Source organism: Streptopelia decaocto, assembly GCF_964273445.1.
Source record: "Streptopelia decaocto genome assembly, chromosome: 19".
Taxonomy (NCBI): Eukaryota; Metazoa; Chordata; class Aves; order Columbiformes; family Columbidae; genus Streptopelia; species Streptopelia decaocto.
The window spans coordinates 646,180-852,300 of record NC_138674.1 but is presented as its reverse complement, the minus strand read 5'-3'; the positions used below and the strand labels follow the sequence as shown (position 1 = coordinate 852,300).

General features: G+C 56.6%; 11 protein-coding genes and 2 long non-coding RNA genes across 43 annotated transcripts; 6 read left to right on the top strand and 7 right to left on the bottom strand.

Moving 5' to 3' along the window:
* Positions 1–20,196: 20,196 nt before the first annotated feature.
* LOC309447903 lies at positions 20,197–86,830 on the bottom strand. The gene is made up of 5 exons (XR_014185689.1): positions 86,668–86,830; positions 85,128–85,275; positions 68,900–69,016; positions 62,730–62,850; positions 20,197–20,357 (listed from the first exon to the last, which is right to left on the bottom strand). It is a non-coding gene; the product is annotated as an uncharacterized lncRNA (long non-coding RNA).
* TREM1 (triggering receptor expressed on myeloid cells 1) lies at positions 73,047–77,826 on the top strand. 2 transcript variants are annotated; one of them, XM_082069210.1, is made up of 8 exons: positions 73,047–73,198; positions 73,660–74,007; positions 74,329–74,661; positions 74,948–75,277; positions 75,443–75,485; positions 76,061–76,176; positions 76,563–76,633; positions 77,092–77,826. In XM_082069210.1, exons 1-8 carry the CDS (start codon positions 73,156–73,158, stop codon positions 77,296–77,298), a joined length of 1,491 nt encoding a protein of 496 aa, XP_081925336.1. In that variant the 5' UTR covers positions 73,047–73,155; the 3' UTR covers positions 77,299–77,826. The 2 variants fall into 2 exon arrangements, with proteins under 2 accessions (XP_081925336.1, XP_081925335.1); XM_082069209.1 differs by having other exon boundaries at positions 75,410–75,485.
* On the top strand, positions 79,163–84,253 carry LOC309447898 (triggering receptor expressed on myeloid cells 2-like). 2 transcript variants are annotated; one of them, XM_082068970.1, is made up of 4 exons: positions 79,163–79,307; positions 81,634–81,978; positions 82,307–82,361; positions 82,736–84,253. In XM_082068970.1, exons 1-4 carry the CDS (start codon positions 79,265–79,267, stop codon positions 82,950–82,952), a joined length of 660 nt encoding a protein of 219 aa, XP_081925096.1. In that variant the 5' UTR covers positions 79,163–79,264; the 3' UTR covers positions 82,953–84,253. The 2 variants fall into 2 exon arrangements, with proteins under 2 accessions (XP_081925096.1, XP_081925095.1); XM_082068969.1 differs by having other exon boundaries at positions 82,304–82,361.
* A 490-nt stretch (positions 86,831–87,320) lies between the features above and the next one.
* On the bottom strand, positions 87,321–101,553 carry NFYA (nuclear transcription factor Y subunit alpha). Of its 13 annotated transcripts, none has more exons than XM_082069333.1 (10): positions 101,443–101,553; positions 98,519–98,634; positions 97,032–97,118; positions 95,219–95,365; positions 93,847–93,978; positions 93,102–93,207; positions 92,395–92,561; positions 91,456–91,629; positions 91,049–91,150; positions 87,321–90,348 (listed from the first exon to the last, which is right to left on the bottom strand). In XM_082069333.1, exons 2-10 carry the CDS (start codon positions 98,591–98,593, stop codon positions 90,295–90,297), a joined length of 1,044 nt encoding a protein of 347 aa, XP_081925459.1. In that variant the 5' UTR covers positions 98,594–98,634; positions 101,443–101,553; the 3' UTR covers positions 87,321–90,294. The 13 variants fall into 13 exon arrangements, with proteins under 13 accessions (XP_081925459.1, XP_081925448.1, XP_081925455.1 ...); XM_082069322.1 differs by having other exon boundaries at positions 97,032–97,115; XM_082069329.1 differs by lacking the exon at positions 101,443–101,553 and adding an exon at positions 99,698–100,535 and having other exon boundaries at positions 92,395–92,543.
* Positions 101,554–101,809: 256 nt separating this feature from the next.
* On the top strand, positions 101,810–104,959 carry OARD1 (O-acyl-ADP-ribose deacylase 1). Of its 2 annotated transcripts, none has more exons than XM_082069284.1 (6): positions 101,810–101,896; positions 102,244–102,308; positions 103,133–103,277; positions 103,428–103,486; positions 103,866–103,978; positions 104,306–104,959. In XM_082069284.1, exons 2-6 carry the CDS (start codon positions 102,276–102,278, stop codon positions 104,406–104,408), a joined length of 453 nt encoding a protein of 150 aa, XP_081925410.1. In that variant the 5' UTR covers positions 101,810–101,896; positions 102,244–102,275; the 3' UTR covers positions 104,409–104,959. The 2 variants fall into 2 exon arrangements, with proteins under 2 accessions (XP_081925410.1, XP_081925409.1); XM_082069283.1 differs by having other exon boundaries at positions 101,823–101,974.
* Positions 104,960–105,101: 142 nt separating this feature from the next.
* On the bottom strand, positions 105,102–110,497 carry APOBEC2 (apolipoprotein B mRNA editing enzyme catalytic subunit 2). Its single transcript, XM_082069282.1, has 3 exons — positions 110,115–110,497; positions 106,822–107,369; positions 105,102–106,296 (listed from the first exon to the last, which is right to left on the bottom strand). The coding sequence occupies exons 1-2, from the start codon at positions 110,240–110,242 to the stop codon at positions 106,829–106,831; spliced, it is 669 nt and encodes a 222-aa protein (XP_081925408.1). The 5' UTR covers positions 110,243–110,497; the 3' UTR covers positions 105,102–106,296; positions 106,822–106,828.
* Positions 110,498–115,388: 4,891 nt separating this feature from the next.
* On the bottom strand, positions 115,389–119,595 carry LOC309448002 (translocator protein-like). 3 transcript variants are annotated; one of them, XM_082069173.1, is made up of 6 exons: positions 119,570–119,595; positions 119,337–119,440; positions 118,818–118,914; positions 117,220–117,426; positions 116,969–117,107; positions 115,389–116,094 (listed from the first exon to the last, which is right to left on the bottom strand). In XM_082069173.1, the coding sequence occupies exons 1-6, from the start codon at positions 119,578–119,580 to the stop codon at positions 115,912–115,914; spliced, it is 741 nt and encodes a 246-aa protein (XP_081925299.1). In that variant the 5' UTR covers positions 119,581–119,595; the 3' UTR covers positions 115,389–115,911. The 3 variants fall into 3 exon arrangements, with proteins under 3 accessions (XP_081925299.1, XP_081925300.1, XP_081925301.1); XM_082069175.1 differs by lacking the exon at positions 115,389–116,094 and adding an exon at positions 116,107–116,346; XM_082069174.1 differs by lacking the exons at positions 119,337–119,440; positions 119,570–119,595 and adding an exon at positions 119,168–119,288.
* On the top strand, positions 118,928–125,505 carry LOC309448005. The gene is made up of 3 exons (XR_014185705.1): positions 118,928–119,144; positions 124,045–124,108; positions 125,225–125,505. It is a non-coding gene; the product is annotated as an uncharacterized lncRNA (long non-coding RNA).
* BAK1 (BCL2 antagonist/killer 1) lies at positions 125,425–139,108 on the bottom strand. Its single transcript, XM_082069176.1, has 6 exons — positions 138,975–139,108; positions 135,237–135,374; positions 131,128–131,263; positions 130,849–130,992; positions 129,381–129,561; positions 125,425–129,266 (listed from the first exon to the last, which is right to left on the bottom strand). The coding sequence occupies exons 2-6, from the start codon at positions 135,340–135,342 to the stop codon at positions 129,162–129,164; spliced, it is 672 nt and encodes a 223-aa protein (XP_081925302.1). The 5' UTR covers positions 135,343–135,374; positions 138,975–139,108; the 3' UTR covers positions 125,425–129,161.
* On the top strand, positions 138,203–145,319 carry LOC309448004 (uncharacterized protein). Of its 6 annotated transcripts, none has more exons than XR_014185704.1 (5): positions 138,203–138,336; positions 142,539–142,627; positions 143,461–143,571; positions 144,084–144,171; positions 144,991–145,319. XR_014185704.1 is itself a non-coding variant. In XM_082069181.1 (5 exons), the coding sequence occupies exons 1-5, from the start codon at positions 142,131–142,133 to the stop codon at positions 145,024–145,026; spliced, it is 348 nt and encodes a 115-aa protein (XP_081925307.1). In that variant the 5' UTR covers position 142,130; the 3' UTR covers positions 145,027–145,319. The 6 variants fall into 6 exon arrangements, 5 of the variants coding, with proteins under 5 accessions (XP_081925307.1, XP_081925304.1, XP_081925306.1 ...); XM_082069181.1 differs by lacking the exon at positions 138,203–138,336 and adding an exon at positions 142,130–142,173 and having other exon boundaries at positions 143,480–143,571; XM_082069178.1 differs by lacking the exon at positions 138,203–138,336 and adding an exon at positions 142,130–142,173 and having other exon boundaries at positions 143,480–143,571; positions 144,073–144,171.
* Positions 145,320–155,373: 10,054 nt separating this feature from the next.
* Positions 155,374–191,364, top strand: ITPR3 (inositol 1,4,5-trisphosphate receptor type 3). Of its 2 annotated transcripts, XM_082069390.1 has the most exons (58): positions 155,374–155,679; positions 160,799–160,869; positions 164,028–164,149; positions 166,237–166,323; positions 166,475–166,633; positions 166,724–166,822; positions 166,928–167,011; positions 167,951–168,097; positions 168,503–168,598; positions 169,425–169,475; positions 169,984–170,126; positions 170,272–170,371; positions 170,632–170,792; positions 171,468–171,609; positions 171,804–171,965; positions 172,049–172,221; positions 172,333–172,452; positions 172,789–172,971; positions 173,049–173,300; positions 173,573–173,717; positions 173,873–174,020; positions 174,325–174,521; positions 174,666–174,795; positions 175,034–175,091; positions 175,294–175,459; positions 175,612–175,776; positions 175,945–176,013; positions 176,178–176,303; positions 176,425–176,547; positions 176,719–176,919; positions 177,260–177,511; positions 177,589–177,714; positions 178,012–178,137; positions 178,243–178,363; positions 179,031–179,215; positions 179,324–179,472; positions 179,644–179,752; positions 179,878–179,968; positions 180,188–180,357; positions 180,648–180,822; positions 180,903–181,087; positions 181,158–181,358; positions 181,698–181,808; positions 182,024–182,119; positions 182,360–182,461; positions 182,928–183,014; positions 183,623–183,733; positions 183,937–184,129; positions 185,117–185,242; positions 185,427–185,599; positions 185,703–185,867; positions 186,343–186,535; positions 187,020–187,115; positions 187,420–187,544; positions 188,366–188,531; positions 189,146–189,306; positions 190,028–190,189; positions 190,504–191,364. In XM_082069390.1, the coding sequence occupies exons 1-58, from the start codon at positions 155,591–155,593 to the stop codon at positions 190,570–190,572; spliced, it is 7,995 nt and encodes a 2,664-aa protein (XP_081925516.1). In that variant the 5' UTR covers positions 155,374–155,590; the 3' UTR covers positions 190,573–191,364. The 2 variants fall into 2 exon arrangements, with proteins under 2 accessions (XP_081925516.1, XP_081925517.1); XM_082069391.1 differs by lacking the exon at positions 169,425–169,475.
* An 823-nt stretch (positions 191,365–192,187) lies between these two features.
* Positions 192,188–195,743, bottom strand: UQCC2 (ubiquinol-cytochrome c reductase complex assembly factor 2). Its single transcript, XM_082069392.1, has 4 exons — positions 195,556–195,743; positions 193,440–193,514; positions 193,088–193,157; positions 192,188–192,370 (listed from the first exon to the last, which is right to left on the bottom strand). The coding sequence occupies exons 1-4, from the start codon at positions 195,691–195,693 to the stop codon at positions 192,276–192,278; spliced, it is 378 nt and encodes a 125-aa protein (XP_081925518.1). The 5' UTR covers positions 195,694–195,743; the 3' UTR covers positions 192,188–192,275.
* Positions 195,744–196,009: 266 nt separating this feature from the next.
* IP6K3 (inositol hexakisphosphate kinase 3) lies at positions 196,010–205,742 on the bottom strand. 8 transcript variants are annotated; one of them, XM_082069315.1, is made up of 7 exons: positions 205,700–205,742; positions 205,485–205,583; positions 202,550–202,842; positions 199,677–199,884; positions 199,070–199,242; positions 198,248–198,423; positions 196,010–197,221 (listed from the first exon to the last, which is right to left on the bottom strand). In XM_082069315.1, exons 3-7 carry the CDS (start codon positions 202,746–202,748, stop codon positions 196,751–196,753), a joined length of 1,227 nt encoding a protein of 408 aa, XP_081925441.1. In that variant the 5' UTR covers positions 202,749–202,842; positions 205,485–205,583; positions 205,700–205,742; the 3' UTR covers positions 196,010–196,750. The 8 variants fall into 8 exon arrangements, with proteins under 8 accessions (XP_081925441.1, XP_081925440.1, XP_081925439.1 ...); XM_082069314.1 differs by having other exon boundaries at positions 205,485–205,716; XM_082069313.1 differs by lacking the exons at positions 205,485–205,583; positions 205,700–205,742 and adding an exon at positions 205,153–205,478.
* Positions 205,743–206,121: the final 379 nt, after the last annotated feature.

Here is a 206,121-nt window from a genome sequence, read left to right as displayed (position 1 = left end):
CAATGTCAGTGCTAGAACAGCCGGGCTGACAGGATTCAGAGCGGGGATTAAGGTTGGGATCAGGGATGCGGGGAAAATGAAAAAGAGACCCTGGCTCTCAGGCACTGCTCGCTGGGTCTGTCTCCTTGTTTGCTCGGGAGCAGGACGGGCTCCCGGCGTTAAGAGGCGCTGGATCGCCCTGCTCCCGCGGCCGGGGCTCCCGGGTCCTGCGTGCCGGGTGTCCGGAGGGCAGGGGGTGCGCTGGGCACGCTGTGCCGGACCTGGCGCAGCACGGAGAGGCCGGAGGACCGAACGCTGTCCCGACAGAAGATGCGTTGAGCATCCCGCCCCACACATCTGGCCCCACACCTCCCAGGCACAGCGGGGCCGCCTCGACCCACGGGCTCTGCAACCAGCCACCGGCCCGGCCGTGTTGCAGTTAGAGCAAATCTGGACTCTCCTCCCTCCAGCCTTTCTCTCCCCCTCCTCCTCGCCTTTCCCTCCCCTCCTGATCTCCACACAACCGCCAGCTCTCCGCCAGCGCTGCCCGCTCTCCGCGCGGCTCCTCCACGCGCGGCCCCGGAGCAGCTCGCGAGACGCCGATGGTTTGTTGGCTCCAGCACCCCCTCCACTCCGCCACGCCGACTCATCTCGAAGCTCCCCCTTGTCCCCCATCGAGATACAAAAGGCACCAAGTTTCCCTTCACCCCCCTCTTTCCCCTCTCCCCTCCCCTCGGTTCGCTCTACCCAACCCTCCGTTTTCAACCATTTTTCTCCTTCTTGCCTGCCCCTCTCCTCTTTTTTTTTTTAAGTTTTTCTTTTAACTTTCAAGGTCACCACGGACAGACAATGCCACCAGTGCCTGTTTGATATGTGAGCGCTATTGGCGTCCATTGCCACGGTTTCCGTGGTAACACAGTAACCATTAATTTTCAATTAAAGTAGACAAAAAGCCCGATGACAGCTCCAGGTCTGCTGAAGATGTCAAGAATCCGTATTAATATACAGCAAGAGAGCATAATTGTGTGTCCATCTTCCCGAGCAACGAAAATGGAGGGATAATTACCAGCTAGAAAGCCACTCTGTAATTTTGTTCTTACTGTCACCACAACCCTACATATTAGCATAAATTAAAAGCAGGGTTTATTGTTACCAAAGTGCATTGATATTTCCAGCCTATTTTCTTCCTTTTAACTGTTTGTTGTTGATGAGCCGCTCCTGGACACACGGCGGGTGAGCCCGCAGGAGCGATGGAGGCGCCAGCGATGGAGGAAGCCTCGCGGTGCCACCCAGCTGGAAGGGAGGGACGAGCCGGGTGCGGCGCCCCGGCCGGGACGGAGCCTCCGCCGCCCCGGGGCCACGGGCGCCCTGCCCAGCACGGTCCGTCCCGCTCAGTCGTGGGGATGTGCCGGGGGCTCCGCCGCCGTCCCCGTCACCGCCGTCCCCGTCACCGCCGTCCCCGTCACCACTGTCCCATCGCCGCCTCCCCGGGGCTGGAAGGGCCGTGAGGCCCCGGCTGCCGCGTTCAGTGACAGCCGCTGAATTCATGAATTTAAGTGAATGGAAAAAAGCGGCTTCCTTGTATCATATCCAGAGAAAGCTGTCCTTCAAAAGAAAATTTGGTGTAATTACCCTTAAGGGAGCGATCCTCACTCAGTCAGTCACAACACTGACCTGCTGCTAGGATCTGACAGGGAAATTACAGGCTGTGTGCTCAACAAAAGGGGCTTCCTTCCTTCTTAGAAGAAAGATGAAATGCCAAGGTTTGAAAAGAAAAGTATTGGCTTGTGGGTTTTAAATCAGTATCTCACCCAGGGCTTTCCTTGGCACAGAAATGAGAAAGGGGCAGAGGAGGACCAGGCCAGGGAGGGAAATGGGCGTTCTGTGGGCTGCAAAAAGAACCACGGAGCTCCAAATTCCCCCCGAGCGAGGAAGGTGGTTTCTCAGGGCTGGCTCTGGTGACAGAGCGCCAGGCGATGGGCACGGAGACGAGCGGCGGGACGGCAGCTCTGCGGAGCGGGGCCCATCGCCATCCGCTGCCATGGCCCTGGAGCCGGCCGGGCTCTGAGCCCCCTCAGACGCTGTCACCGCGCCGGGCGGCACCTCCAAGCTCGGAGAAACCTCTGTGGCTCCCCCTGTACCTCAGGAGGGACCAAACCCTCTCTGATCCATCGCTTTGCATCTGCAGGAACTCAGAGGGTGAATTCCCGGGGGACTGGAGAAGACAATCATAACATCTATGATTAAAGCGGGGAGGACTAGTCAGAATAAATTGATACTCAGAAAAATACACAAATAGATTATTAAGCAATCAATTTGTAAGGAGCTAAAAGATAATGGCGAGGAGATGGGTTTGTCTAGAATATTGCGGCAAGGCAGCTGGCCCGGCTGCATCGGGGGAGCAGCAGATGCGGCACAGGCTGAGCCCAGGACGGCTTCGGAGCAGCCTCCCCGACACCCTCCACGACGGTACCGTGTTCTGGAGCTGAGAGCACGGGCCGGCAGGGGCACAGCTGGTGGGGAGCAGCCCAGGAGGCAGCAGCAGCTCGCTGTCCAACTCAAGGACCTTCTCAGGGCTGGGGCAGGAGGGGCTGGTTCATATCTTTAGTGGTAAGTCGGGCTGCAAGCAGCAAACACGTGCAAAGTCTGCGGGAGCACCTGGAGAGGGGCTGCCACGGCGGGGACGGAACGGGCGTTCAAAGCCATCTCAGTAAGAGGAATGAATGACACAACGAGCTGCAGTCAGGCTAAAGGGACGGGGAACGAGAAGCTAAAAGCTGAACTATAACTTTTTTGCAAAAGGTTGGTGGGCCAGTGTTGCAACGAGGAGTGAGATTTATACTTGATGGCAAGCTTGGTGTGAACCACCAAATTACCCAGTGCAGCTGGGGCGAGGAAAGCTCCGGGAGGTGCTGGGGAGATGCGGGAGATGCCAGGGATGCTGTGGGAGATGCTGGGGTGATGTGGGAGATGTGGAGAGGCTGCAGGAGATGCTGCAGGAGATGCTGCAGGAGATGCTGGGGTGATGCAGGAGATGTGGAGATGCTGCAGGAGATGCTGGGGTGATGCAGGAGATGTGGAGATGCTGCAGGAGATGCTGCAGGAGATGCTGGGGTGATGCAGGAGATGTGGAGATGCTGCAGGAGATGCTGAGGTGATGCAGGAGATGTGGAGAAGCTGCAGGAGATGCTGCAGGAGATGCTCCACGGCGGGCCGCAGCGGGTGCCTGTGCCCGTCGGGAGGGAGATTGGGAAGTGGAGGGAGTTCAGAGTCAGCAGAGAAGCAACGATAAGAGGTTTGGCAAACATGACCCATGAGGAGAGACTGGAAGAGCTGTGTCTGTTTAGTCTGGCCCCGAGAAGGCTGAGGAGGGCGGATGATAACAGCCCCACCGTATAGAAGGTTGCTGTGAAGACTGTGGGGACCAACTGCTCTTCCCAGGGCAGGAGGAGCAGAAAGAGGCTCCACTTACAGCTTTACAATAGGGAAAATACTGTACAAACGTTCTGCAGCGGAGGCCACAATGTTTGTCATAAAAAGACTTAAAGAAGAGATCAGAGGGCGGTGTGGATGCCACCCAGGGGCGACCAGCCCCTCGGAGCACCCCCGACCCGGAGGAAGCCTTGGGTGCTCAGCCCAAACTCTCTTGGACCTCAGTGCCTGCAGAGGACTAAACCAAAGATTTCCATAAGAAATGTTGAGGTACTTCAACAGCCAGGTGATCTGAACCAGCTATTCAGTGAGTAATGAGGCTAAATACAGCAAAACTGGCTGGTCTGGGCCAAAAGGAAACCTTTCAAAAGCAGGTCAGCTTCAGCAATCTCATGGGGTGGAAATAAGGAAACAGGAGCAGGCGAGAGCGCCGTTCAGCAATGGGAGGCAGCTTGAGCAGATTTGTTTGGAGAACATTTAGTGCCTCTAACACCGAAAAATATGACAACAGTTTTAAAGGCTCAAAGCAGGATCATCTGATTCCTGTAAACACAGCCCTCAGTCCGCCGAGCTCTGGGTGTCGGGTTTTCCTCCCAACTCCAGCTCATGCCAATTGCAAAAAGTTTCTATTCTATTTGTGGACAAAAATTTTCTTTTAAACGGTAGGATTTGCACTGATTATGAATCTATATGATGGCTGCAAGAGCTGGGGGCCAACAGCTTGAATACTCAGAACACAGCAGGTTAGGACAACAGTCTGTAGACATTTCTGGCTGTAAAACATCACACAGAATTATCACACCGATTTCCAGCCCTACCTGCAGCTCCAGGGACGTGCTACCAAAGCCGAGACCTTTCGGCCCGGACGCTCCTGGGATCACTTTGTGACATGCACATGAACCTCATCCGTCCCACAGCTCTGACGCACAGGGCCAACACACGGCCCCGGCGGGTGAAACCCCAGTGCCCGGAGACAAACCCCATCCTTTGGGGAAACAGCACCGGGCTGAGCCCCTTTTCCCGGGGAGCACCGTGCTGGGTGTGCCAGCTGTGACCCCCCTCTGGCTCTCCTGCCTGCCACCAATGTCACCTGAAATACACCTTTATTTGACCACTGTCTGCTGAGGTACCGAGAGGCCGTTCCCAGCCGCACAGCGGAGCTCCGGCGGTGGCTCTGAGCTCCCACGTCTGCCCCAGGCTGCCGCAAAGCCAAGGTCGGCCTGGGCTGAGCTTTGCTGGTCTGCCTCCCGGGCCGTGCATCCCTCCTGCCTCCCCTTCCCTCCCGAGGTTGTTGAGCCCGCAGGCTGTCCAGGGCGGGGGATCCCTCCCCACACACTGACCCAGGCGGCGCCTGGCACGGCCGGCTCAGCCGCCGCACAGAAACGCTGGTGCTGGCCCGGAGCCCCCGCACCCCCCGCACCCCCCGCACACCCTGCACCCCCCGCACACCCCACACCCCCACCCGCTGCTCTGTCCCAGTGCAGCCTGGGGCTCCGGGTGACAACAGCCCCGACCCCGCTCCAAAACCAGCCCAGTCCACGGAGCCAGAGCTGGGAAAGGGTCAAAGAGATCCGAGCCCTCCTTCCCCCCCCAGATCTAAATACCAGCCTACCAGTCGACACAGAGTACATACATCTTAAACAAACACTTGGCTGGGCTGTTTATCTCCACAGCCTTTAAACAAACTCTTTCAAAGGTTTCTGCTGATATGAGAGATTTACTGAAAACCATTCGCCCTTCTTAAAAGCCTCTCAGTTTATGCTGCTATGGGTGAAACGAATAGTGTTTTAGCCTGGAGTTTTCTGTCTTCTGACCGCATGTTTATCCTAGGGGCCACCGCTGGCTTTGATACGAGGGCAGCACGGACACAAATCTTTATGAGGGAAAATATAAAATAAACCCAGAAAGTCTGTGTGCGTGTGTGTGTGGCACAGCAGAGGGACCGGGCAGGACCGAGGGCTGGTCCCGGTAGTGCCGCGCTCCGCAGGCCCCGGTGCCCCGCTCGCCATCCCGCACCCTACGGGATTTGGGGCGTTTTCAGCCCCATTGCACAGGTGGGGAACCCGAGGCAGAGGGAAATGATGTGCTCAAGGACACTGGGGAAGTAAATGGGAGGAACTGGACCCGAGTTTAGATACTAGATGGTCCTGCTTCGAGTAAGGCTGAGCTGCTACTTCTGACTCCAACATACGACAAAGAAATGGGAGAGTACAGATTGAAAGCAATGACTGAGTGTTCGATTTGCTTCTGCTGCAACGTGCCACACAGAGGAGAATCTGTTCCCCCGCTCCCAGCAGCCCAGGGCTTTGCAGCCTTACGTGTCATTTCTTATTTACCGTCCTCCCTCGCTATGGCACACTCAGGTAGAGACCTGTTTGTTGTCAGCGTGACACCCACGCTGGTAAACAGGCTGAGTTTACCCAGAGATCGATCAGGGAGCTGTCGATGGCGGGCGCGGGAGCTCGGGCCGTGTCCTGTCCGCCCGCACCCGGGCTCCAGAGGACGAGCTGCTGCTCCACCACGGCCCTGCCAGGGTGAGGGTTGCAATCGGGTCTGGGCTTCTAAAGGTTGTTTGAATTTCCTTGCTATATGAATATCTTCTCCCCGCTTTGGCTCTCGAGCCCCCAGCTCTCCCGGTGTTCTAGCGAGCCGGAGCGAACGAAGCCGCACGGCAGGTCTCCCGGTGAACGTCGGCCACCACGAGACTCCTGCCAAAACCGCACAAGCTCTGCCTGCCCAGCCACGCTCGGAGATACGACCTGAAGCCCCGGCAGGCCTGCAAAGCGGAAGGCAATAAAGAAAACCCCAACAGGTTTCCCAGGGATGGCCAGCACAGCCTTGTGCCATCAGTTTCCAACCCATCTCAGAATGAGCCGGAGGCTCCCAGGGCTTTGCGAATGCTGGCGCTCAGGGCACGGCCCCTCCATCCCCCCCCCGGCCCCGGGCAAAACAAACTCAGGTGCTCCTGGGTCCCCCCGAGGCTGCCGGGAGGGAGGAGGATGAAGGTGAGAGCTCCCGATGTCTCCCTGCAGCACCACGCACACAGAGACACGGAGACGGGCCGACTCGGGCTTCTCTGGGGACAAAAGGCGGTTTCGTATGCTCTGCGTTTAGGAGAAACCCGGCAAAAAAGCAAAGGTCAGGAGAGAAATGCTGGTGTTTATTTATACAGGAGAGCTTTGCGAACAACATGTATTTGGGAGCATTTCGAAACAACATAACTCGCCCTCCAGAGCTGCTAAACCAGTTTGGTAGCGACTCATGCACAGACACACAGACACGGGCAGCACCAGCAGCGCTGCCCACGGGCAGCGGGAAAGAGCCGCAGTGCAAGAACCCACCCTGAATCCGGGGATCAGGGCAGCCCGGGGGCCCTGGGACCCCCAGCTCTGTAGGGCAGGGGCAGCCCCGTCGCCGGGGTGAGGGGCAGCATGGGCCCAGCTCTGCATGGAAGCCAAGGGAAGAAAGCAAAGAGCTGCCCCGTCCTGCCCTGACTGAATCGCCGGTTTACGGCTCTGACAGGCAGGGATGAGCGCGGCACAGCGCAGGTGGCGCAGGGGGGAGGACGCGGGACCCGGGCAGGGCGCTGCTGGCTCGGTCGCGTTCCTGGCAGCTCGGAGGGAAATCGTTCTTTATCAAAAGGGCTTTCTCTGAAGCCTCTCCCTGCCGTGTTGGTCCTGCAGGATGATGGGACGTGCACCCATGCGGTGGGTTCGCCGTCAGTGTTTTGGGTTCCCCATGGGGCCAGCCCTGCTCCTCGCTGCTGGCCCTGGCTCCGGGAAGGCCAAACGCCGCTGGTGGGGGCTCGGGGGGTTCCGGGCACCCCGTGGCCAAATGCAAGTTGGCAATGGCAGCGTGGTCAGTGGCCTTTTCTGAGCTGTGTCTGTAACAGCTCAGATTTGCCATCCACACACCATTTTTGGGGGTCCTGCCTGCTGAATGAACAACCGATCCCCCGACATCTCCGCCACAGCCAGAGCTTCGGAGGAGAAGAACGAGCGCCAGCGAGCGCTCTGGCGGAGCACGGCGAGGCCGAGCTGGCGCCGGGGACCGGTAGCTCGTGTTCTGCGCACGCCCCGACGGGCAGCTCGACCCACACGGTCCCAGCCCCGTCACCTCGTCAGGGGCTCCCGCAGCCCCGGGCAGCGCCAGGTGCTGGTGACGGTCCCCGCACCGGCGGCCGCGGCGGAACGTGGGGAGCACAGACGGGCCCTTGAGCATAGAGCGAAGAGAAGACTTTTTGTTCGCATGTGTTGGCTCAGCTCAAATAACTCATCGGGGACGCGAACTGCAGGCTGGAAAGGGAAGAAACTCTCTCCAGATGAAAGGATGTCAGAAAATTGTATTTAGTCAACTGCGTGTGTGTGTTGGAAAGGGGCGGAGGGAGGAAGGGGCCGCGGAGGCTGTTACTGTGACTGACTTTCTGACTTCTTAACTTGTCAGCATATCCTAAAGTTAAAAATGCACATGCACACAGGACTGCAGCCAAAGAGGCTGTCTAGCCGCAAATCCAGATGTGGGGCCACTGCAGCCAGCCAGCCCTGCTCTCCCTGAAACGACTTTCAGACTAAACAATTGTGACTTGGCTGTGAGAGGCAGCGCAATTCCAGATGCTGCTTTCCTTTCACGTTGTTTTAATTGGGCTGGCAGGCGCAAGGGCTCTTTCAGTGAGAGGAAAGCTTCCCCACGGGACCGCAAGGTTTTGGCAAAGCTCCCACGTTGCTACCTTAAGAGAGAGAGAGGGAGGAGAGGGAGAGGAGGGGAGGTGGTGGTGGGGAGAAAAATTGAGAGCGACTTTCCAAGGTGTTTACTGCTGCGAGCGGCTGCCGCTTTGCGTTTTTATCTGCTGAAATTCTCACCTTTTTTTTGCCTCGGGTTCGGTTTGTTTAACGGCACCCTGGAAAAACCAAACCACCCAGGACCCGGGGCCGCGCTGGGCAATGGGGGCTCGTCCCTCCCCGCGCCAGGCGGGTTCGGCCGCCCCGGCCCCCGGGCGTTCGCAGCCACGACAGCCCCGCTCGGCGCGGCACGGGCCGCGGCTCTGCCGGGCACCGCGCGGTGCCATAAGGGCTGCTAAAGCTGCTGCAAATCTACCCCTGAGCCGCGCGGGTGCTGAGAGCAGAGCCTGCTCCAAGGGGGAAACCCGCGACTGGGGGATGAACCCCCTCGCTTTGTCCTGCCCCAACTCCCCCGGCAGCAAACCCACGCTGGCCAAAATGGGTCAAACCAACCCATTCTGGTGCCCTCCTCACCGCCCGTGCTGCTCCCCGCCCGTCCCGTTCTCCCGCAGCACGGGGTTCGACCGCGCGGTCCCTCCCCGGCGCGGTGACACCGAGCACCCCGGGCCGCCCGGGCGCTGGGCAGCGGCCGCGGCGCTGGGGGAGCCCGGCCGGGCTCCTCTCGGGCCGGGCTGGGCCAAGGGAGGCGCAGCCGCTGCCCAGATGGGATTTTAAGGCGAAGTCTGGAAACAGAAATAAACCCAGAAGCCCCTCGGGTCTCTGGGAGGAGCTGGGGCAGCGCGGAGCTGGGGCAGCGTCCTGGCGGCGCTGGGAGAACGCGGCTCCCGCTCCAGCACACAGCGCGGGGGATGCAAACTCTGCTAATGCCCCGGGGAGGGCTGCCCGCCGTGGGGCTGCAGCCCCGCGCCCAGCAGTGCCAGCAGTGCCGGCGGCGCGGCCCCGGCCGCTGCTCAGCACCATCCCGGCGGCGGCGCCTCCAGCCGGGCTGAGCGCCCGCGGGACAGGGACGGGCCTGGGGAAAAGCCTCGTGGGCTCCTCCATCCAGCGCCTCCCGCAGCGACAGGTACTTCCCATCCGTGAAATACAAGGCACGGAAAACCTTGTGGGGTCGGGGGCTCTGACAAGGAAAACAGCGCGAGGAAGTGCCCAGCCCGGCTGGTTCTGGACGGGGATGGTAAATCATCAGGAAGGTTTTCTAGACAGGAAGAAAAGGAGTCCCAAACACATCCTCAGCCTGTGCCCTTACAAGTCCCTCAACTCTTTCCCCCCGAAATGGGAGGGAAATCGAAACCCTTTTGCCTTGGTTTGTTTGAGGGGGTTGTTTGTTTTGTTTGTTTTAAAACTTTGGCCTCATTAATTTCCAAAAAAAATTTCCCCCCAATAAAAGGAAAACATGGAAAGAAAAACAAACTATTAGAAAAGAGAGGAGGGAGGAAATGTTATTTAAAAGGTTACCAGACCACATCATTTTCCAATGATATTATATACTCCCTGCAGTATCCAAAATATATATGGGCCCTAGGCCAAGAATGTGAAAAAAAAAGAAGAAGAAGGAGGAAAAGAAGAAAAAAAGCCCAGGCAGCGTAGACACAACATCTGGACAGAGGCTGAACAAAACCCCCATTTATCACACTTCATCCCGCAATGAAGCAGTCAACAGTTTACTTCTGTTTTGCTAATTTAGCCGCTTTCATGCTTCCGAGGTGGAAAAGCCAAAGTCAAAGCTTTGAATTAAGCGTCACTTTGTGAAACTACTTCTCCTTTTTCTCTTATTTCTTTTCCATAAAATTTTCTTCTCCCTTCTTTTTTTAATCCTTCTATTCATTCCGCCTTCCCTGGCTCCTCCTGCTCTTTCTGTGGCCGGATCAGCGGATCCCCCGCGCTGTGTCCCCGTGCCCCGCGGTCGGTGTCGCCCGGGCGGCTGAGCGGCCGAACCCGCCCGAGGGTGCCCGGAGCCGGACACACGATCCCGGCCACTCCTATGGCGCGAGGTGTGTGTGTGTGTGTGTGTGTGTGTGTGTGTGTGTGTGTGTGTGAGCCGCTCGCGCTGGAAACCGCCCCCCGGGCTGCCCGTGGAAACGGGGGCTTCCCGTGCCAGTGTGGGTTTGGGGGCTCCGGTGTGCCAACGTGCCTTTCTCCCCAGGAACCTTCCCACTTTTCATTGAAAATGGAGCCACGCCGGGGCCAGGGCCCGCCCTCCCCTTCCAAAGAGCCGGTGGCCACCTGGGCAGATGGAGCAGCCGGGTCTGGGTGCGTCCCCTCCGTCCCCCTCGCGTTTCGGGGTGGCTCTGCTCCCCTGAAGAAAGCTCAGCTTCTCAGTAGAGAAAAGCTCCATTTCCTGCCCCACTGCGGTGCAGCTGGGAGCTGGGACATGTGTCTGCTGCTCCCCGCACCCCCGCGGCTCCACCATCCATCCCCGCGGCGGATCCCGCCGTCCTCGCACTGCATTCTGCCCTCCCACCAGGCACGGGGTACGAACCCCCGCTTGGGCCTGGTGATGGTAACAACAACCGCAGCATCCACCACAGCATCCTCCATCCCCGGACTCACGCACTCCCGAGGACTCTCGGTCAGCTGCTTGAACGCGGGTTTTTGAGCCCAAATTTGAGCTTTTGAGTTGGAAAAACGCTGGCGGCTCAAGCTGCGCTGCCCCCAGGGCCGGCTGCTCTCATCCCACGGGTTGACAGACGCGGAGCACCAAGCCCCGTTCTGCCCACGCCGGGCAGAGCAGCGGGAGCGGGGGGGCCGGGCGGGACGCTCGCACCCCCGGGGTCGCACGCCCCGCGTGTCCGGCCGGGCAGGGGATTCGCACGTATTTACTAAACACAGTTATTTGGTTGCTCTTGTAGCTTCTTCAGATTATTTTTGTTGTGTCAAGAGCAAAAGATACAACAAATACCCATCCTCAGAGGCTTAATTAATATTTGTTAAGACTGAATCAGGCTCCATCTCCGCCCGGCAGGGTGTCCTGCCTGCTCCGAGCTGAACGTTATCAGGCAGCGCTTAATGCAGCATGGGGAATTAGGTTTATTTTTGGGGCTGTCTGGTTCTCTGCTATTGTTATCCTACGGTATTGCCGTCGTTTCTCTTGACTTGATGTGGTTTCGTGTGTGTGTCAAAGGCTGGCTTGTGTCTGCAGACGCGACTCAGAGCTGGTTTATAAACTGGAAGAATAATGAACTAACTAACTAACTGAGTGCTTTAAGATCTGCAAAGGAAAAGCCTCGTGCGGTGCAAAACACAAAAATATTAATAGCTTATCCAGAGCAGCTCGCTGGTCCTGAACGCCGGTGTTCAGAGGTGACACAGGCTGCACAGCTTGTCCAACAGGCACATCGGGACGAGGTTAGATAAGGAACAGCACGCTCAGGCTGGCTAGAGACAAAAAGAAGTGCCGCTAGTTTTGAAACTGGAGTGGAAAACGCGGAGCTTGTTCCTCAGTTCTCTGGTTCACGCGGGCGGCGGACGCGGCTGTGCCGGTCGGCGTGTCCCGGCTCCCTCGGCGCACGAGCGGCGGTGCCAGCGCCGCGTCACCCTGCGTGCCAGCCCTCTCAGAAACCACACAGTACCAGTGCCTAACAGAATGAGCCCTGTTAATGAGCTCATTAGCTGAGGAACAGACGTTTCCCATTTTGCTCCATCCCAGCAAACTTTTGCAAGGCTTTGAGCTATTGCCCTGCAGGGATTTTCCCGTTTCTTCCCAGCAGCTTATCTCAGACGGACACACGCCACGCTGCCGTGCAAACGTCGTTCCCTCGCATGTCCTACCCAGTTCTGCCAGCTGCAGATGTTGAGCGATGAGTTATATTTTGATGTAACTCAACGGACGCATCTTTGCATCCTGCTGCAAGCACAGCGGTCGGCAATTCAACACATCCTAGCCAGCTGCTGATAATAAATAATCACATTATCTGTTCCTCCTTGCAAAGCCAAGGGCTGGTGCCTTGTGCGCGTTCGCTGCCCAGGGCGCAGCCGGAGCAGAGACCCCCAGCCCTGGCTGCGCCCATGTCCCCAAGGCTGTGCCCATGTCCCCAGGCTGTGCCCATGTCCCCAGGCTGTGCCCATGTCCCCAAGGCTGTGCCCATGTCCCCAAGGCTGTGCCCGTGTCCCCTGGCTGTGCCCGTGTCCCCAAGGCTGCGCCCATGTCCCCAAGGCTGTGCCCATGTCCCCAGGCTGTGCCCGTGTCCCCTGGCTGCGCCCATGTCCCCAAGGCTGTGCCCATGTCCCCAGGCTGTGCCCATGTCCCCAGGCTGTGCCCATGTCCCCAAGGCTGTGCCCGTGTCCCCTGGCTGTGCCCGTGTCCCCAAGGCTGTGCCCATGTCCCCAAGGCTGTGCCCATGTCCCCAGGCTGTGCCCGTGTCCCCAAGGCTGTGCCCGTGTCCCCTGGCTGTGCCCGTGTCCCCAAGGCTGTGCCCATGTCCCCAGGCTGTGCCCGTGTCCCCAAGGCTGTGCCCATGTCCCCAAGGCTGTGCCCATGTCCCCAGGCTGTGCCCGTGTCCCCAAGGCTGTGCCCATGTCCCCAAGGCTGTGCCCATGTCCCCAAGGCTGTGCCCATGTCCCCAGGCTGTGCCCGTGTCCCCAAGGCTGTGCCCGTGTCCCCAGGCTGTGCCCATGTCCCCCAGGCTGTGCCCGTGTCCCCAGGCTGTGCCCGTGTCCCCAAGGCTGCGCCCATGTCCCCAAGGCTGTGCCCATGTCCCCAGGCTGTGCCCGTGTCCCCAAGGCTGTGCCCGTGTCCCCTGGCTGTGCCCGTGTCCCCAAGGCTGTGCCCGTGTCCCCTGGCTGTGCCCGTGTCCCCAGGCTGTGCCCATGTCCTCAGGCTGTGCCCGTGTCCCCAGGCTGTGCCCGTGTCCCCAGGCTGTGCCCGTGTCCCCAGGCTGCCCCACGTCCCCGCAGAGCGGACCCGCCGCTGCATTCCCACGGCTCTGCAGCGCACAGACTATTTCACCCCTCGCGTGTCGCTGCGGGGTCACCGTTCACGTTTGCTGTAGGGGAAGGAGGCCGCAAACCTTCCCGGCGGTGCCTCTCCCGGCGCGCCGGGCACCGTGGCCCAGCCCCGGAGCGGGTCCCTGTCCTCGAGCTGGGAGCGTCGCTCCTCAGGCTGGTGCAAAAGCGATGTCAGTTGACATTTGGTAACACCCCGACATAGAGAATAAATAGCCCTGTTCCCAAATGCACCCATTTCACTCCATCCACTTAAAACACACCAGAAAGAGGGTCTGTCAATGTCCACACACCGAGCGCTGTGCTAGGACGGGAGCTCGTGTCTCGGTGCTGGCGGGGAATCGCTTCCCCTCCTGCTCAGCCAGGACTGGTGGGAGAGGGACCGGGAGCCGCGGTCTGTGCGGCACGGCTGCTGTTTGCGGAGGCGACGCGGGGCTGCTGGGGCCAACCCTGTGCAAACAGGCGCCCGGAGGATCCCCCGCCCAGCTGGAACAAAGGAACCTTCGCCGAGGGGGAAAGGGGACAAAGAGCCACCGAGCGCTTCTCCCAAGGCCACCTGTGGCAGGGACAGAGCTGGGGGGACACCGAGCCCAGGTCATGGTGGGCTCGGGGGCAGCCGGACGGTACAGCAGCAACGAGCAGCCCCGGCTGAGCGAGCGCTGGCGAGACGCCGGGTGAGCAGAGAGGGCACGGCTGGGGGAAAGTGGGGAGCGAGTTCCTCCACGTGCCTGTTTCTGTTCCGGCTGCCCCTTCCCTCTGCTGCCCCTTCCCTCTGCTGCCCCTTCCCTGTGCCGCGCTGGGCAGACACGCTGGGCAGACACACATTGGGCAGACACACGTTGGGCAGACATGCTGGGCAGACACGGTGGGCAGACACACGCTGGGCAGACATGCTGGGCAGACACACGTTGGGCAGACACGCGCTCCCCGTCCGCCCTGACACGCAGCTCAGCTGGGGGAGACGCTGCTGAGCGCGGGCACCAGCCCCGCGGCCTTGGCCGGCAAACCCCCCGGCGCCCGAGCAAACCCAGCTCCTGCTCCTCTGCGACCCCACACGCCCCACACCCAGAAACCCCGGTCTGGCTGCTTTCTGCTCAGAAAAGCCCGAGTGTCTGGCTCGGATCGTTCTGCTGCTCTGGCCCGAAGGGAGAACTGGCAGCCAGAGCGAGTCCCCAGCGCCAGCGCCGCTCAAGCGCTGCAGATCTGGCCCGAGCCACCCGCGTCACCTCCGCGTCTGCGAGGCTCTGGAGCAGCCTCTTTAAGGTTGTTGTCTCATGCAGTTTTCTTTTTTTTTTTTATTATTTAATATTAATAGTAATGACTGTGGCAGTAAGATAATAAGCTTCAGTCAGATTAGAAGGGGGTCGGCTCTTATCTTGACTGCTGAAGACGCATGTCTTTCACCTGCTCCTTTAATATCCCCCATCTTTCATTCCTACCGCCGAGCCCCCTCCCACTGTCCTAGAACAAAAGGGGTATTATTGTCCGGGGTCTTTTCAGGCTGGAGCCAGGAACACCTCCCCTCCCCAGCCTCCCGAATGGGCAGCACTTTGAAATGAGCCTTTTTCCTTCCCCGGCAGGAGATTAGCTCGGTTTGACAAGGCGGTGAACTTTAGGCAGGGTGAAATAGGGTCTCCTTGGGGAGCGCAGGCAGCTCAGCCCTGACTAATTCTGACAAAGAGAGGCACCAAAAAACAACAAAAAGAAAAAATTAAAATAAGAAAAACAACAGGGCTGGAGAGGAGGCAGGAGGGGGAGGCGGAGGACGGAGGCCAGGGGGCACGGTCCCCAGCAGGGCTGCGCTGGAGCTCCGGGTTTGCACCCTGGCTCTGGCCTTGGAGCCACAGCCTGGTGCCCACGGCCACCAGAGCTCAGTGCCCACGGCCACCAGAGCTCAGTCCCCAAGGCCAGCAGAGCTCAGTGCCCACGGCCACCAGAGCTCAGTGCCCACGGCCACTAGAACCCAGTGCCCATGGCCACAGGAACCCGCTGCTCAGGGCCACTTTCTCCTGAAATCCCCTTTCTTGATAATTCTGTGAAGTTCTCTGGAAACCCCTTGGAACGAGCACCGTGGAGCAGTACCCAAGACTCACAGCTCGCTTTTAAAACACAAAACGAAGCGCCAAGCCGCTGTGGCCAAGGTAAACAGTTTAAACAAATAATAAAAAACAACCAGAAAGTGAAAATCAGGATTTGAATGGAAAGAAATCAAACTGATTCCATTTCAAAACGCTGTTTGTGTGTCAGAGACCTGAGTTCGTGCAGAGTTGTGACCGTGACGTGCCCGGGGAGGGTGCGGATGGAGCAGAGTGACGTGGGGAAGGGATTAAAACCACGAGACTGGCAGAGTCAAAGAAAAGCATTTCACACCGCGGTGTCTAGTCCTGAGGTGCCTTCCATCAGCAAACAGCCTCCAGCGATGCAGAAAAGGCCCAGCACGGCTGAACACAGGGTTTGGAAGGGGGCTGGCAGACCAAGCTGCTGTGACCCGAGCGTGTTGGGCACGGCCAAGAGCAGCTTCTTCAGTGGCTTTTTGCACGAGCGCCTGGGCAGGCGCTGCCTCACACACAGTTCATGTAACAGGGATGGAGAATCAACCTGGAAACAGCATGGAGTGCTTTTCTGGGCACCTCTCCTCCGCCCTCCCCTTTGCTCCGGCGCCGCAGCCCCTGCCCTGCAGGACACGCTGCCGTGCGCAGGACATTTCCTGGCGGTGGCTCTGCAAACCCCTGAAATCTCCCCGTCCTGCCAGGAGATTCCTCCCTAATGCTCATTAAGCCGCTTGCAAATCCCTGGCTGAACATGGCTGCACAAGTTTAATAAAGCAGAAGACAGATGCCATCAATCATGTGGGCCCGCCACACATCTGGGGGAAATCCAGGGCCATTCCTCTCCTCTCTTCTCCCACCTTCAGGTCCCGGCGGTCGATATCCTGGGTTTCGCAGGACGGCTCCGCTCCCGCGGCGCCCTGCACCGTCTGCTCCTCCATCCCGGCTCCTTCCCTGCCCCGTCACCTGAGACCCGAACCTGCACGGCTGCTGAAGGGGCTTCACCCATCGCACGAGCCGTTCTCTCTGGGCAGTGGGGTTTCCATCTCGCAGGCCATTTTTTCGCTCTTTGAAACGCCCCCAAAGGGCCAAGCACAGAGGAAGGACCTCAGAGCCCGCCGCGGTGATGGGGCCGGGGGCAGGAGAGGAGGCGGGAGGAGAGCAGGGCTGCCCCTCATCCCGCACCCCGGGCTCGGCGCTGCCTCCCGCCGAGGCGGCCGCAGCAGGAGGAAGGTGATCGGGATCCCTCAGCAGCGCTCAACACGCAGGTTTTTGGTTTGAATTCAAACGATGGCACCTATGCTCCCCATCTGGAACAAATCCACACCTCTGCTCAACTGCTTCCATCGGGTGGGAGACAACATTTATTGAGCAGATGTTCACCTTGGAGGAGTCAGGACCTCGCTGGGGTGTCTGAGTGTGCGCTTCATTTAGGAAACGCGCCTTTCTCCTAGCGCAGCGATCCTCTGCTCTGCCTCACACACAGATTTGCTAAGAAGCGCCCCTATTATTTTTTTTCTTACAAGTTCCTGCCTTTCTAAAATCTTTATTGTCAAACACACGTTGCAGGTAACCAGCCCATCGTGGTGCGCTGGAGCTCAGCCCCGCGTTACTGCTCCACCAGACTGGCTCCTGTTGGCATTCGCAGCCCGGATAGCGAGGTGAGAAGCAGGGGAGAAAAGCGTAATTGATGGGTCTATTGACTGAGTGATCGATCGATCTCCCAAACTCAGGCCAAGCCCCGCGGTCAGACAGTCACAACTGCAGAGAGGCCGGAGGCCACGCCAAGCACAGCGCTCAGGACCGCAGGACAACGGGCACGTCCCGCTCCTGCGCAAACCTGCTCCGAAGGGAGGATTACAGCTCGGGAAATTCCTGCCGATCTGCTCGGTGTTGAGACCACAGGGAAGCCAGGAAAATAGCCCAGCAGGAATCAGTGCTTAACTAAAGCTCTTTGTTAAATGAAGTGGTCTTTAAAGGTTTAGGGAGGCTCTTCCCAGGTCCCCGGGCTCCGCTCTCAGCCTCCCCGGGGGCCGGGACTGGCAGCTCCGAGTGACAAACGGACCCGGCGGGCAGGACGCTGCTCTGGCTCCACACAAAGTTCTGCCAAGCGCTGAACATGCTCCTCATTTCTGTTTCACAAAAGCCTTGATATGTATTTATTAAAAAAAAAAAAGAACACAACAGAGAGATGGGAGGATTTGATGATCTGATCTTTTCATGCATGCTCGTGCTTACCATCAAGGATGTGTTATTGACTAATACAGCACCGTGGGACTGGAATAATGCACAGGGTTTATTTTGGTTTTGTCTCCATCAGCCCCAGAGGGATCTGGACACGTTAGAGCGGAACAGTTCAATGCATCCAGCTGGGATGCGGAGGTTCCTGGGCCCTTTTCCCAGGAGGGAGTTCACACGCAGTTCCAGAGGACGCCAAACTGCCCCCCAGCCCCGCGCGGGGCTCAGGGTGGGACCGGACAAGTCACCCCAACTCCGCAGGGCTGTGTCCCCAGCAGCTCGTGGGGACGATGGGGCCGTTTTCCCAACAGGCTGATGTTAAAGTGAAAAGCGCTACCTAAAGGTATGGAGATGAGCAAAGATTGGCTTCATGGCATGGTCCAGCTCGGCACAGGGACTGAAGTTATTCAGATGCGCTCGTGGCTCGTCCTCCCCGTGGTGTCCCCTCCTCCCCACGGGCTCCCACCTCACTCCAGGCCACACCGGCCAACTGAGCAGCAGGAGACACAGGAGAAAACAGCCCCGAATGGCCGGTTCCATCCCGGTTCCAGCTCTGCCGAGCCCGCGTGGGTCCGGGCTGGTCTCGGCAGGGCTGGGCTGGTCTCGGCAGGGCCGTGGGGTCCGGCCGGGCGGCAGCGCGGGCCGCTGGCCAAGCCGCACATGTGGGATAGATTAGGCACGGTGGCTTAGAGGGGCTTCTCTCGCTGCCACTCACCTACCCGCCCGTGTGGCAGAGGAGATGGCAGAAAGGTTTTCACAGCTGGAATAAATTGCAGGGAGGAGGAGGAGGAGGGGTTTGGGAGAGACAAAAAACAACATTGAACTCAAGATGGAAGAAAGACAGTATTAGCGGAGGTAATGGAGAAAATATGTGTGTGTGAGAGAGAGGGTATTTTATTTACAGTCTGTTTGTTTGGTGTTGCCCACACACGGTGAAAACTGGGCAGTGGCTGCACTCCAAAATCCCAGCAGGCACTTTGGCTTGGAGAGGTGCGGAGAAGTAGAGAGAGGGAAAAAGAGAGAAAAGGGAAGCAGGGAAAGGAGGAGAAAGAGCTGGGCTGTCCCGAGGCACCGCGCCACAGTCACCCAGAGCCAACATCTGCTCCCAGAGCTCGGCCGGGGCACCCGGAGCTGAAGCAGCCGGACCCCAGTGCGAGCTCTGCCCTCCCCGTGCATCCCCGCACACGGCCCGAGCTGCTCCCTCCCCACGGGCACCGGCACAGGCTCCAGCTGCTGGTCATCGCTCCGTGTCACCAGCTGTCCCTGCAGTCCAAGAGGTGTCGTGGGGCTGAGGCGCCCACCAGGACCCTCGGTGTCTGCCAGGGGACGGGGGATGGGAGAAGAGGAGGGAAGGTGCTCTCGGTGACAGTGGCAGTGCCACCCGAGGAGCCCTGGCAGCCGCCACTGACCCCTCTGGGCATCCCTGGGGAGGGATGAGACAACCCAGAACTCCCCAGGGAGAGGTTTTATTCTTCACCCTCTCCCCCCGCCCCATCTCGTGAAATATTGGAATTAATATAATAACACACCTTAATAATATTATGCCTTGTCGAGTCCATAAAAGTCCCCTCTTGCATTACGGCATTTGAGAGACTATTAAGTTTTAAGGCCACGAGACCTCCATGAAGGAGAGAAGTCATTTCCATTTTTTCTGTCTTTCGAGGGCACTGGGGTTTATGGGGCCGTCAGTGATCGGGGCTGACGAGGCTCCTGCTCGGCGGCACCGGGGCCACCGCGCTCCCCGGGCAGGGCAGGGGTGACGGGGCCCCGGCACGTCCCCGGGGACGGGGCTCCAGCAACGTGGGCTCGGAGTGACCGTGAGGATGCGGGATGAAACAGGCTGGAGATCCTCCCGTGCACACAGAAGATTGCAGAGACGGGCAGCGCTAACCCAGTCCAGCAGTGATCTGAGCATTCCCTCCCCGAAGTCCAAAGCTCTGAGGATTCTGGAAGCGCTCCGGTCACTGCTGCTGGCTGGGATCTGGGGCTCTCTGGCTCCAGTCACTCACTGCTCGGCAACGAGGCGCAGCGCTCGGCAGGACAGGGGCCCATTTCACGGAGCTGTTTGTGAGCAGGTCCTTTGGCATGTGCACAGCCGCGCTGACAAGTGGATACCTCTGTTTACGCAGCCCAGAATTGCATTTGGCTTCGATTTAGCAGAGCACTTTGTCTCAAGTGCTTCGCTAAGCAGGGACGGAGTTCGCCCCGCTCGCGGGTGAAGCAGGTGCTGCTGCTCCCTGCCGAGCCGGGGGCTCGGGGAGCGCCGCGGGCGCCGAGCAGCCGCGGCCACGCTGTGTCCCCTTCCCCTTTCCTTTCTGCTCAGAGTGAAACATCACCAGGATTAAAACGTGAAGATCTGGTCCTGCTCTTGCGCAGAGCTGTGCAGAAGCTGCTGGTGACAGCGGTGGTGACACAGAGCTGGCTGCGTTAACTGGGGCAGCACCAGTTCAGCGAGAGGCGCTCAGCCCACGCGTGCCAGGGCAGAACGGGGTTTGCAGAGCTTACAGTTAATAAAGTGCTGGCGTTTGAGGGTTTCCTTCACAATTTTTATGTGCTCTAAGAACCTGAGGGCTTCTCCCCAAAGAGAAGCAAAGGTTTGCAGCCCAAACCTGACGGCGCGGTGGGAAGACAGAGGGACCTTCACTGAAAGGCAAAGCAGATCAAAAGCAAAGTGAAAGGCGCACGTCAGTAGTAACGGTCCCTCAGCGAGCGAAAGCAAGAGGGAAACCAAAGCGGATGATGAAAGGAAAGGAGAAAGTAAAAGTTTCTTCCCTTTATCCCGAGTATCATCCTGGTTTTAAGCAGCTGGTTGGCCTCAGAGAACCATTCACTCCGGATTTCTGGCTCGCTGTTGTGGTCTGTGCAACGCTGCGCTGCTGAAGCTGGCGGTTCCGTGCAGGGAGCCCAGCGCGGCACCGCGGGCACAGCACTCCGGCTCCTGCGCTGCCAAAGGGGCTCCGGAGAAACGCCCGAGTGCCTCCTGGAGCATCATTTCACAAAGATACGGTGTCAGAGAAAAACCTTCACTAAAAAACAAATAAAACATCTTCTGATTGCCAAGAAGAGTTTGAAAACGTGACCACCGCAGGCTCGAAAAAACAGAAGGCCAATTAAAAAAACCCCTTTCACATTTATTATTATGTAAAATCTCATGCTCTTTAGGGCAATCTCATGATTATGAAGGGGTCAGGGGAACTGATTTATGATTAGAGAGCTCTTGGCATCGGCAATATTGTATATGTTTTAATTTTGAACCTTAATAATCCATCCAATATGCAGCACTTGATCATGACACTCATTTCTCACATATAATTTTCCAAGACTCCGCACATCCACCTTCACCTCTACCATACGAACCCGCCTGCGCCGCTCGAGGAGCTGCCGAACCTCCTCCCTGCGCCAAAGTCAAATACCATCCAACTTTTCCCTTTTGGATACACCTTCCCCCAAGCCCGGCGGATGCGGTGCCCCTGCCGTGCGGTGCCTGTGGCCGCGGTGCCACTGCTGTGCGGTGCCCATGGCCGCGGTGCCACTGCTGTGCGGTGCCCGTGGCTGCGGTGCCTCTGCCGTGCGGTGCCTGTGGCCGCGGTGCCTCTGCCGTATGGTCCCTGTGGCCATGGTGGCCCTGCCATGCAGTGCCTGTGGCCACAGTGGCCCTGCCGTGGCCTGTGGCCTTTTTTCTAAAATCTTATATTTGCAAAGCCGCGTTGCTCTTGCTGATCGGTGTTGATCACAAGGCGCCTCGTGCCTTGCACAGGAGCATCAAGTACCAGGTACTGCCAGGGCAGCATCCTGGCCCACGGTGCCATGAATCCGATTAGGAGCCGTGTCCGTTGGGCTGAGAGAAGGGGAAATCAGGGCTGGCGGATTAACATCCCCTGCCCTGGAAACCCTGCTCGGGGAGGAGAGCCGAGGCTGATGCTGCAGAGCCGAGGCTGACGCTGCAGAGCCGAGGCTGACGCTGCAGAGCCGAGGCCGAAGCGGCGGAGCTGGCGGGAGGCGGCTCAAGGTCCATCCTGCTCTGGTTTTCCAGGGTTCCCTTGGCCAGCCCGGGCTGTGCTGCCCTCCCGGGTGCCCTCGTCCCGCTGCCGTCCGTCTCCTCTCTCCTTCTCCCATTCGAGGTGTTTATTTAATTGTTTTCCCTGCTCCTCGGTGGCAGCGCTTCCCTGCCATTAAACCCTGCCATCCGCGTTCTGACTGTGTAATTTAAAGCTATAGTTAAATTATGACTTCTCTGAACCTGTTGTGGCACTGACGCATAACCCTAATTAAATGATCACATCCATTCTAAAGCCAGTCTTTTCTCCCCTCAAACGTTAATTACAACATAAGAGGCTTTAATGGCTCGCCTCACCTCCAGCTCCTCGAAAGAAAGGTCATGCGATTAATTTTCGTCATTAATCTTTTCCCAATGTGGACATTGTGCTGTCACTGGAGCCTATTAAACCCCCTTTGTCCCCCTCCCGTTCTTCTCCCTTCTCCCCCCTACATCCCTCCCCCCATTCCGAAGTGAATGAGAGAACAAAAATATTTAAGCTCCCCTTTGGCTCTGGTGCTGCTGGAGTCGAGGGGGCTCGCGCGGTGGCCGGGGAGCCCTCCTGGGACACGTCCCGCGTCCCGGCACCGGCCCACGCGCGGGCTGAGGGTGGGGACGCGGCTCCGCTGCACAGGGGACAACGTGGGGCGGTGGGGACGCCCGGAGAGCCGCCCGCGCGGGACCGGCCGCCTGCCTGGCGGCCCAGGCGGCTCTGGGGCAGCGGGGGCTGCGCGGCGGCTGCGGAACCCGCCGGGCTGGGCGAAGCGCCGGGAGCAGCGCCGGAGAGCCGCCCGCAGCCGCGCCGGGGCCTGCTCCAAGGCCCCTTTTTCTTCTTTTTCCAAAGGAAATGGGCGTTTTCCTAAACTCCACAAAATCGGCTTCAGTGACTTAATCCCCGAGCCTGGGAGCGGGTCTGACTGCGGCCTGCGCCAGGCGGGCCTGGCTCCTCGGCGATGGGCAGGCGGGGTGGCTGGGGAGCGCAGCACACGTTCAGCTAATTTGCAGTATTGTTTCAGCTGAAACGAAGGTCTGAATAATTCCCCTTTATGCAGGGTGACGTAATCGGGGAACAAGTTGCTGCACGGTGGGGGCTGGCAGCACGCTCGGCACCGTTTGAGATGGCGGCTCCAGGCAAAATCCCGCCCGGGATCAGCCGCGCAGCCCAGCCCAGGCAGCGCGGCCCCGGCCTCGCCGCCTGCCCCAGTTCGGAGGGCCTGAGCGCTCTCCTGAAGGGTATGACCCACTTCCCAGCCCTCCCTCCAGCTCGCTGACATCCTTTCTTCCTACTCCCAAGGACAAAGACTCATGGGGGAAAATCCTGGAGTATTTTAATAAAGAGGAGACAGATGGTAGTCACCTCGCTGGGTAAATATGTTAGTGGGAAGTGGTCCAACACCGTGGTGATGAAAACAGAATAGAAGAGAGACGAGATGATCCTATTTTGACCAGCATCCTTCCTTCAGCGCATCGCTAACTGGCTCCTGAATCTCTCTGGATTCAGACATGGACCAGCACACGTGCTGGATCCCAACCCCTCTCCCGCCAAGGGGCTCCGATGGGCTTTGAGCTCTCTGCGCTCCGGCTTTGCCTGTGGCTGATCCCCGTCTCTCGCTCCAGGCCCAGGCCGAGCAAGGCGAGAAAACCTGGATGCGCTTTTGCCAGGATTTGCTGGTAGCAAGGGCGAAATCCATCTGAATTTGGGAATGTGAGCAAGCAAGGGGACCTCGGTGCCTCCCACAGGGTGAATTCAGCTGGTACACACCTGATGTTGTGGCAGGGGGTTCAGTGTGTGGCTCCGGGGCTAAAATGACCTGCCAGAGGATCCTTTCCACTGGAACACGCCCAGAAGGAGCCCATGTGCACCACGGAGAGTGGGGAAACCTCTGGATGCGCGGGTGGGGGCTGTGGGTCCCTGCACAGCCTGGGACGGACGACGGAGCCACGGGCACAGGGGACGGCAAGTTCAGAGCAGCCTCCCGAGCCGGGTAAATGACCCCAGTGCTGCTGAGATCAACAGACCCGCTGATCACACTCACTGGGCCCCTCTCACCTTGAATGATGCTACATCACCTGGTAAAAGAACAGCAGCCAAAAAACGATCTCTGTGCAAGCCTCAGACCCTACAAAAATAATTAATACCCTTCCAGCTTCCACTTTATTGTCAGAAAATAACCAGGCAATGGATAAAAGCCTTTTGTAGATTCCAGCACACCGGGGTGGGGGAACGTTGTGTGTGTCCATGCACCGGCCTTTACAGAATACAACTGTGCTCTTCAACCAAAGGTGTGAAAAAAGCTCTTTTAACCCCAAGGCTCATTTTGGGTGGCAGATTCCCTCTATGCCTTTTTCTGACAAGAGTGAGGCAGGAAGGGAAGGAGCAGCCGGAGCTGTGTCAGCGAGCACGAGCCAGACGCGCCGCGGCCACGGCCACGGCCAGCCGGGTGGTGGCCCATGGGCTGGTGCTGGTGCAAAGCTGGACCTGAGCGGGTGACGCGGCTGCGCCCGAGCCTGGTAAGCACTGAGCCTGGGGAGCGCCTGAGCCTGGTAAGCACTGAGGCTGGCGAGCGCCGGCTCCCGAAACCCAGCTGCAGGCAGCTCCGGGCGCGGGAAAGGCCGGGCGGTTTCTGGCTTGTTCAAGGGAAAGCTTTTTGGTCTCTGATGTACGCGCGTTTATTTATTTAACCAGCCAGCAAGGGGAAAAGCAAAACCCCTCAAAAGAGCTTTAAGGCTGCGTTTTGTTGGGGTTTGGGTTTTGGTTTTGTTTGGCTTTTTTTTTTTCAGGAAATTAACAACTGAATCGCTGTCAAGAGTTGGGAGGAAACCAGCGGCTGAAGCAAAGGAAGATCTGCGAAGAGCAGGTGTCACACACCCGAGCGGGGTGTCACACACCTGAGCAGGGTGTCACACACGTGAGCAGGGTGTCACACCCCTGAGCAGGGTGTCACACACCTGAGCGGGGTGTCACACACCCGAGCAGGGTATCACACCCCTGAGCAGGGTGTCACACACCTGAGCGGGGTGTCACACACCCGAGCGGGGTGTCACACACCCGAGCAGGGTATCACACCCCTGAGCAGGGTATCACACCCCTGAGCAGGGTGTCACACACCCGAGTGGGGTGTCACACCCCTGAGCAGGGTATCACACCCCTGAGCAGGGTATCACACCCCTGAGCAGGGTGTCACACACCCGAGCAGGGTATCACACCCCTGAGCAGGGTGTCACACCCCTGAGCAGGGTGTCACACCCCTGAGCAGGGTGTCACACACCCGAGCAGGGTGTCACACACCCGAGCAGGGTGTCACACCCCTGAGCAGGGTATCACACCCCTGAGCAGGGTGTCACACACCTGAGCAGGGTGTCACACCCCTGAGCAGGGTGTCACACACCCGAGCAGGGTGTCACACACCCGAGCGGGGTGTCACACACCCGAGCAGGGTGTCACACACCTGAGCAGGGTGTCACACCCCTGAGCAGGGTGTCACACACCCAAGCAGGGTATCACACCCCTGAGCAGGGTGTCACACCCCTGAGCAGGGTGTCACACACCCGAGCGGGGTGTCACACACCTCAGCCGCGGCAGCACCGCCAGCGCAGTGTCCCGTGCGCTCTGTGCCGCCGCTCCCCCCTTTTCATGTTGCAAAGCAAAACCCTGGAGACTCGTGTCCCTCTTTTTCTGCAGCGGTACATTCGCCACTGTAAAATCCACCTCAGGACTGCTGACAGCCCTGGTGCTGAGGGCTCTGGTACCTGCAGCCCAGGTGACCGTGATGGTCCTTCCCAGCTCCAAAAGGCGGCTGGTGGGACGATGGGGCTCTGGCCGGGTCCGGCTCCCCCTCGCAGACCGTGTGCGGGTCTGCGGAACAGCCATGCGCTGGCTCCTCTCTCCCCACATCCCCGTATCCAGGTTTGAGGGGAAGGCAGCAGCCGGCGGCTCAGGTTTTACTTTGTGTTCTCTACCCAAAGAACCCCTGACCGGAGGGTGGGCCGAGCGCAGCGCACGCCGGGCCGCGCGGGCTGAGGGAAACCGCCGGCACAGACCCGCGGAGCAGCCGCGGTGCTGCCGAACCAGCGGCGCGCGGGGCGGCCGCAGACCCCCTGGCCTCGCCCCTCGGCTCCGGAGCCGCCCGCTCCGGACACCGGCGCTTTTTTTCTCTTTGTCCCAAGGACATTGGGGACATCACGTCCGCAGTGCTCTGTGTAGCAGGATAATAATAATTAATAACCATTAGCAACAATAAGGATAATACCAGCGCCAGGCCGGACTGGCTGTGCAGAAGAGACACTTTTTTTTTCCACTTTAATGAAAACAATGATTTGACTTTGAAGAAAGTGACTTTTTTTTAAGTGAAGGCTGAGCCGCTCCCCTGCCCCCCCCCCTTCGCCCCCTCCCTCCTTTTTTTTTAACTCTCCTTTTTTCTTTTTCTTTTAATACTCTGCGTTCTATCATGCAAATCCCCTTTCAAATTATGAGAGTATTAGAGCCATCAGCGGTAATGTCACCGCCACAAAATGAGAGCAGGGACTTAAGCACCTAACGAACAATGAAATGTGCGAGCCCTGGGACAGGACAATTAAGAACTGGGCTTAGCCAGCCAGGGAAATTTATTGCTATCAAATCCATATTTCTATTTTCCCCCTGAACAGTAACCTATTTGAATATGATTAAAGGGTTTCATTAGAGCCGAGAGAAAGGCCCGTGTCCCGCCGTTCCCTGTGAGCTCACAAACACGCTCTGCAGCCGGGCTGGGAGAGGGAGGGAGGCAGGAGGGACACGGGACGGACGGACGGACGGGTCAGCGGCTCTGGGGAGGGACCTTCGCCAGAGCCTGTGGCACCACCTGGCTGCTGTTACTCCGGAGGAGTTTGGCCTGTGCAGGTTTGTTTTTCCGGCGGAGGGGCCAGGACACCCCAAGGCCCCGGCTGCGTCTCCCCGGGCCGCAGAACTGCCCGTTCAACACTCGGGCGTTTCAGCCCAGGCTGCTGAGTGATCTGAACCGTGATCTGAACCGTGATCTGAACCGCCAGCATCACCTCCCAGCTCTTTGTGCCGTGTGCTCTAAAAGAACAGAGAGGATCTGAACTCCGATCGGAGTTTCTGTCTCTCCGTCCCTCTTCGAGCAGCTCGGGGCTGCGTGTCCCGCTGGGTGACCCTGGGGACACGGGACACCGGGCAGACACCCGCATGGCCTCCGGGAGGCTCTGCCTTTACCGGGGATTGTTGTGGATAATCACGGATTTGGGAAAACATCGATATTCAGGGCAGCATTTAAGCAGGTAGTTAAGTCCCATTAGAGTCAATGGGACTTATGGCCATGCTTAAGTTAAGCACGCATTTAAACACTTTCCTGAATGGATGCCAATACTAATAATTAGTGTATCATCTCCTGGCAGCTACAGAACCGCAGGTTTAAAGGCCAAACCTGCTGTGCCCTCCTGTGCTGCCCGGCCCAGAGGACACAGCGCAGGATTTCCCACACGGGGCCCAACCAAAACACCCGTGGACGGGTCCAGGGCAGCACAGGGGTCCCGACACCTCTCCCCTTCAGTTCCAGCTCCGTGCCGAGCCCACGCTGTCCCCGCCGCCCGGCTGGCTGTCCCCAGGGCGGGCCGGGCAGGGGACACTGGCACAGCCTATGGGGCGGGTGAACGCGGCAGCTTTGGCACAGCCCGTGGGGCTGGTGAACGCGGCAGCTTTGGCACAGCCCGTGGGGCTGGTGAACGCGGCAGCTTTGGCACAGCCCGTGGGGCTGGTGAACGCGGCAGCTTTGGCACAGCCCGTGGGGCTGGTGAACGCGGCAGCTTTGGCACAGCCCGTGCGGCCGCTGAATGCGGCAGCTTTGGCACAGCCCGTGGGGCCGCCGAACGCGGCAGCTTTGGCACAGCCCGTGGGGCTGGTGAACGCGGCAGCTTTGGCACAGCCCGTGGGGCTGGTGAACGCGGCAGCTTTGGCACAGCCCGTGGGGCTGGTGAACGCGGCAGCTTTGCAGCTTTGTTCACCGGGCCGGCCGGAGCGCGGGACCCTCCTGGCGCTGCCTCCCTGCCCACCCCCACCCGGCCAGGCATCACAGCTCCTAACGAAACGGAACTGCTGCCAGATGAAATATATTACTATTAAATACTTAATTCTTCTAGTGAGCGGAGAGCAGCCAGTATGAATACGATTATTAAAGAAAATTACTTTGGCTGATCAGATATTTCTGCATACTAATTTCTGACCCTTCTTTCCTCTCTGCTTGCTTCTCATCCCTTAGAGACCAGGACAGATAAAATTCCATCACAAATAGCTGATTACTGGGGCTTGCATTAAAATCAGATTTTTTTCCTGCCGGCGCTAATGTCCTTGCCTAAAGTAGAGGCAGCAGCTGTCAAAAAAAAAACCTTAGAGATTGGTCTAGATCTGAATATCCCTGAACTTCGGGGCTGCCAGTGTCATCATGTGGATCCCAGGTGGGCGGCTGCGGCTGCGGCTGCGGCTGCGGCAGGGCTGGCACGGGCTGGCACGGCCCACACAGCGATGGGATGGAATGGGATGGGATGGGACGATGGGGTGACACCCCTGGTGCTCAACAGGGTTCTGACCCCCGCGGCTCCACCCCCGCCCCCTGCTCTCCCACGCAGCCGTTTCAACACACGCACAGATGTAGGACCTACACAAACACCCTCTCTCCCCACTGAGACCAGGCAATTTCCTTTGAGTTTCTGCCTCTCCCGCCCGTCACCCAGGCACCATCAACCTGCCACAGCACGGGGATGCCACTGAAATCCCTCCTGTCTCATCCCTTCCCCACCATCATCACCACCACCTCCCCCCGCTAACGTACCCAACCTGGAAGCCTCCAATTTACCTGCCTTTAAATAAAGACACTTGTAAAGGTGTCATGGTGCTGAAGCCCTAATTACAGCCTGAGCATGTTAATTCCCGCTCCGGCTCCGCTGTCGCGCTGGGGGATCCTGTCTGCCCGGGGACGCGGGAGGGAGCGCGGGTGACGGGGGAGTCAAAGCTCAACTTGGCAACTGCAGGGCTTGCTGGAAATAAGTCCCTTTGAGAGGGGGAAGCCCATGAGGTTTGAGTTTCAGGTCTGACCTTGCTGGACTCGGCCCCAGGGATGTGTCCCTGCGATGGGGAAGGGAAGAGGGGACAATCCCTTTGCGAAGGCGGGGTGTGCTCCTCGGCCCCCGGCCGCCCCACCGCCGGCTCGGGCACCATCTGGGAGCCCCGCTCTGCAGGCAGCGCCGCGGCAGCCCAGGGATGTGTGTGCACAAGGACGGGGAATGTTTGTTTTTCCGTATTGACTCTGTGCGAATAAACGCGGGGCGGGCAGAGAGAGGCTCCGCTGGCAGCTGTTTACCAAGTGTTTGTGATAAAAAGCCTTCTCCATAGGAACAGGTGGCACCGGGACTGTCCCCAGGAAGCTCGGAGGGGCCTCCGCAGCCTGCCACGGCTTGCTGCTTCCTGCACCGGAGCGAATGCATCCTATACCGGCCCTGGGGGCAGCCAGGCACCCAGACAAAGCGCAGGGGGTTCGGCCGGCTCAGGTACATGGGCTGAATGTTGCTGGGGACAAACGAAGGGTCAGAGGAATTGTGCCTCATCTTCACCTACAACAGTTCCAGAGGTACCTAAACCCTGACAAACGGGATTTGGGATGCCTGGTGGCGTTGCTGTTGTGTACAGAGGCCGGCAGGTTTGGGTACCCACGTGTTCATTCAGTTTCTTCTTCCGTCTCACTGAATATTCATCCTCAGAAGCTCCTGAGCATGCACTGGTGTAAAAAAGTACTGTCATTTATAGCTTTTGTGATAAGAGACACAGGGAGCTGGGTTTCCACACCTTCTGGCTCTAAACCAGTCAATATTTTATCTATTATTTCCTCTATTAACTACTACACGTAGGAATGACATTGTAACACCAGCCCTACCCTTGTTTCAGTCAGTTGGCAGCAAAGAGCGATGGCGGAAGAACCTAAAGAATAAATAAATAATAATTTAAAATCTCCTCTCATTTCTATGTGGTTTTGAGCGCACAAACATGAGAAACGGTCCTTGCAGCAAAAGACACTTTGGCACTCAGGAAAGCAGACAGGCTGTATCTATAGCTTTTGACAAACCGCTGAAAACCTGGAGAATTCGCTTTTTGTTCTGACAGAAACTCCCTCTAAACCTAAAAGTTGTTTTCCAGCGCGGCTGGAACGAGAAGAGGAAGAACAAACCCACGCGCGGGAGGAGGAGAGTCTGACGCCGGCGGCACAGGTCGATCAGCCCTGGCTGCTGCGGGGCCACCAGCCCCGGGGCTGTGAGCGGGGCCGGGGTGTCCCAGGGCCCCCCGGGGCTGTGAGCGGGGCCGGGGTGTCCCAGGGCCCCCCGGGGCTGTGAGCGGGGCCGGGTGTCCCAGGGCCCCCCGGGGCTGTGAGCGGGGCCGGGGTGTCCCAGGGCCCCCCGGGGCTGTGAGCGGGGCCGGGGTGTCCCAGGGCCCCCCGGGGCTGTGAGCGGGGCGGGGGTGTCCCAGAGCCCCCCGGGGCTGTGAGCGGGGCGGGGGTGTCCCAGGGCCCCCCGGGGCTGTGAGTGGGGCCGGGTGTCCCAGGGCCCCCCGGGGCTGTGAGTGGGGCCGGGGTGTCCCAGGGCCCCCCGGGGCTGTGAGTGGGGCCGGGTGTCCCAGGGCCCCCCGGGGCTGTGAGCGGGGCCGGGGTGTCCCAGGGCCCCCCGGGGCTGTGAGCGGGGCGGGGGTGTCCCAGGGCCCCCCGGGGCTGTGAGCGGGGCCGGGGTGTCCCAGGGCCCCTCCCGGCGCTGTCACCTGCTCGTCGCGGGGCCGGCGCCGCTCGCTCTGCTGACACGGGCGCCCGGCAGCCCCTCCTCGGCCTTGATAAGTCGTGGCAGCAACACTTGCACAAATCTTTAATTGTTTAGTTTAAAGAATTGTGTTTTGACCGCAAGGGGATTTTGGCTGGAGCTCAAGAACTGATAATGATATTTTGCTGCCAAGACGTCTTCTTGGCTCTGCCTGTGTTAATGTTCACTTACAAGAAGCTCCAATTAACTGCATCAGCTCTCACAGAGCGAGAGCAAGCGAGAATGGGAGACAGAGATGATGTCTTTTCACCAACGCAAGAGAGAGAGAAAGCAGGACAGAGGAAAACAAGAGAGAAAGAAAGCAAAGCGAAGCAAAGCAAGCAGCACAAAGAGCTTGTGCGGCACTTGGCCCATGGCGGGAGGTGACTCCCGATAGCCGGTCCCCGCGGCCCAGCGGCACCGGCGCTGCTCCGGAGCGTCGCCCGTTCTGCCGGGGGTGCCGGGTCCTGCCCGAGGGTTTGCACCCGAACCCCGGGGATCAGAGGCTGCAGCGGCGCCCTGGACCAGCCGCTTCTCCCGGGGACACGTCCGGGCTTGCCCGGGGCTCTGGGGGCTCCGGCAGAGGGTTTCTCGGCAGGGCCGGGGCTGCGCCCCGCACGGCTCGGGGAGAGGGGCAGATCCTGCCCCGCCAGCTCACGTTACACGAACCTGAAGACAGGAAGATTTAAGAGTGGAGATGCCACACAGTACAGTGTGTTGTTTGTCTGCCTTTGAAATCGGAGCGAGCGAGCGCGGGGGGAGGGAGGGGCAGCAGCCCGCTCCCCTGACGTACGGTTCCTTTCTGGCATTGAGGGGAACTGCATTGACTCCCTCTGCCTCTGTTGCTTCAGGTGCAGCTATGTTTTCTTACATGTTAATTTTTTCCTGTTTTATTATCCTGTCCCTCAGCTGCTACCAGAAACCCTCCACCAGCTCAGGAACGCTTCCTTCAGCAGCTGGGACGCGTTTGGGCGGGAGCGCCTGGCCCCGTGGCAGGGTGACGCTCTTGGGGGCGCAGGGACAGCTCCTGTGCCAGCAGCCCCAGGCGGAGCTGGCACTGCAGATCCCCTCCCAGCGGCGCTCAGCGCCGGCTCTGCCCACCCAGCACCGCGGGAACGGGGGTTTCCCTGGAAGCCTGCGCGTTGGTCCGGGATGAGAACGCTCCGGTGCGACGCCCTCCGCCCTGGGACCCGTGCTGGCTGCCACAGACCACAGCGGGACGGTGCCAGCTCGAGGGGCCCTCGCACCCGCAGCCATTTGTCCTGTCAGCTGCTCCGCGCTGTCCCACCAGGAGGAAAGGATGAGTCAGGAGCTGTCCCTCCATCCAGCCGCTGGCACGTCCGGGATGTCACCATCCCCAGACCCGCCATGTCCCCTCTCTCGGTCCCTTGGGTGTTCTGCGTCGCCTCTGGAAAAAACTTCTCCCTATTCACTGACCACACGAGGAGCAGATGAAAGTTGAGGGATACGAACACCGCCGGTGGAAAGCCCCAGCAGTTCCCTCCTCCCGCTGGCTGAGCCGCGGGGCAGCAGGCGCCGTGTCCCCCCAGGTCGCAGCTCCGGGACCGTCCTGCTGCGCTGGGACCCGCGGGGCGGGCGCAGGGACGTGCCTGCGATGGGCGCCATTCCCAGAGCCGGCTCTGGAGCCCATCGAAGCTCAGACGGAGCCGGGGTTTCACCTGCCACGGGATGGAGGCGCGAGGCAAATCTTCCATTTACATTTTAATTTCAATAAAGTTGTTTTATTTTGTGTTTTATTACAGTGCTGGTGCAATAAAAGCATCCATTAGCCCCAGGGAAGCGCTCTCTGCATTAGAAGGTTTCTCAGGCAGAGTTTGGGCAGGACGGCCACGTGGCCTCTGGTTTATCACCAAACCTGCTCCATGCTCCACAAAAGAGAGGTCTCCTTGATGTGAACCCAATGCGTAAAGGCAACTACAAGCCCTGAAATGCAACTTGGGCTCCTTTATTGAAGTAAACCACAAGGACAAACCTCCTGCAGGTAAGCACTGGGTGTTCCCTGCTTATTACGGCTCCGTCCCCTCCCTTCAGCATTTAAAGCCGTGAGTCAGATCCAGCCCAAACCCAGAGACCGACTTTAGAAATCATGAGGTTTTTTAAAGTATGAAGTGTTTATTCTGTGGGGTTTTTCTTTTTTTATTTTCTCCCTTCTAAAACGGAAAACGTCTGCGTGCACTTTGTCAAGCTTTGCTCTGTATTTGAACGGAAGATGCTCTCCTTCCAAGTTAATAAAGACACCCAGGACACAGATTACCATTTGGCCCTCTGCTCGTCTGCTGGATTAATTTCAACTAAATTATAGGTAGAGAATGATTGATTATTGTGATGATTAAGAATTTATCCTCATATAATACCTTTCACGTGCAGAGGCACACCAGATACCACAGCAATAGGTACAGGAAAAGTTCCCGTGCTGATCTGAATCCCAAGGTACTGGGAGCTGGGATCTCCTGGTTCTGCTCCAGCGGCAGAGCCGGGCAAAGCGCTGGAGGGAGCAGATGTTCAGGGACTCAGCACCACGGAGGCGGTGAGGCGGGTACCACAGTCCCGTGGATCAGTTTGGACCCTGTGAAGGTGTATACGGCCTCGGGCTGGCGCTGCTCAGAGCTAACGCAGCGCTCCCTCCAGCGCTCCCTCCGCGCTGCCCTCGCACACCCGTCCCTGCCTGGCCAAGCTCCGCACAGTCACGGCTCTACCTGGGAGCCCAGGGCCAGCTGACCTCACGGTCCTCAGGGCAGGGAGATCTCCCTGGTGGGGAAGGAGCCCACGTGTGGACAGCACTGACGGGCTCGGCCATGGCTGCAACCACCGCCGCTCCCACTGCTGATGGATTTATTTCCTCAGCGGAAAACAGCCAGTTTACAGTTGGGCTTTCACAAATGCGGCTGATAGCGGCGCAGTAGGACAGGAAGATCCCACCCGCAGCCCCCAGCCGCCCTCCCCATCCCCAGCCCTCCCAGCCCCTTCCCCGGCCTCAGACAGTCCTCAAACAACAACTGTCTGCCTGCCCGCTAATCCCTCACAGGTGACCTCAAGACAGCCGCTGCACTCTCACATTCCTCGGAGCCGCGTTAACCCCTCCGGCCCCGCGCCCGGCCCCGCGGCGGCTGTGCCGGGGTCCCGACCGGGGACGCTCCCCACCCGCTCCCCTTCCCCGCAGGGCTGGGAGCCGCCCGGCGCTGCCTGGATCATCCCCTCGCCAGAGCTCCCGGTCAGAGGTTAAAAGCCTAATGTATTATTATAAAGCCAAAAAGAAAAAGCCTCGCATTCTCCCCTATAAATCTTCCTAACTACCTCGGCACATGTGGGAGCCAGACGACGCCCCAGCCTCTCCCCCGGTTTCGCTCCCGTACCCGCCGTGCTCCGTGTCAGCGCCGTGCTCCGTGTCAGCGCCGCAGCGAGGGGCAGCCCTGACCCACGGCTGTGGGACCGTCCCGCCGGCACCGGGGCAGGCGCAGCACGCGGGGCTCTGCTGGCGCCGCTCGGTACCCGTGGCCAGAGCTGGGACGGCCACATCTCGGGGTGGTGGCAGCGCCGGTGCTGCAGTCCCGCTCCCACCCGCGTGCCCCGCGTCCCACAGCGCCCGGCCCCGGCCCCTCGGCGCTGGGGAACAGCACCTCCGCCGCCTCCGCTCCCTGCCACTCTGGGCTTTTCTCTTTTTTCTGTTTAACTCAAGCAAGACCTCAGGAACCAAATTATTTCTAGTGTAAATAACCTGGCTTCAGCAGGTCCGTGCCAGTAACGCCGGACCACCGACTGTTTGATCAATGGTAAGCGTTTAATACCTGTGTGGAGATTTGCTACAGCATGACAACAGCTGTGGGGAACAAAGGCTCGGCTTTTCTCCTCTCCGCCCCCCCTTTTTTTTCCTAATATATACATATATTTTTTAGGAGCGGTGCCAAAGTTTCTGGAGATCAAAGTGAAACCAGTGTCCAGAGATGATCGAGACAATAAAACGGAAGAAAGAGAAAGGGGGAACAAGGCGGCTGAGGGGCAGGTTGCACCGGAGCACCACGGGCGCTGAGCCCGCTGCTGCGGCCCCGGCCCCGGCGCTGCGGCGAGGGAGCGCCAGAGCCTGGCCGGGCCGGCAGCCGGGCCAGCGCCCAGCACGTGCTGCTGCCACGTCGGACCCGAAACCCCCCAAAGCTGCCAGGGCGGCTTCCGGGGGGCACAGAGCAGCGCTCTTCCCCTTCATGGACACCTGTCTATGGCGGGGAGCAAAACCACCCCCAGCGTCAGCCCGGGGACCCCAGGAAGGACCCGCACAGGGAGCGCGCGGCCCGTGCCTCACGAACGTCTCCATCAGTTTCAATTAGCTGGGCTTTGGTCTTTTCCTTCCTTCGTTGCATCCTCCACATTTTCCCCCAGATTTCAAGCAAGCCTGAAACTCCAACCAAACAGAGGCCTATAAATCACGGCCATTTCCCAAGCTTTTGCATCTGAGCCAAGAGACACTACTGATTCACCCTTATTTTTGAAGCAGATCAGTCCATGGGCCAGCACTTGCTGGAGAGCCGGGCCAGACCCGGACCAGAGCAAACGGCTGTCGCCCCCTCACCAGGCACCCCCCGGCCCTGGGGCCCGTCCCCTCGCCAGCCAGCGCCGGCGCCGGGAGGGCCTGGGGAGCACACGGGTCTGTCACCCAGCCCCGCGGCTCCCTGGGCTCGGGCCGGGCTGCACCGCGGCACCACGGAGCAGACTGCACCTCTGGCCTTTGCCAGCCCTATGGAAACAGCCTCTCCTGGGGAAGGGAGAGGAGAGGAGCACGGTGTTCCAGCTCCGCTCTCCTCCGTCCCATCTGCCTCTGCCTCCCCTGCTCTGAATGCCCGGAGTGGTGCGAGAGCAGCTTCCTCACCTGGACGTGCTGAGCAGGCTCTTTCCGAGAAGAAAGACCCGCAAACAAACAAACCCGCAGGATTTGTCTGTGAACAAACTGTGAACTGCGACGGCGCGTCTTTCAACCTCCAAATCCAGCTAAGCACCGAGCGGCAGCCGCGGATCGATGGCGCTGAGCAAAAAAATGAATATTTGTTTCAAGGGCTTACCAGCTATCCCCAAGACACTGGTTATTTGGTAACTTATTCTGGAAACATCCAGGGGCGGCTCACTCAACTTTCACGAGGTATTTGCTCTCGGCTCCGCTTTCTGGAGGCTGTTTCTGAGCTTTGCCATCCAGCTCAGGGCTGCAGCACAGCACATATTGGGCTGGGACAGGGGCTTGGTCCTGCCTGCTTGAGCTGGGCTCAAGTAGGACTTTAATCCTGATTGTTAGGAAATTACGGCTCACGTCTCCACACCTGAGGCAGCGAGCTTAAAAATCATTGAGAAAAAAACGTGTTTCCTTTCTGGGTTTCACATTGCTCCCGTTCATACTTTTGAGCTTTATCTCAGCCACAAGGACAGGAAAATATTTTTTTTTATAAAAAAGAGAAGAGACGAGATTTTCACGTAGCCACACGATTCCTGAGGCTTTACAAATCTCCAGATTTTGGGAGGCTCACAATAAAATGTCAAGGGTTGGTGAGATGTTGGGCTGCTCAGCTTGGCTGGTCTCCGTGGCCCCGGCTGCGGAGGGAACACGGAGAGGCCTGAGTCGGGTTTGCTCCCAGGCACACGACGTGTCTGCAGCTGGGCCTTTGGCGCTGGCCGTGACAGCTCCGAGGGGCCGCGCACGCCCGTCCCCTCCCGCCCCACGGCCACGGTGCCCGCGGGACGCCTGAAACCCCCGGCAACAGGTTTACTGCCCCCAGCCCGGCGCTAGATCCATCGATATCAGCGTCTTGCCTTAGCCAGTCTTGAGAGATAAGTGAATCCCCTGTGCCGTCTGACAGGCGGGTAGACATTAATAATTATGTACTATTTAAGGCTGATTGAAAATGAAGAGGTGGAGGTGTTGGGACAGATGTGGCAGTGCCAGATGGATTGTGATTAGATTAGCACCGTTCCATTTGACGGGATCTGAACCATGCTTTAATCATTTATTGTGAAGGCTCGGCTCCACGCCGGCACAGGGGCGCTCGGCGCGCTCCCCGTTGCTCCGCTCCTGCAACATTGGTTAGTTTGGGTCACACTGCTACAAGTTGTCTTTACTCGGAACGTGTCGTGTTTACAGCCAGCATTTCAATCCCCGTTCCCTCCCCTCTGCCTCTCATCTCCTTGTTTGTACAAACGCTCCTGAATTGCGGGGCTGAGCCTGTGAGTCACCGCTGTGCTGTAAACACGCGGAGCGCTCGGCCCCGTGCACGGAGCGAGTCGCGCCGGCACCCGGCCGGACCCGGAGCAAACAAGGGCCCGGCCGGCAGGACTCAGAGCGGAGCCGGACGAGCTCCTGGAGCCGCGTTGTGTGGCTGGATGCAGAGCACACGGCCCCTGTGCCACCCGGCAGCCTCTGGTGGGGATCCCGCTCCCCGGTCACTGGCCCACGTGCACCAAATACAGCAGAAAGTGCTTCACCGGCCCGTGCCGCGGGACACGAGGTGTCGGGTGTGTTACGGAACAACGCGGCGCTCCAGGAGGACAAGGGAAAAATAAAATGAAATGCCAGCATCCACCTGAGATCCCTGGAGCAATAACGGGAGGCAGAGCAGGATTACCTGGGTAACTGGGAACTAGCTCAAGACCCTCACTGGCAGTGTCATGCAATTTTAATTATCATAAGTGGTCTGGATCTCAATGGATGGAAAAACTTATTATTGTTATTATTCCCTTCAAACGTGATAGGTTTTAGTTAAACACACATCCATATCTATTAATCATGCAACATTTAAGATGGAGCCAAAGTAATTAGCAAAGATTTAGACTGTGGGGATCACCTTAAAATACAACATAATGCAGTTGCCTCCCTGTAGTCCTTACTCAGGCAGTCGCCTTCAGATTGGCCTGTTCCTGGACGTTAAACTCGGGGCACGGGGGGACAGGAACCTCTGGGTCCCCCGGTCCAGCCTCTCTGCTCCTGACAAGCGTTTCTGGTGGACGTTTGTCCGCTGCTGATCCAGACCGGCAGAGACGCACCAGAGCGGCTGCATCTCGGTGCCACTGAAGAGGCTTCTGCATCGCTGTGCTGTTGGTGAAGCCCGTCCAGATGAAAGGCAGACTAGCTGTAAGCCATTATTATACTGTCTAATATAGTTTAATATGTGTGCAGTACTTTCTATAGAGTGCAATACAATCAAAACCACATTACTTCTGCATGTGGGTAGTTTTCCTGCATTGACTTGTTTCCAAAACAGATGTGAATTCTTAGCGAGGTCTCCCACCCCCCTCCTTAAAGAGAATGAAATGTCATCTTTGCTTATGTGTGCAAAACCAAAAGGCCCATAGGAACAAAACTGCCATTTCCAAGTAGGTCAGGGCCTTGTGTGGCCCAGCGTCCCAGCCGAACCAGCTGCTCCCACGTGCTTCCAAAATGGGTACAAAGAGGCCTCATAATGAGCGAGAATGGGATAATTCATGCAGCCGTTTGCCCCAACCTCAGCCCGGCCGTGCTGCTGCATGCCCCAAGGCACACACTGAGAGCTGTTGCTCTCTCTAATGCAACTTCAGAAGTTTTGGGGTTTTTTGGTAACGCTTACTATTGCTTTCTAGACCTCTTCCTAGCCCTGGCCTCGAAACCTCAAAGTCTGCGCAGCTCTAGAAACAGCAGCCGAAGAACCAGGATCCTCTGATCCTCTGCAGATCTCCCCCTCGCTCTCGGAAGCTGCCAGAGCACCGATCATCCAGTGCTGCCCCGGCCCACCCGGGACAGGCTTCCCGAGGGTCCGGGGCCGGTGTCCTGCCGTGGGACATCTCTAACCACGCCGTGGTTCTCGCAGTGTCCTTGGATGGCTGCGAACCATCAACACGGCACCAGCAGAGCCGCCTGCCACCGGCGTCCGCGCCAGCGCCGCTGCGGCTGCGCCTCAGCGCATCTGTGTGAGAAACCAGCGCTGGCGCTGGGGAAGCTGGGGGGTCCAGCCTTGCCCACTGTGGCTGAGCAGCACTCCTCCCCCCGAGCCACCCAGCCCAAACGCGCCGCCCCCTCCACGGCTGCCTCTGCTGCCACACGGCCCGCAAGGGGGTTCCATCCGAAACGCCGGGTTCCCAGCTGAAGGACGCCTCCTTCTTCCAGGCTGGGCTGATATATGAGAGGTGAGGCCTGGGCAGACCCCTGCGCAAGAGCAGAGCATCCCGAGACCCGGCACTGAGCAGCTGCTGGGAGCGAGGAGAGGAGAGAGATCTGCCCGAGGAGCTGGGACAGGCTGTCCTTGTCCTGGGAGGGGACAGGCAGCCGGGCTGGGGGGCAGCGGCTCCAGCGGGTACCTGCACCTTGCAGGGCAGCGGCTCCCACCGGCGCTCCGGCACACGCGGCCGGCCCGGCCCAGCGGCTGCCAGCAACGGGTCCTGCGCTTTACTCCTGTTTACAGAAATGGGAATTTGCATGATGAAAATAACCTGGGACGGATTTTCATTTTACTGCCCTTGGCAGAAGGCTCGGAAAAAAACGGTGCATAGTCAATTACTGGAATTTTTAAACACAAATAATATTTTATGTGATCAGCAGGCTGGCTCGGGGCCTGGGCACCGCGCTCCAACGGCACTTATGAAAGGAACAAGCCATCAATTGTGCTGCCGCGCACAGGAGCCTGTGGGCAGGTGCAGCCTGTGTTGACCTTAGCACACACAGCCCCTCGCTCGCTTAACCCGTGAGGTATGGGCCGCAGCTTTGCAAGGCTCACGCTTGGCTCTGGCTGCCTTGTGCTGGCTGGAAATGTCTTCCCTCCCGCCCTTTTTCCACCAGAAACCCGGGGAAGCATCTTCCCTTTCCAGACACGGAGGGCGGCGATGCAGGAGGCCGAGACGCTCGCTCCTGGGCTGGTGGTGCAGAGCAAGGTCCCGTCCATCGCACGTCACCAGAGCCACCCTGGACCAGCCCTGCGGCAGCTTCTGAACCTGCAGCCGGCAGGGAAGGGGTTAAGCAGAGCAGGGGCCCCATGTATTTCCCCCAAATCCCCACCATCCTGGCAGGCTCCCCAAACCAACAGCGCTGGGACCTCATTCCCAGAAACGCGCGAGCCGGGAAGGCGGGTTCCGGGAAGGACCTGCACGAGCCAGCGAAGCCGTAACGTGGTGCAGGAACCTCCCTGGCAGCCACGGAGCCTCCCGGGACGTGTTACTGGGATCAAGGGAATTAGGGGAATTACACTCCCCTCGCTGTCAGGCAGCTGCGGCGAGGACACGCGGCAGGGCAGCGTCGGCCCGGCTCAGAGACGTGTTTATCCATGAGGTACTTACACGGTTTCTGTCCCCAGAGAGGGAGAGCGAGTGAGATGACTTAGGGAGGCAGAACAACATTAATTCATTAATTTATCATAAATACTTTTTATTTTAAAGCGCTCGGCAGTGAAAGGGCTCTAAATTTCCAGGACTATTGCCAGTTTCCTCCTTCTCTGCCGCACTCGCTTTAAAACCTCGTCGCGCGGGTCCCCTTGGCAAACCCCGGCTGGCGGTGCGTTGAGGATGGTTGAGGATCCACTGAGGATCACTGAGGATGCAGAGCATGCCGGCAGCTCCCTGCGCAGGGGCCGAGTGAAGCTGCTGGCACAGCCTGCAGGGTGCACCCCTTGGCAAAGTGACCGCTCAGAGAGCTGCAGACAACAATGATGAGGGTGAGGGGAATTGCCTGCCTGCTTTGTTCAGAAACAGGCTTTAAGGGAAAAAAAAAAAACGTGTTATTGTTGTTGTTCCAGAGCCAAAGGGAAGAAAAATTCCTTCCCCGGTTCAGGATCTCTAACACCTGGGTAGAGTTTCACTCCTCTCAGCCGCCTGTTCAAGGTTTGATAGCTACTTCCTAGTAACCCAGGGCTGGATCCAAAGCTCACTAAGTCAGCCGGATTCTTTCCATTCATCTAATGCTGATCAGACCTTTCTTGGCTGATTCAAAATCATTTGACACCCTGAGTGTGTGTGTACATGTAAGAGCGAGAGGAGGTTTTCAAGTGGCTCCTTGAATGAGTTTTTCATGTGCGCTTAGCTGGGGCAAAAATCAATTGCAAAAAGCTCCCCATGGGTTCCTGTGTGTCGGTGGCACCGTGCAGGGGCCGCTGTGCTCGCCCTCCCAGCCGCAGACACACACGAGCATTCCTGCCTGGCACACGGGGACCCATGGCACACACGGGGACACACGGGGACCCATGGCACACACGGGGACACACGGGGACCCATGGGACACACAGGGACACACGGGGACCCATGGCACACACGGGGACCCATGGGACACACGGGGACACATGGGGACCCATGGCACACACGGGGACACATGGGGACCCCCTGCCAGCTCTTGGTTCCTGCCTGCTCCCTGCCATCAGCTGGCTGTGAGGAGGAGGAGGAAGAGGAGGAGAGGTAGGGGATAAGGCGGCTGTCTGGCCCGTCGGGAGGGCTGCGCAATGCGCCCGTGGCCCGCGTCCAGCACATTTCAGCTGTTTGCTCGCGCTGGGGCAGGTGAGCGCTGCTGGGATGTGCGGGTGCTGTGCTGGCCAGCCTGGGTGACCGGGCTGGCTGCTCTCCCGGCTCAGGGCTGCTCTCCCGGCTCAGGGCTGCCCGGCGCGCTCTGCCCGCGACGCAGGAGCCGTGCAAACCCTGTGCTCACTTGGACGGGATCTCCTGGCCGGCTCCAGCTATTGCAGAAGCTGGAGAAGCGCTGCGGAGAGCACGTGAACCCCTGGCCTGGCTGATGCTGCGCTCCTCTCCATCCCTTGACCAAATTGTTCTGTCTGGTTGCTACGAGCTGCTGAACAGATGCTGCAGTGCCCCCAGCGAGGGCTGCATCTCATTAGAGGAAGAAATGAACCCTTTCAACAGCGGTCACAATCTGTAAAGGCTTTGGGATCTGTCCAGACCTTGGTGGTGGTCAGCAAGGGCTGACTCTACACCCATAAAAGCGGCTTTGGGTCCCAGCAATTCAACACAAGGCAGCCTTTGAGGGAGTGCGGCAACATCTGAGCTGGTGGGAAAACAGCTGGGAAGGAAGAAGCCTGAAGAGCAGGTCACAGACGTGCCTTGCCCACCCCAGCAAGAGTCCTGACAAGAGCGTGACCCCTGGGGAGGGCTCCTCCACTTTGCGGTGTCCCAGCCTTGGTGGACTGGTCCACAGCACAGCAGAGGTGACTAAAATCCCAGGATCCCAGATGGGCCGGGGTCGGAGGGACCTCTGGAGATCACCCAGTGCCACCCCTGGCCAAAGTGGAGTCACCAGAGCAGGGCTCTGAATATCTCCAGAGGAGACCCTACACCCGCTCCGGGCAGCCTGGTCCAGGCTCCAGCATCTCACAGCAAAGACGTTTCTCCTCATGTTTTCTGTGTTTCAGTCTGTGCCTGTTGCCCCTTATCCTTCATTGGGCACCACTGATAAGAGTCTGGCCCTGTCCTCTTGACCACCTATCCTTAGGATATTCGTCAGCATTGATAAGATCCCCTCTCAACCTCCTCCAGGCTGAGCAGAGCCTGAGCTTTTCCTCCACAAACTCCACGTATTGGCTGCTCTACACTTGGATGAAGACACAGGCAGTCAGTCTGTGCTCATTTACACACGCACCCCTGATGGCTCCCCTGCGGGCCGGCGACACGTCTGCGTGCGCCGTGCACACGTGTGTGCGCGCCCCGGGGCCGGGTGTGCCCGCACGTGTGTGTGCGGAGCGTGTCAGCTTCCACGTGTAAACACGGCAGCAGGGAGAGCGCCTGCAGCCCCCAAACTTGGCATTCCCCGTGCAGCGCAGTTGCAAGGTTAAGTAAATATCTGACTGTGAGCTGAGGAAATGAGTCAAAAAACATTGAGAAAGAAGAAACCCAGATCTCCGGAGAGACAAGCTCCATGCACGGCCTGTCCTTACTGTGACTGCCTGTTCCCGGCCCAGCCTCCTTGACCTGCTCCTTTTCCAGCCACCAGCAGCTCCGGCGCCACGGGCACAGGCAGAAGGGCCCAGCAGGGCTCCCCGCCCGCCTCCCGCGCCCTCCCGCACCGCCCGTGCGGGGCTGGGGCTCTTCCCTGAACTGCACTTCGTTGGGAACATGTTGCGGCACGAGGAGTTCCCTGCTTTACCTGGGGAAATCCCAGAGCTGGGAAAACGTGCCCAGGTGATGACAACCCCCTCGCGCTCTCTGACAACCGGATGGGAAGCTGGTGAGCACTGTTTGAATGGCGTCCAGGAAACGAGATGCAGCGTCTCCAAGACATCTAAAAAAAGGCTGAGAATAAAACAAAAACAGCAATCACGCCTGATGGGAGAGGAATTGGATTCTGGCCTTCTCTCTGCTTCTCTCCTCCTCCCCCAGCCTGCTGGAGGACCCAGCTGAATGCAGCTGGCTTAGTTTGGCTAATTGGCTCTGTCAATCACGTGTCAATCAGGCTGGCTCACTCCTGCCCGGCTGAGAGAGGCGCTGGATGGAGGGAATGGGAGAGCCAGGGCGGCCGAGGGCTCTGCTGCGGTTTGAGGAGGGCGCTGGAGCTGGCGGGCGCGCGGGGAAGCTGTGCTGGAGCTGCGCTCTGGCACCGCTTTGCTGCTGGAGCCCAGACGATTCGGTGCCTCAGTTTGCCCTTTGGTGGGGGGACCAGGCTGACCACAGGGACCCCAGAGGAGCACTGCTGGCTGCAGAACTACCAACGCAGGGCTGGAAACCCCCATGTTTGCCTGACCACACGGATTTAAGGATTCATCCTTTGTTCCACGCATGGCCCTGGGGTCACCGCCCTCTCCTCTGGCCACGTCTGCTTAGAAATAAGGTACTAGACGAGATGGAAACTGCCCCTTTCTCCTCTGGGAGAGTGAGTGAAGGGTTAATCCTGGGAAGTTCTTTGGGAGGAGATGGCAAAGTTTGGCAGAGATCCCCCCTTCTGTGTCACAGCAAGGAAGCGGTTAAGCCGGAGGTGCCACCTGGGAAGCAGAGACAGGTCTGAAGATGCTTTGCCAGTTACTTCACTGTATAAACAGCTTTTCCTTCCTGTCCCCCTACACTATCTCTCCATGATACACTAATTACCCAAAGCACAAACCAGACAAAAAGGAAAGAAAAAAGAAAGCAAGGAAGAAAGAAGGGATTCTGGTGCTGCTTTTCACCGCACGTTGAGAGATCTGGCAGCAGTGCAGGGAGAGGACAGATGCTGCTGCTCTTTTTACCCGAAAACAAAGGAGGAGAAGATTACACTTGGATTTTGAGTTTGTTTATGGTGAGATCAAACCCTCTGCAATGTCTCGTCTGGCTTTCAAGTGGCAAGAGCCTCGGGCTCGGGGCTGCGGGGATGCAGACTCGTGGCTGCGGGCTGGCGAGCAGCAGCGCGGGGACCTGCTGCAGCGCGGTGCCGCTGGCCGCCCCAGGACCGACGGCGCGAGCCCGACGCCGCTTTCTGCCAGCGCTTCGTCCCGCGTGGGCAGCAGGGGAAACCCCTTCATCCCCTCTGTACAGAAGGGGAAACTGAGGCATGGGGCGATTCGGCACACACACGCCGAGCAGCCGGTGGGGAAGAGCTGTGTGCGGGTGGTGGGGAGGACACAGGGTAAGCACCAAATCCTCCTGCCCGGCTGTTGTCGAGCTCATGGGGAAAGCCTTGAGCCGCTCCTGTAAACCAGCCCTAGGGCACCACCAGGGACCTCTCCAGAGCCCAGCAGGAGCCGCTGGCCCCAGGAGGGCCCTAAGGGTCCCCTGAAGCGTCTTGTGCAGAAACAACCCCCTCCCCACACTGGCACTGGGGAGCGCAGGCCTGTCCCACAGCACCCACGCTCCTCGCCTCCCTCCTCCCACCGCAGGCAGGGAAAACACAGCTCCAGTAAACCCTCTGATGCTCAACCACAAACTCCAGCCCAACACATTTGGCGATGAATGAGTTAAAAGCTCTGGGCCGAGCAGTTTTCTAGCCTGTGGCTTCTTTCCCCCCTCTCCCTCCCTGGTTTACAAAAAAACACATTATCAAAAACCTGCCTGGAATCCTCTCAGCCAGTGACACAGAAAATTCACATTGCAGAGGCTGCCAGGGCGACAACAAATAGCAACAGTAAATACAGCTGCCTGGAGCTCGGCTGGTGCGCTGCCCGCGGGCCGGGAGCAGAAGGGCGTCACGCTTCAGCACCACAGCCCTGCCTGGCGCTCCGGGAGGGCGCTCGGCTCTCCCGCTGCCTCCCTGGTCCCTGCTCCAGCACCCGCGGCTCCCACACTCGTCCTTCGGAGCCGCCTCAGAGCCAGCAGCACGTCCCCTGCCCCGAAAGCACAACCTGCTGGCTGGTTCCCTTTGAAGCACTTCATCTCCCTCCTTTTCCCTTTCATCCCTTTGCTTTCCACCTCTCCAGGGTGCTTTTGCTCTCCTGAGGAGAGGAGCCTGAGCGGGGGCCCTGCGGCGCGAGCCCAGCTGTCCCTCTGCTCGCAGCCGGCGCTGCGGCTCCGCTCGGCACTGGCGCTGCCGTCCCTTCCTCCTCTCGCACGTTCCCTTTTCCTTCCCCCAGCCGTCACTCGGCACTTCACACATCAGCCACACTCACATGAGCAACAGGTAACCAGGCCGGGTCTGGCCTAAACCCGGTAATGCTAAAGGATATATATTTTTTCCAGCTCCGCTTTTTTTCCAAGTCGCGGCGGGTTCCCGGCCCCGCTCTGCATATCTGATGTTTATTTTAAATTGGTTGACGGGTGGAAGCTGTATCCCTGCAGTTCCTGTTCTTAATCTCTGCTTTTTTCTCCTCTTTTGCTTTCTTTCCTCCCTCCCCCCATCCCATTGACAAAGTTTCATTTGTCACTGTGGTCACCGAGGCATCTGCAAGAGGAAACACGGTGGGACCGAGCCCGCGGGCTGCTGGCGGGACACCGGGACAGCCCTGAGGAGGAGAGGTGACACAGGACAGGGGCTCCAGAGCAGGCTTCAGCAAGATGCCACCAAGGTCACAGCGGGTGTGTGGCAGGCGGGGACAGGGAGCCTGGGGTCTCCCACCACCCACCTCGGGCTCCTGGCACTGCCCGCCTGCCTCCCAGTGCCTCGCGGTGGGAAGGAAGGGAAGATGGAGAGGATGCAGACAGCGGGCCGCCGGAGGGGTTTGGGAGCTGAGATTTATGAGGCTCTGCCTTGGAGAAGCTTCCAGGAAGGGGAAAAAAAAGAGAAAAAAGCAGAAAACCTCCTTGAGGTGGCTGGAGATCTGTCCTGCTGGTGACGGCAGAGATGTCCCCCTGCCAGCCTGCACAGAGGAGGGTCTCATCTCTCTGGGATGGTGCAGCGCCTTGGGACGGCGCCCTTTGCTGCTGAAGGTGCCTGAGCGCCATGTCCCGGCACAGGCCAGGGGACTCCGTGGGGACAATCTCTGGCAGGCACTGGTTACCTGCCGTGGACCCTACGCTGCTGATGCGGCCACTGGTGCGAGCTGGTGGGAGAGCCGATGCTCCAAAGGGACAACCCCCGGTTACCCAAGGCACGATCCTCCCAAACGAGCATCCGCGTCTCCCCGGGCGCCCGTCCCCGCTCCCCAGGCTCTGCACGGCACGGTTCGCTCCGAACGCGCAGGACAGGGAGCGGGGAGCCCTGCAGAAGGGCGAGCGGAGGCGAGGGCAGCGCCGGGCGCCCGGCCCTGCCTGGTCCTGCCCGCTGAGCAGGAGCTCGGCACGCTGGGAGAAGAAAGAGCAAAGCCAGGAAAACTCCTTCCCCATCATATTTACTGAACTGCTCTGAGTTATGACTGGAGGCCGAGATCTGGCTTCAGGCGATTGCCTAAATCATTTAGGAGCTGACAAGGTAGGGAGGGGGGAAAATGTTCTTGTAATTCTTCAGTCTGAGGTACATTAAGGAGCCATAAGCCATGTCGAGAGCTTGAATTACATTAGAGAGATTATCCTGTTACAGTTCATAATCCTGGATAATATACCATCCCGCAGCACACCTGCCAATGATAAATCTCGCCCCGTAATGGGGCAGTCGTGACCCTGGCGGTCCCGTCGCCCTCTTGGCACGGAGCAGCAGCACCAGGCAGACTGACGGAGTCAGGAGGGGAGCACGGAGGAATAACAGCCTGGCAGCGCTGTCTGCACCCAGGGAAATTCACGGTTCCCCGGGCGCTGCAAGCCTCCGAGCCCAGGGACAGCACCGGCACGGCCCGAGCAGGATCCGTGCGGAAGGACGTCTGGAAAGGTGGCGCCATGCCAGAGCAGCTGCTGCCAAGTGTCACCTTTGGGGACAACAGGCACTGCTCGCTGGGACTGGCACCTTCAGCTCTGTTGCAAGACGTTTGCCTTTCTCAGCACGTACAACGCGCCTTCCCTTCCCTTCCCAGGCACGAGGAGACACCCCAGAGACCTGTCCTCACTCCCGGTGGCACGGTCCTGCCCGGCGCGTTTTACAGGCAGCCCAGCAAGGCCCAGCTCTGCTGGGGTCTCGTCTCTGGGCCGCTGGGTCTCAGCCGTCTCCCGGCCGCACTGTCCAGCTCCACCGACTGCAGCCCGGGCTAACAAGCCCCCCTTGTTTTGGATCTCCAGCCCAAGCTACTTCTTTGCCCTCGAGACCATAAATCCTGCGGTCCCCCTTGATGTGAACTGACCATGCAAACATGACCAGGCAGCTCCTGCTTGTCTGCCAGGCAGCTTCTCCCTCCTCCAGCCCACATTCCCCTGCACTGGAAACTGCAACTGCCCCACTCATGTCTCCCACCCCATCCCAGGGGAAAACGCTCTGTCCCTGCGGTCAGCCTGGCTCCCCACCTTGCACAGGGCTGCTCCTCTAACTGCTCGAGTCCACCCACTGCAGGGGGATGACACTGAGTCGCACTAAGCCCCCAAACGAAGGGAATGGGACGGTGTCCATGTGCTCCTGGACGTCTCCATGGCTCCTCCTTGCTCCTCTCCAGACCCACATCCCGCTCCCTCTGCCCCTGATCTTTTCTTTAACAGCCGCTCACTTCCAGGCTGCTCCCTCTGATCCGCGGTGAAGCAGCTCCCGTGAATGACTGGCTACCAGCCCCGGCCGAGGTAAATCCCTCCTGCCCTCCGTCACCTGGCCGGCCCAGCCCGGCTCTGCACAGTGTAAAGAGGGAGCCCCCCCACCCGCAGGGATTTGCAATCTCCGCACTGGCCCTGGCCCATACTTGACAGAGCCTCTGCTCTCAGGCTTGTGTGTTTTGTTTAAGTGCTTTGAGATAAAGCCCTTTTATCACGTTAAGAGCTTGGTTGCCCTGGTTTCTTCCTCTGGCCTGAAGGCCATTCTTCTCCTCTCTCTTGTTTTTGACCTCAGGTTCAAGAGTGCTAGACCTCCCTGGTTTAGAGGAGACCTTGGCGGCGAGTGCAACAGCCGGTGTGGCAAAAGGCAGGGCAAGGGTTGGAGAGGCTGCCAGAGGCCCAGCTTGTTCAGGGAACAGCTTCCAAATCATTTAGGAGAGCAGGAAGGAAAGAAATGTAAGAGCAGGGCAGACTTCTGCACTTTTCCAAGCACCTAGCGTTCTCCCTTCCTTTTATCTTTTTCTCTCTGTTGCTTCCTTTTATTTACACCTCCACCCTTTCTCACTCCTCCCTCTTTCCCCTTCCCTCCTTTCTCTGGCTGTGTCTCCTTTCCCCCTTGTTCTCACCCTGTTTTGCTCTCCTTCCCTCCTCTCCCTCTCCTTCCCCTGCGGCTTGCCAACTGCCAGCAGATGACATCTCCTTTCATGTTTGGGGCTGAGCGGAGGCTCTGAATGTTCGTTTGATTCCGTTAAGATAATAGCTGGTTCACTGTCAGACGCAGACTGATCAGTTAAAACCTTAATCACTGCCTGTCTACTCACATGGCACTTATTTTTTAAGAGATTAATCCCCTAAGCACTGCACCGGCATATATTCAGGCTCAAAGAAAAGGGTGGGTTTTTATTATTATTTGATGCGTTTACTGTTTCTTTTTTGCTTTTTTTTTAAAAAAAGGCATCCTCCTGCCCATCTCTTTGAACGTGATGCTCAGGGACATCTGTCCTTTGCCACCCCGCACAGGCGCTGCCCCCGCCAGGCACGCGCGGGCCGGGCCAGCGGGACACGGGGGGGATTTCGCTCCCGCCTTGGGCTCTGGGAGCCCAGAGGAGCCTGGCGGGACGGCCCCGCGGGCGGTGGATTGAGCCCGGTTGGGGTCCCGGGAGAGCTGGGCTCAATCCAGCGCCTACACCTCCCGTCCCAATCCAGCTGTGGGAAACAGCTCTGGATCAACATCCCAGCGAGCGCCGCAGTGCGCAGGAGGCGTCCGTGAGCACGTCGACACCGGCTGGGGAGGCTGCGTGTCCACCGCGGACAGGGATTATGGTACAACTTCTTTAAAGCGCCTGGACTAAGCAGCTGCCTGCGTCAAAGCGGTGCCGCTCCAGCTGTGCCGGGCACCGCGGCCCCGGCTGGCCCAGCCACAGGGCAACCGCAGCCCGAAACCACTGCGGGCACCACACCGGCACCTCCGGCACCAACCACTACACACTGAGATAACAGAAATGGAAATAAATGATACCCTGAATCATCGGGATTAAGTTGAAGAAAGCTTACAATGGAAAGGGATGCAAAACTCCTCGCTGCAAAGGATAAAGCAAGCTCTAACTAATGGAGATTAGGAAGAAGCTCTCCCAAAGGACTGGTTACCCCATAAATTAATACAATCAATAGTGTCACAGACCTCGGCCACAGGTCCCAAATCATTGCGCTAAGTGCTCCGAGTGCGTGAGCGGCAGCTGGGGCCGGGCAGCGCTGGAGCGCGCACCAGAGCCGCGTTCCGACTGACCAGCCCGCGGTGCCACGCAACGCCAAAAAACCAGAGCAGTGAATGAGTAAAAACTTGAGCCTTTTCTGGGGAAAGGGTGCGAGCTCTAATGCAAGCCTCACTTGACTTTGAGCTTGTGTCTTGGACCTGGCGAGAAATTTCGTAGGATGTGCACGAGCCTTCAGACACACCAGGGGCAATATTCGGGAGCAATATTCGGGAGCAATATTCAGGAGCCATATTCAGGCCGGTGACCACCTTGCTGCTGACAGAGCGAGGAGCTGGAGTTCACAGCACACGCTCTTCTCCTGCAGGTTTCAGTTAACACAGCTTCTTACAAAGTGGCTTAATTATTTTTCGCAGAAAGAATTGCTGTGCAGAAAGGCATTCGAAGCTACAGGCCCCAGATCTTTGGGGGCAGATTCCTGGGGCCAGCGGCAGAACTGAGCCCCACGGACGCTCTGCTGGGAGAACCAGTTGCCTTTAGTCTCTGGCCCTGGGCACGCGGGGCCAGGCGGCTGCTTCAGCCTCCTCCTGACCCGCAGCCTCAGAAAAGCCGGCTGCTTCGCAACCGCAGCCACAGGGTTACTTAGAGCACTTGACTGCTCAATGACATTTTAGCACAGCATTTTGTTAAGGAAATCCAGGTAGCTGTTTTATCATAACAGCTACACCTCTGCTCAGAGATCTCTGCTCGGTCATGCTAACACCGCTGCACAGCTACAGTCTATAGAGATTCTTAATCTACCCTGGAAAGCAGATTAAACACCTTCCTCTCTCACCAAACTGCAGAAGAATCCTCCTTTGCCTGACCCTAAAATCCGTGGGCTGTGCAGAATGCTCGGAATAAAGAGCCTGACACGCTCAGGAAGAGCCGCTTGCTAACACGGAGCCCAGGGGGACTCTGCGGAGACACCTCATTAATAAAAAGAGAAAAACTCATACTCATGCAAACAAGCTCACGTTTGAAGCCGCCAGAACGAGGAGAGCAGAGTGCCCACGCGTCCCCGTGCCCGCGTCCCCGTGCCCGCGTCCCGGGCAGCGCCAGGCTGCGCCGGCTCCGCTCCGCCTGCCCCGCAGCTCTGCTCTGCCCTTCCCTTCCTGACGGGCTCTCTCTCTCCGCTGTGCAGGCAGGGCCTTCCCCTCCATGCTCTGGAACACGAACGTTTTTAAAAAATGATCTTCTAAAACTTTCAAGATACCAAGGAAACAATTACCCAATTACTTGTTGGTTATTTACTGTTGCTGCCCCGGCTGAGCTTGCAGCTTCACGGCTAGAGTCAAGCTTTGCACTCAGGGCTGATATTAATAAATACTATTCATAGCCATGAATTAACACCTCAGTGATAGCTGTGATCTCCGCTCCACGGCTTTCCAGGTCCCCGCTCGCAGCACCGCCGGCAGCGTCACCAGCGGCTGGTACAGCACGGAGCTCCCAGCGCCGCTTCCCGCTCCACTGCCGCTGGAGCGGCAGAGCGCCGCAGGGCTCCCGCAGGGACGTGCCCCGGCCTGGCGGAGCTGGGAGTGCGAGATCCTCCCGGCCCTATCGCAGGATCTCGAGACCGTTTCATAAACAAGCTAAGGCAGGGAAGGGGCCATCTCTGCCTCTCAAAGGGGCACCAATGCAAAGAGACAGACGAAGTAACTCGGACAAGATCACATTAGGACTTGCTGGAAGCTCTGAAATTCGAGCGCCCGTCTCCTTGTTCCCATCCCAGTGCCTTGACCTCCAGGCCCATCTCTGCTCTCCCAGCAAATGAAAGCGGGCAGAGTATGACAGATTGGCCAGCCCAGCTTCCCGGAGGGATTTCCCACAGATTGGTGCTGAGACGTACAATGAAAGCGATAAATATCCCAGTGGGAAATATATGGCAGCTCATCTCCCACTTGTGTCGCTGTGAAGAACTGGGGATAAATTTTGAAAAGGCCTTTTCCCTCTTGGGGGATAAATCCTTCAGGCCCAATCCTCCGGTGGGAAGCGGAGAAGAGCCAGGGAACCCCTGACCCTGCCTGCAATCGTGGAGTCAACAAGTGGTCAAGCAGAGGTCAAGAGGCCAGAGCGGGGCCAAAAAGGCTGTTTTCTGGCAGGCCCATCTGCTGGCGAACGGACAGCAATCACCCAAAAGGTGCAGCACGGATCAGGCTCCCGGACTCAACTGTTTCTTCCCCCAGACAGTAGCAATTATCATAATCAAGCAGTTGACTCCAATTACGCCTTCCTCTCATTACAGCCAAGGGGATGGACACAGCCATAGCAGCAAAGAGAAAGTTCGCAGCCGTGTCGCCTTTGCATATCTTAATCTAAAATGACAGGGTGTGACACGGGGGGCCGGTGACCCTGCCAGCCTTCAGCTGTTCGTGTGGCAACAATTTCCAGCACCAAATTACTCCCAGGCAGGGCTTGATTGGAGGTTCAAGGCAGCAGGAGAGAGAAGCCATTTAAGGGACTGAAACATTCTTCACAGCCCTATTTAAATACAATTTACATTCCAGGCTTTGCTGTTTGTGCATTGTTAATTGCACCTTGTACCTTAGTTTATTTTATAGTTGAAAGGTTTTTTCCTTGCTGTTGTTTTTCAAAGGCATGCTCGCTTGCTTTTTTCTTTCTTTTTTTTTCCTAAGGGGCTGTTGTTCTCAGAATATAGTTATATTTCCTGGAAGGCAAAATAGATTAGTAGATTTAAAGGCCAGAAGGGACAAACAGATCATCTCGATGACCTCCTGTAGAAGACAGGCCAGGACATTTTACTCCGTAATTCCTGTGTCTCGATTGTCCAGACTTAACCCAATACCTGTGTTGACCAAAATATCCCTTCCAGAAAGGCAGCGTCGATGCGAAGCCACCGGAGCAGCACGAGTCACAGGTCGTGGGGCTGCTGGTTCAGCGCACGATTGCACAACCCCCTGCCCGGAGCAGCCGCAGATGATGGGAATGGCTCCAGCCTGGTGTCGGGAGTCCCTCTCACTCCACTGAACTCGGGTCCCCTGTGCTGGTGCTGGAGGGCGGCCAGAGCTCACCGGGGAGCGCTCGGCAGCCGGGACGGCCCGGCGGGCGAGCAAGGAGCCCTTGACAAAGCCAGCGCCACGCGGCCCAGCGCCCGGCCTGCGCTCAGGTCAAAGTACCAAACTTCTCAAACTTGGAGGAGTTGGTCACTCTTGGGCAGACATCGCTCTTCGTTTCCCACACACAATGATGGTGGGTTCTCACTTTTCTCCGGCCCACTCTCAATAATTTAGCGGGTCAGGCTGGAGAGCCAGTGGGTTGGGAGATGCATTGGGTAGAGCTCCAGAACTGAGTAACTAACTTGCTAACTAAGTTTTGGCAAGTTCCTTTTCCTCGGCCATGCACAAAGGGTGATTGCAGAAGTGGAAAATGGATTTGGAATTTCCAAACTCAGGTGGAATTTGAAATCTCAGCTCTGCACCAACCGAACACCAGCTGGGGAGCATAGGGGCAAAACAGTGCAGGATTGTTCCAACGTGTTCTGCTGCTGGGTTTGAAAAGCCAGTGCCTGCTGCAAGTGCACTAGGTTATTTGTGACCGTGGGCTTTCCCCAAGGCAAGAGACGACTGTGGGTGCCCGGTAGCTGGAGCCAGGACCCATTTCCGGCTCTCAGGGCTGCTTGCTCCAGCAAAGCCATGAGAGCTTCAACTTACTGTACAAGCCCAAGAGCAATGAACGGTCACCAGGCGGCAGCCGGGCCGTGTCCCAGGGCCAGGTCCCATCCTGCCGCAGTGACACCATCAGCACCGGCAGCCGGCAGCTGTTTTGGCATTCTTTTCTTTGAGCCCCATCTGCTGGAGTCCCGTGATTCCATGACACATTTTACCCTTAACTTGTTTGTTTGCATTTAAAAAGCACGTTTTTAGCCTTTGCAGCTAAGGGCAGAAGCAGTAAGCCCCAAAAAATGAATGAAAGAAAACTGATCAAATCTGAGGAATTCCAGGGTAGTCCCATGATTTCTACAATTTCTGAATGTTCGTGGCTGGGAGGATCTGCTGCTGCCTCTGGGAAAAATAACCTCCCGGGCCTGGTTCTCATTTCCATGAAGGTGCCTTCACACCAGTCTGGCAATGCTGGTAGCTGGCGTATGTAAAAAGAGGTGTCGGTGTAAATGACAACTAAGCCCACTTGACCCCAGCGAGCCTACTCCTAATTTACTCCAGCTCTGGGAGGTCCGAGTCAGACATCAGCTCAGCAGAACCTGACGGAGAGACAGACAAATGTGCGGCTCAACCTGCTGCTGCTCCAGAGGCCTCCGAGCCAATTATTTGGGTGATCTCACTCCTCCCTTCCTTCTTCTTTCTCTCCCCCTTTTCCCATCACGTGTTCGTTTCCAGCACACGCACGTCCTTCTGCAACACAAAGCAGTGCGGCGGAGGAATGTGGAGGCTTTGAGAGCCCCCAGAGAGCAGGTAGATCCATCTGAGCGAGAGCGCTGCCTCCTCCAAGTCGGGAGGGGAAGGCGGGAGGAGATCGGTTTACATAAGTACTTTGCCATATGAAGAAATAATTTAGTGGTATTAATAGAGGTTAAAGTTTCCCAGGAATCCCAAACAGGCCCCGCAGACACAGGTGGGTTCTTTCACTCACAGGGACGGGCAGAGTAACGCGATTCCCCGGTGAGGGGGCCAGGAGGGCGGTGGGGGCACCGGCTCTGCCGCGGGTCCGGGAGGGCACGCAGGGTCGGCCGCGGGGTGACAGGGACAGGGGTGCTGAGGGATGTCACTGCAGAACCATCAAATAACTGGGTTGGAGGGACCTTCCCAGTGCCCCCTGCCATGACAGGGACATCTGCACCAGCTCAGGTTGCTCAGAGCCCCGTCCAGCCTGGCCTGGGATGTCTCCAGGGACGGTTCATCCACCCCCTCTCTGGGTACCTGGGCAAGGCTCTCACCACCCTCACTGTAAAAACCTTCTTCCTCATATCCAGCTCTTTTAGTTCAAAACCGTTCCAGAGCTCAGATAGCACAGACCCACCAACTTGGGCAGAAAGCCCCAGGCGATGCCCAGCGCTGATGCAGCTCCCGGGGAGCAGGACTGTCCCCGCTAAGGGGATCAAACAGCGGCGGCACAGAGGGGACCACAGGCAAGAGACCAGCAGCCTAAATCCTCCTCTGTCTACATTGGGATCCAAGATAATGTTGCCAATTCTCAATCACGGAGCTTTTTACATCCCAGGGAGTTTTACACCACCCCAAAAACAATAATCTCTCAAAGCTCTAGTGATTATGGTGCTTTCAACCTCTAACACACATGGGACCAAGCTCCAGCAGCCTACATGGGGCTGTGCTGCCCTGCGCCGGTGGGGACCTGGCCCACAGCTCCGGTCACAGGCCTTCCCTGGGCACGTGGCCGCTGTTCTGCTCCAGAAGGGACTAACAAAGAAATAAGAATATTTGTTAATATTTTTTTCTGCTGCAAAGCAGTTAAACCTCCTAAGACACTTTTTTCCAGACATCTAAATCCTTTAAAAATATTCTCTAGACTCCATAAAACTTACATTTTCCCTGGGTTCTCCCGTGAGTTATTAAAAAACTGAAGTCCCTACCTTAAGAGCTTAGACTTTGGTCATGATCAGAAAACCAAGTATGTGGAATGGCACCTTCTTGTGTATTCAGAGACACATCTACTAACTTAGCGGGGAGTATCAAAGTGAAGCCAGGGCCAGCGCAGCCGAAGGAGAACGGCTGAGCCGCTCAAAAGGGATGACGGGAGGTGTGTGGCGCCTCCAGGTGAAGGCAGACCGAGGGACGTGTGCTGAGACGGCCGGGACTCGGCAGGCTCTGAAAAAGCAGCGTCCTTCAGCAGATACCCCAAACTGGCACAACAACATTAGTAGCTGTTGAGAAACAGCTATCACCTTCACTGTTCACTCTTTGCTTGACAAACACTTGGTGAAGTCAGAATTTTAACGGCAGCATCTTTGGTTCCTTCCAAAGAGGCTCTTAAAACTCAGGACTTTTCCCAGGTCAGCAGAAAGCCCGTGCCCAGCGCCGGTGCCGCAGCAGCACAGCACCGCGGCAGCGCCGAGTCTGTCCCGGCAGAGGCACCTGCGCGGGCTGGCCGTGCGGGTCCCCACGCCGGGCTGGGCACAGAGCCCCCGAGCATCAGCACCAGCAAACCACGCGGCTCCAGAGACACCCAGCACAAGGGGGTGGGTTTACTGTAGCTGCTTTTCTAGACCAGAACTGCGCTCCAACACCGCTGCAATCAAAGGGCTTGTAATACCCTCCCCTGGTTCACTTAAACATCAGTTTGTCTGGGGCGCGAACTCTGCCAGCAGCCGCTCCTGCGAAGCGCTCAGCCCGTCTCTCCTCTCTCCTCGCTGCTCTTCCCTCTCTGCCTCCCCGCAGGCTCCCAGAAGCACCGGCGTGTTTCTAACCCAGGCATGAAACAATCCCACTGCCACAGATTGTGATGTTTCAGATAACATACGGAGAATGTAAATCCTGTCAGCAAGTGCAACAGCCATAAAAGGCTAAAATGGATTCCTGCGGATTAGAAATAAAACACAGAAAGGGCCCTGTTCTCTCCCTTTCCCCAGCTCCCCGCCGCCCCCGCCTCCCTCTCCTCACTCCCCATCAAAAAGTGCCTGGAAATGCAAGGGGCATTTTTTTTTTTCAGCAACTTAAAAGAAAAATAAAATACATTCCAGGAAAAGGACTGCTGCTAAGAAAACTAAACCCAGAAAATGCCTAAAGATGTTTTAATGACTTAAACACAGGGCCGGGATTGTGTCTAAAAGTTTCCACATTAAAAAAAAAAGGCAGCAAGTTCAATATTAAATGTCCCCCCTCCCCACTACCACTGCTGCTGTATTTCTTTCTCGAACCATCTGATTTAAGCAGCGCATTATTAACACCACCAGCGCAAACGGACACGAGCCTACATTTAAGCAAAGTTTATGCTTCTGTTCCAAATCAGAAAGGCACAACTGAAAACGCTCCTAAAAATAACGAACCCACGTGAGCGCGGGTCCGGGAGGCTGTTAACAAGCAGCTGACAAGTTTCTGCTCTAGGAATTAGACCCTTATTTCGAGGGAGATTAGCAGAAATCTTCCTTCGAATGCCAGGGCAGGCCCAGCGAGCTCTGTGCCCCGGCCCGGCGCTGTCGGGCTGGGGACAAAGCGCCACAAAGACACAGCTCGGTCTCCTTCCAACCAGAGTTTCCATTGTGTCCTTCCCAGATGGACTTTTAAAATGCACGTGTGTGTGTGTGGAGGTGTCAGCGTGTGCAGGAACGCCGCAAGTTTTTTCTTCTCTTAAAAAAAGAAAGAATAGAAAAAAGCAGGAGAGTGAGTGAGGCTTTCAGGAGGTTAATAAAGCAACCTGTTGCCAAGTTGGATGTGTATGTGGAAGGAGGGAGTTGAGGGTTTTAATCCCAGTTTTTGATAAATAGAAGACATTCTAGTCATAATAAAACGTGTTTTACACTTGAGGGGGGGAATAAGAGGAGAAAAAAAAGGAACATTTTGGCCAGGCACTTCAAGCTCCTGAGCCTGAACAATGAGGTTAAGAAACATAACTGTAACGCATTAGTAAATTGACAATGAAATTGCAGTTACTTCACTGGCTCTTTATTAAATAAACAGAGCCCGAAATGGACCTGTCTGCCCCAGAGGTATTTGTGTAGGGTTCACGTTACTAACTCAACAGCGCTGCGAACGCGCTCTCGGGCACCGCACGCCCAGCGCAAACACATTCCAGCGCAGACCCTGCAAGGTGGGGCCGACCTCGCTTCTCCCCTTGTCCCTTGTCCCCTTCGGTCAGACCCCGGATCCCACAGCCACCGGCTGCTACGTGACGTTTCGTCCTCATAAATCCACCTCACCACCGGTCCTGACACTCGCGCCGCAGTCTCACCCGCAGCCATCCAGCCCTGCGGCTACAAGCAGCGATCGCGACCAGCACCGAGAAGCCGCGGCAGCGGGGACGGGGCTGCGGCTCACGCGCCAGGCGAAAAGCCGCCCGGCAGACCCTCCCCTGCAGCTGCACCGGCCACACGCACGGCCACCCCGGCCCGGTCCCACGCACGCAGGCGAGCTCGGGCAACCCCTCCCTGCACACGTGCACGCGATGGAGACAAAAGGAACTCGAGCGTGTTCAGCACCTTGCAAGGCCTTGAACAGCTGCCAACGTCCTCTGGAGACGCGCCAAACCAGCTCCTAAGATGTGAATGATAGAGATCCTCGCAGCCCATGGGGTCTGTAGCAGGCTGTGCTACCGCTGGCTTGCGCGGTCACGACACGCTTTCCCGTGTTCCGAGACGCACCCCCCATGGAGCCGGGACTCCGACGGGAGAACTCGGCTCCTGTCTGCAGGCACAGCGCAAGTGCTCTGCTCCTCGCTCATGTGCGGCCCAAACAAAGAGAAGCAGTGGGTTAAGTGTTCTCTTGCCCCCACTGTCATCAAGGGCCTTATGGGAAAATATCAGACTCTGAGAAAGGTAAAATACAGAGCCGGGACCTAATGAATTGTGCAGAGCAGAGAATCTACCTGTCGCTTATCCCATCCAACCAGTCTTCACCTAGACTTGAAGCTTCCCCAGCCGCTCGAGGCTTGCGTTTGCAAACCTTCATGCAGAAGAGAAGCCTGATGAGATGAGAAAGTGCAACAAAATTCATCTTTTCTGGAGCAATTTCTTCAATGTCTTCTACACAGACCTGGCCCCGGAACGGGCACCCAGCCCAGGCGGAGCGGCCTCCACGCGCGTCCCCGCACGGAGCAGCCAAAGGGACACGGAGGGACAGGCTGCGGAAAGCAGATGGGCAGCCACTGGTGGGAATTTTAGTGATGTGGAAGAAGAGACCGACCTTTGCGAACATGTCTCACTGACACAGACGACAGCACATGAAAAGGCCACTGTAAAAGCACAGTATAATCATATGATGTGGCTTTACTAAATCTGAGTGTCAAACACAAGGGTATGGATGCTTTGCAGTGCACTTACAAATGGCTGTAGGGACCACTGGATAATGATGATTTGGGCTCCCCCTCTCCATCCCTTCTCCAAATGCCAAACTGCATTAAAATCCATCAGGATCAAGCTCGCATTGAATATTTTCTTAGTCATCCTGTTTTTCCATAAGAGCAAACGGTGTTGTTGGCACACCTGCCCTTTGGAAGAGCTCACTGGGGGGGAGGCGGCAGACCCGGGTGCTTTGGGGCCCGCGGTGTGTGTCCCGCCCAGCCAGCGGCCCGGCCCCAGCGCCCGAGAGCCCCCAGCCCCAGCGCCCGAGAGCCCCCGGCCCCAGCGCCCGAGAGCCCCCGGCCCCAGCGCCCGAGAGCCCCTGGCCCGCGCGGCCGCCGGCGGATCGGGAGCCACGCGCCCCTCTCCTGCCTGCACCAAGCGCTTCTCATTTTGTAAGGGAGTAACAGGGAGAGCTTCCCACTGAGTTCTTCATTCATATAGACTGCTGAATTTTTACCCTTTTTTCTTTTCCTCAACATGTTGAAGCCTCCAAGTTTCCCTCTGGAAATTCCATCCTGGGATGGTTTTCTCTTTCGAGTTACCGTTTGCAGATTCCTCAGGTGCAACCCAAAGGCCTCCAGGGGCCAGGATTGAAGAGCTCTGCAAATGTAAGTGGATGCAAATAGGAAGATGCCCTGTTCATACACTGGAGCTCCTTTGACAAGAGTCTCTTGGCCAGGAGTCAGCCTTGGCTGCGGATGAGAGAGAAGGTCTCTCAGGGAAGATGGCTCTGCCCTATGGCGCTGCTTGTTCACGGAGATCTTGTTGAAATAAAAACCACGAGTAAAGCAGTACCGCATGTATCGTGTGCTTTGTGGAACACGAGAGAAAGACTGTAAGACATGCTTAACCATGAGCAGCAGCAGCTGCCCGGAGCTCCCTCCTGCCCCGTCCATCCTGTGGCTCTACAGCCCCTGCTCCCCATGGCGCTGCCCCGCTCGCAGCCCCCGTCCCTCAGCCCCTTGCCCGGCGTTCACGGCACATCTGGCACTGCGAACGGGTGGATACGAGCCACTCTCAATGAAACCTTACCCTGCCTCTTTTTCCAGCCTGTCTGACACAGAACAAGTCAGCTGTGGGCCTCAGCAACCATTTTAAACAAAGCCCACAATCCAGCGGGTCGGGCCATTTTAGCATATGTACCTTTTATTTGTAGCGGACTGTTAATAATTAAGTGATGCCTTTCATACAGACATTTACAATAATTTAACCTTGCCCTCTCTGTGTAATTTATTCTTTGCAGAAGCCAATAAAAATAAAGGCCCCATATTTCGTCTCCCTCTCTCTCATTCTCTGTACATATATATAAATATATATATATACACACATATATCCAGAATAGTGTAATAGGTTTCACATATTGTTCCATAGGTATCATTAGGGTAACAGAGCCAAGTGTCTCAGTTCATATGACTCTCTTTATAGGTGCCTTATAATCCACATAAAATTGAGTTTATGTTTCCTCTCCATCCCTTGATTCTAAAACAAGATGAGGAAGGGTTCTCTCTCTCTCACTCTCTTTCTCTTTTTTCCTTCTTAGTTCCAGTCCTTACCAAATTAAACATTTGCCACTGGTGGTAAAGACCAATCTTTAAAGAACCCAACAGTTGCCAAACCGGGCACCACTTCGAATCCACCTCTTGCCATGTCTTACCTCTGCCAGGACAAGCTCTAAAGGCTCCAGGAAAAAGGTCTGAACAATCCCATAGCAGACAAGGGTCAAATCGCTCGCCCAGAGAGGAAAACCCTTCCTAAGCTTGCGAGTGAGTCATTACTCCTGGTCCTAAAGCCACGGGACAGAGAACCCATCAGATAAGTGCAATAGGAGCAAGGGAAGGGACTGAAAACAGAGATTTATTTCCTCTCAAAAAAAAGAGAGGAAAAAAGCACAGGACAGGGGAAAAAAGAGCCCGAGCTAGTACTATTGGCTTCACTTCCACAGAAAGTCCTAAAGAGGCTACGCAGAGAAAGAAAAATATTTTCCCCTAAAGAAACATAAGTAAAAACACATTTATGAAAGCACAGAAAATTCCATAACACTGAAGAGCCCTGATGCCCCGGGAAGCGCGGGGCTGAGCGCAGCGACCGGCCACGAGCTGCAGAGCCCGGTCCCCACCTAAACCCGCGCGACCAGCACAGCCCAGCTTGGCCTGGTCCAGGCCTACAGCCTCCGCTGGATACTCTTGTGCTCCCAAAGTACAGACCAGCTTGGCTGTCCTTCCTGAGGTCTAACCTGCTCTTCAAAAGTTCCTGCGTTAGATATTTCACCTTCTTAAAGGCAACGGCACCGCGCAGTTGAGCCACTCAGGCTCTCACACACACGCCCGATGGAGCTCTGAGCTCGGGTGACCTAGAACCTATGGCTCACCCAGGGACGCGCCTGCCCGCGCCACCTTCCCATGGTAACGCTGCAAAAACTTTCCACTCAATCCCAACTACAGCTTTTTTCTTAGGAGCAGCAGCTCCCAAGGGACACGAAAGCACGTCCGTGTTGTTACTGCTGCTCCTGTTCACCGGCGGGGGGGCAGAGAGGGGCAGGGACAGCACGGCTACCGGTGCCGGTGCGTGGCCGGCGTGCCGCGCACGGCTGCCGGGTCCCTATGAGGTGATGGAAAACTCTCCAGATCAGGTGCTGCTGCTGAGTGTGAGCTGCTCCAGTTACACTCTCGGCAAGTGTTATAAACACACAGGCACAATCTAAATATTTATGGTACATGAAATCTCCCATCTGCTGTTCCTCAGCAGTGAGAGGAGAGAGGTGGGAGGGTGAATTAAGAGCTGATTATTGTGCAGGGCCTGTAAAATGAAAAGATGGAGTCAAGGTGTATTCGGTCCGCAGGGATGGTCACCAGAGGAGCCGCAGTCACCTCCCTGCCATGGACCCGAGGGGTTTGCACAGCCCGGGCTCAGCCGCTCCCTGGCTGGGAAAGCGCTCGGCTTCCACCGCCTGAAACTGCTGCATTACAGCACATGGAAACACGGCCCTGGTTTCCCGTCTCCCTTTTCCTCTCCAGCACCTCCTGGGAGACTGATTGCTTCAGCTCGTAAAACCTGCCGGGGCTGTGAAGGAGCAGAGCGGGCTGGGAAATTATTTCTCTTGCCTTGACAAAAGTTATGCTAGAGCTTGTTTTCTTATTCTTTCTATTTTTGCTCAGGTCTCTGGGGCTTGTGAAAGGTCAGCAGTCCCTGCATCGGTGGCTCTGACTGAAGACTTGGTGATGTCCAGCTGGAGATGAAGCAAGTCCTTCCTCCACGTGCTGTGTTCCAACACCCCCACTGATTTCCATCAGGACGGGTGACACCACGAAGAGCAATCGTTTTTGAGCTTCTGAAGACTCTGGTTTCTGGCAAATTCATGGGAATTTGTATACTGCTCTGGTTGCAAGGGAGTATGTTCAGTTAAGGTGTGGCCCCCAAAGTTATTTTTAGGTCAGCACAAATAACGGAGCAGAAGGCTTTGACGTTTTTCCTGAACGCGCCCCAGGACCAAACTTAAAAATCTAGGCAACCTAAGTTCCAAAGGGGAATTTATACAACCTTTCGCCTTGATTTGTGCTGGCACTGGAGAGCACGGGCCGGCGGCAGCAGGGGGAAGATCAGCAGGGAGAAGCGCTCGGGCAGGGCGAGGTGAGCACCAACCGAGACCTCGCTCCTCTGTCCAAAACACGGGCTCCGTTTCTTCTCAGATCTGCTCTGCAGAGTTGCTGAACAGCAACTCTCCACTTCAGGGAAGTACTCCAGTGCCTCAAAGGGCTGACAGCTCCCTATTGCCAAATTAGAGCAAACAAGGCAATTTCCACGTCCCCCGGAACTGCAAGCACGCCGCTAACGGCTCGGGAGCAAGCTGGAGTGGAGGCTCCGCGCTAACAGCGCCGGGCACGCTCTGCTGGCACAGCCAGCGCCGTGTTTACACTCACACCCACGGAGGCGCCAGCCCCAATCTCCTGCCATCGCAGTGACAGGCCTGGCTCTGCAGGGCCTCCCAAGGCACAGCACCTCCTGCCCCGCCAAGGAATGCTACTCCCGGAAGGCTCAGAACGTTTTCCATAGGAATCTGCAGCTTAGAAAGGTGCTATTTTTCATGTTGCAAATACGCAAAGTGAGACATCATCTACTGCTTATGTTCCATTAGCCACACACCATCCCTCTCAAGAGCTGAACAAAGCTCCTGACTCCAGTGGAGATCCAGACACACGAGGGCCGCTTGTCAGTGAGACAAGGGGCAGCTTTTGGATTCCTCTCGCTCTGTATTTCTAGGGTCTCTCATTTAAACCTCTCCTGTGCTTCTGCACAATCAGCGCAGGGAAACAAAGAACGCTCCTCCGGGACAGCCCAGCGGAGCGCGCAGCCAAAGGCAAAGCTACTGCGGACGTCAGGAAACCTCCGCGCTGCCCGCCACTGAGCTCAAACCGCAAAAAAGGCAAAATCCCCAGCTCAAACTAATAGACACATCTGCCAACAACTTCTTTTCATTTTTTGGAACTACCCTATAGATCCTTTCATTGCCAAGAAAAAGAAGAGATATTTATGATGGTGACTGAAAAGCCCTGAAATTCCAAGTCGGATCCTCAGTGGTATAAACTGGAGCTGCTCCAGTGGGCTGAGGACACTGCCAGTTTCCACAGGTTGAACTGGCTCTCGAGCCTTACCTGCCTGCTTCTCTAGCACACACAATAGAGGTGGCTCCTTGAGCTACTCTGTGGATACCTGCCACTCTTTCCTAGAGTCACCCAGTTGGAAAAGAAACAGAAGGGCACAAATGCAGAAGTAAAACCAGACATCTGCTCCTACCTTGAGCTCAGAGGCAGCTGGTGTCGCAGCTTTAGCGTGAGAACGGGAACCGAAGGCTGGACGGACAGACAACGCCGCTGACACCGTGCCGGGTTGTTTTCCTGAGGGCACCGGCTCTGTCCTGTAAACCAGGGGAAAAAATCTTTAGTTTGTAATATGGTCACGAGTATTAAAACCAGGTAAGACAGGGAGGTGTTTCAACACCAGAGCAACACGAGCATGGGGCAGTTCTAGAGATACAAACAACACGTGCTTAACATCCAGCAGGTGCTCTGGTTTATGGAAAGTGCAGCTCAATGGATTTCCTCACTTTCCTGTCCTGAGGTTCTTCATGAACATTTGCCCCAGGTGAGTCTCATTCATAACTGGGGCCTTATTTAACATCAGGGAGGTTCTTTTGATCTCTCAGTCTCCTGGTTTTCATTCTGACTGAGACATCTTTGAGGAAGGGTAAGGAAATGTGTATTAAATAATAGCCTTTATTCTTGGTCTTTGGAATTCAAAAAGAGGTATACAGTCAACAGAAGATTTAAAAATGTAAATGTATCTAATATCTTAAAAAAACGTAAACCAGTTGTGACCCCCTGGCAGCCTGTGAGTTTAACGGGGAGTTTTGTCTGCACAAGGAACAATTCCTTTGTCAGATAGGAACATGCTGAATTTAATCTCAGAATGAATTTTTATGGCCAAGACATAACCCACCCTTGAAAAGAAAGAGAGTTTATAATGGCAGGGCTGACACGGGCTGAATTATAGCGCTATAAAGGACAGCACTTTAATCAGGCGACTGGAGCGAGCGGTCAGTGCACCCGAGGGCCGCAGGTGGCGGATCCTCCGCTGGGCACGCGGCCCCGGCCGCCCGGCACCTCAGCGGCTTTGCAGTCACTTCGACCCTCCTGCAGCTGGACATTTAAACACCGGCTAAGTGTTTATTGTTTGTGGAACCTGGAACTAATCTCCAGTTTCAAATCAGGACTGAGCGTCACTGTTTTGCCAAGCGGCACTCGGATGAGCTGCTTTAAAGAGCCTCTTGCCTGAGCCTGATATGGTATTTTTTGAAGGTTTTTGGCGTTGCCCTGACTGTGCCGCTGCAGTCACCGCCCGTGTTCCAGCACACGCTGACGCTGCACTGCAGTCATTCCCATCATGTGCAGTTTTTGTTTCTTCGTGTTTGGGAAGGAAGAAGGAAGGGACACGCGAAAACGACACAAAATGGAAGGTTGAAAATGATTTTCAGGGAAAAAAACCCTTTTTGGCAATGAAATTGGGAAAAGAAGCGGGGACATGAACACCAACCGAGCCAGGCAGAAAACCTGCCCGGAGCTCCGAAACTTCACCTTCCTTTAATTACACAGGTGACATTTCAGACATTTAGTCTGATTTTTTTTGCATCTGCATATTGAAAACAGCCTTTAAAAAATACTTAAAAAATAGCTGCTACAGAACATTTATTTAGTGAAAGTAAATCTTATAAAAATTCAATTGCAAAGTAGTTAAGGTATTTGAATTTTTTTTAAAGAAGAATCCCAAGAAAGAAAGTATTTGATGGCTAATAATCTCATTTCAATATAATAGGACCTTTCTTTTGCAAAGAGCAAGACAGGTTAAAAGATATAATTATGACTTTGCAAACTCTCCCAAGTGCTCCGAGATCATCTGACAGTTCTGATCCCGCTCAGCTCTCAGAGGGGAAAAGTCTTTGTCTAGTTAGAGAGTTAAAGAGACAGGATCCCTATTCCACCCTCTGCCTACATTGCAATTTAACTGTCAGAAAAATCCAAGCTGCAGAATTGTCTTATTCCAACGCAGCGCGGGAGGAGAGCGCGAGGCCCGAGGCTGACCTGTCAGAATCACCCTGTTTAAAAATGGATTCTACACTTTCAATATTTTTTTCCGGAGACACTTAAAGGTTAAAGATGTGCCGAAGAAGCAGGATGGGGTTTTTTCTCCTCCTTCACTAAGGCTTTTTAAAACAATTAAAACAAGAAAAGAAATCATTTCAAAATTAGGGATCATCAGCGTAAAAAATCCCCTGAAGATCAAAAGGAACACATTAGAATCACATTAATTCTGATTTAAAAAAAGAGAATAAATCCCCTTTTTCAATGGAAAGAGAAACTCGGAGCACATGTCACTGGTGTTTTCATTGTCAGAATTTACATGGAGGTGGAGCAGTGTCTGCAACGAGGAGCCGCCGGGAAGGACCCAGAGCCTGCGGTGACGGTCGGTCCGGGCTGTCACCGGGCTCTTTAAAGCTTTGCTTTCCTTCATGTTTCTAAATAGTGAAAGAAGGAGGGGAAAATATTTTTCCCAAGTAAGCAAACAAAAGGAGCCATTTCTTCAGGGGGTTTCCAAGGAGCCACAAACAAACAATCCCAAATCATTTTTTTACCAAATATAGATGGCAAATGGACAGCTGGAAGTGACCAGAGCCTTCCACCCGCTGCCACCCGCCTGCCCCTGCCGGCACCGCCTGCCCCTGCCGGCACCGCCTGCCACTGCCAGCACCAGGGCCCGCAGCAGGTCCCATGGTCCCACACACAGCCCCACGCGGTCCCACACACAGCCCCACAGCAGGTCCCTGTGGTCCCACACACAGCCCCACGTGGTCCCACACACAGCCCCACAGCAGGTCCCTGCTGTCCCGCACACAGCCCCACGCAGTCCCACACACAGCCCCACAGCAGGTCCCTGCTGTCCCGCACACAGCCCCATGCAGTCCCACACACAGCCCCACAGCAGGTCCCTGTGGTCCCACACACAGCCCCACGCAGTCCCACACACAGCCCCACAGCAGGTCCCTACTGTCCTACACACAGAGCCCCACAGCAGGTCCCGCTGTGCGACCCACAGCACCAGGACCCAGCAGAGCCTCATCCAGCTGCATTTTCCTCCCTCCCCATCAGCAAATCGTAACCGCTCCTCCCCACGCGTGTCTGGGGGGGCACAGGCCAAGCAGCTCCACACGTTTGCATGAATGTGACCAAAGCAAAAAAAAAAAGGGGACGGGGAACCTCATTAACGCATCCTTGCAGCCTGATCTGCGACCCCCTCTGCATCAGGAAGTGTGTCAGCACAGCCCTGTGCTTCCACAGGACCTGCGGGGTGACCAGGCTTTAAGTATTACTCACTCAAAATCAAAGCCAAACTGGCCTCCTGCCCTAGGAAACTCGCCAGATTTCTGCTCTTAAAGGAATGATAAGCCTTCAGGATGCTTCTCTTCTGACTGTGCAAAATCAGGGTCAAGTCTGGGATAAGAGCTCCTCATTAAATGGCTCAAATCCTGCTTTCCTTAAATCTGGAGGGAAGGTTCCTCTGAGAGCAGGATCAGAACCCACCACCGAGACGAAGGTGTGCTCCTGACAGCCTGCATGGATTACACTTTTAGAAGGTGTTTCTTTCATGTCTGTTGCTCATAAGGAGACAATAAAGCCTTCTCCATTCTTTGCCTTGAGATCTCTGGTCAGTTTGCCTCAGTTTTCCAAAGGATGAGATGGTGATGGGGTTTCCCTTCTGCAACCACGAGCAGGACCTCGGTGTCTTTGGAAAACAGCGCATGCTAAAGCTGGCTTCCTTGTGCCACTGCAGAGCTGCCATGGTTCTGCCCACGTACAAACAAGAACTCGTCCGCTTTCCACGCTTCCTCCCTAACCCAACCTGTTCTCCGGCTCAGCTTCTCTTGTTTGTGATCAGTTTGGAAGGATTTGTGCCTTCGAGTCAGGGACAGCCTTGCTGCTTGCTTATGACAGCCCCAAGAGGTCAAAGGGAATTCCTGCAGTGAAAATCATGGATGTAGTTCTGAGGAGACACGGACAGTGGAAAGTGAGACAGTGTGAGTGTTACCTGGAGAGCAAACATTCGAGAGTGGCAAAGAGCCGTGGCACACGCTGACTCAGCCTGTGTTGAGCGCGGAGCAGGAGCGAACACAACAAAAGGATGGAGGAAGTCAGCAGGTGTAACCCCACGAAATCACACAAGAGCCTTGCTTGGGTTTACCATCTGCACCTCATCACTTTCCTTCCTTCCTTCCTGTTGCTGCAGAAACCACCCTCACCCCAACACCCCCGTGACCTGCTCCAGCTGGCAGCCTCTTCCTGGCCAATTCAAACCAAAGGCCATGGTTAATACCAACAGCTTCGCCAGGATCTTCTCAGACAGGGGAAACCTGCGGCTGGTGCGAGGCTGGAGGTGCTGGTGTGCGACCGTGCCGAAGCAGAGTACTGTCCTCAGAGCAACGTCTCACCAGCAAACCAGCCAATTTCAGCTGAGCCGTGAGCTGAGCTGCCTTCAGGCTGGGACGGGCTCAGGCGACGTCCCCGCTCTGCAGTCGGTCCCCCCTCAGTGCCTGGCACACGTTTCGCTTTGATTGATTTTGTAATTGCTCGTTTAATTGAACAGTTACAGCAACACTATCAGGAAAAGGTTTCGGGGCTGGGAAGGGGGTGGAAGGGGAATTGGAGCAGGGGAAAGAGCAAAATGGGTTTTTCCCTTTCTCTTAAGATGAAAACACAGAGAAAAAGAGGCGAGGAGCTGAGGTCCCTTTAGCAGGCACTGAGGAGGAGAGCCGAAAACAATAAATTACAAAAAGAGAAGAAAAATGAGAAGTGGGTTGAAAAGTGTGGCAGGGCCAGAGGGTCCCGGGACTGCTTAGCCTCCAACTGACATCCTCTTCCCGCGGGCTGTCAACGCTGCCATGAGGAACACGGGCCATGGAGACGGAGCTGGGAGAGCGGCGAGGGGAGAACAGGCAGGAGAAGGTGGGAGAAGAGGCCCGTGTGCCTAAATAAAAGGTGCATGAGCAACATGGAGACAGAGGGAAAGAGATACCTGTGTCAGAACTGCTGCAAACAGGGAGCGTGTGGAAGCAAAGCAGACGCGTGCAGGAAAGTCTGCATCACAAACACACAAGGGGTGAGGGGTGCACAGCGTACCCTTGTGTGAGAGGTGAACCTCATGAACGGCAGAATGGACCGGCAGGAACACACAGGAAACGTGGGATGTGTGAGAGCGAAGGGAGAGAGCACAGATACGAAAGGAAAGTGAGCAAAGCGGTGAAGGAGGCGGCCGGTCACCTCTGCACAATCAGGGTTTGTGCTGGCTGGTATCAGAGAGCTGTTGGGTGTGCTCTGCTGTCATGCATGTCGTGTCACATCTTTGCAGACCTGCTGCCACGCTGCTGTTCGTATCTGGGGCTGCGTGGGCACCGCTTTCATGTGTCTGGGCATTTTTTGGAGTGCCGCTGCCTCTGGTCTGCATGCAGCTGCCTGGGTGGCTTTCCCAAAATGGCGAGCAGCCTCTAGTTGTTGGTATAGTGGGGGTTTGCATCGCTTTTCACAGCGTGCTTGTGTGCAAATCGGGTACGTGCCCATGTGTGCAGTGGGCACAGCGCAGCTCTGCTCCCGGGAGCGGACGCGTGGCTGTGTCACCGTGTGCCCTCCGCGGGCTGCGTGTGTCTCGGGAGCGAGAGCTTGTTGGGTGCGTGTCAGGAAAAGGACAGGGGAATCCAGACAGGGTCAGGGGGGAAGGTGCACACAGAGGCCATGGTGCAGCTCCACAGCAAAGCAGATCAGGTTTCAGGAGAGCCCGGAGCTGGGGCTGCAGGGGACAGGAGGTGGGCTCTGCTCCTGCATTCCCGGGCAGGCAGCACAAGGCAGGTTTAAAGAATATCCTTCCATTTAGGAGTTTGTTTATTATTCTTAACTAAGCAGCTCAGACAGGCAAGCCGGCAGCACCATATCCACCCTGATTTCCCAGGAAGGCAGGGAAGGGAGGGACAGGAAGGCAGATTTCCAGACTAGGGCACAAAGGGATTTATGTACTGCTGGGCTAGGGAAGGGGGCAAAGCAGCTTTGCCAGTTATTCAGAAAGAAGGTGGAAGACACTCAGCTTTGGGACACTGGCGTGGAGCCAGCGTGGGTGCAGCTGCAGTGCGGCACACAGGATCACAGCTGGCCTGCTGTTCCAAAACCCAGCGGCACCTTCGGGTTGGCAGCTCCACTCACACTTAAGAACTTCAGACTTTTGTCTGAAATTCCTCAGCACCGGGAGCAGAGACTTGGCTATGTGTCTTCTAGGGAGGAGGGAGAAGCAATCTCTCTCCCCTTAAATCCACTTATTCCATCAGGAGTCACACGGCACCAGGATATCTGTGGCAGTAGAAATTCCCTCACCTTGCAAGCGTGTCCACACCAGGGAGTCAGCGCCCACCTCCCAGCTCTGGATTTTGGCTTGTCTGGCCCATCTAGCAAGTTTTCAGCTATCACAGCGATGACCACAAACACGGCAACCTAAACAGAAAGGAGAGACAGCATTGGTGTGCATTTCTCACAGGGACAGACCAGATATACCTGTGGGCTCCCCTGAGGCACAGGTGGTGGAAAAGGGCAAAGTTCTGCACGTCTATACAGAGAGTGGAAAACACAGAAGTATTTTCCTGTGCACTGCTTGTGCACGCACGCCAGCTCAGCTGAACGCTGTCCATGTGTGCAAAGATACACACAACAGCATTTTTCAACCAGAACTTTCCGCGTTTCTGGACTCTAGTGAGCAAGGGTGTGCTGCAGATCCAGGCAATGGGGCCCACACCAAACCCACCCAACGTGCAAACAGCAGGTTTAGCGTCCTCGCAGCTCAGAGAGCAGGACTGCGAGGGAGGGCCTATCTTTGCCATTTGCTGAGTGCCGATGTTTGTGCTCACACTGTCATGAAAATGAGGTCAAGGAAGGTCATTCAGTTCAACAGCATAAATCAGGGAGGAAAGCGGAGTGGAAGCCTCTGAATCCTCGAGGGATCTCACCAGTGGGGGGTGGCCAGGGAGCAGAGGAAGGGCTAATGAGACATAGAATGCCACACGCGGGTGAAGCAGAAAACACGGGCAAATGAAAGGAGCCAAACGGTGGCAGCCAAAACAGAAGGCAGGAAAGCCCAGCCTGAGGTCCTTTATCCTGTGCTATAACCAACGCTTCGTGTTAACTCCCCAGCTTACTCTGCCAGAGAAGGCAGAAAGGCTCCACACCCTCCCGTCCCGACCCGCTGACAGGAAACCTTTCACTGGAAACTTGCTCGCATTCAGTGCAAAATGTCTCACTTCTGTTAGCAATTTGTTCCCCATCACAAGCATTCCTGGGAGAAGCCTGGCGGGGCAGGAGCCCAGGGGGGCTGCGTGCGGCGCTTCCACCTGGCGACGCGGTTGCCAGCACAGCGGAGCGGCCGGCCGGCCTTTCAGCACCTCCCGCTCTCCTCTGTGTCCCTCATTCCGCCTTTCACCACCTCCCCCCTCCATTTCTCTGCTTTCTCCTCCCTTCTGCCAGCCTCCTCCTTCCCCTTCTCCACTTCCCCTCTTCTTTCATCCCTTCATTTTTCTGCTGCTGTGTGCTCGTGGCACGTTTGGACCTCACACTCTCTCCTCCCAAGCTCATCACACCTGTGCCCTTCCACACTCCCAGGTACGGCAGAGCTCAGCACTTTCCCCTTCGGCTTGGCCTGAACATCCAAAATGCTCTTTGCCGTCAGTCTTCCCCCAGCACTCTCTGGACAGAAGTCTCCCTCTCTCCCTCCTCCCTTCCCCCTTCTCTTTCTCTCCCTCACATAATATTTTCCATATGAAGAAGCCTTCCTGAAGCCCCACACTGCCCTCTCGGCGAGTCTTAGGCGGGTTAGAGGAGACCCTGGGAGCCTTTAATCCTCTCTCTCTCTCGCTTGCTTTCATCCTCAGCCACAGCTGGACGCCCCATTGATGTGGAACAGACCAAACACCAGGCCTCTCGCTAAGCTGCTGCTGTGGGGCCTCTTCTCCTTTAGAGCCAAGCCCGTGGCCCGTGTCCTGCTCAGAGCGCCTGTCCCATGTGCCCAGCAGCGCGGACACGGCCAGCGCCTCCGGCCCTGCCTCCCCCAGCCTGGCTGCTGCTCTCTCCAAAGCTACTGTTTCCCTGAGCCACCTTCTACCACCTTGTTCTGAGACAAGCCCCCACCTTCTCCCCCATCCCAGCATCCCCCTTCTGAGGATTATTTAGCATCAGTTCCCCATTGACTCACATCCCTCACATCAGGCTTGGCAGAGGCTAAAGGCTTGTTTGAGTTTCTCTGCAGAAGCAGCCGCTGGCGGCGATGTCCCCAGGAAGGGCCTGGAAGGCTCCATTGTCTGGCAAAGAAGGTCTTAAGGCTGCAACCTGCTTAAAATTTTGGAAAGAAGGGTCTTCATCGTCTGTGCAATATCTTGTTTAAAGCACAGTGCAGGGTGAGACAGCGATACACAGCTTCTCTAACAACTTTGCAGCACACACAAGACAGGTTCACATGGGCACGGGAACCAGGGGCAAGAGAGGAGTGACAGACAAACTGCCATGCCTGGCCACCTGCCCGCAGCGTGACATCTCGGGCTTCGGTCACCACAGCGTCGGCTCGCTGAGCGGAGAACGGCATTTCCATCCACGCCAGGCTCCAGGCAGCTATTCAGCTGCAGCACCTCACCTTGGTGCCGAGCTGCGGGCAGCTTCTGGCTCATCTATGCACAGAGTGCACAGCGCTCAGCTGCCCGCAGCTCCGCACCACGGTGAAATGCTGGCCGAAGAACCCCCCACCCGCAAAGCCCCCGCTGAGACCCCATCTCCTCACCCAGAACCCCATTTCTGATCTTCCTCTGCCCTCTAGTGGCCTCGCACCCCCAAACCAGCCCTGTCCCGGGCACCCAGCTCCCCCGGCTTTGCTTGACCCGCACGGAGCAGCCCCAGCGCTGCTGCGACACCCACCCTCTGCCGGGCCTTCCTAGAGCAAGGGCCAACGTACGGGGCAGGTAAACCCAAAGCCAAGGCCACTGAGGTTTTAAGTGTCTAATTCAAAGAGGTTTCTGTGGTTTTTATGGCAATGAGAGTAAATCAATGGGAAGCAAGAATTTCTATGGAAGGCAACAGAGAAGCATGTGGTTTCATCCTTGATTGGATGAAAAGCTCGGGAAGAAACTTCTTGGGGATGGTTAGTCTGGAGTGGAAAGACTGAGGGGAAGGACGGCAGGTGTCTCTGCACACAAAGCAAGACAAAGGGAATAATCTGTTCTCCGAGTTTGTAGTGGATATAAAAGGGAGCAAGGCACTTAAATCACAGGGAGAGACAGATGTTAGGAGAAGCTTCCGAGCAAGGATGGTGCTGGATGGAACAGGCCACCGGGAAAATGCTGCAACCTAAACTAGATAAATAGAGATCATTAGAAATTACATCAAAAGAGCTGATCCTGCCGTGTGTCACCGGGCTAGATTAAGTAACCTCCTGAGATAACATTCATCTTCTTTTCTGTGATACTACAATTAGAAACCATATTGATTCTCTGCCAGAGACGTTCCTTAGTGACCAACACGCTGGGTCCTGGACAGACATCACTTCGTGACCTGTCCTGCCCAAAGAGCTGCTCTGCTCAAAGACGGGGCCTCCAACGGACACGGCAAACGCAGCTGCTGTGGGAGAGCACGAGGCGTTGTGAGGCAGCACAGACCCTGGTGCAGCTTGTAGGCAACCAGTTGCAGAAACCAAACTAATTGCAGACTCTCGGGATTTGCTCATGAGAGAACGAGTGCATTCCCCCTTCTTGTTACCGAGCATCAAGTGCCTGATGAGAGAGGGATTTGGGGACAAGACAATGCGAAGATATCTAGCACAAAATGATTAGCTAGAATGTATTGTTAATAAGCTGCTTAGTCATATAATTGGAAATTATTTGCAGCCAGGGTGTCAGCACAGTCTCTCTGCGCTGCTCTGGCGGAGCAAGGCAGGTAGGTACGGTCCCCAGGCTCCCCCCGTACTTTTTACCTTATTACTGGATCACACCCTCCTCAAACCAAGAATTCAAACAAGAAGCTATTGAAAATTGTTACATTAGTCTCCTTTTTCCCCATTCCTGGGGAAAAAAATGATGAAGTATTTTAAGTCTTACCTCAACTTTATGTTCTTTCAAATATTTATGCAAGAGGCTTTCTTTTTTTTCCCCAAAACCACGACCTGAGATAAAGCAAACTAAGAACTCACTCAGCAACTCCCAACTTGCTAGATTCTTCCACAAATCTGAAAAAGGGGAATGATTTATCCTAACTCCTTTGATAATTGGCTGAGGCTGCTCAGCTGTGAACACTGATGAGTTTCTCCCAGCTCTTCTGTGAGGGTGGTAAGAGAGGGCAGAGCGGCAAATGGCCAGGCGAGAGCAGCAAAGGGCCTTTGTCATCAGGAGGAGCCCAGCTCCGCTTTCAGCCACCTCCCCAAATGCACCCTCACATCATCTCAACATCAGTTTTGTTGCAAAACACGGGGAAGGACTTCTGTGGGACGGCAAGAGCTCAGCCACTTCCTCCAGCAGCGTCACTGCGATGCGGGAGGCTCGCTCCTGACCAGCGCACGCTGGGCAGCCCCCCACAATGCCCGCTCCCTGGGCCTGAGGACGGCCATGGAGCTGCGAGCGCTCCTCCTGCTGCCGCTCTGCTTCCCAGGTAAGAGAAGGGCTGGGCAGGCAGCCGGCGCCCGGGGGAACCCTTCCCCGGTGCCACGGAGCTCCGCAGCCGCCATCTGCACCGGCCGCGCTCCCAGCTGGGCAGCTGGCGGCTGCCACGGGGAGGGAAGGGGCAGCCGCGGTTCCCACCGCGGCTCCATTTAGACTTGAAGGTCCAACACCTCAAGGACACACATGTCCATGGGTTTTAAAACAAAGATACTGGGTTTTAAATCGCAATTGTGGTCCCAGCGCAAATCTCTACACTGCCCACCAGAAATCAACCTTCCCATTTCCAAGCAGGTGAATTTAGCAGCAGAAATGGATCTCGGTTTTCAGAGGTCCCCCAGCCACAAGTGCCCATGGAGGAGGGCTGGACGCAGAGTTCACCCGTGTCTGTCGGGAGGCTGCGGGCAGCCCGCGACCAGCTCCCTTCTCCCACATCACAATTGATATTCACAGGTCTCGAAGCCCAAACATCTGTTTCAGAGGAGAGTCAACCAGAAGGAAGCGCTCTGTACGTCCCGTGTCCTTACACAGCACAGACGAACTACCAGCAGCCAAAAGTCTGGTGCCGCCTCAGAGATGGGCGATGCGAGATCTTAGTAGGCACAACATACTCAACACAAAATGCAAACACAAAGCGAGCCACAAGGGGGAAAGTTACAATAGAGGACAACAGCACAAAGAGGATCGTGACCATCACCATAACCAAGCTCCAGGTAGATGACTCGGGCACATACAGCTGTGCCTACACCTACGGTTCTCAATATGTTCTACTGAGGATAATCTCACTGATTGTTTTCAAGGGTGAGTACCTTTTTCCCTACTCAAATGCAGATCTTGTCACAAAGCAACATCATTCCTGCCCCTGCTCCATCCCCCCCACTGCTGAGCAGCTCCCCCTGACCCCCAGTCCCCGCCCCAGCCTCGCTCGCTGCCTGCCCCACACACAGCACGGGGTGAGGGAGCCCCACGGACCCGGCTGGGGCTCCCGGCTCCCTCTGGTCCTGCCCTGGCTGACGGACCAGCCGTGAGCGAGATGCCCAGGGCAGAGTTCGGCTCAGGCCGGGGGGCAGACGCCCGTGTGCCCACTGCTCACAGCTCAGGGACATGTTTGCTGTTTTGCAGAGTTGCACAAGTGGGAACTGGACAGTCTCTCTGTGCAGTGCCCGTACATCACCGCAGTGGACGGCACTCCGGTGTATAGCACGGATATAAAAGCCTGGTGTCGGCTAGATTGGACAGGGTGCAACATCTTGGGGAGGACAGGTGATCCTTCAACACAGAATCACAGGAAAGCCCAGCAAGGCAGAGTCTTGATCCAGGATGACACCGAGAAAACGACTGTCTCCATCACCATGCAGAAGCTGCAGGCCCAGGACACTGGCATGTACCGGTGCATGTTCTACACTACCCCTCATCTCATCCCGATAATGCAGGTCAAGCTCTCTGTGTTCAAGAGTGAGTATCTACTGGCAGCCAAGTGCCCATGTTGGCGGATTTCAGCCCCACCTCCCCTGCTTGTTCTCCCTCCTGTCCTGCGGCACAGGAGCGCTCGGTGGGGAGCCCAGCGCTGCCACCGCACAGCTGACAGCCCTGTCCCTCTGTCTGTCCCCTTCTGCTCCTCGTGTCTGGAGGCAGAAGGCCCCCCAGGCAGCATTCAGCCCACAGCGTGCATTGCAGCTATGGGGAGGGGCTGCCACCGTGCCGGCTTTGGGACCTCAGCACACATGTCCATGTTTTCCAGAGACGCACCGATACACAGCCAAGGAGTCGGGCAATGTCTCTGTCCAGTGTACATACAGCGCCCCAGACTACAGGGCTGTGACCAAAGCCTGGTGCAAAGAGAGCGCTGGAAACCGCTGTAACGTACTGGTCAACACAGACTGGTGGCCCTCCAGGTACCTCAGGACACCTCAGCAAGGCAGAGTCACCATCCAGGACGATACCGACTTGGGGGTTGTCACCATCACCATGGAGGAGCTGCAGGCACAGGACTCCGGCGTGTACTGGTGTGCGCTTTATGAATACCCTGATCTTTCCCGAATGGTGGAGGTTACGCTCAGTATTTCTGAGGGTGAGTACTGACCTGTGCCGGGTGTCACGGCAGGACTGCATTTACATCCATGCAGCACTGGCAGGGAAGTTTAGCTGGTAAATTCAAATCACCCAGCAATGATTATTCTTCTCATCGTGCTTGTGATTGCAGTATCGGCTGAAACAACTTTGTCTGGTTCTGCAGGCACCACTCTAACTACCCCTGCTGGCAACAGCCCAGAACCAAGGTAAGGCCTAGAGAAAGTCTCAGAGCTTGAGCACAGACAAGCTATGACCTATTAATGGCTTGCCCACAGTTTGCCTGTCCTCCTGGGGTAGGCAGTGCCTGGGCACTCTGATCTAATCCCTGCTTGCAGAGCAATGAGACCTGACAGGTCCTTACAAAGGTGGCCTCTCTGCTTCCAGCTTCTGCTCAAACTGTAAAACGTACAGGATCTTCTTCCCCTTTGGACATCTGCTGTCATGAATACTACAGCACACAGTACAATCATACACCAGTTCCCAGTGCACCAGGTGCAGCGAAACACAGGAGGAAAAGGCAGTACCTACTCCAGAGAATTGTGCTCTGAGCTTTGAACAGCAGCTTGTTTTAAAAGCCTGAAGAGTAGTTTAGGAAAAGCTCAGAAGGTGCAGCCAGGTAGAAAAATCAAGATAGCACAGCTGCAGGAGCACCGGAGCATCCTTCCAAGTGCATAAAGCTATTCCTGTCCCCTTTTCGGGTCACTGTTTGGTAAGGGGTTGTGCCAGCACCACGCTGTGCTACCATCTGACGCTGGTATCTCCTGTGCTCTCTGGGCTGCAGCTCCAAAGCAAACACCTTCGTCCTGCTCGCTGGTGTCCTGAGCATCCTGTTCCTCCTGGCGCTCATCGGCTCCATAACACTGTGGGTCAAGCGGCGCAAGCAGCTCAAGAGAAGAGGTATGTGGAGGCTGGTGACGCCTCGTGTTCTGGTGTGTGCTGGAGGGGCCTCCTCTGGCCATCACCTCTCCACTCCAGGAGAGCTTATTCCCGGCTCAGGGTGGGAAGCCTCACGCAGGCTCCTCGCTGGGGTCTCCTCTCACAATGAGTCAAACCCACGTTCCCCCAGACTCTGCACAGGACACCTCCTAACATGTTAGAGCAGAAATAAAGTAAAAGCAACGTGTTCACCAGATGGAGGGTACACGGGTCCCACTGGCACACCCATCGCTTCTATCACTGGGCAATCCCACAGCCTTCCCCAAAATTCCCCAAGCACAGGCAATGCCCAGGCATCTCATGGACTTCTGCACTTCTAACACATCTGGTTTTGGCTCATTCCAAAGGTACCAGACAAGCCGAGGACATCTATGACAAGCCAGAGGACATCTATGACACGCCAGAGGACATAGCACAGGTAAGGAAAATGACAGATTTCCCATATGGTACCTGAATCTTCAGCAATAGTCTGTGAGGAGTCTGCTGACCCATGGGATCAGGTCCTTGCTGCTTACTTTTGGTTGTGAGCAGGAGGAGACATGGTTTTAACGTCACTGGTGAGAGGAATGGTCGTGGGTGGAGGGGTGTGCGTGATTAATGTAAGGAAACTCCAATAGGAACAAACCACAGTGGAGCATATTCTGGTAATCTCAGAAATTACTCAAAAACTAGAATCCAAGGTTAGACGACAAGGTTGTAGCCTGCATCAAGGAGAGGTGAGGAAGGAGAGAATTTTCTGTTCTTCCACCTCTGTCCCAACTGAAGGTAGTTTTCACACGGCTTCTCCTGTCTTCCTGGGAAACGCTTGTTCTTCTGACAACAGCAGTGGCCTAGCACTGAATCATGCTGCCAAGCATCTTCCCTTTCTCTTCACAGCTTGACAGCACAGACAGAATTGAAAGTCCTCAGGATGACAGCAAAGACCTAAAATATGTTACCCTGAACTTTAAATCCCAACTCAGCCCTGAGGATCCTCTCTACTGCAATGTTGAACCAAGTCAGGCCCACGGGAAACCCAAAGATGAACATGTGGAATACGCTACCATTGCACTCAAGGAGTTACCGACGAATGACAAAGGATGAAGCACAGAATGCCAAAACAATCCAGAAATGAGAAAACAGAACTGGAATATGAAGTGTGAATGTGGAGTAGAAGGTGTGTGGTTGACACAGGAAAAATCTAAGTTTTTGCTGCCATGTGTATGTTGCCTGTGCATTTTGAGACCTCCCTCCTACTAGAGAGCAGTAGAGAACTTTGCCACCAGTGTGCAGATTCTCTGGGGTCAGCCAGAGGCGCTGGGTAATTCTCAGGATCCCTTGTATATCTGCTTCCTTCAATCCCATTAAACTGCAGACTCTTTCGTGAGGCAGGTGTGGAGGAGCGACCTTTTGAAAAAGAGAAATATTTGTCTGGACATGGATGCGTTTGCTATTTCAATGGTGTTCACTAGGAGAAACTATCCCACTCCTAAGGGTTCGGCTACCGTGGCCAAGCAAACAAAACTCTAACTGCTGTGACCGGGTTCATTTGCCATGTAAATGGGGGGGACATGGGCGCTGGATTAGAGGAATAAGCAGCACCTGCCTGCAGGCAAACAGCTTGAGGGTGCATTGCAAACTCCGCAAGCTGAGGATTGTGCTGCATGAATGTGAGCACCAGAAGGTCTTGTAGCTACAAAAAAACAATGCACAGAAGTAATACACGCACTTTTTGAGCCTTAATGCGAATGAGTATTTCTGGAGAAAGGAGGACAGGGAACAACATGCAGTACTGCACCAGAGTGGACAGGGCACTGGGACAGTTTGGAACAGAACTTCCCTTGCTGTGCTAACTGCAAGGACGAGCCCTGAGCAGACATGAGGAGTCTGTACAGACAGTAGCACTGAGCAAGAAACTGGGAGGATGTGTGAAGAAGCTGCAGGAAGTGTGACACAAAGAAAGAACTATGACCATAAGAGGGCTGGTCCCAACATCAGATGATAGAACAGAAGGGACATGATGGTAATTAAGAGCAGATTATTTACAGATGTAAATGTCCAAGTAAGTCAGACACACAATATATCTCTAGATTTCCGGTGCAGCTCTGATGCAGGTTGGCAATTTCCACAGGACCACTAGACTGGCCTGGAGCCCATCAAACCCTGCTGTCCTGAACAACCACTGCAGAAACTATCCCACGTTTTCCCAATGCACTTGGTCCCTCACCTGCACTGTTGTGAGGCATTTTTGCATCTCTTCAGGAATCACTATCCAGCTCTGGTCTTTTCCAGCGCTGTGCTGTACCCACATGCCTACTTCCAGCACTTTTTAGCTTTTTGTCTCCATCATAGAAAGCAAGTTTTTGTGGCTGCTTCTGAAGTCCCAGGAGACCAGAAATGCACATGTGGTTTCACAGCGGAGCTCACCGGGGCTGTGGGAAGTGATCCTATTACTTCCCTCTCTGCTGGAAATACTCCAAACGACACATTTGCTGCCTTTATGTAGCAGTCATGTGGTGAGCATATGAAATGAGGTTGCTGGGGCTCAGCTCAGCTTCTCCAAAAGACCAGAAACCCTGGCACTTCATGCACGGGCTTTTCTAAACTTCCTTTCCCTGAAAATAAACACCAAGGTTATGTCCCTGCCCTCCCTTCACCCTCGGGATGCTGACTGAGCTACCTGCAGGGTCTTGATGAATCACCCTTTCCATTTCGGCTTTCCAGACCCCCCCCGCAGAGCCTGCAGGCAGAGCCCGCTCCTGCGCACCGGCAGAGCCCGCTCCGGCGCACCGGCAGCGCTGCGGGGCTCGGGGGCCGCCCGCACCATTTCAGGCCATCACATGATGCTGTTTGAGGCGTCTGCACTGAGCTGTGGCTCTGCGTGGGCAATGCTGATGCCTGAATTTTCATCCCTGATGAATTGCTCAATATGCAGGACAAAAAAGATGCCAAGTTCCTGTGCTCATTCCTTCCGGCAGAGCAAGGAGGGGGGAAAAGCAGCTGCTCTTTGGCAAGCACCCTTTTCACTTTTCTCCAGCCTTCTCTCTTGTCCCTCCTCTGCTCAACTGACATGGAGAAGCTCATTGACTTCATCTTCCTGGTCTTCCTGTCAGGTAAGAAAGCATACGCAGCCTTCATTTCAGTTAACAGGGTAACGGATTGGTGCTAAACTCAGTCTCTACTTGCACTTAGTATGAGATTACTGATAATGCTATGGGAAAAGACAGCGCAGGTCTTTCCAGTAGTTTTTTCCGGATGTACAGGTGGTTTTGTTGTAGCATGCAACAAACTGGAAGACCAATACAAACAGTTATCAAGAGTCTCACTGCCTGTGTGTACGCTGCAAGGTCCAGGGCAATGCAGGCAGAGGGAAGCTGGAGCACTGCGGTGCGTTCTGCCCTCCGCTCTTCCTCCCCAGGTATGTCGCAGGGATGTCAGACTCCTTCCCCGAGTTTGTTCTCTTCCCTTAATTTAACAAAGGGCCAGCGGTGATCCGAGCGCTCAGCGTCTCTCACTGGGATCCTCTGGAATCACAAGAACACTTGGCAGAAGCCTTGTCTGCCTTCTCAGAATGAATGGTGAAACTGCAAAATCCTGTTTGTTTGCATCTGTAGGGCTCTGAGTGTAAATTGCAGCATCTAGGGTTCAAGAGGAGGAAAAGACTCCTCAGGGAAGGGGGCATCCTGAAATCTTGGGCACTTGACTATACTTTTTTACAGTAGCACAAAACAAGGGAGGAGGAACACAAACAGTAAACGATCTGTCAGCAGAACTGGTTGTAAAGATAATGAGGCAAAAGCTTTCCACAGGGGCATCAGCAAATCTTTAAATGCCATGATTCTGATCAAGAGGTTTTTGCAACGCTGTTTCTATTTGAAACAAAAGCAAAAACCAACCCCCTGGGGCCTTTCCAGGAACTGAAGGGGCAGAACTGGGGGTGAGGAGGGTCCACAATGTTCAGAGGGATTGCACAGGATGGGACATGCAGGGAGATAAACCTTGACAGAACAACGGGGTGGAGCAACAGCTGAGGATAAAGACTTGGAGACTTGTAGGTGTTGGATACTTGGAGAGCACAGACCCCTTTTAATGCCTTCCTGTAGTCAAGCCTGAAAGACCTTCGGATTTTTTAGTTAACAATTAACTTAGAATAGTTGAAATTATTTTACAAAGTGTTATCAAAAGGCTCAGCCAGCACCAAGTCCTGACAAGAGACTATTTTTTAATTTACTTCTGTTCTATCATTCCTTATGCTTTCACAGAAGGCACTAGCCTCTGAATTTTTTTCACTAGAGATACAGAGATTTCCACAAATACCACATCGCATTTCTCTCTGGAAGTATTAATAGCTCAGACTGTCCCTTCTGCCTTTGCCTACAACAAAGAGGAATAGAAATTAGAAATAAGGAACTAAGGAAAAAAGGAAAAAAAAAGCCAAGCAACCAAAGACCAGTTGACAACATGATTAAAATCAGCAGGATATTAAAAGACAGGGTGAAAAAAAATTGCTAAACCCCTGGATTTAGAAATTAAGAGTGGAATTAAGAAGCTGGCTCCTAAACAAGTAGCTGGACACTGGTTTGTATGTGTGACTTTGATTCTAACAGCTTCCTGCATTCATTCTCCCTGGCTGTGTAAAGAGCCTTAAAATAAGAATAAACTTGATGGGCACTTACTGCAAAGGACCCTTTCTGCAGCAGAGGCTACTCTGGAGCCAGATCTGCATCTAGGCACCATCAGGGAAGGGCTGGGCTCAAGGCAGAACCTGCGGCGCCTGCCCTGCTGCAGCGGTGTGCACGGCAGCAGGCTGGGGCTGCAAAGCCAGGCTTACAGCAAGGCTGGCCTAACGAGGGTTACACAGAAACCATTTCCCTCACTGGGTCAAGCTCTGCCTTTTATGAGCTGCCTTGTAAAAAGAGCTTTTAAAAATCAAGATAACTTGTCTGATGCCGACTCAATATACCCAAGTGCCCAGCTTCACGCTCCTCAGGACCAGAGGAAAGTGCAAGTTTGTATTTAATCCTTAATCACGCTGACAAACTGCTTCCCCGCAGCGGGCAGGAGCGCAGCGATTACAGGCAGCGTGATGTGGTTGAGCTCCAACTGCAATCCCGAGCAGTCACCACATGGTCACAAGGGAAGGACCAGCACTTCCTGAGCTTCAGAAAATCTGCAGCTATTAATGACACTGATAGCTCCTCTTTCCCTCGGTCCCCCCAAGAACAGAACAGCTGCCTGGCAAGAGCCAAAGAACACACGGGTCAGAGGGGTCACTGAACCAAGGCCCTGGGGCTGAGCACCCCCTCTCTTCCACAGGGAGGCAGGCAGGTGACAGCAGCCGCCACTAGAGTTCTAGAAGAGGAAAATGACGTTTGGCATAAACATAGTGGTAAGGGACAGATATGAGAGAAGCAGCTCACCACTTCCTTCTTCTCCTAGCATCCTGTGCTGCAGAGAATGTCACTGTGGTGTACGGAATGGAGGGGGGCACCATCTCTGTCAACTGCACCTACGACCCCTCGCGGCAGCGCTGGAGAGAAAAGAGCTGGTGCAAGCAGATCGATGAGACCAAGTGCCAACGAGTGGTGAGCGCCCGGCGTTTCTGGCTGCCGTTCCTGAGGAACAGGAATGGCACCACCTCCATCAGGGACAATGTCCAGGACGGCGTCCTGACAGTGACCATGAAGCGACTCAGGAAGCAGGACGCTGGGATGTACCAGTGCAGAAGTGACTTCCTGGGGGAGACAAGCAGCTTAGGGAATGTGCAAGTGGAGGTGCTGACAGGTACGTCCTGGGGCTCCAAGTTTTATGAGTTCCTGCTTAAATTTCACGTCTGTCTGCAGATGCCAAGGCCTCACTTTAAACATCTACTTTTGTCGTGCTGTAAGAAGGGACTGTGTTGCATCATCTCCTTTTAGTTCCCAATTTACAGCAACATGACCTCATTGTTACAGGATGCCTAATACGTCATCCCCTTATTGCTACCCAGATTAATGTCCCAGCACACAGCCCACTGTTATAACCACCTTGGTTATCTACACTGGTGCTGGTGACACCAATGAATATCACCCAGAAACACCTGCAGACTAAACTGTGCTGTTTCTGTCAGCAGCTGCCCTGGAGACCCAGCTGCCAGAGGAGCCCAGAGCTGTGCAGAGCACCTCCAGGTAAGCTGCTCAGCTCCTGCTGGGACCACTGGCCTTCCCAGGACCAAACAGATGAGCATCAGCAACCCATTCGAAACCAGGCATATTCTCTACCTCCTCCTAATCCACGACAACTCTCAGAGCTGCTGTGTGGTTTCTAACCAGCAGCTTTATCCTAAGCCAGGAAAGGCAGTGCTTTAGTTAGTACCAAGCAAAACAACTCCTGCAGATCGTAATTTATCCGTATGTGAGATCTTGTAGTTAAATCTGTTCTAGTTGTTCGAACCTCCCAGGCTGTGTTCCCATCTTCACACTGTAACTACATGAGTTTCTTTAAAGGTTGAACCATCCTCTTGATGGCTCAGCTTTACTATTGTATTTGTGATTCTCCATAGCATCCCTCTTGAAGCTGATTTCACCATCTTCTACATCATTGCTGGGTTCCTGGTTACGAAGTTCATGGTGGCTGTGCTGATCTTTACCATTGGCAACAGCAGGAGGAACAGAGAAACAGGGCAGAAGAACCCAAACTCGAACGAGCAGCAGGTCCTCCCTTTGGCTGGTGACCTTGCACGGGATGGCATTGGGCCCTCCTGGGAGAGCACTGCCTAGAGCTAAACCAACAGGAATCCACGGCCAACGGAACACCAAGCACTTCCAGGCAAAGCTTTGCCACCTGCTCTAAGAAAATATCACCTACTAAACAGGTATCAATGACCCTAGCACTCGAGAGAGGGAATGTCACCATCTACTCCCTCTTCTCTTTGGTGCTGACCAACGTTTCCTAACACAAGTGAACTGAAAAGATGCTGCCAGTAACACCAGAACCTAATGGAAGAGGATGGGATTGAGGGCCGGGGGAAAGAAGGAATACAGAGTCTGCCTGTCAAGAGATCTGGCACAGATTTATCGATGTGCCGAGATGCTTCCCAGGCATGGAAAAGGTGAGGGAGCTCTTCTCAGTTTTCCAGCTCATTGCTCAGCCAGAACAAACTTTGCTGCTCTATACAGCTACTGACAAATGCTTTGTTATAAATAAAACTATGAATACAGCCATGAACATAAATAGCAGTTCAAGTAACACACCTCAATGACCATGTGTTGAGCAACTCACAAACACATCCGTATCATGTAAAAATGGAAAGACAAGGTTCAGTCTGAAATCTTCAAGAAACTTCTGATTCACTGAAGGTCAGTGTTAAAGAAGTAATATTTTTTTCAGAGTATCTTATATCCTCTCCCAATGCTTCATGCTTCCCCCAAGAGCATTAAATATAACCAGAACTAGATGGTTTGTATTGTAAACTGTCGTCTATAAATCACCTTTTTAACTGAGATCTCACTGCCTAAAGCCCGAAGCTTTCGGCACATTCCAGCAATGCAGCGCTCCGCTGTCAGCTCGGCCGCTTCCAGCAGCCGCCCGCGCCAGCAGGGAGGGCGACTCGGATCCTCAGCCCCAGTGTCACTGCACCGGGGCCAGAACTGGGACCCAGCAAGCTCGTGGCACCTCAGAGCAGGGCCAGCTGAGGGGTTCTGCCCGCCCGAGGTGATGAGGGCCAGCTGCAGAACTGCCACAGACAGCGCGGATCCTTGGTGAGAGGCGTAAGGAGCTGCAGACCATGACACAAGGGATGTGCAGTCCACCCGCAGCTCAGAGCCTGCTTCCCCATTCCTCAAATGAGTTTGGAACAAAGAACCAACTGTCTCTCTGTATTTCTCCCCGCATTTCTTCTGCCCTCTCAAGAGGATGTTACCAACACGTGATCATTGTTCACCCTTCCCCAAGCAAAGCTGCGTTTAGACCTCAACCCCTAGCGCAGTCCCTGCACAGCCTGCAAAGCTAAATAAAATCAAACTGATTATCTGACTTAGTGTGGATTCATGATAAAAAGCTGCTCTACTAGAGACCGAAAATGCCCGTTTCTTTTCCAGCCACACAACCTGATTGCTAAATATGGCCAGCTAGACAACAATACAGTCGAAGCGAAGAAGCTGCCAGTAAACATTTTGCTGCCTTCCCACCCAGGAAGGACATTAAGATCGTGGTTAAAAGATTTTCTCAGCAATCCCAAACTGGCATCATCACTGTATAGGCAGCAGACGGCTGCAAGTGAGAGAGCAAGTTCGCTCTTATTCTCCACAGAGAACTTCTCAGTGATAAAGAAGGTCTGGGATACATTTGCTGATTTTAATTATACAAGCTTTTGGGTTCTCATTTCTGTTTATAGTAGTTCTGTATTTTGTCCAGAAACTGAACTTCATGGTGGGACATCTGGCAATCTCTGCCCGTCTGGGACCTTTCTCTCCCACTATAGCGAAGTTCTCAGTCTGAAATCACCCAGCATACAGGGAGGAAAGTCTGCATTTCTCGCTCACTCCTGACACACCACAGATCAGGTACTGTCATCAACCTGCCTTCCATCAACCTGACCTGCCCGCTTGTCCTGCATGTGCCGCGTGATGGCACTGGGGAGATCTGTTACGTGACCTTCCCCGGCGCCGCAGGCGGAGCCAGAGACCTGTAACTGCTGGTCATTTCTGACACTCCTCTGAGCACACATTCCCTTTTCCCACACACCCCCTCCCCTCATCCCCAGTTTCATGAAATGAGTAGAAAATATTTGTGGTTATAGACAAACTCAGACATATTCAGAAGCAAAAAATGTTGAATTTCTTTTTAACTTCTCATTCCTCCTGGTTTCTCAGAAGGACGGAAGAAATAAAGCAATAGGATGCCAGATGGGGAACTGAATGATGATACAATACATTCTGCCATACGGCACCCACCTCGGGCGAAGCCTGACGATGTGGCACACATCAGCAGCAGCCTTCACCAGGGGTTTCCTTCCACGCTCCGGAACCCCCAGGCAGTTCCATTTCCTCAGGTCTGTGCAATGTGCTGTTACCTTCAGAGCCGCAGCTCCACGTTCTGGAACTGAAAAGAGAAAAATGGGTCCACCTAAACAAAGCAGCACAAAGCCTTCAGTTATTTGCAGAATTTTGCTGAACTGCACTTAGAAACAATCCATTTTAACCAGTTACTGAAGCTGGATACACGTGGGGTGCGAGGCAGAAAGCAACTGAAAGGATGAGGCACATGGATGCACAAACTGCCCCTGAAAAAATAACTGCACTTTTCTAATAGTCCAGCATCACAGTTCAGCTCCTGGCAGCAAATCTAGGGGAAGGCTATGGCATATTTGCTTTTTCCAAATGGCTCTATTTTTAAGCAACAGGCAACTATAAAACCAAATACAGGAAACTGTTTCTCTCTGGTAGCAACTGATACAGGGCCACAGTCAGAGAGTTGTGATAAACCACAGCACAATGCTTCCTTTGAGACTTTCAACAGTTCACAGAAATACTCACATAGAAAATATTAATTATCACGCACTCTGATAAGATCCAAGTCAGCAAAGTGCTAAAGAACCTGCGTTATATTAAACACGAGTTGTTTCACGGACTTCAGAGAGACAAGGAATGCACTTCACATATATTAGTGAACATGGGCCTTATTGAAAAGTATTTGTCTACCTCCTAGTATGAAGTGTCCTCAGCTTGAACACACAGGTGCAGAATTGACACCCAAACTTTGCATTTCTTTGCCATTGGTGCTCGTTTATTAATGCCACACCCATGCTATGGTGTAAATCCAGCTTGACTTTTGTTATAAATTACACACATTTTGATGAAACTACTGAATTTTGTTTTCATGGTGATATGTGCAAGCACCCATTAGGGATTATGGATAAATACCAAGATTAATCTTACTGAAATTTTCATCTTAATTCTGTGAGTTGGGCCTGAGGGAGCTGAATACAGTACAAAAATGGCTTTAATTTTCTGGACTCCAAGTGAGGTACTGGGTGGCACGGAGGAATGTGAAAGGGCAGAGCAGAGTCCCTGAACCACATGAACTCCCCTCTGCCTGCGGCTGCTCGGCCAGCTCAGAGGGTGCGAGAGACAGAGGAGAGAAAAAGGCAATTCTGTTGACTGGTCTGACGTGGGTAATGGCTTTTTGCCATTATTTCTGAGATGATTTTGTCCCTCTATTGCAAATGCTCTGAAAACAAAGCTAGGACCCCCCGCCCACAATAAGAGCTGAGGGAGCCGGCGCGTGTCCCTGCCCGGGCCTGCAGCCCCAGCCCTCGCCTCCCCGGCCCGCTCTGCAGCCGGGGCCCAGCCGGCCCTGGGCCGCGCTGCACACAGCCAGGGCTGCCTGGCAGGGGGAAACTACCGGGCAGCTTTATCTTCATTGTTAGAGCTGTCATTTTGTCCTTCAAACAATAATTGCTGTGCATCCTCTTTCCTCATCGCCCAGACTCACCGAACATTTCCCCCACACTCGAAGGACGCACAAAAGCAACAGTGGCCAGCTCAGAGCAGCGTTCCTTGTCTCTCCCAGCTCAGGGAGGCCAATTCCAGCTCCAGGAGGGTACAGAAGAGCTCGGAGCTGCGAGGCCAGGCCTCTTTCTACCCTTCTGCAGCCCCCTCACAACCCACCCACGGCCGCCATCTTGAGCCGCTCCCTCAGCCTCCCAGAAAGGGCGGCAGGGCAAGATGCTCACCAGCCAATCAGAGGTGTCCTAGAGCAGCACCCGTCCAACGAGCACTCTTACTGGGACGCCCCTCAGCCAATCAGTTTCCAGCACTCAGCACGTGGGCGGGCAGAGCAGTCCCCTCAGGCCGCAAAATGGCGGGATGGGGACAGGAGAGGGCACGACAGCCTGCTGGGAGGGGGACACAGGGGACAGGACAGGACAGCTCGCTGGGAGGGGGACACAGGGGACAGGACAGCTCGCTGGGTGGGGGACACAGGGGACAGGACAGGACAGCTCGCTGGGAGGGGGACACAGGGGACAGGACAGGACAGCTCGCTGCCTGCCTCAGCATTTCTCAGCCGTGCTCAAAACACTGCTTGCCCACACCGCTCCTTGACTGAAACAAGGAGAAGGCCTAAAAATCAGCTAAAGCTTGTGCTCAGTTTATAAATTTTTATTAGCTGGATAGTGTACACAGTACTTACAATTGCATCTATTAAAGACCAAAATACACTTGAAAAAATGCATTATATATAAAAAAAAAATTATAAACTTTAAACTATATACAAACTTTGCCTTACGTTACGTTGATCTCAGTTCCCTCCCGCACCCGGTCGCAGGGGTTTCTCCCCTTTTGAGCGTGCAAGGCCTGGGAGCCCTGGGCGTCACTCGAGGAGCGTTTACACATCATGTTCTTCCACAAGGCCTGGGAGCCCTGGGCGTCACTCGAGGAGCGTTTACACATCGTGTTCTTCCACAAGGCCTGGGAGCCCTGGGCGTCACTCGAGGAGCGTTTACACATCGTGTTCTTCCACAAGGCCTGGGAGCCCTGGGCGTCACTCGAGGAGCGTTTACACATCGTGTTCTTCCACAAGGCCTGGGAGCCCTGGGCGTCACTCGAGGAGCGTTTACACATCGTGTTCTTCCACAAGGCCTGGGAGCCCTGGGCGTCACTCGAGGAGCGTTTACACATCGTGTTCTTCCACAAGGCCTGGGAGCCCTGGGCGTCTCTCGAGGAGCGTTTACACATCGTGTTCTTCCACAAGGCCTGGGAGCCCTGCGCGTCACTCAAGGAGCGTTTACACATCCTGTCCTTCCACAGGAACCCGGGGTTCGATCACTCGCCGCTCCCGTGCTCTCCGGGTCGATCTTCGCCCGTCCTCCCCGCGCCTCTCCCGTCCTCATGCACTCGGATCTGTGCTCTCCAAGTGGAGGTTTTGCTCAAGTGTAGCCAATCCACAAAGAATTCTCACTTGATGACATCTCCGATTTAACGAGTTCACCCAGGAAAAGAGTGCAGACTATTTTGGTAATGTGGTTGACCAATAACTCCAATCTCACCAAGCAAACGCTGCTTTTAGAAGTGAATACGCATAACCCAAAGCAAATGAAAATATGACAGTAGCACTCAGGCTTTCACACCACTACTTAAAGTATTAACAATAAGACTTTCTATGTAACACAAATCCATAGGTCTTAATACACATTCTACAGCCATGGATCAGAGAACCTATACGTGAAGGGCTTATTGGGAAAAAAGTTCTAACTGTTTTAAAGAAGTTTACAAGTTCTTTAAGAAAAGAAGTAATTACTCATTAAAAAAACCAAACCTATGTCAGAGCAATCATCTTGCCTCCCTCACGGCAGCTCTCAAAGGGGTTTCTCCAGAGATCAGCCAGCAGTTGACGAGCAGAAACGTTACAGAGGCGCTTACTCAGCACAGAAATATTACTCCGGCACTGACAAAATGTACAGATGACCTAAAAAAATATTTACAATAATGCTGCAAATTCAGCGAAAGCAAATTTTTTGTTACACTGTCACTGAAAGAGAGCTCCGTGTTTCCTGAAATGGGTGAAAGAAATGCTGGGTGAGGATTTCACAGGTGCCAACTGAGGAAATCAAGCACCATCCTTTCATTGGCCAGGGATTTTAAGGCGGAAGCAACCAAAGGCACAGAAGATGCCACCTACAGAGGTAAATAAGTGCCTTTTGAATCAGAAAAAAATCCTAATGTTAGATCTGTGAGCAGAACATTGTATTACTATACAAGACAAAATCAAATGTAAGAAGGTTTGAACATGAAGAACTAGGCCACCTCCTCCCGGGGCTGCAGGCGGCACCGTGTGTCCAACGGCTCCTTCCTCAGCTTCGGGGGAACTAAAAATTCAGGAAGAAAATGAACTGAGCTCCATTTAGAGAACCCAGCTGCCCAGCTACAGGTGCCACATCTGCACGTCTTTGCTCTTTCACTGGCTGTGCACCTCCCCGGCCGGCTGACCTGAATGAACACCGTCACCGTCACCTCACCATCGCCCGCTGCCAACGCGGCATCCAACGCTTCACATTTCTGCTCCCTCTTGTATTCCTTCCCGTCTTCTCATACTCTTCTGTCTAGTATTTTTCTGTTTTATCCAAAGTAGGTAGGATTCTCAAGGCTCTGTCTTTTGGGATCCTCCCAGTCTTCTACAACTTGCTTGTGGAACTGATTTAGAACAGACGTCAGGAAACACTGTCACAAAGATGGTTAAGTGCTCTCACTCCGAGATTGCGGATTTTGTCTTTTGGAGGAACCGCGCTCTGGACTGACAGGTTAGGAGGAAGACTAAAAAAAAAAAAAAAGCCTTTGGAAGAGACTCAGTTATAAGTTTTAATCCTTTTTATACTACCATCCACTTTTCTTCCAAAGCACCAACTACTGGCAATAAACATACCAAAAAAATACCAAGAGGTTGCTTTTACTAATTACATCCCTGCCCCGTCACCCTCCCCCTCTTACTTCTTGGAACAGATACACAATATATCAAGTCCTGCAATCATCTTGAAATCTGTCTATCGTTGCCACTGCATTGCTGAACTTCTCCCAGGGAGGAACTTGCTGTTTGCATATTTTAATGGAACGTAAACCAACCCCCTTCAGTTCCGCCGGTGTCCGAAGTCCCTGCTGGGAAAACCAAGTACGGCGGAGCAGCCGCGTCAGGGCTGGTTGCTGTGAACCAGAGTCTGTAACAGAAGGGCCAGGGCTCCCAGGGCCCGTGCTGCCCCGCTCCAGCATGCCAGTTATTGCTCATCGCCGGGTCAGTGGCCACTCTCTCCCATGGCCAATCTTAATGCAAGGGATGTTTAAAATCAAACAAACAAACAAATGACAAAACGCACGAGCAGCCAGACTCCGAAATCCCTGCGCTGGATCAGAAGAGTGTACAAAGAAAGTCGTTAAGTTTCGATTTGTTGACTCAACTGCAGTTAAAATATGGACCACGCACTGAAAACGTGGTGCTTGTTCTGTAGAAAAGGACAGTTTGATATGGCGATTGTCCCACTGAAAGACTCGCTTGGAACACCGGAAAGGTAGGACAGGCTTGCAGAAGGGACGGGAGTTGTACTCAGTTGTTTGTTTTCTTTAGCAGCGGTTAGGAGACTCTGATCATCTGTGTCATTGCTTCTTCATTGGCCTGAGTTGGATCCTACAGACACAAAGTACAAAACATGTTCTAAGATCAATGTTTTTCAGAACAGCAGAGAGAATCACGCACAAGTGTTCCCAGGAGGAGACACTCCTGCCCCCTCCCTCCATCTCTAAACATGGAGTGTTTTTCCTGCGTTTTACAGGCCAGTGTAAGACAATAGGATATATAAATCCCAATAGTTCCTAGATTTACTAGTGCTCTAGTATTTGGGACAGATTCCACTTCAGAATAAGAAATATTCTTCTGCTAAAGGCACAGGTCTGCTTTAAAGCACTAATCAACAGAATTTGCTAATTCTCCTCTCTCGTGTCCCTTTCTTGGAAAATCCGTCTTGCACTTTTAATGTAAATTGATAAACAGGTAAGAATCAGATATTCACATTTGGTTTATTTTCAATAAGATGATGATAAGGCGTCTCTACCTTTAATTCACGTACAAAAATACTTCTGGGATGCAACCAGAAAGGCTGCACAGACTGTATTATTGCTATAATTTCAAAACTCAAGGCAAACAGACACTTGCTCTCTACAACACGTGAGACAGGTTTCTGTACAATGCCCGAAATATAGATTCAAAGGCAGAGAGGGATGGAGGTCGGCAGCTTCGCATGAAGAACAAACAGAAGAGCGACAGCTCTATCGAGTGTCTGTTGTGCACAGCCGAACGCAGCCCTGCCCGAGGCACAGCCAGAACTCACCTGCATGTGCGGACTGTCCTTCTCCTTGGGCGAGAAGAAGCGCCCGCCTTCTCCCCGCTTCCTGGCCATGGCGTGGCGGTGCCGGGACTCGTGCAGGTATTTCTGCAACGGGATGGAGGAGGTAACGAGGGACCCGCCCGTTTCAGTCCCGCGCGCTGGGCAGGGAGAGCCGCCCGCCCTTCCCCGTTCCCCAACATCGAGCCTTTACGTAAATGCCCGTTTGCAATACAGCTACAGACACACCCAACAACGAAAAGCACGTGGAGGAAGCGGGACTGCCACCAAAATACTGCAACGTAGCTCATGAACAGCAACAAAAATGAAAGAACACTTTCAGATTCTAATCCTCATTTGCCAGCCCGGATGTTTTTCTGTAACCCTGGATTAGATCCCAGTTGCATTCTCACCCTTCTTTCCTTGGGAATCTTGCCCTCAGCTTCCAGCTTGGCCCGCGCCTGCCTCCTCTTGAGGATGCGGTGGTACTGCTTGGCGTTGACGTAGAGCGGCTCCTCCTCCAGCATCTCGGCTCCGGGCAGCGGGATCCTCTGGATGGCCGGGACCGACCCGGCGCCAGGGACCATCTGCACAGAACAGCTTTTCAGAGCTCAGACAGTGAATGCAAAAAAGTAATTTAACGAACCGAACAGTTCAAACGGAAAGCGTTTGGGTTTTGTTCAGATAATGCAGCTACTTAAATTAAAAGGAGTAATAAAAGTCTTCTCAAACTGCAGAACAAATTCAAACAAATCAATTACTTATCAGTCATGCTTGTTATTTTTCTGAACGGAAAGATTTCTATACAATATACAATTCCATGACCATGTTAATGTTTCTTGTAAGTGTAAGCATACAGGACATGCCCACTGCTCCCCTTTCTTTCTGCTTATCACTTATTCCATTTATATGATAATTTCAAAGCAGTTCTTAGGCAAATATTACTGTAGAGCTGCTGACATCTAGTGGGGACAAACAGTAAAATTCAAGTTAAAAGGCCTCACACTACAAAGAATTAACAGAAGCAGCACTCTTGTGAATCAGAGAAACAAATACTAAGGGATGCTCAAGAAAAGCAATAGTGGATTCAATCGTTTAATCCTCTGCTTATCAGTTCACAGCTCATTTGGAATTTCAGATTCCAGATTTCTGCACTCAATCTGCTGTGAGAGAAAGCCCAGAATACACAGATCGCAGCAGGACATGGGCCACTAGAACTGACAACTTTGATTGTTTAAACTTGAAACTAATGGGAGCTGTGAGGAGACTGAGCATATTATGGTGACATCAATCGCAGCCACCGCTTTGTGTACAGACACCTTAAACCTCCAACTCTGAAAGTACCGACATACCATCACCATTCCGCCTGAATTGACGACATTTCCGGCGACCGGCAGCGTCACCGTGACAGTGCCCTGGCCGCTGCTGGTCGTGTTGGTGTTGGCTCCCGTCTGGACAATCTGCGCTCCAGCCAGACTGGCTGCGGGAATGGTGATCATGCCTGTAACAGGGACTGTGACTGTAACAGAATAAAACACAAAAGAGAGGGGAAAAAAAAAAAAGAAAGAAAACAACAAAACAAAAACACGCACACAGAAAGGAGGGAACACCGTTAGTCCCGCTTCTGGGTTTTACTCATTCATCCTTCCATAACATGCAAGAAGACTCAGAATAGCATTGCAAATTATCAACTCAATTCCAGCACGTGGTCCTTGTACTTGTGCTTTTGCATTTGTATCTGCACAGCAATCCCGGCGTCAGACCCCAGATCACGTCCCCTCAGGTGCAAGCTGAAGCGTTTCTGTTCTAACAGCCCTTGCCAAAGCAAAGAGCCACTTTTTATTGTCCTGGGGAAAGACCCGCGCACAGAATCCCGGTGTAACCGCATCAACACGATGCCAACGGGCCGTGTCACGCGCTGGCAGCCCTGGCGCGGCAGCCGGGGGCTCTCGGCACGAGCCGCAGGGTGCTCAGCCGCGCGGTGCTGTACCCTGCTGCAGGATGGTGCTGTACCCTGCTGCAGGATGGTGCCGTACCTTGCTGCAGGATGGTGCCGTACCTTGCTGCAGGATGGTGCCGTCCGCGTTCACGGGCTGGTACACTATGGTCTGCCCTTCCGCCGCCTGCGCTACCTGCTGCCCTTGAACGGCTATTTGCTGCTGGGTCTAAACAAAACAGAGAACACAGCAACTTTACTAATTGCTTATTTCTCCAGTTTTACAATTCCTGAATTAACACACGGTGCTTAAGGTGTTTCAGGCATCTATTTCTTTTGCTTGAAAACCAGCATCAAGAAATAGGATGGAGCACAAACCATCTGAACTGGAGATGAAATACCTAAAGCATTTATAACGTACTTTTTCTAACACTATAGTATTTAACATTGCAAGAAACGAGTTCTGGGTTTCCTGTCTCTCTGTGAACATGTTAAAGAAGAACTGTTCCGCTCAGAAATTTAATTCTGGTCCTAAACAGAAGGATCAGCAGAAAGCCCAGGTATGACTAGACCACTTCACAAAATGGAAGTATGGAATTAACAATACATCGCGTTTCCAAATTTCAGACAGACAAAAACAACCAAGAACCAATAAAATACAGGAACACAATGGATAAAAACATGCAATCTATTTGTTCTGCCCCAGAGTTATGTATGAAAACACTACAAAAATATGAAAATTATTCTCAAGTTCTCCTCGATATTAATAATTCCTTTTTTTTTTTTTTTACTTAACCACAGCTTAAGGCATTTGTCAAGTTTCTCTTCCTGTGTCTGCCGAGCAAACCCTTTCATGCTGTGCAGTTACCTGTGTCTGGCCAGCAGTAACTGCAGTCTGGGGCTGCTGTATAATGATCTGCTGGGTCTGGCCCTGCTGGCCCTGTACCTGCACAGCCTGCCCACCTTGAATCTGAATCTGACCTGGCTGGACCAACTGAATCTGTGGAGAAAGAGTCAGAAAGGAACATTAACTAGGCCTCTGGTTGCTCCCTCCTTGGCCTCAGCATTACCCAGTCATCTCGGAGGATGATTTACTGGTGCAAAGAACAAGAACGCACCGATTCTTCTCTTTTTTCCACTTGAAAATGAAGAGCTTTAATTCATTCCTCCCTGTGACACAGCAGTCACAACAGAGGAAACATCGCATAGTCATGTCATTACGCTCTCGCAGTTCTCCACTGCTTACACAATAAAACAGTCAAAAGAAATCAATTATTCACATGAAACTAGCAATAATAATACTCAGGTGAAAGAAAAAGAGGACTAAGATTTAAGCTGTCTGTAGTGTTAATTATCCAGCGTACAGAAGTACTCCTGGATATAGATAAAAGTTGTCATTGGCTTTGCAGAGACGTCTTTCCACCAACGTGGAACATTTCCTAGGTTAGAAAAGTAATATGGATCAAAGCTTGTGCTTAAAACCCCAGTTATGGGATCTTCATCCAACAAGCAGAGTGTAAAGAACCTAACACAAAATATATTGTCTTCCTACACAAAAACATTGTAAATAAACCTCTCCCAACAGCAAGACATCGTGTCTCTTCCTGAGCTGTGAACTCGATGCTGAAATCCCATTCTCAAATCACAAAACGCTGCCATTATGCCACTGTTACAGTTCTTCCCCGTGTGTTTGAGGAACACACTTTGAGCACCTGTTTAGATTTAAAAACTGGCTTTTAAACAAATCTTTAAAAATAACTGCTTCTAATAAAATCCGTCTTCTATACATTCTGCAGTGTAGCCTCCTGTGCAATGGAAATGTTTAAATTCACCTCCGGCTATCATGTATTTGATGACCTCAAGTACAAGTCATTTTCAAGAAGATTTCTTAAAAAAAGCATCCTCTTTCTGAGCCATGAATGGAGCAGGCGCCAGAGCAGCCGCTGCCCCGAAAGCAACAGTTACAACAGAAATAAGAAAACCAAAAAACCCCAAACCAACTCCAGCTGTTTTGAATGGACTTCGTTTAAAGGTTTGCACCATTCCGTAAAACACGAGACTCAAATACACCAAGCCCTCTCATTGCACTGACACGCAGCTCCCTGCCAGGCCCGCGGCTGCACAACAACCGGCCGCGCCTGCTTCGTTCTAAGCGCTGCGGCACACGCACTATCTGCCCGGCGGGAACGTGACGGTCCGTTCTCTCCAATCTGTCTCCGATAAGACGGGGGTTGGCTCACCTGCTGCAGCCCCTGCGTTCCGGACACCGGGACCTGCATGATGGTCTGGCCCTGGCCGCCCGGCACGGCCTGCACCATGATGGGCTGGCCCGTGGACGTGATGAGCTGCCCCCCGCTCACCTGCACCATGAGCGGCTGGCCCTGCACCTGCAACGGCAGAAAACAGCACCATGAAACGCTCCGGTGACACCCGGCCCGTGCCACGGGGTGGCCCGAGGAGCTCGGCAACGGCCACTGACCTGGCTTCATCATCGCCATCAAACACTCTCCGTGATGTGCTACTGCATTTAGGAAATTATCTTTTGCTGTTGCAGACTAACCCAAACTTGCAAGTCTAATAGCAGTAAAGCAGGAAAAGCATGGCGAAATTTTCCAGACACGATATCTTCATGCACAGCCCGAGAGCAAATGTAATAAAAGAAACTTCATTATCCACATCACTATTACTAATCTTTAATTGGGGTTCCTAACGAGAAGCAGCTCTAAATAAGCCATCCTGACAGAGCTTCTGAGTAGCTTCAACTCCCTCCAATTACATGCTTACATTTCCATTTCCTAACCGATACATAGCATGCGACATTCTTAGAGAATCTTTTCATGGTTATTAAGTGAAATTAAAAATGTAACAACACAAAATGTAGTTCAGTAATGAAGAGTGAAAGAAAATGAGCAGGAGCCACTTCTTGCCCAGTAAGGCTTACAATGGGTTTGTAAATGCTGTGTAAGGCTCTGGACTCTTGGAGCAGGAGGGTCTCTGGGCACTAGAGAAGAGGCCAATGACGAGGGGAAAACCGCCCTGTTCAAACACCCGCACCCCCCGAGGGCCCAAATTCCCCACAACGCTTTGAAAGTGCCGCTCCTGCAGGGCCTCCGTGAACGGGGTAACAGCTCCTCGCCTGCTCCGACTCCTTTAGAAACAAGAGCAGCACAACGGGACAAAAAGTCACTGAGTTCTTGGGTTTTCTACCTGTACATTTCAAGAACATGCAACAGCAAATCCTCTCTGTTCAAGCACTGTACAATACCGGCCACACGTCAGTACATACTGAACTACCTAAAAAAACCCTTCACTTCGTGTAGTTCAAATACATCACTGAATTATATGCTAACGCATCCACAGAAACAAACAGTGATCCATGTCCTACACAGAATACTGTCACTCTACAGTCACCTAATGCTCTTGTGACACTTTTCTGCTCCTCAACCTTGTAACTATTGTATAGAGTCCCTTAAAAACTCGGTAGCACTTGTTTTGCACTACAACAGAGATGAGCATGCTCACGGCAGCCACAAAGGAGCACAGCCAGCAGAAAGAAAAATGGTACATTCCAGGATACCTGTTAATGTATTAGAGCAAGCCAAAAAGAGAAAGAAGGGGGGACACATGAGGATGATTCTTCAAGCTGGTGGGTCACCCGCTGCCTCCGTCTTTCCTTCATGTAGTGAAGACACAGAGCTAGTCCCAGTGGCTATCAGAAATCTAACCTCCTTGAAGCTACATGGCATCTTTGGGTTTTATCTCTTGACTGTTACTTCCTTATCTTGGTGTTTATTCCTTTTAAATCCCATTCCAACCACCATTCTCTTTGAGAATTGCAGCAGCAGAAATTGAGGAATGCACCAGCAGGGCTCCTGGCATGCACCCCAGGTCCAACGCAAAGCTCTTCACAGAAACCTACAGCCAGCGTCAAGCACAACTACCGCTAACCAGTGTTCCTGTTCCTATCTGCAACCCTGGGAAAACACAGCGTTAGACACGTGGCGATGGTGAGAGTCATGCAGTGCTCACGAACACGATGAGAGAGGTCACCACTACCTGGAGGGTCTGGACTTGCTGGCCTGAGGCAGATGCCACCTGGGCCTCAGTCTGCAGCTGGACGGCGGTGACACCCCCCTGCTGCTGGAACAGGAACAGGGACAGCTTCAAACACGGGAACGCTCGCACAGACAACACTCGGCTGCAACAGGTAGATTTAAAATTCATACACGCTGCTCTGGGAACGTAAGGGATGGGAATACGTTTAGCAAACCTATGAGTGGAATAGCGACAGAAGCGCATCTGGCACCGACAGGCTTCGGTGTCCCCAAAACATCTCTTACAAGGGACGTGAGAGATTATTTCGCAGAATTTAAAATCTCAGCTTCAGCGGTTTCGGCTGCTACTTTCGCCCTTCATGTTTCCTTTCACTGCCCAGGTTTCTTACTGTGAAGGGGTTCCAGACTTTTGTCCCCACAATAAGGGCCACCAGTTCCTTTCTGTGCAGAACAGCAGCACAAGTGACTGCGGTCTGAGCTCCAGCCAAGCCACCCGCACCAGCGTCCTCCCACCACTGACCTTCGGAGCCCACAGGAGCAGCTACATCTAAAAGCCTCTTCTATCTTTAGCCGCTTTAGTAAGACTCCCAAAATAATCTGTGCTAACTGCGTTAGCGTTTTGGGAGGTGAAGGACATCTCTCTACTAAAAGCTGCACTACAACAGGCCTATGGCCTATTAAAAATTGTTTTAGAAAAATCTTTCATGTCAAATACAACACAGGCTTTAAGAGCATGTACTAAAAATGATACATATAATGAAAACATAATCTGGTCGCTCACTCATTTGCCTGACAAACTAAGAAACTCCTCTTGCCTTGAACTAGAGCATAAGATGCAACAAAAATCCCACAGCCGCACAGCCCATCTGGAAATGCGTTGCTGCATCTGAACGGTGAAGCGTAATAAGAGCAGAAATCCTTAAAACACCAGCCCCACTCACCTGCACGTTAAACATGAACCAGAAACCTCTTTCTAGAATGGATGAATTCATCCCAAACTACACGTTTTATTCCAGTTCCTGTCTTGTGTGTTTGTTTTGATCCACCAGTAGTTCTAAAACAAAGGATCTCAATACATACTTGTGAGGAAGCTGGAAAAGGCCTCTATAGGCTTGAACAAAACCTATTTCAATTTTGGGAGAAATCTACATTGTTCTTTGTGGACAGCGGACTGTTTGGATCAATGCTGTTCCCTCCATTTTCAGAGGGGATTTGTTACTTTCCTCACATCACTACCAGTCTGCAAACTCCCTACTACACCAACAATTGGTAAATTGTGTACCTGCATTTTTATTAATTTAATTTTACAATAAGTATTTTTAAAAAATTATTTACTCTGACTTGAAGTCAAGTCGGATCACGGGGCATTGATGAGGTGACCCGAGTCAGGTAAATGTGCAAGCAGACAGTATCGCCATACACCTGGTTCTGACACCGAGGAGCACAAACAGCTCTGCCGCTCGGCGCCGGCACCGTCTCCCGTACCTGCTGCTGGATCTGGCCGGCCTGGACGACGATCTGCTCGGTGGAGCTGTTGCTGTTGGCTGTGTACTGCTCCATGGCGCCCAGCGCACCCCGACAGCCACGCCGCGGCCCCTGGTCTGCAAGACAACGAGAATCAACGGCATTATTGTCCCGAGGTTTGAAGATCAGTGTCATCTCACAGGAGGTGAAGAGCAAACTATCTGCTGGCACTGAGGTCAGAATCACACAGTAGGAGCCGCTGTCTCACCGAGGACCTACCTCCCTCATGGTGCCACCTTCCCTGAGTGACAAAACTCAGGTATTAATTTCAAGAACACATAACCTGAGTGAGAAGCAAAACCTATCAGTCTCGAGTCTGCCATTATCTTCAGTGAATCAAACAGCAGCTGTGAACCTGCTTCTCCTCCTGTTTCACCCCTTGAGTCTGCATTTCTGGGCTGCAGGGGCCTACACCGCATTTGGGGGAGGACACGTGTGTTACTGCTGAAAACCTCACAAAATACAAAATTTAGGTGTAAACCCGAACTACATTGCAAGAATTCAACACAGCTGAGTCAATCCCTTTCTCCTTCCCCACCCACACAGCTCTCCCTCCTCGTATCTCCTGCGTCCTGCTCCCAGGTATTTTGAAAGTCAGCAGACTCCTCAGTGCTTCCATCCTCTTAGTGCCCCCATTTCTTGCACCGCTGCCTACACGCATGAAGAACACACCGCTGAAATCAAATACTGGGTCCCGTTACCTCCTTCTCCCTCACATTTCTTCTCAGCTGAACCACCACGGCAAGAATTCTTACTATTGCTTTTAATGAGGTATTTGATTTACACCATGACTGCACAAGTACCTGCCACACTAGTGGAAGAGCAGCTTTAATCTTCAAAGTCTTACACAAGAAAAAAAAGGGTCCTTCAGTTTTCAAAGCAACACACAAAAAACTTATTAACAACTTAAACCAAGTGTAGCAGCTGCTGTGGTTCCTACTGCAATGGCACCTTGCGCACCTCCTGCTCTCTACTTCAGAATGTCCCCGGTGTTTATCTGACGAACACTTCACCTTTCCATCAACTCGCTCCTCACTGTGGGCTGAGAAAACACACCATGAATTGACATTTGGTTGTTTTCCTGCACTTTAACACCAAATGTTGCTTAACTAAAAAAACCCACAATTAAGCCATGTGTACCGTGACAGACCAGACGCATGTTCATCTGGGGGCACAATCCTTGTACTCTGGTGTCAGAACCTTCTCGGTCCCCATCAGATCTTTTGTCCAGAACAAGGATGGAATGATCACAGCGGTAACCTGAGTCACAGCACTGAAAGGCACCATGTTTTACTGTCATTTTAAGTCCATCCCGTCACAGCCTGCCAGAATCAGAGAAATATTCTTTCTGAAAATGTACCAAGGTTCTCACTTTGATTTTGCACTGCACAATTGATTTCTGCCCTAAATGTCTGTGGGCCTGTCAGAAAACAGCTCCCACACTTCGTTCTCCAGGGAATCCTTCCAATAGCAAGCATGGGATGCAGTGAAACCTATTTGCCCAAAGTTCTCTGGCTTCCGTAACGCCACAACCAGCAACCGGGCACAGGCACGTGTCTGCTCGGAAACGCCGCCTCACAGGCCCCGGCATCAACCCCTCCTGCTCATTTAAGATCTCAGCAGCACCGCGATCCTCACTCTGCTCCAGCTGTACCAGCCAGTTACAAACACAGGATTGTACAAGTGCGGGATCATAGTCCTCCAAGGGATTAATTACCTCATGGCCCTCGTTAACACCCCGAGCAGCAGCGACACTGCACCCCAGTCACACTGCAAAGCTCATGATGCAGCTCCAGCGCGTCCTCCCTGCGCCGACCCCACCGCGGCTCCTCCGCACCAGCCCCTTGTGCACCAGCATCACTGCTCTGGTTCTATCCACATATATTCATATGTGTGTATATATATATATGTATGTGAGGCTATAGAAGCTCCATCCCTTGGCAAACGAGCTACAGTAAGAACCAGCGTGCTAAGCTGTGCCAGGACTTGAACTGGGTTGAAAGCAGCATTTTCAAACGCGTTGCACCCAGACACAACGCGACTGAACCGGCAGGGGTTCCAGGACAGACCCCGCGATCCGCCGCCCCATTGCTGTCCTTGTGGACACCGGCGGAGGCCAAACCCCCGCGCAGAGCCACGGGCAGGTTTAACTAAACCACAGCACAGCCTCATCTGCTGCTTTTGGGCAGAATAGAACACCCGGGACCCACATTTTGTTTCTGATCTCCTTATCGAACATGCGAGTCGGGGAGTTTTTATTTAACTGCAGAAAGCCTCCGCAGGCCCGGGGCAGGACCCGCACCAAGGGCCGTTTCCCCGCACCAAGGGCCGTTTCCCCCGCACCAAGGGCCGTTTTCCCGCACGTGGGGGCCGTTTGGCGCCCAGGTGCGCCCGGGGCCGGGGGGGGCGCGCAGGCGCCGCACGGCAGCGCGGGGAGGAGGGGACAGAGCCCGGCGGGCAGGCGGGAGGGGGAGAAGGGGCGGCCCGGGCTGCCCGCGGCCCATCTGCCAGGCGGCTCCCCCGCTCCGCTCCCCGCACGGCCGGTGGAGGGCGGGGCCCCGCCGGCTGCCGTCCCAGCGGCCCCGCACGAGCAAGGCCGAGCCCGCCGCGATCCTCCCTGCAGCGGCGCCTCCTCGGCCCCGCGCCCGCAGCTCCCGGTGCGCCCCGCCCGCCCCGCCCGGGCCCTCCCGTCCCGGCGCGCCCCGCCCGCCCCGCCCGTCCCGGTGCCCCCCGCCCGCAGCCGCCGCGCCCCGTCCCCTCGGCTCCCCCAGCGCCGGCCGGCCGGGCCCGGCCCTGCGAGCGGCCTCCTGACTGGTCACTCGGCCCCGCCAATCCCGGCGCTGGGGCCGGCGCTCGGGGGCTCCATATTGGCTGCTCGCACTCACCGTGCCTCGCTCCCCCGGTTCGGGTCCCGCGCTGATTGGCTCCGCTACCGGCCCCCGAAACCCAATCAGCGCCTCCACTCAGCCGCCGCGCAAAATGGCGCCCAACCCCGAACAAAGGCGAAGGAGGGGGCGGGCACGGGCGGCGCATGCGCACGGGCTGCCCACGCCCCGGATGGCCCCGCCTCCCGCGTCGCGGCCCCTCAGCCCCGGGCACCGCCCACCCGCTCCCTGCCCGTCCTCAGCTACTGCGCCTGCGCCCCAGGCGGCGCTTGCGCCTTTAAAGGCAACGCGCGAGCACCGCCTGCGGCTCCACCCCCCTCGGCACGCCCCAGGCTCCGCCTCGGGCTGTCTTGCGCGTGCGCCGGTAGGTTGTCCCGCAGAATGTTCTGGGCGCGTACCATAGAGAGGACGGTCCTCCCGCGTGCCTAGAGCGGCGCGCGGCGGCCATGCTGGGGTGAGGCGGGGAGCGCGGCCCGGCCGATGAGCGCAGCGCTGGGGCGGCTGCGGGGGCTCCTGCGCGCCGCGCCCGCGGGTCTGGCTCCAACCGCGGCCTGAGCGGGCGGGGGCGGCTCGGCGGAGGGTGGGAGGCCTGTGGCTGCCAGCCGTGTGGTGACCGTGCGCCGGGGCCTGTCCGCGCCCCGCGGGGCTCAGCGGGGCTGGGTTCCCGCCTCCTGCGCTGTGGGGTGTCTGGGTTGTCCCAGCTGGCCTGGGGATACAGCGGGCTCAGCCTGTCCCCTGTGGGCACACCAGCTTGGTGCCGAGCTTGAGCTTCCTAATATCTGTTTTTCTCTCATCTTGCAGCTGCAGGAGCCTTTGCCACCCCCCGCTGTGCTATGGCCACCGACTTCAAGGATCAGGATGAGAGAGTGTGTAGAAAATGCGTTCTCTGGGCTCCGGCTGTGCTGTGTCTCTAGAACCTTCCTGTGCCCCAGGAACGTGGCAGCTGCCTGTGCTTGTAGCTCTCCGGAGGAAAGGGGCTGATCCTATTAAATGTCTTGTGCTTTTGTGCTTCTGTGAGCCATGCGGGTGTTGCAGAGCAGCACGGAGCTCACCTGTCCCGCTGACGGGTGATGCGGGTGTTGCAGAGCAGCACGGAGCTCACCTGTCCCGGTAACGGGTGATGCGGGTGTTGCAGAGCAGCACGGAGCTCACCTGTCCCGGTAACGGGTGAGGCGGGTGTTGCAGAGCAGCACGGAGCTCACCTGTCCCGGTAACGGGTGATGTGGGTGTTGCAGAGCAGCACGGAGCTCACCTGTCCCGGTAACGGGTGATGCGGGTGTTGCAGAGCAGCACGGAGCTCACCTGTGCCGGTAACGGGTGATGCGGGTGTTGCAGAGCAGCACGGAGCTCACCTGCCCCGTTAACGGGTGAGGCGCCCGGCGCTGGCACTGACTGCGCTGGGGACGTGCACTGACCCGCTTGTACTCTTTCGTACATAATTTCCCTTTTAAGCATTGACTTTGTAAAATCAACTGCTGAGTTTGCACGTGATGCTCATAACTGATCTTGTAGAAGAGATCTGTCTATATTGCCTTCGTAATTCATGGAACTCATTTGCCTGTGGACTGCGTCTTAAATTCACTGCCGCACAGCATTGACTGTACAGGCTGCCAGGTCCCTGTTACCTGAGTGTTCTCTGAGCCCGTGCTCTTGGGTTCTGTGGAGTTACTCTTCTCTTGGTGTTTTCCAGATCAAGTGTGTCAAGGGGGACCTGTTCTCGTGCCCCCCCACGGACGCCTTGGCCCACTGCATCAGCGAGGACTGCCGCATGGGCGCGGGCATCGCCGTGCTCTTCAAGAAGAAGTTTGGAGGGGTGCAAGAGCTGTTGGATCAACGTGAGTAACACACGTGGGGTGGACATGCAGGGGCTGAAGGGAAAACCCCAGTTTCCAGCAGTAAGGGGATTCCGAGCTCCCTAGAGTGCAGGGGAAATTGTGTAGTGGAATAAAACTTTTAAAAACACCTTTTTAACGCCTTCACTTTAGAAAAGAAGACCGGGGAGGTGGCAGTTCTCCAAAGAGACGACCGATACATTTACTACCTGGTAAGAGTGGGACACTACTCAGGCACTTCCTGTAACTAAACTATGTTATAATAGACTTGATGATAAGCGCTTTAGTAGTTGTGGTTTTTTAGGTATATTCTTCTAAATAAGAAGTATGAGATGTATTACCCGAACGTTGCTAGTTGAGGAGAAGCCAAGCTGTCTTGTGTTTGTGTATTTAAACTTTAAATGGATGGAACTAGCCACTAAATGATACTATTTTAAGCTGTGAAACGTAGTTCTTTTTCCAAGTGTTTTTGTCATCATGGTAGCAAGTCTGGGTGTGGAGTTTGAGTGCAGTGGAATGTGTTTTTTAAAAAGAAAGTAGTTTGCGGCGATCGTGCCAAAGGCAAAACTGACCTTTTGTATTTATACTTAGATTACAAAGAAGAAAGTTTCTCATAAGCCAACATATGAGAGCATGCAGAAGAGCTTGGAAGCCATGAGAGCTCACTGCCTGAACAACGGAGTTACGGACATTTCCATGCCGAAGTAAGAAAATCAATTACTGTGATGTAAATACTTCAGTGTTTCCTGCGTAGGAGGATGATTGAGATGATCCCCGCTGTGAAATAAGAGTTCAAGAATCCACTTCTATTTAACTTTTCCGTTCAGTTGTGCAAATGAATTTGCATTTCACCACGTGTTTAAATTACAGCAAAACATACAGGCTTGGTTGTTTACTTATTTTAACTGTATTATGTTGATTTATGGCGAGCTGAGTTAATGCCACATAACATTGTACCTGCCTGAAGGGCTGATTGTTCATAGCCCGCTCCGGAGTGACCGTTACAGCTGGTTTGATGTCTTGTTTTCCAGGATTGGGTGCGGACTTGACGGCCTGGATTGGAATAAAGTTTCAGCAATACTTGGGGAGGTGTTTGAAGACACAGATATCAAGATCACGGTTTACTCTCTGTGAGGACAAGAGCTCAGGGAGCCCCGTTTCCTTTGCTTTCGGGAGTGGAAACCTGCTCAGCCGCTGAGGGGGAAGGCGCGTGGTTTGCACGGGTTTCTCCCCAGCGCAGCTCGCCCTTGTGTTGGCAGCGACTTTAACACAAAAAACACCCCAAAAGCCCGAGCCCCAGCGCAGCTCACCTGGGATGTGCTGTTTGCACACGAAGGTGTTTGGAACCCTCAGGGTGTTCCCAGTCTGTCCCAGCAAGCCACCAGGTGTCGCTGGTCCTCCACCCCCCCGCTTAGTGCTGCCGGTTCCTCCGCAGAGCAGAACAGGAGCTGCTGTTGCTGAGGTGTTTGCTGGTTTGTAGTTATGGTTGGTAATAGGAGCTGTGGAGCCCTGTCACTCTTATGTTCTAGGTTCCGCACTGTTCATGTCTGGTCTGCTGCTCACTTGGTTCCCTACAGAATTAAAAAAACTTTCTTCTCGCCACAGATAAATTTTCTGTTGTTGTGATGAGATTGCACTCAGTATAAATCATGCTGCCAACATGAAATAAATACCTGTTCCGCACACTGCTGCCAGATCAGAGCATGGTCATTTTTGCTGAATGCCGCTGTCTGTGTTGTGTCCGCAAGAAACAGTGCGGGTGCAATTCTGAGCAATGTGGGTTAAGCTGTATTGTGTGGTCTCTTTGCTGATCAGTGTCTCTAAGATCTTCATATTATTGCTCTCTCTGTGTCTTGACCACCCTTTGTAAACTTGTATTTGGTGGGTAATTGCTGTAGCTAAATACACAACTGGAAAAACCCTAAACTCAGTAAGCCAAATAGGAACTTGGAGTATTTAGCTGATCTGGAGTGGACTAAGAGCAGTCATTGATTTAGTCCTTATGCTTATTTATTTTGTAAATCTAGTGGCAAGGAGAAGTCGTCCACGAGTCCACAGCGGCTCCGCAAAGGTGTTCTCATTGTTGCTTTTTGTTTTCTGGAAATTGATGCCAGAACGTGGTACCATTGTGTGAGGTGAGAGACGTGGCCGGTTGGCCGGTGATGGGAAGAACTGATGGAGCAACAAACCTGAGCTCATTCAGTGGCTGAGCTGACGAACGTGCCCGTGGCCTCGGCTGGTCTGTGCTTTGTTTTATGTGGGGAGCGGTTTGCCCATATTCTCTGTGTCTCCCTCACTTGTTTGCACTCTGGAAATCTTTTTGACATTCAGTAATTTTCCCTCTCATGTGTGGCTGTCCCAGGATGCCTTGCTTGTCACGTTACATTTAGGACTTGCAAATAGAGAAGAAGGAATAAACGGGGCTATAGGTTTTTGCAGTGACTTCCAATTTTATTTCACTTTGCTTTTTCCAGTTCTGTATCACAAACATCATTGAACAAGGGGAGAAAGTATTTGAAGTACTTGGAGTTCCATCATAATTTAGAATAGGCCATTTAGTCCTAATTCAGACCACAACTCTGATTATTGAGGAGGACGGAGGAAGAAAACTGAGGTGTGGTTTTTACATTTCATCTTAAATCCCATTCTTTTTAACATTTATGTCCTTTCTAAACACATTTATCTAACAGGCAGCTTTGTTCTAAGGTCTTTTCTCATGAAGTGGCCCCCGTCTGTGGGTCCTGCAGCCTGTGCTGTGTGTCCCCGCATCCCTCACGGGGACGTTGGCACCTTTTCCTGTGAGCAGAGGCAGCGTGGGTGGGTTTGGGGTGGGGAGGGAGAACAAAACAAACCACAGAGTTCCCAGACACCGGAGATGTGCGGTGTGGATGTATTTGCAGTCCGGCAGGGCCTCGTCCCACAGAGGCTGGTGGTGGCTCTGCAGGAATCGCGGCGTTGGAACGTGGGGGGTCCCGCGTGTCCCAGTCTGTCACATCTCTCCTGCATCTTCTCTCTGTTGGTCCTGGGGAGGGAAAAAGACACAGTAGAAGCTTCAAATGCTTTAGTGTTTTATGGGTTAAATAAGTGACTCTTGAGTACCCCTTAAAAAAAAGAGGATTCTACAATGGTAACTGATTTCCTTTAGTGGTTGGGTTTTTTTCTGAGGGGACTGGACTTTGGGAGTGGGGGAAATCCCCCTTTTTTCTACATTCCTCTTACTGTCTCCAGATGTGTCCTGAACATCATGCATATGGGGAACAACATTGTACCTAATGACCTGAGTGCCTTTTTATTCTTTATTCCTGGAGGTGTTTACTCTGAGAAGAAACAACAGCTGCCAATCCCTTAGGTGGCTGCTGTGGGAGCTCTGTAGCGTTACCCCCCCGAGGGGTCAGGGACTGGCTGGGATTGTTTTCAGCATCCAGGTACGTATGAGGGGAACAGCAGCTGAAACTGGCTCAGGGTTACGCCTTTAACAACCTAAGAAAGGAGGATTCTGTAATACTAACGCAAGGAGCCGCGTGACCCTGTGGAAATCCTCACTCACGTGAGCTTCAGTGCAAAATCTCGGCCAGCTTTTCCTCGTAATACTGGAAGTTCTCTTGAATGTCCTCCCACGGCGCGAAGGCCTTTGCTTCCTCTCCTTCCTCCTGTTCCACAAAGTTCTGCCAGACATACTCAAAGTCTTGAGGCTTCATGATCCTCAGCTTGCAGCCGGCTGCCTTCATGTTTTTCAGGGCCGCCTGCATTTCTGGCTCTTCCCACATGAAGAGCCGCCCGACCATGATTGTCAGACGCAGGTTCTTGTTCTTCTTCAGGGTCTCGGTTATCCGGTCGGCGCAGGTCACGCAGGGGCTGGAGGACACGTACCAGGTGACGTTGTAGCGGACGCTGGACTCGCACTTGGGCAGGATGGTGTTGAAAAAGGCCATTTCTGCGTGGGCGGCTGCGTGCTCGTCCTCCAGGTAACCCCGAGAAGTCACCGACTCTCTGCCTTGGGTCTCGACAACGTAGCACAGGAAGGTTTTGTTCCTGCCCGAGCTGTATTCCACGTTCCTGAACTGGAATTTGAAAAATATGGCTGGGAGGCGCTCCCTGTAGAGAGGGGAGAGGAGAGAAGCATCTCAGAGGTGGATCACAGGGGTTATGGCATCGGTTTAGCGACAAGTCGCTGTGTTTCTCTGCATTAAAAGGAGATGCCTTTTAATAGGAGGATAAAAATACATTAAAAATTACAAGTTATTGAGCTGGGTTCCTGACTGAAGGGGTGAAGGAGGGAAGCTGCATCATCTGGTAGCACCTGTGTTCTCTGACAGGTACCAGGCTGCCCTGGAGACATCGGTACAAGAACCGGTGCTTGAGAGTTGGTGGGTGGAGAGCTGGAAAGGATACTGCTGACAATGTGCCTTGTGACCTGCTGAGTGCTGCAGAGGGTGGGAGCGAAGGCTGCACAGCGCAGCCAAAGAGAAACAGTGGAAAGTGGGAGCACAACATTTCATTGATTACGCACTAATCATCTGGTACGTTGTGCTCCTCTCATCCGAGCTTTAGGTGGGCTTATAACCCTGATACATGAAACTGTAAGTATTGTGCTGTCTAAATACGTAACTCAGAGTAAATTACAGCTATTGTCAAGCTGCTCTAGCTGTGTTATTTTAGAAGTTTAAATACAAGTCTTCATAAATGTTTAATTCCCCTTGCAGAGTTTCAGACATTTCTCTTCATGTTCCATATTTGTCTTAATGCAGCCAGGAGTTTTCTTGAGTTATTATCTGAAAGATGCTGCAAACGGGTAGGATGTATTCTTTAGATTTAAATATTCGTTTAGTGATTATTTGTACCATGGTCTCAGGTTATCTGAGCTGATAAAGAGTGTCCTTTTGCTTGCTCTTTGACAGCTATTCACAAAGAAAGACGCTCCTGCTGGGCCCATTGATCACAGAGTCTGTGCCCATGGACGGTACCAGGAACAGGGATCCCTCACTGCTGGAGGAGCCTCATTCACACCCTGGGCAAGTGTCAATAAATGTGTCTACTTAAATGTCATGAAATATGCACAGATGGGGCTTATATCTATCCAGCGCTGTGTTGAGCCAATGTTGACAAAAAAGAGGTTAATATTCTTAAACAGAGTGATCGGGTTCCCAGTATTTTCTCGTTTAAGCCGGGCTCCTTGGAGCTGTGAGCAACAGCTTGAAAACTTGGCTGTGCGTCATAAAATGCCCCTAATCCAAGGGCTCAAACTGAAATGCAGTGTAATTGAATTTAAGTGCTTCCACAGCTGCAGTTATGTGTTTTCTTGTAATTCACACAACTGGCTTTACTGGCTGAAAATCTGTAAATAATTAGAGCAATCCGAACAGTGATCGTACCAGGTTGGGGCACAGTCTGCACTCACTTCTTGAAATGAAAGTAGGAATTGCTGGACCTCTTTCACGGTCCTTTAGGATTTCTGCTTTACTTCCTTTAATAGCCAGTGAATTAGTAATAAGCTGATACTCAGAGGACACTTAGTCATGATTCTGCAGGAACTCACCAAATAAATAAGCGCTTTTCCAAATGGTGTCGTGACGAGGGTGGCATGAATACTCCCACATGACAGCTCCGCGATCCCTTACAAACACCCGAGTGCTTTCACTTCAGAAACTTCAACTTTCCTCTCCCTCGGTACCAGGGTGTAGAATGTGACAATCCGCTGGTACCAGCTGAGCGTGGGTTGGGATGTTAACAGGAGGCTCCGTGCATCACCAGCCCGTCCCCCGCGGTTCCTGCGCGGCGGCTCCTGAGCCCCAGCAGCTCTTCCCTTCGTCCCCTTTCCCTCTCTGAGCACACGCCATCCCTGCCATTCATGTCATCAAATCATTGTATCGCAGGATGACGCTGGGAAAGCATTTTCACCCGTGAGTAGCGCACCTATTCCTGCCCATCTCGTTGGGTTAGCGAGGAGGTTTTCAGAAATGCCAGCCAAATTGCATTTGCAGAATCTCTCTTACCGGTGACCGTGTCACAGGCAGGAGGATTCCAAGGGGGATTTAGACCTGGCCTGAGTTTTGCCTTCGAGCAGCTGGAAGAAATTCTGGGTTTGGTTTATGTGCTGGGAACGCTGCCGTGGTGACTGCTTGGGGAAGAGCAACGTGGGGCATCTTGCTGCTACTACAGGGAGCATTTTGAAATGCTCGGAGCCAGCAGATCACACAGGTCGTGTTCTGTTGCAGCTGTCACTACGCCTGGCAGTTCAGCGTCCCAGCAGATCTCTGTTCTGCCTTTTCCAAGGGCCGGGCTCGGTGGGGCGAGCGGAGCCGCTTTCCTCCCTGAAACCGCCTCTGGTTTTGGTGCCTGTCTGTGCGTCCGGCTCTTCCGAAAGTCACGTTCCAGCTGTGTGTATGGAGCCCTTGAAAACATGGACTTCTAGCTCTCTTGAAAAATCTATCCCTTAGGTCCCTAAAGCAAATCAGCCATAGCAGGAGCATTTTTTCCTGATCCACAGATTGAGAAACTTTCAGACAAGAGCCATTGATCACAGCAAGAAATCGATATTCAGTGCTCACCAAGGGCTGGCACCTTCCATCCCGATGCGCCAGGCGAGCGGCCCTGCTGCGGCCAGCGGGAGCGCTTGCGCTGCGGGGAATCGGTCAGTGCCATAGAAACAGACCTGCTTGTGTGGAGCAGACGTGTCTGCCTGCCCACTGTGAATCTGTCCTTCGCAAAACCCAGCAGAACGTTCAGCAAAACCCCGCAGTAGCAAAAGCCATCCTTGCACCGTCTAAGAGCACTCAGAAGGCCCTTGAACGTCCCCACTTCACTCCCTCGCACCCTCATATTTACATCCAAACCTCTTACCCTGTCACGATTTCAAACGGCGGCAGGTCCTCCCGCTTCAACTTCTTCTTCTTTTTCTCCTCGCCCTCCTCGGCGTTGTCGGGCTCGCCGTTCTGCGCGCTGCTGGGCTCCTCCTGCTTCTCCGCCATCCTCCCGAGTGTCGCGGTGTTAACTTATGGCCACTGGGAAAAAGAAAGAGCAATTTCTGAGAGCTCTGGGGAGAGGAGACGGCAGCGGGAGGAGGGAAAACCAGAGCTGGGAGTTCCTGCGCTGGGCCCAGTTGTCAGGAGCTAAATATGGAACAAAGCAGCAGCGCCGGAGGCTGGATGGGGCAGGACGACTCGGCTCTCAGATGTCGCCTCCTTCCCTTGCTCTCTCTAGGTCTTTGTAACAATCGCTCTCGCCCCCCTTTTAATTTAAAATTAAGTGACGACTTTGCTGTGGGCGGGTTAAGCAATGGACAGAAAATCCTGGGAGCAGGAGTATCTATTTATCCACCGGTGTGACAGATAGCTGGCAAGACGCGGAGCTGGCGGCTTTTCCATCTGCCTTCAGTGCCAGTTTACGGTGTCGCTGACCTTGAAGGACCACTGGTTTGGCTCCGGCCAGCGAGAGAAGGGACAGTCCCTATTCCATTTGCTGAAAAACGCTGTTGTTGGTGGATTTGGCCCCAAAGGCGCGCGGAGCGTCCCCCAGCGCGCTCAGCCTGCCCGTCCTGCGCCCGGGCCCTGCACACAGCAGCGCAGCGGAGATCCGGCTTGGCGGAGCCGTTGTCGCTCGTGCTGGTGTAAACGCAGCCAGAACCTTCTCCCACCTGTTTTAAAATCAGCCTTATTCACCGTGGGCAGTGCTGCTGGCGCAGGGCGAGTCCGAGTGCACGTGCTGAGCATCTGCCCCTTGCTCTGGGACTTTTCCCCGGTGCCTGCGTGTCTGAAGGGTTTCCTTGACACGAGTTTGGGGTGTTTGGTTTGCACTGTATCAAGTAAATTTCGTGAAGAGGCTCTGGGAACTTGGCAGGATACCCAGGTGTAATGAAGCTTTTAAACGAGCTCTAAAAAGACTATTGTATATTTGGGTTGGGGGAGATTGTATCTTTTTACCTCCTTCAGGATTATGTGAACCAATTTCTTGCTGTAAATCATTTGAAGTTTGTATAAATCCCATGTGAGCCAAGCCCAAACAAAACCCGAGTAAGACTTTTCTGAGCCTAATCCTGCTATGCCATGAGGGCGGAAGTGAATGGAAAATGTGTTACTGAGCAGAGCTCGTGTCTTAGCCAAAGCGTGTTGGAAATCACATCGCCAGCATCTTGGGTTCTGCACTTAGTTCAGAACCCAGCGTTGTCAGGATTTGGATGAATATGAAATATTAAGCAATATTTGAGTATTCAGTCTGCGCTTGGTGGAAAATCCGCTCTTGGTTTGAGGAGGATAAACTGTTTCATAGAAATCAAACAGATCTGCAAACCTGCTCTCAGGCCAGCCCGGTGCTTGTGATGCTGCTGTGGTCAGCTCCTGAGCGACGCTGGAGGGGTCTGTCACAAAGTCAAATACATTTGTGCCATTGGGCACATAATTTAATGTCGTAGCTAATAACTAATATTATCGTTGGGGTTGGTGACACTCGAACGCTGTTGGTTGGGACAGACCCTGTTGGCGGTGACGAGGAGCTGTTTATCTGGGGACTGTCACAGCTGGCACGGAGAGTATTGTGACAACAGCGCAGTCAAGGATTTGACAAGTTCCAAGACATCCTATCCGTGGAACGTATATGTTTCATTTTAATGGTGCAGAATTTTATTTATTTTTAAGCTTAAAATAGTTTCCTGGAGGACAGGTGGAGTGTTTTGCCTCTCGCATGGTAACTATGCTCCAGTTCCAGCTCCCCTGTCCAATTACTCTCACCTTTGACATTTCAGGCAGTGTTTTTGGGGATGGGAATCCTCTCTTAATGAGTGACAGCTTGTTTCCTTCTTACCCTTATACCTTAAAGCAGCATTTCACCCCCTCTTCAGCCCCCTGGACCCACTTCTCTTTATTTTTGGCAGCTCTCGATGGCTCGGGTCCCGTCTCTCCTGCAGCCTTTGGCTCCCGCTGGCCGGGCCCCCCGCGGGCTCAGCGCTGGCTCTAATCTAATCTGGGGAATGTGGCCGCAGGACTGTCCCCGGTGCGGCCCTCGCCAGCCGCTCCGCAGCTCCATCTAGGGCAGCGCAGGACCGCGATCCTCCCCCTGCAGCGCCTGCCGCGCCAAAAATATAAAGGGACACCACGGGGCTGCTGTCAATCTGACATTTCGCGTTAGAGCCGTAGGAACGGAGGCTTTGATCGGTTCTGTTGGGTTGGTTTTAAGTGACCCTGGCTCCCCCGAAGCACACACGTGTACCAGAGTGGGTGTGCGTGGGATGGAGGAGCGAAGCCAGCGATGGAAACGCTTTTCCGTCAGCTCGTTCTGAAGAGCGGGGACGGTCCCCTCGTGGCTGATCCTCTGCCCCGCGCATGGGGACCTGACGCGGCCATGGGGCGGCCATGGAGCCGACTCCATCCCCGCGCACACCCAAGCTGCGCTTTCCCGCCCAGCCCGTCCTCCGTCCCGTGGCAGCTGTGTCCCACATCTGGCAGCTGTGTCCCACATCTGGCAGCCTGCCCTCTGTTTCTGGAGGTCTGGCCGCACCGTGTCAGGGCACCGAGGCCAGGAAGCCTGACCAGAGGCCAAGAGCAAAACCCCTTGTGGGAGCAGCTTTCTGGCTTAGCTGGAATATTGGATATTGAGATCCGATCATACATCATTCCAAGTCCAGAAGAGTTTCTCCATTGACTCTGGAGGCATCTCTGAACAATCTCTTGACTCTTTTTCCCCACCTTAAACAGATACTCAAACAATGCTGTACTGCCTTGACCCATCTCCCGGGCACGTCACCTGCCGTTCCTCTAATTGCAGCAGGAGTTACTTTCCTGAAGTTAAAATGGCTTTTATCCTTTCCTGATCACAAAAGGACTGTAGAAGAGACCTTGCTGGGAAAAGGAGCTTTTTATTGCATTCTCGGGCTGCAGGAACATTTTCTGAGAGATGTGAGTGTGAAATAAGATCCCGGCTGTGTGAGTCATGGCTCAGCCGTGCTCTCTATTCCAGGGGGACAGCTGGTGGCACTAACAAAACATCTCCCTAGATACATTGTCTGGCAGCAATCCCCCTCCTGCTTTTTGCAGCTGTAACTACCGCTACGTGACAAATAAATAAACACTCTGACAGTGATGTGCGGAGGCAGCTTTCCCTCCCGCGCCCCGCAGGCTCCTACCTGGCTCCGTCCTGCTGCAGGGCCACAACGCCAGGATTTAAAAGGAGGGGCAGAAATGGGTGACAGGCACCGCAGTGTCCCTGGGGTCTGACCGGGACGGTGCCACGTCCCCCGTGCAAGCTGCTGCAGCGGCGCTGCCGTGAGCCGCGGTGCGGGCGGGGCGAGCAATGCTCTCGCCTCCTTGCTCGCTAAACCCTGGTCCTCCCTGTCCCCTGGTCCTCCCTGTCCCCTGGTCCTCCCTGTCCCCTGGTCCCCGGCGCCCGTCACCGCGCTGCCGCAGAGCTGGGCAGCGGTCGGGGCTGTTGGCAGGCGCTGCCCAGTTAATTCCAAGCCCAACTGGAAGTTAAGGACGGCTCCGAGCAGCACGGCCTCCGTCCTGCTGGGCTGTGCCGCAGTTCACTGGGAGCAGCTCAGGGGAAGGTCGGCCCAGCCACGCTACGGGTGCTGGGAGCCACAGCAATTTATGTTCCACGCCAGCCCACGCTATCGAAGGGCGGCAGGAGAGCCGCTGGCCCGAGCCGGCGCTCTGCAGTGCACACGCGCTCAGCAGCAAATCCTCTCTAGCGTTTGACTCTGTGCTTTATTAATAACATCGCTCCAGACATCAGCAAATCAATTAAAGTTCCTTACTACTGATGCACAGTGTTTTCTGGAACAGCTGGTAAATCACTGAGTGAGACAAGGCTTAGGAAAAGAGGCTGGGCTGGAAGGCAGGGAGATTTTGTTTGTGCACAAATATTGCGTATCCAGCAGCCCAGAGATGTGCCCTTTGGGCTGAGATCAAGTGTAATGATCAGTTTAATATCAAACGCATCTTTCTGGCTGAAGTTTGAAGAGAGGGATCATCATTAGACATGGTCATCTGGGAGGTGGCTCTTCCCTCCAAATGCCACAACCCCGTGAAATCTGCCACGAATGCACGGCCTTTGAGTCACCGCGGGAGCCACGGGGATCGCGACACGTCCCACTGTGGGTTGTGAGTGTCCCTGACCCCGGGTGGGACGTGGTGTCTGTTCCATGAGCTAATTTAGGGGAAGCTGCGCACACACCTTGCGTGGCGCCCAAGGGCGTTTGTTCTGCCTGCGGATGCTGGAACGAGCAAAACCCCCCAGCACTCCCTCCAGATACCCTGGGGAAAAGGAGGAAAAGCCCCTCGGGAAGACGGTGCGTGCCAGGGAGGAGAGCCCGAGCTCCCGCAGAGCACACCCGCTGACGTCCCCTTTGTCACTCACACTGCAAACGTCACCCATTGAAACAGCCCGGATCTCTCGCTGCTCTGGGGCTCGGGCACCGACCCGTGCTGGTTTTCTCCTCCTCCCGCGGTCCGTGTGTAACCCAGAGCCGGACCCAGTGGTGGCTGCGCGGCCACGAGCATCTCCCACCATTACAGTTGTTTTTATGCAAGGGTTTTTAGCGTGTCTGTTCAAACAGCCAATATACTAAATGATGCTTTAAATATTCATACAAGAGGGTGCTTTGCTGAATCCAACTTTGTCAATTGATTTCAAGCTGTTACGTCTGTTACATGTAGGAACATTTGCTATTTTTGCTGCCTGCAGGAAAACGCAAGTAGCAAAGAGGCAGTTGGTGCACTTAGAGGTGGGCGGGAAGGAAGAGGAGCTGAAATGAAGACAAGAACAAGTCGGTTAATCACACCGGTTGGGAAATGGGGAGGGAAAGCATTAAAAGATAAAAAATCTGTTACTCTGAATTCCAGGTTTTCCTTTACCTGAACAAAAAAAAGGCAAAGGCGGGGGGAGGGAGGTGTTTCTATTTGGAAATGCTATTAACACGCTGCAGGTTTGAAACCGGCTCTAGAGTCACTCACCAGCTCCAGCGGGATCTCCCCAGCGCAGAGCGGGGCCGGCTGTCCCTTCTCCTGCCTCCCCGCTCTCCAGAGCACAACAGGCACGGCGGTGCCCTCAATCATTCCTACTCCACAAATAGAAGCCGGAGCGCCCCGTCTCTTCCCGAGCAGAACGAGACAGATCGCTGCTTGCTCAGGCGCTGGCAGGTAAAACTTTAATGGTGTAAAGAGCAAACCAGGTGATACATGAAAATGAAGCAACAGCACAAATAGCAAAAAAGTTCTTAAAAAATGGTGTGCGTGAGCGAAGGGCATTTTTGTTTGGTCCCAGGAGGTGGGATTTACCACGTGTGTGAACAAGCGCTGCTTCCTGGGGGAATGGCAGCGGCTCCGAGGGGTCCAGGATTTCTGCTCTGAATTATGCTGGGATCATGCGATCCTAATTTGGCGAATGGAATCTGACCTGGAGGCGCTAAGGCCGCTGCACGGCAGTAGCCCCCAAACCTCAACAGTGCTGGAGAAAACAGTGCCCAGGCTAAGGGCACACGGTGACTGTACAGGAGCACACAGGCGCGGGTGCAAACCTTCCCTTTGCACAACCACGGGGCACGCGGGAGGAGGCGGCACTGCCCCTAAATGAATCCCCCGGATCATTAGGTCTTGGTTCACACCAGCATAGTTTAGTTTCAGAAAATGCCTTCGTGTCTGTCTTGCTCTTATTCGCTCTTTCCCGGCTTTTGCTCGGGGTTGTCCTTCCAGATGCGGATGGTGAGGCAGGTGGCCATGGCCAGCCAGCCCAGGTAGGGCAGCAGCAGCAGCGCGGCCGTCCTGTGGATGCGGAACCAGGAGCACACGGTGCCGATGGCCAGCGCGTCCAGGCACAGGATGTCGATCAGCGCCTGCGGCAGAGACCAGAGTGACGCTGCTGCTGGCCCCGGGAACCGCAGCAGCCACGGGGAGCAGCAACGGGGGAGCTTTAGCACCCAAAAGTCACCCGGAGTGATCCAGAACCCCAGGACCCTGGCTCTGAATCGGTGGGATCTGAGTGCACCACACCAGGAGCCAAAACGGTTAGTTTTTTTGTTCATTATTGTGTTCTGCAAATTAATTCACTGTCCATGATGATCAGTGCAGCCTTCTGCTGCTAATGCCTATGCAGACAGAACAGAAACATGCCCGTGTCAATACTATTATCACTTAACAAACTTTCTAAATGTACCTTTCATCCGCAGAGTGACACAGTTCAGGTGGAAACTTAAGTCCCACTCTGCCCCTCGCTGAGCTGCGGGCCCTGGCCGCTCAGGGAAGTGCTTTCTGAGCACAGCACGGGCCGCGCTCTGCCGTGCCGCCCTTCTCGCGCGTCCTCCCCCGGGCCCTGCAGCGCGTTGTACGTGCTCGATAAGCCCCTCGCAACCCGTGTCCCCGGGGATGCTGAGCGGGCTGCTCGTGGCACAGGGTGTGACTCCCGGGGGACTTATCTCGCAGCCCAACCCTTAACTGGGAGCTGCAGCAGCGGGGCTGTTGACTCCCCGATCTCCCGCTGTGCCGGTGGGGCAGCTATCGGCGCGGCAGGAGCAGGCGAGGGCTGCACGGCACCGATAGCATTGTCTGGAGCCGGGGCAGCACCAATTGTGTCTGAGCAAAAGCTCTTCCTGCAGCTCTCTTCACAATTGCACAATGCTACTTAGAAAAAGCTCCAAACGGCCCCAAAACCCGCGGCAGGGGCGCCAGCGAAGCAGCTGCCAGCAGAGGAAGGGCTGGTGGGTACGTTACCATCCGCAGGTTTCGGGCACCGAAGAAGAAGGGCGGCCAAGCCCAGTTCAAGGCCAGCTGAGCCCCGTAGAGGCCCATGGGGACGATGGCTTTGCTGCTGCAGCCCCCCAGCTCGTTCCACACCAGGTAGGAGGCATAGCTGTGGAGACAAACACACAGTAGGGGTTTGCAGTGGGACTGAAGAGTTTGAAATGTCTGCTCTTCCCTGTGTCAGAACCAGCAGGACGGGGGGAGCGGGACGCGGAACTCACCCCATGCCCGTGTACAGGACGGTCCAAGCCACAGGGAACATTTTGCGGGATGGACACCATGAAGGTTTTTTCAGCTTCTCATACCAAACAGGTATTTCTTTGCGGTTAATGAACCAGCCAAGGAAACCTCCAACATGAGGCAGGACGGTAAAACCAACAGTGTAAGCCCACATCCTTCCTCGGTGGCCTGACGCAGCCTTGTGCCTGCTGCAAGACAAAAACGATAACCAGCACTTTAAAAGGACATTTTTTTCCTACTTGGATCTTTCAAGCTTTTTCTTTAATTCCACTTTAGTCTGCAAGGCAGAAGGTAAATACTGAATGTTGCATTCAGCTCTGCTGCTGGCTCCTCTCTGCCCATCTCCCCATCTCTGGAATAGGGGTAATTATATCTGTCATGTTACATTTTCCCCTCGATCTGCCCAGCAAAGCTCCCGCTGCTGTTTCCCGCCTCGGTGCGGTGCTGGTGTGGCGGGGTTCAGCCCGGCGGTTGTGCTGTCAGAGGGCAGGACCGCGGCTCCTTTATCGCTCCCGCGCGGTGCCCGGTCAGACAGCACACGGCTCCAACGGCCCCGCGTCCCGCCAGAGCGTTATCTCTGCCCTGCACGTTATTCTGAACGTGCAGACCCAGGCGGTTCATGCCCAGAATCCTTCTGACTTCATCTGCTTTTCCCCCATGGGTCTCTATTTTAAATGAGATCCATAACAAGCCCGCAGCCTTGCAGCAGGTTTTAAGCGCCCAGTGAACCTGGTTTAGCGCTCCCCGCAGCCCCGGCAGGCAGAGCCGGGTTCCCCCTCCGACAGCTGAGGCACAAGAGGAGTTTCTTAACTTGCCCACCGTCTTCCTCTTGCTTAAAAGGAAGGAACAGTGACTTTACTGGTGAGATGGTTCTCCCACATGGGACAGTCGTGCTAAGACAACACCCGGCCGTCAGCTGCACCGCGGCTCGGAACCGGCCCGTCTGCTCCTTCCTTTGGTCTCTGTATGACCTGCCCGTTTGATCCGCCAAGCAATTAAACCCAAATTAGTGCTCATCAGGAAGAAGACACCGGATTCTCCAGGCACAGAGCAGTCTTGTGCTGCCGCTGTAAGCACAAAACACCACTGACCAAATGCACCCGGGCAAGACCGGGGTTCAGCAACGCACGAAGAGAGAAGCCTCGCTATGGCCTGTGCTAATTGTTATTATGACCATCACATCACAAAGCATTCATCTTCAGAAACACACGCCAGCAGTACAAGCCAATTTACACATCGCTAAGGGACAAATACCCCAGACAGCACCCCTAACGAACAATTCCTTTACCAGACTATTTATAGCGCTATTAAACTGTCTGTGGAACCAGAAAGTCAACCGAACACTGAGCAAAACAATAGCCGTTGGTCTGCTTTTACAGCGTGAAGCAGCTGCAGCGGAGTTCTGGTTCCTCCATGGCACTTCGGAAAAGTAAAGTGGGAAAAGTACATTTTTCCCTCCTCCCACCTCCTCTGTAGGTGCCAGACCAGGCTGAGGGGCTGCGGAACGGACCGGGGCTTGAAAACCACCCAACTGTCACGCTGTTACACCGTAACGCGGTAGGAGCTGTAAAAACCTTACCGGCTCTCAGTGCTGCACAGAAAAGGGGTTGGACGTGCGAGGCCAGCGCTGCGTCTGCTGCTGCCGTGCGACGAAACAGCCGGCAGCTCGGTTTTACCTAAATAGCGGGAAAAAGGGTGTGTAGGGTGCGCGGTGGCGGTATCAGATTACACAAGAGCCCACCTTCGGGAAGAGTTACAGGGGATTTGGGTGGTTGAGCAGCCGTGCGGGGGCAGGACCGGCTCCTGGGCCCGGGCACGGCTGAGATGGGACAGCCGGGGCTCCAGGTTTGGTTTGGGGACAAGCGTCTCATTTCTGTCGGGCTGGGAGTGCGCTGGGCATGCAAAGGTACAAATTAGAGTGTCACCTACGAATGAACGTGGTAACTGCACAAGAGCTTGTGCGGAAGGGATCGGGTCCACAGCGGCGGGATTGTGCACATGTTGCACAGACGGGAACTCTGCGGATTTTCTCCATCTCAGGGTCTGTCCCAGAGTCGGGGACAGAAGGAGCCTGATGTGGGGACAGGGGTGTCCCTACCATGCCAGTCCCCCGTGGTTAACACAACATTGATTAACCGGGAGCTTTTGGTGGTCGCCTGTACACTGGCCTTTGGGCTCAAATGCGCTGGAAACCACTTGGATCTGAAATAAAGACACGACACCAGCGCGCTAAATGAGAACAGAAAAAAGCTGGAAATCAATTTCCATTAGTGACCTGTCTGCAAGGGATGGGAAATTAAACTCTAATTTACTTCGGTTCTGGGTCATTACCGGCATTTCATGGACACAGGCAGAATTGCTGGTTCCTAGCAGAACGTGATATTACTGTTATAACACAGAACCAATGGGATCTTCTGTTTTATTGGGCTCAGAAGGAAATTCTTTTTGGTGGGAGGAGAAAGCAGGAAAAAGGCAGAGTGAAGGGGCAGATTCGCAGCAGCATCAATCATGTGCTGCTGTTGCGGGGCTGTGTTTATAGAGCACAATTGCCACTTTGCAATAACAGATGCAGTGCACATTTATCAAGCAGTAGCCACCTGCAAATCCCTTTGGAGTTGGTTGCTATTTGCGGCTGGAAACGTCTGTCAAGCAGCGATGCAGCTACTCCCTGGGGTCAAGTCAGCCGCGTCTCTCACAGGTTGCCGGGTAGTGTTGCCGTCACCGCGCTGTGGCAACTTGTTCAGAAAGCAAGAAATCCCACAGTTTTTAGTTGGTGGTATTTCCTTCCCTGGGCTTGAGCACAAACCTGTGATTACTGGTTTGCTTGGCATAGAGCAGCTGTATTCCCAGGCTATTTTAGAGCCTAATATGCCGGAAGAATTGAAAAGTAAGGGTCAAATCAAGAAGATCTCGGTGAATCCGTGAAGCGGGGGGTGATGCTGCATGAGTAACAAACGTGCAGGAGGAAGCTGGAGGCGCTCGCAGGCACCGAGGGCAGCAGGGACGCGAGAGGGAGCGCGGGACAAGGACCAGCCTGGGAGCAGCCTTTGGTGGCACCGGCCGGGGCTCCGTGCCGGGACCAGGGTGACCGAGAGTTCAAATACGGAGACAAGCGTGTCTGCGCGTCCCCGGCGCGAGCGCCCTGCGCCAGCAGCCCCGCAATGCCCGAAAGGCTTCTCTAGCACAACGTTCATTTTCCGCTGTTACCACAAGTTGATGTCTCAATATTTCTGGTTTGAATCACTTCACAGCGATGCAAGGTGAGGTGAACGACCTCTTAGTAGATCATTTCTACACTCGATCTTGGTATGCTGCTGATCATTACGGTAACGTTACTGCTGGGTTTCGGGTCGCTGCTGTATCGCGGCAGCGCTCTCATGGAGGAAAAGACACAGAACTGAGTTACACAACCGTGTTTGTTTTCCTCTTCTTAGCAACCTTTGCACATTGTCCCAAGAGGTTCTCAGCCTCTGCAAGATTAGTTGCCCAAATATAAAAGCCCTGTTAACCTGAATATATTATTGAAAACCAGCATATATCAATCTGCCCTAGTTTTGAAAACAGAGATGCTGGGTTGGCTCCGGCATAATCTGCCACGCTCCTTGGGAGCCGCCGGAGCTTCTCTGGGTTACAGAGGCCACGGCGGTGCCGGGGAGGCACCTCCAGACCCCACATCTGCCGGGCAGCTCCGTCCTGCCAGCCTCGGCGCTCACCATAAACCTCTCCTTTTTCAATATGAAAATTTCCCCTAGCGGTATTTGTAATGAATAAAATCCTGTCTTACAAAATTCCCAGACATGTTGAAACAAGATTTTGGGACAATATCTGGGAATATCCAGCTTGTCCCTTGGTTTTGCCCCGTGGGCGGGGGCGGTGCTGGGCAGGGGATGTGGGTCGCCCGCTGAGCCTGAGCTGCCAACCTCTCTCCACTAGAGGGAATTTCAAAACACCTTTTTTAGGACTGAAGTCAGTTTTTGGTGTGTTGAAGGCGCTGCCTGCAGGACCGTGCGCGGGGGCGCTGGCCCGGCTGTGGGGCACAGGACCCGTCTGGTTCCTGGCTGATTATAACTGATCACAGGAACAAACCCCATTGTGAGGTGAAGCAGAAAGGGCTCCTCGGTGGTTCGGGGCTCAGGCTTTGGTGCCTGTGCCCCCGGGTCTGTGTGTCCCGCAGGGCTCTGTCCGTACCAGCTCCGAGCCGAGCGGTCGGGCTGAGCTCCGAGGCGCATTGTGGCTGCTGGAGCCCCCGCAGCGCCGCTCGTTGGTCGGCAGCGGAGCTGGTTGCGGAGCTGCGCGCGATAACCGCGGGGAACGCTCCGTCTTATCGGCGCCCGCAGGCTGCGCCTCTGCAGCCAAAGAATGAACTTAACGGGCAGAGTCCAACACCGGCTTTCATGGTAGGAGCAGCTTAGTCTGGGGACGGGAAGATGATTGTGAGCAATTAAGTTATGCAGCTTAACGAATTATCACTCTCTAGCTGAGCCTCTTTAATTAACCGCATGCACAGACCCAGCCCAGCACTAATGTGACATTAAAAATGTTGCCTTCAACTACCATAACCAGTACTACCGGCTTTCCCACAGTACTTGTAGCGCTGATTCTGACCCACGTCACCATGTCCTGCAGGAACGGTACAAAGCCCCTGGCCGGGCGCTGCGCTGCGGGGGTGAGCGTTATCACAACCCAGCGGCTTGGTTCTGTCTTACTAAGTCATGATCGCAACCCTTGTATTAATGTCAGATTGGGGTATCAGGTTTAAAGGGAGCCAGAATAATAGTGTTCACCAAGGATTTTATAATGCCTTAATAGAGTAATTTAAAATGCGTTTCAAGGTCTTTCCCACATGCGGAGTTAATTGAGAAAAGCTATTGCAGTTCCAAGCGCTGCTCTCACTTAAATCAAGTCCATTTTCGTGTGCTGATGTGCCCTAAATTCCCCTGGTGCGGAGTTCCAGCCGGAGAGGTTTGGGGTGAGGGCGCGATGTTCACCCCTCGGGAAGAAACTGGGGAGAGGGTTTTCCTGCGGGGGTTTTGGGGACAGCCGGAAACTGGGAGGCAGCGTTTACCTCCCCAAGGGGTCAAAAAAGCAGCAGGTCGCCCCTGGACCCTCAGCTGGGTTCTCTGCAACTATCAGAAAATCTCCCAGATATTTCCAGGTGGTTCAGGTAACGAACTGGGGGTTCAGAGCAGCACCAGGCAGCGACTGGTGAGCTCCAGGGGACTCACGCCCCTTATTCCTGGGGCAGGATGGCGCCTGGTGCCTGGTGGTAGGATGGCTTTGGTTTTTGAGGACATGCAGCTGAGCCACAGTCATTACCGCTGCTGTCATTATTTAGCTACAGATTTTTGCAAGATCGCAAGGAAAAAGGGCCGTGGAAGGTCTCGTGCTGCTCGTGAGCTGCGAGGCGCCGGCCGGGCCGCGCAGACCTCGTCCACCTCCTCCAGCTCAGCGTCCTGACCTTTGGGGCCGGTTCTGCAGAGTAAGTGTAGAACACCACCACCTAAATCACGGGTGTAAATCCCCCCAGACGAGCACAATCAGCACTTGGAAAATGCCAGAGAACTCCCCTGGACTATTCTGGTGAATGAGCTGACAGGCAGAGCGGTGGTTCAGGCAAATAAGAAGGCGTTGTTGGAGAGAGTGGGCTCTGAATTGGAAACACAACTTGTACAGAGGCAGCGGTATGGTCTGGTCTCCTTCAATGAGTGTTCGAAGTACAAAACTGAATTTATTGCTGGCTTTGTGCTGAATCAGGTGTTCTGACTGTAATTGAAGAGGTTCCTCATTCACAGCAGAGACCCATCCAGGGCCCCGAATTACTGCAGTATCCCCACAGCACCGGATGAGCAGCGGACGTCTACACGGTGTATTGAGCGCAGACTTGAAACTGGGCTTTATTAAAGAAATGAAGATGATAAAAGCAAGTGTGATTTCCCAGCTCCTGCCCACTCGCGTTTAATATCCAGGAAATTAACTGGAAAAACCTCTATTTCCGCAAAACGCTGGGTTGTTCTGAGTTTAACCCAGTTCTAGTTATAAGGTACTTGTCTCAAATAGCAGATCTAGATTGCCACCAGGTCTTGGGTTCTGGTTTAGGGTCAATCTTATTTGAATGGCCAAAGGCAAATACTTCAATAATAGTGGCCTTAATTTTTTTTTAATAATTTAATTAGGAGCTTGATCTGGTTTTGGGGCAGGACACAAAGTGGATTATGGGAGCAGCTGGCTCTTTAATTAGGGCCAATTCTCTTTTGTTAAAGTTTAACCCATGCTCACACAGAGAGGCAGAGACAGCAAGGGATGGAGCTTCAGCAGCTCTGCTGGCGGGGGGTTGTGTGGGGTCGTGTTGGGTTTGTGTTGGGTTGTGTTGGGTTGTGTCGGGTTTGTGTTGGGTTGTGTTGGGTTGGGTTGTGTTGGGTTTGTATTGGGTTTATGTTGGGTTGTGTCGGGTTTGTACTGGGTTTATGTTGGGTTGTGTTGGGTTGGGTTGTGTCGGGTTTGTGTTGGGTTGTGTTGGGTTGGGTTGTGTCGGGTTTGTGTTGGGTTGGGTTGTGTCGGGTTTGTACTGGGTTTATGTTGGGTTGTGTTGGGTTGTGTCGGGTTGGGTTGTGTCGGGTTTGTATTGGGTTTATGTTGGGTTGTGTCGGGTCTGTGTTGGGTTTATGTTGGGTTGTGTCGGGTCTGTGTTGGGTTGGGTTGTGCTGGGTTGTGTTTCTGTGGGTCTGTGTGCAGAGTGCCAGGTCAGCCAGGTACATGCGAGATTATGTGACTGGAAATACTCTGAACTTGCTCGAATCTCACTGCAGCGATCCCGAAGCACCAACTGGCAACTGTGTCACGCACCTATTTATAGAGACCAGGAACCAGAGGGTAAATATTTATTTAGATTCCGATGCTTAATCTGCTACTGGCTGATTGTGTGGAAAGCCTGAGCCCCCACTCTTTCTACAGCAATTTATAACCGGAGCCTTCGTCTCCTCTGCCCTCCCAACACTCCCCTGCACATTCCATGGGATTAGTGCTGCAGAAAACAGGCACGGCCTGGGTTCAAACCCTCCGGCTCCCCCTGGTCCCCGCTCACCTCCCCAGGCACCCTGCCCTGCAGGGCCCCTCCCTCCCTTTAACTGACGGGCGCTGGAGGCAGGAATTGCAAACCCAGCACCCGGGGCGCTGGAGGGGGTGGCCCGGAGCTGTCACTGCTCTGTTGGACACACAGACTTGTTTGCGATGACACGGAGCTGTGGAGTCACTTTCCATGGCTGAGCTGGCAGAGCGGTGACAGCTGTGCGGGGCCGCCCCTCCGCTCCAGCGCAGAGTCCTGCACCCGCCATAGATCCCACTGCTCTCTCCACAACAGGCGGGATCAAGGGGAGGACAGGACTGGAAGGATGCTCATGTTCATCAGCAAGGAGTGATGGGGACGTCTCCCCTCCCAGCACAACCAGTGACCAGGACACTGCGGCTCCAGAGGGAGGCTCCCCCAGCCCCAGATCGGGGTCTGTAGTGCCTCGTGCTGGAGCTGGAAGGCATCAGGAGAAGTGGCTGCAGACTGGGGTGGTTAGCACAGGTGTGCTGTGTCTGTGCCTATTAACAAGACACATGCTCATTAGCGTGGCACAGTCCCAGCTGTCCCACCCCAATCAGTGCTGCTAAACCAGCTGCGCTTGTTCACTAACAGAGGGGTTGTCATCCCAGGACAGGGAAGCGGCAGCACCTCCTTGTCTTGTGCGTGTTGAGCTTTTGTGATAAGAACACGCAATTCCCTTTGACTTGCTGGGGTGTTTTATGGCCGTTGAGGATCCTGTTGTACTCTTCTGTTAGGGTTTTCCTTTGCGGTTTCCTGTCCTGTTTCCTGCCGGGGAGGTGTGGACACGGCACAGCTCAGATCCCGCACTTCTGGGTGGGCTGGGCAGCTGCTCACGCAGCAGATTCCTATGGCAGCTTCTTCATCCCTGCGGTATTTGTTGCAAAGCAACTATTTTTCAGGGATGGCAAAGCAACCTTCAGCAGCAGATTTTTCTACCTATCTGGCTCTTTATGCTAGAAAAACCATAAGAAGGGCTGGTATCCCTAAACTACTGGGGCAACCGAGACTAAATATCTTGTGCAGGAGAACCTATAATGTACCCAGAGCAGCCTGCAATGGAGAACAGCTTCTGGAAGAAAACCCTCGACACAGCCAGGAAAAGAGTTTGCACTGCATGTTCCATTTTTATTTTCACAGATATATATATATATATAATATATATTATGTCATTTTAAAACAGCATATTTGTGAAAGAAATGTTTATTCATATAAAAGCAACCCCCCCGCGTCCGCACAGCCCCTTTGCCCGCGGTTCAAAGATGAGCTGCCCGCAGGCAGAGCTCGCTCCCCCTGCTGCTGGGACAGCCTGCGGGCTCCTCCCCCCGGCACAAACGGTGTTTCCCGGTGGCTCCCCCAGAGTCAGTGCGTGTTCTACTGCTCATCACACGCCCCGTCCCCCCGCAGTGCTGGGGGAGACCCGGGGGGCTGGGGAGCAGCGGTGCCGAACACCGTGCGCTTTGGTGCTGTGGAAAGGGCAAGGAAGAGCCGGGATTACTAGTGATAGTGTGGCTTCAAGTATACGTGTGAACCCCATCCCGCAGAGCTTCCCAGGACGCTGCCGCCAGCCCCGGCCATGGGGACGCTGGTCTCTCTGGCCCCGCAGCACCCGGGGTTTGGCTCCGAACGGGGCTCAGACCTCCCTTCCAACCCGAGCGGTTCAGTGAACACCCCCTGCTTGTGAACAGCCGTGGCAGAGCCTTCTCCTCAGCTTCTGCCTTCGTTCTCCCACTGAGAGCTCCCCAGCCACCTCCCTTAGAGGGGAAGAGGCCGCAGCCCTGGGCACAGTCACCCCCGGTGGCACCAGCGGCTGGGAAGGGCCAGCAGCTATTCAGTGCATCGATGGGCTTGTCTGGGACAGGAGATCATACAATATGTGACTGGGCTGCTGGCTGAACAAAGTTTACACTGCTTAAAAATATCATAGTTGATCAGGGCTTTATCCCTGCAGAGTAAACTGCCTGATTCAGCCCTGCGAGGGCATGCTGGGGTTGTTCTAAGAACGTAGTTTTATCTGGAGCTCTTGCTTCTAAAGCAGAGATTCCAAAGTGGCACAGCCAGTCAGAGCAGCAGCGAAGGTGCTCGGGGTGGCCGGCGGCAGCGCGGCCAGACCCGCCGGCCCTGGGTGGGTTGGAGGTAGATCCGCTGCGGGTCCACGAACCCGCAGAGCACCAGCTGCTGGGCCAGCCCGCCCGTCCCCTCCGCCGCCACCGGTCCCGCCCCGTCCCGCCGTCCCGCGCCGCAGGGCTGGGGACACGCGGTGACGGGACACAGAACCACACACCGGCCGCCCCCGCACCCCGCTCAGCCTGTTCCTCCACCCGTGAGCAGCGTGGGGAGGGGGGAGCGGAGGGGGACAACGCACCGACCCCCTGAGACAGCCCCGCAGGTCCCCTGAGAAAACGCTCAAATGGAAACGTTGCTACAGCACCTATTTTAAAAGTTCTGTGTCCTGGGACCACTGGCTTTATCAGCTGCCATAAAGCTGAAAAACGTTCTTTATTTCAAGTCTGCTGGCCTACAGCTGAATTTGGTTTGCACGCTGAAACACCCACGGCTTTTGGGACAAGCACAAGTTCTCTCCAAGCTCAGAGTCCTAGGAGGGTGTCAGTGCCGTAGTGAATAAACGCTGCTGTACTGTTTTCTTTCCAAGGTCCTCTGAAAAAGTCCTGCTGGACACACAACCGCACCAGACACCAGCTGAGAGGACAGTGGTGCGTCAAGAATGGGGGCGATTATCAGAAAAGGAAAATGACAATTAATTCATTTTCATCGCGGCAAAAAGGCTCCACCTGGTGGTGTTTCAGCCAGAAGAAGGTGAGGTGTGGGGACGGGAAACTGCAGATGCCACCGAGCTGGCGAGACTGGGTTCACACCAGAGAAGAGTCTGAGATCGCGAGGAAACCTCCAGATGTGCTCAGGAGGTGAAGAGGTGGCACGATGGGGAGTGAAGCTGCGTGTGGGTGAATGCAAAGAAACACCCCGGCAAGGGGAGAAAGGAGCTCGTGGGCTCCGAGCTGCTCGGGGTCAGCGCAGCCGCAAAGCCCGAGCGCGGAAACCCCTGCAGGCCTGTGCTGCTCAGCACACACCGAGCGAATAGAGCAACCAAAACAGATATAGAGAAGAGGAATATTACAGCAAATGTTTTAATGCCTTTCTATTAAGCGCAGTCCAGAGCACTCCACCAGAGAAACGGATACGCAGAAACAGGTGGGATCAAAATGATGAGCACAGAAAGACCCTGATACGGAGACAGGATGAATGGTTTGCCATTCTGATGTTGAAAGAGGCAGGAATGTGTTGGCATAAGTGTTACAGAATTCTGGCAGGTCCTGCTAAGGTGCTGCAGGGAGGATTGAGCTGTCCTGTCCTGTGTTGGACAGGGTGGGTGGTCACAAGCTCAAACTGCAGCAAGGGATAGAAATGGAGGGGAAAAAGGTCTTATCTGAAGGTAGAGATTAATGTAGGAAGGCAACACTGGAGTGTTTTCAAGCCAGGTTAGCCAGCTGTGTCAGGAATGTGGGAGTCACGGTGGGGCAGGGGGGGCTCCCCGGTCCCTGTCCCCGGGGGCTCTGGTGGCGGCCACTGCAGCAGGTGACAGGAAAGCTCAGCCTGCTCAGGGCTCCCCTTGTCCCAGGCTCCAGCCCAGAGGGCCCCGTGCATCAGGAGAGGAGCACGGACACGGCACCGCTGCTCCGCGCCCTCTGCTCCCTCCCGGCCTGCGCCGGGGTGCTGGTGCTGGAGCAGGTTCGGCTCAGACAGGGCCAGTCACAGTTTCAAGCCTTACAGAGTCACTTGGAGTAAAAAGAGCAGATCTAAGCCACGTGTCATGCTGAGATGATCCCCCTGTTTCGCAAAACTCAGGAAGATTTGGGAGAGTGGAGCCTCCTTCCCTCCCTCCCCTAAAAATCATGCTCAGGCATTAGTCATGAACGGAACAAGATCAAGTCACTCCCAAAGACGCTGTGCCCAGAGGGGCCGGCTCTGCTCTCTGGGAAGCCGTAAAACACTGCAGCCCTGGCTCAACCAGGGCTCTCGTGCGCCGCCGTGCCGCGCAGGGGCCGGCAGCCCCGGCGCCCAGAGGGCACCAGCTGGTCACGCAGGGGGGCGGGGGGGCTGCCCGCCCAGCACCCGCAGCGCCGGGGGTGTGTGCGGAACCCGCCGGTGCCCCCCGGGCTGGCACGGGCCCTGCGCTGGGCAGGGACATCCCGCCCGCCAGCGGCACCAGCCCGGGCAGAGCACAGGGAGCCTGAGCGGTTCTTTAAAAAGGGGCAGGGATGCTTGTGAAAAGGAAAGAGGAGGCTCAAGTACGTGGGCTCAGGAGCAGAGGAAGGTGAAAGCAAAGCCCCGCACAGGCTAATGCTCACGTAGAGACATTGATTGCAGCAACCAAGGCTGCGATCCCTCGTCAAACGCAGGCAGGGGCTGGGCTAGAGCCATCTGCAATGGGGGGCTCTGCACCTGCCCCACGGCGCGGACAAGACCCACACGCTCACACACACCCCAGCATCATCACAGCATGTTTGTGACCCCAGAGGAGCCTGTTCCGCCTCGCCGCTGCGTGCCAGGAGCGGCACAGTGATGCGCCGTCCTCAGCGAGGCATAAAACAGACAACAAATTTGAACGTTCCCCCCCGTCCCCCCCACTGCTTCTCTCCATAGCTCCTGGTGGTGTCCGCATAGGTGCCAGAGACCCTGGGCCCTGCGGCGGGAGGGTCACCGGTCCAAGCTGCTCTCTCTCTTGGAGGTCCCTTGAATCCTCCCTGTCTTGGGAGACGTCAATGCAGAGATTTGAGAGCGAGCTTGGCCGGGCCCCCCCGGGCTCTGCCCCCACCACAGTCAGGGCCTGAAGAAGCGTCGTACCACTACGTTCCCCACCACGACCAGGACCAACGCCACCAGCATGTACGTCACGTAAACATTGTCCAGACTGAGTGCAGCCACCTAACGAGAAACAGAGAATAACCAGAGCGTGTTAGAGCTGCCCGGGCCGGGCTGCTGCCCCCGGGTGAGCCCGGCGCCCCAGCAGTGCCCCCAGCCCCCGACCCGCAGGCTCACCCATCCTCCCTGCTGGGCGATCCACTGCGCGATGCGGTTCTGCAGCATGAAGTCCGCGATGTAGCGGGCGATGCGGCAGAGGAAGCCCCGGATGCCCTGCTGGTAGACGTGGATGGCCATGCGGTAGCCGAAGCCCAGCAGTGCCACCACGCGGCCCCAGTTGATGCCACTCTCGAACAAGCTGGAAGGAAGGCGATGGTCTGGTTACATCAGCGCTCCCTGGCCTCTGCAGCCCAGGGCAGGGCTGGGGATGCTGCTCTGGTCCTTGAGCTGCATCCCAGCCACACGGAATTTTGTGTCTAAATGACGTGTGGCCACCAACAACCACAGGTGTGTTCAGAACAGAACAAACACGGCTTGGGTCACAGCTGCTGTTTGCCTCAGCCAGCTGGGTTAGGGATGTCCTGGCAAAAAGGAATTTCCAAATCCCATTTGCGCAGCTACAGGCTCCGAACGGCTGGAGGTGAAGCTTTGGGGTGGCTGTTGCTGACCTGCCACCACCCTGCCTGTCCCCCAGCTCTCCACCCAAACACAGGGCACGCCAGCTGCCTGCCGGGCCTGTGCTTTCATGGGCAAGGGTGTTAGACAAGCTAAGCTGGACCTGGCGGTGGTTTAAGGCGTCAGGCTGGAGGCTGCAGCGAGCTCAGGAGCTGCTACGCATGCAGCCAGGAGCGGAAACTACTGCCCGAAGCATCGCTTGCTAGTGCCCGCAGGGAAGGGCTTTAAATATATCTAAGGTCAAAGCGTGTCAGAACAGGATTTTCCCTTTTCCTGCATAGACAAACCCCTCCAAAACCAAACCGTGATCTGATCTTGCCTTAGACTGACACTGCCAAGGGCTGGGAGCCTCCAAAATGTGGTCGATGCCCACTGCTCCCACCCAGGTTTTGGTTGCCGTGGGCACAAACTGCATTGCTGTGGGCACATTTGGCACTGATCTATCTAGATTAGTTTTTGAAGGTGTTTTTCCTGGTTTCCAGCAAGGTAAGCAAGAAGGAAAAAAAGGAAAACAAAACATTGAAAAGAGTAGACTCAGGCCCCGTGTTTTAAACTTGTGTCCTGTTCCTGGGCACAAGTCTGGGCAGGCAAAGGGAACCGTCTTCTCTGCAGAGTCCTGGCTTGGAGCTGCCACCGTGTGGTTAGAGCCCGGGAGGGAACAACAGGGACACAGGAGCACAAAGAGAGGGACAGAGGTTAATTTACCTGCTTGCGGTGCGTTCACCGCCTCAGGCTGGCAAAGCGGTGAGAAGAGCAGCGTGGCTTCCCACGGACAGGGGAGCAGGAAAAGGACAGAAGAGAGGCAGTTAGACACGAACACCGAGCGGGGTGCACGGGGACGGGGAGCACAGCGGCTCCGGCTTCTCGCCTGGCTCTGTCCGGGGGGACGAGGGCTTAACCCGGCGCCCTGGGCGCGTCTGCCCGCTCCCGGTGCCCGCAGCAGCAGCGCAGCCCGCAGCCGCGGCCTCACCTGGACGCGATCCTGGTGAAGTACTCGTAGGCGTTGTCCTTGGTGGGCTGCAGGGACTTGAGCATCTCGCGGAACTCGGCGTCGTAGCGCTGGTTGATGTCGTCCCCGATGATGGCCAGGCGCATCCCCACCTGCCTCCCGGTGCTGCCCGGGGGAAAGCGGCATTTCGGATGGGTCCACCTTCCCAGTAAGACCGGTAAGCCGGGCCCAGGGGGTGTGTAATGGAGCCTGGCTTGGGATGGGGTTGAGGGACGTGTGTGTGGTTGGTGTCAGTTTTACCTGTCCGGCTCCTGCTCGACCTCCCTGATCTCTGGGTCCACGGGCACTTCTGCCCCTCTCTCCTCTACCTCCTGCTGGTAGCGGTACAGGGCGTAGCTCCGGAACACGAGCTCCGTCTCCTCCGCCACCTGGTTTTCTGAGAGACGAGGAAGAAAAGTCAAGGGGAGAAGCTTGTCTCCCCCACTCCCCAAGCTGGAGAGAGAACATTCCCTCATTTTCAGCCTAAATTTGTGCGGGTTTGTATGAACACTGGCCTTTAGCAATAAAACAAAAAGAATCCAACAGAAATTAATTCCCAGAAAACTAATCTGGAAGGCAGTCTTTGTCCTCTGGGGCACAAGCCCACCGTTGGAATCCACGCTCGGCAGGAGGGAGCTGCCGGACCGTCCCAGCACCGAGCAGCGGTGCGAGCGCTGGGCCCGGCAGCGCTCCCGCCTCCCACCCCAGACCCAGCCCAGAGCTCTGTCTCGTGCTGCCCGTCCACCCTCCACAAACAATCTTGTTTTCCAGTGTCACCAACGCTCGTGCCTCGCATGGCAGCAGCAATGACGTGGTGAGCGAAAGCTAAAGGGGTCATTTTAGTGCAATTCCGTGCCGATTCGATCACACACCACCGGCCTGGCACGCGTCCACCAGCTCGGCAGCAGCGCCAGGGCAGGGTTTGCAACTTCTGCACGGGCTGCTGCAGGAACAGAAAGGAGAAGAGCTTTTGTATAACTCATAAACCGTAACCCAGAGCGGTGACTCCCTGTCCCGCGCTTGCAAGCAGATAAACAGGCAGCTGATCGGTTTGAACCGAGTGCCTGCTCCAGCACAGCCCTGCCTGGTCCTGGGAGCAGCTGCGCTCGGCTCAGCCGGGAACGTGCCCGTGCAGCTACGTCACCCGGCCCCGGCAGCGCGGGAAAACCCACCCGGCTCCGCGTGAGCAGGAAATGAGTCAGAAACAACCAGCGCCAACGAGCGCTGCCCATCTGCAAACGGCCGGAGACCCGCACGCGTGTGCCCTGTCCCCGCACCGCGCAGGCAAGGGTCTGGAGGGAGCGGGGAGCCCTGGCGAGCGGCTCAGTCCCGTACGTGCCGTGGTGAGCGATACCTTATCGCACGCGTCCACTGCTCCTGGGGCTGCACCCGGGCTGACACGGGACGCTGTGATTAGAGCTGGGTTTGGGCTGGCTGGAGGAGCAATCTGGGCTGCAGCACCCAGGCCCAACAGCCGCCAGCCCGGCCACGTCACCCACAGGGCTCGGGGAGCTGACCCGAAGGGCCCAGTATCACAGTTCTTCCCCGTTTCTAAGATACAGAATTTGTAGGGGACAGAAATGGTGCGGACAGATCAGAGGCTCCTTTGGCAGGGTATCACCTTTCAGGGTGGAAATTCATAGACGTTAACCCACCCGCCAGACTGGCCCCGCAGCTCCCCGGCCACTGGAAACCCCATTTGCCATGCTGGGACGCTGCTGCACCCCTGTACCCAAAAGAAGCCGCACCGCTCAGCACCGGGCTCTGCCAGCGGGTCACATCCACGTGCCCACGCGCGGCTCCGGGGACACGGGCCCAGCGCTGGGGGCTGCGGGGACAGGAGGGGACCTGCTGTGCTCACGCAGCGCTCAGCTGGGTGAGCAGAGGCGCAGGGGAGTGCCAAGCCCCGCTCGCTGTGTTTTCAGGGGATTGTGTTTTGTTTTGCAGGAGCAGGTTTATTTGGTGGCAAACAAATCCCACCTTCCCTGGAGCCGGAAAATTAAACCGACTGACTCAGAGTTTCAGTGAGGCAGAACAGAAGAGGAAATAAGCGCACCAAAAAAAATCCCTGGTTTTAATTACGCCAGCCGCTATTTTTGGAAACGGACAGACCCACTTTGCTCTGCATCCAGAGCAGACTCCCCAACAGCCTCATCCCTGGACCCACATCGCAGACAACACCGGCCAGAGCCCGGCCAGTCTCAAACGTGCACCATCCGCATTTCGGTGCAAGGTCCTTTGTTTCTCGCCATTCCCATTTCCCAGACAGCAGCTGCGCTACGGTAAAAACTGGCAGGTGTCACCAAAGTTATCCATCAGACCTCGTTACAGATAAATTAAATAGCCCTGCTACAGACTGTAATAATGACACATGCAATCTGGCAGCATCTCTTCTGAGCTCAGGACATGGGCAGTAACTGCACCGAGAGGTGCATCTGTTTGCACAGAGGGAGATTTCCAGCCTGGGAACAGCAACTGGCTGCAAAGGGAGCAGACAGCCCAGGGGAACCAAGATCCACAGCCCTGGGGAACCAAGATCCACAGCCCCGGGGAACCAAGATCCACAGCCCCGGGGAACCAAGATCCACAGCCCCGGGGAACCAAGATCCATAGCCCTGGGGAACCAAGATCCACAGCCCTGGGGAACCAAGATCCACAGCCCTGGGGAACCAAGATCCACAGCCCCGGGGAACCAAGATCCACAGCCCCGGGGAACCAAGATCCACAGCCCTGGGGAACCAAGATCCACAGCCCCGGGGAACCAAGATCCACAGCCCTGGGGAACCAAGATCCACAGCCCCGGGGAACCAAGATCCACAGCCCCGGGGAACCAAGATCCACAGCCCTGGGGAACCAAGATCCACAGCCCTGGGGAACCAAGATCCACAGCCCTGGGGAACCAGGATCCGTCTCCGGAGGCTCCTGCCTCGAGGGGAGGCTCAGCTCCCCCCGCGGCAGCTGCAATTCAAGCGTGGGATGAGTGGCATTTGCCATAACAGACTTGGGTTGGCTTTCACCAGGTGGTCTTGCAGACGAAGACGCGGAGACGTGCACAGGTGCGTGACTAATGTCCCCAAGCAACTATTTACCAGTTCATGACTTGCTTCACATGGAATGTCAAGTCCAAAGCGAAGACAAACAACCAAGGACCAAACCTCACACCTCTGTAGGTATGTTACGTGAGTATTAAACACACGCAGACTGATAAGCAAGAGAACCGCTGCCAATCTGACCCGGCAAACTGCATCAGGGTGGCTGGGCTCTCCGTGCCCAGCCCTGAGACCGCGCGCAGCCCCGCGGGGCTTCCGGAGCCCCGGCGTCCCCCGCCTGCACTACGGGGATTAACAAAGCAGCTCAGCATCGCGCTCCGGGTCCCAGCTCGCGTGGTCCACGCAGGAGCTCAGGGCCCGATCCTCCCGCTGGTTTTCACATCAGCGTCTCATTGGCCTCAACAGGAACTCTGCATATGTAAACAACTGCTCTTATTTATTTTCATACCTTGTAGACTTTGGTAAGGGAAGGACAGGGTATTTTTTTCTCTCAGTGTATCGTGCAGGACGTAGCATGAATGGTGCTCTGAGAGTGAGAGGAGTCCCGGCAATACCAGAGTATAAATAACACTATCAGGCCAATAAACCAGCTCTGAGCTGGATCTGCGCTCGAACACATAAACAGTTAGGTAGAGCTGCTAATCTCCGCTATTGACAGAGCTGCAGTGACTCAGCCTTATTTACAAGTCCACCCGCAAAACAGGTTAAGAAGTCACCGTGTTCCGTGCTCCCTGTGCAGCGGCTTTGTGTCACTTCGGGATGGAGCGGGAGCCGAGCTTTTCCTGGGCTCCTTTCGGCCCCATTCCCAGTTTCACCCATTAACGTGAAACACAATTACACAGTCTGCTGGGCTCGGCACACACGAGAAACAGATGGAACCGCTTCTCCATGTTGGTGAGCCATAATTTTTGATTGCTGCTGGGCCAAGGCACACTGCAGAGCTGAATCCGCCCAGCGGCCGGTGCAGCAAGACACAAACAACGGCTGGAGACCAGGCGCTGCTCAGCAAGGTGCATTTTTCTGTGTGATTTAACCCCCTCCCTGCCCGCGCACCCAGCGCGCAGCTGCCTGCACCTGTTCTCCCTGTGCTCCCAGCCCCGCTGCTGCCACCGCGCTGCCCCAGCAGCACCTCCCGACAGCAGCCAACACGTGCTCTCCCCGTTCGGTCCAGCATCGCTCTATGGAGCTGATTTGTTACCCCAGCCTTGCTGGTATGAAAGAAAACCTCCATCTTTATGAAGAAATACAGCAGGGGAAAAAAAAAAAGTAAAGAATGGATTGAAAATGCTTCCTTCTGCAGAGATCCCAGCAAGCTCCTACCTGAGTTGAGCTCTTGCGACAGCCGGCGTCCATCGCTTCCCCGGCGTCCATCGCTTCCCCGGCGTCCGGGGGCCCTCGCTGGGTCCCCGTTGTTCCCTGAGGCCATTGCAGAGCGATGCTTGGGACTATCAGCTTCACCTGGAGCGAGGAGACAGAGTCAGTGCCCGGGTGAGGAGCAGCCAGCGGGGACCGGGAGCCCCTTGGTCCCTCCCAGCTCCCAGGCCAGCCTTGGGAACCCCTTGTGCTGAGCCAAGGGCTCGAAGGAGCGATGCTGCCGGCTTTTATGTGCCAGCCGCCTGGCTCCTCCCCTCCTGATCTGCGTTCCCTGGCTCCTGACCTCAGGTCCCTTGGCTAGATTGCTCATCGCTTCCTGACCCTTCTCAGGGAGATGGCTCCAAGGTGGAGAGATGACTAACTCTTCCTGGAAAGCGCCAGCGGGGCTGCACCGGCTCTGCTCAGCCAGAAACCAGCAGCACCTGCAGTGGCTTCAAGCTGGGACTAAAGCAAAAATCACAGCACCAACCTCTGGGCTGCAGCTGGAGAACACGCCTGGGGGCTGAGCTGTGGGGCTGAGCTGAGCCACGGGGCTGAGCGTGGGGCTGAGCCGTGGGGCTGAGCCGTGGGGCTGAGCGTGGGGCTGAGCTGTGGGGCTGAGCGTGGGGCTGAGCTGTGGGGCTGAGCGTGGGGCTCCGCTGCTGCCCGACCCGCAGCCCCCGCGGCTCAAAGAGCCACCAGCCCACGCCACATGGAGCTGCAGCCACGGGGCTGATTTCTCTGGACAAGAACCTGCGGCTTGTTTCCCACAACAAGAGACGAGGTCTGTGCTTTCCCAAATCCAGAGGCTCTAATTCCCTCTGTTCTTTATGCCTTCTGAGCTCCTCTTACTCTAAGAAAATTTAATGAGCCAAACGCACAGCTCGTGCTGCCTCTGAACTTCCCAGTTTGCTCCTGAACAAACCCAGCCCTGCGGTTTAGGGCTCGTTGCAGCTCCTTTCCCTCCCCCCTGCTCGCACTGACCTCACCCCTGGATTTTGCAGAGGGAAGCGAAGCCCCGCAGCTCCTGGGGGTTAGAAATGCCTGCAGCTCCTGGGCGGCCGCTGGCATGCCGGGGCATGTTCCCAGCCAGACCCCACAGGGCTAAACTGGGCTTTCTGATTTGCACCAGGTCTGAATGAATGAAGACACACTAACAACCAGAAGTTTAAATTGGGTCCTGGGCAAAAATTTTAAAAAGCGCTGGTTATGGATAAACAAGCACCCATGTCAAGAGTAGAAGTGCAACACAGGGTCCAAGCTTATCACTTCATACTGAAGACTATTCGGGAGGAAAAGTAAATGTAGACTATAAAGGTAATATAAAGTACAGCCTGCAGTCAAGGTGGGGATGGGGGGGTGGAAATCCAACGCTTATCAAGCCTGGCGTGGGAAGCCACGGTGTGTTTGCAGAGCTGCGCTCAGGGACGCCGAGCTGTGCTGCCACAGCTGGAGATGCTGTTCTCTCCTCTGCACCTCCGAGGACAGGATTTCCCTTTTCCTCCCCAACCTCAAACAACCCCATCCAAGGAAGAGCTGAAAGCGCCGTGAGGACCAGCGGCTGGGACAGCGGTGGGGCTGGGGGGGGAGCTGGCTCCTGCCATAACCCCAACTCGTGCGGCCATGGTGAAGCTTCAGGCTGGCAAAGACCTGGGTCACAGCAGCACCCGGATTCCTCCTCGCCCACCCACCCGTGTAAAGTATCCGTACAATACCGCACCAGTGGCCACAGAACGATGTTTGCAAATAGGTTTGTCGGTGCAGCCGGCTGTGTTTCACCTCTCAGAGCTCGGCCACGAGTAACAGGGAGTTTGCGACGCAGCCGGGCCGGCCCGGCAGGAGGGACGGCTGGCGAGCGCCGGAGCCGGAGCCCAGAGGCCGCTGACTCACAGGATTTTTCCCGCTCGCCGTTGGCCAAGCCCTTCGGAGGCGGCTGCGCCTGTGGCCAGCATCTCACAGGAACTTTCATTTTCGGTTTCCTTCTCAATATAGCTCCTTGCAGCGCTTTTTTCTCTTGCAACACGGGACACCGCGGCCCTTCTGCACACGCGCACATCTCCGTCCCCATCACCGCGCTGCCGCTGCGCAGGGTCCCCGGGCAGGACCCCAAACTGCCCCCCGCAAACCAGGAGGGCCCACACAGCTCAGGGCCAGCCCCCCCGGGGTCAGGGTGCCCCGGGCCTTCCTCCCCACGGCCCAGAGCGCTGCTGCCCACACTTCTGCTTCCCAGCCCAATGGCCCTTTGATTTGCCCTGTTCCCCCTTGGTTACGAAAATATCATAGGGAGGGAGCGGGGAGGGATGCGGAGGATGTGACACCCATCTGGTCACACGAGCTGCAGGAAACGAAGCCTCTCCAAGACTTGAGAGCGGGCTGAGGAGACGGTTTGGGGGAAGATGCAGGTTACTGGGCACAGTGTCTAATTCTCAGCAGTTGCTAAAATATTCAGCTCCACCCTGACTTTTTGCTCTTGTTGGAGGCTGCAAAGGGTTAAAAAAAGCAGCAGGTGGCACCTAGAATGTCGATTTAGCAACATTTCCAAGATGGTATAGGACTCTTATCTTTATTAATGAGCACGTGCCATGCAAAGAATCGGCCTTCCTGGAAACTGCCAGGTTTCCCTAATAAAAGAATCAGACCTTTGCCTCAACTGTTTCTAATTTCACCCTCATCTCCTTTGCTTAAAGGTGTCTCACACAAGCGCTGTGTGCTCTCATGATATGCTCACCAGTGCTCCCAGTTCCCCTCCAAAGGAAGGTGGTGGGACTGGCCCAGGGAGGCAGGTTTGCGAACTGCGGGCAGGGTGAGGCTCTGCAGGAGCAGCCGTAACCCCTATGGACAAGCCTGGCCGTGGGGCTCTGAACCGGCCCCTCGACATGTCACAGAGATCCTGTTCCCGGAAACTTGCGGAGCATCCTCTGGGGCCTGTGCATGGGAGTGACTCCGTGCTGCCGTGTGCAGGGCAGCTCTCCAGGACAGAGATCCCCAGGACCCCGCACCCTGTGCCCATCCCTGCACGGACAGCGCAGGACCAGCCCCGCTGCTCCCGGCCTGGACCAGAACACAGGTGAGTCTGCCCAGCAGACGTTGTGCCAGGGTCCCCCCGACCCCGCGCACCCGTGTCCCCAAGGTCCCCGGCGCCGCTGGGCAGGAAGCGGCAAAGCCGCGTGTGCTGTGTCTGAGGCCACAGCCCAGAGCGGGGTGAGACGGGTGTCACCCCGTCCTCCGCAGGACACGACTCTTCCCAACGGTCCTGTCCACCCTGAACCGCTCAGGCCCCTGCGCCGAGCGTGGGGATGCCGGGGGGGCTGTCATCACTGCAGCCTTGCAAGGGACAAAGAATTATTCGGGAAACATTATGAAAAGAAGTGATACTCCCTCTTTGGGGCAACGGTCAGCCCGCAGCGAGACCTTTCAGCCCCGGCCCAGCTATGGCGCACCCCGAGTGCTGCTCGCCGCGGTACCACCGCGGACTTTACCCTCGTTCAGCAGGCGGTGCCGGAGGAGGTCCGGCGGCCCTGCGCCCCCCTTCCGCTTTGCCGGGTCCCCCCGGCGCCCCCCGGGACCCCTCGGGCTCCCGGTGCATCCCTACCCGCCCCTGCCCCGCTCACGGCAGCGCCGGCACCGCTCGGCCGGGCCCGCTGAATGAAGAAATCAAGATAACCCATCCCGGGGGAGGCTGGGGAGTGTCCCCCCGCTACTCACCGCGTCCCGGCGCGGAGCAGGCGGGCCGGCGGTGCCGGGAGTCACCGCATCCCGGCAGAGAGCCGCTCCGTCCCCATCCTCCGCTCCTTCCTGGCGCCTCCCGCAGCGCCCGGCGCGGGGGAAGGAAGCGAGCAGGGCGGGAGGAGGAGGGAAAAGACGAAAGAAAAAAAAAAAAGATAGAAACCCAACCCCAGACCATAGATGTCAGCCGTGGAGCTGGGCGGGCTCAGCTCCCTCTAGAGGCGCCTTCCCGCCCGGAGCGTGGGAACCGGCGGCGAGCGGCTCCGGCTGCGCCGAGCGCCGGGGAGCGGGGCTGGGGTTGGGGGGCAGCGGGGGCACCGCCCGGCTGCGGGCACTCGGGTTGTGCGGGGCCGGGGCTGCTACGCTGAGCCCGGCGCTGCGGGGCCGGCACACCCCAGCCCGCACCCTGCTTGCCCCTGAGTCTTCGGCTTCTCTGTGGATTCTCCAGTGACTTTTCTGACCTTTCGGTTAAGGCCGTGGTACCTCAGTGCGGTCGGTTTGCACTCTGTTGGGTTCCCCGGCAGGTAGGGCCGGGAGCCCTGTTGAAGTCATTACTGGAGCATTTCTGGCTTCCAGTAGGAAAATTCTGTGTTGATCCACTAGAAGAAGAGTGGCTGGTGGCAGAAGTGGTTCATGCCAAGTGACTGAGGAAACTTGAAATCCATCAAGATTAGGAGAGATGACAGTGGCTGCAGGAAAGGTGTGATTTCTCACAGCAGCCTCCCAGTTTTGGTGGTAAATGTGGCGGTGGTGGCTCTTTGGGTCTGAATGTCCCTATCTCTGGGTTGTCCCAGTGCCCCTGCTGATCTGTGCTGGTGGTGGCTGCTCTTGTGCACAGCCAGTGTGTGTGTGGCCGGGTTTGGAGCTGAATTCTGACCCAGCGGGATGTGCTGACTGCCGCAGGATGAGTCCTGTGCTTCTCTCCACCACATTACATCAGTCTGAGCTGTTCTGGAGTCTCACCACCCTTGCAGATTTAGCATCGCTTAGTATTACCTCATCAGGCAGCAGCGTTGGTGAGAATTTTGCAAAAGCAAATCTCATCTAAATCCTTCTTCCTTTTTTCAAACCACTTCTCTTCCACCTCAATCACATTGCGCAGCTCCTCTGTGGCACAGCTGTAGAAAATCAGCTGGGAAAGTGGTACTGGGTGTGCGTCAGGTATATGGTATTCATAGCTGCTTCTAATCACGTTGAGCAGCAAAAGGTGCAGAAAATAAGCTGTGCAGGAGGGTTGGGCAAGTCCTGTGTGTCCCCAGCAAGTGCCGCAAGGAGCCTGTGGGGGCTGAGCTGTGGGTGGGCAGCAGGACTCGCTGCCATGGGCCTGCAAACAGCTGCTGGAGAGAATGGAAGAGCAGGGAGGGACCAGGAACAGAGGAATGAGTCTGAAAGCATCAGCTCTGCTATGGGAACGGCCAGTATGGACATCAAGGAATGATGGTGGCAAGCAAGTCATTAGGAGATCATTTGATGAGTGGTGTAAATCCCACGTGTGGCTCGGGGGTGGAGAGCTGCTTTGCTGCTGCAGCGGCTTAGAGATACCGAGGCAATAGGGAAGAGATTCCACCGGCTCTGTGGTTGCTGATGTGAACTGTTCCCATTGCACCAGGAGCCCCTTTGCTGGGAGACTGCCCGGGACTGCGGACCGGGGAAAGCACCCACGGGAAACGTGTCCTTGAGCTTGCTGCTGGCTTTGTCACAAACGTATCGCATTGCGATGGCAAACGCAGACACTACATTTAAAAGCCGTTTGCTCCGCTGCTGCTTGCAGAAGGAGTAGTTTTTTCCCTTCATCTCTTTGGCCATGGTGCCGCGCTGCTGCGGGGGTTCCTGCGTGTCTCCATGAGCCCCCCCTTCCTCCCACGCTCCCCTGCTGCTGTGAAGATTCAGGGCCAGGCCAGAGCTGGGGGTGCTGCAGGAACAAGTTCCTGTGGGTAGGAGGGGGGTTTTGCCTTTTGGGGCTCTGTGTCCCCTCCCAGCCCTGGGCTGGGCATCCTTTGTCCCCCAGGTGCCACCTGGCCCCTGTCCGGCCTTGTTCCAGAGCTGCAGCTCTGGGTTCTGGGCGGTTTGGGCCTGTTCGGTTCAAGCCCAGTTTGGAGCCGTTGGGCCCCCAGCACTGGCACCGATGGATCCCCCAACGGTCACCCGCGCTCCCGGCCGTGCCCCCCTGCTCCAGCTCCTCAGGAGCCTCTTTGGGCTCCTGCGGGGGACGCGGGACCCCCGCATGGAGGGGCAGGAGCTGGGTGCCGTTGGGGACAGCGGCGGCCCGGGGGAGCTGGCGGGCCAGCAGCACCCGCACCGGGAGCCCTGGGAGGGGGAGAGCGTGGAGCCGCTGCTGGGGGAGCTCAGCCTTGCCGGCTCCCTGGGGAGCAGCTCCAGCAGAAGCTGTGTGACATTGAGCACCAGCGACATGGAGCTGGCGGTGGCCAGTGACGCGGGGGACAGTCCTGCCGGCAGCCCAGCCCGGCAGCGCGCAGGCCTGGCCGGGGAGGAGGGGGCGGCCGTGCCGGAGACTTTCAGCGGCAAAGCTCTGGAGACGTAAGCATTGGGGTGGGGGTGGCATGGGGCCAAAATCCTGGCTTGCCCCAGTGTCCCCATCAAGGCAGCGTGTCCCCGCAGACACGGCTGCCCTGGGGGACAGGGAGAAGCCCCCTTGGCCTCATGGGGCTTGTCAGATCCCCAGCAGCCGGGGCTCTGCAGAAGGCTGCTCCTTTGGACTTTGTAAACAGCTGCTCATTTGGATTTTATAAACCCCAATTTTCCCCTTACTTCCTTAAAACATTGAAAGGAGCCCAGTGTTTCCAGTGTGGCTGCAGGTGGCTCCCAGAACCCGCAGAGCCCCGGGGCGCCCCGCACCCACCGCAGGTGCCTGCCTGTCCCCAGGCAGCTCCGCACGGGCTGCGGCACCCGGCAGAACCCCGAATTAACACCCTTTGCAGTCACTGACAAGGGATGGAACCAGACCCAGCCGTGTCAGTGCTGCTCCTAGAGGGGCAGAAACTGCAGTTCTGGTGCTGCCAGCCTTCGTCTGAACACACCGCACTGTGCTTTGCCTCCAGTGATGGGCTCCTTCAGGGTCCGGGTGCTGATGGCGAAGATGTTACCAGCAGTGCCAGCCCTGAGCTAATGTTTTCTATGGATTTTGATACTGAATGGGAGAAAGAGCAGCTCCTGAAAGGTGAGAGGACAGCTCAGAGGAAAGGGAAAATCCCCACCATCCCTGCGGACTCGGGGGCTGCCTGGGGCGGCTGGTTGGTGGGAGAAGTCCCAGGGAATGCCTGGTGGCCCCAGGGCCAGGGCAGAGAGCCCTGAGCATCGCCGGGGGGGATGGGGCGCCGCTCCCGGCTGCTCGCTGGATTCAGCGCCCGCTGCGCCCGGCATTTACTCCATTTGCTTTGCCATGCCAGGGACCCAGACCTGGCACCGTACCCTCTTTCAGACGCTCCAGTGGGGACACGTTTGATTGTTGTGGAAGGACAGCGTGAGGGAAGGGAGGTGACAGCGCCAGGGAGTCACTGTTTTCTTTGGACTTGTTTTAAACAGCAGATGAGGCTGCAGGATCCCCGAAAGCAGAGCTGTCCTCATGGAACAGGCTCTTCAATGTGAACCGACTTCGGGGGAGCTCACACAAGGTTGGTGAGGGGATATGGATCTTGGGTCTTCATCTGAGATGGGGTCAGGTCGGGGATGCTGGTAACACCCAAAGTATCTGCAGGACACCATGAGCCAGCCAGTGGGAGCTGTGGATGGAGCAGGATGGAATCTCCAATCTGGGCCACATGGGGCAGGTTTGCAGCAGAGCAGAGGCTCCAGCTGCTCGGTCAGGGCTCCGAGAGGCGCTGAACAAGACGCAGGACCTGGCGGAGCTGCGGGAGTGGGCTGGGGTGGTGGACGGGCTGGTGGTTTAATAAAGCTGTTCTGCTGGAGCGCGGGGTGTGAACAGTGCTGCCTGCGGGTACAAGACAAATGGAGCCTCCTCTCTGCAGGGTGCTGCAGGGCACTAAATCAGCTCTGTGAGAAATGGGCAGTGTTTGGTTCCAGACAGCAAAGAGGGACTCCAGGGCAGCGTTTGAACAGTAGTCCTGGGGAGCTGCCTGAAGCTGTCGACAAGTCAGCGCTTTTAAAAATAGATCTCCTTTCTATGATATAACATAACCAAGCTACAAATCCTGCTGCTGCCTGGCAAAATATGGGAGACAAGTCAGAGTGCGGGATCCTGGGGACCAGATGGCTGCTGGGGCTCGGTGCTGCTCCCTCGGTGACCCTGGGCCAACCTTTTCCCCTCCTCGCCTCGGTTTCTGTGCCCAGAGACACACGCTTGATTGCGTGCAGCGCTCTGGCATCTCTGGACGAGGGGACAAAGAGGTAGAATTTGGGTTTATTTTCAAAATCAGCTACTGGAATTACTGTTACATCAGAATCAAACTGTTGTCGGAGTTGACAAAATGACTGTGCTTTTTTAAAGTGATTTTCTTCTGGTGCAGTACGGCGCCCCAGGGAGGCTGATGGAGCCGGAGAGCAAGGAGCAGCCTCTCTCGGATGCAGCGAACCCCGGCGCTGCGGCCCTGGGCCAGAGGTGAGCGGCTCCTCCCGGGGGGAGCGGGACCCCAGACGGGTGCGGGAACCGGCCGGGGACAGCGTGTCCCGCAGCAGCAGGTGGCACTGTGCGACCGCCAACGAGCGGGACCGGGCGGAGCGGCGGGGCGCCCTGCTGGAGCTGCGGGGAGCGCGGGACAGCGGGGACGGGGCGGGGGGGCTGTACCGGGGTCTCCGCGCGGGTCACAGAGGGTTTGCATCAAAAATAGGGACATGGTTTAGAGGTGAACTTAGAGTTGGGTTCATGGTTGGACCTGATGCTCTTCAAAGTCTTTTCCAACCCAAACGATTCGTGGCCGGGGCACAAGGTCAGAGCTGATGCCCCAGGTCCCCGCAGAGCAGCCGCCGTGCCCGGACCACGCGGGGGGTGTCACAGCTGGGCCGGCTGGGCTCTGCGTGAAGACAGAACCACGTTCGGGGTTATTCCAATTTTCTGTAGCACTCGGTGCCTGTGCCTGACATATTTCTTCCTCTCACTGAGGTTTTCTGAAGACGGAGCAAGAGAAACCCACTGGCTGTGTTGGGAGAAGCTGGGAATGGCGGGGAGCAGGTGGAGCAGGAACCCCTGGAGAAGGCTGAGGTCAGTTGAAAGGGACAAGCGCCATCGGTGCACTGACACGGGACGTCTCTCCCGGCACCAGCAGTTTCCCAGCCCGCTCTGCCAAGGCAGATCCACGGCTGGTTGTCCCTGTGGGTGGGAGATGCGGGCAGCCGAACACCAGCACGCTCCCCCCAGGGCAGGGACAGCCCCGCGGGGAGGAAAAAGCCATTTCCTCCGCTGCGCACAGGAAAGGCTCGTCTGGACGGTGGGAAGGGGGTGCTGGGGCCTGACCCCCCGCAGCATCCCGTCCTCTCCCTCGTGCAAAGCCCAGATGTCTTGTCTTGAGTAGCTGCAACAGTGGGGTCAGAAACTCCAAAACACCGTTGGAAAACAGAGCGCGGAGGCGGTTTCTTTGTCTCCCGCTGCATGGGCCAGGAGTTTTATTGGGTTGTTTGCTCATTTCATTTTTTTTCTTCTGCGCTCAGCTCTCTGCAGCCACCTCGCTCTGCAGCGTGTGGGCAGGCGCACGGCGTTCAGGAAGCACCCGGGTTTGACGGGGGTGTTCTCTGTCTGAACCCATCTGCCATGGTTGCTCCTTTCAGTATCCGAGAGGGTGTCTGCAAACAGCAGCTGATGCACTAGCATGGTGTTCACAGGCAGATGGAGGCAGGGACGTGCCCAGTGAGGCTCCCGGAGCTGCGGTCGGGGGGAATTGCTGGTGTCCGGCTGCTCCGGGACTGCAGGGGTGCAGGCGGTGGCTGCTGGAGCAGCCTGGATTGTGCTCACGGTTGCACCGGGCTGGTGTGGGGCCGGCTCGGCTGCTCCCAGCCCTGAGCTCCATCCTTCTCTCCCTGCCAGGTCCAGCTCCCCGGAGCGGTGGGGAGCAGCCCCTGAGGGATCCCCGCGCAGCCCCCCCGGAGTGGAGGTCAGCGCCTCCTCCGCGCTCCCCGCGCTGGCCTCAGCCAGGCTCAGGCCTGGCCCCAAGAGCTCCTCAGCTCCATCTTCTTCCTCTGCGTTCTCCTACGTGCCCCTTTGAACACACCGTGTTTCCCTTTTTGCTTTCTCCTTTCCTGTTCCTGGGGAAGGACCCGTGGGTCTCCCGCCCCTGCCTGGCACAGCCTGCCTTTGGTTTGCATTTTATTTTATTTTTTAGATTAAGAACTTAGTGTGAATAAATTGTTCTCACTTCTCCCTCTGATTGTTCACTTTCTCTTATTAAACAGGTCTGTGTTGAATTACTTATTCTCCTTTCCCAGCCTGTTCACCCTCCAGCTTTTTCTTGTTCTCCCCATCAGTTATTCTCTGTGGCTTTTAAGGTTTTTATTTATTAGTTTTGGGGTAAGAAGAGACAGGTCTCTGCCTCTGTTCCCACACCGCAATGGTGCGGTGAGATCGGTTTGGCTGGTGATGATCTTTATCCCCTGGGTGGACACGTGTCCCCCTGCCCCTTCATTCCCCTCGGCTGTGTGGGAGGAGATGCCCCGTCCCGCATCCTCATCCCATCCCGTGCCGCTCGGCAGCTCCGGGCGCTCGAACCCCCGACCTCAGCTGCGGTTCCCAGCCCCCGCGGCTCATCCGCGGCCGGAGGAGCTGCTGGCACCCGGCTCCTGCTAATTTGGGAATTGTATGCCAGGAAGCGCCCGCCCAGCGACCTGCCCGGCACAAAGCCCGCGGTGCACGCACCAGCACCCAGCGCCGCTCGCCAAGTTCCTGAGCCGGACCCAGCGCAGGGGGCTGGGCTGCGAACCTGACACTGCGGCTCTGGGAGAGCTGGACTCCCTGATCATCTCTGGGGTGATTACTCTGGAGCCTAACAATGGCCAATTAACCACAGCCATCATTACTTTCTTGCTCGATTGGTTTAGCAGACCTGCCCTGGCAATAGACTCTTCCCGTGTTGCTTTCCTGGGTACCAAAACTCTCTGTCCTTGACACATCCTTAGGAGCCTTGAGCTCCAAATAGACTTGACTTCTGTGTAAAACCGTCTGAGATTTCCCGAAGAAAGGTGCTATATAAAATACAGGTATTTATTATTAGCAATCTGCTTCTACCAGGTCATATGTCAAACAGCAGCCCAAGGCCGGGAGGTGCTGGGAGGAAGGGTTTGCGCGGCCGACTCCCTTCGCTGCAGCGTGGTTCGGGGTTACGTGCGCCTCTTTGGGAAGCAGCTGGTGTTGGCTGCTAAATTAGGTCTGGCAGAAGCAGAGAGTCATTTCCACAGCATCCGAGCATCCCTGGTCAGCGTGGTCCTTGTCCCTGCACTGTTGCCACTGCGGAGGTGGGAAGTGGAGCTGCCTACGCTGAGCTGTCCTTGGCAATGCTGGAAATGAGCTCGGTGAGATTTGCTGGTTTACCCTCCGAGGGCAGAGTCGGGCCTGTTGCCTTGACAAGAAGCTGCACATTCACGTGGTGCTCCACATCCTGCTTGCTGTATTATGAGAGCATTGTTTACAAACACTAATGTGGGGCCAGAGCAAGCCGGGCTGCTCACAAACCCCCTGAGATGGAAAAGCCTCCTCAAAGCTGCGTGTCCTCCCCTGCGCTGCCAGGAGCTGCCGGTGCAGCTCTGGAGTCACCGGGCTGCTGCAGGATGGATGTGCCGCTGGGACCGCTCCGGCACGGGAGGCTCGATCCACCATCCTGCATCGCCCTGCGCTTCGGTGCAACCTTGTCCTGAGACGCAGGGTCTCTCTCTGCTCGTTCTGCAGCCCCAGCAGCACCGCGAGGCCCCAGCGTGGGCTCCTCTGTGCAGGATGCTGCTCCAGCACCGAGTGGAATGGGCGGCCAGTATCTGAAATCATCTCCAGTCTGAGACTTCCTGGCCTTACAAAGCTGTTGTAAAGTTGCATTACAAATGTGAGCCACTCAGATATTACAATGATATGAGCCAACATAATAGAATATTTTAAATGAAATATTAATCTGGATCCTCAGCCCGTGGAAGGGATAGAGCTCTGCTGGCTTCTGTGGACTCACACTAATTTATTTTTTATTACGACCCATTTGTATTACGATGGCGGTTGGGAGGTTGTAGGAGATCGCCTCCAGCCTAAGACCCCATTATTTCAGGTGCTCTAAAATCACAGAACAGCTCGACAACCTGTGCCCCAAATTCAAAACCACTAAGGATGTAGCCTGGTATTTTTTAAAAACAAACCCGTTCTCTAACACATGCGGCACTTCCTCTGCACAGGGCGCCTGCACAGGCACGAGCCTCGGCTGGCGATTCAGGCAGCCCCAAAACCCTGTCCCGCTGCTGATGGCATCGCACCAGCCCAGAAAGAGACTGTCATTTAGTCAACAAAGAGCACTTACAGCCCCGGACCAGCCGGCAGAAATATTTGCCAAACAAAGACTCTATTTTCAAGGAAATCCTCTGACTTCAGTATTGAATGAGAGAAGCGATTCAAGTGCTGGAGGCAAGTGGCTGAGCAGCCGTGGGTCAGAGATTCTCACGTCGCGGGCTGGGCGGTTGGTTCTCCTGCCCGCAGCGGGAGCAACGGCCACGCTCACAGGCAGATACGTTTATTAGTAATTCCTGCTTTGCATTCAGGAATGATCTGAGTCGCTGTGTTCATACAGGTCACAGGTACACCTGGTTTCTGTTTGCACCCATCCACAGCCCTCCCGGGGATGCCTGGGGCTGGTGCAACGGAGGGAGCAACAGAGACCTGGGAAACCGGGCAGAGCTGCTCCCAGCGGGATGGGGAACAACAGCCGCAGCCTCCCCGGAAAATCCCAGCGGGACAAGCGTGTCCTGCAGGGCCGGGGCTGCGCACACCTCCCTCCCAGCAGCACGGGGCAGCGAGCTCCCCAGAGCCGTGATTTTGATCAAAGGAAACATTAGTCATTGGAAACTCAAGCCTTGAGTGTTAAAATTAAATGCTAGATGTTAAGCTGGCATCCATGATAAAGGAAACGCCGCTTTACCAGCACGAACACGCTTTGTGTCCCAGTTGAAGAGTCCAAGGAGGCGGTGGCACCCTGCTCTGTGGGAGCTGCCGTGAGCTGCCCCGGACACCCTGCGTGGGCTCTCAAGCCACCAGCTGCCGCTCGCAGCTGCGTTTCCACAGCCCCAGCAGAGATGCTGATGCCTCTAGAAACCGTGGTCCCGCTGCTGCTCTCAATCAGGCAGGAAGGAGCCGCATCTGCCGCAGCATATAAAAGAACTTCTGGGTCTGTTGGTGGTATATAAAATGCAATATAATGTTACCTATAATTTTTAAAGCCAGCTCCGGTCCTGCAGATAAAACGCCTCTATGGTTCCTTTTTTCTTTAACAGCTATAAACTCTGCCCAACCATTCCTCTTCTCTCTCAGCTTGTGACTGTCTGGCTTTACGGACTCGTCACAACCTCCTGATTGATTTACATGTAAAGTCAGTAAACAGTTGCTCCCACCCTGCAGTCCCTTGTCCCAGGGCTGGGTGGCTGCGGGTGACTCAGCAGCACGGAGCGCTGCTGTGACTAACTCTTCCCTCTCCAACAAACCGGGATTTTGGGTCTTTGTTCGGTGCATTCCTCGTGCTGCTGGAAGCTCCCCACCGAGCCGCCCTGTGCAGCACCGTGACTCAGCCCCGGGAGCTGGGATGGTCTCTGAGGGTGTCCGGGCTCCCCAGCACCGCTCCTGCACGTATCCTGCTGCGGATGCTCGGGCTGGGCCGATGTACGTGGCTGTGCCAGGCAGAGCAGCAGCGTGCTCCTGCCCCGCCGAGCCTGGCGCTCTGCTGATCGCACCCAGCCCGTGTTATTCTCAGAACTGGATGTGGCTGGTCCCTTGAAATCAGATCTCAGCCTGGTTATTATCGATCCTCCTGGTGCTCTTTGGGCTGTTTCCTTCCCAGCACCTTTTGGACCCACTGTAAAGCTGGTTCACATCCAGCATCTCTTCACCCCAGCACAATGAGATGGGAACAAGGATGTCCCTCACCTGTGAGGGTGCAAATGTGTCTGATGAGGCACCGCTGCTGCCTGCCCCATCTTCCCTTTCTCTCTTTGCAGAGAAAATTTTAAGCAGGAAGAAGCTGAGGGCCCAACTCTCTAGTCCAGCAGCACCCAAGTGGGAACCCCCGGCCCTTTAATGGCAGCACTGAGTGGAGGGACCCTGGCCCTTTAAGGGCAGGGGCGGGTGGGGTGACCCCGGCCCTTTAACGGCAGGGGTGGGTGGGTAGGTGGGAGCTTTTAAAGGGGACGGAGCCGTGGGGCAATTCCCCTGGGCCTGGGGGGGGGTTTCCTGGGCTGCTGCGGCTCCTGAGCACGGTGGGTCCCGCTCCGTGATGCTCACACTGCGGAGGGACGTTCGGTAAGAGCTGGTGCGTTTGGGGTTTGCTGCACTGGGGCACATGCAAGGGGGTGTCTGGAAAGCGGCTCCCCCGCCCTGTGCGGGGCTCGTCTGGGAGCAGCGGGAGCACAGAGGGCACGGAGCTCCCCGGGGTGAAAGCAGAAACGTGGTTCTGTCCTGGGCTGGTAACCTGTGTGCACCCAGGGACACTCCTCACCCGCAGTGCGGGATGGGGTGCGGCACGGCGAGGGATCCCTGGGCACCCAGGGACACTCCTCACCCGCAGTGCGGGATGGGGTGCGGCACGGCGGGGGATCCCTGGGCAGCCAGGGACACTCCTCACCCGCAGTGCGGGATGGGGTGCGGCACGGCGGGGGATCCCTGGGCACCCAGGGACACTCCTCACCCGCAGTGCGGGATGGGGTGCGGCACGGCAGGGGATCCCTGGGCACCCAGGGACACTCCTCACCCGCAGTGCGGGATGGGGTGCGGCACGGCGGGGGATCCCTGTCCTGGGGTGCCCAGGACACTCCTCACCCGCCATGCGGGGATGGGGTGCAGCACGGCGGGGGATCGCTGACCCGGGGTGCCCGGCTGCCTGCACTGCAGCATCGCCCCGAGCATGTCCTTTGATGTGGGAGCTGCAGCACCCGTGCAGCAGCCCGGCCGCGCTCACAGCGGTTTCCTCTCGATGTCACGGGAGGCCATAAAACCCAGCTGCGGTGGCCAGGCTCTCGCAGACAGGGCTGCCTGCACCTTCCTGCTCTCAGCACGCTCCTGCCGGAGGGGAGCAGCATCCGCTGGCCCCCCATCCCTCGGGGACAAGAGCGCTGTGATGGAGGTGGCCTGGCCCAGACAGGAGGCAGCTGGTCCTGGCCCTGAGCCACGCAGTAACCCAGCCTGTCATTCAGCAGGAAAGCATGTGGTTATCTCTGCAAAGACTGTAATTAGGCTGCTTGGCACTAACTTGTCTCAAAAAGCTGAGGAGGAGGAGGGAAGAAACTCAAATCAGCCATTTTATATGAAACTTTGCAGGGAGAAATGGAGGCCAGGGCAGGATGGGTCTGCAGTGGGAAGCCAGCTCGTCTGTGCTCTGCCCCTTCTCCTCTCCCTGACATTCCCTGTGTCCCTGCTCCCTTCAGACCAGACCCACCCAAGGGGAGCTGGGTGCAGCATGCACCCTGTTTGCAGCCAGCCCTGCGGAGCATCCGCGGCGCTGGAGCCCGTCCTGCCGTGGGCAGCGCGCCCGTCCGGGCTGGAGCTGGCGTGCGTTTCCCATCCGCTCCCCGATAAGCTGTGTTGTTCATTCATCGCTGCGTGCTGACCGCAAGGCAGGCGAAAGGGCCTGCGTGGCCCACTTGGAAGCAGAGGAAATGCCGCTTGGCGTGGCAATCCATCTCCAAAAGAGCTATTGAGAGAAGAGGCTGTGCCGCTCGCTCCTCGTGCTGCAGAGTGGTTTGCAGCGGATCCCTCTGCATTTCTGCAGGGGCTGGACACGCTGCTGTGATCTGATTCCAGCCATGCTCGAGGTGGCTCCGGAGTCGCTGGCTGCTCTTGCAAACCTGCCCATCGATGGGGACCCTACAAGGCAGTCTGGTGTGGGTCCCTGTCCTGATGTGTGGGAGTGAACAGGGTGTGGGGGAATCACAGGAGACTTTGCCCGGGATGTAAATGAGTGTGTGCCCTTGGAGATGAGCCAGCAAAGCCGTTAGTGGTGCTCTCACATGGGCATGACTGTGGTGGGCAACAAACCGGCTGATTCGGAGCAAACCAGTTGTGCTACTGCGGAGGAGTTTGCGCTGTGGCTGCGCGCAGGCGGTGAGCGCGGTGCGGGCAGCACACAGCCCGCTGGGCCGGGAGGTTGCGCAACGCAAAATCCCTTGGGCAATGCACTGGAAAAGATGGGGAACGGGGCTCTTCCCTCAGCCACTCTGTCCCTGCCGCCAGCTGCCACCCAGGCCCATGGCGACAGGATGGCTGGCAGCCCCAGTCCCTGCTCCACCCCACAATTAACCTGTGTTTGCTTATTAGGGAAGCTGCAAGCCTGTGCAAACACTTCCATTTGCTTTTGATAAAGCAAAGGTAGAGAAAAATACAAATCCTGCCCATGAGGTGCAGGCAGTGCGGGCAGCATGGGCAGTGCGGGCAGCATGGGCAGTGCGGGCAGGCTGTGCGCGGGGTCCGGGTCCTGGCGGGTCCAGGCTCCCAGGGGCCATTTGCCAAGGACCGAGAGTCCCTCCCTGCCCGAGCGCCCGGCCGGTGGCCATGCCCCCCGTGCCCCCCGTGCCGGTGGCCGTGCCCCCCGTGCCGGTGGCCGTGCCCCCCGTGCCGGTGGCCGTGCCCCCTGTGCCGGTGGCCGTGCCAGTGGCCGTGCCCCCTGTGCCGGTGGCCGTGCCGGTGGCCGTGCCCCCCGTGCCCCCTGTGCCGGTGGCCGTGCCGGTGGCCGTGCCCCCTGTGCCGGTGGCCGTGCCGCCCGTGCCGGTTCCCGTGCCGGTGGCCGTGCCCAGCCCTGCCGCTCTCCAGCCAGCCGCGGCGTTTGTCCCAAACTTGGCCCGGTGTCGCTAACGGCAACTGCTAATTGTTCTCTTGTTCTGTACTATATTTAATTCCCCACTATTATTTTTTCCCCTTTTAATCATAAAAAGCCTAAATTTCCCTCGGGGAAGGTTATTGGCTCAAGTGTGGAAATATACCTGCAACTTGCAGGAGCTGAGCCACCGGGGCATTGGCTGTATTTTTAAACCCAAGTACAAAGTGTCTTCGACGCGAGTGTCTCTTAACCCTTCCCGGGGCGGGCGGGTGAGAGTGGGGGTTCCTCCCCTGTTCTCGGCTCCCGCTGCTCACCCTGCCCACCCTCAGGATGTGGGGACGGGAGGGTGGGCGAGGAGCAAGCATGGGACTGGAGGAATTGTTCTGTTTTGCCCTATTTTCCTACGGCATCCTCCTCTGTGTCTTGTCAGGGCGATACTGGCGTGCGGACACCGTCCTGTGCGCAGCCGGGGTCAGTCCGCGCGGGACCGTGTGTGCAGCAGCGTCTCCTCCTGCCCAGGCCGTGTCCCCGGGGCTGGCGGCTCAGGCGCTCCCAGGTAACCCGGAGCCTCAGCACCTTTGAGGATGTGGGCCAAAGTCATCCTGTCTGAGAGCTATTTTGGGGGAGCGCGGCTGCTCCTGTGGGACCGTTGGCGCAGCCACCGTTCAGCTGGTCGGGCGCGAGCGGAGGCACAGATGGGACGGGCGGGAGGGAGCTGGCCCCGTCTCTGCCGGTTAATGAAGTCACCTGAGGGGGTTCCAGCCCCGGCAGACCTTGGGTCACCTTTCAAACGGCTGCTGGGGGGAGGTTTGTGGTTTGGGTTTTGCAGCTCAAACAAAGCAGATTGGGGGGCTAACCCTGGTTACCAGGGTGCACACATAGCATCTTGTGCAGCAAAGGAGCAATTTTGGCTTGGTGGTAGCTACTCTGGGCTCTGAAACCCCCACCCAGAGGAGAAGCAAAGTTGAAACCACCCCTTTTTCTGGTAGCTGTAGGCTGGAGTCAATCCTGGCCCGGCTCTGCTGCTCTTGGCGGGGTGGGAGGATGGTGCAGCAGCGTGAAAGGCACCACACAGAGCTCTGCATTGCGCCCGTGGGCAGCAGCGGGGTCAGGGCACAGCCCGAGCCAGCGAGACAAGGGCCGAACTTGCCTCCTGGCTGAAGAATCCCCCTCTTATGTGCTCTGTTGGCAGAGCCTTCCTGCTCCCTGCTCTGCCCGCGCACAAGGGACCGAGTGTCTCCCTCCCTCCTCCTCGAACAAAGGACGCTACAGTTATTTTTCACTTTCTTCTTCCAAGTGGCTTCACCCTTGAGTTCCCAGCCTGGATTTGGGATGCCTGAGGAGACCCGTGCAAAAGCAGGATGGGGATGGGTCCCCATCCCCAAGGTGCTGGGATGCTGCTCGGGTACCAACCCACCCGCCTCCCCAGCCAGCCTCCCTGCTTGCTGTTCTCTCCATCAGTGACGTGTTTGTCCAGGTGCTTCGGGAGCAAATTTCGGCTCCAGTTGTGCTCCCGTCCAGCCCTGCGGGTTTACAACCCCGGCTGACCTGTTGGAGGGTTGCGGAGCGGTTGGGAAGCCGCCAGCATCCGTGTTGAGGAGCACTCGCTGCCGAGGGCCATGGGGAGGGCCTGCAGGTACAGGGGAGCTGGTGCCAGAAGAGCATCCTGTGGACAGGGCTGGGGCGCGGGGGGGAGGTGGCCCTGCAGTTTGGGGAGTTGCCTACAAAGGAGCCATTTTGGCATGTGAGAGGAATGTGGCTGTGCCCTGCCGGAGCCGGAGGCCATGCCCTCGGGATGGGGGTGAGCGCGGCTCTACTGACTCACCGCTGCCTCTCCACAGCTGCTTCTTCTCTGGGAGGCAGGAACTCCCAGTTTTTATTTATCACATGGCTTGAAATATGGGGTAAGGAAGGAAATACTCTTATTTTTAACTCTTCTATCTCCCTGGGGCCTGGGGGAGCGAGTTCTGGCACAACGGGGCAGCCGTCCCGCTGCATGTGCCCATGAGCATCCCGCACCGGGGCTGCTCGCTCCCCAAGGGCAGCCGGTTTGTGCACAAAGTTTCATCTTGGATTCCTTGGGGTCTTCCTTTGAGCTCCTGCTGTGAAACCTTCATTTGCTTTTAACAGCAGCAAGTTTTATTTTTTTCTTGTGATCTTCTCTTTCCCCCCTCTGTTGCCCTGAGATAAAGGCTTCTAAATTTGTCCTGTGCTGAAAATGCAGCTAATCCTGATGGACCTGAATTCGCATCTCCCCCGGAGGAATTGCACTAATTTTTTTCCCTTTGTTCTGCCAGGGGACCTGTCCGTTTCCTAGTGGAAAAAAAATCACTATTTAGGGCAAGGTTTATATTCCTGAAACCTGTATGTTTGTTTGCAAGAAAGGAGGACAGAAGGGAAATAAATGAGGAAAGCATCATGCTTCCCCTGCTGATATTGTTTTTACAGCAGGCAAGTTTTAATTAAAGTGAGGAACTAGGGCACTTGTGCTGTCCAGAAGATGCTCTGAGGATGTGGTCCTTTCCACCTGTGATACTGGGAGCCCAGAGCTGCTTGTCCAGCCCTGTGGTGTTGGGGTGACTGTGGAAAGGCTCCTCCTGGGCTGCAGGGACTGGGGGGGCTGCAGGGGCTGGGGGCTCCTTCCTGCTCACGGCTCCCGTGGTGATGGGTGGGTTGGTTGCAGCTGTGTTGGGCACTGGGTGCAGGTGCGGGATCCCCGTGACTGCCCCAGGCTGGGGGACGTGCTGGGGCGCAGGAGCGGGGACAGAGAGCTGTGGCCCCTGGTGTCTGAGTGAGGAAGGGGATGAAGCAAATGGCAAGAGCAGGACCTGGGCTGCGGGGTCCTGGAGGGGGCTCGGTGGGACAGGGGCTGGTTTGGGGAGCAGGGGGCCTCGGGTTCCCCCTGCCGCCGCAGGAAGGTGCAGGGGGAGCAGACACATCCCGGCTGCGTCGGCCACTTGCTTTTGCTGCTGGACGGCACGTGTGGCTGCGGGGAGCCCCCCCGCGCCCCCGGTGCCTTTCCGGCAAGTTGGAGAGACCCCGAGGGGGCGGCCAGGGGGCTCTGTCCGGCCTGGGGCGCAGGGACCCGGCACCCGGGGGCTGCGCGGGACGGGGGGAGCCCCGGGAGCGGTGGCGGCTCCGGGTGAGTCCGTGTCCCCGGCCGGGGCCGTCGGAGGGGACCGGGGTGCGCGGCCCCCCCAGCGCCCCGAGGCGGGAGGCGGGGAGCGGAGGGTGGGGCCTCTTTTTGGGCACCCCCCTCACCCCGGCAGCCGCGGTTCCCCTCCCAGGCCAGCACTATTTGCATGCTTGTCGGAGCGGGACTTCCTGATCGCTCTCCATTGGCTGCAGGTAGAGAGCTGGGCAGGGACGGAGCCACGGACAGCCGGACAGATCTCATGCAAACCTCTAATTGATTTTCATCCCCCCACCTTCCCTCCTCCTCCTCTTCCTCCTCCTCCCGGCTGCCCGGGCTCCCTCCCCGCTCGGCACATGTGAAGTTGTGCGGGGCCGTCGCTGCCGTCCCGCTCCCGCCGCGCCCGCCGGGGTGACCCCCCAGCAGGGTTTCCCGCAGCCCCGCTCCCCATGCGGGATTTCGGCACGGGAAGGTGACTTGGGCAGGAACGGCGCTGGGCCGGGGCCAGGGCAACCATGAATGAGATGTCCAGTTTCCTGCACATCGGGGACATCGTCTCCCTGTACGCCGAGGGCTCCGTCAATGGCTTCATCAGCACTTTGGGGTGAGTGAGATGCCCCCGTGTCTGCCGGCCGGGGCAGGAAAGCGGTGCTGAGCCCGAGCCCGCTGGGAAAAGGGGCTGGAGGGCTCTGGGTGCTGCAGCGGGCGTGGGTGCCGGAGGGAGGGCAGGCTGGGCTCCGGGCTCTGCTCCAGCTCCAAGTGCTGCTGGGGACGGGATGACTTGGGCAGCCGGGATCCCTGCTGGGACACAGGGGACATTAAATGCTTCCAGCCCTGTCCGCCCTGTCCGGTGAGGCTGGAGGCTGCCGCTCCCCAGGACAGGCAGCGGTGGCTCCCACTGTCCCTCCTGGGGGTCCCACACACCCTGAAATCCCTGCAGGGTCACCAACACTGGGTGCCCATGGCCACCAAGTGACGCTTAGGGCTGGGGGGACCAGGGCACGGCCAGGTCCAGGCTGAGCCAACTCTTCAAAGCCTCCTGCACTTGTTTGCGTGGGATGGGAATCTCGCAGCCTGACATGGGGAGATGAGCGGAGAGCTCAGGGACCTGTCCCCTGTCCCCTCTGTTTCTGTGCAAGCCAGCAGTGCTGCTCACGCAGAGCCAGGCCGGGACTGCAGCGCTCCCCTGCCCCGTGCGCTGGCTGCCTGCTCCCAGGAGCGTTTGCCCTGCAGCCAGGGAAGCAGCCGCGTCCTGCCGTGCGAGGGCTCTGGCTGGGCCAGGGGGGTTTTGTCCTTACCCCAAAGCAGGGACCCAAACCGTGTCCGCAGCCCCGCGCGGGTGGACGTGGGTCTGTGCCAGCGCGCCTGCCCCACGCTGCGTGTAGGAGAGGCTGAGCTCAGGCAGGAATGCTGACTTGGATGGGATTCCTGGGGCAGGAGCTGCCCGGCTCTATAATCTGCGATGAATGCACTTGCTCCCACATGCCTATGTATAACCGGAGATGTACATACCTTCGCCTACACGTGTTCGTGCACCCACCGCGGGGTACATGCAGCCGCTGGGTTAATGGCCACCGAAGCCTTCCTGCAGTCAGCTGTGGGATGCTGCCCAGAAATGGTACGGCTGGGAGCAAAAGGGTGCAGACCCGGGCACAAAATCCCTGCGTGTGCAATTCTATGGTGCTGGGCAGTGGGTCCTGCACGTGCAGGATGCAGCCTCTCTGTGCCCAGCCCCCTGGAAGGGTGGGGGGACATCCCCACTGTCCTCTCTGGAGAGGTCTCCTTGGCGCTGGCCCGGTGTCCCGGTGCCGGCGCGTCCCCAGGCAGCACCAGCACTGGCTATTAGCCCATGCGGCACGTCCCAATGGCTCACCAGGAGCTGAATTAAGAGGTGTTGAGACTCTTTAGAGCTCCGATCCCTTTGTAGCTCTGACCCCAAGTCCCCCTTTTTGCCAGGTGCTTCTCTAGACTTACTTATAAGCACCTGAAAAGCTGGGCTTGCTTGGAGAGCCTCCTCTCCCAGGCCCCAGCACGTTTTTTGCTGCACAGCCCCACTTTGCTGGGGTTCTGCTTTCTCCAGGTTGTTTCCCGCCCTCTGAAATCGTTCCCTTGTGCCCTGCGACCTGGCAGACCCAACCACACCTTAAATCACTCCTGCGATAAAGGACTGGGTGACTCACTTCTCTAGCCCTCCTGCCGCAGCTCTGGACCTTATTCAGCTCATTTGCAAGGCAAACAGCTCTGCCCGCCCCGCGCTGGGCGCTGTGTGCCCAGCTGAGCACCCTGCCAGGAGCCCTTCGCTCCATCCTTCCTCGCAGAGGGGCTGGTTTTGGTGTGGGGTCACTGGGGGTCTACAGTGGGGTGCTGTGGAGTGTCTCCAGGTGCTGGTGACAAGTGTCACATTAAGGGGTGCACCCAATGGGCCGGTGGTGTGACATCCCTGTGCCAGCACCCCAGCGCATGGGGGAGCTGGGCTGAGGGTGGCCGTGCTGTGTAAGGTGAAATAGCAGCTCAGGTAGCTGCAGCGGTGGCTGCAGGTGGATTTGCAGGGCGGAGCCGTTCAGGGAAGTGCAGCTGGTTAAAGGGTAACTCCAGCGCCCCTGGGGCAGGACGAACCCATCTCTGCACGCAAGGCCGAGAGCGGCTTCCTCCTCCTGGGCTGGGGCAGCGGGGAAAAGCTGCATTTTTGTGGCTGCCCTGTGTTTGCTCCCTTGGTTTGTGTTCCTCCCTGCGGCTCAGTGCCCATAGGCGCCCCGAGCCGGAGGGGCTGACCCAGCCCTGTGCCCGGCAGCGAGCTCTCCTCCTCACCGCCAGGGATGGACGGGCTCTGTGGTGGGTGTTCCTGCCTGGGCTGGGGTTCCCCTCCTCCCCGAGCGCTCCTTGCCTGCGCCCCCCCGGACCACGAGTACCGGAGCTCCCCGCGCACCCAAGGAAGGTTGTCTCCCGTTCCCCAGCCCAGGGTGGCGTTGCTGAGCGGCGGCTCCACGTCAGCCCCAGCTGGCTGCCGTCCCCGGGGCGGCTCGGGGTGTCCGAGCGCCGCGGATCGCGCTGCTGGGCCAGCTGCTGTTCCCCTGACCTCCGGCGAAGGCTCCGCCTTGGCCCCGGGCCAGGGAATCACTTTGTGCTCGATGTTTGGAAGCTCGCAGAAAGCCCCGCTGGAACCGCTGCCTGAGTGCGTGTTAAAGCTGAGCAGATGCTCGCCCGCGCTCCGCGGGGCTGCGGCGGCGGCTCGGGATGCGCAGGATCCGGCCCCTCCTGCTGCCGGGGGGTAATTTGGGAAAGCAAAGCGTGAAGTTTTCATCAGTGCATCCAGCCTGCTGGTTTGCTCTGGAGCTTCCTCCAGGTGCTTGGACACCAACAGCCTGTTTTCTCATTAACACCTGAGCAGTGAAACCCGCCCTCTGTGTGCCCGGTGTCCCCCCCGCAGCTCGGCGTGCAGCGAGTGCCCGCTGCTCTAATAGCAGAGGGAGCTTCGACTTGCCCCGGCCCGCCGAGATAATGCGGGTTATTACTGGAAGTGCATCCTGGCCCCAGCAGTCACCCAGGTGACTCATGTCCACCCTGTCAGAATCCTCTTATTTTCAGCAATTTTTAACTGAAGAATGTTAGTCTGGAGTATCAGTTTAATAGAAATAACACTTTGCATTCCTGCAGAGCGTGTAATGCTAGGATTAAAGATGCTGGAGCTGCCTTGCCATCATGAAGTGCTGAAGGCTCCAGGCCGCCAGGTCGCTGTCTCGTGTCCGCGGGGCAGAGCGGTGGCGCTGGGCGCGGGAAGCGCTGGGCGAGTGCTGGGCAGAGCTGCCGCCGGGGGAGGCTCCTGCGCCCTTTGCTTTGGTGCTGAAAATGGGCCACACAGCTCAGGCGCTTCCTCGGAGCCCACTTGCCATGACGATGGAGGATTTTCAGTTTTTAAAGTGCACAGATGCATAGAGCCCTTTGCTTTTGTCGGCGCTGGGGTAGCTGGGTCAGTGCTTCGCACCCTGAGCCTGACCCGGGGCTTGGGAGGGCTCAGCCCTGGGGGTCTTTGCTCCCAGGCGCATCGAACGTGTTTCTTCCTCCCTGTCCCCATACAAATAATAGTAATAGAAACCAAAACCACCTGCATGTGACACTGGGGCTGGGCTGGGGCTTTGCATATCTCCTGTGGGTCATTGTTAGTTGTTTTTAAGCTTCTGCTGCTACCGAAAGCATTAGAGAAATTGCTTTTCTCTCTTTATTTGAAGTGTGAGGTTAATCTCCCCCAGCCCCCGGGAGCTTTGCAGGGAGCTGGGGGGGCAGCAGCAGCGTTGGGTGTTCGGAGCACCCCGGGTCCTGCTCCATCAGCATGGAGGCCAAATTCCTCTCTGCCGAGCTATGGAAAGGCATTTCCCCCTCCTCCGGAGCCGGGCTGGGCTGGGGAAGGAGGCTGCATCTGCAAACGGGATGCGTGTCTCTTTTGCCAGCTCTTTGCAGCGCAGTGTGTCCATCTGCAGCGACGCTTTGGCTCTTTGGTTTGTTGGGGGGGTCAAGAGTCCTTTGGGAGCGGAGGGGACAGCATGGGCTCCGCGGGGCCCTTTGCCATGTGCACACACCTCGTTTCTCCAGGCTGCGCCTGCCCAGGTGCCAGGGACAGAGCTGTCCCCGCGATGCTGCTCCCGCCCGGGATGGCGCCCTGGGTACATTCCTGCACCGCCCGCACGCTCCCCGGCTGCTTCAGTTCAGCCTCCGCAGGTGGGGACACGCTCCTCACTTCCTCGCCCGGGGCAGAGCGCAGTTTCTCTGGCTGCTTCGCTTCCCAGGGCTGGGAGAAAGCGGGCGAGCGGGTGCAGCCTGTCTCACAGGAGCTTCCTTGGAAGCCTCTGGGCCGTGCAGACGAGCTCTGGGTGGCCCCGGTGCTGTGAGCCCCTCGGCTGGTGCTCGTCCCGCTGCATTTGGGGGCTGAGCAGAACCTCATGCCAGGTCGTACTTCACTGTTCTCGGTGACTTCAGAAAGTAACATCCCCTCCATCCTGAAATCAGTCCTTGGCCCAACCCGGAGGATTTTGCTCAATGCTGGGAAAACAAGGAGGTGGGTGGCGAGGAGACAAACAGCCCTTTGCATCTGATGGGCAGAGCCGCCACCTCCAATCAGATAATAATTAATAACTGGGTTTGGGGGGGCCCTGCCAGCTCCATCTGCAGCAGCTACACCCTCCGTGTCCTGGTGGCGTGAGCTCCCAGGCGCAGAAGGGGAACCACTGAATCCAAGTTGAACTCATCACGTTTTGCCAGATGAGCAGTGAGATCCAGCGCAGCCGGTGGGCCGTGCCGGCCGGGGGATTCGGCTCAGGGGGGGCTGGGAAAGGCAGGACCCGGCGTCTGAGCCTCGCGCATGGGTCACCGAGCAAAGGCCCCAGGAGCGCGTCTGACACAAAGCTCCGTGTTTCTTGGCTGCCAATTTGTATCTGCCACTGTTTGCCCCAAGGGACTGGGATGAAAAATGCACGTGAAAGAAATGGCGAGTGGTGGCGAATGAGGGGCGATGAGTCTGGAGCGAGCCACAGCAACGGCCGCTCCTCCAGGGGCCGAGTGTTGTCGTGCTAAATATTTATAGTGAACAAATGATGGGAAACAGGAGACACAGCTTTGTTGTCGCGTTGGGCCAGGTGCTGGCGGCGCCTGCCCTCGCGGTGCTGTGGTTTGTGGCAAAGCCGCTCCGTGTCCTGTGTCACTGACACCCTTTGCTCCCTGTGTCCCCGCAGGCTGGTGGATGATCGGTGCGTGGTGGAGCCGGCCGCCGGGGACCTGGACAACCCGCCCAAGAAGTTCCGAGGTGAGGCTGGGGCCGGACGGCTCCATCGCTGCCGTGAGCAGCCACGGGGACAGTGCTGGTCCCCAGCACCCGGGTCAGGGAGCGGGGTCCCAGGTGCCATGTGCAGAGCAGCCCGGAGGGATCTTGGGCTGCCTCCGGACACTTGTTGCTGTGGCTTGGCCAAACCCCCACCCTCCTCTGTTTGCCTCTGGGGTATTTCTGCATTTATTGGAACCACCTCCATGGTAGGACGGTCCTTGGGACCCCTTAGCCCAGGCCTAAGGGGCAGGGGTGGCCAGAACCAGCCTCCGACCATCCCAGCTGCGTCCCAAGGGATGCTGCCAGCCGGGTGTCTGCCTGCCCGGAGCCAGGGACAGGAGGGGACAGACAGAGGGACAGTTGCAACAGGCAAGCTATTTCAAGGCGAGCACTAATTACATCTGCTGTGCTTGGCTGCACCTCAGAGGGAGCCGGAGGATTAAGCCACCCATTTACAAGACAGGCAGGATTTAGGGAGAGATGGTAAATCCTGATCTGTCCTTGGCCGTCACGTTTTGGGCTGCGTCGTCTCCTCCGGCGCTCAGGGCCACGCTCGTTATTTCCCGCTTGGGAGAGGAGCGGGCAGGAGCCGGCAGGAGCCGGCGGCCGGGCCAGGTCCGGGCGGAAAGGAGGATGAGTCAGTGGAAGCCGGGGCGGCTCCTGAGATGCGTAAATGGTCTGGAAAAGCCAGGACAGGCCACAGGGAACAGCAGATCCTGCCTCCCCGTTCTGCAGGCCCTGGGGCTGCCCAGGGAGGTGGCCTCGAGCTTGGGCCCCAGGGTCACGTCTCTGCGCTCCGGCGCCCGCTCGGGAAGGCGGGTGTTGCGCTGGCTGCGCGGCGCCGGGCACGCGGGAAGGGCTGCGTCCCGAGGAGCGGCCGGGGGCGAGGGCACGGGGCACACGGCCGGGGGGACACAGAGCTGTGCTGTACGCACAGAGAACTTCCCAGAAACAGGGACTGTTGGATTTGGGGGCTGGCTTAGCGCAGCCCTTCTTTCCATCCCAGCTACTGCCATTTCAGGGTCCCTTTTATAAAAATCTTTTAAAGCATTGGTTCCCGCCTTGCTTTGTGCCTCCACCTCTTTCTCGGGGTGGATCCAGCATCCCGCAGCAGGGCGCTGTGCAGGCACCCTTCCCCATGGGGTCCCAGAGCAGCGACCTGCCTCTCCATGGGTGCCGTTGCCATTCGTTTGTACATGGGGCTGATTAATGAGCCATCCAACAGCTTCCCGGGGTCCCTGCACAGGCTGGGGAGCCGTCCCGCTCCAGCTGGGCCGGGTTTCACCTGGGGCTGGGTGGGCAGCCCCGGCCCAGCAGCCGCCCTGTCTGGCCATGGGCGGGTGTTGAATCTCTTTTCCAGGCGCAGGTTTAGTCTAGACTCAGCCCTGCTCCATGCAGACCCTATCAGGATATCCAGGCGCTTGTTTTAATGGCCGGAAAAGTAGCGGTCTGCCTTCTCGATAGCTATCGCCGCGAGGGAGCCACAAACAACGGGCTGCCGCTGTTTCCCTGCCGCGGCAGCGGGAGGCTTGAGAGGATTTTCATGTGCTGTTGCCGTCCCCGTATCCTGTGGCCGGACCCTGCCCTCATCCTGCGCTGCGCTGGGGTGCACGCGGGTCACGCTCAGCTTCCCGGTGGCCAAACTGGGCCATTTTTCTTGGGCTCAGAGGTCTCGGGGGTCTCTTCTGACCAAAATGATTCTGCAATTCCTGGAGTCAGGTCCAAATGGCTTTTTGCAAATGCCAAACCCATCCATCTTGCAGGAAAATTGTCCGTGCTTAGGCCTGGGCTCCGAAACCTCCAGCTTCCAATGCAGGCGTTGCTGGAGACCTTCCGTGTGCAAACAACTCCATGCCTCAGTTTCCCTCCTTGCAAAACGGGATGTCAGGCAGCCCCTCCGGGCAGGGCGTGTTGGAGCCAGGGGTTTAATTTGCACCTATCTCTTAATAGCTATGTTGTGGGGTTTTTTAACTCCCCCCTAGTTTCTGCTTTCTACCAGGTCCTTTTGCAGGCTAATTAGCAATTTAATGAAAACGATGTAAGGTGCTGCAGGTGGCCCAGGAGCAGGGCAGCCCCGCTCCGAGGTGGTGGGAGCGGGCAGCCAGGCATTGCAGCAGCTCCACTTAGTCCCTGATTAAAATCCCGGCGTCACGGCCTCTTTGGCACGGGACGTGCCGTTAGCAAACAGGCCTGCAAAACGAAATGTGAAACTTGGCCTCTGCCCAGCAGCCCGAGCCGGTGAGAACTGTGCTCTGCGCCTGTTTGTTCGTCACTCCCAGGTAAATAAATACGCGCTTGCCAGCGCCGCGGGACCGGGGCCAGAGATGGAAGTGATGGTTTTTTCCTTGCCTTTTGTGCCTGAAGTTTCTGGGCTGCTATTTCAGGCACAGCTGGGCGATCCAGAGCCCCTCCTGCCCTCGCCCCATGAGCTTCCAGCCCCAGTGAGGTCTGGGGGTGCGGGTGCCCCTTGTCCAGCACATCTGCTCTCGTGCTGCAGGTCCCAGAGCCGGGACCCGGGTGTCTGCGCGTTCCAACCCCATCCCAACCACAGCAGCCTGGGGAAAACCAGGCAGATTGGGGCGATCTGCAGAACACAGATAGGCTGCAAGTCTTTGGGGAGGCTTGCAATGTTTCTTTTAGGGCTTGCGATGGGGCTGTGGACACACAGATTTTCGGAGTGGTTGCTCATGGCCTGCAGCGCTGGTGGTTGAGGTTCCCGGTGGCACAGCCACCACGGAGCCACAACCCGCGGTCCTGCTGCCGTCCCGGTCTCAGCACCGCCTCCCGCGGGATGCTCTGCTCCACAGCTGGCCTTCCTCAGGACTGTTCTCCCCCTGAAGTTTCCCTTCCCGAATTGCGCGGCCGTTTCCGATGGGAGCGCTTCTGATCGCGAGTCCAAGAAGTGGAGTCACTCCTGGACTCATTATTCACCCCGATTTGAAACTAATCCAGCAGCAAATACAAGGGGACGTGACTCTTCCCCAGTCCCAGCTCTGTCTCCCCTGGCCCCCCAGCAGCAGATGGGGTTGCTGTTAGCTGGGAGGACCTTCTCCCGGTGACGGTGGCCCCACTGGGGACACACTGGTGGCTGGCGACCCTATGGCTGCTTCAGCCTCGTCCTTGGCTCCCTCTCCTCCCAGATTGCCTCTTCAAAGTCTGCCCCATGAACCGCTACTCCGCGCAGAAGCAGTACTGGAAGGCCAAGCAAACCAAGCAGGACAAGGAGAAGATCGCGGACGTGGTGCTGCTGCAGAAGCTGCAGGTGAGCAGGCTCGAGGGACCGTCCCCACGCGCCGGTGGGTAGTGCTGCCCAAACCTCTCCCTGTGCAATTCCCGCTGTGCTTGCTCCTCAGCAAACAGCCTGCACGTGGCTGTCCTGGGTTTCGCTGTGCCCAGGGTGTCCCTCTGCTCAGCTCTGTTGTCTCTGCTCCCACTGCCCTCCCCTCCCCATCGTTTCTAGTGGAGTGGCTCCTGTAGCCATCAGCTCCTCGTTAGCCGTGGCACACGGTGCCAGGCACACAGGGAGCTGCTGCGGCCAGGACCTGCTCCGAAAGGCTGCGGAGGAGAAAGGCTCCTGTTGACTTCCATGGGGTTTGGAAAAGGCCCATGTTAAACATTGCATAATCGCCTCAGACAGCTGGCGAGGCCCCGAGGATGATTCATAAAAACGAGGCTCAGAAAGAGATTCACTAAATCATCTCGTCAGGCTTCCAGCCCCGGCCCCACAGGTTCCCCAGTTTTGCCTTTGGGGAGCGAATCTGATTCGGTGTCTGGACAGGGCAGCCCCGCTTGGGCCGGAGGTGCCGGGACAGGGTCGGTGCCTCCCGCCGTGTCCATGTACGTGGTCACTGGCACATGGAAACACCATTTTCCTCCTCCAGTTAGACTGTGACTTGTAACATCCACAGCTGTACTGGCCACGACTGGACAGAGAGGCTCATTTCTGAGCCTGATTGATTGCACCTCGGTTAAGATTTGTCTTAAAGAGATCCTGTCATTTCCTCGCTCCTTTCCGCTGCTCCCGGTGTTGCCCTTTTGGCAGACGCTCCGTCGCATCCGGAGCCGGGCAGGACGCGGCTCTGCAAGGCGCAGCCGTGGCCCCGGGCACTGCGGGCTCTGGGCCGGGCTCCGTCAGCGCCTCCCGCAGCCTGAAAATACAATAAAATAGAAAAGTTATAATAGAAGATTAAGAAAAGATAATTTTCTGAGGTAGAAGCAGCCAGGTCTCAAGGAGAGAATCCCTGCCCAGCCGTCCGCGATGCCCGCGGTCGCTGTTCTGAGCTTGTGCCCTTGTGCTGTTGTTTTTAAGCGGGTGTAATTCTCGGTGTTTTCTCGACTGACTAATGTCGGTGCTGCCAGCGCCCGGGCTGCCCAGCCCTGTGTGTCCCTGCCGCCCTGTCCCGGTGTGGGGACAGACCCGTCCCATCCCATCCCAGGGACAGGCTGGGAACAGCAGCCCCGTGGGCTCGTGCGCTGGGGGCAGTCGGTTCCACTCCTGGCCCCGTGGGCTGTCGACGAGGGAGGAGCTCAGATCTGGCCGCAGATGTAGGACACGCCGCGGTGCCGGAGCTCTTGCCGGAGCCGTGTTGCTCCGTGGGGTTGTTGTTAAGCTCCCAGCTCTGCATCAGCGTGGGATGTCTTGGCTGCAGGTTTGTTTTCCTGATGGCAGCAGCCACCGCCACCGGGCTCACGTCCCCGGGTGACACCCAGAGCTGCATGGGGATGGGGAGTTAGCTGAGGTGGCAGCAACCTTCAAAAAAGCAGAGGGTTTGTCCTGCCATAACTCATGGAGGCGCGTTCAGAGCGCCGGCATCGCCTGCTCGGGCACTCGTGGACCGGCCGCCCCTCCTCCCAGTGCGGAGCTGTGATTCCAGCGTGTTTCCCAGTTCCTCTGCCTTCCAGTGAAAGGGGTGAAAGCAGGACGGGAAAGGGGGTGAAAGCAGGACAGGGAAGGGCAGATGCTCTCCCAGCTCCATCCCTCGCCGCTGCCCCCGTCCCGGCCGCGGGGGAGCTCTGGGCTGGCGCTGCCCGGGCTGTGCTGGCGCCGGAGCCGCTGGCGCACCCTCGCCATTCCCAGAGAAATCTGCCAAACGAGCAAATTCCTGCCTTGCTCTGCACACGTCATCATCACCCCTTCGACTGCCAGAGCCACCGCATGGAAAATGTCTGTGGTTTTGGAGAGAGGGGCTGCAGGTGGTGCTGAGGATTCACTCTTGGGGCATCTTGGCTGCTGCACCCACCGCAGCAGGTCCGGACGGGACCCAGGGGGATGCGGATCCATCAGCCTGTCCCACCCCCCCCATAGCCGAGGGTGCTCCTACACCCAGTTCTTCTCCTTTTGGTGTTCAGCATGCAGCCCAGATGGAGCAGAAGCAGAACGAGACAGAGAACAAGAAGGTGCACGGGGACGTGGTGAAATATGGCAGCGTCATACAGGTACGGGCGCTCGGCCGATGCGTTTTGGGGGGAGATGCATAGAGCCAGCACATGGGGGTCAGGCAGCTGCTGGGAAGGGGCTCATGGGATCCCTCCTGGGGACCTCAGGAGACTGACCCGCCCCAGCTCACCCCAGTATTTGCCTTTCCAGCTCCTCCACATGAAGAGCAACAAGTACCTGACGGTGAACAAGCGGCTGCCAGCCCTGCTCGAGAAGAACGCCATGCGGGTGACGCTGGATGCCACCGGCAACGAGGGATCCTGGCTCTTCATCCAGCCCTTCTGGAAGCTGAGGAGCAACGGAGATAACGTGAGCGCGGGGCGGAAAAGCCCCTAAATGCCCAAGTGCAGAAAGCGGCGCCGCCCTCACCCGCTGCTCCCCGCCCGCTCTGCTCCCCAGGTAGTCGTGGGAGACAAAGTCATCCTGAACCCCGTGAACGCCGGGCAGCCGCTGCACGCCAGCAACTACGAGCTGGCTGACAACGCCGGCTGCAAGGAGGTACGGGGCGGCTGGGCTGCTTTTGGGGCTTGCCTGTGGTTTTTTTCCTTTTTCTTCCTTTTTCTGTTGTCCCGGGGATCACGACGGCGTTCTCTTGCTCCTCAGGTGAACTCAGTCAATTGTAACACCAGCTGGAAAATCAACCTTTTCATGCAGTTCTGTGACCACATGGAGGAAGTGCTGAAAGGGGTGAGGAAGGAGGTTTGGCCGCTGCCGGCTGCCCAGGACACGGTGGGCTCTGGGGACCCGTCCCCGTCCCCTGCAGGGACAGGACGTGTGAACAGCCCTTTGGCCTTGTGACAAGGGCAGAGGAGAGATCCTGCCCAGAGGGCCTTAATTGCTGGGAGAATTCATCACTTGGAGAACTTAACAGCAAGTTAAATGTGGGAATTTTAGTATCCCCTGGCAGCAGGTGCCTATGGGGGCATGAAATTACCCTCTGCCTTGTATTAAACTGGCTCTGGAGGACAGTCAGAGGCACACGTCGTGCCAGCAGCGGCTCCTGGCTGCGGGGATGGGTTTCAGCGGCTGAAGCTGCGCGCAGGGCTGGCTGGTGCCTGGGAAAGGAACTCTCCCTGCGGAGCTATTGTTCGGGGCTGAGGTCCTCCAGGAAGCAGCTGGGTGGATATTGATTGTTCTGATCTCGCAGCCCCTCGTCCCCAGGCGCCGCACTTATCCGCGGCTTCCCGCAGCCACCGCGTCCCCCTCCCGGGGCCTTAATGCCTTAAACACATTGGGGAGCGGAGCCTCTGCCCGCTCCAGGGATGGAAGACGCTGGGTTTGCACCTGTCTTGCAGCCCGGGGAGGGGGAGCAGAGAGAAGGGACGTGCATTAGTGAGGGGAGCGATGGCACTGGGGAGCGCGGGGGGCGCGTGCAGGGTGCCCGGGGTTCAGACGAGCGGCTGTGCTGCCAGGGGCAGGTTTTAGCACAGCTCGGGTGGGTGGGACTGGGAGAGGTCATGGTGCCGTGGTTGGGAGCTGAGCTGTGCTCTGGGACACATACAGAGGGAACCCCGGCCCCTCTGCGGGGGTCACAGCGGGAGCCACGTCCCCGGGACTCGCTGTCCCCGGGTCTCGCTGTCCCCGGGTCTCGCTGTCCCCGGGTCTCAGCGCCGTGTCCCACCCCAGGGGGACGTGGTGCGGCTCTTCCACGCCGAGCAGGAGAAGTTCCTCACGTGTGACGAGTACAAAGGCAAGCTGCACGTCTTCCTGCGCACCACGCTGCGCCAGTCGGCCACCTCGGCCACCAGCTCCAACGCGCTGTGGGAGGTGGAGGTGAGCGGGGAGGGGACGGGGCGCGCGGGGGTTTCGGGTACCCCTGTGCTCTCATCGGGGGCGGGTGCTGGCAACAGTGAGTATTATTTCCATACATTTTGAACTCTGGCAGCCTGACTGTCCTGGTGAAAACCAGCGCAAGGCTCAAGCTCTGTGGGAGCACTGGGAGCTGCGGCTGCTGATGGGTGGGCACTGGATGGGCACTGGATGGGCACTGGATAGGCACTGGATGGGCACTGGTGTCAGGCTCCACACCCTGAGTGTATTTGCTCATGGCCACCTCTGAGATAGGATGGGGCTCTTACCCGTGGCGTGTTTGCCCGGGGTCAGCGGAGCTTTGCAGACAGGACCAGCGTCCTGGTTCCTCGCAGCCCCGCGTGCTGATCGCTGCTCCGCTTCCCCCAGGTTGTCCACCATGACCCGTGCCGAGGGGGCGCCGGGCACTGGAACGGCCTGTACCGCTTCAAGCACCTTGCCACGGGCAACTACCTGGCCGCAGAGGTAAGGGGCGAGCAGGGGGCTGCGGGGAGAGCGGGCGCCGTCCTGCCCGGAGTGCGGCCGTGCCCGCGGTGCCGCTGCCCCGCTCCCTTTGCTCGCGGAGCCGTCCTGCCCGGGCCCCCACAGCTCCTCACTCACGGGGGGCGTCAGCACCGGGGCTGTGAGCACCGCCAGCGTTTGCATGTTTGCAGCGTTGGGCTTCCCCCCAGAATTCCCCCACCTGCTGCATTTAACTCTTCCTGATCAGGTCTTGCCCATCCTCATCCTCTGGTCCACAGCAGCATCCAGGGCTGCATTTGCCTGGGAGAGCGTGGGCAAAATCTGGGGCTGGAAACACCAGTTGCCAGTTTTTTTTTGCTCCCATTTAAAGGCAGCTCAAGGCCTCCTGATAGAGGCACAAAGAGGTTTCCACCACTGCAGGATGGGAAAGAGCAAATACTGGGGCTCTGCAGTGGGTGTTTTAAACCAAAAGACACTCAGGTGACATCTCCCGCAGAGGAAGGAAGATCACGGAACGGTCCCCGTCCCCTGGTGCTGCCTGACGTGCGTTGCTCAGGGACCTCGGCCCGGGGCCTCGGGGTGCACAGCAAGAGCTGCTCGTGCTGCGGCGCAGAGCCCGGCTCTGCCCCCGGGCTCACCCGCCCGCTCCTCGGGGACAGAGCGCTGTGCCCGGTAATGGGTCACGTCCGCCAGCCCCACCTGGGCAGGTTTCCTCTCTGCAACGTGCTCGAGGAAGGCAGGAATAGAGAGAACACTCCACGCTCAGGGATTTGGAGGGACCTCGGGCAGGACTGGTAGCTGTCTTTCATCTCCCTCTTTAACTTTTCAGGAAAACCCAAGTTATAAAGGAGACGTGGCTGAGCCCAAAGCAGCGCCCACGGTGAGCTGTGTGCAGCCTCGCTAGCAGAAACGCTGCTGCCGCTGCCTGAAATCACGCCGTCTCTTAGATTCTGCCTGAAAGCAGGGAAAATGCCCCGAAACAGAGCCGCCGCGGGGACGGTGCCCGCGCCGCGGTGCCGAGGCTGCGCCAGGGCTGTCCCGCTGTCCCGCAGAGCATCCCCGCACCCGCACTCTAGTGTAGCCTCCCTGTGTCCCGCTCCAACAGGACCCTGCCAAAATCTGTCGGAGGGGCCCCAGTGCATGTTGGATCCCCAGGCCACGGGGAAGCGCTGGTAGAAGAGAGATTGGACGTTTTGCTGTTGGTGATTTTTGGCGAAGGGGTGGCCTCGTAGCTCAGGTGCATCGCGCCGCGCTTGTGCTCTCGCAGCCCCTCGTGTGTCTCTGTGCTGCGAGGCTCATCCGAGCAAAAGCTTCTGCTCCGAGCGTGGCCGCTGCGCGTCTGCTCCGGTGCCGCCCGTGCCGGGCTCACCCCCTTTTCCCCGGTGCAGGGGGGCAGCGGCCGCGCCAGCCGCAGGAACACGGGGGAGAAGATCAAGTACCGGCTGGTGGCCGTGCCCCACGGCAACGACATCGCCTCCCTGTTCGAGCTGGACCCCACCACGCTGCAGAAAACCGACTCCTTCGTCCCGCGGTACGTGAGCCTGCGCTGCCACGGTGGCGTGAGGCTTAGGAGTGTGGAATTTTAGGCTGTTCTTGCGGAGGCTTTGCTGTGGGACGTGGCGGGTGCCGGCGTGGCGGTGCGGGGGTCGCTCACCGGCACGCGGTGCTGTTTGCAGGAACTCCTACGTGAGGCTGCGCCACCTCTGCACCAACACCTGGATCCAGAGCACCTACGTGCCCATCGACATTGACGAGGAGAGGCCCATCCGCCTCATGGTGCGGCCCCGCTCCCTGCTCCCCCGTGCCCTAATAGCTCTTGGCGTGCTCCCTCCAGGCTGTACCCAGGGCTGAGATACCCTGGCGAGCCCCGGGGTGGCTGCACACCAGCCATGAGCCCATCCCAGTAGCACAGAGCCCACCCCAGTCCTTCTGATGGGACAAAAGGGCCACTGGCTTCACCTGGGGCGGGGGGCAGATGGTGGGACGTGGTCAGCGCTGCCCTGTCTGTGTGATGCTCCTTCCCCGTTGCTCCCCAGCTGGGCACGTGCCCCACTAAGGAAGACAAAGAAGCTTTCGCCATCGTCTCCGTGCCCGTGTCTGAGATCCGGGACCTGGACTTTGCGAACGACGCCAGCTCCATGCTGGCCAGCGTGGTGGAGAAGATGAACGAAGGTTTTCTCAGCCAGAATGACCGCAGGTAAGAAGGCATTGTCCCGGGAGCCGAGGCCGTGCCGGCTCCTCCGAGGGCTCCTGGCACCGCTGCGGGACGGGGCCCCTGCGTGGCCGCGGGTGCCAGCGCTGCCCCGCGTTCCTGCCCGCGACCCGAACCCGCGGCTGCGGCTCCCAGGGGTCTGGCGAGGAAACCAGATAATGCCACAGCCCCGCTCCGGCCCCTCCTGCGCCGCTAGAAAAATATCCGAGGGGCTGAGAGATGGCCCCACGATAGGGGCAGGCGGGTTAGTCACACTGTTATTTTTAGGTGGGTGGGTTCTTGGTGCTTCCTGAGCAAACACAGATACCCTGTGGGACGGAGCGAGCGGCTTCCGCCCTGCCAGCCCGCCCCGTGGGTCCGCGAGGGTGACCGAGGGGGCAGAGGCGTTAAACGCCGAATCCCCGCCATGAATCACCAGCTCGGGCCCTGGCTCTGCCCTGGCTCGTGGCGATGGGTTCCCTCGGAACACAGGGGCTCTGAAGCCTCTTGCTCTAGGGCAGCCATCAGCTTCCAGCAGGGAGAGGAGGATCACCCAGCAGCTTCCCTGGTGTTTTGAGCCCTGAACATGGGCTTTTTGGTCCTGCAAAATGCACCAGGGACCTGCGGCTGGGTGGGCGAGCAGCTTCCCCAGCCGGAGGGTCCCACTGTGCCCCTTCACAGGTTCGTCATCCAGCTGCTGGAGGACTTGGTGTTTTTCGTCAGTGACGTCCCCAACAATGGCCAGAATGTGCTGGACATCGTGGTGACCAAGCCCAACCGGGAGCGGCAGAAGCTGATGCGAGAGCAGAACATCCTGAAGCAGGTGAGTGGCCCCGGGGCTCCGCCGGGGTCCCACGGGGTGTTCTGCAGGTGGCCAGGGCTCTGGACCAGCCCATGGAGATGGAGCTGCTCCCCAGCTTGTGCCTCGGGGCTGCTCCAAGCCCTCCCGACCACACGGCCAGTGTCCAGCCATACGTGGTGGGGGCGGCAGCACTTACCATCTCTGCGTTTGGGCAGATCTTTGGGATCCTGAAAGCCCCCTTCAAGGACAAGGGTGGGGAAGGGCCCCTGGTGCGGCTGGAGGAGCTGTCGGACCAGAAGAACGCTCCCTACCAGTACATGTTCCGGCTGTGCTACCGCGTGCTGCGGCACTCCCAGGAGGACTATCGCAAGAACCAGGTGCGGGGGGCAACGGGAGAGCCCCGGGGCATCGCCAGACCCCGGCACCAGCCCTGGGCTCACCGGCTCTCTGCCCGCTCCAGGAGCACATCGCCAAGCAGTTCGGCATGATGCAGTCCCAGATTGGCTACGACATCCTGGCCGAGGACACCATCACCGCCCTGCTGCACAACAACCGCAAGCTGCTGGAGAAGCACATCACCAAGACGGAGGTGGAGACCTTCGTCAGCCTGGTGCGCAAGAACCGCGAGCCACGGTGCGTGTCCCCATCCCGAGGGGCTTTGTGCGGCGCGGTGGTGGGATGTGCCTCGGGGTGGGGAGGGGCCCTGGGGACCCCCCGTCACAGCGAGGTGTCTCTGCTCTGCAGGTTTTTGGACTACCTCTCAGACCTGTGCGTGTCCAACCACATCGCCATCCCCGTCACACAGGAGCTGATCTGCAAGTGTGTGCTGGACCCGAAGAACAGCGACATCCTCATCAAAACCGAGTGAGCAGCCAAGGGGAGAGGTTTTCCATGGGCGGGGTTTGGTGCCTGGTCCTGCCTTAGAATCACAGAATCACTTTGGTTGGAAGAGACCCTCAGGTTCATCGAGTCCAACCACTAACCCACCCCTTGCACTGCCCCATGTCCTGAGAACCTCGTCTCTGTCTGTCCAACCCTCCAGGGATGGTGACTCCAGCACTGCCCTGGGCAGCCTGTTCCAATGCCCGACATTTCCATAAAGACATTTTTCCCAATATCCAGTCTCTCCCGTCACCCATCGCGGTGCAGCCGCTCCTTACCCACGGGAGCGTCTCCAGTTTTACCCCATTTCTGCCCCAGGCTGCGGCCGGTGAAGGAGATGTCCCAGAGCCACGAGTACCTGAGCATCGAGTACTCGGAGGAGGAGGTCTGGCTCACCTGGACAGACAAGAACAACGACCACCACGAGAAAAGCATCCGGCAGCTGGCCCAGGAGGCCCGGGCTGGCAATGCCCATGATGAGAACGTCCTCAGCTACTACAGGTGATGATCCTGCTGCACCTTCTCCCCAGATGAGGACGTCAGGGTCGCACACACTCACTCCCTCTTGTCGCCCACAGGTACCAGCTGAAGCTCTTTGCCCGCATGTGCCTGGATCGCCAGTACTTGGCCATCAAGGAGATCTCCCAGCAGCTGGGCGTGGACCTGATCTTCCTCTGCATGGCAGACGAGATGCTGCCCTTCGATCTCCGGGCGTCCTTCTGCCACCTCATGCTGCACGTGCACGTGGACAGGGACCCGCAGGAGCTGGTGATGCCCGTGAAGTTTGCGCGGCTCTGGACTGAGATCCCCACGGCCATCACCATCAAAGAGTGAGACACGCCGGGGCTCGCGGCGGCTCTGCGGGACAGGGAGGAGGTGGGAGGGCAGCTGCCGTCTCCTGTAGGGCTGGCTGGGCTTTAGCCAGGGGCGGGAAGGGGGCATTTGTGGGGTGACTTGGGCAGGGCCCAGCCTTCAGAAGGAAGTGGGCTCCATCGCGGTCGTGGGCATCCCTTCTGGCTGTGCTGCCTCAGCAGCTGCCTGGATGGAGCTCCTGGGGCACGGAGACGGGCTGCCCGGCAGCTCAGCCGCTCTCCCCTCGCAGCTATGACTCCAACCTCAACGTCTCGCGCGACGACAAGAAGAACAAGTTTGCCAGCACCATGGAGTTCGTGGAGGACTACCTCAACAACGTGGTGAGCGAGGCCGTGCCCTTCGCCAACGAGGAGAAGAACAAGCTCACCTTCGAGGTGCGAGTCCTGCTGCTGCCCCGTCCCATTGCAGGACACAGCGCCGTTTGGCTGCAGCAATAAGGGCCCCCGCGCTGCTGTCCCTGCCCGCATGTCCGTTTGTCCTGCTCAGTCCTGAGCACGGCGAGGGCTGGACTTGCCTTGTCTCTCCCCAGGTCGTCAGCCTTGCCCACAACCTCATCTACTTCGGGTTCTACAGCTTCAGCGAGCTGCTGCGGCTGACGCGGACGCTGCTGGGCATCATCGACTGCGTGCAGAACCCCCAGCTGATGATGCAGGCGGTCTACAACGACGAGGTGACAGGTGAGGCCCTGCTCCAGACCCGTGGTCCCGCAGGAAGGTGTTTTCCACGCGCCGCCCAGTGCTTTCCAGTTTTGGCTGCAAGAAAACAAGCCAGCAGTTTGCTGGCACAGAAGGTTTGGTGGGTCTGCACTGGGAGACACGAGGTGTGGAGCCCTTGGCCATGCCAGAGAAATGGCCAGTCCTTCCTGTGCGTTCTCTGATTAACATCTGCAGCACTGTCTGGTGTCGGTGGGTCCTTCTGTTGGTCCTCTACCGCCTCCCTTTCCATCCGCATGAACTCTGCCCGCTCTGGCTGCCCCTGCAGGGAAGAACGTGCGGCGGTCGATCCAGGGCGTTGGGCAGATGATGTCCACCATGGTGCTGAGCAGGAAGCAGTCCATCTTCAGCTCCCCGAACCTCAGCGCTGGCTCTGCCCCGGAGCAAGTGGACAGAGGGAGGAGCGTTGAGAACGAGAACATCGTGGTGATGGAGACCAAGCTGAAGATCCTGGAGATCCTGCAGGTTGGAGGTGGTGGAGAGGGAGAAGAATTGTGGAGCTGCGGATGGGACCCGTGGGATGCGGTGCTGGGGGGAGGCATGGGGTTCTGATGCAGAGAGAGCTGGCGTGAAGACAGGACTTACTTCTGCTTTCTTTGCCGCTGCCAGTTCATCCTGAACGTGCGGCTGGACTACAGGATCTCCTACCTGCTTTCCGTCTTCAAGAAGGAGTTTGTGGAAGTCTACCCCATGCAGGACAGCGCGGCTGACGGGACAGCTCCTGCCTTTGACTCCACAAGTAACCCTCTCTTTGCTCTTGGTACAACTTCAGCTCAGCAAACCCCCCAGGCTGGGGACACGGGCACTGGAGGTGACAGCTCCAGCAGCTCCGCGTCCCCACGCCCGCCGGGGTTGTGCAGGAGGGATGGGGGGGATGCTGGAGCAGGGGCTGGGAGCTGGGCTGGTTCCTGGGGGTGGATGTCAGTGCACAGGGCTGGCACTGCTCCCCCCTTTCACGTCCCTCCCCTCTCCCCCAGCCGCAGCCATGAACCTGGAGCGGATCGGGGAGCACGCCGAGGCCATGTTTGGTGTGGGGTGAGTCCTGCGCGCGGTGCACGGCCAGCCTGGCCGTGGGGCTCTGCCCTCCTGTGTGTGCTGCCGAGGCTCAGAGCCGCAGCTGCTGAGGAAGATGAGGCTGCGAAGGCTGATGCGGCTGTCCCCATCGACCCCGGGGGGGGACAGTGCACACCAGCTCCCACGCAGCTGCTGACACCACCTGCTTTTGTCCCGGCTGCAGGAAGACGAGCAGCATGTTGGAGGTGGATGACGAGGGAGGGAGGATGTTCCTGCGGGTGCTGATCCACCTGACCATGCACGACTACCCGCCGCTCATCTCCGGCTCCCTGCAGCTCCTCTTCAAGCACTTCAGCCAGCGGCAGGAGGTCTTGCACACCTTCAAACAGGTAACCCTGCCCCGGGGCACCTCGGAGCCACCGCTGGCTGCGGGTGCAGGACGTGGGACGGGCCTTGGCCCCTTGCCTTGGGAGGAACGTCTGGGAGAGGAGGGGAAGGGGGTTTGTGCCCCAAAGTAGACCCCCTGGGGATGTTGCTGCAGGTTCAGCTCCTGATCTCAGCCCAGGATGTCGAGAACTACAAGGTGATCAAGTCAGAGTTGGACAAGCTCCGCACCATGGTGGAGAAATCAGAGCTCTGGGTGGACAAGAAGGGCAGCAGCAAAGGCGACAGCGCGGTGGAGGGGAACAAGAAGGAGAAGAAGGAGGTGAGAGCCCTGAGCAAGACCCTGGGAGGCAGAGCTGCAGCTTCAGTCCAGCTCCATGGGCTGTGTCCCCTCTCCCTGGGGGGCTCGGGGGGTCCTGTGGCGTGGGGTTGTGCCCCAGACTCTGCGGAGCTGCGGTGGGACCCGGACACTGTCTGTGTCCCCTTGCAGCTTGCTGCCGATGAAGAGGTCATTGCCCCGGGAGAGAAGAGCAGCGAGAACTACCAGATAGTCAAGGGGGTGAGTGAGACCAAATCCCGTCCCCAGGGCTGCGCAGCCGGGCGTGCAGGGAGCAGCTGGGCTCCTGGAACGCACATCTGGATGGCAAGCAAGCCCCAGCACCAGTGGCCATCCCAGCGGGCTCCCAGGCTCGGTCCCCTCTGCCATGATCCTTCTGTCCCCAGATCCTGGAGCGGCTGAATAAGATGTGCGGGGTCGGGGAGCAAGTGCGCAAGAAGCAGCAGCGCCTGCTGAAGAACATGGACGCCCACAAAGTGATGCTGGATCTGCTGCAGATCCCCTATGAGAAGGTGGGTGGGTGGTCCCTGAGTGCCCAGGGGCCGCGGGGACCCCGGTGCTGCAGCGGGGCAGGTGGGGCAGCACCGCCCCCCGCACTCCGTCCCTCACCAGCCTTTCCTCACCCTTCCTCAGGGGGATGCCAAGATGATGGAGATTCTGAAGTTCACCCACCAGTTCCTGCAGAAGTTTTGTGCTGGCAACCAGGAAAACCAGGCCCTGCTGCACAAACACCTCAACCTGTTCCTGACCCCGGGGGTGCGCAGAGGGGGCTGGAGGGTGGTGGGAGGCAGCAGCACAGGGACAGACCTTGGTACCGCTCCCGGGGCTGGGAGCAGGAGGAGGAGGAGACCCCGGGAGGAAGGGTTTGGGCAGGAGGGGCGGCCGTTCCGCGCAGCCCCCCAGCCTCACTCTGCCCCGGTCCCGCAGCTGCTGGAGGCCGAGACGATGCAGCACATCTTCCTCAACAACTACCAGCTCTGCTCGGAGATCAACGAGACGGTGCCGCAGCACTTCATCCACTGCGTGGCCACCCACGGCCGCCACGTCCAGTACCTCGACTTCCTGCACACCATCATCAAGGCCGAGGGCAAGTACGTCAAGAAGTGCCAGGACATGATCATGACCGAGGTGAGCAGCTCTCCCCGGCCCCTGGGGCTGGCTTGGCACAGCTCCCAGGGGCACACGCTTGGCTTCTTCCTTGAGGAAGAGCCTTCGCAGCCATGCTGGCTTCTCCCTGGAGCAGGAAGCATCTCCAGGAGCTTAATGCAAGGTCCAAGAGCCATTTTGGAGTCTGCAAGCTGTGATTTTTGATGGCACTGCAAATAATTTGTTCTCCCCGTAAATGCACAGCCCTGTCACCCGTCAGCGGGCGCTCCCTCTCGTTGCCCTGCTGCGGAGGACGCTGTTTGCTGCCTCGTGAGGTTTCTGACCCTCCTCCAGAGCAGTGACCACTGACACTTCCCTGCAGCTCACCAACGCTGGGGACGACGTGGTGGTTTTCTACAACGACAAGGCTTCGCTGGCCACCCTGCTGGAGATGATGACGGCCGCGCGGGACGGGGTGGAGGAGAACAGCCCGCTCATGTACCACATCTCGCTGGTGGACCTGCTGGCCGCCTGCGCCGAGGGCAAGAACGTCTACACGGAGATCAAGTGCACGTCCCTGCTGCCCCTGGAGGACGTGGTGCGGGTGGTGACACACGAGGACTGCATCACGGAGGTACGGGGGGGCGGCGAGCTGCTGGCCCTGCTCTGGCTGCCTTCTGAGGGCGCCTGAGCCTTCCTCCCGCCCGGCAGGTGAAGATGGCCTACGTGAACTTCGTCAACCACTGCTACGTGGACACGGAGGTGGAGATGAAGGAGATCTACACCAGCAACCACATCTGGACTCTCTTTGAGAACTTCACTCTGGACATGGCCCAGGTGCGTGCGGGGTTTGGGCGGGAGGGACGTGACAGCAACAGCTGCTGCATCAGGTGGGAGCAGGCTGGTGTCACCGAGGCTCCCCCACATCCCAGGGGGCACTGTGGACAGGGGCACCCTGGGGACTGGTGGGGCTGCTGAGGAGCAGTCAGGGCTCCGGGGTGCAGAGCCAGGAGCTGGGTCACCAGCCATGTCCCTCGGCTCAGCGAGGTCCCAGCAGCTCTGCGTGCCAGCAGCACCTGGCCAGGACGTGCTCGCCTCACCTGGTGCCACCAGCGTCCTCCCTTGTCCCCACAGATGTGCAAGAAGCGAGAGAAACGCCTGCCAGACCCCACGCTGGAGAAGTACGTGCTGACGGTGGTGCTGGACACCATCAACGCCTTCTTCAGCTCCCCCTTCTCGGAGAACAGCACCTCGCTGCAGGTGAGGAGGCGCTGCATGGCCGGGGAGGACAGCGGCTCATCGAGCCCCAGAACGAGGTCTGGACGCAGCTGGCGCTGACACAAACCCACCCGCCCTCTCCTTTAGACCCACCAGACCATCGTGGTGCAGCTTCTCCAGTCCACCACGCGGCTGCTGGAGTGTCCGTGGCTGCAGCAGCAGCACCGCAGCGCGGCGGAAGCCTGCATCCGCACGCTGGCCATGGTCGGTAAGGACCTGCCGCAGGGTCACCTGTGCCCCAGCCAGGGCATCCCCCACCCTTGGGCGCCGCTGCCCCAGCAACCAACATGAGCCACCTTCACCCGGCGAGAGGCTCCCCCGGGAATGGGGATGTTGGGCTCTGGGATGTGCTGGTTTTGAGCTGAATCTCCGGGTGTGAGCGGGGTGGTGTGGGAAGAGCCGAAGCCCGGGCTTGGCTGGGAGGTCCGTGGGGTGTCCCTGCTGGTGCCAGGCCTGGACACAAAGCCGGGACTGGTGGCGGTTTTCCCTGGGCCCGCCCGTGGCTGCTGAGTCAGGCCGGGCGCTCAGTGCTGAGTCAGCGTGCGGAAGGGATGGAAGGGACTGCAGGTGCTGACGCACCGCCTGGGATTTCCCTTTGCACCCAGGCAGGGTGCTACAACATCTCCGTGCTGGGCTTTCCCAACCAAAACGGGGGGTGGTGGCTCTTTTCATCCTGCATTGGGCAGTGGGGAGAGATGGATGGACGGATGGATGGATGGATGGATGGATGAGAATACTCTACCCCTCACTAGCCTGGAGGAGTCTACTCTTGTGTTTAACCCAGATCTCTGCTGCAAATGCAGGGCTGGGGAGGGCCCAGCTGATGACACAGTCCGGGTCAGCCCTGTCCCCAACCCTGGCTCCTTGTCCCGCAGCCAAGAGCCGCTCCATCGCGCTGCCCATGGACCTGGACGCCCACGTCAGCTCCCTGCTCAACAGCAGCTCCAGCAGCACCGTGCAGAGGAACACATCCAGCTACAAGACGGCGACACGGACCTTCCCTCGCGTCTCCACCACCCCCAACCAGTGGGACTACAAGAACATCATCGAGAAGCTGCAGGTGTGGGCAGGGGGACAATGGTGGCAGCAGACACGGGTGCTGCAGGGTCCCTGTCCCCTGCGTGTCTCCTGCGTGTGCGCTGGCTCTGAGCGTGCGTGTGGGTCTCAGGACATCATCACGGCGCTGGAGGATCGCCTGAAGCCGCTGGTGGAGGCGGAGCTGTCAGTCCTGGTGGATGTTCTGCACCGGCCGGAGCTGCTGTTCATGGAGGGGACCGAGGCGTTTCAGCGCTGCGAGAGCGGAGGGTTCCTGTCCAAGTGAGGATGTTTGCAATTGCTCAGGGGGTGCTGGGAGAGCCGGGAAGGGCTGGTGAGCATCGTCGTTGTGGGCTGTGCATCCCAGTGTGCGCCTGCAGCCCGGAGGGGTGGTGGGGACGGTTCCCTCGGGGAACCCCTCTGGGCTGTGTGACGGTGGCTGTGCGGTGCCAGGCTGGTGCAGCACACCAAGGACCTGATGGAGACGGAGGAGAAGCTGTGCATCAAGGTGCTGAGGACGCTGCAGCAGATGCTGGTGAAGAGGAACAGATACGGCGAGAGGGTGAGCACCACGGTCCCGCGGCGCGGCCCCAGCCCGGCAGCCCCGCACCCGCGCTGCAGCGCCCCGGCTGCTCGGCCTCGTCCCGCTCCAGCGCGGAGACTCACGATGTTTATTTGTCTTGGCAGGGCAACCTGCTGCGGAAAATGCTCCTGAACAATTACCTGCAGAACAAGAAGTCGAGTTCCAAAGGAGAAATCGCGGATGCTGCTGGGGGAGGTGAGTGCGCGGCTCCTGCACCTGCCCTGTGTCACACACACCTCGAGTGCCCGGCTCCCACGCCGTGGTGGGACCGGGGCTGGAGCTGCTCTCCATGCCCCCACCTCCACGGGAGAAAAGGATCCAGGGGTGGAGGGACGGGACTGAGGTGCCGCAGCAGTGATGTAGCTGTGCTCGTTCTGCACCGCCGCAGCATCACGTCCATGTCCTCTCACGCAGGCCAGGACCAGGACTGGTCTGCCATCGCTGCTGTCCAGTGCCGGCTGGACCGAGAAGGGGCCACCAAGCTGGTGGCCGACCTCATCATGAACACCAAGAACGAGAAGATCTTCCAGGAGAGCATCCTGCTTGCCATCCGGCTGCTGGACGGGGGCAACACCGAGATCCAGGTGCTGCGCGGTGGGCGCCAGCCCCGGGGTGCGGGCAGCGATGGTTTGATGGGTGTGATGGTCCCAGTGCTTGGGGGGCACTGCTGGGCAGCCCTGTGTTCTGGGTTGGCCCCTGAGCATCCCGCTTTGCCGAATCCCCTTTGCTTGCGTGGCTTTGCTGGTTGTGCAGAGGAGGAATTGCAGAAATCAGAGACCAGGTCCTGAGTGGCGCAGATGGCCCAAGCAGAGGGGTGGGCAGGGACAGCGGGAGCCCATGGTGGAGGTTTGAACGCTGTCCTTCCTCCTCCCAGAAATCCTTCTACAACCTCATGACGAGCGACAAGAAGTCTGAGAAGTTCTTCAAGGTTCTGCATGACCGGATGAAGAAGGCGCAGCAGGAGACCAAGTCTACGGTGTCTGTGAACATGAGTGACATCGGGAACAAGCCCCGTGAGGACAAAGATGAGCATGACCCCGGCACCAAAGGTACGGGGCCGTGTCCCCTTGGGAGAGCCAATGTCTTGTAGTTGGATAGCCCGATGCTGACAAGGTTGGGTTCCCTCTAGGACGAGAAGACACCTTCCTGATGCCTGGCACCCCCTCCCGATACCCGATGGCCTTAGGGTTTCGGAAGGGCCATGACACCAGGGAGCAGGGCCAGAACAACGAGATGGGGGTGACGGTCCTGATCATGGAGCCCATTCTGCGGTTCCTGCAGCTTCTCTGCGAGAACCACAACCGGGACCTGCAGGTTGGTTAGGGGGCTGACGGGGCCGCGGTCAGGGCAGGGCCACTGGGGTAACCGAGACTCTCCTCGACAGAACTTCCTCCGGTGCCAGAACAACAAAACCAACTACAACCTGGTGTGCGAGACGCTGCAGTTCCTCGACATCATGTGCGGCAGCACCACGGGGGGGCTGGGGCTGCTTGGGCTCTACATCAACGAGTACAACGTGGCGCTCATCACCCAGACGCTGGAGACCCTCACCGAGTACTGCCAGGGGCCCTGCCACGAGAACCAGGTCTGCGGGCACCGCCGCGGGGTGTCCGGAGCACCTCACCCCTTATCAGGGACACCCGAGTGGGGAATTGGGGTGGGTGGGAAAACAGTGGGGAGTGGGAGCAGAACATGGGATGGGGGGGATGCTGGGGAGCGCAGGAGTGCTGTGGGTTATGTGCTTGGGTAGATGCAAACGGGTTAAATAACACAGCGATGGAAGTGGGGCCCTGCGCAGGGGCTCCCAGGGAAGCAGGCAGGTCAGCGCTGTGCGCAGGGCGCTGCTTGGGACTGGGCTGTGTTGGAGGGCGAAGCTGGGAGGACTGGCAGCGTTGGTGGGGTCACACGTTGCATCACCCCCCAGAGCTGCATCGTCACCCATGAGTCAAATGGCATCGACATCATCACCGCCCTCATCCTCAATGACATCAGCCCCCTCTGCAAGTACCGCATGGACCTGGTGCTGCAGCTGAAGGTGGGCACAGCCGGGGGCACGGCCGGGGGGCACACACACAGCTGCGTGTGCCGTGGGGTGCGCTGGGGACTGTGTCAGGTCCTCGTGTGCGGGAGCAGCTGGGTTTGGTGGGCTGGGGCTGGCGCATCTCTACCGGGTGAGGCTCAGGTGCCTCTGGGTGGGGGTCTCTGCCACCCTGGGCACGGCTCCCTTCAGCGAGCGCCTCTCCTCGCCAGGACAACGCCTCCAAGCTCCTCCTGGCGCTCATGGAGAGCAGACACGACAGTGAAAACGCGGAGCGGATCCTCATCAGCCTCCGCCCGCAGGAGCTGGTAAGAGCTGGTGGTGGAACCCCTGCAGCGAGCCCCAGCCCCGCCGGCTTGTGCCCATTGCTGCGCCTCTTCTGCCTGCGCGTCCTGGCGCGGTTTTTGGTTTGAAATCTGATAAATATCTCCGTACTGCTGGTCACACACCGGCCTCTGCACGAGCATCCTCGACGAATGGTTTTCCCAGGCAAGAAAAATGAGGCAAGGGGAAGGGGAGAAGCTCATTGTCCCTCCGCTGCCCTCCAGGTTGACGTGATTAAGAAGGCCTATCTGCAGGAGGAGGAGTGTGAGAACGCCGAGGTTTCCCCCCGGGAAGTCGGCCACAACATTTATATCCTGGCGCTGCAGGTACCGAGCTGGGGCAGGCTGGGCTCCCCGTGCCGCGCTGCGCTCCCACCCACCGGCTCGCACCTATTTCTCTGTATTTATTTGTGCTTCCTCCAGCCAGGCATGGCTGGGAATGTGCTTTTGGCTCCTGTGGGAAGCCAGCCCCCCGCTCCCCTGAGCGCCACATGTCCCTCTCCCCTGGGCGCCCCACGTCCCTGTCCCCTGAGCGCCCCACGTCCCTCTCCCCTGAGCGCCCCACGTCCCTGTCCCCTGAGCGCCACACATCCCGCTCCCCTGAGCGCCCCACGTCCCTTTCCCCTGGGCGCCCCACGTCCCTCTCCCCTGAGCGCCCCACGTCCCCGTCCCCTGAGCGCCCCACGTCCCTGTCCCCTGAGCGCCCCACGTCCCTTTCCCCTGAGCGCCACACATCCCGCTCCCTGTGCGCAGTGGCCGCTCACCAGCTGTGCCATCGCTGTCCTTCTTCCAGCTGTCCCGACACAACAAGTCCCTGCAGCAGCTCCTGAAGCCGGTGAAGCGCATCCAGGAGGAGGAGGAGGAGGGCATCTCGTCCATGGTACGGAGGCAGAGCCCCCCCAGTCCTGAGCAGCAGCTGCAAAGAGCTGCTCCTCCCACCCGGGGTTTAGTTAGTTAAGAGTTGATGGGTTTTGGTGCTCCCCAGGGGGACTAAAGACAGACTGATCAGTGCCCTTGTAGCCAAACCACAAGCCCGAAGGCACGTGCACACGTTCCGGCGAGCTGTGTTTGTGGGGCTCAGCCATGGGGTGACATCCCGCTCGCCACCGGGACAGGCTGGTGGTCCCGGTGGGGTCCTGCTCGTACCCGCTTTGTCCCCTTCCTCTTAGCAAAGGAAGGGCCGAGTCCTTCGCCGTCATTTCTTGCCGATGTGCCTTAGATTCCGAACGAGATTCAGCAGTAATATGATTTCCCTGGGGTTTCATGGACATTGATTTGTAATTTGTGGATTAGCAGCATTTGGATGTAATTATTGTGGGGAATCTAATGTCTGTCACCTCAGGGAGTGCTCATGCCCCTTTAGGAACCTTTAATTCATTTGCTTTTTCCCAAAACCTCATCAGCTCTGGTAGATGTGGGAGGCTGTTGTCAGTGCAGAGTCAGGCTCGACTCAGCCCATATTCACCCTCTCTCCTCTCCCGACCCCAGCTCAGCCTCAACAACAAGCAGCTGACGCAGATGCTGAAGTCGACGGCCCCGGTGCAGGAGGAGGAGGAGGATCCGCTGGCGTATTACGAGAAGCACACGTCGCAGATCGAGGCAAGGCGGCCGGCGGTGGGGCCGTGTGCCTGTGCCACGCGCCGCTGCCCCCGCGCCGGGGCGGCCGCTGCGGGCGGGACGCGCGGTGCCGGGCGAGGGGCCGGTGCTGCTGGAGCCAGCGGAGCGGGAGGCACGGCCGGCTCCAGGAGAGGAGCCCACCCTGGCAGGGGCCGGAGCTCAGGGCACCTCCCCGTCGCCTGCAGATTGTGCGCCTGGACCGCAGCATGGAGCAGATCATCTTCCCGGTGCCCGGCATCTGCGAGTTCCTCACCAAGGAGACCAAGTACCGGCTCTTCACCACCACGGAGCAGGACGAGCAGGGCAGCAAAGTCAGTGACTTCTTCGACCAGTCGTCCTTCCTCCACAACGAGATGGAGTGGCAGAAGAAGCTGCGCAGTAAGAGCAAACCAGACCTTCCTTGGGACCCCTTGGCCAGCACGGGCACTTCCAGCAGCCCCCGCGGTGGCCCTGGGGGGTGGCCCTGGGGGGTGGCCCTGGGAGGTGGCCCAGGAAGGTGGCCCAGGAAGGTGGCCCTGCTTGGGAAGGGCTGCAAACCCGCGCTGCATTCTGGACACAGCAGCTCTGAGCTCCCTGTGCTCCACAACCCGCTGGGCAGTTTGTAGGGAGTGGAGGTTAATCAAGACGTGTCTCCTCCATGCCTGTTAGTGCAGTTCCTCGGTAGCCTGAAATGCGTCTTGCAGCACATTCCCTGGGATTACACCTGCACGTGTCTTCCCCTGGAAAGTCCCCTCTTCATGTGTTTGCCGTTGCCTTCTCCTAAGCCAGGATCTAGCAGCTACATATGGGAAATCAAGTTGTTTCTCTGCACCTCGCAGAGCTGCTTAGGTGCTTTCAGGGCTGCACCAGGACGGAAATCCTGGCTTAAAATAACAGGAGCTTAATGGAGTCACACTGTAAATACTGCAGAGCAGCTAAGGAGCGCTGTGGCAGCTCTGAAAACACTTGCAGATCCAGTCAAAACTGCCCCAGGAGCTGGGCAGGAAACATGTTTCCAGTGTGGATGGGAAGTTGCTGGCTGGGGCTCCCCCGGGACCAGGGCTGAAAACACAAAGATTCTGTTGCTGGGGACACGAGGCTGCGGGAGGTGGGCGATGGGCAGGAGATGGAGCCGATCTGATCCCAAGGTGCCAGAGCAGGTCAAAGGGCTGAGAAGCCAAGAAATGTGAGCAGTGACATTTTGAACTCGCCCTCCTGTTGCAGCAGATGAGGAGGGAGTGTTTGTTAAGGTTTGGGAGGCAGTGGGAGGCGAGGGTCGCTCTGGCCGCGGGCTGTGCTGAGCCGGGCTCTGCGGGTGGCTGGGAGGACGAAACGTTCTGGCTGGCGTGAGGTTGCTGAGCCCCGTGTCCGCCTCTCTCCCCGCAGGCATGCCGCTGATGTACTGGTTCTCCCGCAGAATGACGCTCTGGGGAAGCATTTCCTTCAACCTGGCCGTCTTCATCAACATCATCATTGCTTTCTTCTACCCCTATGTTGAAGCCACTTCCATGGGTAAGTGCCCCAGCACTTGGTGTTTGAGGCTCCAGTGGGATTATGAACTCATGACCTCTGGTCTAACTAGACCAGGGCTCTACCCCTGAGCTGTGGAGCCTCCTGGCCAGCACCTTGGTTTTCCCTGGACAGTAACAGCATTTAGTCTCATGCCATTCAGTTGCCGCGGGTGTTTTCTTCCCAGGAGTGCTGGACTCCCCCCTGATCTCGCTGCTCTTCTGGATCCTGATCTGCTTCTCCATCATGGCCCTGTTCACTAAGCGCTACGGCGTCAGGCCGCTGCTCGTGGCGCTGATCTTGCGCTCCATCTATTACCTGGGCATCGGACTCACTCTGAACATACTGGGAGCTCTCAATGTAAGTTCTCCAACGCTGGAAGAATAGCGCAGCCGCCCACGGAGGCTGTTCTGCGTTCGCGGGGTGCGGCAAACCCCACTCCCCGTCTCTGGTTGTTCCCCAGCTGGCCAACAAGATCGTGTTTGTGGTGAGTTTTGTGGGCAACCGCGGCACCTTCATCCGGGGCTACAAGGCCATGATCATGGATGTGGAGTTTCTTTACCACGTTGGCTACATCCTGACGAGCGTCCTGGGACTCTTTGTGCACGAGCTCTTCTACAGCATCCTGGTAGGTTAAGTGCAGCTGTTTGGGGCAGGGAGGGGGCCTGTCTGCCCCTTAGATGCTGGAAGGTTCCTGCGACACCTTCCAGGGGCGGACTGATAACAGCAGCCAGAACAGCTCGCTGTGCTCGCATCTTTGCGCTGGCCGATCTTTCTGCCTGCACCAGGATCTGTTACTGTCTCTCCCGCACTCTTTTGCTGTCTCTCTCTTTCTCATCTCAACTGTGCACGTTATCTGGGTCAGCTGGGAACAGCGTGAGCTGCTGAGGGCACAGGCGGGTGCGTGTGCCCTGTTCTTGGCTCTCCTGCTGTGCACAGTCCATTCTTCTCTGCTTCCCTACAGTGAGCTGGGAAACTTCAATGCTTTATGCAGAAGTTAGTCAGGGTCTGCTGAGTGATCCAGGATGAAAGGGGACGTAGGTAGGCCAGGCGTTACCAAGAAAAGCACCCTGTGGCATTTCTTTGCTCCTGTGTCCCTTCAGCTGTTTGACTTGATCTACCGCGAGGAGACCTTGTTTAACGTCATCAAGAGCGTGACGCGGAACGGGCGCTCCATCCTGCTCACAGCCCTCCTGGCGCTCATCCTCGTCTACCTCTTCTCCATCGTGGGCTTCCTGTTCCTCAAGGACGACTTCATCCTGGAGGTGGACCGGCTGCCGGCCGGCAAAGCCACAGGTTGTGCAGCCCCGGAGCGGGGCCGCGCGGGGCCCTGCTGCTCCTGCTGCCACAGCACGCGTGGGTGTGGGTGTGGGGGTGTGGGTGTGGGTGTGTGGGTGGGTGGGTGGGTGGGTGTGGGTGTGTGGGTGGGTGTGTGTGGGTGTGGGTGGGTGTGTGTGGGTGTGGGTGTGTGCACAACCCCCCGTCACGCTGGGTTCGGGGCTTGGTGGAGACAACAGCTGCCTGTGCTGCCTTAGGGACCTTGTGCTGCAGAGCGGGGTTTGGGGTGCTGGTGGAGAGGAGGGTGGGCAGCTACAAATGGAGTTTTAGCATTGTTAGAGCAAAAGATTCAAAGCCTAAAAAAGGCCAGGAGAATGGGAAACGACTCTTTTTAAAGCAGCTTGAAAGCTCAGGAGGAGGCAGTTGCTGAGCATGCAGGGCAGCAGCAAAGAGCTTTGCCCAGGCACACGGGTGCCCTGACGAGGCTGATGGTTTCCTGCAGACGACCCCCTGGGGATGCACAGGAACATGGAGACCTTCATGGAGTCGTGCAGCGGGGACAAGATCAGCTGCTCGGCTGTGCCCACTGCCCTGGAAGGTAAGCGAGCGCACGGGCAAGGTCAGCTCTGCTGGTCAGCCACCCGGGTTGGCAGCAAGCTCAGGAAATCCCAGCTTTGCAAAGGTGGAAACAAACATCCCACTCTCTGGCACACGTTAGGCAAGAGACCTGCAAATTTTGCACTGACCCTGGCATTAAATGTTGAAGTAGATTCAGTTTAGTCATAAAGGAAGCAAGAGCTTTGGGAGCGCTCAGCCAAACACGAGCCGAGCTGGAGGAGCTGGGACTTCTGCCCTGGCTGTGCGCTGGGGTTTTACTTTTATTTCCCATTCTGGTGCTCCAGAAACAGCCGCCGAGCAGTGGGAACGCGCCTGTGACACGCTGCTCATGTGCATCGTCACCGTCCTGAACCACGGGCTGAGGAACGGCGGGGGCGTGGGCGACATTCTGCGCAAGCCGTCCAAGGACGTGAGTTCGGACCCTTCCCCCTGCCCCGTCCCGCTGCATCTACTGTTTCTCCAACCCCGTCCCGCTGCATCTACCGTTTCTCCTGCCCCGTCCCGCTGCATCTACCGTTTCTCCTGCCCCGTCCTGCTGCATCTACTGTTTCTCCTGCCCCGTCCCGCTGCATCTACCGTTTCTTCTGCCCCGTCCCGCTGCATCTACCGTTTCTTCTGCCCCGTCCCGCTGCATCTACCGTTTCTCCTGCCCCGTCCCGCTGCATCTACCGTTTCTCCTGCCCCGTCCCGCTGCATCTACCGTTTCTCCTGCCCCGTCCCGCTGCATCTACCGTTTCTTCTGCCCCGTCCCGCTGCATCTACCGTTTCTTCTGCCCCGTCCTGCTGCATTTGCCGTTTCTTCTGCCCCGTCCTGCTGCATCTACTGTTTCTTCTGCCCCGTCCTGCTGCATCTACTGTTTCTTCTGCCCCGTCCTGCTGCATCTACCGTTTCTTCTGCCCCGTCCTGCTGCATCTACTGTTTCTTCTGCCCCGTCCTGCTGCATTTACTGTTTCTCCTGCCCCGTCCTGCTGCATTTGCCGTTTCTTCTGCCCCGTCCTGCTGCATTTACTGTTTCTTCTGCCCCGTCCTGCTGCATTTACTGTTTCTTCTGCCCTGTCCTGCTGCATTTACCGCTGTGCAGCCACCCTCCTCCCTGGGAACGGTGACACCAGCGCTGTCCCCGCACTGTCCCCGCGCTTCCCTCCCCTCTCCCCATCGCACCCTTTGTTCCTCCTCTCTGGCGGGGCTGGAGGTGCCAGGGACACGTTTATCCGTTTCTTCCATGACAGGAGTCCTTGTTTCCCGCTCGGGTTGTCTACGACCTGCTCTTCTTCTTTATCGTCATTATCATCGTCCTTAACCTCATCTTTGGGGTCATTATTGACACTTTTGCTGATCTGAGGAGCGAGAAGCAGAAGAAGGAGGAGATACTGAAGACGACCTGCTTCATCTGCGGTGAGCGCTGGGGCTCCTGCTGGGGCTGAGCGAAGGGAAGGAGCTTCAACCGGGTTCTGGGTTTGATTCGGTTCGCAGCAAAATGTGACCGTGCTCAGCGGTGGGTCAGGGCAGCGCGGGGGGGCTGAAACGGGGACGCGAGCTGAGCGGGGAAATTGCCTGCGGTGTTCCTCACCTCCTGTTAATGAGGTGGTAACGTCAAATGCCACCTTTGGAGTCCTCAATGTGCACCCCCCACTGCTGAGACCGCCTGAGCAGTGGAGAAAAAAGCACCGTATTACTAAGGAAGTAAAATACAAGAAAATGTTCTGGAATGCTCATAGTCATCCAAAAAAGGGAATAAAAAAACTAAGTCCAGCTGCTTTTTTCTTAAAAGATCCACTGGGTGCCTTTTATGCTTTTTGATACATAAGCAGAAAGCATAGCTGGTAGTACTTGAAAGGGAATTCTCCTGAATACACAACTGGCTTGTTTTCCCCTGGTTGTGGATGCTGTTTGTGTGCTAAATGCCAAGTAATTATTTAAAAGCACTTCTTGAAAGTCACACCTGGGAGAGGTGCCATGATCTGTACCCTCCCGTCTGTTTGCTCACGTCTTCCCGCTGCCTTTCCCAGGGCTGGAAAGGGACAAGTTTGACAACAAGACGGTGTCGTTTGAGGAGCACATTAAATACGAGCACAACATGTGGAACTACTTGTACTTCATCGTGCTGGTGCGGGTGAAGAACAAGACAGACTACACGGGGCCCGAGAGCTACGTGGCGCAGATGATCAAGGTACGTGGCGCAGATGATGCAGGTACGTGGCGCAGATGATCGAGGTACGTGGTGCAGATGATCGAGGTACGTGGTGCAGATGATCGAGGTACGTGGTGCAGATGATGCAGGTACGTGGCGCAGATGATGCAGGTACGTGGTGCAGATGATGCAGGTACGTGGCGCAGATGATGCAGGTACGCGGTGCAGCTGCTCCAGGTACATGGCACAGCTGCTCCAGGTGCGGGTCCTCCCAGGGCAGCTCCGTCGCTGTCACAACCTGCCTGCCCCAGGGGGGATGTTGGAGAAGAAAGGGCTTGCCAAAGAAAAACACTTCTGAGAAGGAGCTTTTGGAAAATATTTAATAATGATGTTGTTGCCTTAGTCTGTTCTTTGCTGGTTATTTTCACTTTGCAACCTCAGCCAGCACCATGTTGTCTATTTGATGTTTTGTACTGTGTTATTTACGGATTGACCCAAGGGCAGAGGCACACGGTAGAGAGTGGGACTTCAAGGTTATTTCAAGGCAGGGAGGGAGGGAAAGGAAATCTAGACAAGAAAAACTTTAAGTTGAGCGCAGGAGGCTGCAGGAAGGAGCCAGCAAGGGCCTGCGCGTGGGAACTGCAAAGCTGCAGCCGAGAGCAGCCCAAGAACTCCTTTAATCCCCACACACAGGCAGGGTCCCCGTTAAACCCCACCAGGTCTCCTCCCTCCTCCTCACCCTCCACGGTTGCCTTTCCAGAACAAGAACCTCGACTGGTTCCCGCGCATGCGCGCCATGTCGCTGGTCAGCAACGAGGGGGAAGGGGAGCAGAACGAGATCCGGAATCTTCAAGACAAACTCAACACCACGATGAAGCTGGTGTCCCACCTCACCTCCCAGCTGAACGAGCTGAAGGAACAGGTACTAAATAAGTGTAAAAATAGGAGCACTTGAGCAACACCTGCCTGCAGAAACTCATTGTCCTCACCAGAATAGACACCGATCGCAGGGAACAGGAGGCAGAACCAGCCCTGGCCAGAACAGCCTCAGATCCAAAGCAAAGGGCTCCTGCAGCTCTTTTCGGGGGGGTTCAGGAACATTTGGGACATGTGCTTTTTTTATTTCTCAACTTGCTCATCAGCTATTCTGGCAGATGCTTTAAGCAGCCTCGAGGAGCACGTTAGTGACTCGAGTCCCGCTTTCCTGCCTCACTCGTGTCCCTGTTTGACCCGCAGATGACAGAGCAACGCAAGCGCAGACAACGGATGGGCTTTGTGGACGTCCAGAACACCATGAACCACTGAGGCAGCGAACAGCACCGGATTCGCCACCGAGGGACGACACGGACGCGTCGGCTCCGGCGGCCGCTCGCTCCTGCGGTCCCCGCGTGGCCGTCGCTGCCCAGCGCGGGGCACGGGGAGCACGGGGAAGGGCCGCGGCCAGCGCTCTCCTTCGGTGCTTGTGAGCAATTCCGGACCCAGGGACCGGCCAGGATTCCTCACGACACCTGGACCCACAAGTTACTCTGATGCCCTTGTAGGAAGATAAATTATACAGGACTTTGGTTCCTCATTGCAATAACTCTTTATTTTGCAAATGTGGAGGGTTGTATCTTTATCTCCATGGCTGCCACCTCGGGGTGGTGCAACTAGCTGTAGGGCTGCAATATTTAACTTGCTCCCAGAGTGGCACTAGTACCCCTGGATCTTTGCAAACCAGCCACCGTATTTGCTGTCCCTGCTCCATGCTGATCCCTCTCCATTTAAAGAGTTCTGTTCGTCACTGTGCCGCAGGAAAGAGGAGCTGAACTCCAGGAGATGGATTGAATTTAACTCACCAGATGGGTATCCAGGTCTGTACTAGTGTGAACGAGCCTTCTGTGCACCGCGGATATTTGGGCAGCAGGAGGCGGCGGCTGCGGGTTTACAGGAGTTCACTGTGAAGGGGTGTCCTGTGTTTTAGTTTCATCTCTGGTGTAATGTTTTACTTTTGTTTTGTTTTGTTATTGTCGTTACTTATGAACTAAAGTGTAAATTGCCTTAACTAAATTAAATACAAAGTCATGTTATAATAAAAACTCAAACATGGTAAAGAAAGTGCCGTGGAGCTGTTATAAATAGAAACACCAGAACAACCCACAGACCTGAAGCCAACGCAGGGCTGTGTTGCCCAAGCTCTCAGCTCCAGCTGTGCGATGTTAAGATGCCGCACGACTCCCCAGTCAGATGAAGAATGCGACCATGAAGAACCTTCAACACCAGCCCTGTTTGCCGCAGCTTTGGATTAGTGCCTGCCCAAAGTTTCCAATTCTTCCGCTACTTGCCAGGAAAACACTGTTCAAAAAAGGAGCAGCTGTTGGTGCTGCCGGGAGCCAAGCGCGGTCCTGCGCAGTCCTGGAGCGCTCCGGGCCTGTGCCGCTGCTACAACAGACACCGATGCAAACGTTAAAGCTTTAACAATGAATAAACACAGGCCAGAGCACTTGGCTAATCACACTTGCGATTTTTTATAGCGACCAGCAGCACACTGATTGAAACCTCAAACTCTTACACGCCTCCCCCGTCACGGTGGTACAGAGGCACCCTCGGTCCTCTCACAAGGAAAATAAATGTGACGATTACAGTTCCCCCTCCTTCAATTGCCCAAGCAGAGCTGCCTCCACATCACCTCTGTGACCTTCACCAGCACATTTAGAGCTCACACAGTCACACCTCCTTGCCCTGTGCATCTCCTGGTTGTTCCATTTCCTGCAGCACAGAGGATCAGGTCTAATACCACCATGTTTCTTCCTCTGCCCTATGTTGCTCCAATGTGCTTGCGGCACAGACTTCTTAAGCTATGGCCAAGATTTTCAAGAAATAAGAGCGGGCACTAAATACGCAGGGTGTAAGGTGCAGGTCTGAACAAAAATGCTGTTGCTAAGAGGAATAAATGGTTTTATTCATCATGGCAACATACATACAGTGCTTTAGGAGTATATACAGCTGAGGATCTGGGAGCTGGCCTGTCACTTCAAGTCCTCTTCGGGCTTCTTGGCATAGAACCTTTCTCGCAGTTTTCTCCACGTCCCTTTTTTCATGTCTTCCATCTGTTTCAGAACATCTGCAAAAGGAGAGCAGGAGAGAGATGGGGAATCAGGAGAACAGAAGAGCAAAGGAATGCAAGATCTCTTACAACAGCTTTGCCTCACATATATTTTCCTTCTTTTGACTTTTCATCTTAATGAATTTCTATTTATTTCGAGGCCCGAGGCAAGTTTGTTTTCCCTTCCAATCAGTTGTGGAGGGAGTCCCTTATCACTCACACCTCACATTCTGTTTCCACGCACTGCAGTCAAAGTTTGGAACAGGAGCAGAACAAACCGCACAAGCTGCCCACACTGCACTTAATAAACGATCTGGCTGGGGGGATTTCCGCCTCGCGGTGCCCTGTTTGCCCTCAGTCTCACACTAAAGGAGAAATACTGAAGGGAATATGAACATGGTGAAACAAGCTGTGGATTTTTAGAATGATGTAGCAAACGTGCATTTCTTTCCCACAGCTCCTGCCACCTGATCTCACAGAGCCCTTGCAGACCCTTTGCTGTTCCTGCCCAGTGCAAAATACGCTCCATCTTTTGCCCTGAGAGATTACTGAAGATCTCCCCAAATATTCCTGACCTTATTCCTCAATAAACATCCCCACCCCCTTGCACGGCTGTCCCATTCTGTCCCGCAGTCAAAGCTGCTCAGCAGAAGCAACACGGTGAACACCACAAAGACAAAAAGTACTTTGAACTCCTGCTCAGACTCATTCTCTGACCACACACAGAATTAGTACCTGTTGCTAGGATCATCTTGCAATCCTCTACCGTCACTCCAGTGAAGCTCGTGTCTCTCAGGCGTGGATACTTCATAACCGAGCAAGAGAAGGAGAGAGAGACAAAGGTGTTACTTGTAGTGCACTAAACCAGCTCAAAATGTCACCGCAGCAGAGCCTGAGCTCATTTTCAGTCAAGCTCTATGAATTCCGTTCATCTACAGCATAAACTACCACCTGTGCTGTTCGTACGTGTCCCCAAGTGACCAAAGGCCAGGCAGTGCTGCACCACCCGGCCGCACATTCCCCCAGATCCTGCCGGGCCGAGGGCGGTGACAGCCCGAGAGGGACGGCGGCTGCCGCCAGCGCTCACCTTGTTTTTGTAGTAGTTGGTGTGGATCCTGACTAAGCTCTCGTACATCTGGTCACAGGCCTCAGGGTCAGCAATCTGGAAAGGCACAAAAGTATCACACAGTTGGATTTTAAACCCCCATAGGAGAAAAAAATCATTTCTAGGCTTGTGAGAGGAGAGTGCGGAGCAGCTCCGGCGGCTCCGCAGCGCCGTGCGATGCTGGCAGCTCCAGGACGCTGCTCCACAACGCTGAACATTTTCTTTCCCCTCCACATCCCACCAGCTTGGCCTGCAGGAATAACGAGACACATCACTTCCAGAATGGCCCTGAACCCTGCTCAAAAAGATGTGACAGATCAACTGTGAACACACTGTTAACGAGAGCACTGCCGGACAGTTTCCTTGTCCTGTTTATTGGCCACTGCTGTGAAATTCCACTTAAAGGCCAGTTTGTCTCACTGTTCTATTCTAAAGTATCAAACAGGATAATGTACTAGGATGGAAGTTACAAAATCCCGACGCAGGCTTAAACTAGTTTATAACTGATTAGAGAAAAGCAGCATGAAAGACGCTGGGCAGCTTGTGAAGGGTAAATGGATTTCTATTCTGGTCTAGTAAGTTGGAAAGATCTCGTTAACACCCAGCGCGGTGCCGGTGCCTCGGACAGGTGCTGGTCAGCAGCCGCGCTGGCACGGCCTCTCGGATTTCAGTCTTACGAGGGAGCCAACTCAACCAGAACTCTGCGTTGCTGCTCCATGACATCAAACAAGTGACTAAAACTGGTACAAGAACAGGAATAGCGTGGCCAGTGACACCTCGGGATAAAGCGACGCGCTCGTCTGCCCTTGGGACACGGGCGCAGGTTCAGCGCGGGGCGGCGGCGCCTCCTTTCACAGGTAACGGGTCTGCAGGAGCGAGGACGGACAGACAGACAGAAGCACCGTCACACTGCAGGTGATCTGCAGCTCAGCACACCTTGCAGTCACGTTTCAAACGACCCCGCTAATGTTTCAGTAATGACACCAGAAATAGCTATTAAACGCGTAGCAGAAATGGTATTCCTCCCCTGTAAAATCAGCAAATCTTATTCCGTGTGAATAAAACCGACATTAAACTGATAAAGTATCCTTGATGGTTCTCCTTCCTTTCTCAGACGTCCCTCCTGCCGTCTGCCAGGACATTTCCCCTTGCTATATTAAGCCTTTATACATACAAATTGACATCAGTGCTGTAGGCATCAATTCAGATGTTCAAGACAAGTGGCAGCTTTGGGATCTTGCAGCCAATTGATGCGGCATATTCAGCTGTGCTGAGCATATGAAAACGCAATAAGCACTTTCTGAAATGTCTGCCACAGACAATTCTGGTGACCAATATAGAATTAGGTGCCTATAATGGCCCCTTGAAGTAGAAAACGTATATCTGGAACAATGTTTTTATGCTAAGAAAGGGCACATTTACATTCCGCAGCAACACCCCCCAGCCTGTGAGGGTCTGCAGCCCCCGTCGAGCATCACCGGCTCTAACGGATCTCAGCAGCAAAGCTGAATCCCCGGCACAGTGACAACTGCAGCCAGAGCCCCGTTTATAACCCGCGCGTCCCCGCGGCGCCCACAGCGCTGTGTGCTGCTCTGTGCCCCGCCCCGCGGCCACGGACCCACGGACCCACAGTCCACAGACCGGGCTGGGCTGGACCGGCCTGCGAAGCGCATCCAGCCCACGCGAGTCCGAGCACCCACCGCCCCGCGCGGTGCTGCCCAATCCCGTCTGCTCTCCCGCTCCCGCAGCCTCGGGACGCGGTTCTTGGAAACAGAGTGAAAATGCTGGAGCCCCCGGCAGCCGCGGCCGCTTCTCCCACGCGAGGAGCCCGCCCCGCGGGGCCGGTGTTCCCAGCGCAGCCCCGGGAACCGCTCCGGCCCGTTCCCAGCGCAGCCCCTGCACAACCGCCTCCAGCTGGAACCGGGCCAGCCCCGAGGCGGGGGCTGCACGGAACACACCCCCGTGCAGCACCGAACTGAGGGGTGCGCCCCAAACCCGCCGCAGCCCCCCTGGAAGAACGTGAACCCGGCGCGGCCGAGGCGCCTGCGCGGCGCAGGCCCCGCCCGCCCTCCGCGCCGCCGCTCCGCCAGCCGCCCACCTGCGTGCTGTCGCCCTCGCGGAACGCCTGCGCCACCCGCAGCCGCAGCGCCGCGCCCAGGTCCCGCTGCCGCTTGCTCTCCTCCACCGGCCACTCCTCGCACAGCCGCAGGAACCGCCGGTACCTGGAGGCCGCCATGGCTGCCGCCCACGTGACCTACGGCGGCCGCAGGGGCGGGGCGGGGCCGCGGGGGGGCGGGGCCGCGCATGTGCAGCGCGGGCGGGGAGGTGGCGGCGGGGGCGGTTAGAGGCGCAGCGCCCTGGGGAGCCGCGGCCCCGAGGGGCTGGCGAACCGAACAGACACCACAGCGGCGGGAGCTGTTGGACGCGTTTATTTCCGTCCCCACGCCGCGGTGCGGGGCTCCGTAGCGGTTCCTCCTCCTCTGGGTTGCCCGCACCGCGCAGGAATTAATTGTGCTTGTTCCATAGTAATAATGAGACCCACGAAAGCTGTAAACATTACTCCGAGTCTTTTGTTATTGTCTCTTCCAAACACACACAAACAATCTTTGTATCAAAGAATTTACAGGTGACCTTTCAGATCTAGTCCCTGACTCAATCTCACCTTTTTTTTTCTTCGTTTTTCTTTTTTTATTAAGCAAAAATACCTTGATGTGAATGTTCTTTGTGGCTGATGCCTGACAGCATCATCGCATCCCCGTACTTCCCGCCCCTACGGAGCCTCTGCCGTGGAAAGTTCCAGAAAGGTGCCTGTGCTGGTCCGGCAGGGCCGTTAAACCTCCGCGGGGTCGGGGTTTGGTCTCAGTTTATGCTCTGCTCGCCCCGTCCGGGTTTCCACACCCGCCCCATCGGGTGATTTTCCGCCTCCCTCGTGTCTTTCCGTGCGGTTCATCACGCAGAGCACGCTCAGTTCTCTCAGTCCCGCTCAAGCGCACAGATCTCGGCTCCAGCGCAGGGCGAGCGGGTCCTGCTTTATCATTAAGACTGTTTCCAGTAGCGCTTCCTTTGGCTCGCGAATAAATCAAGGGCAGCAGTAAAACAAGAAAGGAGAGTAAATCCTGTGGCTGATCGCAGGTGCTTTCAGCTCTTTGCTCTTTCCGCTCGAGTTCAGTAACAGCACGTGGCGATCCTGCGCTTCCCGAGCAGCTGTGGGTGCTGCCACGGCACCCCGGGCTCAGGCGCCGTCCCTCAGGGCCATCGGTCACTACCAAATCCGGGCCGTCTCGCAGAATTTGTCATTTGCCTTCTGAGATATTCTGGAGGATTTTGATGAGATTCTCCAGGCCGAAAATATAGCCGTGGTCTGGCCCGTCATACGTGGTGTGGTTGCACTTGGAGCCTTTAAACGTGGTGTGGGCAAAGTCAATCATCCGGACGTCGACTCTGGAGGGGCTGGTGCCGTGGGACGTGGGGCAGTTTGGCTTTTGGAAGCCGAGGTGATTACCCAAGGGTGCCGCGTTCTCCTTGGGCTCCTGCCCGTCGTAGATGATGAGGAGGGAGCTGGAGTAGAAGCGGTAGGAGCTCTGCCTCCGGATGACGGCCAGCAGCGCCTTGAGCCGCAGCACGATGGGCTCCAGCAGCTCGGTGCGGAGCTGGTTCCCGTTGCACAGGAACTGCTGCAGGGTTTGCCTGAACCCCTCCGGAGAGAGTTTCCGGCCGTAGTACTTGTCCCTGCACAGAAAGTGGCCCTTGTCCGCCTGGTACACCTGGAGGAAAGACGGAAACAACCCACCTTCAGTCGTTCTGTTCCACCAAAGATCTGCGTTTTGCCCTAATATAAAAGGTGAGCAATGGGACACAGATCCTGTGCAGCCGAGCAATATCTAGCAGTTCTGACAATGTACTGCCGGCTTCTGGCTTTTCTGGAGACTTAAACTATTCCGTTTAAAGCACTAGTGCGGATTGCTGCTGTACGGCTGTAAATCACCCCCGCGTGGGACCCAGCAGCTGTAAATCACACTGTGTCACTGGTGATTTACACCGTTCTCCCTCGGCCGTGGCGGCACAGGACGCCCAGCCCGGCTCCCCCGCAATGCACAGCACGGGCAGCGATAATCCCGCTTTCTCCAGCACCGAGAGACAAGACAGACAGGAATTTACAGGAATTTGTACATGGGGCTCTGGTGACACCGACTAAGACATGAGGGAGGGGATTTAGAATTAGCTCGCACACCAGTTGTAATTTAAAGGATAATCTGCTCAACAGAAGGATGTCAGAGACCAGAAAGGGACATGGGGTTTGACACCAGGTGTTTACACTGCTATGTATGTGCTTTATAATCATCATTCTCATAATTATCCTTCAGGTGCAGCAGCAGAACATTTTGAAACCTGCTTGAGAAGTGTGAGTGAAACAAATATGTGGTTTCAGTTTCTAGGAGGAAGCGCAGCGATTTTGAGCAAATGGAACCATAATATTTAGCATAAAATAAACCCCTGGCTGTTGCAGTGACAGCCCAGGAAGGCGCGAGCGGGACTCCGGGATGCTTCTCTGTTTTCTTTGTTGTGCAGCAGGTTAGAGCTGAGCACGAGAGGCGATCTGTCCGTGTGCAGACTCAGCTGCGGTGAGCTGGTCCCAGCACCTGCCCTGAGCACCCTCTCCCGTGTGAGGACAGGACGGTCCTTACAGCCCGTGCTTGGTGGGAGACGAGAATAAAACTGCTTCAGTTTGCACCAACCGGGGGTCCCTTTAGAGCCCCAGCCGGCTCCAGGAGCGCCGAGGCCGCTCTCACCTGCATCCCGCAGACGCGCACGCCCAGCGCCGCCGACGTGCTCTGCTCGCACTTCTTGATGTGCCGCGCTTTCTTCTCCTCCGAGGCGTCGTCGCCGTGCTGCCGGGTTCCCATCTTCAGGTCCAGGATGCAGGGGTAGTTGTATTTCGATACCACGTTTTCAAGCAATAGAAACTCTGAACGTGAGTTAAGGGAAACCCGATACTTTTAAATTCTAATTGAAAGAGGTTTTAAATCACAGCGACTGCTGACGCTCTCCATAATAGCTCACAACCGTAACGAGACGTTCTGAGCCAATTTTACCAACATGTCACTGCTATAGGCCCCTAGCTGCCCATTTCTGTTAATTTACTGTAGTACAGTCCTACAATGAAAGCACCACCAGCTCCATTCTCCAGCGACACGGTGGCCCTGGGCTGTGGATCCGGCGCCTCAGCCCCGCGCTGCGCTCGCTCCGGTGGGCGTGGGGGCTCCTGGAACCCCGTGACTCACGTGGCTGGTGGGCAATGAAGTGTAATGGGAAAATAAAAGCGAGGCAGCTGCTAATTCCTATATAGTTGTGTTTTTAAATGTATGCCAAGGGGCTCCTTGACTTATGCTGAATGCCCTTTATGGGAAGGTGGGTTTTTTTGTTATTTTTTATAGAATAGAATATTTCAGTTGGAAGGGACAGACTTGGATCATCTAGTCCAACTGATAGCACAGCAGCTATATTCTGTATATTCCAAGGGGCTGGGCAGAGGAGGGGTGCGATAAAACATACACTGATTACGAGCGGTTCTTTGCAGCCAAGCGCCGGAGGGGAGCGCGGGAGGAGGATACGGTGCAGCTTGTTCTCGCCGTGCTTGGCGCACAGGCGGCTGAGGTGCTGCCGGTGGCAGCGCAGCCCCCAGGGGTTGGAGCTGTTCCTCTCCGTCCGGCTCCCGCTGGCGTCCTCCAGCAGCGGGTCCGTGCGGTGCCGCAGCTCCGGCCCCAGCAGCAGCGTCCCCGGGCAGCTGCACAGAACACACAAAGGAACGCGCCTGGTTTACGAGCTCCAGAGAACGTTCCTCCCGCCCCTCTGCGGAGCCTCAGACCTGGTAAGGTGAATTTTCAGGGGCTCTCAAAGGAAACATATTCATCGTGTCCACCCCGCGGAGATCCTTTGTTACTCCGTAAGTGTAATTTCCAGACAGCCAGCTCCTGCTGGGTGCCACTATTCTCTTCCGTTATAATTTAAAGTGTGCTCGGCTCCTGTGAAAAGCGCCATTCACGGTGTCAATGGCCAGAAATCTCTATTTATAATCTACCTAACGGGCACAGCACGGGCGAGCTGTCCCGCAATAGGAACCATTCCCACTCTGGAGGGGCTGATGTCGAGGAGGGAGGAAGCGGAGCGGGGCCGTTTCCCCTCGGAGGGTCGCTCCTCGCGGGACCCCCAGACCCTCACCTGTCCTTGAGGCTCTTGCTGAGCTGCGCGTGGCTCCAGGTGACGAGCGCGCGGTCGCCGCCGGCCGCCCAGGCGCACTTGTGCCATATGGCGAGCGAGGGGTCGATGGCGCCGTCGCGCCGGCCGCAGCCCTCGGGCTGCATGCTGGGGCTGGCCAGCAGCTGCGGGTTGCCCAGGTTGTCCCTCTTGAGGTGCACAGAAACAATGCCTGGGACAAAACAGGGAAAAACAAACCAGAACAGGGTGAACCGCGGGTTCCCGTACCCTGGCTGCCCCGGCCCTCCCAAGCGCTTGGCGGGAGCCGCTTCCTGCTTTAGTGGCCGCTCACCCTGGTCCCACTCCGGTTTGAGGTCCAACTAACCCTCGGCTGGAACACGTTCCTTTGTCCTCGTCCCTGCAGCCTCTGCTGTGCCACGAATGACCCAGAAAAGACCCCCCACGCTGGACCGGGAGCTCCTGGCTTATTTATAACAAGGGATTTAGTCTCATTTGTCAAGGCTGGGAATGCTGTTCATTGGCAGGAAGCAAAGGGAGGGTTGGGGACACGGAATTTTCCAAAGACACCAACTGCCGCCTCTAACTGGAGAGCCCTGGAGCGAGGGCAGCGGCGTGGGCGCCACCTGGATGCCACACGTTGTCACGGTCGTGTCCCCAAGCACAGGGACCAACACCCCAAGAGCTGCCAGGGGACCGGACCCACACGTGTCGGGTGTTCGCGCACGGGGGGAACAGGCCCATGACCACGGGTTGTGACTTTCCACCCTAAGTGCTTAAAACCCCGTTGTGTATTTCAGCACCGCGGTTTCCCCGACTGCAGCAGAACCCCGGGCTCGCAGCCCGTCCCCTGCCACACGTGTGGCCATCGCTGGCACGGGGACGGCCGTGTCTCAGGTGACAGCGCCGGAACGGCCGCGGCTCCGGACCAGACGCTCTGACCTTTCCGGGAAGGGCTGAGCTCCCAGGGAGGCGGGCACGGGGAAGAGCCCGCGCACCTTTTGCCTAAATCAAAGCCTTTTTATCTTTAAAAAGTCACTGCAAGGCGAACAGTCCTCGATTCCCGATCTAGCGCTCCGCCTGGGCTGCGGCGCCACAGCAGCTCGTAACCTTAAAAACTGTCCCAGTTACATATCTGCAAGTCAATGGAGCTGCGCTCATTTGCATAGTGCTAACAATCTGGCCCTAAAAAGTTATATATAGCATGAAACTAAGAGTTCTTAAGTATCTTACATTAGAATGAATATTAATGGGGAGATTTTCAAAGGCAGGAAGGAGCAGTTAAATTGCCGGGGAGTGTGATCCTCTCGGAAACTCTGCCTTCCAAAGCCTGCATCTCAGCCTGGGAAGCGCTTTGGTTTCCTGCCGTGCTGCCGTGTGGTTCTGCAGGTGACCTGCCCCTGCAAAGTGACTCTATCAGCGACACGACCCTGCGCACGCAGCCCGAAAACGGCCCTCGGGAGCAGAGGTGCGGCAGGTGCTGCTCTGTGCTGGCCCCGTGGTGCCGCCCAAGCGCCGCGTCCCTCCTGCCTGGCACCAGCGGGTGTTCTGAGGAGCTGTCCCCGTGCCAGCGGCGCCCCGGTGATCCTCGGGAGCGTTGTGCTATGTAGCTCTACCCCCGCGGATTTATTTTTAATTTTACAAGTGCATTTATTTATTGCCGCGTGCAATATGAATCTGAGCAGAACGGGCTTGAGAGCAAGTCCAGCAGCCCCTTGCAAGCTCAGCTCAGGGCAGGCAGAGCTTTGCAGGGGATGGGGGGGAAAAGCCCGGCCCAAGGTCACCAACCTGCCTGGGACGCTTACGTGAGCAGGAGACATTTTTTAAGCAGCCGCCTCAGTGTTGGAGTTGAATGGTGACATTTGATCAACACTGCACATAATGTCACCGTTACATAATGGTCCCCAGCCGCCCCTCCTGCAGCCTAAGAATAGAGACGAGGAACACGGACACGGGTGGTGGAGACCTCAGCATTATTCCCCCTGATGCTCGTCACCCCCATCCCCTCGTGGGAAAATGTTCCACCTCTTTAATCTGCCCGGCAGTCAGCGCTGGGACGGTTGGAATAAGAAACGTGTGTGCCCAATGCTAAATTAGAGAAGAATTGCTATTTAATTACCCCTCATCACAAAACTCGCTGGGACTTGCAATAGAAGAGAAAAAGAAGACAAAAAAAGCATTAATAACCAGGCCACCCTGAAGTGACGAGCTGGGACCGCTTAACGTCTTCATTAGAGAGCCAGAGCAGGGCCCAGCGCCCAGCGCCCGGCCCCGGCTCACGAAATGGCTTAGGGGAAGACTTGTGGTCTTCCTTAACCATCTTTTTACTATCGCTCCGCACCCTGCGATGGCTCCTGGCTTTCTGGGAAGGGAGAGGTGGGTTGGAAGCGCATGGAAAGCGCAGCTGCCACTTGGAGCTCAGTTCTGTCGCGACGAAGGACCAGAAGATATTTAAAGTGTGTACGTGCCAGCTGAGCTCCTCGCCTCTCAAAAACCCGGGGCCGGGAGCTCTATGAGCAGCACAAGTCTGGCAGGATAAGCAGAAACAGAGAGGGAATGGTGGGGGGAGGATGGCTTTGAAAGCGCTGGGACCCCCCGGACACCAAGTGCTGCTTTTTGCTACCTGAGAACAGCCCCGTTTCAGCCCCGTCTGACACAACGTGTCCCCTGCTTTAGCAAGGCTGACCAGAGGGACGATCTCCTGGTGCAATTAACCCTCGTTAGACACCGCAGAGCCCCCCCAGCCCCGCTCCTGTGCTCTGCACCCCCTGCCCGAGCGATGGGGCTCAGCCCAGAGCCAGCGGCGGCCCCCGCTGCCCCCGCCCCGTCCCAGCCTGGGGACCCGTCCCGGTGACAGCCCCGTCCCAGCCCCGTCCCACCTTTGTACTGCGGCGTGAACGGCCGCATGGCCGGGGGCAGCGCCTGGTAGAAGCTCAGCTCCTGCGGGACCAGCGGCTTGCAGACCGTGTGCTCGTCGTACTTCATCACGCTCACGTGGCCGCCCACCTGGTGCACGAAGGGCTCCAGCAGGACGGGGGTCCTGCCCGCGCCGGGGTCCAGGGGGCTCTGCCCCACCATGGCCGGGGCGGGCGGGGGCTCGCTCCTCCGCAGCGGCGGGGGCTCGGGGGGGTCGGAGCAGTCGGCGCCCGCTCCGGGTTGTCACCGACGGTGTCTGCAAAACAGAGCATGGAGGAGCGTGAGAAAGGGGGGCGAGACACGGCGAAGCCAGCGGCACCCCGGGTGGCGGGTTGGGATCTTTGGGTGCTGTGGGGCTGAGAGGTGGGGTCCAGAAAAGACCCGATTTACACCTGTTTGGGGCAAAAGAAACAGAAGAGAATGATTGAGCAAAGCTACCAAGTGAAGGTTGTGGCCTCACCGGAGCTGCTGGATCGGGACGTCCCCAGCACCAGCAGCGCTGGGTTATTAATACTCTGCATTAAGGACACCCCTTGCTGTGAAGCAGCCCCAGGCTGCCTTGCGAGACAGCGTTAGGATGCTCTCAGTCCTTCCCAAGCCAGGACAGTCCCTGCAAAGCAGGTTTATGAATAAAGCCCGTGCGAGCTCACCCCCCATGCAGCCCATGGGCTCAGCAGCATCTCCTGCCCCTTCCAGAGATCCCGCAGCCCGGCCGGGGAGCTCCAGCCCCGAAATGCAGCGTATTCCACAACAAGAGCCAACGCGCGGCTGCTCCGTTTCCCGCTGCAATTAGAGCGGGGGCGCACGAGCCCCGGGCGCACGAGCCCCTTTTGTTGTCTGCCGGAGGAGAGGGCTGCGGTGGGACGGAGGCACAGGAGGGGACAGGGGCCCCTCCCACCCGACACACCGAGCGCTCCCTCACCTCCCTCAAGGTGGTTTTTACCTCCCCGGCCCGTTCTTCTATTATTTCATCCCCTCGCACCTGGGGGAGGAATTTCTGCTCTACAATTACCAGCCGGCAGCGTGGGAACAAAGCCGGGCGCTGGGATGAGAGCCTTTCAGCGCGAAGAAAGGAGCTCTCCAGCGCTCCTCCAGGAGTTAATGAAAGCATTTACCATTTTGTTAAGTTGCGGCAACTTTCAGAGAGGATTTCTGCATTGAAAGCCGTAGCTTTGTTGTGTGGGTTTGGTTTTTTTCTCTCTCCTCCCCACCTTAAAAAAAAAGGAGAGAAGCCAAAAGCGAAAAGCGAGCGGGTTTGTCACAGCACCTCTCTGAGCGCAACGTGACTCCAATGGGTATTTATTGCTTCGGAGACAGGCCAAGGCTGACACAACACGCTGAAAATCCCGGCGACCTTGGTAACGCAAAGAGAGTTGGGGAAAAACCCACAGTTTGCTCAGGCTCCTATTGTTTCTCTCAGCAGCACCCAGAGCAGGTCTGCGGTAGGAAAGGGCTCTTCCCATTGGGGTTTGCTCGGAAGCAGCTTGTCCGTTCGGAGCAGATAAATGTTGCCGCAAACCCTCACGGAGCTGCTCTGAAACACGACACCCCCGAAACAAATCACCCCTGCGCCCGAGCTGCCGCCAGTGCCCGCGATATTTACGTCACTAAAAATACGTGGAATTACAGATAAATCTGTATCCTCAGAACCAGGAACCTTGGATATTTTTCCTCTAGAAAAAAAAAACAAGGCAACCCAGGCACTGCAGATGGAGCTGAGTCAGAAACTATCGGGGAAGGAAAATGCTTCTCTGCATAGAGAACTCCGCTCTCCAGAAAACAAACCCCAGATGCTTTAAAACATCTGCATCTCCAGCGCCACCAGAACATCCCTCCCCGCCCACACAGACCCATGGATGCCCCGGCACAGACCCAGACCCATCGCTGCCCCGACAGACACAGACCCAGCCCCATCGCTGCCCCAACAGACACAGACCCAGCCCCATCGCTGCCCCGACACAGACCCAGACCCAGCCCCATCGCTGCATCTCCCAGTGCCGGGGCTTTTGGGGACACGGGTGCCGGGTCCCGTTACCTCCTCCCGCCCTCCTTCAGGGCCAAATGTCAAAAGAGTCCGAGCTGAACCAGTTATTTATTCCCCATGCTAAACACAGCCAGAAGAAATCAAGCAGATTAAATTCCCTAATCTTTAGTTAGTGCCACTCGGTCCCATCCCAGCAGAACGGCTGCGGCTCCGGGTCTGACACGGGCAAACGGTACCGGCCCGCGGCTCGCGAAGGGCCGGGGCCCTCCGAGCAGAAGTGCTTTGGAATATTAAAACCAGAATCACTTGAACAACAAGTGCTCTGTGAGCGCCAGCCCATGATCTTAGCGTTACATACCCCAGTCTGATCTTAGTGTTACACACCCCGGTCTGATCTTAGCGTTACACACCCCGGTCGGCTCTGCTCAGAGCCTTCCTGACGACATCCCGCCCGCTCCCCCAGATCAAGCACTGGTTCTTCCTGAGGAAATCCCGCTCGCTCCCCAAACTCAAGCGCTGGCCCCTCCTGCCCGGATCCGCGGCGCCCGGGCAGGCGGGTGCTGCAGGAGCCCAGGAGCTCACCTGCGGGGGCGCGGGGGCTCGGGCGCTGCCCGTTCCACGGTTCCCGCTGCTGCTCCCTGCGCTCGGAGGCTGAGAATGAGGGAGCAGGGAGCCCCGGGCGCTTGTGCCATCAGCTGACCCTGCGCCTGGAATGTCCAGCTGGCGGCTGAGCCGGCGGGAGAGGCGCCCGTGGGTGCTGGGGGAGGCAAAGCCGCGTGTGCGAGGGGTGCGGGAGGAGGGGTCGCTGCGAGGCTTCCCGGAAAGCACGGCCGCGCTCTGCTCCCCGTGCCGTCGGCTCTCAGGGGAAACAACAGTTATTACCCCCCAGAAAAAAAAAAAAGAATGAAACCCACAGCTTTTTGCTCCCTGTGCGGGAAAACCACGGCGGGGCGGCGCGGGAGGACGGGGCAGCGGCTGCGATGCGGCAGGGAGGCGGCAGGAGGAGCGCGACGCTGCGGGACAGAGCGAGCGGCTCACGGGCAGCGTGGGGACAGCCCGGCCCCGGTTCCCAGCTGTTTCACAGGGAGCGGCTCAGCTGCCCCGCGCCGGCCCCGCGCCCCCCTCGCACCCCGCGCTGGCGCCGCTCGTGTCCCGGAGCTGCTTTGGAGCCGCAATGTCAACGCTGAACCCTGCGGGAGGTCCCTGTGAAGTGACACGGGGCAGGTGGTCTCCTCCGTCACAGGGGACATCGGCGGAGGTTCCGGTGTCCTCCCGCCACCCAAAAACATGTCCCAGGGAGCCGCTGCGCTGCCAGGAGCTGGGGAAGGGGACGGGGGGAAGGGGACAGGGAAGGGGACACGGGGCCTCCCGCAGGGCACAGCCCACGCTCTGCCCCTGGCCAAGGAGAGCTCAAGGCCAAGTGAAGTTTCCACAACACACGGGGCTTCTCCTTGTCCTGGAGCCAATCCAGAGGCACCGTGGGCTTTGCCCCAGCCATCACCAGCCTCGCACAAGTGTCCTGCAAACAGAACTTGCTCCTTTGAGGTGAGC

What these genes read in the sequence shown, in the direction of transcription:
- BAK1 (XM_082069176.1), bottom strand. Translation starts at nt 135,342, where the DNA reads ATGGCCTCAGGGAACAACGGGGACCCAGCGAGGGCCCCCGGACGCCGG. An exon ending in GTCGAGCAGGAGCCGGACAG is followed by an intron (nt 130,993 to 131,127) that starts GTAAAACTGACA and finishes TCCCCCGGGCAG; the next exon opens with CACCGGGAGGCAGGTGGGGA. An exon ending in TCGCCCAGCAGGGAGGATGG is followed by an intron (nt 129,267 to 129,380) that starts GTGAGCCTGCGG and finishes GTTTCTCGTTAG; the next exon opens with GTGGCTGCACTCAGTCTGGA.
- TREM1 (XM_082069209.1), top strand. Translation starts at nt 73,156, where the DNA reads ATGGAGCTGCGAGCGCTCCTCCTGCTGCCGCTCTGCTTCCCAG. An exon ending in CAAGCTCTCTGTGTTCAAGA is followed by an intron (nt 74,662 to 74,947) that starts GTGAGTATCTAC and finishes CATGTTTTCCAG; the next exon opens with AGACGCACCGATACACAGCC. An exon ending in GGCAACAGCCCAGAACCAAG is followed by an intron (nt 75,486 to 76,060) that starts GTAAGGCCTAGA and finishes TCTGGGCTGCAG; the next exon opens with CTCCAAAGCAAACACCTTCG.
- UQCC2 (XM_082069392.1), bottom strand. Translation starts at nt 195,693, where the DNA reads ATGGCGGCCTCCAGGTACCGGCGGTTCCTGCGGCTGTGCGAGGAGTGG. An exon ending in GCGAGGGCGACAGCACGCAG is followed by an intron (nt 193,515 to 195,555) that starts GTGGGCGGCTGG and finishes GTGCCTTTCCAG; the next exon opens with ATTGCTGACCCTGAGGCCTG. An exon ending in CCAACTACTACAAAAACAAG is followed by an intron (nt 193,158 to 193,439) that starts GTGAGCGCTGGC and finishes TCGGTTATGAAG; the next exon opens with TATCCACGCCTGAGAGACAC.
- NFYA (XM_082069321.1), bottom strand. Translation starts at nt 99,857, where the DNA reads ATGACAGTAAAACATGGTGCCTTTCAGTGCTGTGACTCAGGTTACCGC. An exon ending in CCGGCCAGATCCAGCAGCAG is followed by an intron (nt 97,119 to 98,518) that starts GTACGGGAGACG and finishes TTCCTGTTCCAG; the next exon opens with CAGCAGGGGGGTGTCACCGC. An exon ending in AAGTCCAGACCCTCCAGGTA is followed by an intron (nt 95,366 to 97,031) that starts GTGGTGACCTCT and finishes CTGCCGTTGCAG; the next exon opens with GTGCAGGGCCAGCCGCTCAT.
- LOC309448002 (XM_082069173.1), bottom strand. An exon ending in CTGTGCAGCACTGAGAGCCG is followed by an intron (nt 117,427 to 118,817) that starts GTAAGGTTTTTA and finishes TTTGTCTTGCAG; the next exon opens with CAGGCACAAGGCTGCGTCAG. An exon ending in GTGCCCGAAACCTGCGGATG is followed by an intron (nt 116,095 to 116,968) that starts GTAACGTACCCA and finishes TCTCTGCCGCAG; the next exon opens with GCGCTGATCGACATCCTGTG.
- OARD1 (XM_082069283.1), top strand. Translation starts at nt 101,923, where the DNA reads ATGAGCGCAGCGCTGGGGCGGCTGCGGGGGCTCCTGCGCGCCGCGCCC. An exon ending in TCAAGGATCAGGATGAGAGA is followed by an intron (nt 102,309 to 103,132) that starts GTGTGTAGAAAA and finishes GGTGTTTTCCAG; the next exon opens with ATCAAGTGTGTCAAGGGGGA. An exon ending in ACCGATACATTTACTACCTG is followed by an intron (nt 103,487 to 103,865) that starts GTAAGAGTGGGA and finishes ATTTATACTTAG; the next exon opens with ATTACAAAGAAGAAAGTTTC.
- LOC309447898 (XM_082068969.1), top strand. Translation starts at nt 79,265, where the DNA reads ATGGAGAAGCTCATTGACTTCATCTTCCTGGTCTTCCTGTCAG. An exon ending in CTTCCTGGTCTTCCTGTCAG is followed by an intron (nt 79,308 to 81,633) that starts GTAAGAAAGCAT and finishes TTCTTCTCCTAG; the next exon opens with CATCCTGTGCTGCAGAGAAT. An exon ending in GCAAGTGGAGGTGCTGACAG is followed by an intron (nt 81,979 to 82,303) that starts GTACGTCCTGGG and finishes TGTTTCTGTCAG; the next exon opens with CAGCTGCCCTGGAGACCCAG.
- APOBEC2 (XM_082069282.1), bottom strand. Translation starts at nt 110,242, where the DNA reads ATGGCGGAGAAGCAGGAGGAGCCCAGCAGCGCGCAGAACGGCGAGCCC. An exon ending in CCGTTTGAAATCGTGACAGG is followed by an intron (nt 107,370 to 110,114) that starts GTAAGAGGTTTG and finishes CCCTCTCTACAG; the next exon opens with GGAGCGCCTCCCAGCCATAT.
- IP6K3 (XM_082069315.1), bottom strand. Translation starts at nt 202,748, where the DNA reads ATGGTGGGGCAGAGCCCCCTGGACCCCGGCGCGGGCAGGACCCCCGTC. An exon ending in GTTCACGCCGCAGTACAAAG is followed by an intron (nt 199,885 to 202,549) that starts GTGGGACGGGGC and finishes GTTTTGTCCCAG; the next exon opens with GCATTGTTTCTGTGCACCTC. An exon ending in TGCGCGTCTGCGGGATGCAG is followed by an intron (nt 197,222 to 198,247) that starts GTGAGAGCGGCC and finishes TCTTTCCTCCAG; the next exon opens with GTGTACCAGGCGGACAAGGG.
- ITPR3 (XM_082069390.1), top strand. Translation starts at nt 155,591, where the DNA reads ATGAATGAGATGTCCAGTTTCCTGCACATCGGGGACATCGTCTCCCTG. An exon ending in GGCTTCATCAGCACTTTGGG is followed by an intron (nt 155,680 to 160,798) that starts GTGAGTGAGATG and finishes GTGTCCCCGCAG; the next exon opens with GCTGGTGGATGATCGGTGCG. An exon ending in TGGAGGAAGTGCTGAAAGGG is followed by an intron (nt 167,012 to 167,950) that starts GTGAGGAAGGAG and finishes GTCCCACCCCAG; the next exon opens with GGGGACGTGGTGCGGCTCTT.
- LOC309448004 (XM_082069177.1), top strand. Translation starts at nt 143,185, where the DNA reads ATGGGAGACAAGTCAGAGTGCGGGATCCTGGGGACCAGATGGCTGCTG. An exon ending in CTGGACGAGGGGACAAAGAG is followed by an intron (nt 143,361 to 143,460) that starts GTAGAATTTGGG and finishes GCTTTTTTAAAG; the next exon opens with TGATTTTCTTCTGGTGCAGT. An exon ending in AACCCCTGGAGAAGGCTGAG is followed by an intron (nt 144,172 to 144,990) that starts GTCAGTTGAAAG and finishes TCTCCCTGCCAG; the next exon opens with GTCCAGCTCCCCGGAGCGGT.